This window comes from Nyctereutes procyonoides, unplaced genomic scaffold (genome assembly GCF_905146905.1).
Source record: "Nyctereutes procyonoides isolate TBG_1078 unplaced genomic scaffold, NYPRO_anot_genome, whole genome shotgun sequence".
NCBI lineage: Eukaryota > Metazoa > Chordata > Mammalia > Carnivora > Canidae > Nyctereutes > Nyctereutes procyonoides.
Window position 1 is genome coordinate 7,546,609 of NW_026575033.1, and position 288,358 is coordinate 7,834,966.

The 288,358-nt window shown below is 42.0% G+C and overlaps 3 protein-coding genes, 2 non-coding genes and 1 pseudogene across 10 annotated transcripts; 5 read left to right on the forward strand and 1 right to left on the reverse strand.

Annotated features, from left to right (window-relative positions):
* Positions 1–69,315: 69,315 nt before the first annotated feature.
* USP12 (ubiquitin specific peptidase 12) lies at positions 69,316–178,177 on the reverse strand. 4 transcript variants are annotated; one of them, XR_008663394.1, is made up of 10 exons: positions 177,801–178,073; positions 130,229–130,309; positions 120,049–120,262; positions 111,605–111,834; positions 107,975–108,051; positions 107,784–107,867; positions 97,988–98,185; positions 94,155–94,233; positions 72,773–72,904; positions 69,316–71,288 (listed from the first exon to the last, which is right to left on the reverse strand). XR_008663394.1 is itself a non-coding variant. In XM_055317485.1 (9 exons), the coding sequence occupies exons 1-9, from the start codon at positions 177,846–177,848 to the stop codon at positions 72,896–72,898; spliced, it is 1,020 nt and encodes a 339-aa protein (XP_055173460.1). In that variant the 5' UTR covers positions 177,849–178,073; the 3' UTR covers positions 72,727–72,895. The 4 variants fall into 4 exon arrangements, 3 of the variants coding, with proteins under 3 accessions (XP_055173460.1, XP_055173461.1, XP_055173462.1); XM_055317485.1 differs by lacking the exon at positions 69,316–71,288 and having other exon boundaries at positions 72,727–72,904; XM_055317486.1 differs by lacking the exons at positions 69,316–71,288; positions 72,773–72,904 and adding an exon at positions 89,660–92,846 and having other exon boundaries at positions 177,801–178,177.
* A 40,751-nt stretch (positions 178,178–218,928) lies between these two features.
* LOC129504527 (protein FAM162A-like) lies at positions 218,929–219,721 on the forward strand (annotated as a pseudogene).
* A 15,462-nt stretch (positions 219,722–235,183) lies between these two features.
* Positions 235,184–239,751, forward strand: RPL21 (ribosomal protein L21). The gene is made up of 6 exons (XM_055317248.1): positions 235,184–235,347; positions 237,221–237,299; positions 237,565–237,626; positions 238,206–238,318; positions 239,192–239,342; positions 239,542–239,751. Exons 2-6 carry the CDS (start codon positions 237,233–237,235, stop codon positions 239,629–239,631), a joined length of 483 nt encoding a protein of 160 aa, XP_055173223.1. The 5' UTR covers positions 235,184–235,347; positions 237,221–237,232; the 3' UTR covers positions 239,632–239,751.
* LOC129504676 (small nucleolar RNA SNORD102) lies at positions 238,023–238,093 on the forward strand. The gene has a single exon (XR_008663404.1). It is a non-coding gene; the product is annotated as a small nucleolar RNA SNORD102 (small nucleolar RNA).
* On the forward strand, positions 238,367–238,493 carry LOC129504680 (small nucleolar RNA SNORA27). The gene has a single exon (XR_008663408.1). It is a non-coding gene; the product is annotated as a small nucleolar RNA SNORA27 (small nucleolar RNA).
* Positions 239,752–240,586: 835 nt separating the features above from the next.
* RASL11A (RAS like family 11 member A) lies at positions 240,587–251,925 on the forward strand. Of its 3 annotated transcripts, XM_055317247.1 has the most exons (5): positions 240,587–243,230; positions 248,954–249,145; positions 249,832–249,888; positions 249,994–250,073; positions 251,217–251,925. In XM_055317247.1, exons 3-5 carry the CDS (start codon positions 249,834–249,836, stop codon positions 251,682–251,684), a joined length of 603 nt encoding a protein of 200 aa, XP_055173222.1. In that variant the 5' UTR covers positions 240,587–243,230; positions 248,954–249,145; positions 249,832–249,833; the 3' UTR covers positions 251,685–251,925. The 3 variants fall into 3 exon arrangements, with proteins under 3 accessions (XP_055173222.1, XP_055173221.1, XP_055173219.1); XM_055317246.1 differs by lacking the exon at positions 240,587–243,230 and having other exon boundaries at positions 247,503–249,145; XM_055317244.1 differs by lacking the exons at positions 240,587–243,230; positions 248,954–249,145 and adding an exon at positions 249,236–249,491.
* The last annotated feature ends 36,433 nt before the right edge of the window (positions 251,926–288,358 follow it).

Consider the following 288,358-nt stretch of genomic DNA (forward strand, 5'->3'; position numbering starts at 1 on the left):
ACTTGCTTTTGTAACATATGCATTGAACATCCTGGCTTGTCTCAGCTCCTATGTGGAGAGAGAGAGAGAGAGAGAGAGAGAGAGAGAGAGAGAGAGAGAAGAGGTTACCAGGAAGAAGAAAGGATTTCACAACACAATGCCTGATCAGGCCCCTGGCTGTTTAGACCCTGAGCAAAGAGACCCACCTCCCCCACCCCCCACCCCCCGCCCAAGAAGAAGCAGGGCCTGGCCTCTTGGCTCTTCCATCTCTGAGGTATCCCACTCTAGCATAGGCTTCTGGTGCCCTGGTTTCATTTCCGGGCTTTCTCCAAGAGGAGACATGCGTGCCCAGTGCCAGGGCCTCCCAGCAGCCCAGAAAGGGGGTGCTAACGACCCAGACACTCCAGTTTCCCAAGAGGGGCCTAATTCCTGCATCCAGCAAGGGCTGAACTGGAGCCAATCGGCTGCCTATCAGCATGCAGTCCAAATACCAGCCAAGGCCCCTTGGCCAGTAATAAATCCAGCCAGCCGCAAAAACAGGTCAGAGAGCCCAAGGAATACAACCCCACCCTGATAATGATTAACTAGCAGCGAGGGGCCCTGGAGGTCACAGTGATAATGAGAAAGTTTCCCTGAGCTCTCTCAAGTGCAGAGGACCTGGGGAGGGGCCCTGGCTGGCGCCCTGACTCCTGGACAGACGCTTCCTGCCCCCTCCAGGGTGTGCTCCTTTCAATGACCAAACACTGCACCTCCCCACAGGAACAGTGGAACTGACATCACAGCCCCAGGGACGAGGCCCCAGTAAAGCCCTTGGTGAAGACGCCAATGAGAGTGTCTTCCTGGGAGGTGGCTTTCCCCAAACCCAAGGCTTGATAAGCCCTTCCAAGAAGAGGAGGCTTAGCACTTATCTTTATTGCCTGGCATGTCCTAAGACACTGAGGGCCACTCCGCTTGAGTGAAACTCCGAAAGCATTTTCAGCAAGACTTTCTGCTCTCTGACTTTTTCAGTACTTTGACATCTTGCAATGAAGTTCTCCAGCAACTTTCTTCAAATGCAGGACTCATGCCTCATTTAAACTTATGGGCATTGCAAAGCCCCATACACTATGTATCTATTGTGATGCATAGCACAGGCTTCAGAAGAACTCTTTCACCGGGGAGGCAGGTCCAACATAGAGAAAAAATAATAATAATAAAGACTATAAGATGAAGGATGCAGGAAGCCTCAGTGTTCTGGAAAATTGCAATGTCAGCTGGGGACTAATCGGGTCTCCCAACTTTCTTATAGAAGTGAAGGCACAAAGAAGGTGTATAATTGCCCATGATCAAGATGGTGCCCAGACTCTGGTATCCCAACTCTGCCTCCTGCACCTTCTATTCAACTATGCAGTGTGTTCTCATCCACTGCCAGGAGCCCAGCGTTTTTACATTGCCTGTCACTCCTTTATCTTTGGTTCCTTCCCCCTACTTGAACTGAGGGTAATGATTAGAATCATCATTTCTACATAATATTGAAGCCAGGAGACTCTTCCCACACTTTCCAAATTATTCTTGTAGAAAAGGAACCGTGTATGGGGCATCTGGGTGGTGCAGTCGGTTAAGCATTTGACTCTTGCTTTTGGCTCAGATCATGATCTTGGGGTTCTGGGATAGAGCCTGGAGTTGGGGTTCAAGCTCAGAGGGGAGTCTGCTTGAAGATTCTCTCCCTCTACACCTGCCTCTCCCCCTGCTCTTGCATGCTCTTTCTCTCTCAGATAAATTTTTTAAAATCTAAAAAAAAAAAAAAAAAAGACAAGAAGAAAAAGAGCTATGTATATTTCCTTAAAAACCTAGTACTGATTCGTACTGACACACCCATCACATATTACTCAAAGCTGTCCCACGATCTTATCAAATATTGACATCCTGCCCTGGGCAACCAGGTAGCCATAGTGAAGTAAGACCAGTACTCAGTTCTGGAATCTTCTTTCTTCAGGAGGCCAATCACTGAGCAATGTTCTTACATTCTTTCCTTCGTTATCTAATTTACCAATAACTTCTGTTAAGATACCACCCAGAGTAAACAATTTCCATTTCTAGTCAGTGTCTATTGGGTAAGTCAGTTTCCACATTTTTCAGGTGTGTATGATAATACTGATCTACTTTTAAATATGTTATACTTTAAAATGGCCACAACATTATGTGCTCCTGGTGGAAACTATACCACCACCTGTAAACCTGTAAAGTAAGTATTCTAGACACATGGAAAGGAAAGAGGGAAGGAAGGAAGGAAGGAAGGAAGGAAGGAAGGAAGGAAGGAAGGAAGGAAAGAAAGAAAGAAAGAAAGAAAGAAAGAAAGAAAGAAAGAAAAGTACATCAACCCCAACCAAGCTTCTAGATCTAACTACTAGTGTACAGGAAATACAGGATTTCAGGAAAAATGTTAACTGACACCCAGGTTTTCAGTCAGCAGGATGTGGAAATAATCCTGGATGTGGAAAGCTGGACATCAGTAGATGTCTGTCATAGCTGGGTGGTGTATACAAGAGAGGTCATTGTATTATTTGCTCTGCCTTTGTGAAGGTGTGAAAATTTTATAATAAACAGTTAAAAATGCCTACAAGTGTTTTTGCACATATACACAAGCCCTCCTTTCCCTGTGGACCATGAACCAGCACAGTTTCCAGGCTTGGGCTGTGAGTTACATCAAAGGCTGTACCATCCTTGAACTAGCCCATGAAACTTTGAGCCAAAGAGATGCAACATGGTTCCAAGGAAACACTGAGTTTGGACAGATGTGGTGGCCAATGCCAACAGGTGTTCTCAGATCTGGGTTCTAGATCTGATTCTGCTACTCTCCAGCTTGAGTGACTTTGGGCAAATCATTTAACTTCTCTGAGCACCAGTGTTTTCCTCTACAAAAGAGAACCACTCGTTCAGCAAACACTTGTGGCAGATGTGAAAATGAGGTAGACAACAGTCCCAGAGCAAGAACTGTGCACCAGGAATCTATTACACAAAGTTGGGTGGGGATAGGACCATCTGAGAGCAAATGCCACCAAGGGACTCTGAGCCCAAGAGAATCCCTTCTCTCTGAATCTCAGGGAAGGCTCCCTGGAGCAGGGGGCATTTGAACTGAACCCTGACAGGTAGGATTTCAGCAGGGGCTAGGAAGAGGAGGGAGAGCCAGTAGAGGGAGTCTGAGCCCAAGGGATAAGAAGGAAGCGGTATAGGATGCACTGGGAAGACAGGTCAGGCCAGACTGTGGAGGCGGTGAATTCCCAGTGTGTTGGAACCTTGTGTGGAAAGCAATGGGGAGCCACCCTGACTCTTGGGGAGACAGGTGTTTTGATCAGAATGAGTTTTTAAAGATTATATAGGCGGATGGATTAAGGGGAAAGATTTGATCTTATTTACAGCCAGAAGAGATGAGGCCTAGCTCAGCTAGTCTATGAGCCACTTCTGGTGGTAAAACTACAGAACATATCTGCCAAGACAGCAGGGCTTCTTTCTCAGGGGAAGGAGTGCGTGCCTGTGCGTGCACACACACACCACACACACACACACCACACAAACCACACAGAGTATTGAGTCTGAGGTCTGGGGCTGGAGTTTACAAACCATGTGTAAGAGAAAGTACAGCTGAAAAAAGGAATATGTCAACCACCAAATGCAGACATGGTTCCGAACGAAACCCTGAGAAGTGGGGCAGGATGCGTCCTATTTCCTCCCACTTCAGAAAGATCTCTTTGCATCCCGTCCTGGTTCATTCTAGAAGCAAGTTCACCAGGACCCAGAAGGCAAGGGGCTGCTTCCAATTGCTGGGTGGCTCAGACTGATGGGGGTGGGGGTGTCACCTGGCCCCCTGCTGCCAAAGCCTCGGGCCCTGAGGGCGTGGTGAGAGCCCAGCGCCTGGCAGCCCAGAGAGCTACCTTACTACCTATCTATCCTCTCTACAGAAAATGACATAAAATCAAAATGCACACAAGTGAAAAAAAGGGACAAAGAATAGAGGTGAGTCAGGCAGTTGGGTTCATAAACATGCTTGTTTTCTGTGTGCAGTATTTGGCAACCCTTTAGAATTTTAAATTTATGAGATTTTTCTCTTCTTGCTCTAAAAAAATAATAATAAATTCAGTAAAACCCATATTCTTTTTATTAAATCTCAGACTTCTCCAAATCCTCCTCTAAATCTGAGGATTCTGTGAGTCCTCAGAGAAGCCTGCCCCAAAATTGCACTTCAATTGTTGCCTGGTCTCGTGAAGATGCTGAGGACCTCTCCTCCCCTGGGCCCCTGCTCCTTGTCCCCAGCTCCGCATGACTGCTGGCTGCACAGCGCTGCGAGCACCGCCTGCCAGTGGAGCTGTGAGGCCGGGACCTGTGAGCAGCTCTCACGCACCACGCTGCACTCCAGGGCGACCAAGACCGGTTTCCAGGAAAAGGTGGAACGAAGTGGCACTGCCTGCAGAGATAGGAGCTCAAGGAACACCCCGTGCCCCCCTGCACCTTGCCCCGGGGCTGCACTGCTCCTGTCTGGCAAGGGCAGCCCCGGCCTGACTCTCCTGGCTGGTGGTGACACCTCAGCTTCCCTGGGTGCCCCCCACACTCACCCGAGGCTCTTGGGCTCTGCTCTAGCCTGTGTCTTACCTCACTGTGTGATCTTCACCAGATGACCAAAGCCTTAGATTTGTTGTCAAGGGTAGTTTCTTCGTTTTTTTAATTTAAAAAAAACAAGAGTCTTTTTTCTTTAGAATAACTAATTCATCCAAATAGGAGACCTGATGGAAAATGTGAAAAATTTCAGGTGCAGGGACAGGCCAATCCCTTGCCCTTTGCCTACACAAAGTTCTAGAAGCAGAAGAGTGCTCATGACCCTGCTGGGTAGGTGGATTCACTGCAGGGAGGGGGACCCAGAGAAGGACTCGTTGCTGGGGAGCCTTGTCATCACCCTGGATAGTTTCAGTCCCTAACTGTCCTCTGGGAGTCCCCCCACTGCCACAAGGGTCACTCGGGCTCCGGCAGGCCATTGCCTGAGAACCAACTGCAGAGGGACACACAGAGGGACCTGTGGCAGCACAGCATTGGCAGAGGCAGGAACCAGCACCCTGAGGGGTCCCATGTCGTTCCTAGCATGGTGGCAGCCAGCGGAGACCCCCCAGCAGGCTCTGAGGTCCAGCTTCCTTACTGTTTCCAAGTCCCACCTCTGGCTCCTGTCATCATCACTTGACGTCCTGCAGGCAAGCCTCCTCCCCGGGGAACTGCTGCAAGACAGTGCTGCCCCAGACCCTCGCAGAGCCCGGCTCTCTGTCTGCAACAATGGTTACTCACTGAATTTGCTAAAATATTAGTGCTACAAACCAAAGCATCTGTCTACTTCAGAGCCCAGCCTCGCTTGTTGGTAAGGAGCCCAGGCTCCAAGCCCATGGGACACACATGTTAACGGTCCTCAGGAGTCTAGCCGGGGACCCGATGACAGAAATGAATGAGCTCTCTGCCTCCCAGCTCCCCCAGACCTGCCTTCTTTTCCACCGTGTCCTCAATCTGCCCGGACTCCAGATGGCACAAGGGCCCGTGCTCTGGTGTCTGCACCTACACATGGGCCTTGCCTTCAGTCTCTTGTTCTCAGAGCCAAGCCTGTCAGCAGGGAGGCCAGGGCCCTGGGCCTCCAGAGAGACCTCCAGGTTTCATCCCCAGGGTGAGAGCAGTTTTCACCTGGGTAATCATTCAGTGGGTGCAGCAGGAACTGGCCATTTGCTTTTGTTGAGGCTGCCAGGGAGCAGCTGTTCAAACCTCCCCCATCCCCGCCTCCTTCCGACACCCTGTTCCCCATCATTTCCCCACTGGCCCTTGTCTTATCATCCTTCAAGAAACCTTGTTTGAAGTTCAGGTGGCAAGCTGCCTCTCTTGCCCTTGTTTGCAATCCCAGATTTTCACTCCTGGGGTTTTCCTCGGGTTTGACTCCACAGCCCCATTGGTATGGCCTGGAGGGCCCGAATGGGACGTGCTTCTTCCTGGAGGCCTCCAGAGCCTGGTGTCGGGCAGGGATCAGCTATCATGGGGGCCAGGAGATGGGATGTCCCGAGACACAGAAGGCACAGAAGGGATGGTGCTGGGACGTCCACCAGAATCACCACCACTGCAGTGGGGAGAATCGGTGTCCCGGCCTACTGAGCCCAAGGCAGCAGCCAAAGAAGGTAAAGGGACAGGAAGGTGGATGTGGTAGCAAGGTGGTCACTAGATGTGTAACCCCAGGCTGGCCATGAACCTCCTTGGGCCTCGGTTTCCTCATCTGCAGAATGGGAGAACTGTCGTTCCTATCTCATAGGGTTGGCCTAAGAATTAAATGAGTTTATCTAAAGCACTAAGATGTACAGGGAGCGCAAGATTCTTAGACTTATTTAAAGGTAGTTCTCAAGCTCTTCCTCCTGCCAGAGGCATCCGGGAGAAGGGAGAGGTAATTACTGATAATGTGTGGTATGTACCACAAAGCTTCAAACTCGTTCTTCGGTCTGGAGACCCTGAGAGGGAGGGAAGTGTGAACGTAAGTCCAGGTGGCATCCCGCTGCCCTGGGTGAGGTGGTGCTCTCTGTTTGGGTGGCCTCGGTCAGCCTCCTAGACAGGCCTGCTGCTGGCCCGGCGAGGTCGTCCCTGCGTGGGCCACACTGCCCCACTCTCTCTCTCTCTCTTTTTTTTTCTCTCTCTTTTTCTAGTGAAATCTGACTACTACTAATATTCTTTTTCTTCCTGTCCATCAGTAAGATCCTAAAAACTATTTAATGTTCGTGTCATTTTTACTAAGTGTCTTGGTATAACATTCTCAATAGAAAGCATACAAGTTTATGAATCATTTGGAAATTTCCCTTTTGCTGGTGGGGGTGGTGAGGGGCAGGTGACATTGCTCCTAAATTGGGTAAGAATCTGCTTCTCAGCTCTTTGGGTTAAAGTGGGGATTTGGACCCTCTGACCAGTGAGGCAGGAGTAGTAGGGCCCTCTTGCAGATGGAGAGATAAAGTCGTTTGACCACAGTCATACCCTGACTACCCTCTGAGGCCCCAAATCCTGGGCTCTGGGCCACCACCACACCAGCGCCATCAGCAGCCTCGCTATCTCCAGTTTGTCAGGAACACACCTGTCTTGTGCAGCATCTCCCCTTCTTGGTATCCATAAATCAGCCCTTCAAGCCCTCATGTCATCACTCCTCATGGTCCCAATAAAAAGATATGACAACATTGTGGTAGCTGGAAAACCTTTTAACCAATCTCTTGAGCCAAGAATTGGCAAAATACGGGTGATGGGTAGTCCAAGGTAACTTGGACTAGTCTGTGCATGCTTGAATCTTGTGACAATAAAGGTTTTAAAATAAAAAGACTGCTGGTGGATCTCTGGGGTTAAGGAGCACAGTACAGAGCTGTGAAGTGGTTCAGTGATTCACACAACATGGCTAGGCTCGCACTTGCATCCTACGTGCCTTATTCCATGTGAGTGGTGTCTGAGATCCATGAGGTGGGTGCCCATCGTTCCGCACTCACAAGTGACAAGATCACACAAGAGTCAACCATGCCCTGAGCTGGGGGTTCTTGCGGTCAGTCCCGGAGGGCTCCCTTGGGGCCAACCCAAGACCCATGGCCACTGACTCCGTTATATCCTTATCCAGGCACACTCTGTGGGTAAGGTGCAGTGACAGTCTTCATGTCAGGGAGGAAGCAGGGCTTGGGGAAGTGACTGGCCCCAGGTCCCAGGGCCAGGAAGTGGCAGTGCAGGATCTGCACCCTCCTCCTCCCCTGCTGCTTCCCGAGAGCCCAGAACTTGGAGCTACCATGACTCTCACCTCGGCAAGTAGGGATAGAACACTCTATCCCTTCTGCTCAATGAAGGCCCAGAGGAGGTCTCACCAGCTCATGGCCTCTGCGGGAAGCTGAGGCCAAGGAGGCCCGGGGATTTGGAGGCATTTGGGCTGGACGAAGGAGGCTGCCTCTCTCAGCACCTGTGGAATGCGGAATTCCTGGGTCGGGTCTGGAAGTCTGTGTTTTACAAGCTCTCCAGATGATTCTTACGAGCACTAAAGTTTGTGAGCCATGCTGTAGCTGTTTAAATTGCCTTTCTGAACAGCCCACGACACCACTTTTTCCTGGTTGTTGGCTGCCTATCAAACATAAAAAGCACTGGTGCACTGAGGGAGATGGAGAACAAGCACCCAAAATATGAACGGGAGTTGTTTCTGGAGGGTCAGCCTACAGGTGACTTTTATTTGCATGTGCTTATCTGTTGCTTTCAGAATATTGTTGGGCACTTGAATAACTCAAGAAAACCTGGCATCTTTATAACCTCTAGCTTGCAGTGGATGAAGGAAACAGCGGGAGGATCACATGGGAGGGTGTTTACAGAACACCAAGTGACAGGATGTTCACAGCCAAGGCGACAGTCGCTCATTACAACTGGGCACTTTCTGGGTTCACAAGGCCCTGTGGCTGTGCCCGGGAAGGAACTCTGGCCTTGCCTGTGTGTCATGGTGAGAAAATGTTTTGCGGGGACAGAATCTGATCTGAACGCATTCGTGCACGTTCGACTTTTCTAACAATACAGATCAAAAAATAAGGAGACTGTTGGTGCCCCCCCCCCAGCTGCCACCAATGGGTGGGTTTGGGTCCTTCCTGAGGCCCGCAGGGATGATGAGGGAGTCAGCTTTGTGGGAGGGCCTTTATGTTTCTTCTTCAGCAAGTCTTAAGAAAGCCCAACTTCTGCGTGCCATTGTTTGAGGGCTCTCTTCGTGGAGAGGGGACTAGTTGAAATTAAGTTTGGAGGCCTGTTTCCAGCTTCAGGTCCACACTGGGCCCCCCCAGCCCCAGAACAGGAAGCCAGCAGCTCTTGTTCACGAACAGTGTGACGGACCCCATGAGGCCGTGATGCAGTGGCTCACCAGCCATCAGAAGCTTCTCCAAGGCTGCTCGATAAGGCCAGGTCAGTGTCCACGCTGACAGTCGGGGCTGTCATAAAGGTGACATGACCCAAGAACACACATGACCCTAGCTCCCACGGGGAGATTCTCACCACTACCCTAGTGCAGAGGGGACACGGGTACTCCCTGAACCACACCAGTCAGAGGATTCCCCTCAGGATCTAATGACAATCTTAGGCTAAGGGAACAGAGCTCTGCAAAACTTGGGGCAGAGCTTGTCCTGACTATGGGCAGTGGGGGAGCTGTTCATGCGGGGTGAGCAGGGTCAGCCCAGAGACCAGGCCCTGGAGAGAAGGGTGGGCTCCAGGCTTCAGGAGGGCCCTCCTTCAGGCTGTACCCTGTAGCCCTGCTCACTGGCAGGGAGAAACTTCCAGAGTGCACTCCTGCCATGACCCATTGCCCAAACTTACTGGGTTTGTCAGTTTTTCCTATTGGCAGCCACGTTTCAGTTAGGAAGTCTGCTTTTTAGAATTTTCCAACTCAGCTCCCGCTCTTTCCCACTTCTATTCCTATTCCTTTCTCCGTCCCCCCCCCCACACACACACACCTTCGCCCCACCCGCCCGTGCCTCTCACCACAGGGCACCTGGGGAAGAAGAGCAAAGACAAGAAGAGGCCTCTTACTTTCTCCCCAGAATTCATTATCAGCATTCTTCCTTGTGGAGACATGAGAAGGGGAGCAGCTGGCAAACACAGAAGGGGTGATCAGGTGGGCCGGGGGCGGGAAAGCATCAGGACTGGGCCAGACCCAGCCACCCCCTAAGTGCTCAGCACCCTCTCTACAGCCAGCTTCACTGGCGTGCCCCAGCTCTTGCTGCCGGCCATTTCCAGTGTCCCAGTGTCACGCTGACTTGGGACAGCAGAGCTCTTGCCAGGAAGGGGATCCGTGTAGGTTGCCTCATTTGGAGGACCCGCAGCCCTGCAGCAAGGTGGTCGGCAACCAAGTCAGTTGTTTTCCACCAAGACCTCTTCCCACCCAACTTATAATTTATATCATATTATACCCAGGGAAAAAGAGCTGCATGCTCTAAAGCCCAAAGATAGTAATAAAAACGAGCAAGATAAAAATCTGGAGGAAAAGTGGTTTACTCTGATGTGTTTTTCACTTTACAAACTGCTAAATAAACAGAGCACACATAGCCCAGAAGTGTTTTATTGCACCTCCTATGTGTACTTCCTGAAGATGTTTCTCTGCATATCTCAGCCTCCATAATTTAGCCAGTGCTGCGGAGGTGAAACGCGGCTGGGCCATCTGTCCCCACACCAACCTGGGAGTCGCATGGCTGTGTTACCTGTGCTTCTGGGAGCCTCAGCCCTTCGGGGCTGGCAAGGGGACTCTGGGGCCAGCAGGTGGCGGCCCCTTCCCTGGCTGGGGGGACTCTGCTCTAGGCCCTGTGCCAGCTGCTGGGAGTACACTGTGTCCATTTTCTATCTGCTGATTTCCACGAAATGTATTTCATCCTGGGGAGTTCAGCGGTTCTCAAACTTCTGCGTAAATTAGAATTATTCTGCGGACTTGTTTCCCCAAGACCAGTTCAGGGTGCTTTCTGAGAGACTTAAGGGAATTTCAAAGGTAATTTTGGTTAGACATGGTCTCTATCTTTCACTCATGTCAGAAATTAACCTACATGCAGATGCCCCTCCCACCCCGCGTACTTGGGAAATGGATGAGCAAGAAGGCCCTCCTTGATCTGCTCTCCTGGGACACAGCAGCTCCCCAAACCTGGACTGTCCATCTTGTGTTTTCTGGTACTTCTGCCGTCAAAGACAGAGAAGAAAAAAGAAACTAGCCATGCATCAGTAGGGTTCTCATGCCCTGAGATTTAAGGGATTTTTTTTTCTTTCTATAATTTTTCTTTCTTCCATAAATGCTTCCAGGTGAAAAAAAAATAATATATATTGTACAATTTAAAAAAAAAAAGAAGACGAAAAGAAAGGAAATCCATAACACATGAAACATGTCCTGGGCGCCACTCTGTCTGAGGCTGGCCCAAGTTTATCTCTGACCGTCCACTGGCGGTTTGAAGCATTACAGCTTGCTGATAACCAGAAATGAGTAAGCACGACAGCCGTTCAGAATGTCACCCTGAAGCACCAATAAAAAGCTCATAACTTCTGCGCTGGCATAGTTATGTGGCCAGCATGCTGATGAAGGGAAGTTTACATTACACGTCTTCGGGTTACAAATGACTGTGTAACCAGCATCCTGTCTTCCTAACTCAGGCTGCTTGGCCCTTGGGCCGGGCCGGTTCAGGAGCGCTCCATACCAGCTGCCAGGCCTTTCACGTCCTGGAAAATGGAACTCGGAGCTGACCGTGCCTGGAGCCCGTTGTCTCAAAGCCGAGCTCCGCAGATGCCGGCTCAGATGCTAAATTATTGGTGTCTCAGGGAATCTCAGGTTCTGAGTGGGGCCTCGCAACTCAACCGTTCCTGTGAAGAATGAAGGTGTGAGCCCTTCCTGGGAAGTGAGAGCCCCCCAGAGAGAAGACAGCAATGGGGGACCCAAAAGGCAGCCAGAGCTCGATTAGTCTCCCTGATGCAGATTTGATGCCTTTTTAAAAAGTGATGTTTGCTCCAAAAATATTATGAGGCTACTATAAATAAAGGCTCTTTTTGACGCGCCAAAAAAAATAAGGGATGTCTGGAAAATTAACTTTTTCTAATTAATTTTAAAATCAAAAGACCCAAGTGAGATGTCTTGAAAACTCCTGCCTTCTCCCCTCCTCTCCTCACCCCTCGTGGCTCACACACCCCAACTCAGGCCCCAGCCCTCGTGCTGGAGTCTGCCTAAATGACCTGTCCAGTAGAGCAAAGGCTTCTGGAGAGAGGAACTGACCTTGCGGCTGCACTTCCTCCCAAGATACCAGCAAATGGCCCCGAAAGATGCCTCTAATTGATAATCGTGACTGCGAGGATTCTTTTCTTCACTTCTTTTTTGGTATGATTTATAGATAACAAAGTGCATTGACCATAAGAGAACTTTCCCATCTGTACACTTCTGTGCAACCAGCAGCTAGATGAAGATGTAGTGTATTTCCAGTCCGCTAAAAGCTCCTTCCCATGCCCAGGCAATCCCACCCGTGGCCCCTGACCAGAAGGAGGCAATACCCTCATCCCTAGATTTGTGCTGTCTGGTTTTGAACTTCACGTCAATGGAATCTCACCCCAGGTCCTCTACGTGTCTGACTTTGAACCTTGTCTGTGATACTCATCCATACTGATGTGTGTAGCTGTGATTGATTCTTTTCATGGAAGACTAATTTTTTTTTTTAATGAATGAGGGTTGGCCCTTGTACCACCCTCCCTCCTCCTTTATTCAAATCTGTGTGTGAACTTATCCTCCCCAAATGATCTGGTAGGTGAGAATGTCAGATACATATGTCTGTTGTTATAGAGAAAATAAATGTGATCACACCCCCTCGTCCACAGACTTGTATCCCCCACACATACACTCAGCTCATCCTGTCCTCAAGGCTCTGGTGAGGATCATTTCATATGAGGGCTTCACCACAGCTCCAGGAATGTAAGCCATTGCAATGAGTTCCTGGAAGTATTTTGGAAATGCCTTCCCTGAAGGAATTTAATAATTGGAGAGGAACCAAGTTGGGCGTAGGGTCTGAAGGAAGTGTTATATTTAGGTCTTAGATCATCAGAATGCTAGGCTCTGTTCCGGAGTGTTATGGTCAGCAGAGACAGATGTTGCAGCGTGATGCTGGAACGTGAACAGAAGGTAAAAGAGTGCAAAGGAAAGAAGTGGGGTTTGGGAGGAAGGAGGAGAGATGCTCCCTGGGCAGACTGCAGAGAAAGATCAACAGTGAGTCGGGAGAAGGAAGGAAGGGAGGGCAAGGCTTTCTGGTTCTCAGGATCTAGAGGATGGAAGTGATCAGACATGAGAGTCGGTCGGTAACGGGGAGAAACTTGATTTTTTTTTTTTTAATTCAAGACCATCATGGGTACTGTGTATATGTATGTGTGTGCAAGTGAGGACACAAAAATGTGGCAAACCTGCAACTACAAGTTTGAGCAGTAGATGGCAGGCTAAGCCAATCTATTCCCAGAAGCAACCCCCACCAGGCTGGTGAATTCCCTCTTCTGAGCCCAAACCCACTCTGTCTCCGAGGTGGAGCTGCAGTCCCCTGGGCAATGAGGCAAACCTGTCATCACTCCAATGCCATGTGCAATGGCCCTGTAGGGATTAGGGATTACAGCTCCTTTTCTCAACTTTTTACTTTTCTTCTCTTAACCCCAACTACATTTAAATAGATGCTGGAAATCAGAAAAGATGCTAAGTTAGAAAAACAGAATAGTTTGAGATGTGGTGCTTTCGAGACTTAAAAAAAAAAAAAAGCTAAGAAAAGTAGATTGTGGGAAACTATCTTTACAATAAGAGGTCTCCAGACCTGATGAGACACCACCTTCACTGTATCATCAGAAAACATTTACTGAAGTCCTTCTGTGTCCTGGGGACTATGCTCAGTGCAGAAGAGCATAAAGCAAAAAGGCCTCCAAAAGCAGGTCTCTGCCTGCTAGCTATGAATTCCTCACTCGTCTGTAATTTCCTGCAGTGTCTGGACCAAGGAAATTCATGATCGGGCCTCCTGCACCCAGGATTGTGACCAACAAATACGTATTGCTTCTGTCATCTTGCATATGTGAGAACAGCTGGCAAGGACGGGATTCAGCCCCAAATCCAAGATGACATGATTCGCTGCAAAACTGTGCAGTTTGGACACCAAAGCACATTATGTTTTCTTGTTCTGTTTTCCCAGACTCTTCGTGCACTAGAACCGGGATCCCATGTTGTGTGTACCACTTCCAGGGCATGTCCTCACTCCTGGCCCTGTGATAAGTACAGTGTGCATTCCCTCTCTCAATGAGACCATTGTTAGGATTCTCCCCCATTTTACAGACTGAAAAACTGAGGCTTGAAGAGGTTCAATTTGCCCACAGTTACAAGACCATTGAGTTTGTCTTTTAAATAAGCCCATGGCAGCAGGGAATGCCTAATGCTGTGTAGGCACGGGGTCAATGGTGGCTGATGGCTTCAACTCCTCACCCGACACCACAACCGTTCTGTTTTAGATGAACATCCCTGCTTGATTTGGCAGGTGCAGCCAGCTGCAAGGAACAGGCTGCATCCTGTAGGGGCATGCTCCAGAAGAATAACTCTTGCCCAAGAGCCTGATGTGCAGACTCCTAGAGGAAAGGCCCTCCTGGGATGCTCACGGTTGCCATGGCAGTGAGAAGCAGAGCCCCCACACAGGAATTGATTCCGCCCTGGTACAACCTTAAGGATTCCCAGAGATGGTTAAGGAAAAGGACACTATTCAACCAAAGCTCTGATAAATTTAAATATCCAGACCTAAGATCTCAGTTCAGTGCTAAAGTATTTGTAAAGAAGATCCTTTGAAATATGGGCATTGTCTCACATTTTCCTTCCCAAATCTCACATACTTGTGCTCAGCTGTTTCTTACTCTCAACCTTTGTTTTCTCTTCCTTCACCTTTTCTGAGCAAATGTACTTAGCAAACCCCTGGATGTCGCTGGCAGCAACAGTGACACCTCGCTCATCTTCTGCTTTCCTAGAATCCATGATGCCTGATGCCCGGGGCATGAAATCAGATCCACAAGGGCACAGCTTTCCACAGCGCCTGTTCAATGCCTATGCTGCCGCGGGTCTGGAAACCCCGGAGGGCACGTGGGCACACTGTCTTAGGTGGCCTCTCCTGTGTGCCCCACCTGCCCCTTGAATCAGCTTGCAGTTACAAGCCTAGCTCTCTGGGGACCACTGAGATCCCCGAGGCAGCCAGCTCTTACATTTCATTAACAGTCACTGGGGCAAGGAAAATGCAGATTGAAGGGATAGGCTATCTTTCTGTGTGGTGAATCGAAAGAAGTTGCAAAGTATTGTAGTTGAGAGCAGCGACCCCGGAGCCAGAATGTCTGGATGCCTTCCTGAGTCTGCCACTTGAGGCTGTGTGGCCCGGTAGGAATCACCCAACCTGGCTGCGTGCCTCAGCTTTCTGACTGTAAAATGCAAATGATGATGACGGTGATAAGGGTGCCCCTCCCCTTTACACTTGTAGCAAGGACCAAAGAATGAGTCAATATTTGTAAAAAGCTTAGAAGAGTTCTCTCACTCATGAATTTTCTTTTTTTTTTTTCACTCATGAATTTTCAATCAACATCAAACCTTATTAAAGTAACACAATACAAACCTCTCGACTTTTGCTCCGAGCTCAGGAACCGTGGCTCGCTGGAGAGCAACTGTTAATGGAAATACACACGTCAGAGCACAGACCGAATATTGAATATTGAGCCGAACGCACTTCACTAACTCAGAGGAGGCTTTCCTTCCTTCACCCCCCAGGGAAAGGAGTCCTCTTTTGTCCTGGTGGAACCCTGTCACTTCTCAGGTCTCTACTGCTCATCACCCAGCAAGGTCACTTGTCTCTTTGACCCCATTTCTAATCATCTTCCATCTTCTGGCCGCTCGTCGTTTCTCCCGGGAAACATCTTGGCTCCTATCACAATTTCAGTTTGGTTCAAGTCAATAAACATTTATGAAGCACCTACTAGCCCAGAGCACGAAGAGGGATGCAGACACTCCCATCGTTGCTCTTCAGCGACACCTGCGCGCATGGCTCGTTGAGTGATCCCAGAAATGGAGCGAATCTGGCTGACCCTCAAAGCGCTCTGGGCAAACAGGCCCCGGGGCGGAATGGCAGGTGCCTCACAGAGAAGGCGACCTCTGAGCCAGGCCTTAAGTGGTGAGATTTCAATAAGGAGAGGCAGCCCGGGTGGCTCAGCGGTTTAGCACCACCTTCGGCCCAGGGCCTGATCCTGGAGACCTGGAATCGAGTCCCACGCCGGGCTCTGCCTCTCTCAATCTCTCTCTCTCTCTCTCTCTCATGAATAAATAAATAAAATCTTTTAAAAAAAAGTAAAAAATAATAAGGAGAGGCTGCTGGGGAAGGTCATCAAGAAGACGTGAATGCCAGGTGCCGGGTGAGCTGGACCCAGGCAATCGGAGACTCCTCACCTCATCCCCTGTCCTCGGAACATGCGCTCCCATTGCCTTTCCTGCTTCCAGGGCTATTCCAAGGACACGGCCTTCAGAGAGTGATGTGCTGCTGGGAACACCTGCGCAGGGTACTCGGCTAAGCACAGTGACGTACAGACAGACATCTCTCTGTGTAGACATTTAACATTTGGTGGTCGGGTTATGGCTGCTCAAGGCAAGCATCGCATGTAAATTCCGTGTTTATTAAACTGCTACCTACCAATCTGGAGTAGCCCCCTCTCTCTTCCACCCCTCCCTGACCTCCTCAAATACAGAGCCAGCTTCAGATTTGACTTGGAGAGCTCCCAAGAGGCTTGTGGACCAACAGAGGTGCAGGCTGCAAGCTTTAGACGTGCTAGGTGTTCATTCATTCATTCATCTGCTCAACAAACATTTTTCGAGTATCTACCACATCCCAGGGATTGGGCTTGAATCCCTGCCCAGTCACCTACTAAAATAGTGATCTGAGATGGTCCACTTAACCCCTCTGGGCCTCAGGCTCCTCCGGTATAAAACAGGGGAGCACAGTAGTATCTATCTCATAAACTGTAGACTCCTAGACTGGGGTGCTCTTGGAACAGCACCTGCTGCATAGTAAGTGTTGGGTAAAGACTTCCTTATATTGTTGTCATTGCTGTTACATGTCGAACAAACTGTAGCAGTTAAACTATTTAACGGAAAGTGTTAAATACACTTTCTACCATCAAGAAACTCACAAATATTATTGGAGCAGCAGACATGCAAACAAGTGATTAGACAGATTCCAGGTACTCTCCTGGGAGACACATCCAGTGATTTTTTTTTTATGATCCCTCCCCCCTCCCCTCCCCGCCCCACCAAATGCTTGCAAATAAGACTGTCTTTATGGGCCCTGGCTTTCTCAGAAATTACATTAATGATATCTACCGAGCCTTTCGGAGGCAGCCCGGTGGCCTGCCTGCTGACCTCCCCAGCATCTGCAGGTTCAAGTCATTCACTTCACTTGCTCATTCATTCTCCAGGCACTGTATGCCACCACATACATACATACATACATACATTTATTTATTTATTTATTTATTTATTTATTTATTTACTTACTTATTTATTTAGAAAAGACAGAGGAGAGAGAGGCAGATCTGAGGGGCGATTATAAAACAGAGTGGCAGAAATTGAAGTGAGAGCATTTTAGCAGAAGTTGCAAAGGCAGTTAGTATTGGTATGAAGCCCTGCATGGGGAGTGCATGGATGACATTAAGGGGTTCTCTTGGATTAAAGGCTGGGGCCTACCCTAGGCTGTCTTCTCTTGTCTTCTGCTCACCTTCCTCTGATCCCATACATTGCCATATCACTGCCATTATCATTAACTCTAAAATTTGCATAACTGTCCAGACCCATCTGTGAAGCTCCATGGGAATATTAGGGACACCTCAAATGCCGCATGTCCTGAATGAACTCATGGGTTTTGCCCCCCAAGCCTGGGGCTCCTGCTTCACTGTTCCCAGTTGCCCAAGCCAGAAACCCAAGTGTCCTACCTGCCTCATCTGCCTCTGCCTTCCCCAGAGGCCAGTCAGCATCAGTCCCTCCACCCTGCCTCCCCACTCTCCCTGAGCTCTCTCCTCTCCACCCTTCCCCACCCCCAAATGCCTCCACCTTCTGCACAGGATCTTGGGCAACCACACATTTTACCACATTTTCCTGCCCATATCTTCCCTTTACTCCAACTGTCTTCTTTGTTTATTGACTTTTTTGTTCCATTGTATATATTTGTCAGTCACTTTGGGGACCAGATAAAGAAAGACAACAGAGAGTAACTCGTACAATTGTGAAGGTCCTTGATCTTCACAGCCATCCTGTGAGATGGTAGCCCGGGTGGTGTTAGCACCATCTTGCAGATGAGTGGACTGAGGCTGGCAAGTGGAGTAAGGCACCTGCCAGTGGCTCAGAAAGTGCCCAGAGCCAGGGCAGCAGCGCAGACTGCCTGGCCAGTCACTGCCCCATGCCGCCTGGCACCCCATCCCACCACTGTGTGCCAGCCCTTTCTGGAGAAATGGTATCCCTACCCTCAACTTTGTAACCTATTCAGTTAAAAACAAGAGAAGGCCACCCCCTTTTCCTAATAGTGTAGCTGGAGCTAGAGTGGATGAAGCAAAAATAAGGAACTAGAATAAAAGAGCCTCCATCCCTCTTTCACACTGTGGGCTTTATGTGAGCAACCATTACCTTGAACCTTGTTGCTAGTCAAGTGTCTACATTCCTCTGGAGTCATTTCACTGGGTGACAGAGGGAAGGAACCTGGGGTCCGTGGATCCCAGAGGTCTGTGGACAGAATCGAGATGTCAAGGAACTTGAACGCAGGGAAAAACTGCATCTTTATTTTCACTTACCTCTAGCCACAACTTAGTATTTCCTTAAATTATAAGTGGAACAAGTGACAGACACAAACCACAGCAGTAATAGAGGTGGCTGCGGTGCCGTCACCGATAGAAATCAGTTATTTACACATCACATTATAATTGTTGCAGATAGCTCAAGATATCATTCACACTCAGCATTTCTTCGAAACTATGCTCATTTGTAGACCAATGGCCACACTGTACTATTTAATGCACGGATAAAGAAGCAGGTGCGTTGCTATTTTGTAAAATCATTTAAAAATATCTTTATAACTGCATCTTAATGCAATCAGCTGGCTTTGTCATTCCTTGCACTTTATTTTATGCACATAAATACGTTATTGCTGAAGGGGTCCATGGGCATCAGCAGGCTGTTGGATCTGTGGCTGGAGAGTTGAGACCCTGCTTGGAGCGCCTTAACCTGGCGCCCCACAGCCCTGCTGCTGGGAGCCCTTCTCTGGGCTGACTCTCCTCCATCCTGCCTCCATCTGTTTGCTCTGAAATTGTCATCGTCAGGGGAATAAGTTGAACTTTCAGAAGTTCAAAAAGGCTCCTCCTTCTGGCCACACAACATGGCCAGGGATCTCTGGGGGAGAGCTCTTTTTTAATTCAGCAAGAGGTGATTTTGGTGGTGACAGGGCTCCACGTGTTGAAGCTGAGTCCTGGGGAGACTGAGCCACCTCCCGGAAACTCAGGGGTCCTCAGGGGGATTTGGGGTCACAAAGGACTCCTGGAAAAGTCTCCAGAATCAATGAAACCTAGGTAACTTTAAAATGCCCATCCTCATGCCTTATACCATCCCCAAGTGTTGCTTTGAGCCAGGGGGACTCTGTGCTCCCTCCCCCCGAGGGAAGAAATTCCCACCCTAGCTCATTTGCAGGGTTCAGGAGTCAGGATAAACAGGTGCACGTTGCAACAGGCATGTGTTCCCCTCCCCTCCCTTCTCCTCCTTTCTCCATAAAAGCATACTCCCAGCCATCTGAGAGCCCTGGCCAGGAGGCCAAGCCTCTGGGTTCACAGCTTCATCCTGTGGGCAGGCCAGAAACAGAGAGCCACGACTGGCCTGGGACCCTCAGAAAGCAGTGCTCGGCATGTGCGGGTGTGTGTGGATGCTGCCCCTCTCTTGATGGCCCTGGGTGGTGGCTCACCTGGACTTCATCCCAAGATGCTAGTGCTCACAGGTCCTCAGGGATCAAAATCCCTACCAAGGTTTGCTTTCTCAGTATTCAAATTCTTTTCATAGAAATGATCTAGGAGAGCAAAAGGATTCTCCATGTGCTTGGGTATTATTTGTCAGTTCTAAAACATGGTCAAGGATGGGAGGATGGCACAGCTCTTCATCACTTCTTTGATAATCTCACAAGCACTGAGAGCTCTCCAACTAAGGGAAGTGATCTACGCCTCTTGAGCACATCTCATTAGTTAGCAAAGCAGATTGCATTTAGGGCTGTGTTGGGATTTAAGAACACTCGAATCTCAACACCAAATAAATGTACAGACAGAAAAGAACTACAGAACCCCCGCTGGTGGATCTTTCTAGTTTCGTTCAGGCAGAAATGACTGCATTTGTCAGCTGCCATGCTGCTTCATTAGGGGCTGTTTCAAGACCTCGTGCCAGCTCAGCTCAGGAAGCTTCACCTTCGCTGATTGTGAGGTTTGGATTTGAGGACAACTTCTGATTCGGTGATATTTCCGTTGAACCTCAGATGTATTGAATTAGACAGTGCAAGGCTAGAGCTAAGGTTCCTGGCAAACTGCCTCTGTCTCCAGTGTGTTCCCAGGGCAACGACAACAGGCCTGGGGGACAGGACCCTGGCAGGAGAGCAGGTCCCTCCTGCCTGTCAGGGCTGGGTCTCTAGGAGACTGACCAACCCTTCACACCTGAGTGAAGCTGCCTCCGCACAGCCCTCCAGGAGAGCTTTGGAAAGGAGACAAGATGCTTGTGGTGGTCTTCAAACAGCTTTGTGTCAACATTGGAAATATGTCTGTTCCAAAGGAGCTGCATTGGACCTTAGGAAATCCTGTTTAGTGATGCAGCATCTCACAAACATATGTTGAGTGCCTACTGTGTGCGAGACGCTGTACAAAGTATCATTAACTATCCAAGTGATCCTAGCTGGGTTCCCTCCTGGGGACAAAGAATGGAACCAGATCTTGCTCTTGGGGATCTTACATTCTCTAGGAAGAGAGAGACATCAATAAATTAGTAAACACAAAACAAGGTAATTTCAACCATAGAGAATGCTACAAAGAAAATAAGCCAAGAGACATGATCAGGATTGCCTGGATTCCACATGGTGTGACATGCAGTTGAGAAGCCTCTCTGAGTAGATGGCATAGAGGCCAGGTCTGAATGATGAGAAGGAGCCAGTCCTGGGAAGATCAGGGAGTCCCAGTCTGTGGAATCAGCAGGTGCAAAGGCCCTGTGGTGGGAGGACTGAGCAGTGGAGGCCAGTAGAGCTGCGAGGTGGAGAGCAAGCCAGTTAAGCTCCAAAATAAGCAGAGCCCAAGCCCAGGGAAACCCAGACAGTGGGTTTGCATTTTATTCTTGGTATGATGGGAAACCTCAAGAGGGTTTGAGCAGTGAACTGGCACCATCTGGTTAGTACTTTTGGAAAAATCCCTCTGGCTGCAATCAGAGGCACTGGGGCACAAAGCCTGGGATGCGGCCAGGCTGTTGAGACTTGGCTGGGTTCTGGCTACAGCTCTCCAGTCATTGGATAAGTTATCACTGAATGAGTCCCTTCCGCCTCTGGCCAGATCTTCACATGGGACCTGTGGGGGTGAACTGGTTGGATCATGAAGCACAATTGATCTTATGAAAAATTGGGAACCCACCTGGAACAACCCAATGATTAATGGGGGCCCCCCAGCTCTCCTGGAGCGGGATCGACAGTGCACAGGGCCCTGAATCCTTAGTGGGATGACCCCTGCCCACTCAAACGTCTGCTGTCTCACCAGTAAACGAGCTCATCTGCTTCTCAGGGAGACAGAAGCCTCCAGGCAGGAACATCCTCAGCCTCTGGGCTTCATATATCCCCCTCCCAGGAGCACCGTGAGGCCGCCTCCCTCTACCAGTCTCCCCTCCTGTCCCCTCCCGTCCTCTGTGGCCATCTCTCCTGCCCTGTAATGGCTTCTCTCCCTCCCTTCTCTCCACTCTCAGAGCCTCTCCTGGCACCACAGGCCAGCGTACAAGTCTCTCATGTTAACCCAAACCTCCTGGGATGCCTCCTCCTCTTCGGCACCGCCTCTCCCTGTCCCCAACCAGGCCCCCTGAAAGGTCTGTCCACAGTCACCCTCTCCAATCACACCCCCCATCCCTCCACCTCCCTGGGTTCCTGCCACACAGGTGGGCCACTTCCCGGCCCTGCCTCTGATGAGGTCCTGGTCTTCGTCCCCAGCTTCTCAGCATATTTGACAGCTTTTTTTTTTTTTAAGATTTTATTTATTTATTTATTCACGAGAGACATACACAGAGAGGCAGAGACACAGGCAAAGGGAGGAGCAGGCTCCCTGCAAGAAGCCCATTGCAGGACTCGATCCCAGGACCCCAGGATCACGACCTGAGCCAAAGGTAGACACTCAACCACTGAGCCACCCAGGTGTCCCTATTTGACAGCTTTGACTCACTTGACCCTCTTAAAATACTTTCTGGCCCCTCAAACTCTCAGGCTCCTGATTTTCTTTCCTCTTCTCTGGCCATTTCTTCCTAGCCTTCTTTCCAGGTTCCTCCTTTTCTCTTCATTCCTTGAAAATTGATGCTTCTCATTATTTTGTGCAGGGCCGGTGATTCTCAAGAGAAGGCAATTTTTGTCCCTACGAGGCATCTGATGACATCTGGAAGAAATCCTGTTTGTCTTAACTAGGGGGCACTACTGGTACAGACCAGAGATGCTGCTAAACTCCCTACAATGCACAGGACAACCTCCCAGCACCGGATTATGTAGCCCAAGGTGTCAGAGGTGCTGGTGTTGACAAATCCTGTGCTGGTCTTTGTCTCCCCCACGTCTCTGTCCTCACATTCTCCCAGGCCAGCGTCTTTGTCCCTATGTCTTCAGGTACCACGTTCATGGTGATGGCTCTCCACAATCCTCCTCTACCCCCCATCTCTCCTGTGGCCTCAGCAGGGCTACCTGCCTTCCGGACATCATCACTTGGAGCTTCCACCTTTCAGATGTGACTGCATATCTCCATGGCAACCCACCTAACCCCCCAGTCTCATTCTCTTCCTGTTCCACATTTTAGAGAACCACATCACTTCCACCCACCTGCTCACACAGAAGTCCTGGGGTCACCCTCTAGCACTCCTTCCTCCCACCATAGATCTAATTGATGGTTCTAGATGCTGAATATATTCCATCTGTCCGCTCTGCTCTCTCTCCCTCCGCCAGCTTCCTGGTTCAGACTCCCAGATCTTCACTTGCGTTCCTCCAATGGCTTCCTAACAAAGTTCCCACCCACACTCTTCCCCTCTCCAGCCCCATTTCCCATTCCAAAGCCAAAGCAGGCTTCCTAACATGCCGCTTTGATCATAAAACTTCCCTGCTGAGAGCTCTTCTGTGGCACCCCATTGGCCTTAGGATAAAAGTCCAAATTTCTGGGACACCTGGATGGCTCAGCGGTTGAGCATCTGCCTTTGGCTTAAGTCATGATCCCGGGGTCCCAGGATCGAGTCCCACATCGGGCTCCCTGCATGGGGTCTGCTTCTCCCTCTGCCCGTGTCTCTGCCTCTGTGTGTGTGTGTGTGTGTCTCATGCATAAATACATAAAATCTTTTTTAAAAAGCCCAAATTTCTGACTATGATCTTTTTGCCTTTTGTCATCTAGCCCATGCTTATCTCTCCAGAAGAACCCCTCCCCATTTTATCCCTCTTCCCACCCTCCACGTCCCCTCAGCCATGACAATGAAGTTCAGTCCCTGAAGTGGGCCTTTCTCTCTCACCTCTGGGGCGTTTGCAACTGGCATGCCTCTGCGGGCAACACCGTCCCCCTGCTGCTAGCTAACTCCCGGTCACCTTCCTCCAGCACCGCCCCCCCGGGAGTCCTGAGTCCTTCTAGGTACGCCTCGTACAGCCTGTGCTTCCCAGCAGAGCACAGCCCCTTCTGCAAGGGTCCACCTACCTGGCTCTCTGTCCTAATCAGTGCCCCTCTGTGAAGGTGGACTGTCCCTGCCAGTCCACAGGCGCAGCCACACGACCTAGCACAGCGCCTGACACTAAGTACCTGCTCAGCAAATGTTTGTTATTTGAATGAATAAATGGAAAAGTTTTTAAAAACCTTCAGAAGAGTGCCCGGGTGGTTCAGTCAATTAAGCGTCTGTCTGCCTTTGGTTCGGGTCATGACCCCAGGCTCCTGGGATCAAGCCTTCCCCATCGGGCTCCCTGCTCAGCCGGGAACATGCTTCTCCCTCTCCCTCTGCCTGCCGCTCTGCCTACTTGTTCTCTCTCTCTCCCTCTGTCAAATAAATAAATAACATCTTTTTTTAAAAAAAATAAAAACTTCAGAAGCTGGATTGCCTTACACTGTGACAAGAATCATAATTCAAAATCACTGAAATATCCATTTAAGCAACAAATCTACAAGGGTTTCTCTACTAAAGCCTCTTACTATACAGGTCCAATTCAAACTAAACAATTTGTGAGTCTTCAAATTGAGACTTATGTGCTTCAAAGTAGAATCTTGCTTGGGAAAAGCACCTCAAATAGATTGTCTGTCCTTCAGCAGGGACATTCTGATGGGGACTCTGCAACCTGCCACCCAGGTGGTGGGGAGGGTTGGGGGCAGGGCAGAAACAAGAAGGTGGGAATCAAAATCCACCTACAAGCTTCCAGCCAAAACTGCCTTCAAGCTAATGATTTTCAATATAAAATATTGTTTGCTAATCCTACTTCTTTCAAAAATCTGCATCCAAGAAAGACCTGCGCCAGGACTTGTAATATTAATAGCCTAGAAGGGGAGCATCCCCTAGATGCTCAAGGGATGAGGCTGGACTGAATGCTTTGAGTATGCCAGGAGCCTCTGGCCCAGAAGCTTCATCCTCCATGTGACCCTTTCCCTGGGTGCCCCTCACAGCCCCCACCCCCTAACCAACTCTCCCTACAGACCCATCTGGTTGTCAATCTCAGGCCCTTGTCCAGGCCATTCCTCTCCCCTCTGTGTAAACCAGTGACGCTATTTGCCTACTGGACCATGTCCTATGCCGCCAGCCACCTGGGGAGGAAGCATGCAGAAAGGGCTGACTTTAGTGCCAAACAGACCAGGTCAAAGGCTGGTACCACCATTTGCTAGCTTGGGGCATATCATTAAACTCCTCCCGTGTCAGGCTCATCATCCATAAAATGAGTATAACCACTTCAGTCACAGACCCTTGGCTGAAAGTAATAGAAATCCATTTAGACTGACTTAAGCAAAAAAAAAAAAAAAAAAAAAAAAAAGTAGTTTATGATTCTATGGTGTGTCATGGAATCCAAGGAAGAATGGAACCAACCAGTAATCTGCAACCACTATTCACGAAGGTGAAGAAAGACTGGGGAGAGTGCAAACAACAAGTTATGACAATACCTGGCACACAGTAAAAGTTCATTAAATGTCAGCAGCTATTGCTAATAAGCTACTTGCACCCCATCCCAGTGTCTGTCCCTGAAAACCAAGGGTGATAGACAAAGAGATTTTCCCACATTCGTGATTTGGTGTCTGTTCTGTTAGCATCCTTGATATTCTTACTTAGACAGGAGAATTTTCCAGGTGCAGTAAGGCATTTCTTTCTCATTTGAGTAATTTTTCCACCCCGATCCTAATTTCTTTCTTATCTGCTCTGCTGCAGGAACAGAAGTCACCACAGCTGAGCTGCGGAGGAGCCTGGGGTGGGGGGATGTCCCCCACCGGTCACAAAAATGAAGTCATGTGGTCTCGAAACTCCATATATGTGAGGGGAACACAGAACGAATGGTGACCCCCAGGACAGAGCCCATGCCCCACCCTTGTCTGCCATCCCCATGGCTTCCCGTCTGAGGTTCTGCAAACTTCTCAGAGGTCCCCCGCCCTCTCCCCTTGTGGGTGGTTATTTCCCAGGGTTCTCAGGGCAGCATACCACAAAGCCAGCCAACTCAACTGCAAAATATTCGATAAAGCAACATATGACCAGGCTCAGCCACACAGACAAACCCACTGCCTGGTGTTTAGTCAGAACTCTGGAATCTGAAAGATCCAACTTTAAATCCAAACTCCATCATTAACGAGTTGTGTGCCTGACAGCATATCGTGCACGATCCTTTTTCCCCCCTATTTTTTATCATGGGAAAATACATATCACATAAAATTTACTATTTTAATTATTTTAGGGGCACAGTTCAATGGCATCCTATACCATTCAGACATCACCACCATCCATCTCCAGAACTCTTTTCGTCTTGCAAAACTGAAACCTTATATCCATTTATATTAGTCAGAGCTCTCCAGAGAAACAGAACCACAGCCTCAAAGACACATTCAGAAATAATGTTTAAGCAGATATCTGGGTACCTCGAGGCCATAAAATTAAGCATCACACCATGAACATTAAATCCCCATTCTCCCTTCCTCCCAGCCCCTGGCAACCACTGTTCTCTGGTCTGTCTCTATGAATTTGACTATCTTCATGATGTCACATATGGGGAAGTATAGAGCATTTGCTCTTTTGTGACTGGTTTGGTTTATTTAGCATAATGTCTTCAAGGTTTATGCACATTGCAGTGTGTGTTGGAAAGCCCTTCTCTTTGAGGACTGAATAATATTCCGTCGTATGCACGTGCCACATTTTGCACATCCCATCACTGACACTTGGGGTGCTTCCACCTTTTAACTATTGTGAGGAATGCTGCTCTGAACATGGATGCACAAAAACCTTTTCAGATACATCCCGATCCTTCTGATATATTTCCAGAAGTGAAATTTCTAGATCTCATTATAATTTCATATTTAATTTTTTGAGGAACTACCGAGTAATTTTGTGCAGTCACTGTATCATGTGCCCACCAATGGTACACAGAGCTCCGATCTTTCCCACATTTGCCTCTATACTTGTTATTTTCTGTTTGCTTCTTTTTTGATAATTGCTATCCTATAACAGGTGTGAAGTGCTATCTCACTGTGGTTTTGATGTGTGTTTCCCTACTAATTAGTGACACTAAGCATCTTTTCATGTGCAGAACAGCTATTTGTGTATCTTCCTTGGAGAAACATCTACTCAAGTCCTTTGTCCATTTAATGACCTGAATTGTTTGGGTTTTGTTGTTGTGTTTTAATTATATATATAAAATATATATAAAAATATGTATAATATAAATATATATTCTGGATATTAATCCTTTATCACTATGATTTGCTAATGTTTTCTCCCATTTTCTGGGTTGCCTTATTACTCTGTTGACAGTGTCTTTGGATGCACCCAAATTTTTTAATTTTCATGAAGTCAAATGTACATGATTCTTTAGTCACCTGTGCCTTTGGAGCTACATCCAAGAAATAATTGCCAAACCTGACATCATGTAGCTTTTTTCCTGTTTTCTTCTTAAAGTTTTATTGTGTTGGCTCTTGCATGAAGGTCCTTGATCCATTTTGAGTTGGTTTTTGTATGTGGCGTCAGGTAAGGGTCCAGCTTCATTCTTTTACAGGCGGATGTCTGATTTCCCTAGCACTGTTTGTCTATAAGATGGTTTTTTTCTCCCGCTGTATGTCTCTGGGATCCCTTGTCGAAAATTCATGTGACCAAAAATGCAAGAGTTTGTTTCTGGGCTCTCTATTCTATTCCATTGTTCAATATTCTGTCTTTTGGCCAGTACATTGTTTTCATTACTACAGCTTTGTAGTAAGTTCTGAAATCAGGGAGTGGGAGTCCTTCAACTTTGTTCTTTTTCCAGATTGTTTTGGCCGTAAGACAGTATTTAATGTCTTAATTTTGCCACTTGTAAAATGAGGATGACACTTGCATCTGCCTAACCAGATCCTGTGTGTGTGTGTGTGTGTGTGTGTGTGTGTGTGTGTGGTAGATGAGGTAAGATGTGGAAAGCACTTAGCACCTAGCATGGACTAGAGTAAGTTATATATTAAAATTTTCCGTTAACATAAAATGATAGAAAAATGCCTATAATGAGTTATTGCCTGTTCCAAAGTAACAACTATGATATACTTGCATGCATAGCCTGCATCTTCAGGAAGACGAGGCCAATCCCTCAGCTTTTATTGGTCCTGTCTCAGGATAAACAAGTTTAGGCTGGAGTAATCAAGCCAGTGTTCAAAACACAGCTCTGCTGCATAACAGCTGTGTGGCCTAGGGGAGACACTCAACCTCGCTATGCTTCTGGCTTTTTATATTTGAAATTGACAGAATGACATCTAAGAATCTTTTGAAGGAGGGTATTAAATTTAAATACTACATATGAAACCCCTGCTCCATACATAGTGCATAGTAAGCACTAAATAAATTATTTTCCTACCTCCCCATTTCTTCTCTTCCATTTCCATCCTGCTCTAGACAGCTTGTTTCCCTGCTTTTCCTATGAAAATGGTACACACCCTGGCCTCTGACACAAGGGACTTAACTACCCCTTAAAGAAACATTTGTTTGCCCCAAATGGGGGGAACCAATGCAGATCCCACTCTCAGGAAAGCCTGGAGTCCACGGAGCCAGAGACGTTGACTTGTCATGTCTAAGGATCACCGTGCCCAGTGATTCCACCAGTCATGGAAGACAGCAGTGCTCTACAGCCATAACTCAGGAAGTCATTTCTATGCTTTGCATTTACTTCTTCACCAGGAAGTATCAATGAAAGGTCTACCACCCAGGCTTGTGCCCACCAGAGCTCCCTGCCTCATGGAAGAAGGATAAATACAAAAATACATACAGAACTGGGGCAGCTCAGTTGGTTAAGCACCCGACTCTTGATTTCGGCTCAGGTCCTAATCTCCAGGTTGTGAGGTCAAGCCCTGCATGGAGCTCTGTGCTCTACAAAGTGTCTGCTTGAGATTCTCTCTCTTCCTCTGCCTCTGCACCTCCTTGTCCTCCTCAAAATAAATAAATAAATAAAAAGTCTTTTTTTTTTAAAGTACATACAGAGCAATACGTACAGTGAAGATGGAGCCCAGTTTAAGATCAGCCTTGATTTGCTTCTGTTTCTTGAACTCCTTTCAGAAAGAGTGCTAAGAACAGAAAGAAATTCCAAGTGAATTAAGCCTAAGTGACAGAGCAATGTTTGCCAAGCATGCTTCAACTGTGTTCAGGACCTCACTCCAGGTGCAAATTGACTGGGAAAGTGCTCACCTCCCTGCCACAGGGCTGGGCACAAGGAGGACTGCAGAGTGATCCAGGACATGGACCAGCAGACAAGTTTCTCCCATCTGCTGCTCAGTCACTAGACAAGGAAAATACCATCATAATGTTTTTAGTAAGAACTCAAAATCAGGGTCAGGCTCAAAGTCCTTGTGTGTCCTTGTCACCTGCTCTACTTAAGTCTTTTTTTTTTTAAGATTTATTTATTTATTTATTCATGATAGACAGAGAGAGAGAGAGAGAGAGAGAGAGAGAGGCAGAGACACAGGAGGAGGGAGAAGCAGGCTCCATGCCGGGATCCTGACGCAGGACTCGATCCCGGGACCCCAGGATCACGCCCTGGACCAAAGGCAGGTGCCAAACCGCCAAGCCACCCAGGGATCCCCCTCTACTTAAGTCTTTATCTGTGTGAAATAATGTGCAGTTCCTCCTCTGGGAAATACATCTTCTGATTCTGACATAAAAGGACATGTCTGGTGCCTTGCTTAGTTTCAGAGGTGAAGCCAATAAACATGGATGATGCATGCATCATGTACAGAAATAATGCTCCCCAAAGCCTCTCTGTCCTAATTGCTGGCTGTTAAACTTTGTACTATAGTCTGAAAAAAGGTGAACAGAATTTCTCTGTTAAATTGATGAAAAACTAAGTATGAGGTAATTGATAGATTATATAATATTTTAATACAAGGTAATTAAATCATTAAAAAAAAACCTTCAAATTGCAGGTTTACTCTCCACAAAGATTCCAGCTGATGGAAGCTGATGTACTTGTTTACCTTGAATGTGGTAGGAGTCATCATTCCCTGGGAATGTAACACTGGGTCTTCTTCCCAGCAAAGCCCTTACTCAGAGAAAATGCTGGAAAACAGAGCAGGGTAGAGTTCATTCAGAAAATCAGTCTTGAAACTGGAGCTTCATGTTATTCCAAATTTGTGAGGAAAAAGCTATTTACAGACTACAGTAACCTCTATTTTTAAAGAAAATTTATTTTATTTTATTTTATTTTATAAGAAAATTTAGTTTAGAGAGAGAAAGTGGGAAGGGGCAGGGAAGAAGGAAAGAGAATCTTAAGCAGACTTCCCTTTCATGCTTAGTGAGGAGCCCATCTCACAACCCCAAGACCATGACCTGAGCCAAAATCAAGAGTCCAATGATTAACCAACTGAGCCACCCAGGTGCCCTCTATACTTTCCATTAGATATCTCCAAATATAATTCTAATGTTTCAGATATATTGATAAATCAATATGCTTAAAGTTATAATTTCTTATTTACCAAACAGAAAAAAAAACAATGTTTATAACTCATCCAGAAATTTTGAGGACATGTGAGGACTGTGGGTTTACCACAAAATGTGGAGGCTAAAATTTACTAAATTGTTAGGAAACCACACAGACACATAGATACATGTGCGCACGTGCGCACACACGCACACACACACACACACATACACAGCCCCTACGCCATACCACGACACCACTTAAAGGATATTTAATCTGTATTCTTAGCTATACTACAGTTTCACATACTGGTCACGGTTCTGAATAACTGAGGTGAAATAACTCCTCTAATCTTTGGAAGCTCTAGGGAATTCTGCAAAGTGGTAGGATTTTTAACTCCAACAGGCAGACAGCCCTGGTTCTGTTCCGCTGCTACTTATGTAGTAGCTTCCACCCAAAGAACTCCACATATGATTCACCATCACACCAGCGCATGTGGATAGTGAACATGGTCTCCATGGCCAGGAAAAGCAACAAGCAGCAGACTATGAACCAATCTGGGCACCTCTACCCTGACCATTCAGCCCTTGGAAAGATGACCAGTCACCTTTCTGTACAAGACAAGACTTCCTGTGCCTTGGTTCTTTTTCTCAGGCCCTAAGTGTCTAAGTCTGAGACCCTCCTGTATAAAAAGAACCAGAGAGGAGCATGGAAACTGATGTAAAATGGTGGCCAAGAAATGTTTTAAAAATGAAAAAGCAATTTGCAGACCATGATACAGTGGGGGTTCCTTTCTGCACGTTGCTTGTGTGCTGTTAATGTATGTATGCATATATGCATATTTAGAGTAAACTCTGGAAGAATATTACCATGATTGCAATACAAGGATTATTGCTTTGAAGCAAAATTTTAGAATACTTTAAATTCTGTTACTTTGATATTTAATTTTTTATAATAAGCACGTATTAGTTCTGAAATCAGAAAAAATTGTTTTTTTTAATTTTAAAGGACAAATGTGTAAAATAAGTTCAAGTCTATCATTTCTACATATAATCAGATACTGTTTTATTAATGGTAGAATGAGAGACTAAAAATAAGATTATCTTAGCCCAGAGAAGTACCATCAAGGCCCTTTTTATTCCTCATGTCCCCGTTTTTTATGCCCCAAAGAATACAGGATAGTTAATAGGATCCAAATCATTTTTTTTTTACTTTGACAGGAAGACACTGAGCAAATGAATCAGATTTGTTGAAAAAATTCAGTGTGGAAAATCACAAACTTGACCCGAGTTTTTATCAGGGTTTCCAGTTACTGTGAGGGTCAACGCTGGACTCTACCTCATTTTCCTCTTCTTTTTTCAAATAATATTGCATAAACAGTTATATACTATTATGTCATTCAATGACAAATAATAAGCATTTCCCTACATTATCAAAAATTCTTCAGCAACAACAGGTATTGGTGAGGATGTGGAGGAAAAAAAACCCTCATGTACTGTTTCCGGGAATGCAAACTGGTGCAGGCACTGTGGCAAACAGTGAGGAGGTTCCCCAGAAAGTTAAAAATAGAACTACCATATGATCCAGTGACTCTACTACTGGGTATTTATCCAAAGAATATGATGATACTGCTTTGAAAACATGCATCGCTATGTTTATTGCAGCATCATTTACAATAACCAAGATAGGGAAGCAATCCAAGTGCCCATCTATAGATGAGTGGATAAAGATGTGGTATGAATATACAATGGAATGTTATTCAGCCACAGAAAAGAATGAAATCTTGCCATCTGCAACAACATGGATGGACCTACAGAGTATTATGCTAGGCAAAATAAGCCAGTCAGAAAAAGACAAATACCACATGATTTCACTCCTACATGCAACTTAAGAAACAAAACAAACAAAGAAAAAAGAGACAAAAAAACCTTAAATATGGAGGACAAACTGATGGTTACTGGGGTGGGGGGGTAGAAAAAAGCCTTCAGAAACACACTTTAATAGGCATGCAATAAATAACTATAAAAGCTATGTAATAAACAGCTATGTCTTGGTTGATTTGGCCATTTACCTTTTATTGGCCTTTTAGGTCTTTCATTAGCTATTAGAGATAATCATTATTTATCAATTCATTAGTTTCCTAATATAATGAATTCTTTTTGGTCACTTGCTAGGCACCAGTCACTGTGCAAAGCACTGGAGGATGCAGCAGCCAACAAAGTAGACACGGTCTCCCCAGCCATAGAGTTTATGGTCTGGTCACAAGATCATTTGCAAGAATTTGGAAATAAGGTCATTGCAGATGTAGTTAAGATGAGGTCATTTGGGTTGGGCCCTAATACAGTATGACTAGTGTGCTTATTAAAAGGGGAAATTTGAACACCGAGACATACACAGGAAGAACACCATGTGAACATGAAGACAATCATTTATTAACCAAAGAGAGAACCAAAGCAGATTCTCCCTCATAGTCTTCAGATGGAACCAATTCTGCTGGTACCTTGACTGCAGACTTCTGGCCTCTAAAACTTAAGACAACACATTTCTTAAGTTTTACAGGCTGTTTAAGCCACCCTGTCTGTGGCATTTGGTTATGGCAGCCCTAGAGGGAGATTTCTCTGAAAAAGTGACGTGAAGCTGGGACCTGGCAGATGGAGATAGAGGAAAAGAGAATGTACTGAAATTAAGATGAGGAGCCCTAAAGGCATCAAATGTTGGGGTTTGTTTTCTGGTCAGTGAGCAGGGAAATGATATGATCAGGGTGGTCCTTTTATATTCTGAGGTCCACAGGAGATCACAGAAACAGTCTCACTGTTTTGAGAAGAAGGGAATCTAACACAGGGAGTTACTTGCTTGCAGATTATTGGAAGGGCTGGAGGGGCAGACTGTGGACTAGGTGTTGAGGAGGGGTTCTAGAACGTCACCACAGACCTTATCTGCCAGAGAAGCTATTACCTCTATTGCAGTCAGGAAGCAGAGAAATTAGGAAAGTGAGGCTGAACCTGCTGCCTCCACACCATGGAGGTAGCAATCCTGTGTCCACAAGCCACAACTTCAGCTGAGGCTTCAGAGCCACACTGCACCTGCTACTGCCACACCTGGGAGATCCACCTATGAAAGCCACACTTGGGAGACTCACACCTGCAAAAATGATGCCTTTGGCATGCGTCTCTCTCCCTGCCTGTCTCCGCACTAACTCCCATGGTCCACCACCATATCAGACTTAAGCTGAATCTAAGCTACTTCTGGAAGCCAAGATGCATGAAGTCTGGGAAATAGGGTCTTCAGTTGCTCAGCCTCTGCAGGACAGAAAGGTACAGTGGGAGGAGGTTGGGAGAGACATCAAATATGCCGAAGTACTGCATCCTCTTTAAAATAGCACTTTGGCTCTTAGGTGGAAAACAGATCGGTGGAGGCAAAGGTGGAGGAGGGAGACCAAGAAGAAGGCAAACTCAGCAGTCAGGTGAGAGGTGATGGTTGGTCAGGTTACAAGGGCAGAGGTGGAATGGAGGCAAGAGGTTTAAGCTTCCTGGTGATAACATCCACAGTCCTTACTCTGGTCTACTAGGTCCTACCTTCTCTGGCCTCATCTCTCTCTTGCCCTTGATCTCTCTGCTCTTTTAGTTCCCTGAGCAGCATAAGCTCATCCCTACTGTAAGGCCTTTGTTCAAGCTGTTTCCCCCAGTTGGGTTGCACCACCTTGAGACTTTCAAGGTGATGACTCTTTCTTATCAAATACAGATTAAATCCTATACCTTCAGAGGGGCCTCCTCTGACCACCCATTCCCCAGCCAGTCTACACATCACATTTCCTGGGTGTTTTGTTTTGTTTTTTAAGAGCACTGATAGCTAGGTAATATTTTCTTATGTGTTCATCCTCTGAGCAGAGGTCCCATATGTCCCCTCTTCTCTGTGTTTTGTGCCCACAACAGTGCCTTATTCACAGGTAACATTCACAGATGGCAACAGCATGTGAGAGATGAGAGAGGGAAGAGCCAGGGTTGACACTCAGGTTGCTGGGCTGGACAACTGTGAGATGATGATGGCACACAGATTTCAGGCAAAACAGAGTCAGTGTTTTGGGAGAAAAAGAGGAACACAGAATTGAAGTATCTGACATTTTAAGTTGAAATGCCTGTGTGGTAGACAGAACAATGCCTTCTCAGTGGTGTCCACACCATAGTCACCAATCTGTACCTGTGACCTTATATGGCAAAGAGACTTTGCAGGTGTGATTAAATTAACGGTCTAGAGATGGGGACATCACCCAGGTGGGCTGGGCTCACTGTAACCCAAGGGTTCTTATAAGAGAGAGGGAGGACACTCAGAGATAAAGAAGGGAATATGGCCATAGAGGCAGAAGTCAGAGTAGCAAGTGGAAGTGGGAGGAGCCAAGGAACACAGGCAGCCTCTAGAAGCTGGAAAGGCAAGGAAACAGATCCTCCCCGGGAGTCACCGGAAGAAATACAGCTCTGCCAACACCTTGATTTTAGACTTCTTACCTCCAGAACTAAGATAATAAATTTGTATTATTTTAAGCCACTAAGTTTGTGATAATTTGTTACAGCAGCAATAGAAAATTAAAATAGCCCATAAAACATTCTACATGGAGCTGTCAGGTAGACAGCTAACAACTCTTTGTTTCAATCTCTGATGATTTTCAACAGCAGACTAGTGAATCAAAGAGGAAGAACGTTTATATCCTCATATATATCATTAAACTCCTTTACAGACACATTGTGCCGATTAGCTCCCTCATCAGGTATGGACAAGGGAGCCATCCCACCAAACATACATCGTTATGTTCTCAAATTTGATAATCAAGTAATAATAACGTCATTCTGGTTTGCATTTCCTTTAACTGTTAGTGAGGCAAAACATTATTCATATCTTTATTAGCTGATTGTAATTTCCTCCTCTGAAAATGATCTATTTCATCTTTGATTATTTAGGATGACTTCATCCAAGTAACAGAACACTTAACCTAAAAGCGGCTGAACAACATATAGTTATTTAAAAATCTCACATTTGTCAGAGCCTTGGTTCAGAACACCAGTGATTTCAGGGCTGTGGTCAAATTTTCTGTGGTTTTCTTTGGGATACCCTCGTGGTCAAGACCTGCCATGACCCTCCAAACAGCAGACGAACCCCCGACACAGCCCTCTTCACAGGCAGGAAGGAGAGAGGTAGGTAGGGGTTTCCCCTTGTACCACTCTCTCCTGTACTTTCCCCAAAGCCTGAGTCCATGTCATGTCTTATTAGTCAGAGCTGGACACGCACCCGTATCACACCTGCAAGGCAAGCTGGACATGTGGCTTCTTGGCATTTCTCTGTCTCTGCCTCAGGAGTGGGCTTCCCTAACAGGATAAAGGCGTCCCCACGCATCCTGTGCACATAACCCTGTTGCAGTCTTGTTATTTTTCTTAGTATTTGCATGAGCTTTATAGAGCAAGGACGTTAACCCTTCATCTGTCATCGTGTGGCCAGTATTGTTCCATACTTTGTTTGCCTTTTCATTTTGTTTATGGTAACTTCTATCTTTCTGTTTTTCAGGTACTAAACGAACTCAGTGATTTCTTAGAGGAATGAACAGAGTTAGTGTGCCTCTCTTCTCCTCTCAGAAAGCAGCAAGCAAAATCCATTTCAACTAACCAAGGCGCAGGTGCCTGTGATGTACTGCCCGGTACTGCATGGTACTCTACTGTGCTCTGCAGGTGCATGCGCTTATAGTAACCGTAACGACTGCTCTGGCTCTCAGGGACCCAGGCCTATCCGAGGCAAGAGACCTAACCAGCAGGTTGAAAATGGCTCAGTTAGCCTCTGAAAAGGACATGAGAGTAATAAAGATGTTGTGCTCTGCTTTGAATTCCATCATTTTCCATAGCCTCCTCTGGACCATCTGTGGGAATCTGCCCTCACTTCGGATTGCTTTGGCCCTTACAGCTACAGAACAGATCCTTCACACTCGTATTTATTATACCTTGGAAATGTCTGAAGGTTCTTCACATAGGGCTGGTCATATCCATCCACTAGCCTCACCGAATGTTTCAGAGCCTTTTCCACTGTGACACCTTTTGTTATTGCGATAAAATTACATTAGCACTTCCTTCCCCCACAACGCATGCTAACACACACGTCTTTCAATCTGTCAAGTCTATGTGAAGCTCCCTCCAAGGTATCAGGGCCTAGAGGTAGGTCCCCAGATTCCCACATCACACCTGGTCCCAATGCCAGGGCTGGAAGATTCCTACATTCCTTTGGGAGCTGGTGTAGAACAGGAACCCAGCTGTGAGTGTCCGTCGCTGCTCCTTCATCCCCAGCCAGCAAACAGATGTTTCTCCTCTTCATCAGTCATTTTTGCCCTACCTGACCTTTGAGTGTTTGTGATTCCAGAACGTTGGATGCCTGCCCAATCAACCTCAGATTACAAATCAGAATTCTCTGCCTCATTGCAGTTGTTCCACTGCTACACATAAGCTTTCCCAGGTCCTTTGACATGGTGGTGGCAGTTTTTTAAGGGATGGCAGATAAAGAGCATCTTTGAGTTCTTTACGTAGAACCGTAGTAGTTCCCTAATAAAAACATATCAAGAATATTTGTTCTTTGTCACGTGGTTATTAGCAGTTCTGAGGATCACTATGTGATGATACATAAAGCCCCTTTGATTAGATTTTCAGTTAAATTTTTGTGAGAAATGTTTAACAATAACCAATTACAAAAGATAGAGGAGTTTAACACTGTTATTTGAAAAGGAAAGCCTCTGACATAATTTGAATCTTCTGGTTTAATCTGCTCCCCCGAGTTCTGAATCCAGAAGCCCAGTAGTCTATGGCTCCCACCAAATGGATGTTCAAGGCGGTGGACTCAGCAGTTCCAATCCCAGTAAGGAGCCACCACTGGTGAATTTCTCTGTCAACACTCACGTCCTCCCTTTCTTTCCACCTCCTCACCAAACCAGTCACCAAGCTTTGGCCATTGTGTTCTCTTCCATGGCTCTCACATCTGTCCTCTCCACTCCATTCTACCAACATGGCCCCAGTTAAAACACCCTTCTTGGGATTACTATACAGTGTCCTCATTTCTCTCTCTCTCTTTCTCCCCTGATCATTCTCATGACTGCTGAGGTAGGAATTGTGACATAGCATGGTCTGTCTCCCAACCTCAATGGCACCCTCCGCACCTCTGGGTTCAAGTCTGACTTCTCAGCATGGCTACCGGCCTCCGTTCACTGATCAGAGCAGGTGGATGGGGCCTGGAATGTGGGAGCCAATAAAAGAGGTAATGGCATGTGGGTTCTGGATTGCTGGTTTGCATATGAATGACAAGCTCCTGGCCAGTCTTCTGCTTTCTCTGGGAATCAGCTAACCCAGGGAGGGTGGGTCCCTCTCTGGTCAGCAAGGCTCTGGATGTCAAAACATCCAGTACAGAAACTAGAAAATGTGGTAAATACAGCCCGGAAGGCCCTTCCTTTCATCCCTGGCATCACTGATGCGTGTCACAGCGTAAGGCTCCGGAGGTTCCCTTGTGGCCTCAAGCAGGCCACGGAGCCTCCCGGAGTCATGGTTCCCCATCTGTGGAGAGTCATAAGACAAGATGTGGGTGACGTGGGTGATGTGGCCAGGACTGTGCCGGCTACGTAATCGGCTCCGAGTGGACATCAGTTTCCTCCTGTCCAGCCTTGTCTTTTCAAGAAACAGCTCCATGTTCCTTCCTCAGGACATTCTCTGACCCCTCGGCCTGGGTTACTGGCTCCCCTCAAGCCCTCTGGTCACCTGTATCTCGGCACTTATCCCACCAGATTGGATGTGTCTGTCTGTCGGTCGGTCGGTCGGTCAGTCTGTCTCCCCCGCTGGACGGATTACACTTTCAGGGCAGGAACATGTCTTCCAGATCTGAATCCCGGTGACCCACCAGAGACCCTGGCTCCTGGTCACAAGGGCTTGCTCAACAAACATTTAGAAAGTCAGTGAATTCATCACGGCTTTGCCACGTCCCCTGCCCCCTCAAGGAATGTCCCTCTGGGGTCAGACGCTCATGCTTCCTCCTCCCGAGGCCTCTCTGCGTTCCGCTGGGGAGGTCAGGCCAGGCAGGCAGCAGCTGGAGGGGCGCAGCTCAGCTCCGGAGCTGGTTTCCCACGCACACCCCGCGGGTGAGGAAGGGGCGCCAGTGCCGCGGCCCGAGGGGAGATGAGCCGCACACCTGCCCTCTGCCTTGCCAGGAGGGGCCAGCCAGACTTCGCCCCCCCCCCCCGAGCCTGCCCCCAGCCAAGGCCCCGTGCTCATCCCGGCTTTTACTCAAAGCCTCAGCACAGGGCAGCCCTGGTGGCGCAGTGGTTTAGGGCCGCCTGCAGCCTGGGGTGCGATCCTGGGGACCCTGGATCCAGTCCAGTGTCGGGCTCTCTGCATGGAGCCTGCTTCTCCCTCTGCCTGTGTCTCTGCCTCTCTCTCTCTGTGTCTCTATGAATAAATAAGTAAATAATCCTTAAAACATTAAAAAAAAAAGCCTCGGCACAGAAAAATGGAAGCACTACATCTAGCAACGGGAGAAATACCACATTTTTAATCATTTCTTAATAAGAAAGTGCCATTAAACGCACTTAGGCTCTGACTGCGTAACTAGCAGAATGCTGTCACGGCACGTCCTCGTTAAGTTTTATGACCACTCGGCTCCGCTTCTAGAAGGACAGCCAGAGCCTGAGCAGCTCGGTGGCATTCACAGGCTCTGGTCCAGGGAGCAGCCAGGAGAAGCACGTCCAGCTCCAGGAACTCATATTTGTGGGGGCTTCCTTTGGCTCAGCTGTCACTTGGTTGCCTTGTGACATTTGTTCCTGGGAAAGAGAGCAGCTGCCTCTGATGTGTGCGGTCCCTGGAGGGCGAGGGGGCAGGAGGGGAAGGAGGCGGAGGATAGCTGCTGGGCCAGCAGCCCCCATAATTCTCTAATCCTGCCTGGACTGCCTGCCCTGGCAGCGCCTCGGATGCCTGGAGCCCTTGTGGAGCAGGACATGGCAGCAAGCAGCAGGTCAGCAAATCACACTTCATTCAGGCTTCCAGAAACACTCATCCAGCTGTGAGGATGTGCCAGACAGTAGATAGGAAGATATTTACAAAGAGTAAAGAAAGATTTTCCTCAAGGTGCTCGGATCCTAACTGAAGAGTCAAATAAGTAGCGATGCAAAGAAAACATGACACTGTACCTGCGATCAGAAGTGCTCCTGATTCAACCTGCAAGGGGTCAGTGGGCTTACTGGTGGAGGTGATGCCTTAGCTGAGTCTTGAAGGACATATGTTAGCACATGAATAAGTGGAAGGGAGAGAAAGACGGGACCGATCAAAGGAACAAGCAAAAGAGAAGGGACATCACATGGCCAGAAAACCACATTAGCCAAACAGTCACAAAATTTCATCTGTAGATCCAAATGAGGTCACATCAATTTTCTTAGGGCTCAGATGTGAGAAAAATAACACCCAGCTAAAAGTCACTCCAGCCAGGGTTTTCCAGACTTTAGTGTGCACACAAATCACCAGGGATCTTGTTAAAATGGAGACACTGATTGAGAATATCTGGGGTGAGGCCAAGCTCATTAGAAACGCAGAAAGTCATTGATAACATTGTCAATATGAGTTGTGGATCACACTTGGTAACAAGAATTAAACCTCAAGGGGAAATCTTATCACATCCAGCAAGATACCGGGATCAGGTGGTTCCATGATGGGTTTGGTTGCTCAACAATGTCACCAAAGGCTCAGGGTTTTCTTTCTTTCCTGTTGTCCTCTCTCCTCATCTTATGTTCTTATAATCAAAAGATGACTGTTACAGCTCTAGACATCCCATCCTCCCACAACTGAATCAAAGACAACAACAAGGGTATTTCTCTTCACAGTGCTCTTTCTTTTCACTAGTGAGAAAAATCTCTCCCAGAATATTTATTATATTATTTATATTATCTTCTCTCAGAATATATGTATTTATATGTATGTATAGAAAGGTAGATATACATATTTACCTCTCTACCTATCTAGAAAGAGAGAGGTTATAAGGAATTGACTCCGATAGTCACAGAGGCTGAAAGTGTCAGCCTCTGTAGGATGAGTCAGAAGCTGGAGACCCAAGAGAGCCAATGGTGTCGTTTCAGTTCAAGTCCATAGGCCTGAGAACCAGAAAAGTCAATGGTGTAAGTTTTGGTTTGAAGGCAAGTAGGCTTTCAAATCCAGGAAGAGCCAATGTTCTGGTTCAAGACTGAAAGAAAGAAAAAGACAATGTTCCAGTCTGAAGGCTGTCAGTCAGCTTTTTGTTTCTATTCTGGCCCTCAGTTGATGGGATGAGGTTCACCCACATTAGGGAATACAATCTGCTTTACTTAGTCTACTGATTTAAATGTTAGTCTCATTTATTTTTTTTATTTTTTAAATTATTTATTTATGATAGTCACACAGAGAGAGAAAGAGAGGCAGAGACACAGGCAGAGGGAGAAGCAGGCTCCATGCACCAGGAACCCGATGTGGGATTCGATCCCGGGTCTCCAGGATCGTGCCCTAGGCCAAAGGCAGGCGCCAAACCGCTGCGCCACCCAGGGATCCCTAAATGTTAGTCTCATTTAAAAAAAAAAATCACCATTTTAGAAACAGCCAGAATAATGTTTGGCCCAATTTGCGGGCACTCATGGTCCAGGCAAGTTGGCTCTTGGTTTCATTGTCCAGAATAGAGTCATGTGGCCACTCATGAACCAGTTCATGAACCATGAACCAAAGGAAAATTGGGTGCCTTGATGCCTCAAGCAATCATGACTAATCTCCTGGGTTGAACCCAACTTCTATGTATATACTCCTCCTTCCATGCTCCCATTCATTTCTGGGAGTCCCAAAGTAGTGTCTGTTGCTTTCCTCCTATGCAGTCTAGTGTGCTGCTTACAATCTATACCCTCCTTGAGCCCAGCTTTGCTGGATAGCCTCCACCGTTCCACACCGTAGATCTCTGTTGATAGACCTTGGACTTCATGTGACTCAACATCTATGCAGACCCTGAGAATCGAGAATGAGAATGGCTTTCTATCAGGTTTGCTTGGCTGGAAAGTGCTGAGGTTCAGGAGTTCTTCTACAGGTTAGTATCCATGGTCTTTTCCTCTTCAGAGTTCATACCTCATCATTAGAGCTGGTTCTATGTGCCAGCATCCAGGCTGTTCCTAAACACACTACCTGCCCCCCTCCCCATCTGTCCTGTACAGATCTACTGATGAATTTTCTCAAATACCTCAGAGCCCTTCCTTGCACTGTGACTCCCTTCCACCAGCATGTGCTCCATGCCCTGGTCTCAGACTCATGACAGTATTCCTGAATTGTGTGGCGCTCTGTTTCAGATATATTTTGAGTGTTTTCCACAGGAATATTCTCTGTCCTCATTTAAATCAGTAGTCATAGTTATTTGGGGTGGGTGGGGAGAGATATCACTCATTCTGTGCACCAGACATACCAAATCTCAGCTGTCTCAAGATGATGTGTTCAGTTATATGTGACTAGGTAGTAATTTTTAGTGTAGTTAAAAGTGGAGTGAGGACTACATTAAGAAATGAAGTTGGAGTGATATGCAGGGGTTAGATATAGTGTATTTATATATATATAAGTATATCAATAATTCAACAAACATTTGCTGAGCATATGCCAGGTGTTTTTTTTGTTGTTGTTGTTTTGTTTTGTTTTGTTATGCCAGGTGCTTAATTGGATACTGAATACAATGAGACAACCATGTTGCCTATCCTTTTGCAGTTTACAATACAGATCATAGAGTTATCCTAGATACATACTGAAGAATTCAAAGCCATCCAAAAAGTCACAGGAAGCCACATGATATAGGATTTAATCACATAAAGGTATCATTAATTAATGGCATTATATGACTTGCATTTGTAATGGTTTCCTCTGGGACCTACGTGGAGGATGAACTAGAGGAAACTATAACTAAAAGCAAGATGATCATGATCCATGTAGTAACTTAGGTGAAAAATGATCAAGGTCTGACCCAAAGCAGTGGTCACAGGGTTCAGGAGAAGGAGATAAATATAAAATACATTAAGAAGGGTGAGTTTACAGGATTTCATGGCTCACAAAAGACATGAGATGGGAGTGGTGACAGAGTGGGAAGAGTACATGGAGACCCCTCCAAATAGAAATGGCAGGATGGATACCAGTTTCAGGGAACTATATGTTATTTTGGTTTTGATCACATTGAATTTGGATTATCAGTGGGGCATTAGCCACTCTCATTATTATTAGATTACAGTCTTAGATACAAGAAAGAAATTTAGTCTGCACAAATTCCAGAATCAGGAATCATCATCATTTAGTTTTTTATTTATGTGGATGAGATTATGAGAAAAAGAAAACAGATGTAGTTTGAGAACAGAAATAATTCAGGGCATGTAGAGAGGAAGAAGTCTGAGAAGGACCCTGAGAAGGAGTAAAAAAATCAAGACAACAGAGACTTTCCAGAAGGAAGTAGGCAACTCATTTGGGACATTTTTATTGAATATCTCCTATGTAACAGGCACTATTCTAGGGCCCAGAAGTGAGGAACAAGGCTAACCTTCATGAACCCAACAGTCTACAAGAGAAGACAGGCATGAACCAAGAAAGTAGGGGTCCTGACAAGATGGTGAACCAGTGTAGGCTGCTAATCCCTTCACCAAGTGCAACTCTGGAGATGCCAAAGATCTACAAGAAAAATGTATAAATTTGAAGAATAAAGTAAAGACAGTGATTAGTTCTTAGCGAAGAGAGAGGGGATGTTCTTCTGGTATGGAGTGGCCTGGGGAGAGGTGGGCATAGTACCACCACTGGCGAAGTGGCTAACTTGTGCTCCTTTCCCCTCCATAAGACCTGGACGCTTGATGCCTGCCATACAGCCCCTGTGATGAGGAAACACCATAGTAAATTTGTGGCAACAATAGCAGACAGTGGGATGAATGGTGAACAGAAAATAATCAAGGAAAACTGATTAGCCCCTGAGATTTCCCTCCCCCCTTGGCCCTGAACCCCCACACTTCAAAGACTGGGTAACTATAACAAGGAAGATAGTTGCTCAGAAGGCCAAGTACAGTGACGATCCCTCTGAGAAAGAGCATCTTGTGAGGGACACTAAATGAATACTCTCAGGTACTAAGCATGGTGCCATGTGGTCTCTGTCCTAAGGCACACATTACCATTGTAAGCCAGGAGGTTTATCACCAGAAGCATATGAACAGGGAACAGTTACTAAAACAACATCAACAACCAGCATATTATCTACAATGCTTAGCTTTCAATAAAAAAAATTTTTTTAATTACATGCAAAAACCAGGAAATCCCAGCCTGTACTCAAGGAAAAAAATATAGTCAACAGAAGCTGACTCTGAGCAGAATCAGATGTTGGATTTAATAAACAAAAATTTCAAAGTGGCAAATAGGAGTATGTTCAAAGAAATAAACTATCTCAAATAATTGACAGAAAATATAATGTCAATGACTATTATGGGCTGAATGTTTTTGTCTCCTCCAAAATGCTTATGTTGAAGCTCTAACCCCCAATATGACTGTATTTAGACATAGTGATAGTGAGGAGTCATGTCATCAAAATTAAATGAGATCATAAGGTTGGGCTGGTGCCCTTAGAAGAAGAGAAAAAGATACTTTTTCTTTCTCTACACCAATGTGAGGACACAGCAAGAAATAAGCATTTTACAAGCCAGGAAGCGAGTCCTCACCAGAAATCAATCTTTCAGGACCTTGATCTGGAACATCTAGACTTCAAACTGAGAAGAAAAATGTTTGTTGTTTAAGCCACCTACTCTGTGGTATTCTGTTCTGGCAGCCTGAACAGATAAATAAATACAATGACTTCACAGAATCTAATAGAGAAGTAGAAACTATTAAAAAGATTCAACTGGAAATTTTATAGTTAAAAATACAATAACTGAAATTTAAAATTCACTAGATAGGTTCAGTGGAAGATTAGAGATGGCAGAAGAATCAGTGACATTGAAGACTGATCAATAGAAATGATCTAATCTGAAGAACAGAAAGAAACAAAGGATTGAAGAAAAATGAACAGAGACTCAGAGACACATTGGGTATGCCAACATAAATGCAGTGGGACTCTAAGAAAAACAGGAGAGAAAGACTAGAGAAATTATTTGAAAAACTAATGGCCAAAGTTTTTGCAACTATGATGAAAAAGTCATCAGGGAGATGTTTACAGTGAAAAGTGTTTGCACCTGACAATAGAGTCCCAAAATACAAAAAGTAAAAATTGACAGGACTGAAAGGAAATATATGCAATTCAATAACTATAGCCAGATAATTCAATACTCCTTTCTCAGAAATTATTAGAATAGACAGAAAATTAATAAGGATATAAAGACTTGAACAACATTCCTCCTCAAAACAGCAGAATTACACATTCAAGTACACATTAGACGTTCTCCAGAATAAGCAGTATGCTAGACTTTTAAACACGTCTCAGTGAATATAAGAAAAATTAAATAATAGTACATATGTTTTCTAATCACCACAGAATTAATCAGATGTCAAAGATGGAAAGAAAATTGGGAAATGACCAACAATTTGGAAGTTAAACAATACACTTCTAAATAATCCCTGGGTCAAAGCAGAAATCACAAGAGAAATTTAAAAATATCTTGAGGTGAAGATGTCTGGATGGCTCAGTCACTTAAGCAGCTGACTCTTGATTTCCACTCAGGTCATGATCTCAGGGTCTTAGGATGAAGCTCCATGTGGGGCTCTCTGCTTAGCTGTGAGTTTGCCTGAAGATTCCCCCTCCCTCTCCCTCTACCCCTGCCCAACTCATGCACTTGTTCTCTCACTCTCTAAAATAAAAATTAAATCTTAAAAATATCTTGAACTGGGTGAAAGTGAAAACATAATGTAAAATTTATGAAATGCAGAGAAAGCAATACCTAGAGGAAAAAAATTATAGCTTTAAATACTTACATTAGAAAAATTACATATCTAAAACCAATAATTCAAGTTTCTGCCTAAAGAAACTAGTAAAAGAAAAGCAAATCATGCCCAAAGTAGGTATAAGGAAATAATAAATATCAGAGAACAAATCAGTGAAATAGAAAACAGAAACACAAGAGAGTAAATCAAGAGACCAAAGCTGGTTCTTTAAAAATGTCAACAAAATTGATAAACCTTTTGTCAGACTAACCAAGAAAAAAGGAAAGGAGACAGAATTACAAGTCATAAATGAAAAAGGAAGCATTACTACAGAGTCTACAGAAATTAAAAGGTAATAAGAGAAAATCATGAATAACTTTATGCCAACTCTAGTATACGTTTTCTACCCTCATGCCACCAAGCAATTCTCTACCACCAGCTGAAGAGCTCATAAATTCAACTCAATTCTGACACTACCCACCTGAATATAGCATCAGATCCCACAGGTTAAGGTTTCAGTCTTTTAGGACTTGCTTAGTTTCAGAACTTCATGCACCAATTCCAAGTCCAAGTGGTTATCTGCACTTCAGAATGACTGACTATAAATCAGAGGTTCCCAGGTCCCATTTCAGGTTTGATTAATTTGCAAGAGTGGCTTCCAGAATTCAGAGAAACATGTTACTTATTTGATCAATGATTTATTATAAAATGCTATAATTCAGGAACAGCCAGATATAAAAGATATAGAGGGTTAAGTGTCATGAGCACTCTATGAAGGCACACACACGAATTGTGTCTTTCTACAATGTCAGCTTTATTCAATCATAAAGCAAAGTTAAATCACAAATAAAAAGCAGGTTCAGGATGCTAAACTCAATGACATTTCACATGATTAAAGTTTGCTTCTTACACAGCACACAAAGCAGGACAGAAGACAAATCACACAACAAACAAAGATAATAGAAGGGTGTAGGAAGTTAGTGAACCAAACACAAGGTCAGTCTGTGGGCACACAGTTGAGATAAGGCCTCAGTCTGATCCAGGTCCGCTCTCGGCACTTCCTGCTTCTTATGTTCAAGCAGTGAAGGATCTCAGTTCTGTTCGGAGATCAACTGGGCAGTCTTCAACAGCAGTTGCCTTTTTTAAGTGGTCAGACATAGAGGGGTCATGTCTGAAGTCTGAGTGTTTGCTGCCAAAATTCCCCTTTTTAAAGGGATTTAATCAGTTTCAGGTTTCTGTAGACCTCCTCTGTTTCTGCTCATTATCAGTTCTGAGGTATCAGTTGACATTGGTCGGGTAATATCACCTAGCTGCAGTACCTTAACTGCTTGGCTCATTGCTTGACACAGGTCCTTGCTTGACAAAGGCAGCTGCTTGACATGAGAGACTCCATTTTGCTCTCTACAGTAAGGTATGTGTAAGATGCAGAGCTTCCTTGGCCTCTCTGAGCTCCACTCTCCCATGCCACTCTCCAATTGTTCATTCCTTTGGGTTTTACGGAGGCTTCATGCACATAAACACTGTTGATTGGCCTTTGGTTGAAATCAATCTCCAGCTCCTCTTCCCTTGACTGAGGTGGGTGAGGGGTGGGACTAAAATTTCTAATCCTTTAATCATATGGTTGGTTCCCTTGGCAACCAGTCCTCATTAGGTTGTCTAGGGGCTTTCCACAAATCACCCTATTAACATAACAAAAGACACCTTTATCACTCTCATCACTTAGAAAATCCCAAGTGTTTTAGGAGTTCTGTGCAAGGCCAAAGACCAGATAGAGATTTCTTATTATACACCAAAATATGACACCAACATATGATGCAACTGAGATAAAATGGAAAAATGCCTAGGAAGACACCAATTACCACGACTGACTCAAGAACAAATAGAAATTCCTGAAAGACCTGTAAAAAGTAAAGAAATTGAATTGATAACTTAAAATATCACCACAAAGAAAACCACAGTCCAAAGGTGGTCAATTCTGGTAGTAAATTTGATAATTTCTATAAAATATTTAAGGAAAAAGTAATACATGTTTATACAAACTCTCCCAGAAAATCGAAAAAAAGAAAACATTTCCTATCTCATTCTATGAGGTCAGCATTATCTAATACTAAAACAAAAAAAATTATAAGAGAAGAAAGATGCAAACCAGTATATGAAATTTTATTGTATTTATTTATTTATTTATTTTTTATGATAGGCACACAGTGAGAGAGAGAGAGAGGCAGAGACACAGGCAGAGGGAGAAGCAGGCTCCATGCACAGGGAGCCCGATGTGGGATTCGATCCCTGGTCTCCAGGATCATGCCTTAGGCCAAAGGCAGGCACCAAACCGCTGCGCCACCCAGGGATCCCAGTATATGGAATTTTAAACAAAATATTAACAAATAGAATCCAACAATATAGCAAATGGGTAATGCATCATAGCCTAGTGAGAGTGTGCCAGGTGTGCAAAGTTGGTTTACCATGAGAAAATCAAGCAGTGTAATTCACCATATTGGTGAAATAGAGGACAAAAACCACATGATCATCCCAACAGATGCAGCAAATTTTTCAACAAAGTTCAACACCCATTTCTCATTGAAAAAAAAAGGAAAAAAAGAAAAACCAATCAGGAACAGAAGGGAACTTCCTCAACCTGATAATAAGCATCTACAAAAATCTCTAAACTACTATCATAATTAAAAGTGAAAAGTGAGATACCTTTCTTTAAGATCAGGAGCAAGACAAAAGATGTCCTCTTTTACCACTTCTGTCCAACACTGAACTGAAAGGTCTAGCCAGAGTATTAAGGCAAGAGAAATAAATTAAAGGCATGCTGATTTGAAGGGACAAAATAACATTTTTATTTCTCACATTATTCTATACATAGATCCTATACAGGAAATTTTTTTCTATTATCCTATATGTAGAAAATCCTAAGAAATCTATAAAAAACTACTAGAACAAATAAATATAGCAGGGCTGCAGAATCCAAGATCAACATATAAAAATCCATTTATTTCCATATTCTAGCTAATGAAATTAAGAAAACAAGTTCATAGACATCTTTAGCTGTTACAAAATATGAAATAGGGATAAATCTGACAAAAGATGTTCAAGGCCTGTGGATTAGTTTTGCTAGTGCTGTGCTGCAAACTATCATAACCTTAGCAGCTTAGAAATACACTCAGTTTTTGTGGGTCAGAAATCTGGGCACAGCATATCTGAATCCTCTGCTCAGGTCAATCAAGCCATGAGCAAGGTGTCAGCTGGGGTTGTGGTCTACTCTGATGCTTTGGGGACCTCTTAGAACTCAATCAGCTTGCAGGCAGAATTCAGTTCACTGTGGCTACAGATCTCATGGAAGCTTTTTTTCTTGAGGCCAACAGGAGAGTCTCTCCAGGGCTTCATGTCCTTCATCCTCTTTTAAGAATTCCCCTAATAAAGTCAGACCCATGTAAGATTATAGCCTTTTTTATTAACTCAAAAACCAACCATTTGTAACCTCATTACAGGCGTGAAATCTCATTATGCACAATACTCCTGGGTTGGGCCCACACTCAAGGCGAAGAGATTACACAGGGTGCCTAACCCAGGAGACAGGAATCTTGGGGGCACCTTTGAACTCCACCAATCACAACCTGCACTCTGAAGACTACAAAACATGGCTGGGAGGACTTATAGAAGACCCAAGTGAACAAAGAGGTATACCATGTTCATGAGTTGGAAGACTCAATATTTGTGAGATATGAATTCTTTCCAAATTGATTTGTAGATTCAGTGCAATCAAAATTAAAATCCCAACAGGCTTTTTTGTAGATACTGACCAATTGTTTCTAAAAACTATACGGACATGTGAAGAATAGCCAAAGAAACTGGACTAGCCAAAACTACTTTTAAAAAGAAGATCAAGGCAGCCCAGGTGGCTCATCGGTTTAGCACTGTCTTCAGCCCAGGGCCTGATCCTGGGAAACAGGGATCGAGTCTCATGTAGGGCTCCCTGAATGGAGCCTGCTTCTCCCTCTGCCTGTGTCTCTGCCTCTGTCTCTCTCTCTGTGTCTCTCATGTATAAATAAATAAAATCTTAAATAAATAAATAAAAAGATGATCAAAGTCAGAGTATTAATACTACTCAATTTCAAGACTTACCATAAGGCTGTACAAGCGAATGAACAGATCAGTGAAACAGAATAGAGATTCAAGAAACAGTCACACACATATACATGGACAACTGATTTTTTTTTTTTTTGACAACTGATTTTTTACAAAGATCTTGACCCTGGGGCACCTGGGTGGCTTAGCGGTTGAGCATCTGCTTCGGCTCAGGTTGTGATCCCGAGGTCCTGGGATCAAGTCCTACATTGGGCTCCTGCAGGGAACCTGCTTCTCCATCTGCCCATGTCTCTGCCTCTCTCTGTGTGTCTCATGAATAAATAAATGAAATCTTTTTAAAAAATAAAATGAAAAATAAACATGTTTAACAAGAATACTTCTGAGGTGACACAAGGACTTCATATTGCTTCATGGCAGCAGGTACAGATGGTCAAGTTGTTCCTCTATTACCGATGCTAAGTGTTGATGACTTCGTAAGGTGGTGACTGCCAGATCTTTCCATTATAAAGTGTGTGTTTCCTTTTGCAATTAATGAATGATTTATAGAATGATACGTTAGCACCATGCAAACACCTTCTTCCTCAATTCCCTTCCTACAAATATTTGCGACATGAGTCAGCCAAGTGTTTCTGTCAAGTTCCAGATACTAAATAATTAAGGCTTTGTGGACCACATTGTCTCTCTCTCAATTACACGAATCTACCACTGTAGCACAAATGCAGGCGTAGGCAACATGTAGATGAATGAGCATGGCTGTGTCCAAAAAAACCTTTCTTATGAACACTGAAATTTCAACTGATATAAATTTCATATGTCTAGAAATGCTGTTCTCCTTTGGATTTTGTCAACTATCTAAATTATGAAAAAACATTCTCAACTCACAGGATATACATCAGTGAGATGGTAGACTGGATTTGGCTGGTGGATGGTAGTTCCCTGACCCTTGGTTTATAGAATGCATTTATTGCCCAAGCCAATTATTTCATTAGCATTCACAAAATGATAATTTTCTAATTCAATTATTCTTCTACCTATATCAACTCACTCTTCTGTAAAGAACTGCTTTTCATCAATGAGGAAAGCAACGCACTTTTTCCTCAAAAGGCAGGGTAAGTGTTTAATTCTTCCCTTTAATTACAAATATTCAGAGAAAGAAATTAGTGTAACTGTCATAACCCGTGGTGGTAAATGATTTCTCTCTCTCTTTGTCTATAAAACTATGGTGCCATGGATTTTTATTATTCAACCATTAATAAAATATTTAATTATTTATAATAGTCTTGGTCCTTTTTCCTTCTGATGCTCAGATTGTCAAATTGTTCCAAACTTGGGTATTAGGAGACCCCTAATGGACTATAGGGTCCATATATTTTTGGTACAATTCCATTAAACTTTGACACTTCCTTACTTTTTGGCACATGATACATCAAGGTCATCTTATCCTTCCTCTGCCTAGATCTGGAATCAGCCATTTCTCCAGAACCCCTCATTCCTTTAGTGAAGGTCAGTGTTACACTTAACTAATACTATCCTATTCTATACAGGCAATTTCCCAGCTTTCAGCCTAATACTAAGAAACTGGAGTCTGGCCCCAAATGTGCTCATTGCTGCTATGTGTCATAGTTTCAATGCCTTTCAGTGGACAAAGGTAGGAAATACTTTTTAGTTTTAATTGTGAATTCACACCAATATTATCAGTTCAAAATTGACACAAAAATGTTCTTTTGTAACTTTAATTTTGTATTTGTATGTCTTTCTTCTGGCCATGAAAATCTGGACTCATTTCATCAACCTATTTACCTGTTTTATCCTACAAAATACATGAGTTTCAAAATTACCATGCCAACATTTCTACAGACAATAAAACTGAATGCAATTTAAAATTTCTCTGCTATTCCTTTTGACCCAAGAATATATCTCACAGTCACAAATATGCCACATTTCTAGAGAATCAAACATGTCACAAGGTCTTAATAGTAAAAACATGGTAGTCATGACATGGGACACACAGTAACTTCACAGAAGGTCCACGTATGTAAGTTTGTAACCAAAGACATCTTTCATTGTCTTGGTGTTTCACTGGAGGCCCCATAGCTGAGAATAACAGATGACAAGTATTTATATATTCTAGAGATGTTGGACCATCTATGTTGGTGTTGCTCAGTTATGCCCCCAGACACACTGTCCATCTGAGAGAGCAGTTGGGGTAGGAAGGTGTTGAAAGGAGAATGGATGAAGGTGGTTAGTGGAAAGGAAGGATTTCCTGGCCGAGAGAGTTGTCGGGGTAGTGCTGTTGCCCCTCACCCTCATGGAAGAAGAGAGGTGGTGCATCCCCCTTATATTCCAGACAAGTGAAGGGACTCCAGCCTCAAGCCCAGAGCAGGAAGCAATGCCAGAGGTTGAAGTGGGCCCCTGAGGAAAGTGAGGAAGATTTGACAGAGTAGCTGAGAAGGAATTGCTCCGTCTGCTTCTACACAATCCCCAGCGGCTGAACAACGGAATGAGCAATGTGAGAGACCTGAGCAGAGCTTTCCTGGCTCGGATCCCTTCCTGGCCCCTCCAGTCACTACTGTGGGATAACCCTAGGTGGGGAGGTCGGTCATCAACATCCCACCCCATTCCCACCCACCTTCTGTCCTTCCTGCCTTGCACACGGTCTCTCCTATTCTTAAAATTGAGTATCTAGTGAAGCAAGGGGGACCATGAGGTGAGTGATGCTCCCTCTGCTCCCTTCAGGGATGGATTGGGTGGCCTTTCCTCGGGCTGTTCTCACAAATGCTGATGCATTCTCTCTGGCTGCATAGACCAAGGAGAGCAGCTGTATGGTTCCAAACTGCTTATTGACTGAGACCTTGAAGCCATGAGGGCATCATCCACTGAGCCAAACACTGGGTGACGGGAGCCCAGAGGAGTCACTGGTCTTGTATAGATGTGGTACCTGGTCACCTCCTTCTCGCACCCCGGACTTCAAATGTGTTGTTTCTCTAGCTTAGAATCCCCACCTCCCTCCGCTCCCCCCACACCCCTGCAGCCCCCACCCCCGTGTCTCCAGAACACCCTCCCCACCAGCCCAAACTTTGAGCTCACAGTTCTGACCCCGCTGTGCTTATGGAGAGTCTGCCCAGATCACAGACCACTCTCAGGTGTTTTCTCTATCTTCGGTAGGTGTCATAGGGGGTACATCCCACGTCCCTAGCTGTGCTGCTTTGGCAGTGCTTGCTCTGGTGTCTTTTTTCTAACTCTGCCAGTTCCAGGATCTTTTACAATAAAAGCTCCAGATTGATATTTTTCAACATTTAAAAAAGAGGTACCTTTGTGTATGTTTAGATAACCATATAATAAAAAATAAATAAACGTGAAGTCCTCAGAATCCTAACACTGGCTCCGACTCCCCTGCCCCTCATGAGTCACTCACGGCCATGTGGCAAGATCACTAAGTCTAATTAAGTAATGCAGCTGACAAGCCACTTCCAAATACAGTCCGTTGTGCTTTCGTGTGACGTATATGTTCCTAAAAATCACCAGACGACTCAAAATCACTCAGTAAACAGCACAGGACTAACAAGAGTAAATGTGTTGCAGAACAGCTTTAAATGTCATCAGTGACCTGTTCCAAGAAAGAAGATAGGACCCGAACAAAAACAGGAGCAGTTTGAACATGTGAAGTGGTTAATAAATACAAAAATATTAGAGCAAATATGGCACATTTCCTTGAAAATGACCTGAGGGGTGCTTGTGGAGGGGGCTGGGGAGGGGTGGGGCTCATGTGTGTGATCCTGAATGGTGGAAAGAGCATTATCTGAAATTGAACAGAAGGTGGTAGCACCCATGTTGGTGGGTGGGATTTATTGTCCTAGTTTTCCCTTGGCACCAAGTATCAGAGTGTAAGCAGTCTCTTAGGACCTTAAATCCTGAGGCAGGTTTTTCTGCCTTTGAGATATAGATCCTTTGTGGCATGTGTTTATTATAAATACCTGTTTCATCAAAATTGAAAATCTAATCCAACATTATAGACTTCTTTTGCAATTCTGTATCACTGCTGGAAATTTGTTTTCAACTTTCTAATTTTTCTCATCTGCACTCAGCACTTCGGAAATTGTAGCAATGCTTGAAACCACGAAACCAGGCATTACTGGCATTAGATGGAGTCACTTCTGCAGGACTTAGCAATTTCCATTAAGAGCTTCGTATATAAATAATGCTTTCCTCATCCCACATACTCTTTGGGGTTTGGAGCCAGTGAGCTTAGACATGTTTGGGATGTTGGATGAATGTTTGTTTGTTTCAATATAGAGAAGCTCACATGTGCAAGAACATAGCAAAGCACAACCTTTTGGGATAATGCATGCGGTGAACTGAAGTAGCTCATAGATGCGGTGTGTGTGAGGGTGTGCATGCATGTGTGCATGCGTTTTGTTTTTTCATACCAGCTCAGTTTAGTTGAGTGTAGTTCAGTGTTCATAGGCAAACGCAGAATGCATGTTATGTTCCAATTGTTCCCTAATCTATCAATTGCTTTGGAACGAAATCACAAGAGTTAATAGCAGAAGTAACCGTTAAGTGAAAACGACTGTTTCCACAGAGGTAAGCATTCTACTGAACACCACTGTGTCTCTCTGCACTAGGGTATTTATTGATTTTCATCAACTTTATTTCATAAGCACATATAATACTCCTGAATACCAAATTTCATTAACTAGAAAAAATAGACATCAAAATAACTTTAAAAAATAGGGTCACCTGGCTGGCTCAGTTGATAGAGCATGATATTCTTTTTTTGTTTCTTGTTTTTTGGCTTTGTTTGTTTGTTTGTTTGTTTGTTTTGAGAGAGAGAGAACACTGGCAGGTGAGGGGCAGAGGGGGAAGGAGAGAGAATCCTCAAGCTGACTACTCGTTGAGCTTGGAGCCCAATGTAAGGCTTGATCCCAGGACCCTGAGATCATGACCTGAAACAAAAATCTAGAGTTGGATGCTTAACCGACTAAGCCACTGACATGCTCCATAGAGCATGCGATTCTTGATCTTGGGGTCATGAGTTGAAGCCCCATGTCTAGCTAGACCTTACTGAAAAAAAAAACTTTAAAAAATAGAAAATAGGGGCACCTTGGTGGCTCAGTGGTTGAGCATCTGCCTTTGGCTCAGGTCATGATCCTGGGATCCTGGGATTGAGCTCTGCCTCGGGCTCCCCACAAGGAGTTTGCTTTCCCCTCTACCTGTGTCTCTGCCTCTCTCTGTGTGTCTCTCATGAATAAATAAATAAAATCATTTTTAAAAAAAATTGAAAAGAGCACAAGAAGAGGAAGAGGAGGAGGAAAAGGAGGAGAAACAGCAAGAGGAGGGGCTGCATCTCCTTCTGGAAGCTGGTACATGTTTGAGGATATGTGCATTTATACTTATGTACTTTTCTTAACATATGTAGGCATATTTCCAGGGAGTTGATAGGAGCTTGAAAAATATTCTTCATATCGATAGGACACACATAAAATGTATTAAAGGCTGCATTAGTGGTGTCTGGATCACATTCTTTTATATCACTCTAAGAATTCTTTTAAAGTCATATTTGATTTCAGCCTTCAATTTACCAACTCAATGATGTAGGGAGTCAAGACAGAATCTAAATGGCTCCAGATAAAAACCACGCACCCAGAACAGACTACAGCACTTCAGAAACACTGGCTTACTCATACGGAGGGCACACGTGGGAACCCATGGCCCAGAACCACATGACCCACCCACACGCCCGCCTTCTAGTTGCCAAGCACACAGATGTGGCCGCGCTCAGTGACTCTCTTCTTGGGGCACTTTCTATCTCAGAGAACAACACCAGCTGCTCTCAGAGTGGAAGAGGGTGCCAGCCTGTGCACGTCTAGATGCGCATTTCCATTAGATGCCTTCCCTCTGCTGTCTCAGTTTTCAGAACCAGCTCCTCTCATAAACTGCTTCCATGTTGTCATTCTAAGTAGGCCAGTTCAACACCCAGCCCGCTCATTGAGGATGGAGGGAAAGAAATGCAGCACAAAGGAGCACCTGGCAGGCTCAGTTGGTGGAGTGTGCGACTCTTGATCTCAAGGTGGTGAGTTCGGGCACCACATTGGGTGTAGAGATTATTTAAAAATAAAACCTTAAAAAGAAAAATGCAGCTCAGATGATTGGTTTTCAGAAACCCCACAGCAGTCCCAACAGCAAGGGACAGAGAGAGGGACTGGGTATGAAGGAGAAAGGGTAGCACTGCCATAATGAGAGAATCAGAGACAGTGTAGGAGGTAGACACGTGGTGGAGAGCCACAGAGAGGGAGAGCAGACAGCTACTGAGTGCCTACTGCATGTCCACGCATAATGTCAAGCAGTGGGGATCCAATAGAGAGCCCCCTAGACTCAATCCCCGTCAGGACACCCAGCACTGGCCAAGGCAGGCCCTGGGAAAACACAGGTGAGGAGGCACTGGGTGCGGTGAGGCTGATTCCCATAGGAATCAGGTCAAGGGGGCTAAGTGGGAATTGAGTGAGAATCCCCCTCTTGGTTGAGGCCACCTGCCCAGCAAGACTGCCCAGAAAAGGCCTGCCATGGAGAAATGAGGGTGGGCCTTCCTTCACCATCTGTGCAACTCTGCCTTTCAATTCCCAGAATTCACAGACTGTCTGCCTCTTGTCAGGTCACTGGGGAGCATCTTGTCAGTCACCACAGAACTTCTGGATGGTGAGACAGCCTGAGAGCCACCAGGATGGGCTGGGGAGAACCAGGGAGAGCCCCACAGGTGACGAGTCTTGGGGTGGGGGCAGATGGGAGCCTCTCAACAGTGGAGGATGGCTAACAGTCCCACGTGGCAAGCCCCATGTTTCCATATTGTGCAATGGTTTAAAAAAAGATGCTCTGAGAGTATTTATAGTGGGGAAAAACTTTATGATATGATATTAAGACTTAGGTCAAGAAATAAAAATTGTATTATAGTCACACAAGTTTACACATAAACAGTTATATTAAAGCTACTTATTACTGTGAATTATTTTCTTTTCTTTACATTTGAGCCATTCATTCATTCATTCATTCATTATTGTGTATTTATTAGGTACAAGGTTCTGGGGACAAAAGAACCCCCCCCTCCCAGGCCCTCAAGGAGCTCCCATCTTTCTGGGAAAGATAGGAAAGATGACAGGTGATTATAATAAAGTTGGTCCGCCACTGGCAGGTGTTAAGAGGAGGATGCGTTCTTTAATTTTAGATTTATAAAAAACCCAGGTGCTTCCTTTTGCCAAACTCCATTTCCTACTTTGCACTTGAGGGTGCTCCTCCCAGTTCTGACATCCGACTGCGGTCACCTTGGGCCGGATGGGCCGAAGGTTTGGGCATCCAGAGGCTAAGAGGAAGGCCCCATCATCGCTGCAAACAGCACACGTGGCGGCGAATCAAGAACGTTCTTCCCAGAGCGCTGCGTGGGCCGCTGGGCCGTGCACACGAGCGGGAGCGGCAGCCAGAGCCCCGCTGCTGAGGAGCCCACAGGTGCAGAGTGAGGAGCAGATGCTCCAAAGTCGGGCCCTGTTCCCACTCATTGTCCCCTTTACGTTGTGCCGAACTGAGCTCAGCTGCGCGGGGCAGGACAGTCCAGGGGCAGGGCCACCCACAGACGCGTGTCCTGTTCCTCCTCCCGCAGGGACAGCCTCTGTGTTTTGCCCAACCCCCTGCGTTGACAGGACTAACTATACAAATGTTGCTTTCAAAGGGCTTATTATTCCTGGTAATTATGCTAATAATAGTGACAGCCATGGAGTTTGGAGCACACCCTATGTGTTAGGGTCAGAGATACAGGTTTTCTGCTCAGGATCACGTTTTATTTAAACCACAATCCCAAGAGCCAAGGATACTATTATCCCAATTCAACAGATGAGCAAACTCAGATTAATTCACTTGCCCGAAGACACAGAGTTAATAGGTGGTAGAGCTGGGCTTTGAACTTGAGTCTGATGCCATAACTAGTGGGTTTAACTCACCTTCTATATCAATGCCAGACTAAGTCCTTTATGAGCTAAATAGTCACCAAGGACACCTCCACTCCTTGCTGTTCCCTCTGCCGGTATCCACAGAACTCCCTCCAGCTTTCTGTCTGGAATGGCATCTCTTCCTCCATCTTTCCTTATCCCTTCCTCTGCTTGCTTGCTTGCTTGATTTGGGAGCATTCTTTTATTGAGATATAACTGACATATAACACTGTATTAGTTTCAGGTGTACACATAATGATGTGATACCCGTATATACTGCAAAATGGTCAGAGCAGAAAGTCTGCTTAACATCCGTCACCAGACATAGTTACAAATTCTTTTTCTTGTGATGAGAAATTTTAAGATCTACTCTCTTAGCAACTTTCCAGTATCCAATGTTTTGATAACTATAGTCACCAGGCTGAACATTCCCCACGACTTCTCTATTTTATAACTAAAAGTTTGTGCCTTTTGACCACCTTCGCACATTTCTGCTTTACTTTTGTCCATAGAACTTACCTTTCCTGACATCATATCATATGTCTCTTATTTGTGTATTATCAATCTCCCCATTAGACTAAGAAGTCCTCAGGGGTGGGGACTTTGTTTTGTTTACTGCTGAATCTCTGACACCTAGAAGAGAGTCTGGTCCAAAGAAGATATTCCAAAAAGATTTGTTGAATGATTGAATAGATTTCATGCTAATTACGATTATGCAAAATTGAAAGGGTACCATGTAACATATTAATAAACACTCACTTTGTGCGGGGAGGGGGGCCTGGATGCTGGATGGCTCAGTTCGTTAAGCATCTCCTTCAGCTCAGGACATAATCTCAGCATCCTGGGATCCTGGGATTGAACCCCAAGTCTGGCACCCTGCTCAGTGGAGAGTCTGCTTCTCCCTCTGCTTTTCTCTCTCTCTTTCTCAAATAAATAAGTAAAATCTTAAAAAAGAACAAATAAAGACTCACTTTGTTGGCAAAATTTGAAGTGATTCAAATGTTTTTAAGAATTTTAAGAATTCATCAAGTCACTGGACTTCAAAGCTGGCAGGGCAGGGACGTGATAAGCCCTGTTTCTGCTGTTAACTTTGGTTAAAAGAAAAACCTCTGTTTCTGTACTCCTAACACTCTGACACTAAATGTATGTGTTTTTCCACACCAAGTAATTTTCCAATTCTTAGAGGACACTGACCGGGTGTCTTACAATCTAACTCAATTCTGGCTCTAACTGCCCAGTGAGCCCAGACCCCACAGGCTGAGGGCTTGATTCTACAAGATGCCTCCCAACTTCAGCCACCCATCACAAGTAAGGTGTCCCCAGATTCCACAACTTCTGTCCAACTTGGCTGCAAATCAAAGGCTCCCATAACAACCCCCTGCGGCCCCCTCAGGTTCACTCATTCGTCAGAACAGTTCACAGAACCCAGACAAACAGTTTAATTGCTATTACTAATTTATTATAAAGGATTCAACTTGGGAGTGGCCAGATGGAAGAGATGCATCAGGCAAGGTGTGTGGGAGTGGGCGCGGAGCTTCCACATGCTCTCCAGGTGTGCCACCCTCCTGGCACCACCCCCCTGTCACCTACCTGGAAGCTCTCCAACAGGTTCAGTTAGAGTCTTTGTGAAGGCTTCATTACACAGATCGCATTGCAGCCACTGGTGATTGAAGTCAATCTCCAGGGATCCCTGGGTGGCGCAGCGGTTTGGCGCCTGCCTTTGGCCCAGGGCGCGATCCTGGAGACCCGGGATCGAATCCCACGTCGGGCTCCCGATGCGTGGAGCCTGCTTCTCCCTCTATCTGTGTCTCTGCCTCTCTCTCTCCCTCTCTCTCTCTCTCTCTCTCTCTCTCTCTCTATGACTATCATAAATAAATAAAAATTTAAAAAAAAAGAAGTCAATCTCCAGCCTCTCTTCTCTCCCCAGAAATCGAAGGGTGAGGCTGAAAGTTCCAACCCTTTAATCATTCATAGTTGGTTCTTTGCAACCAGCCCCCCTCCTCCTGGAGTCTTGACAGGAACAGAAACCCAGGTGTGGTTGTGAGGGGCTTGGTTATAAATAACCAAAGAAGCTCCTCTTGCTCCTATCTTTTGGGAAATTCCAAGGGCCTAAAAAACTCTGTGGCAAGAACCTGAGAGGAAAACTTATATTCATTTATTGTATTCTGTTAGGAGCTCTGTGCCAGGGACAGGGACAAAGATCCAATATACATTTCTTATAATGTACAGTGTCACAACAGTGGCACCATTTTAGCTGCAAACTGGGTTTGGGTTTGATATCTCCTGAGCCAGGCTGATCTTAAACACTGCAAATCCTGTGAGTGATTTTGATGACTAGAGTGCTCTTATTTTATCATTTGCTAACATTATAATTTAAAGTATTTTTGGTGCCTATAAAAATCTCATCCAAGTATTCACTATGTGCAGGTGGTGAAAAATTTGCCTGAAATTCATTAACTTCAGAGCAGAAGTTAAATGTGACAAAACATGCTGTAGATAAGTCCAAACTGCACCGTCAATTCCCCATCCTGTTAATTTAGGAGAGAGAACATTGCAAAATATTAAAAAGCCAACAATTGAGAAGATTTAAAGCAACTCTCAGCCAAAAATAAATAAATAAATAAATAAACGATAATAGTTAAAAACCTGTGCTTTAAGAAGTCGCTGGTTTCCTGCTTTGTATGTATTTCTGTGGCCACACAAATCTTAAATTATTCAAGTCAAAAGTCACTTTCTGCTTGACCCGTGGCCACCCCTTACTACAAGGTCCTAAGTCTTGCCTTGTCTGTAGCTCTCCACCTAGAGTTACTCGGAGCCTCACCTCTCCACCCAGGGGAGGGGGTTTGCTGCAGGGGCGCAGAGCCCACAGAGCCAGGTCTGTCCAGCCAAGAGGGTGCTCCATCCCCTGTGGGCGGACCCCAAACGGCCATGGGCAGTCCTTTAGCTTGACTCCTCACCTTGATTGCAGGAGCTTGCATCAGGTCCCCAGACTGACAGGCTTCTCAAGCCGAGACCTTTGCCTTGGCAAATAAATGACTGCCCTATGCAAGGAAACCAGCCATGGGGCCCGACTAATGAGTGAGCAGACCAACAAAGGAAGAAATTCCTTTGTTCTGAAACTGCCTTTCACCAACTCATGGTAACTTTAGCTTCTTCTCTCGAACACAGAAGAGTCAACTAAGATGTAACAGAAGCTACGGGGTGCTAACTCCTCACACCACCTGGGGCCTCGGCACAGCTCTGCTTTGAAGAGACCAGAGTCCTGTTTGCAGCCTTGAGGTGGATCTGTCCCACCCGGCCCCCTAGATCTCACTTGACCCTCCCCATAGTGCCTGGGCTTATGTCCCCTGACCTAAGCTCCCCCCGCTCCTGCTCATCTCAGGCCTGTGTATTTATCTATTTATCGTGCCTCTGAACTGTCCTTTCTTTCTTGTTTTTTTAGGATTTTATTTATTTATTCATGAGAAACACAGAGGGAGAGGCAGAGACATAGGCAGAGGGAGAAGCAGGCTCCATGCAGGGAGCCCAATGTGGGACTCGATCCCAGGACCCCGGGATCACACCCTGAACCGAAGGCAGATGCTAAACCGCTGAGCCACCCAGGCATCGCTAGAACTCTCCTTTCATTGTAAAGTCCCCCACATCCTCAATCTCATCAAGGAAAGCTACATTTACTTCCTGGCCCCTGAGCCCATTGTTCCTCCCCTATAAGTCCCCCTGTGACCAGGCAAGTCTCATCCACCCCCTGGCTGGTGCATCCAGCAGGCTGGTCCCAGAGCTCCCTCCCTCCCCTGCTCCCCTGCATCTCAGCCACTGGCTTCTCTCCATATATCTAGGAGCTTGTACCTGCATCATCCCAAACTTTGAACTCTGCTTAGTTAGCAATTTTTGGAAGCTTTAAACACTTCTTTCAGCAAAAGGCACCACACTTGCTCTTTGACAGCATCAAGCTAGCCAGTCTTTCTGTCCATCTGTGCTCTTCCCAGTGACCCTTCCTTCCTGGGTGAGCCAGACTTGCACCAGTACTGCCAACGCCATGCTCCCCATCCTTGCAAACCTCCCCAGCCAAAGACATGGTGGGCTCTCTGTGCCATATTCTCCTAATCTCTCTCTCTCTCTCTCTCTCTCTCTCTCTCTCTCACACACACACACACACACACACACACACAGACACACACACACACACACAGAGGCTGCTTAAACTATCAGAGGATGTTCTCCAGGCAGGAGTTTGGTGCCACTACAAATCTATGGCCCACAGCCCCAAACAATCTCAAGCGCTGCTGGCAGTTCTTCTCTGGGTCACCAACCACTTTTTGAATTCTCTCAGAAGTTATTTCTCACCTTCTCTAATCTCCCTGTGAGCACCTTCCTACCACCTGCCCCCACTCTTCACCTCTGATTCCTTTTCTGCACTTGCCTGGATCCCAGCACCCCACCTCTTCCTCCTCCAACATGGTAGGATCCCTGCTGCCACCCACCTCAATACCCCCACTTGCACTTCTGATCCTTCCCCCCTCATTCTTAAAATGCTGGGGTGGCTGAATAATGGCCCCCGAAGATAGCAAGTGCTGATCCCTGGAAATTGTAAACATGACCTAGCTGGAAGAAGATATTTGCAGAAGTGATTACGGTTAAGGATTCTGAGAGGAGGAGATTACTCTGGAGTACCTGGTGGACAGTAAATGTCATCATGTGTCCTTAAGAGACAGGCCAACAAGAGTTCACAGAAGAGGAGGCCATGTGACCGGGGTGGTGGAGTTTGGAGATACCTGACCCCAAGCCAAGGGACACCTGGAGTTTCCAGGAACTAGAAGAGGCAAAAACCAGATTCTCCTCTAGAGCCTTCAGAGGGAGCATGGCCCCACCAACATCTTGATTCAGACTTCTAGCTTTCAGACCTGGGAGAGAATACACTTTTTTGTGGTTTTAAAGCCTCCCATTTGTGGTAATCTGCCCCAACAGCCAGAGTGCAGGGTACGCGGCTGGAGTGGGAAATCAGGACACTGGGACATGGGGGCAAGGGCCAGCAGGACACGTGGGACGCGAGGAAGGAGGGAGGCTCTGTCTGCACCGAGCATGTACCATGTTCCAGTTGGGGTCCAGCCCTGGAGTGCAAACATGAACAAGACCCAGGCATGCTGACCAGCACCCCCACAGCCTGGGGCTGTGGATCCCTGTGCATGGAAGCAAACAGGGAGGGATCAGAGGTGCCTAATAGGGATCTCTAAGGACAAAGGCATTTGACAGGCATTTGGGCTTTCCGGGACTGCCAGAAGTGTCCCTCTCGGCAATCAAGAGCCTCTTCTCCATAGCTTCTCTGGAAAGCAGGAAAAAGAACAGAATGAAAACAGAGGCATAGGCAGAGGGAGAAGCAGGCTCCCTGTGGGAAGCCCGATGCAGGACCCAATCCCAGGACCCCGGGATCACAACCTGAGCCAAACGCAGATGCTCAACCACTGAGCCACCCAGGCATCCCGGCATTTTTGCCTTTATCCTGGGAGTTCCTTTCAAAATTAAGGAAGAATTTCAGCTTTATACAAACTCCAGGGAGTTGAGTCAGTCTGATCAACATCAGTAGGCACCAGCCACTTTCAATATGAACATTTAACTGTAGGCAGTGCCCTTAATGATGTGTCATAAACATGTTGGGGGAGAGGAGCATATCTTCACACACTATATTTAGGAAGCTGATGGATGCTGGAGGTAGTGCTCCTAACATCTATTCAAAGAAGGAGTTGCCGCAGCCCCATCTAAGATTATACCACAGGCTGACCATCCTGGAAGCAAGTGCTGGAACCTCCTATCTATCATTTCATGCCCCACCTTGGGTCCCAGGAGTGACACATGACCTGTGGAGAAGAAACTAGTTCTGTGTGCTGGGAAAAACACAGAAGGAACATGATGGAATGTTCTACTTAATTGGCCTATGAACCCTCACAACCTGTTTTTCTGCCCTTTTCTGTTTTATAGGCTCCTTCAAAACTCTCTCCTGCTGTCACCACCCACAGCACTCAGGCCCAGACACGCCTTCTAACATTTACACCACCCTATTTGTACAGGTCCTGGCACACTGGTCTTGGCTCATCCAAAACAAAAGCCAAAACAGGTTCTTGTTCTATGTCAGCCTGAGGAGTTTAGGTACTTCATCTATGAATTCAAGACAGAGAATAAAGCCTAGGGCTAGCTGTTAACCTGCCAAATAATTTCTAACTATAGAAAAGAGGAATGTAGACTTTCTCTTCTCCAGCAACTCCACCCTGGAAATATGATTGACAGCAAGAGGAGAGGTGGAGAGAGAAAGTGACATAGTGAGAGGAAATCTAGGGCCTTGGGTAGAGGTGAGATCTTGAAATCGTGTCTGAGGAATCAGAAAGATAATATACATTTACTCTTTTGTTTCCCAAAGATCATTTACTGAACTGATATGAACTCCTGACCATGAAGACCAAAGTACATAAGACCTGACTGAAGTAGTGCATTTGGGAGGTTTTTGGCTCTAAATTAGATTTAAGGTGTATAACAATTACTTACCCTAGACTGTGATCCCCACTGTCAACATGAGGATCACGTGAACTTTAAATGAGCCTCACCCATGCTTATACGCATTGTGGTTAGTTCTTTGTGCATCCAAGTTTATAGCTTGTTCATTCATTCAACAAACATTTCTGAGCACTTAATATGGATTAGGTAGATGAATAAGATGCAGTCAGTGTCCTTAAGGAGCCTATAAGGCTATGATAATGTGAAACCAATTCTATTATTACAGATGTAATGTTATGCGGGCAAGGAGTGAAGTGTTCAGGGGCTCCAGCCCTTTGGTCACAGTGCTCCAGAGAGATGGAACCGATAAGAGATTCTATATATCATGGTAGCAATGGGTAGATAGAGATGTAGATAGAGATAGAGAGATAGGTTGGTTATAAGGCATCGGCTCACGTGTGATTATGGAGGCTGAGAGGTACCCGGATCTACAGTGAACAAGGTGGAGAGCAGACAGTATAGTTTCCAGTCTGAGTCTGAGTCCAAAGGCAGAAGAAGACCAATGACCCATCTCTAAGACAGGCAGAGAGACCAAATTCTCCCTCTCTCAGCCTCTTTGTCTATTTAGGCCTTTGATGGATTGGATGAGGACTATCACACTGAGAGGGCAATGCACTTTATTCAACGCTCTGATTCTCATGTTAATCTCATCCTCAAAGTCCCTCAGTAATGCTCAGAATGATGCTTAACCTAATATCTGGGCATCCCATGGCCCAGTCAAGTTGACAAATCAAATTAACCATCTTGCAGATGGGCAGAAAGCCTAGAGCCTATAAAGCCAAAGGAGGGGCAGCTAGAGGAACAGGAAGAAATGAATAGAAGGCGGTAGGGGGGAAGCTACAGGGAGCGAGCACTTCAACAAGGAAGGAATGGTCAACAGGGATGGAGTCTTCAAGAAGGCAAGACGTAGGGACAGAGATGGACACTGGGTTGGTGTAAGGTTATTGGCGGAGAGGTGATAGGGGATGGGGTGGAATGCAGGTTACAGCAGGTTGAGGAGGAAAAAGAAAGGAAGTGGACACAGAGAACCCAGATGAAGTCTTCTAAAAGCTTAGTGGTAAGAGAAGAAAAAAGAGGAGGTGGAGGGGAGTGGGCTCTAAGAAGAGGATTTAGTTTCTGGTTCTTTTTCATGAGAGACTTGTGCATATTTCCTTGTGATGGGAAGGACCTTTGGGGAGGGAGAGGCTGAAGACAGCGGCGGGAGGACAGTCGACAGTCTCTTGGACAGGTAAGCCCTACGCAGGCAGAGCTGCCTCTTCCTTTCTCACTAGTCAGAAAGGGGGAAGCCTAGGGAGAAGCAGAGGGGAAGTTGTGAGGTTTGATGGTGGGAGCCCAAGGACCCTCCCACGTGACCCATTGCCATTGCCCTCATGTTCTGTGTGCCATGGAGGCTGTGGTCTAACCGGTGCCACTTCCATCAGGCCAGCGACATAGCCTCTCTCTGCCTGATTCCCCATCTGAACCACGGGATAATGATACCAACCTCAGAGGGTTGCCGTGAGGTTTCATTAAAACCCTGCATTTAAGCACGTTCAGTAAATGTTTGCTGCTGTGCCTAGCAATTATTACCATTAGCACTATTATTAGCATAGCTATCTTTGGTTGTAAGAATCAATTATCAAGTCTATTCTCTTGTTCTCCCTGAGTTTTCTTTTTTAGTTTTTAGAAACAAAAAAGGCAGGTCAAATCTTTCCGTGGTGCCATCCCTGAGCCTAGAGGATCGGTCGGCAGCGCTACCCTCTCCCGCCGGGAGCAGCACGCTGAATCGCACGTGTGCAGTACTTACAGAAGACAGGACACTTGCTGGCTATGTGGACAGCTGAGCACATCTGGAAGGTTTTCACTCATGAAGCGCACACACCCGTGTGGTCTGCCGACACTCGCACACAGAAGGGAGCTGAGACACGCCAGATGGGCCCCATCCCAGCCCCGCGGGTAAATCCAGATTCTAGAGGCCATCCCCACCTTCTCTGCCTGGGAGCCTGAGAGGGCTCGGTTCCCGCCCACAGGCTGGGCCCCTCCGAGGCCCGCTCACGTCCCAAATGCCATCCCGTCCCAAGCCGTCCAGAACAGAGGCACAGCCAATGAGGCCTGAGTCTCTGCACTGTCATAAGGGCCTTCTCATCTTCAAATATCCTCTTCTAACAATACGGCCAATAACTGCATCACAGCGTGGAGACAAGACACGGGAGCCTAGGAAGGTGAATCCCAAAGCCTGGCACTTCCCCTAAATCATATCTCAGCCGAACATCTACAAAGCCCAAACAGTTTTGACCTTCTAGGAAAGTGTCAGTGTGGAGTGGAGGCCTATGTTCCCAACCCAGTGACAAGAACTTCCTCCCTCTGGCCAGCGTATCTTCAAAGATTCCCTAAGATTCCAGCTTTGATGCAGTTTCCGCACAGGAGCCCTGCAGGCATCTTTTCAGTATCCTTCATTGCCTTTGAGGTCCCTCAGGGTGACTTTCTTTCTTTTTTCTTTTAAAGATTTTATTTATTTATTCATGAGAGACACAGAGAGAGAGAGAGGCAGAGACACAGACAGACGGAGAAGCAGGCTCCCTGCAGGGAGCCCGATGTGGGACTCGATCCCAGGACCCCGGGATCATGCCCTGAGCTGAAGGCAGATGTTCAATCGCTGAGCCACCCAGATGCCCATCAGGGTGACTTTCTTTTTTTTTTTTTTAATTTTTTTTAATTTTTATTTATTTATGATAGTCACAGAGAGAGAGAGAGAGAGAGAGAGAGGCAGAGACACAGGCAGAGGGAGAAGCAGGCTCCATGCACCGGGAGCCCAATGTGGGATTCGATCCCGGGTCTCCAGGATCACGCCCTGGGCCAAAGACAGGCGCCAAACCGCTGCGCCACCCAGGGATCCCCTCAGGGTGGCTTTCTAAAATGGCCCAACCCAGCAGCATTTGGGGATGTTCTCCTGCCGTTGTGTTCTGGCAAAAGGGAAGCAGGCCCGTCTAGGAAGGATTTCTCTTGGTTAGCATGAGTTCTGAGTCACATTCTGAGGAGGCAGAGGGGGAACAAAATTTCTTCATTGCAGATCGTTTCTGAGACTCCATTCTAGAGAGAGTGACCATGCCTCTCAGTTGATCCAAGACAGTCCCGAGTTTACAGCTGTTGTTCCAGCGCGCGTATTAACAGAACTTATCATTCTCAAAAGTGTCCCGCTCTGGCAACAACTTTAGAGAGTTATCCTCAGGCCAGGTGATGGCTGTGACACCTTTGGGCTTCTCGAGCTCCCAGAGCAATTGGCAGTTGGTTTATTCTTGAGTTTTCCTCTCTGGTTGAAGCCTAATGAAGATCTTGTCAGTTTGAGGAGAAAGAATAAGGAACATTTGGCAGCACACTCCTCACCTCATGTCACCCTGAGAGCCCCCAGCTAGTTTCGAGCGGCATCTCCTGGTCATCAGCCTTCTTGGTTCTTAGGAGCAGAGAACTGCCCCAGAGCAAGAAATGTCTGTGTCAGGGGTTTCCAGCTTTTGAGGAGAGAGAGAAGGGTCAGAGGGAATGGAAGCCTTAGTCTCCTGCTCTCCCTGGCTAACTGGCCAAAGGCTTCGTGGCCACCACAGGACCCCAGAGAGCAGCTCAGGCCTTTCGAAGGATGAGAGTTTTTGTCTTGCGTCCATTGAGCAGTGACCAGGAAACTCAAAGAGAAGAGCCAGAGTGGGCCCAGTGCCTGCCTACAGTAGGTACTTAATAAGTATTTGTTGACTGGAGTGAGGAGGTGGCTCTTACCCATGGAGTGTGTGTGTGTGTGTGTGTGTGAGTGTGTAGGGTGACTGGGCTTGTTGTTGGACTTTCCACTCCCTCCCCACCCCAACCCCAACCCTAGCTGCTGCTGCAGTGGCCACTCCACTTCTCTGCTTCTCGGGAGGAAGCCGTAGGGAATGAACGATTAAGGGTGGCAGGACACCCAGGGGGACAGCAGTCGAGCTGAGCTTTCAACCCACAGCTGACAAACGGGCTCACCATAATGCACCAGAATGAAAGCCTAGGGACCACAAAGGCAGTCTTCACAGTGTGCCGGCCTCGGTCCCAGCACCTTGGCCAAGCAAAGGAAGCATCCCGGCCTGAATCCTAGACAAGGCCACCAAGTGCATCCAGTGTATGCAAAGGAAAAACCACACACACCAGCAAGACATTGATGACCTCAAGCAGCAGACAGCGCCTCTGGAGCAGCAAGTCCAGGCCCTGGAGAAGGTGAGGCAGAGGGACAGGCCAACTGCCCCTCCTCAGCAGCCCCCATGCCACGGGCAGCACCATCTCCTTTGTTGGCAGAGGCTGGGAGCCTGAAAAGTCCCAATGCAGGAAGAAGCTCGGGGTGGAGACCAGCTAAGCTCCGTGGGGCCGGTCAGCAGCACCAACTGTGCATCTCCTCCATCGTCTCATCTGCCTTTCAGTTCATCCCTAGAGCCCTCACAAACATTTAAGAGACTATTTTTCCTTTCCTCTTTTTTCTTTTTTTTCTTTTATTTATTTTCTTTTTTATTTTTTTTTTTATTTATGATAGTCACACAGAGAGAGAGAGAGAGAGAGAGAGAGGCAGAGACACAGGCAGAGGGCGAGGGAGAGGGAGAAGCAGGCCCCATGCACCGGGAGCCCGACGCGGGATTCGATCCTGGGTCTCCAGGATTGTGCCCTGGGCCAAAGGCAGGCGCCAAACCACTGCGCCACCCAGGGATCCCTTTTTCTTTTTTTTAAATTTTATTTTTATGGAGAATCTCTTGGACAACAGCTCACATTCTCCTTCCCCATTTCCACAATTTTTAAAGCCAGTTCCCTTCAGGGATTCCCTGTCCCCACCAGCAATGTTTAAAACAAAACACCTCAACTTGGCAGCTTTTTCTGCAGAGGGCAGACCGCCCACCGGCCCTCTGAGCACATGCTGTACTGACCAGCCACCAGCGTCTCCAGCCCTGCTGGACACAGGCCTGGAAGGCTCCCGCTTCCCAGGCCCTGCCCCTAGAGCCACCCTCACCTCCGTTACATTGACTTTATGAATCTATGGATTGCTCCACGTTAAGAAGATGACTGGTTTGGAGTCAGAATTAATCCCCCTTCTTTTTGAGTTTTTTTTTTTTTTTTTTTTTTTCTAAAAGGCTATTTGCCATTCCATTAGAAAAACCAGATCCTTTAAGAAGTCTGTGGTATAAAAACAAGAGGGGACAGATTTGCAGCACAGAGTCTTTGGCCTGTTTCATGCCTGTCTTTCTCAGCCAGCGTTAGGAAGGGCTGTGTGACACTCGTGCGGTACTTGTGGGAGACTGTGCAGCAGTGAAGTGGTAGCTGCCCAGGGGTGGTAGGGGTGGGACAAGGAGGGAGGATCGGGTCGGGGAGAGGTTTTGTACTGGGGGCCAGTGATGACGATGTTTTGATACTATTTCCTGCTACTGAAATTTGAACCTGAGTGAATTATCCTCATTTCTGATGATATCAGTATTGCAGAGCAACAGATTCAGAAAGTAATGATCAAATCTTCGTTTCTTTTCCATGTACATTTCTAAGAAATAGAGCCAACTAATTTCGTATATAAATACTAAGAGCAATTTACCCAGTACTAAACCTGCACCCCGGTGTAGACCCTTCCCCACCCTCGCCCCACTCCTGTTCCAACTGCCTTGGACCTCATTCCCATTGTGTGATCCAGCCCTGGTGCTGGCTACAGTCAGCAGATCACAGGGAAGGGCTTTTTGTGTTTAGGCTGTATTTCTTTGTCTTTTTCCTACTCCATTCCTGGCCTCTGCTGACTCTAGTGTGTACTCTCTAGTCTTAGTCTGTGTTTGATTCCATTCCATGGAAATAAAAAGTATGTGTCCACACTGCCCAGGATGTGTCTTGCAAGTTGAGGTTTTCCCCTTCACTCTAAGACTATAAATAAAAACTTCTTTTATCCTTAAAAAAGAGTATTTATTGACTGGATAAGTACATACATGATGAAGAGAATGACAAATTCACAAATATCTGGAGTTCTATCCTGAGCTGGCAGGAAGTACATCCTCACACATACCTGAGATATGATAATACCTGAGAGTATTATCTCAACCACTGGCCACAAATCCCCCTGGAGCTGTGGGGTGAGCATGTGGAGACGCCACATATGCACACAGCTGAGTTTCCCATGATCTGATCTGCAGTCTAGCAGGTGTTCTGATGGAAAGTGGCTGTCCTTAAAACTCTGCGTCTTCTTCTCTGCCTCATTCCAGTCCTCCCGAGGCAGTGAACTGAAGATCCCTCAATGTCCCTGAGCACAGAGGGGCTGGGTGGTTCACTGGGGAGCAGCCTTATTTTTCTCTCTCCAGCCCTCTTCAGTTTTCTTGTAGCAACTTCACTTTGTCTTGGGCTCTCTTCTTCCCAAGATCCTGGAGGCAACAAGGTTAGAAGCACAAAATAGACTTTAATGCAAAAAGCATTAGCAGAGGTAATTAGGGTCATTTCCTAGTGATAAAAGAACATTTGGACAATTTCCCATTTGGGGCTATTGTTCAGTGTAGTTGGCAATGCATAATGTTCTTATAAATGTTCTTGAACCTCCAAAGTGTTTTGAATATGATCAATTCCTGAGAAGATATAACAATTTTACATACCTAATAACATATAGCTTCAAATATAGAAAGCAAAAGAACCCCAACAGAACTCAAATGCTAAATAGACCAATCCACAAACATAGTGGGAGGTTTTGACATGCTTCTCTCAGGAATTAACAAACAGATAAAACTTAACAAAGCTATAGACTTGGAACAACCCAATTCATCTTTCTGGAAAACAGTTTGGTATTACCTTTAAGATTCTGGATATGTGAACCCAGAATTTCCAACTCTAGGTACACATGCAGAGAAAGCCAGGCACATGTGCACCATGACTCACAGCCAAAGATATTCATCACAGCGTGGTCCATTGCCAACAGCCCTGTACAACAGCCAATTTCCCATCTACAGTCAAATGGATAAATAATCATGGCATAGTCATATGAGAGAATCACATACCTCAGTGAAAATCAATGAACAAACATAACGGTATAGATGAGGCTCAAAGAACAATGTTGAGGGAAAAGGGGCAAGATAAAAGAACACATCAAGTATGACTTTATTCCCATGCCATTTAAAAACTACTGAAGCTAGAATTTATTCTTTAAGATACACACATCAGTGATCACACTATAGAGGAAAGTAAAGAGATGTTACCACAAGGTAGGATGATCGTTCCTCTGGGTAGAGTGGTAGGGGTTACCCATGGGGATCTCAGGTGCAGGCTCTGTCCTCCTTCTTGACTAAGCAGTGATTACCCAGGTGTTCTCTTTAGAATTCTTCATTAAACCATACCTATGCCTTTATGCAAGGATATGTATGTTGGTTGTATTCATTCACCAATAGGAGTAATGTTTCAAAAACTTGAGAAAGGCACCCCCTCGGATCTCTCCTGGCCAGAGAAAAATTCTGCTCTCTTTCTCTGCCCCCTTCACTCTTTGCTCTTCCTCCTACCTTCAGCCTCCTCCCACATGAGTCCTCCTCCGTTCCCCCAGGGGGCCTAGGTACAGCAGGCTACAGGTCTGGCTGGGAAGGCCTCTGGCTCTGGCTTCTTCCCAGCATGTTGGCCTTTGCTGGGATGCCTCCCGGGAAGATTCAGGTGTGGGCCTGGAGGGAGTGTCCATTCGGCCTGTTTTGATTCTGGGCCCTAGGCTGCCTCCAGCCCTCCACAGGGCCAACACTAGCTTATTAGGGGCCACATTAGGCTCGCTGTCACAAAGAGCCCATATTTGTCTTCACCTCCCTGTGCTGGGCCTGTCAAAAGGAGGAATTGGGGTGTTGGGGTGGAATTCCTAGATGCAAGATCTTCAGTCCCTTGCCTCATCTGTTTCCAAAGGCCAGTACCTAGGGGTGGAGGCAAAAATGGCAAAAAATTAAGGCCAGGCCTGTAGGGTAAAATCTCTGAACCAGGGTCTTTCCATTCCTCTGCCAGAGAGAGCTTATCCTCAACAGTGACCTGATGCCTGGACATTTCCAGTCCATACTGGGGTCCCAGCCAGGTCCCAAGGCTGCCAGGAACCTCTTTCTCTCCCATCAGATTGCTGACACCTATATATAAAATAGATTCCCATAAACAGACATTTTTCAAAAGCTTTAAAACCACAGACAGTCTACCTAAAGCCTGAGAAATGTAAGCCTTGCACTTATTTTTCCTCTGACATGGGAACCCTGCCGAGTAGCATTCCCCAACAGCGACTGCCAAAAATGGGCAAGATCAGCCCCCACGGGCACCGGGCCATCTCCCTGATACTCTGCAGGCCCTACCACAGGCCCCTAGAGCCACCCCCACACACACACCCGCCCATCAAGTCTGCTGCAAAGACAAACAAAAAGCAGACTCTGGGCTTCCTGACTGGGCCCTCCCCACTAGAGGGAGAAGAAAACCGGAAGAGCAGAAGACAACGAGGAAACAGCTCCTAAAGGCAGGCCACCTGCTTCAGATGGTGAAGGCATCAAGTTCTGCCCGGTCATCTCACAGCCAGAAACCAAGCTGTCTCTCTGCTAACTCACAGGAAGCTCCACATCCGGCGTGGAGGACTCTGGGAGGCCTGCGGGGCCACCTCCCCGCTCCTTCCCGCCAGCCTACTACCTGCACCTCTGCTCGCACACGTCTACCTTCCCCAGCTCTTGTCTCTCCCGCCCTTTCCCTTCAAGCCACTCCAAAGGGCTCAGGCTCCCAGCGCTACTTCCTGTGCATCTTCTGGTCTCCCTTCCTCCCAGGCTTCTCCCCACCGGCCCCCCCAGGCCTCCAGAGCACCTTCCAGCCCCTCTGAGGCTTGCAGGCTTCCGCAGCTTGGCTTTCTGGGAGCACCTCTCCACTGGGCCCCTCCCAGATGGCTGACGCTTCCTTGCCTCTCCCCTGTGTGGCTTTTAGCTTCCACTCTTGCCCCTCATTCTCACTCCATTCTCTTTATACAGCAGCGGGGTGACCTTTTAAACATAGAAATCAGACCTGGCCAGTCTCCTTCTCTTTCTCAGAAATAACCCAGTGGCTGCTTCTCGTTTGCAGGATCAGATCCAAAGTCTTTCCCGGGGCCTCCATGCCCTGGATGACCCCAGGGTTCACCTTAGCCTTTGTCTCCAGGCAGGTTGACCTTTCTCTTCCTTAAGTACCAGCTCAGGCCCAGCTCGGGGTGTCAGCCTCATCAGCCCCTCTGTCCCAAAGAGTCTCCCCTAGATCTCCCCATGGCTGCCCCCGGAGGTGCATCTCCACTCTGCTTCCTCACTGGCAAGGCCTGTCCTATGACTGCCTGTCCCCCGCCCCACCCCCCATCACGAGTCTGCTTACGCTGAGTTCATACATGTGCATGGTGGTATACATTACGTACAGCGTATTATATGCCGTTCTCCACCGTCACCTTCACCAGAATGTTCATCTGAGGGCAGGGATGTTGTTGGCCTTATTCATTTCTGCATTCCCAGAATCGAGAATTCTGACACACAGTAGGCGCTCAATAAATCTATGTTACATGATGAACCAAGGATAAAAATACATATTATATACTTTAAACATTTAACTTAAAAAACATATATCATTTATTTATCAATATTTTAAAATATATACATATATTTCTTTAAAGTAAACTCTACGCCCACATGGGACTCCAACTCAACCCCAAGATCAAGAGTCACAGGTTCTACTGACTGCCAGCTAGGCACCCCTATTTGCCAATATTTGGACATAGGGCCAAAACCCTTTCTTTGAGCCTGGTGCCCTCACTGGGGATCCTTGCTGTCTCTGTTTTGCATAACTCACACCTATACTGTGTTATCCACAATTTTAAATCTCAACTTCTTTAAAGTGGCATGAAATCTTAGTCTTGAAAATGACTTTTGCTATAGAATTCTTCTATATTCTTATTTATCCCAATCTCTACACACTTAAAGCAAATCTTTAAGTCAATTTGCTTTCACTGAGTCTTTCCAAATAATTTCACTTAGTTCTCAAGGAAATAACGCTTTCTTTTCATACTCATCATATTGGCTTACATAATATTAAGTTGGGATGACATAGTAGGTAATTAAATCACTTAATTACTATAACACGTATTGTGAGTATAACTGGTTTAGGAATAGACACCACTCAATTCAAAGGGGGTGTGGGTGAGCTGGAGGGCCGTGATGTTCACTGGGCCTGGAGAGGCCGCTATGAGGAGGGTGGAAAATAGAACCTATTCGGCAATATAAAAATCCTGGCAAAAGCACATGGCCACTGTGATGGAAACCAGCATGGACCCCACCCAAGAGAATGGGCAAAGCAAAATTAGGTCAGCCAGATGCAACAAGGATCCAAACAGAACCCAGGCAAGAAATTTCCTTCGGCCCCTCCGGCTAAGGAAATAGCCAACATGCAAAGTTAGTCCACAGCCACGATGAAAGCTGGGTTTTGATAAATGTAATTATCCCATATCATCAATTAATAAACTGAACATAGTTCTCACTCTCTGGTAAGAATGACTGAACAGTGATTCTCCATCCTGAGTAAATTATTCCCTTCAGGTATTTTGAGTTCTGAACCCAGAGTGACACTGACTTCTGACTCTTGCTTTCTTCACCTGGTAACATTTTATGCCAAACCCAGACGTCTCAACCACCTTGTTGCTGTGCCCATTTGTGACCAGGTGCTCTTGGGGATGTTGGCCTTGGCTATGGACCTCATCCCAACCACATTCACCATCCTGTCATTCACCGGGGCCCTCTGCCTAGTGGCGAGGGAACTGTGAGCTCAGTAATGGGCTCTGAAACCAGTGTCAGGGACGCCTGGGTGGCTCAGCAGTTAGCATCTGCCTTTGGCTCAGGTCATGGTCCCAGGATCCAGGGTCAAGTCCTGCATGAGGCTCCCTGCAGGTAGCCTACTTTTCCCTCTGCCTATGTCTCTGCCTCTCTCTGTCTCTCATGAATAAATTTAAAAAATTTAAAAAAAAATAAAAACAGTGTCAGATGTTTATGACCCTGCAGGCATTTTAGCCGCAGCTTTCAAACCCTCCTGTGGAATGAGAAGGATGAAGGTCAAAGCCAAAATATTTTCCTTTGGGGCGCTTCCACATATATTTATGACCCTTGCTTTCATCAGACCATAGCTGAACTTCACACCCTGCCCTTTCTGGTGCATTGGAAAGTCGGTTTGTTATATGCAGATGTGAGCTAGTTCTACTGCTCTGACTCACATTATGGGGCCCACTTCAGAATGACCTGATGGTGGTGGCATGCAGGGGAGACCCCAAAGCACACAGAAGGGGCTGTTTCAGCTGCAAACCCTGGACGTGCCCCTTAAGCCCATTCTCAGATGAGAAGGGGCCAGGTGGGAAGATAGCGCTTCCAGTGTGCCTGAAGGGCACATGCCTTCGATGGGCCGTCAAACCAGATGCCAGGCAACATTAAACGGTGTGACCACTTCCTCTGCTCTGAGTCATTTCTTCATCACTTGGCTGCCTTTGGAGTTTGCTTAAAGGGAGAATACGCTGTTCAGGCCAATGCACGTACTTGGTCTCTTTGGCGGGTATATTTTTAATTATAAATTAATAGCCTCTCCATTTCCTGTTCAGCCTGTGGTCTGAGACCAATTACCTTGAAGGTCTAACAAGATGGTTTCTGAACTTGTAAGGCTTAAGGCCAGACCCCACATAAACATCTCTGCAAAGCTTCCTGGCATGCGGTCAGCCAGTCCTAGTTGATGAGAATGAGGGTAGGGTCCTCAGCCCTGGCACAGCAGTGTATCCAGACACACAGCCTCAGCTCAAATCAATTAAAAGCAGAACCTTTGGAGGCAAGACCAGAACAGTGGCCTGTTTTAGAAGCTCCCCAGGAGATTCTGAGCTGCCAGAGTTGAGAACCACTGGTTAAGTGTATCTAAGATGAGCCCTCAGGTTCTGGAACCAATGTAATCCTTTGATCTGTATTCTACTAAGCACTTGTAGTATTATTAGCTACCATATACCGAAGTCCCAATATGTGCCAAGTACTATGTCAAGTACTTTCATATACAGTATCCGAAACCTAAAAACAATCCTGTAAAGTAGATATTGTTATTCCCATTTTTAAGTGTTTTTTTTTTTTTATTTTTTAGCTAAGAAGACAGACTCAGAATGGGTAAATTGAACAAAACTCGCACAGCTGGCTCGGTAAAAAGCCAGTATCTCCATCCAGATTTATCTGATTCTGAAGTCCAAACTTTCCCTATTAGGGACATGTTGTCTCTTAGCTTTAGTGACTATAAGAACTATGGTTTGAATGCTCAGATTCAAAGTGCTTTTTTTCCAAACCCCAAGTTCCATCCATAGAAAATCTGGGCCGGGAAGATTGTTCCTCCGGAGGCTATTGACATGAGAATAACTGTCTGTTCAAGAGGCTTAACACATTTGTTATCGTAATCTAATTTTGAACAACAAACTAGAGGATAATTTTGAGATAAATTACATTTGTGTTTTTTGACTCAAGGGGCCAATGTTATTGTTTATGTAACAACCCATCCTCTTTGCTTATTTTAATCCTTGAGGAAACAGTTACCTTCCCCATTAACTCACTCTGGCCCTGATTTTGGAGACTTATTGCAATGCCTGGATCTGACCACTTTATGCACGGGACAGTGGAATTAGGTGCATAAAATGTTGAAACGGAGGAGATCCCTTCTAATTAATTGCACAAGTAACTCCTGAGGGATAGAGCATCCCTGACATTACCCGAAGTGAACTTATGGGGACGAGGCCTCCCTTCACTCTCCACACCCCCAGATTGACAGCTGTGTTTGGCGTCATCACAGGCTTGGCTGCACCAGCTCTGGGTTCTATCACAACCGTGACAAAACCAAGGAGCTGAGCTGAGCTATCCAAACATGAGCACACATGGAACTTTGATAAAAGCACACGTTGCTTATGAAGGTAACATCCCCCTGTAAACTGGGCAAGGAGGCTTCCACAGTCAAGGCCAACGAGGAGTGCAGTGTTGAGGGTATAATCCACGGTGTGAGTGCAAGAGAAATTCTCATAGCAACACGGACATTTTACTCAGCTTTATAAGTTTGTAATGATCTCTCAGTTGGGGCGCTGCTGGGGTACTCCCAGCCTGAACTCTGAGATACTACTCCATGGAAACAACTGATAAATACAATGGTGAGCACAGTGCCTCAGGTTTCATGGGAGGTCCATAAATATTTGTGGAGTAAGTGAGCAAGCTGGGGACGGAGATGACATGTCCCTCAGGACTTTTTGTATTTATTGCATTATTGTGTTACATAAATCTCACAATGATTCCCAAGTGAGGAAATGGAGCTCCAGGGAGCACGTAGCTAATAGGCGGTGGAACCAATTTCCAAACCAGTTCTGTCTGCCTCTGGCCTCACGCTCCTCTCTGCACCACTTACTAAGAGTATCGCAAGAGAGGACTTGGCATCTGTCGGGGATGATGGGCTCCGACATGTGCCCAGCTGTCCTCCCCATATAAGGTCCTGGGAGTGGCCCCTTGAGAGAGTCAGCTCGAATCCGACCGTCTGCAGGGCACTGCGGCCCGTGCGGCCCGGGCACCTGGGGGCTGGACATCTGGCAGCCGGTCAGCCGAGATGGAAGAAAGCAACCACGTCCAGCTGAGCAATCGGAGGCTTCCTGGAGCGGCTGCTGTTCCAGAGGGGCCTCCGAGAGAAACGGAGGCAGAGGCAGAGGCCGTGGCCCGCCCAAAGCCCCCACAGCGGAGAGCTTAGGACTCGAGGGGGCCGCCGTGCCATCTATGGATTCCAAGCCTGATTCCCGCAGGTCCTCCGCTCAGCCTCACCCTCCTTAGCAGTGACTGCCCGCAAGCGTGCTCACCTCCCACGTCCCCATCTCCTGGCTGTGAGGTGAGAAGCAGTGCGCCTCACTCCGTGGCGGCCACGCTGTCTAGGAACAAGCTGCCGTGCCCCCAGGGGAGACCACCCGGATTCTCGCACACGGAAGGGCTCCACGAACACCGGCTCTGGGTCTTAGTGTCTGGGGTCCACCAAGCAGTCCGACTGGACAGCAGGTAGGGCACAGGCGGAGGTGTCTTCATCCAGAGACCTGGCGCACCCTTTGGTACCTGTGAGATGTCCGTGATAACACGGTCCCTCAGCCTCGCAGGCCCTCCCCAGCGACACAGAGGAGGTAAGGGCTACTCCAAAGGGTAGAGGTAAGGGTAAAGGTGATATGCCCAAAAGCATGCTGTACAACGCCTGACACGTGTAAACGTTACGGGAACCTGGCCGCTTCCGGAGCCCACTCCAGGCCTTCTAGTCCTTTCGGAAGCAAGATGGTACAAGTTGGGTAGTTCTCAAACCGAAGTCTAGAGAATATATGCGTTCCGTGGGATGCTGATAGTGTCTGATGACAACATATCAAAAAATCTTTCCTGAAATGTATTGTAACAGCCATACAAGAAAAACGTTAAGCACTACTATGGAGCTGTCTATGCTAGTTTTCAACAAGGTGCAGCGGAGACAGAGGAGCACGGCAATTCCATCAGTACAGTCCTGGGCTCAGGAACAGACAGGCAGCTCGAGGAAACCGAGGAAACCCAAAGAGCTACAAGCTCTTTCGGTACACGACACAGATGGCGTTTTATCAACTCAATGGGGAAAAGACATTTTACTTGGTGAATGGCACTGAAAAAACTAGCTAGCTGTTGGATTTCCTCCTTCATTCCATACTTTCAGATTCTATGGTATGGGGGCACCTGGATAGCTCAGTCCTTTGGCTCAGGTCATGATCCTGGGGTTCTGTGATTGAGCCCCTCATCAGGCCTCTGCTCAGTGGGGAGCCTGCTTCTCCCACTCCCTCTGCCTCCTGCTCATGCACTCTCTCTGCCAAATAAATGAATAAAAATCTTTTAAAAATACTATGATGTGCACAGAAAAGGGATGTTAATTTTTTTAAGATTTTATTTATTTATTCATGAGAGAGAGAGAGAGAGAGAGAGAGAGGCAGAAACACAGGCAGAGGGAGAAGCAGGCTCCATGCAGGGAGCTTGACACGGAACTCGATCCCGGGTCTCCAGGATCAGGCCCTGGGCTGAAGGCGGTGCTAAACCACTGAGCCACCTGGGCTGCCCCAGATGTTAATAATTTTTAAGTCATTTTTAAAACCCCTACCTAATGACTCTTCAAACTTTCACACTCCGCAAAAACTTGCTGTTTAAACACAGCAGTAAAGCCATGTGTGTTCAGGACTCCCCGTGAATCAGCCACTAGACCTCATTCTGCACTGCGAGCTTGTTCCTATTGCAGGACTTATGTGTTTGCTATTCATCCTAGGGGCCGGAATGCTCTCCACCCAGCACTTCCCACAGCTGGCTCTCCCCCTTCCAGTTCAGCTCAAATGTCACCTCTTCAGAGAGGCCCTCCTGTTTCCCCATATGGATGGCAGGCCTCTCCGGTTCAGTCACCACAGCACATGCCCTGCTCATTCCCTTCCTACACGCCACGGTATCTCATGCTGTGTTGTTTGCCCCCGTTAGGGGATACATTCCTTGGAGGCAGCCAATCTCATTTGCTTCTTCATTGCCTGGAATAGTGCTGAGCACAAATTACCTGCTTAACACATATTTCTTGAATGGAGCAATGAATGAATGACCCCTTCAGTTTACGTATCGGTCTAGAGTGTCTGATTAACACTCATTTTCAAGGAAGCTGACTTGTTTTTTTCTCTTAACCGTAATAGAACCTTGTTTTCAACCTTCTGTTTTATTATTTTAATTTTTAAAATATTTTATTTGTTAGAGAGAGAGCAGAGGCCAAGGGAGAAGCAGGCTCCCCACTGATCCAGGGCTGGATCCTAGGACCCTGGGATCATGACCTGAGCCGAAGGTAGAAGCTCAACCAACTGAGCCACCAAGACGTCCCATCTTGTTTTATTCTTTTTCTTTTTTTAAAGATTTTATTTTTTTAAAATTTATTCCCAAGGGACACACACACACACAGAGAGAGAGAGAGAGGCAGAGACACAGGCAGAGAGAGAAGCAGGCTCCATGCAGGGAGCCCGATGGGGAACTCGATCCTGGAGCTCCAGGATCACACCCTGGGCTGAAGGCAGATGCTTAACCACTGAACCACCCAGGCATCCCCCATCTTGTTTTATTCTTAAATGCCTACCCACCTGTGCTTGGTCTGTATCTTGTATATCTTGAGTTTGAGACCTTCTACTTATTTAATACTTTGACACCAAAAAATGACAAATATTGCCTCCAAACCACAGCTTCTTTGTTGACTTCCTGATGCACACTTAACCTACCGGTCCCACGCTCAGGAGTTTATGGTGGACTGTCAAAGGGCATAGGGGCTCCAGCAGTCAGTGTTCTGTCTACACAGACTGCAGAAGGGGAGCACCTGTGTGGGCTGCTCTCTCTGTACAAGACAACACACCCTCTCCCTGCTTCTAGCTCATGTGCTCATAGCAGACCCAGAGACTTAGCCGTGGGAAGACTAATCCCAGTGGCTGTGACCTCCCCTTGCACAATGTGACCTGCTCCCAACATCTTTCCCTATTGGCATCTCCAGGCCCTGAATTCCTTCCTGTTCTTTCCATCTTTCCTCTGCACCCTGCACTTCTAATGAGGGGCATCGCCAAAATGCTTTTACCCAATAAATACGCTCTCTAGACAGCAGATCTCTTCAACAAAGTCAAACAGAGAAGAAACAGGAGGTTAACTGTGGCAGGCCGTATTTCCCAAAGACAGGCCCAGGACCTCCCTCCCACCTGTTCTTCATCACTGGCACCAGGTGGTATTTGAAGCTGTGGGATTAGATGAGGAGGCTGCCCAGAAGTGTGAAGAGAAGGGAGTAAATGGCCTAGAAAAGAACCCTGGAGAACACAAACCCCTTAGGGCCAAGTGGAAGCCATCCCCCCCAACTTCCACAGCTAATCCTTCCATCACATCCTTTATTTTTATTAACTTATGATAGTCACAGAGAGAGAGAGAGAGAGAGGCAGAGACACAGGCAGAGGGAGAAGCAGGCTCCATGCACCGGGAGCCCGATGTGGGATTCGATCCCGGGTCTCCAGGATCGCGCCCTGGGCCAAAGGCAGGCGCCAAACCGCTGCACCACCCAGGGATCCCCCATCACATCCTTTAGATTCTACCTCAGTATTTTGTGTCCCCCCCCCCCACCCCCACCCCACCTTCCATTCCTGCTGCTGTCACCCTGTCCAGGTTCTCGTGCCTTCTCGATCGGATTACTACAGGATTCTCATTGGTCTTCCCCCTCCAGTTGGGAGGGATTGACGTCCACACTGCAACTAAACTGATCTTCATTCTGATAGTCATCTACTTGAAATCCTTCACAAGTGCCCTACGTCCATTTTCATAAAACCCAAACTTACTAGCTTAATAAATCAGGCCTCTTGGATTTAGAACTCTTTCTTCATATTGCCAAATGCACTCTACCCAAATAGCAATGCTCTTCTGTGCCAGGTGCCTTCCTGATTCCTCTTTTTTTTTTTTTTTTTTCGATTCCTGTTTCTTTATACGTGGGCTGCCTCCCCCTCTCTCCCTTCCTGGATCCACATAAGGATCCACTTCTTGAAAGCTCAGTTCAAGTAGCATTTCCTCTGGGAGGCCTTCTCTGCCCAGCAATCTGATTTAGATGCTCTTCCTCTGTGTTCCCACATTATCTTATTTATGTTCCCATTATGGCTCTCAACACTCTGTATCATTGCAATTAATTATTGATTTGGTTCTTTCGCTGAACTGAATATACAAAGTCTCGTTGAATTTTGTGTCCTCAGCAACTGGCATACAGTAGACAGTAAATATGTACTGAATAAACACACCATTGCTAACATTCATTGAGCATTTTCAAAGTAATCCTCACTCCCTGAATCCTCGTCCACACTATGCGTGAAGTAGACACCACCAAATTTCTCTATTTTACAGACGAGGGCTGACGCATAGGAGTTTACTCAAACGAACGCAAGGACTGGTGGGGTTGGGCTGTGAAGGTGGTCTGCCTCTAGAACATGTGCTCTTAACCACACTACACTATCTATAAATAACTCCTTCAGGACATTTTTTTAAAAAGACTATTTATTCCTGAGAGATACAGAGACACAGGCAGTGGGAGAAGCAGGCTCCCTGCGGGGAGCCTGATGTGGGACTCCAGGATCATGCCCTAGGCCGAAGGCGGTGCTAAACCGCTGAGCCACCCAGGGAATCCCCTTTTTTCTAAATGAACTTATGTTCTACACTGTAAGCTCCATGAGAACAGAAATTGCGTCTTAGTCATCTTTATGTCCTTTGCAGCAACACATATGATGCTTTTCCCATAAGGACTCCTTCCCATAATTCATTATCTAAGAAATTAGTGTGGGGTTTCAGCCCAAGTTTCTAGACAACACTATCTGAGCAAATACTGCCCTGAAGTGTACTAAGTATCGCAACTCCGTTTCACAACGTTCCTACATGACAGTAGTACTTCTGCCATTTTATGAATGAGGGATATGGGCTCAGGGGGTTATGTAACTTGCTCGAGGTCCAGAGTCTGGAAGGGTCAGCTCGCTGTCTATTCCAGTGCATGTGAGGATGTGACATGCAAGGAAGGCAGTAAATGTTATGGTCACCCACCAAGTGATCAACAGTTCAGGTCCAGCCTGGTGCTAGGAAAGACACCAGGAGACCTTTGCCAGAGCCACTTGGCAGAGATTCTCCTGGAGAGACACACCAGGTGAGATTGAAGAGGGTTTGGAGCCTCCCACCTCTGATGGGACTGCCCCACCTGCACCCCACAGAAGGCAGCAATTGCGGGCAGGTTCTTCTGATCTCTCTAGACTGGGCTTTCATCTATACAGTATTATATTCGTTTTTGCAAAACTCCTTTCCACAAGTTTCCAAGTTGCCTGTCAACTGCATGTTTTTTTTCCTTATCCTGAGGCATCTTAGGGTCCTTAAAATTTATCAGCTTTCCATAAAAGGGAGTTTTTGTTTTTTTAATGCCAGAGCAAATGATACAGACATAATTACTTCCAATAAAAGCTTTTAAAAGGCACCCAACAGGGGATCCCTGGGTGGCGCAGCGGTTTAGCGCCTGCCTTTGGCCCAGGGCACGATCCTGGAGACCCAGAATCGAATCCCACGTCAGGCTCCCGGTGCATGGAGCCTGCTTCTCCCTCTGCCTGTGTCTCTGCCTCTCTCTCTCTCTCTCTCTCTGTGACTATCATAAATAAATAAAAGGCACCCAACATTCTTCAACATGAGGCTGCAAATTTTATGTCTGTCCTGTTATTAAATGTCTCAAAATCACTGCAGACTTTGAGACATTCAATGAGTTCAGTAATTACCTGAGAAGTGCAATAGTCATTTCAGCTTTTTACAAATCTTAAATTCTAAAGTCAAAGCTTTGTACATGTGGCACACAGGGGTACATCCTGAGCATATGAATTCCTAGTGGTGTACATGCCACCATGGCCAGGCCTGCCCAAACTGCCAGGCAATTGTCGGTATTAAAATCAAGTGCTTAGAAACAAATTGTGGTACTTCTGTACCATGCAGCACCCCCATGATCTGACCCCCAAGCCTGGTCCTCTCTGTGGGATCCTAGCAAAAGGCTTCTCTCCTCCCAGTTGTGTGAGCTAGAAGTCCTCCCAGATATGCCTCTTCCCTCACCCCCCTCCAGCTAGCCTAGTGACCAGTCCTGTCCCACCTGAGGCCTCATCACATCCACTCTGGCTCCTTCCACACCCCTCTTCACACCACAGCCAGGAGTTATCTTCTCAGAGTACAAATCTCCCCACTCCTTCCTCCTTTGGTGTAAGATCATAAACCTTATCCCAGTTTGTAACTTTGCTTTCAGTAAATTAAGTAATTTTTTCTTAAAGAACTATTTTTTTATTTTTATTTATTTATGATAGTCACACACAGAGAGAGAGGCAGAGACACAGGCAGAGGGAGAAGCAGGCTCCATGCACCGGGAGCCCGACGTGGGATTCGATCCCGGATCTCCGGGATCGTGCCCTGGGCCAAAGGCAGGCGCTAAACCGCTGCGCCACCCAGGGATCCCTGTAAATTAAGTAATTTCAAAGCAGTTCCAATCCATAGCTGTATATGGAGCGTATATGATGTACAGAAATCAGACACTACAATGCCCCTGCTGTGTTCATGACAGGGATTTATTTATTTATTTATTTTTTCATGACAGGGATTTAAAAATATATCTGATCTTTTGAACAGAGTGCAACAACTGCTAAGAGTTTTAGAATGTTAAATATATGGAACACTGGGGCAAAAGGGGGGCTTACCTGTAGTTGTATTTTCTGAGGCTTCCCATCATTACATCTAATAATCTAATCCACTGACATGCAATTTTGCAATTTACTTTTCTCATCATTCTATCATCCTTGCTTTTTTCCTGAAAATCCATGCAAAACTGGCAGGTTAAACAAAACTAGCCAGTAGAAGTCCAGCCAAGAAAATGTCATTTCCGCAGCCTAAAATAAATACCATTTGGAAAATGGTTTCAACCGAAGGGAAAAGGTACCAGCAAACCAAAGTTTCAGTTAAAAACAACACAACTGGGTAGCCTGGGTGGCTCAGCAGTTTAGCGCCGCCGTTAGCCCAGGGTGTGATCCTGGAGACCCAGATAGAGTCCCGCATCGGGCTTCCTGCGTGGAGCCTGCTTCTCCCTCTGCCTGTGTGTCTCTGCCTCTCTCTCTCTCTGTGTCTCATGAATAAATAAATAAAATCTTTAAGAGCAAGACAACACATCCAATCATTGCATTTATCATCCCAAACTGTGAGCAGATAGCATGATTTCACTCTCTTGTTTCTGGGCCTTGCATGCAGTAGTCAGAGAAAGACTGTAATGACATGGTTGAGTATAGTAAAATCAAGATTCTACTTTATCCTTCTGCAATTTTACTTAGAAAGGACTCAACATGTGATTTCCCAGACTTGTTGAGCGAGGTGTCCTTCATTTAAGGTAAGCAGGTCGTTTTGAGTATGTCTTAAGTCAGCCACAATTCAAAAGTCCCTAAATCCAAAGGACCTAAAGGTTCTTCAAAAGAAAGCATTTGCAGAAACAGTGGTGGGAAGTCCCCAAGGCCATCCTGCCTCCTCAAACTGAAGGCAAAATGAATTCAACATTGCTGGGGATGGGCCGCAGGCATCTGAACATCTGTACAACTCTCCGGTGATTCTGCTCATCACTCAGATTTGGGAATGACTCATCAAACCCGTAAAGTGGGACTGTTTTCCTTCATCTTAAAACAGAATTTTGCTTATTTGAAAACAATTGGGAGGCAGGAAGTTTTAATTAGTAAGTTTACTGTCAGGATTTAATTATAGGTCAGATCATTGACAACAGGTGAGGAAATTCAAGAAAGGAACCAATTATTAAGGTGAACTATAGTAAGCAACATACGATGCAGAATAGCATAAAGCTGGTTTCCTCAGAAATCAGGTCCATAGTGAGCACCAGGGTGAATTCCTGAGAGTAAGTTAGAGCCTTGGCTTAAAGGAACAAGGGGGGAAAACAGTATTTGAAGCAGGCTTAGAAATTCTATTACTGAAGAGTATTATGAGTTAATATTCTTAAATTCTCATTATACTTAGTATCTCTAAGCCCTTTGACGGTTTTTGACTTCCAGATTTCTCTGTGGGTCTAGCAATCTGACTGCATCTCTGTGAAAGCAATGATACTTTTTTTTTTTAAGATTTTATTTATTTATATATGAGAGATGAGAGAGAGAGAAAGAGAGAGAGAGAGAGAGGCAGAGACACAGGCAGAGGGAGAAGCAGGCTCCATGCAGAGAGCCCGACATGGGACTTGATCCCGGGTATCTAGGATCACACCCTGGGCTGAAGGTGGCACTAAACCACTGAGCCACCGGGCTGCCCAGCAATGATACCTTTCTATTCCATTTTTCTCCACCTGTTTTGTACAGCTGTGTAGAAGTTCAAGCATTCAGTTGACTTTCCTAGCAAGCTGTTTCCTTGGACTCCTTCTTAGGTGGTAGATTCCTCAAGGGCAAAGACTATACCTTCAACTTTCTTAATAGTGACCTACAGTGAGCATGGAAGTATTGGTTATTTGTAAAAATCTTTTGATGCTCTCCTACTCTTCCAAAAAGCTGAAAAGCAGGGAATACTTCCAAACTTAATTCTGTGAGTCCAGCATTACCTTGATAGCCAAGTCAAAGACAATTTAAAAAATTATAGACCAGTACTCCTTATTAAATACTCATGCAAAAATCATGTACAAAGTACTGACAAATTAAATTCAGCAGCATATTAAAGAGACTGTACTAACAAAACCAGATGGGATTTACTCCCAAAACGCAAGAGTTGTTCGACATATGAAAATCACTATAACGCATTAACAAAACAAAACAAAAAAACCCGCAAAAGATCATCTCAATGACACAGAAAAAGCATTTCACAAAATTCAATACCCATTTCTTGACACAAACACTCAAACTAGAGATGAAACTTCCTCAATGTGGAGGCCATATATAAAAAACGCACAGCTAACATCACACTCAGTGGTGGAAGGTTGAACGCTGCTTCTCAAACATGAGAAACAAGGCAAGGATGCCTGTGTTCAGCACTTTAATTCAATGCAGTAGTGAAAGTTGTGGCTAGAGGAATAAGGCAACAAACAGAAGTAAAAGGCATGCAAATTTGAAAAAGATGAAGTATAATTATCTGTTTGCAGATGACATCTTATTTTTTTTATTTTTTAAATTTTCTTTTAATTTTTATTTAATTATGAGAGAGAGAGAGAGAGAGAGAGAGAGAGAGAGAGGCAGAGACACAGGCAGAGGGAGAAACAGGCTCCATGCACAGGGAGCCTGACGTGGGATTCGATCCCGGGTCTCCAGGATTGCGCCCTGGGCCAAAGGCAGGTGCTAAACCGCTGCGCCACCCAGGGATCCCATGACATGATCTTATAAGTAGAAAATCAAGATTTACCCCAAAACAGTTAGAATAAACAAATTCAGCAAACTTGCACGATATAAAATCAATATACAAAAATCAGTTGCATTTTTACACACTAACAATGAACAATCCAAAGAGGAAAGTTAAGAGAACAAATCCATTTACAGTACCATCAGAACAGTAAGATACTTAGGAATAAACTTAACCAAGAAGGTAAAGGATTGTTACATTGAAAACTATAAAAGAAAAAACAAAAAACTACGAATGTCGCTGAAAGAAATTAAAGACAACACAAACGGCATTGTGTGTTCGTGGAAGACAGATTCAATGCAATCCCTATCAAAATCTCAGCAGCAACTTTTACATAAATTTTTTTAAAAATCTGAAAATTCATATAAAATTTCTAGGACCCTGAACAGCCAAAACAGTCTTGAAAAAGAACAAAGTTGGAAGCCTCATGTCTCTTGATTTCAAAACTTGCTATGATAATAAAAACAGTAGCGAGTGGCGTAAGAACAGACATACTGACCAGTAGAATAAAACGGAGCCCAGAGACAAACCCTCACATATATGGCCAATGGATTTTTGACCAAAGTGCCAAGATCATTCAATGGCAGAAAGAACAGTCTTTTCAAGAAATGGTGCTGGGAAAACTGGATCTCCACATGCAAGACAATGCAGTTGGACCCTTACCTAACAACATATTTAAAAATTAACTCAAAATAGATCAAAGACCTAAACATAAGAACTAAAAGACCCTGAAACTTTTACTAGAAAACAGAGAAAAAATGTCCTGACATTGGATATAGTAGTAGTGATTTCTTAGGACGCCAAGGCATAGGCAACAAAAGAAAAAAATCGCTAAGTTGAACTACATCAAAATTAAAAACTTCTGTGCATCAAAGGATACTATCCATAAGAGTGAAAAGAAATGGGAGAAAATATTCAGAACTTATAAAGAACCCCTACAAATAACCCAATTTTTAAAATAACCCAATTAAAAAAATAGACAAAGAATTTGAATAGACATTTCTCCAAAGAAGTTATACAAATGGCTAATAAGCACATGAAATGATGCTTAACAGCCACTCATCATTGGGAAAATGCAAATCAAAACCACAGTGACATCAACTCCCACCAGTTAGGGTGGCCACTACCAAAAACACTCAGGAAAAATAAGTGTTAGCAGGGATACAACAGAAACTGGAGTGTTGGTGCATCACTGTTGGGGAAAGTCAAGGGGTGCAGAGAGCAGCAGGGAAAGTTCCTTAAAAAGTTAAAACAGAGGCGCCTGGGTGGCTAGGTTGGTTAATTATCTGCCTTCAGCTCAGGCCATTGTCCTGGGGTCCTGAGATAGAGCCCCGCATTGGGCTCCCTGCTCAGCCGGGAGCCTGCTTCTCCTTCTAACAACCTCTGCTGCTCCCCCTGCTCATGCTCTCTCAAATAAAATCTTAAAATAAAAAATTAAAAAAACAATTACCACGTGATCCAGCGATTTCCTGTATATACCTAAAAGAACTGAAGTCAGGGACTCAGATATTTGTGCATCCACATTAGTAGTGGCATTACTCACAAGAGCTCAAAAGTGGAAACCACCCAAATGCCCATCAAGAGATGGATAAAAATGTGGAATATTACCAAGTCGTAACAAAAGAGATGCTGACACTTGCCCCAACAAGAACAAAGCTTGAAGACATTATGTAAGCGTGGTAAGCCAGATGCAAGAGTACAAATACAGTAGGAGTCCACTTACATGAACTACCTAGGGCCATCAAATTCATAGAAAGCAGGAAAGAAGTTACTAGGGCTGAGGGGGAGAGGAAGTTATTATTTAATGGGTATGGATTTACTATTTGGGGAGATGAAAAATCCTAGAAATGGATGGTGTTCAGAGTTGTGCAACACTGACAGTGTGCTTAATGTCACTTAGTGGCCCACTTAAAAATGGTTAAAATGGCAAACTGTATGCTGTGTTTTCCACAACAGAAGAAAACACCTTGGTAACAGTCACAGTGAAGGGCTTGGCAATGAAGTTCTACCTACTTGAAACCTGCATCTGCTACGTTCCAGCTGAGTGACTCTGGGAAAATGACTCAATCTCTGGAGTTTTAGTTTCTTCTTTTGTAAAATGAGGTATCATGAATGCACTCAGAGGTCATCGTCAAGATGAGCATTAAGAAGGAAAAGGTAAAATGCCAAGTATAGGGCCTTATCATGCCATCAGCTAACAAATGATGGCTGATTTTAGCAGCTCTAGAAAGGAAGGTAGTATATTATCATAGAAAACATAAATGAACAAAGTTAAAAAAAAAGCTTCAAAAGAACACAAACAGGTCTTGGGGAATAAGGCAACTTGAAGAAAGGGAGGGGCAGTCTTGGCTTTGCAACAGTTTGTGAAAAGCACTCTTGAATACTGAGAATTCCACTTATTAAAATTTCAATATAAAGTGTGTGATACAGATGTTTGAGAGACTGCAGTCTCAGGTCCCCACTGGCGGTCTAGTTCACCTGTTACTGCGCTTTTTGTAAGACCACTCCAGAGAGAGGAGTAAACAAGTGTTTCCAGGACAGTCTCCTGAGAGTGAGGAAGGCAGATGATGTAATAAAGGCAATGTTAGTAACTGAGTCACTCACTCAACAGTGGAGCAGAGTTTCAAGTACAGGGTGAATACTCAAAAGTTAGATTTTACAAGAGCAATCACTACACTGGAAGGGATGAGGAGCACTAAAAAGACTGCCTTTTACTGTATTTGCCCCTCTGTGATCCTAAATTTACATTTTTAAACTTGGGATTTTTGGAAAGACAACACTATAAAACACATAAAAACAAATGCCAGGTACACGATGATTCCATGTGCTGTTTTACACACACGGAATGCTGTTCTGGGAAAATCTCTTTGGGTAACAGAAAATAGTTCACAGCAAGAGCAGTAGGGCAGGTCCCCAAGTGTATCCAGTTGAACTTTAACAACCCCGGGGTGAGGGGCACCATGTCTTTGCAGTGGAAGAAACCTCATCTTACTTCTGACTCCCCCAAAAAGGAAATATGAATAGCCCCCTGTTGTCCAGAAGCCCTACTGATAATGTAAACAGGTCATTAACACACATTTTGTGTATGTTTTATAGCTGATGTTCTTACAATAAAACTACAGAAAAGAAAATGTTAAGAAAATCCTAGGAGAAAATATGCTCACAGTACTTACTGTATTTATATATATATATAAAAAAATCCGCTTACAAGTGGACCCACACAGCTCAAACCCGTGTTGTTCATGGGTCAACTCTTCTTCTAATTCACAAAGACATTTGAGGCAAAAGGGAAAAAAACACACTTAAAAACCCACAAGCACAAATAAACCAACTTTAATAGATATTATTTTATATTTATATAGCGCCTTCTTCAAGAACCTTAGATGCTTTACAGACATTATATCTAATTAATCCCCACAACAACCCTGTGAGGTAGGTATTACTCCCATTTTACAAGATAGGGAGACTGAAGCACAGAGAGGTTAAGTGACTTGCCCAAGGTCACACAGTTAAATTCACTGAAGAGCCAGGACCGGAACACCTTAGCCTCCCAGCTCCCAGTTAAATACCTCATGAGAGAATCTTTAATGAAAAGTATCCTTAAAGAAAATATCAAGAGTAGTATGTTATGAAAGTGAGGCCTTTCTACTGCCATCACGGAAAAAGAAAAAACCCGATACTGATGGTTAAGAGGCAACAAGACCCATATATTACACATTTCCTTTCTCCCCTTCTCCTGAAGTCTCATGGCCCCTGTCTTAAGTAATCTTCTAAAGGTAAAGTTTCCAAGACAGAAACCATACGACTTAGCAGTGAGACTTAATTTAGAATATTTACTTTCAGTTACGATAATTTATAGAAATTTTTATTCCAATATACAAAATATGGGACAGCCATCCCAACAAACATGTACATAGTTAGAGAGCAATCAGCCACCATTTACAACTTAACCCCGCCCTTCATTTCCATCACAGTCAACCAACACACAACCTCACAATGCTTTCTAGAAGGGTCACTTTTCTTACTAAATACCTGCACTTTTTTCCCCCAACCCTAACCCTATGTTTTTAAAGTATACTGAGTTTCTGATAAGCTTCAAAACATTTTATGTAGATGCAGTTGAACGAACAGTAAAAAGGAAATTGAGAACTATCACCCCAGTCCCTCCCCTGACAAATCATACTATCAAACACGGTGTGGATGTGAACAGTGTGTGACTACCAAGGAACTCAATAAAAATGCCAGAGCTTGCTTTAATATGAAATGTAACCTTGCCTTTTACTGTGTTTTTTTAAATGCAAAATGTAGAAACATGGCACCGTATTCCAATGCGGGACCTCTATGCAAATGACTTCATCTATCTTTCTTATCCATGCTGTGGCCTGGCTCAAGCACAAACGGACTCAGCCTCACTTTACGTCTTTCTCTGTGCCAAAGGCTGTGGAAACACAGCCTTGAGTGCCAAGACAATTTGGTTTAAGCCCTCAAAATAAAAAATGTATCCACTTCCACGTCTGTGACCTTCCCCACATTCTCCGTCGTGATTCTCTGTGCAATGTTGCCATCAGGCAGGCTCCATAATTTGTATAAACCCCCTCCAGCCAGCGTAAGGCTTTAGCAACTCTAATCTTAAAAAGTAACTTGTCAAAATACATCATAATTTTCTCCCAGCACATCTTGTTTCAACAGCCCAATTAGCCAAGTGACCCTGTTAAAAGATCAGTTCATGGAACGAATAGGTGAAGTCATTTCCTGAGCTAAAAGATACAGATAATAAATGTTAATAAATAGCAGCAGACAAAAAAGTTTTTCGTTTTTTTTTTTTCATATTCAACAGTGTTAGTAAAATAAGTTTAGAAAATTACAGCAATTAAAAAAAAGTTACTGCCTAAAAGGACTTAAAGGACATCCAAGGCCTGATCACTCTTCTGAATATGTATATTCAAACTATTTCCTACACGGTACAATGGGCCACCGTCTGACAACTTACTGATGATGCGTGGGAAAGTGTCAACCGCAATGGTTCACGTACATTTTACATCACATATATTACTTCTTAAAACTCCCAACAGAAGGAAGTCTTAACAAATGCCAGGTTTAATTTCTGAACACTCTTCCAGTAAGATCTGTAAAGATGAAGGGGTGGGGGGAGAGAAAAGGACTTGCTCTGTGTGCTCCTGGTCTGCGTCACCAACACTTGATCCTGGGCGGGTTCGTGGCAGCCACACAGGCTGCTAGGGTTCTGACAGATCACTTCTTTCCAGGGTAGAGAATGACATTTGAAAAGAACGTAACTGCTATGACACGAGATTTCCAAACATGGCCTCAACCTGAAACGTTAGAGTACTTAAGAATTCTAAAGACTGGTGCACCACTGAGCCAGAACTTCTTTTATTGTTCCAACTGTGACAGGGAATTTTTGATAGCTTTTTATTGTACTGAAATTAAAGCTGAATATTGATTTATAAACTATAACAAAAAGGACAAATGTTTAGCCAGAGATATCAGTTCCTCCTGAAAAAGAATATTTACCTCCTCTTGTTGCAATTTTTCTTAAGGTATCCTATGACTTAAAATAGAGTTTAAAATTCACCTTAAAAATAGAAACAAACAGAAGGACTAGTTAAACTTGACAAAAACTAATAAAAATATGCTCAAATTTACGGACAGAATCGTGGGCACTTCACACAATACTTAGACTCTACCAGTTTTAAGTAAAATAAATAAGAAAAAAATTATAATTACAAAGCCAGTCTTTCCCCTTGGGGAAACAAAAAGCCACTTCTGACCAATTGTTCCCTACATATACATATACTGTATATTATTATAAGCTTCTTCAGAGAAGCAAAACATATTTGTCTTCCTGACACTGGATTCTAGTTATCTATTAATTTTTACATCAGGAAGGCAACTCCAAGTGTTGGGCCCAAATGTAGTTCTGGTTTACGCTTGAAAAGACCACCAAATACTCCTTCTGTGTATCTGCAACACGGGCAAAGTTACACAGCGTGTTCAATCCTCTCCTTAAGTAATTAATACAACCTAGCACAGATTCCTAGTCTTTCTACTGCACCCCCAAGGAGTTCAAATCGTTATTGGTGCAATTAACAAAGAGAAATGCATGTCAATTACTGGAAGGCTGTTTTACAAGAGGAGCTGCTATCTCTGATCTCACTTCCTTGTTGTGTGGAACTGCAGACAGCATGATACCTGAGCAAATAAATCAACTACCATGATAGGAAGAGCGTGTTAATCCACAGTCTTTGCTTTATTGTGTGCAAAGTGTGCTACTGCCCCCTGAGCTTCCTGCATTTCTCTTTTCTTGAAAAATCAGTGCTTGATCCTTTCCAAAATAACCAGAGAAGAAATGAGGCAGAAAGTATCTCTTCATCACGGTCCCTCTCAGTCCCGAGACTGATAGAAAAGGATGTAACCAGACTCAGAGTTCTTTGAGATATCTGATGTCAACCCGTAGAATTCTTCAATAGCTTGTGCATCTATTTTCTGTGAGGTAAAACGGAAACGTTAGTACAGAAATGAGCTCCTGGAACTGCTTTAGTTCAGTAAAATCTTCCACATTTCTTAGAATTGTGCTTTTTCCTTGTTTATTTTTTTTCTTGGTAATTATACACACACACACATATTTAATTTGCCAACATACAGTATAACACCTAGTGCTCATCTCATCATGTGCCCTCCTTAGTGCCCATCACCCAATTACCCAATCCCCTTATCCATCTCCCCTTCTGCGACCCTTCATTTGTTTATAAAACAGCTCTGCACAATAAGAAAGGCTTAAATTAAAAAGACTGATCATACCCGTACACATTCTCACCAATGTTGAAGCAAACAGGGCTCTCGTATACTGCTGGCAGAAACGGAGAATGGGACAGAGACTCTGGGGAAATGTTTAGCATTATCTTTTAAAGCTGAACATACAGCTACCCTTTGATCTAACAATTCTATTCCTCAGTAATAGAATTACCTGAACTATATGAAACCATCAATTCCCAACCATTTGTGACCTACAAAAATGGCTAAATGGCAATTTTGTATGGTCCTACCTAACGTACACCCAATAAAAATGAGTGTGTGTGTGTCCAACAAAAGACTTAGATCTGAGTGATCGAGGCAGTTTTATCGGTAATAGCAAAGGACAAAAAGGCACATTTCTACCTTGTTATATCCTTACAAGGCAACCAAAATGGACAGCTAGATACAAAAGAAGTCATACTGGAGAAGTCTGTTTATATTCAAACAGAGGTAAAATTAATCATAATGATCAAAAACAAAATACTGGGTTCAGGGAATGGTGGATAGAGGGGAGGAAAGCCATGAGAATTGACCAGGAAGAGGATGGGGGGGGGGGGCTCAATAAAGAGTGTTGAAAATGTACTCAGTCTTCATCTGGAGAGAGATTACTATGTGTGTGTGTGTTTGTGTGGGTGTGTTCGTGCAGGTACACAGGAGTAAGCATGCATTCACATACAAAAAATTCAAGTGTTGCTTAAGATTTGTGTACTTTCTGTATATTATGGCTCAATAATTTTTGTTTAAACAATGAAAGATTGTTTTAAACTAGCTCTCTTGTTGAGGGCTTTTGTTTTATTCTAAGCATTTTTAAGGTCACCTGACCATTCAAGCATGAGGATTGGTCATTGGGGAGTAAGAAGTAGGAATCTGACTGCAATCTGAAGACCTCGACATTTGTCCCATACTCGTCACCTATCATATGAATGAGAAGCTTGGAGAAAGAATAGTAAAATACACACATAACTTTGAAGAAAGATAAGAAATTCAGGAACTACTTACTTCTACAATGTCGTCATCAAACAACAACCAAAACTCATGACTTTTAACTATTGCAATATAATGACCTCGATTGGGACCACTAAAACAAAGAGAAAGAGAAGTTAATTTTATACAATGTTTATTAATACCATTCTTCTATGCCCTCAACTTCATGTTCTATAAAGTAGGATAATAACTGAAACTGACAAAAAATACTCCTTTATCTATTCTTCCCCAAAACATCAAGCTACATTGATGTGAACTGGCATTCAATTTTAAAATCAAGTAATTATTACTCTACTTTGAGATATAACTAGCATTCTATTTATATAAAGCTATGCTATTCGAATTATTTGTTGTATCTGTAAAAATTATTTTTAATTATTATTATTTTTTTATTTATTTATGATAGTCATACAGAGAGAGAGAGAGGCAGAGATACAGGCAGAGGGAGAAGCAGGCTCCATGCACCGGGAGTCCGACATGGGACTCGATCCCGGGTCTCCAGGATCGCGCCCTGGGCCAAAGGCAAGCGCCAAACCGCTGTGCCACCCAGGGATCCCTGTAATAATTATTTTTAAAATAGTTTTCAAATTTGTTTCTATGAAAAATTTAAATATATCTATTTTTTAGCATTTTGAGGGAATGACAGGGGGCCACAGCCCCCCGAGCTAAACTATAGAACAACGCATGTAGAATTTTTTTTTCTGTCTTATTCCCTTGGCCATAGTTTTTCTCTTGAGGAAAGAACATGCCATGCCTAAAAAAGCAGATATCAAATCTATAGTTCTAAAATCAAGCTTGACCTTCATAAACTTCTTTAAAAATAAATGACATTGTATAAGGATTATCAGTGCTATTTTTAAGTACCTCGATCTTAGCAACATTATTTGTCTCTGCATCTCATTTTAAACAATTCTGCAATAAAGAAATCTAGAAATGCATAAAAATGCAAGTGGGATTATTTCTAAAAAATACTTTGCTTTATAAAGGACATAGCAAAGATTTTAATCTCTCCCAGTTTAGGTATGACTTATTATAAAAGCTTCTATATAATTCTTTATTAAGTTATATTTCTGTTGTAATTATTATAGCATTTGAGGTAATTTTTGATACAAATTGTGGTTTATGGTGAATATTATCTTAAAAGTAGCAACATCAGATAATAGAATAAGCAGCATCCTGTGTCTGTCTAGGCTCCTCTGATCCTGCTAGGGGAGACGAGTACCTTAGGTGACAAAATGACAAAAACAAGAGTATAGAGGAAAATGCCTCAAAACTTTCTTTTAATGCTTTGAGGCTTTTAATGCTAAAACAAATCTTAAAAAAATAAGTTATAAATATGTATGTATATTTTCCCTATTTCTATAGGGTTCCTCTAAGAATTTTTTTTTTTTTTAATTTGTAAGGTGGTGAACATGAAGAAAAATCCCAGAAAGGCTGAGGAACGGCACCTGAGGGAGAGGGAGACAAGTGGGCTGAGGGCTGGTAGGTATGAGACTGCAAAGGGTAGGAAGCATTCTCCTTTGGAAAAGAGGTAGTTTGAGCAACAGACAAAAGTTAATTACAGAAACTATAATAAGATGAGTGAGGGCTGAAGCTAATAAATTTATACCTAAGAAAGCTGTGAATTAGGGATTTGCATCCTGAACAGAAAACACGCTCGGTTCAGTACATATGAATGCCTCCTGTATTGGTTGCTGTGGGGATTAGAAAGACACCAACAATGCCCGGCCCTGAAAACACTGTGACTACAGCAGAGAACCCTCCAAAAACACAATACAGGGCCAAATAGGATGTAAGAGTAGAGCTGCAAGGGTCGTGCAACCGACATATCTCATCCAGCAAGAGAGGAGGTGGGAGGGAGAGGGCTGAGGAGTCAAGGGGACCTGAGATGGGCTGCAAGGATCATACTTAATGATTCTGCAAGCACCTGCTAGAAATCTACTATACCCTAGACATTAAGGAGAGAGAACGTGTAAGCTGGACTGGCACAGACTTATTAATGATGAGCATCCTCCAGAGTTGAAGGATGTGGCCAAAGCACACCCTTTATCCTTGCAAATGAAATATAACTATGAATAAATCTTATAAATAAAAAATAAGAAAGATTCTGAAAATGTTATTTATCTTTTGTTAATGGACAAATTATTCCTGTCTTAAGAAGTGTCTGTTCTCATAACGGAAAAAAACCTACAGAATGATAAATATAATAGAGTCCCAAAGCAGTAAGTAATGGCTAGCAGTGCGCAGCCAGCAGTTCTGTGAACACAGAGGCTTGGCACAAAATGGAGCCGGGCTGGACAGAAGAGCACCCAGGACATCCTCCAGAGAGGTTTAAAGGGCTAGGGAAGGGGAAAAGGCAGGGGGAATAACAGTGAGAGAAGAAGGAGTGCGGCAGGGGGCTCTGGTTGTGATCAGGAATCTCAGAGTTCGTGGCCTCGTGAGTAGAGCAATTCCAAAACTCTATCATAATCTAAGCAGACTGAAACTACTCACTGTTCCCGAATTTGAACAGGCTAAAGAACAGTAAGGGAGGACCTGAAAGGGCAACATGATGATGTTGTTATTGTTATGCAAACGTAGCAGCAACTAAGTGATGTGCATTCCCCCTTTAAACCTACACCACAGCAAGGTGTTAATTAATATTGTTTCCTTTTTAAACAAGTGAAAGCCGGCACTCAGGGAATTCTGTATGAAGTCATACCAGCCATAAATGGCAGGATCAGAACTGAAAGCCAGGTTTCTTGGACTCTAAAACCTCTGGGTTCAATCACTGCACCAAGGCTGTTTCCTCCATTCAGATGTCTCTACCCTTCCTTTAGAAAGAGAATGTTCCAAACATAGAAAAGGAAGATTACTGCTGAGGATGGGAGACTGGGAGGTAGGCCTGACAGGGACAGTGGAATTACAGCAAGGTGACCACCCTCCTGTGTCCTTACAGGTTCTGAACAGAAAGCTGGGAGGGACAGCTCAAGGTGAGAAGGTCAGGGACTTTTTTTTTCATTGGCTGTAACATGCTGTTGGTACAAGCTTCCCCAAGCCATGGGGAAAAGAATGAGTGTCTCTTTGAAAATTATTACAGGAGGGCAGCCTGGGTGGATCAGCGGTTTAGCGCCACCTTCAGCCCAGGGTGTGATCCTGGAGACCTGGGATCGAGTCCCATGTTGGGCTCCCTGCATGGAGCCTGCTTCTCCCTCTGCCTGTCTCTGCCCCTCTCTCTCTCTCATGAATAAAATCTTTAAAAAAAAATTATTACAGGAAGTTCTAAACAACCAATGAAGACTGCATGTTCCAAATATAAATTTTAATTGTGTGATGCTCCTGTAGTTTTGAAAATTTTTTGAGCTATTTTATAAATCCACATACACAGAATGACATATCATACTAAATTATCAGGAAATAAATATACTGACTGATAGAATAAAAAAACTTGTCTTTAAAGATGATTTCCAAAGCCATCTTAAATGTTTTCATAACCATGAACAATTAATCTCAGAAATAATTTATTTCGCAAAATCTATTTAGGCAGCATCATTTTTACCAACAAGAGGGAAAGAAGAAAAAAAGAAAAGAAAAAGAATAACAAAAAGGTCTTTAAGTTCCTTTATAGTACTATTTATAGAACAATAAAAATAAAATTTGGGCAATAATGTTTCAATATATAAAAGCTTAAGGAGGAAATAAGTACACTGTATCTGAAACACCCCATTTTGCAATCAAGTTACCCTGATACTGAAGACCTGAAGGATAAGGAGGCCCTGAAGGTCCGCCCTGGAAGCACCTGGGACGATCCCGAACACCTGCCCCAACGGCCAGGGAGCCTCGCAGGCTCATCCCATGGATGCAGTTACCTTCCACAGTGAACCACCACGGCAACAAGGTCATACATTCTGTCAGGATTGGTTGCATCGCCAGAGGTGTTAAACAGACGAAGTTCTAAAGGAAAAACTACCCGGTAAGACAGTTTTGTGTATCGATGAAGTTGATCCATGTATTTAAACCTCTTCAGGTGCAGAGCTAGAATCATGGGCAGTTTTTTAACTTTCATCCTATTCAAATAAACATGGAAACAAAATTTCATGAAAGGCATTCATACCACGTCCTTAAAAGAACTATCGAACTTTATGACTCCAGTAACAAACAGTTTTAACGGTCGCTTTTAATAGCCCAGCACTGCCCACTTTTGCATAGTTCTACCAATTATTTTTCTATTGGCAAAGCAACATTCTAAACATCTTAAGACTACCCACTCTGCCCATCACCACCAAACGACATAATCTGACTTTGCACTCCATATGGCTTCAAAATAGACAGACTGGCATCAGTTTTTTGTTAAGAAATCCTTATTCTGAAATGCAGATCCCTAAGGATAAGGCTAACTGCATACGATAACCAATGATGGGTGGAGGAAAACCAATTCCTTGCAGCTGCTTAACTTCTTTGGATGTGAGACTGAAAGCCATTTGTTCTATCAGTCTATATAATTCATAATGGCTGGAGAATGGGGCACAACGAGAAAAGCATTAAAGACCATTCCACGAACGGTGTTTGGCAGAGATAAGAAAGAACTCCATATTCAGAATAATGACTACATGTATTCTAGAAAGAGTTAAATAATCTGCAAATTTAGGAGATAAGTCTTTAACTATAAAACAACTGGTTATCCTCCACATTCTAAATAATCTTTATTGTACCCTTAAATGCCATTTCTCCCTGACATAACTTCTCTGCTCCTACTTTCCTAAAGAGTTTATTCTTCTGAAGGTTAAGCTCAAATGTTGTAACCCCTGGCATAAATAACTCCCCCATCAGCACTTCACAGAATCACTGTGTGTGTGTGTGTGTGTATACACAGTTTATGACACTATAAAATATTTAGATTATGAGTCTTTCTCTTCTAGGATCTGAGATCTTGGCAGGTAGAAACTTTTTTTTTTTTTCACTTTATTTCTCTATCAAGCAACATGCCTGGCACATGACAGATACTTGACAAATGTTGTGGAACCGAATTCTCTATGTGTTCAATGAAGCAAAACACTTTTCATAATTAAAAGATGAAATTTACTAAGCCATTGCCTCTAATGAAGTGAAAACAAGAACCATTCTATAGCACTACACTAAGTCTGCATCCCATAAATCTTAAATGTGGTGGGCAGCTTATTTTCCCAGAAACATTTACTATTCTACCCTGGCCTTTGAAAAACATTAGCAAGAATAAGCATAAGCAGATAATCATTCCTATAAAGAAATCTAGCAGTAAGGATTCTTTATGGCCTTTGCCTCAGTAATTCCACTTTCAGAACTGAAATATATCATCTCAAATGCAAGATTTCTGGAAAAAAAATCACATCTAGAGTTATTTTATATTGTGAAAAACTGGGAAAATCCTAGATATAGGCATATCAAAGATATTGTGGGTTCAGTTCCAGACCACTACAGTAAATATCACAATAAGGCCAGTGAAATGAAATTTTTGGTTTTCCAGGACATACAAAAGTTAGATTTACGCTATACTGTAACTAATAAATGTGCAAAAGCATTATGTCTAGAAAAACAATGCAGATACCTTAATTTAAAACTATCTCATTGCTAAAGAAAAAGTAAACCACCATCTAATCCTTTAACAAGTCATAATCTTTTTGCTGAAGAAGAGGATCTTGGCTCACTGTTGATGACTGTTGACTCATCAGGGTGGTGGCTGCTAAAGGCTGGGGTGGCTGCAGCAATTTCTTAAAAGACAACAATCAAGCTTGCCATCTTGACCCTCTCTTCCTTTCATGAACAATTTCTTTGTAGCATGGGATGCTGTTCAAGAGCATTTCACCCACAGAACTTCTTTCAACCTGAGAGTCCATCTTTCAAACCCTGCTGCTGTTTTATCAGCTAGGTTGATGTAATATCCTAAATCCTTTGTTGTCACTGCAACAATCTTCACAGCATCCTCACCAAGAGTAGATTCCATTTCAAGAAACCACTCTTTGTTCATCCATAAGCCGCAGCTCCTCATCCGTTTGAGTTTGATCATGAGATGGCAGCAATGTGGTCCCATCTTCAGGCCCCACTTCTAATTCCAGTTTTCTTGCTGTATCTAGCACATGTAGTTACTGCCTCCACTGACGTCCTGAACACCTCCCCTCCAAGTCCTCTGTGAGGGTGGGAACCAACTTCTTCCAAACTCCAAACAGAATGTTATTTTGACCTCTTCCCATTTTTCTTAATGGCATTCCATTTCCAGAAAGTTTTCCATTGACTGCCCAGATCCATCAGAGGGATCACTTTCTATGGCAGCTAGACTTATGAAATATATTTCTTGAAAGACTTGAAAATCAAAATAACTCCTTGATTCCTAGGCTGTGGAATAGATGCTGTGTCACAGGCAGGAAAACATTCATCTTGTTGTTCATCTTCATCAGAGCTCTTGGGTGACCAGGTGCATTATCAATGAAGAAACAATATTTGAATCTTTTTTTTTTCCTGAGCAGCAGGTCTTTATTTGAATATTTGAAGCAGGGGTGGGCTTCAAATATTCAGCAAACCATGTTGTAAACAGATGTGCTGTCATCCAGGCTTGTGGTCCCACTCATAGAGTACAGATTTTGCATCATTCTTAAGGGCCCTAGGATTTTCAGAATGCTCAATGTACACTGGCTTCAACTGAAGTCATCAGCTGCATTAGCTCCTAACGAGAGTCAGCCTGTCCTTTGAAGACTTCTCTAGCTATGAAAGTCTTGATGGCATCATCTTCCAACAGAAGGCTGTTTTGTCTACATTGAAAATCTATTGTTTAGTGTAGCTGCCTTCATGAATCACCTTAGCTAGACCTTTTGGGTACCTCACTGCAGCTTCTATACCAGCATTTGCTGCTTCACCCTGTACTTTGTTCTGGAGCTGGTTTCTTTCCTTAAACCTCAGGAACCAACCTCTGCCAGCTTCAAACTTTTCTTCTACAGCATCCTCACTTCTCTCAGCCTTCATAGAATGACAGAGTTAAGGCCTTACTCTAGATTGGGCATTGGCTTAAAGGAACACTATGGCTGGTTTCCTCTTCTGTTCAGACCACTCGAACTTTCTCTGTATCAGCAAATAAAACTATTTCGCCTTCTTATCTATCATTCATGTGTTCACTGGAATAGCACTTATAATGCCCTTCAAGAACTTTTGCCTTTGCACTCACAACTTGGCTGACGTTTGGCACAAAAGACCCAGCTTTTACTCTGTCTCAGCTTTCAACAAGTCTTTCTAAGCTTAATCATTTCTAGCTTTTGATTCAAATGTAAGAGATGTGACTTTTCCTTTCACTTCAGCACTTGGAGGCCACTGTAGGGTTACCAACTGGTCTAATTTCCATATTGTTGTGTCTTGGAGAACAGAGGCCAGAGGAAAGGAAAAGATGTGAAGGATGGCCGGTGGATGGAGCAGTCAAATCACACATTTATCAAGGAAGCTCATCATCATATATGGGCACTGTTTGTGGTACCCCCAAACAGCAAGAGATATGTAGCTGGATTCAGTTTGCTAATGTGTTGATTTTCACATCTTTGAAATATCACAAGAGGGGTACTACTGGTCTGTAATTTTCTTGTAATACCTTTGTCAGGTTTTGGTATCAGGTTTATGCTGGTCTTAAAAATGCATTGGTGATCATTCCCTCTTGTATGAAGGAGTTTGTATAAGATTTATTGTGCTTTGCTTTATTGCACTTCACAGATTACTGCCTGTTTTTTACAAGTTGAAGGTTTATGGCATCCCTGAGTCAAGCAAGTCTATTGATGCCCATTTTCCAACATACAAACCTCACCTGGTGATGATATAACAGTTCTACTAAATAGAATGATGATTTTTTTCCTCATGTTTTTTTCTAAAGACAAATAACTGTAAAAATGGGAAGATTCCTTTGTATTTTAGCAAAGTAATAATAAATATGTAACAAGCATCTTAAAATATTGCATAGTATATTTCCCCACCTGAAGATTTTGGATTGCTAGCCTCCAGAATTAGCAAAGTAATAATAAATATGTAAGAAGCATCTTAAAATATTAGCATAGCATATTTCTCCTGAAGATTTTGGACTGCTAGCCTCCAGAATCCTAATACATTTCTGCTGTTTATAATCCACCCAGTCTACAGTGTTGTGTTCCAGCAGTCTCAAAGGACTGAGGCAGGGTATGTGTGCCAGGGGTGGCTGGGGATGTTGACTACAATGTGGCGACAAAATACTCACTGTTGACATGACACTAACCATGAGTAGGACCTGCACATGGAAGAGTACGATATGGATCTAGTTATGAAAATGGAGCAAATGGGAAGAACTTGCCCTCAGAAATAAGAATCTCAATTACTACATCAGGGCAGCAGAGACAGTGGCCACCATAACTTGATGCTGAGTGGCCTGGGCACTGCACAAGTCTTCCCCAATGCCTCATATAGACAGCACTGGGCCTGGAAGTGGGTTAAGCTAAAGATGGCATCAAGGGAGCAAGGAGTGAAGAGAGGAAGGATGTGTAGCAGAAAATCAGTCAGGTTGGCTCAACTCCCAGTCCAGCCACTCATGATCAGATCCCCATCTAAGGCAGAGAGGAGGGACAGAGGAGCACCACTCCAGCACCAATCCCAGATGCCCAGATGACAGGAAAACACCACCTGAAACAAAGCCATCAAATCCTCTCATTTCAGTTCCCCAGGGACATCACTTTGCTTTTATCCATATGCTTTATCCACCCATTGGCTAACAGCTTATGGTTGTTTCACCTACATTTACCAAGCTGGTATTTTTCCTGCACTGTGCTATATATAGTTCAACAGGTGTGCTATATAAAAAGGAGTCTAGTCTATGTGCAGGTAAATTCTGTATAAAGCTAGATAAAAAGATAAATTTATTTATCTATTATCTATTTATCTATTATTTATCTATTCTGAGGGTCTCCTCAGTCTATAATATGAAGCATGAATAAATAATGAAGAGGAAACTTTATTATACAGCAAATTCAATTGATCATGGAATATTTATTTTATGGTAACATTTCCAGAAATCGTTCTTTGGTATTCCAAGACTGAAACCTTTGGTTTTGAAGACAACATTGTCTTTACCTTAATACAAACAGATATATTCTGAATGAAGACCAAACCATATGCATTTTTCTGTGGTTAAAACACACATAACATAAACTTTACCATCTTAACCCTTTCTAGATGTATACTATAGTAGTGTTCCTGACAAAGCACACTGTTGCACAACAGATCTCTAGAAATTTTTCATCTTGCAAAATGAAACTCTACACCCACTGAACAACTCCCCTTTTCCCCTTCCCCTTAGATCCTGGCAACCATCATTTCACTTGGTTACTAAAAATGTCACTAAAGATTCCCCATGTAACTGGAATCACACAGAATTTGCCTTTTTGTGATTAGCTTATTTCACTTATCATAATATGCTCAAGACTCATCCATGTTGCAGTATGACAAGCTTTCCTTCTCCTTTAATGCTGAATAATACCCCACTAGATGTTCATCCTACATTTTATCCTTTCATCTGTTGATGGACATTTAAGTTGTTTCCACCTCTTGGTTATTGTAAACAATGTAGCAATAAACACAGGACTGCATATAATCTCTTTAATACTCTATTTCTAATTCTTTTGGATATATATGTAGAAGTAGGAATGCTGGGTCATGTGTTAAATTGTTTTTAATATTTTGAGGAACCTCCATACTGTTTTCCAAAGCAGCTACACCACTTTACATTCCCACCAACAGGGTACAAGGTTCCAATTTCTCCACATCTTTACCAACACATTATTTTCTCTTTTTCTGACGTGGTCATCCTAATAGTGTGACGTGATACCTCACTGTAATTCTAACTGGCAGTTCCCTGATGATTAGTGGCATTAAGTATCTTTTCATATGCTTGTCGGCCATTTATCTTCTTTGGAGAAATGTTTATTCGAGTTTTTTGCCCATTTTTAAATTGGGTGGTTGGTTTATGGTGTTGAGTTGTAAGAGTTCTTTATATATTTTGGATATTAATCTCATCACATATTGGTTCTCAAATATTTTCTCCCATTCATGCCTTTTCACTGTTAATTTTTTTTTGTCATGCATAAATTTTTAAGTTTGATATAGTCCCATCTGTCTATTTTTGCCTTTGTTGCTTGTGCTTTTGGTGTCATATTTTAAAAATGACTGTCGAATTCAATGGCAGGAAGATTTTCCCCCATGTTTTTTTTCTAGGAGTTTTATAGTTCAGGTCTTATGTTTAGATCTTTAATCCATTTTGAATTAAGTTTTGTGTATGGTGTAAGAGTCCAATTTCATTCTTTTGCATATGGATATCAGTGTTTCCAAAACATTTGTTGAAGAAACTATACTTTTCCCTGTCATGTAGCCTTGGCATACTTGTAGATCATCTGACCATGTAAGTGAAGGTTTATTTCTGGGTTCTCTATTCTGTTCCATTGGTCTACATGTTTGTCTTTATCCATAGTACCACACTGTTTTAACTACCGTAGCTCTGTAATATGTTTTCAAGTTAGAAAGTAGGAGGCCTCCAGCTTTGTTTTTCTTTCGGTATTGTTTTGGCTTTAAAAATCCTTTCTAAGATTTCCCATGTGAATTTGGATGTTTTTTCCCCTATTTCATCAAAAAATGCCATTGAGATTTTGGTACAGATTAAACTGAATCTATGGTCTGCTTTGGGAAGTATGACCATTTTAACAATATTAAGTCTTCCAATCCATAAACATAGGATCCCTTTTCCATTATTTGTATGTATCTTTTTAAATTTCTTTCAGCAATATTTTATAGTTTTCTGTGTACAAGTCTTTAGCCTCCTGGATTAAATCAACTTCTAAGTATTTTATTCTTTTTTGGTGCTATTGTAAGTGGGATTACTTTGTTTAACTTTCTTTTTTAGATTGTTCACTGTTAGTGTACAGAAATGCAACAGACCTTCACATGTCCACTGTATCTGCACCTCTGCTGAACTTATTATAATTTTTTGTTGCTGTTGTTTAATCTGTATATAAGGTTTTCTGTATATAAGACTGTATCATCTGTGAACAGAGATAATCTGACTTCTTCCTTTCTCATCTGGATGCCTTTTATTTCTTGTTCTTGCCTAACTGCTCTGCTCAGGACTTCCAATACTATGCTGAATAAAAGTGGCAACACTAGGTACATCCTTGTCTTGTTTCTGATCCTGAGGGAAAAAAAGCTCTTCAGTTTTTCACCACTGGGGATAATGTTAGCTATGGGCTTGTCACAGATGGCCCTCTTTATGTTAAGGTATGTTCCTTCTAGTCCTAGTTTGTTGAGTGTTTTTTATCATGGACAGGTGCTGAATTTTGTCAAATGTTTTTTTCTCTATCCACTGAGATGATCATGTGGCTTCTGTCCTTCAGACCAAAACCATCCATCCATCCCTCCATCCTAAATAGAGAGAGAGCATGCCAGAACAGGAGAGGGGGATAGGGGAGAAGGGAGAGGGAGAGAAGAATTCTAAGCGGGCTCCACAAGGCAGGGCTGGTCTCATGACCCTAAGATCATGACCTGAGTCCAAATCAAGAGTCGGACACTTAACTGAATGAGCCACTCAGGGGCCCCCCAAACTAAAAACTTTTAAAGTCAAACTGATTTTTGTTTAATAAGAACTACAATCTGCATATCCAACACAATCTTATTCTGTTATTCTGAGACTAGAAACTAGAGACTTTTACAGCTGGTAGGGATCTTAGATGTCAACTAATCCAAGTGAGACCCAGAAAGATTAAATGGCTTGCCCAATATCTCAACGGAAGTTACCAGAAAGGCTAACACTAGATCCTAGTAGAAAATAGATAATTTTCTCTATTGCTGTCTTTCCAAACAACTTCTCCTACAGAAATACTCTAAAACCTGTGTGAAAATGTAGAAGGAAATGTAGGAAATGTAGAAGGAAATTACCAACATTAAAAAGGAAAAAACTAGGAATCCCTGGGTGGCTCAGTGGTTTACTGCCTGCCTTCGGCCCTGGGCGTGATTCTGGAGTCCCTGGATCGAGTCCCACATGAGACTCCCTGCATGGAGCCTGCTTCTCCCTCTGCCTATGTCTCTGCCTCTCTCTCTCTCTTTCTCATGAATAAATAAATAAAATCTTAAAAAAAAAAAAAAAGAAAACTAGAAATGATACCTATGCTGTCGGCTGAAACTGTGGATTTAATTTTGACTTCATGGTTTTTCAATATAGATAGATCAGTAGGCAAGATAAACAGGTATGGATGTAAGCATATGTATAGTACATATATATGTACACACACCATCCAGCTCTGTCCACTAAGGGGGCTCAGGAACATAGATATCTCAGTATCATTGAGTACATCTATACCAAAGTCCTGCTTTCTAAACCTCATTCTCCTCCTAAAAGAAACCAGGCCTCCTTGGATAAATGGCTGGTACCAGAGTGGGGGCAAGGAAGTACCAAATGAGCCTGGACTTGTTCGTGCCAGAAAGTAAAGAAGCACTTGAGAATGATGGGGCATGTCAAAAAGACACAGGTGCCAGCTTGAAGGGGCTCCCACTGGCCAAAACTGGGATAATTCACACATGAAAATAAGAATGGAAATGGATCATAACCCACTGAAGAAAAAAATCCTTGACTCCATGCTGAGAGTTACAAAATAAAATATATATATATATATATATATATATATATATATATATATATATATATATATATATAAAAGTCTGATGAGGAATGGGTATATTTACAATCTCAAAACAGCTCCACACAAAATACTTATGAATTCTATAAATGGGCAAACTAGCTTAACAGTGAAGAACTCTGGGAGACATCACCTTAATCAAATGTTCAAAGGATAAAAACACCGGTAACAGGATGTACAGATTTTTAAAGTCAAGAAAAGACTGTTTCAAATGTAAAAACACTAAAGAGACATGAAAACTAAATGTAATGAGTGTTTCTGGACTGAATACATTTTTTCTATAAAAGACATTACTGGGGCATCTATGCTAATAAATAAGCACTACAAGAACAGTAACATATTGATGTTACTTTCCCCATGTGGGTGAATATGGCAAGAGGAAATAGCTTGTTGGTAGGAAATAGCCACTCAACTGTCCAGGATCACAGGACATCATATCAGGACCGTACTTTCAAATGCTTCTGGTAAAAAAGCATTCTTGGTACTATACATACAATTTTTCTTTGATCTTGAGATTGTTTCAAAACAAAAAGTAAAATAACAAGAACAATGATGATGATTCCATTCTGTGATACCAAAGAAGAGAAGATACAAGATCCTTTGTAGGAACAGCAGAAGCTAGGGTAGGGGGTGAGGAAAGTATTTTTCCCCTTATCTCACCTTACCAAGAAAAAAGTTTACATAAGCAGGCAAGCTTCAAAGTTAAGTATTTTAACTATATTGGTTTATGATTCTTAAGCAACTTTTATGAAGTGTAGAAAATCACCTGAGCATGCAGAGTTGAATATTGTTTGTCTAGCAGTAATAACTTAGTGGGTCTTAATTATTTAATGATAAAGTTAAGAATTTTTACTCAATGTAAATTTTCATATATCACTTTTAGCTAGAAAGGCCCATCTACAACACCTACTGTCAGAGAATCACTAAAAAAAATTTAAAAATACTAAATTACCGTTTGTGTGCTTCCTGTTTGCTGCGACATTCTTCACAGTAATATTTGTATTCACTGCACAGAGTTTCTGTGTTGCTAAAACCCCTGTGTAAAATTCAAAATAAATTGTATCAGAAAACCATGTATCCATTTAAAAATACTTTAAGCCAAAGATATTTATTAAATTTCAAAATAAGTAACTCTACCATTACCTTAAGCAGTGAGTGATCGATGTGTTTTGTTCCACGTCAACAGAAAGGTCTAAAAAATCTTCATCTTTGCTGCTTATCTGTAAAAATAGGGAATTACCTTTGATTTCTTTAAATATCAGTAAATCACTGCTCTGAAATGATAGAATTAAATGCATTCTATTATTAGTTGTAAGTACATTAGAATTCTTTTCCCCCAAGTTCCAAAGAAATCTACTTGGTTGGGATTATCCAAAAGGACACTGAATGAATGACTCTCGTCATATGTATAGGTTAAACAGCAAAGTACATCTGTGACTGATTTCCCTTACTGGCAAAGGCTATGATGTGAAATCTCACTACTTTCCAAAACCTTGGTATTATTGTAAAGCATGAAACAAACTGCCCATATATACTAATTCTTTAAAAAAAAATAGGCTAAGACTGAATGGGGATGCCTGGCAAAGGGCATGACACCTGTGTTATCATTCAAGGAAATAATTTAGCCTATAATGCCAACTTACATTCCTCATTGGTGGCCCTCTTTAATCTTTCTCAAAAAAAAAAAATCTAACATAAAGTTCTGTTTGTTTGTTTGTTTTTTATAAAGTTCTGTTTGAATTATGGGTTAATCATCTGATAAAAAAAATTTCATGCCATTACTTATTCATTGGAATTGGATTAGGACATAACTTCAGGCATCAAATTTCCTTCAATGCTTAAGGTGAGCATGCAACAGATCTCTGACTGTGCCTCTCACCCATAATGGCTATACACCTAGCATAGTAAATGTGTTCCTACTTCAATAGTGCATCAGTTTTATAAGCTCAGTATCATTAATTTGTGACAGATTACATGGCTGAATGTATTATGTACTTCCGTAAATAAGAGTAGCTAGGAGTACCATGTGCACAAGGTCTAGTGATACCACAAGGTAAGTGATCTGGGTCTCAAAAGATTCGGTGAAGTGAGACCAGAAGAAAGCATTATACAACAGAAGAACACAAGAAAAGGGTGCTATTACAACAACCCAGCCCTCCTACCAACTGGGATATTAACAACTACAATACTAAAATCTGCCATATAAACACTTTTCTCCAAGAAGCCCACTCTGAACCTTCACAAATCCTTCCCACTCCCACCTGGATAGGTCAGCTCTACTATCCTCTGACTCCCACGGACTCTTGTGCTTACCTGAACCATAACATATTATACTGGAACTGCCTATCTTGTTGACCAGCCTGCACTACCCTATGAGCATCCTGAGATCAGAATCTATGTCCTGTTCATCTTCTGCCAACCTCTATTCATCTTCTACCTGGCATAATTGGTACGTAAATACCTAAACAAAACTAAATGAAATATAATTAAGTGATAAAAAGAAATGAGCTACAAAGCTACAAAAAGACATGGAGGTACTTTAAATACACATGTGAAAGAAGACCATCTGCAAAGGCCTCATATTCTATGATTCTAACTATATGACATTCTGGAAAAGTCAAAGCTATCAAGGCATTAGTGGTTGCCAGGAATTTGGGGAGGAAGGAGGGATGACTTTGTGAAACAAAGAGGATTTTCAGGTATATCAAATTACTCTTTAAGATACTATAACCATAGATACATGTCATTATACATTTGTCAAAACAAATGGAACCACAGAACAGACAACCCCAAGAGTGACTTCAATATGAATTACAGGGATGCCTAGGTGGTTCAGTGGTTGAGCCCCTGCCTTCGGCCCAGGGCATGACCCTGGAAACCAGGGATCAAGTCCCACACTGGGCTCCCTGCATGGAGCCTGCTTCTCTCTCTCTCTCTCTCTCTCTCTCATAAAATCTTAAAAAAATATATGAATTACAGATTTTACTTAATAATGTATCATGATTAGCCCATCAACTGCAATTAATGTACCTCATTAATCAAGAAATTATAAGGGAAAGTGGAAGACAGGAGATATTTGGAAACTTTCTGTACTTCCCACTCAATTTTTCTTACATCTATTACTTAAAAAAAGAATACAGTTTATTAGTCTCCACTAGTGAATATTTATCTGATTCAAACAAGTAATTATGTCAAACAAGTAATTATGTTATTCTTCCAAACATCCACAAAATATGTCTTACTTTTCTTGCTTGTGGACTCTCTTTCCCAATGGGCAATGCTATTCACCTATGCTATTAAGAACTAGTCATAAAACCATCATCATAGTAATGACTGGATTAGGCAAAAATCCTCAGTGGATGCTAAATCCCAGGGGAGATTCTGGTGAACAAGATATTTGTGTCTCCCCACTGACTGGCTACTAGTTACCAGGACAAAAGAACCAGTCATTATCAACTAGAGACACCGAACAACACCTTGAATGGAGATCAAAATTAATTTCACCAATGAGAGGCAGATGGATAGTGTGCCAGGTGTGAAACCCTGAGAAAGATACAACAGTAACTGAATCACTGCAGCCAAGAATGCATACCTGGATCTAAGCGGAAGGAAACATTAGACAAACTCAGTATGCGAAATGTTAATTTTTTTAAAAAGGACATATTCTTAAAAATGTAGATATCACAGAAGACAAAAACAAAAAAACAAAAAACTATGTTCCAGATTAAAGGAGGCTAAAGAAAACATAACTAGATGCAATGCAAACTACTAAACTCTGAACTGGATTCTGTATGAAGGGGAAGAAACGCTTTATAAAGGGCACTGCTGGCTCCATTGGCAAAATTGAAAAACAGATGCCTGATCTTTCATTCCTCAAATGAGAAATGAGGTAACCAGGTAATGATAAAACAAAAGGATCGGGTTATCTGATCCCACATAAAATCCATTTTCAAGCTTCTTCCCTACGGCTCATCCTTACAAAGTACCCAACAAGTAGGTGCTTTCCCTTAGTTGAGTGTACACGGTATGCTTTAGTTTTTATTCCAGCAATAAACATAATTGTAGAGAAAGGGAAAATAAATTCATGTACCTCCCTGACCTGTAAATTTCTTAAGAGCTTAACAAAGACAAAGACATATAATTTCCAGAACATGGCTCCATGGGCTTTTATACTGAAACAAAATAAAATACAATTGACTCTTGAACAATGCAGGGGTTGGGGTGCCAAAACCTCCTACCCTCTTCCCTGAAGTCAGAAATCCGTATATTAAGACTGACTCTTCAAAAAGCTAACTACTAATAGCCTCTGTTGGCCAGAAGCCTTACCAATAACATAAATACTCAATTAACACACATTCTGTATATGTATCATAGAATGTATCACAATAAAGTCAGCTAGAGAAAATATTAAGAAAATCATAAAGAAAATACATTTATAGTAATATGTATTACTATATATATACTATATATAAATACTATATATATACTATATATAAATCTACAAATAAGTGGACCCACACAGTTCGAACCCCTGTTGTTCAAAGGCCAACTTGTGGTCCAAACTGCAGTATTTTCTGTCACCTCAGGTATTCACTGCTAATAAGTGGCATTAAAAAAGATATACAGAGAGTCCTTTCAACTGACAAGTTCATCTTTAATAATCCATTTATACTACACCTAAGAAATTACAACCTTCTCTCATACTCATCCTCAAAAAGCTTTTAATAAAAATGAGTTAAGTCTGCTCTACACAAAATTTTATGACATACTTACAGTTTCACAAGTAAGACATCGGGTTTCATTTGTCAATGTTCCCTGAAAAATCTCATGAACCCATGTTGGGTCTGGTGTGCTGTTGTTGTTCTCACTGTCAATATTACCGTTAGGTAAACGGCCATTTTGTTTTTCTTGCTTTCTCTCTTCTTGTAAAATATCGGCAATTGTATTTAGAAGGTAATTTAAGAATTCATGGGCATCTTGTTGCATGTAGTTGTCAAAAAGTTCTAAAAATAAAAATATATTAGAGATTTACCTTAGAATTAGTAACTTCATTAAAACTAAACTTAAATATCTAGTATTCTATCAGAACTAAGTTCAACCGATTGGTATTGTTAGTCATATATAAGAAATAGATTATCTTTCACATAAAAGTATGACTAAACTGGGAGAAAATACAGATAAGATGAATGTGAATCCTCATTTTAAAGCAACAATACTAAGTAATCCACAAGAAAAGGGCAAAACAAATCCTATCCTCATACATATAATGGAATGAGGATATTATGGAAGAGATCAGAAACAATTGCTTTTTATTAGCTCATCTTATTATTCCACAAAGATTATAATATGGCAAGTTTATTTTTTTATGTATATATTTATTTGACACAGCAAGTTTTAAAACAGAAGCTAGACAACCTTTTGCAAATGCAAAGCCAATTTTGTAAGAGCTACATAGAAAGTCTGTTGAAATGATAATGACTGGGTCATGCCTTCTAGGGATTCAGTCAAAGGTGAGGCCTATAATCTGGGACTTTTCAAAGTGTCTCCAGGTGACCTTGATCTGCAGTAGGAATCAAAAAGGTATCACAAATTATCTATTCACGCCAAATAATCTCTAAAATGTGAGATTTTACAACTCTATGAAATGTTCCCCTGTTAACTATACAAAATCAATGAGTATAATGGAAAAACAGTCACTAACATGAAGGGCTTTATAACCCTGCACCCGACATGACACAACCTAAAACTGAAAGGTAAAGACTTCATAGGCAGTATCCTCTTTGATCTTTTTAACACTCTGCGACACTGTTATTATCTTCCAAATGAGGGAACGGGATCAGAAGGGAAAGTCATATTGCCAGGAAGTGGCAGGCCCAGGACACAAACCCAGCAGTCTGACTCCACAAGCTGCATACAGAACAGCATCCCAGGGTGACCCACCCACACAAGGGCACCTGTGGCTTAGTCATCAAACCCATGGAGAAAATTACCTAGTCAGAAAATGTTTATCTTTAGATCCTCGATGCACATTTAATAAATTCCAGAAAGATTACAGTTAACATTTTTTAAGTAAAATAATACAACTAGGAATAAAACTTATAGAAAGACTAATATTAAAAAATATTACATTTTAAAAGAGTTACAGTTATTACTGCATAAAATTAAGTTCTGTGCATTAGAAATCAATGAAAAAGTTTTTTAAAAAACTATTAAGGGCAGCCCCGGTGGCCCAGCGGTTTACTGCCACCTTCAGCACAGGGCATGATCCTGGAGACCTGGGATCGAGTCCCACGTCGGGCTCTCTGCATGGAGCCTGCTCCTCCCTCTGCCTGTCTCTGCCTCTCTCTCTCTCTCTCTCTCTGTATCTCATGAGTAAATAAATAAAGTCTTTAAAAAAAACTATTAACATTGTTAATACATAAAGAGCTTATATAAAAAGAAAATACAAAGTATGGAAGGGATGTGAAATCAACAATTTATAGAAACAAAAAAGGTTAAGAAACATGGGAAAATGTTCAACCTCATGGTAATCAAAAAGGCCTTGATTTTCCAGCCTGTAAAATGGAATACCATCTTTCTTTGCAAACTTATTCTACAAACAGAATGGGAACAAGTGAAGATGTGGATTTAGGCGGTGTATTCATAGAAAATAAAGAAATGACTTTAATCTTGGTGACAAAAAGACCTTTAAAAAGCATCAGATTTAAGGTGCAACTACTAGAGTAAGGCTGTCTGGTTACCTATGATGGTTCTATTTTTAATTACCTATATGTCGCAGGCAATTTACTTAACCTCTTTCTTGGATTTGAAGTCAAATCCAGTAATATTAATGCAGTTAGAGCCACACTTCATTTCTCTGCTGTAAGCTTGTCCTGAGGGATGTGATTAGCCTTCAACAAACTCCTTATGTTACTTTTTAGAACAATAAAAGCCCTGAGTCCTAAGAGATACTGCATTAGCCTATGTGGACTTAACATATCTGATCTGTAATTTGGTCTTCTATGTGTCCAGTGCTTTTTGCCCATAAGGGATAGATCCAAGCATTGTAACACCATTCCCCATACCCCACACCCAGCAGAAGCACATGTGTCACTCCCAACACTGTGACACAGCCCACCCTTCCTGGCAGTCTACTCCATCTCCCTGAGACCAAGCCAAGTCATGCTCATAGCTCTTAGATGGTTCCACCCTACACAGGAGTGGTCTAGGCCAATGCTGGGATAATTTAAGTCAATTCCCTCTCACCTTGCCTCTCAATGCAATAATCCTTCATCCCTGAAAATACTGATCCACCTCCCAAACCCACTCTCCCATCCTCTACTATTCTCATCCATTTCTTGTTTCTCATTTCCTTTCTTATCCTTGGGTTTTTCTTCTTTCTCAACCCTTTCTGTTGTTTCCTCCAGAAACCACTTTCTTTTCTAAACTCCCCATCTCTTCAATCTTTGGCATTTTCTAGCTCACTTCTGCCACTTCTAAATCAATTATACTTTCATTTGCATATGAAAATCCACCCTCAGTCAAAAAAGCTACCCTGAACCTCCTTCTTTCTGCGGTCATCTGCCAACTTCCCCTCACCTGCTGATTCATGGTCTTTTTGTCCATTCTGACTCCCTCACTAACCACGCTTTAAAAGTGTCCGGGCAGCTTCTGTAAATGCACATGACATCCTTAGAAGTCCCTTTTTCATCTCTCATGTATTCATCCATCCCCAGGCCACAAATCTACAACCACCCAGGTCCACTAAGAACTAGAAGGAAATTATGCTAGAGTTGTTCAGGGGGCTCAAGGAAAGTACAAACAAATTGGAAAGTCAGGGAGAAATCTAAAAGGAAAGATAATGGGAGAGGACTGGTAAAAACAATTTATAAACACTCTAAGGGCCTAGCTTAAAGTGAGATGCAACAATTCACTGCGATGGATCTCTATATGCTGGTTCAATGCCACAAACTAAGTAGGCTCTTTTCCACTGAAGTGTTTTATAACCGAAGTTTTCAAAGAATATATTTTTGCGGGATCCCTGGGTGGCGCAGCGGTTTGGCGCCTGCCTTTGGCCCGGGGCGCGATCCTGGAGACCCGGGATCGAGTCCCACGTCAGGCTCCCGGTGCATGGAGCCTGCTTCTCCCTCTGCCTGTGTCTCTGCCTCTCTCTCTCTCTCTGTATGACTATCGTAAATAAATAAAAAAATTAAAAAAAAAAAGAATATATTTTTGCCATAAATATTGAAAATAAACTACAAAATTAAAATACCTAAATAAAAAATTTTCTGGTTAATAAAAAGTCCCATTTTTCCTGTTGAATTATTTTAGCATCTACACGTGTCTTTCAAAATAATTACCTTTTTTGTAAAGTAAACATGTGCAAAAAAAATTTTTTTTAAACTTGAAACACTTTTTTTTGGGATATTCTTCTAACACAGAACAATGACTTCACATTCACAGACATACCTCAAATGACTTGAATGCTCTGGAAATGAGATGTAAAATAAACCAGAAAATACTCTTTAAGCATTTTGTTCAAAAATTTAAAATAATTTATAGTCCATTTTGCATAAATACAGTATGCTGAATGTGCCAGAATCTTGCTGTGCCTATGAGTAGCCAATATAGATTTAAAAAATTCAACCAGGACCACATAAACATCAAAACAACATCAACTGAGTGGCTGCAGACAATCTCTGTAAACTATTACATTTAATTTCTAAAATCTTGGTTTCCTTCTGGTTTGCTTTCCTCTTTGCTAAGTAGCACAATGGGAAAGGTGTTCTTCAAAGTTGCTTTGGTAAATTAAACAAAATCACTCATTCATTCACTCATTCATCAAATATTTAGGAAGCACCTACTATGTGCCAGGAACTGGATTATGTGCTGGGAATACAATGGTGAGCAAAAACAAATGGGTTCCCTCCATCATGGAACTGACAGTCTAGTGGGAGAGACAGATAATTTCATTAATAAATGTATATATCAAAGGTATAAATTATTAAACTCCTAATATAGCTGTATCATTAATGCAAAAAAAAAAACATAAATCAATGCTTAAAAATGTTATGTGTTCTTCACAACTCAGAAATAGCCTAGGTTTCATTACACAAAAAAATCTTTCATGCTCTTTTGGAGAAAAAGGATTAATGAATATGGGGAATTATTTACTCAAATCTACCTAATAGGGGTTATTTGTGATTATTTCCTCACTTAAGGAAGACTAATACTTAAATATATACTTATATATTTATATTACTATCTCTTGACATCACCTGAAACATCACTGTGTACATACAGGTTTCTTGAGAATAAAGATCTTTTCTATCTCATTCACTGCTGTATCCCCAGCACTGAGAACAGTGCCTGCCACATATTTATATGTGCTTGACATTTTATGAATGAATGAAAAAGGTAATGAACGAATGAATGAACAACCTACCAAATGAATGACGGGCTGAAATAGCTACGATGATATGAGAAGAATAAATCTGTCCCAAAACAACAGCATGAACCAAGTATGCTGCTAAGATTCAGTGAGTCAGAGTGCACACCTCCAAGTGCCAGCTAATGCATCTTTGAAGCCCACCTTAAATGACCCCAAGTTGAGTCCATGCTAGCACAGAATTAGATCATTGATCTATGTTTTCATTCTTCTAAAATAACAGAGTGCCTAGAGGAAGTTAGTGTGAAAAGAGAGGGCTTCATTTCTTACCTAGATTAGTGCAATAGCTTCCTGGCTGGTCTACCTGCTTGTACTCATGCTCCCCATGCCCACTCATTCCCACTACCATGCCACTCAGCAGCCAGAGTGATCCCCTCCTAAAGCAGATCGAAACCTATCTCCCACCTGGCTCAGCACCCTCCCATGGCTTGCCATGGCTTTCAAAATAACACCCAAGCTCCAGGCCTTGCCTTTTCTATCTTCATCATACTCCATTCCAGCCACATTAATTTCCTTGTTGTCCTTCAAGCACTCAGGGCAGCTGCAATTTTAATTCTACCCTAGAATGATTTTGCCTCAGACATTCCAATGGCTTCTCACTTCAACTCTCTAACATATCAACTCCCTTTCCATGCCTTAACTTTTTTCATGGCGATAATACATTGTATTACATGACTGTTCATCTTACCCACTAGTTTCTGGCACTCAGCAGAAGCTAAATATATTATAGTTAATAAATTCAAACATTCAGCTGGTTTCCCATCATCAAAGATAACACACTTATGGAGCAAGTGTTATCACACTGTAAAAGTATACTATGCTACAGTTCTGATATGCTATGATTAGGTAACATGAATTAAAATTTTGAAAACAAAAATCCATTAATAAAATGAAAATAGATTCTTCCCAAGTAATATCAAAATGATTAGTTATATAAAGTAATAGTGGTTAACACAATTTGGAGCTAATATCTACTGAAAATATAAAACATGAATTTTACAGCATACCATGGATGAAAACTGATTTAAGAACAATAGTCCAACAGTGAAAGTTGGTGGAAATTCTGAAATGGGCAACATCCATTTGTTCCAGAAATTAAAAAAAAAAAAAAAAAAAAACAACAACCAGCAAACATAATCTCAGAAGGAGAGTTTAAAGCAATGGATAGCCCATTAAATTCTCTTTAATTTGTATGCTCTCGTCTACAAAATTATCAAGTAAAAAATCAAAAGGTAAAACTATATTTCAAAACATACAAAAGTCAGCAACATCAAATAATAATCATGCTTTTCCGTTAAATACTGTTTCCGAGATACAGAAAAATGAAATAAAACTATGAGAAGATAATTTGGAGTATTTATCCTGGAATCAGTTTCATTGAACAAAAGTTTTAAGAAGTCCACTGTGCATCAATTTACTGTCTAAACATAAAAATTTTCAGAAAATATTGATTAAAAAATAATAAACAGTGTAAAGACATCCCAGGTTTGACAAGCAAACATATAAAGCCACATATACATAGCTTTCAAAACACAGTAACTTGAGCTCAGTGTTCAGCATAACTTAATCTAAATTTAAAAAATCACTGCACACTTATAAGAAGAGATAGGAGAGAGCTTGCTCCTTTCTCTTTCCCATGTGGGGACACAGCAAGAAGGCAGCCATCTGCAAACCAGGAAAAGAGCCTGTATTAGACACTGAAGCTGCCAGCACTTTACTCTTGAATTTCTCAGCCTCCAGAACTGTAAGAAACACAAGTCTATTGTTTAGGCCTCCCAATCTATGGTAGTTTTGTTACAGCAGCCCAAACTAAGAGCATATACAATATATTGAAGAATAAGGTCAAGGGGTGCCTGGGTGGCTCAACTGGTTAAGCGTTCAACTCTTCTGGCTCAGGTCATGATGGCAGAGTCGTGAGACCAGGCACTGCATTTGGGCCCTGCACCCAGCTCCACACTCAGCAGGGAGCCTACTTGAAATTCTCTCCTTCTTTCCCTCCCTGTGCCCCTCCCCCCAGCATGCTTATGTGTGCTCTCTCTAAAATAAAGAAATCCTAAAAAAAAAAGAATAAGGGTCAAGAAAAATGTACTGTTAACTGAAAAAGAAAATAATGTGGTGGATGCCTTGGTGGCTCAGCGGTTGAGCATCTGCCTTTGGCTCAGGCCCTGATCCTGGAGTCCCGGGATAGAGTCCCACATCAGGCTCCCTGCATGGAGCCTGCTTCTCCCTCTGCCTGTGTCTCTGCCTCTCTGTGTCTCTTATGAATAAATAAATATTTTAAAAAAAGAATATGTATTTTGTGTTTCATGTTTTTGATGCTGAACATTGCTAAAATAAAAAAAAAATCACCAAGAAAGGATGGCATGTTCAATTACCACATATGTGAATTTTCTTCTAGGACAAAATTCTTGAAGTTTCATACCAATACACACAAAAAGACTGAGAGGACTTGGATCACTCAGCTACATTCTAGCAGAGCTGTATTTGGCATTCTTAAAAGTAGAAGATACTACACCGATCAATAATTTAAGAAAGTAAAGATGTTTAGCCTTTATAGGGAAAACACAAAAAGATGTATTTTTGTGAGCGATTAACTGCTTTTTATCTGAATATGGTGGAAACGAACAAAATCTCTAACACGTGAATCAGATTAAAGAACAAGAGCTTATCGCCATATTTTCTCAGTGTCTTTTTACATTTTGGGAAACTAGATATGATCCAGGTTTATCTCAATTCATGGGATAATGAACAATGCCAACTGAGTTAAGGAAAGGATTATTTAATGGTGTGTTTAATAACCAATCTCAAAGACCTCTCAAATCTTATTTCTGGGGGCATCTTTTGATAACAAATCAAACTAAAAACACCACTCAATTTTATTTCTACGATGATAAAAATGCCTAAATCAAACAAAACCCAGCATTCTACATGCTCCTTAAATCCCACTTAAATTTTTTGAGGTAACATACCACACTAGACAGAATATAGGATCTGGATGTCAGGAAGATGGGACAAGTCATTTTAACTACTCTGAGCATTCACTATCTCATGTAAAGTGAGGTAATAACATCTGACTCCAGGGTTTGCTATGCGCATTAGACGAAAAACATTTAGGGGAGAAAAAAGAAGTGAGGCTTAATCAGTAACTATTTTAAAAAGGAGGTGAGTGGAGTTAAAACCACCTACCCTAAGCCAAAAAGTTTTATTATTCTGGCTTTTCTCCTGAAGTACGACCCCTGGCAAGCTTTTTGGCTTCCACTCCTTGTATGGCTAAAATGGGGGAAATAACCTGCTCCCTAATTCAGGATAGTATATAAGGATCAAATGGGTTAATATATATAAAAGCATTACAAAAACAACAAATAACACGGGGGGGGGGGGAGGAGAACCCAACTTCACTCTCGATAGAAAAGCCAAGCAGGCACCAACAAAAAAAAAAGAAGAAGAAGAAGAAGAAAGAAAAGAAGAAGAAGAAAGAGAAAGAAAGAAAGAAAAGAAAAGAAAGAAAAGAAAAGAAAAGAAACAAGTTATCATTTCTCATTTCCTGGCATACAGAATTTGGTCTTTGCAGAACATACTTCCAACATTAATCACACTTCCTATTAAATTACTGTGTGACTATCTCCTCACTAAACTGGTAGTACTTCCTTAAAGACAAGAACATCAACTTTGGTTTTCCAATGGCTAACATCCTTCAGGCTTGGAAGACGCTTGGTCAGTGCTTGATGAACTCTAATATGCTGTATTTACCCTTCCTGTTATGTGAAAATACATTCAGAAGTAGAATTACCATTTTCCTTCCGTAATCTTGTTATGAACTTCTTAGGAGGAATCACCCCAACCTTCTTCTTCTGAGTCGCTATACTATGGAAGAGGTCTGCTAGGCAGGTAAGAAGGTTCTCCTTCTTCCTAGGTTGGCTCTTGTATGCTAGAACTTTTTCCCGAAATGGACGACAAAAATAAAGTGCTTGAAGAACTGAATTACAGTAGCAGGTATTCCCAAACTAGAATAGAAAAAAAAAAATCTTGTTAAATTTGGGGCAACACATTTTCAAGAGAAAGAATTTCCATGTGTATAGTTAAGAAAACAGAAGGAAGACAGTGAATTTATGATCCTCATAAATTAAAAGGCATCTGAGAGTAGAAATAATTACTCTGACTGCAAATTTGCCATCTCAACATTAAATGGATGCTCTAGGCATTGGCTTCAGGTTAAAACTGAAGGAAAAAATATGTAATAAATTTGGTTGTTATGAAAACTGACAAACTATACAGTTTAAACAGTGAGAATAGTTAAGGCTTAGAATTCTGTATAATTTCTTCTTCAATTTCCATTTGCTGCATTTTGGACCCTAAACATTTCATATATTATACATTTTAAAATATAACTCTCAAAAATTATTTAAAAACCCCCACAAAAGTGAGGTATTCTATCAGATTAAGTGCCATTCAAAAATAAAAACAAGGGACCCCTGGGTGACTCAGTCAGTTGAGGGTCTGCCTTCAGCTCAGGTCAAGATCCCAGGGTCCTGGGATCGAGCCCCGAATGGGACTTTCCTGCTCAGCAGAATTTGCTCTTCCCTCTCCCTCTGATCCTCTCCCCTGCTCATGCTCTCGAGCTCTCTGTCGAATAAAAAAACCTTTAATAACAGTAACAAACACCAAAAATTAAAAAGTGAAGTAAAATGAGATCCTCTGAACTGTTAAAAATTTTCAATGTGCCAGCATGACCACCATTGAAATGCTGTGATGCCCAGTCACATCACTTGTGATCTATTACAAACAGACTTCAGGTGCATTCAATCCTCAACTACTAACCAACTTCCTACTGGCCATGTGATCTGGAGTGTGTAACTACAGCTTCCTGAACTTCAACTTCCTCCTCTTTAATAATGGGGAAAAATAATCTCACCTTATGAGAAAATGACACACATTTTCGTAACATTTATTGTCTTCCTTTTCCCTTCCCATTAATAGATACTGGCTCCCAAAGCCGGCTGATAAAACATCCAAAAGTTGATCGATGAAGACTTGGGGAGACTTTGAAAGTGGTAAAAAAAAGGAAAGAGGACAATTTTCACAGCACTACCTGCAATGATGTCACATACTACCTAAAAAGTCTAGGCAGAAAAGACTGTTTTAAGAATGGGCAATATAGGGGCACCTGGGTGGCCGTGCTGGTTATGCGCCAGATTCTTAGTTTCCACTTGGGTGGTGATCTCATCGTCATCTTGGGCCATGGATCAAGCCCCAACTCAGGCTCTGCACTCAGCGCAGAGTCTGGTAGAGATTCTCTCTCCCTCTCCCTCTGTCTCTCCACTACCACCTTCCCACTCATACACACACTCTCTAAAAATGAATAAATAAATCTTTTTAAAAAGGGGAAATGTCAAACACATATCCACAGACATGTACGTGTTTGCTTATATTTAAAAACTAATAAAAATGGTTATTTATGGAGAAAGTGGAGAGGAATCAAGGTACATTTTTTAAAATTTTTATTTATTTATGATAGTCATACAGAGAGAGAGAGAGAGAGAGAGAGAGAGAGAGAGAGAGAGGCAGAGACATAGGCAGAGGGAGAAGCAGGCTCCATGCACCGGGAGCCCGATGTGGGATTCGATCCCGGGTCTCCAGGATCGCGCCCTGGGCCAAAGGCAGGCGCCAAACCACTGCGCCACCCAGGGATCCCTCAAGGTACATTTTTAAAAGCATTTGCTTTGCACTGGTTTTTTTAAAAAAGTAAGTTAAATCGAAAAGATCTCAGAGGAAAAAAAGAAATTCCTAAAGCTGAAAGGAAACAGAGATCAGCAAAACCTAAATGTTTATCTAGTCCATTAGAGAATTACACAAAAAATTAGTTTGAGCAACTTTAAAACACAGAATTTTTACTATACATGCCTACTGAAACAGTCTGAGAATAAAAAAAGAAATCTTAAATGCATTCAGTAATCACATTGTTAGAACTAATTAATTGACACTGTTATTTTGAAATTACTATATATTTCTGTAGGTCAAAGCAAGTAAAGAATTACGTTAATATCCTTAGGAACCCAAACTGTTAATGCAAAAGAAAAAAGACACAATAATAAAGGTAAGAGTAAAAGCCCTATAAACTTAAATTGGAATCTGAAGTATCAGTATAAGCTCATGTCTTTTTATAAGTGTGTGTGTGTTTTCAACCTCTATCCACCGAAAAGACCTAGCAAGCAGCCCCAAATTTCCTGGCACACTGACTGTAATCTCAAAAAAACATTTTTCCCACAAAAGGAACTAGGATGCCTTGCAGATATGGCTACTAGGTCTGGGACAGGAAACATACAAATGCAGATTAGCTGAAAATACCTCTTTATGTGGATTCAAGAGCCAACTTTCATCAAAAAGAAATACTGTGATTGATAAAAAGCACATCAACTACATAAAAATTTATGGATAATGACTTTTTAAAAACCCTTCATTAGTCTTCACGGAAATTATAAACTAATATATAAAGGGAAAGCATCAAAGTTTTGTCTTCTTTTTTTTTGGAGAGCGAGAGAGAGCATGAGCATGGGGTGGGATGGGTAGGGGCAGAGTGAGAGAATCCCAAGCAGGCCCATATCCAGCGTGGAGCCAGACTTGGGGCTCAATCCCATGATCTGAGCCAAAATCAAGAGTCGAATGCTTAACCAACTGAGCTACCCAGACGTCCCTTATCTTGTCTTTCTTATAAGAATAGTTATTTCAGGGGGAACTAAATAGTTGATGAAGAAATACTAGCTTATAGCATAATTCCAGCTAATAAATTCAGAAGAAATGATTGTAAACAATGGATTAGGCAATAATTAATTATCAATGGACAGCAAAGCATTAAAGGCTGATCGGGAACTTTTAAAATGACCTGAACACCAGGTGCATTCCAACATCATTAAAAATAAACCACCACACTGTATGTCTCTTGTAGAAATATGTAGCAATTCTTATGAAGTATTCTTGTTTTAAAAAACAAAACTACTAAATTTTAATCAAGTGTCTGGACATATCTACCAATTTACAAGGTTTCAAGGAACAGAGAAATGAGTTAAACAATACCACAAAAAGGAATAGAACATGAGGCTCAGTGAGGATACCTGATTTTTACATTCATATTGCTGGCCAGAGCCAAGAAGTGGTTCATAAAAACAGATGCTTTAAAGACTTTCCAGAGAAATGCTAAAAAAAGCAGATGATAAGCAGATGATCCATTGATACTATAGATAAATATAACTATGGATACTTTTAAAAAGCCTATCCAGGGGCTAAGGTACACCTGCAGTAGAACCTACAATATTACAAAAATTAATCTATCAATTACTCAATATTAGTCTAAAAAATACTAGTAGTGGTATCACAGTCTAATGACGCTAATGACCAACTATGCCTCTGTCAATTGAAGAGAAGACTCAATCTCCATAATTTGGACATTTTTTTTGAAGAATAAGCAATAGGGACTCTAATGACTTACAGAGTAGGTAAAAACAAAAGATAGCATCTCACAGGACATTAGAAAAATTTATAATAAAGCTTGACCAACTTATAAAAAAAGAAACAAGTGGGATAAGCTAAGGAAACAGGGAGTCTATTACATTGTACAGAATGCTGGAAGGTAGCCTCTCTTCTGAATATAAAACAACAGGTAACATTGTAATTAATTCTTTTGAGGTCTTCTCTGATCTTGCACTTATCTTCATCAATCCCATTAAAGAAAAATTAAAGCTTGAAACTACTACAACTTCTCCAGAATAAGCAATCACTTTCAATCTTATTCATAACTCTGAAACTTTTCCCTTCAGCTTCTCTGATAGTAATTTACTTTCAAGTTCCTAAAACCTAAAAATATATCTTTCTAGTGTCGCTTTCATGCAAAAGATTATCTGGAATGATTTCTCCCACATTCTTGTTTACAAATGTTCAATTTCTAAAAAAGACATTGCTTTAGGGTTGAAGTCTACTCTGTATCTTCTCAGCTTGTTCTGAAGATCAAAGGTATAACCAGGTTTAAAATCAGGAGAAATAAATTTTAAAAAGCTGCTACCCTCAAGGTCTGACCATTGATTTTTCAGTTGCTTACTGAACACAATTACCTGTGCTGCTTTCTGTAACACCTTTTTTTCCTAGTTTTAAAATAAATGCCTCCGCCACAAATATTTATTATATCCTCATCACTAAGATCATTTTTGAGCACACATCCCTAATGTGCTACATTACATTCATTAAAGTATACTTTTATAAAATGTAAAATTTATATACATAAAAATATACACTACATCCAGTTAGCCTTTAAACAATGTGGGAGTTGGGGGAGCTGACTCCTCACAAAGTCAAAAGTCAGCATGTAACTTTCCATTTCCCAAAAACTTTACTAAGACTACTGTTGACCAGAAGCCTTATTAATAACAATCAACACATATTTTGTATCTTATATGTATTATATACTGTATTCTTATAATAAAGTAGGCTAAAGAAAATGCTATTAAATCATGAGGAAAAATATATATAATACTATACTGTATTTATAACCCTACCCAAAATGCATATAGATAGACCTGGGCAGCTCAAACCCATGTTGTTCAACAGTCAACTGTAAAACAAATGTCATGAAGACAAAGTAAATACTTAAAATTTTTATCTTACTTAGATTGATTTTATTTTTACTAAAAATTATTCATATTTGAGAGCAATGAAGATGAGTAGGCCTTCTGGTAAACTGGGGTTATAGATTTTTAATACTCTGATTGATAGTCTGAGTTTTATGTTCAGCTATTTGTAGTTTTAATGGCTATCAAAGATACACAGATACATAGATAGGTCCAAGGGGGGGGAGTTTCCTTTATTGCCTTACTTTTCTTTCTAAATTAAATTTTCAATCCTATCTACCAAATTTGCTTGAATTCATTTGAGTAATTATCTGCCTTGAAAGCAACTAGAGTACCAGAGAAACTAAGTGCACAGGCTCTGAAACCGACTGTCTAGGTTCAAGTCTGGTTCTGCTATCCGGGCTTGAGAAATTACTAAACCACTCTGTTCGTTCATCTGCTTCCTCATCTGTAAATGGGGTTTATAATACAGTGCCCAACTTCTAAAATTTTGTAAAGAATTAAATAATCCATATGAAGCACTAACAACAGTTCCCAGGCCTTTATCACTGCATTATTATTTTTGAAACCATCTTTTTAAGTCATCTGTCCATTTAGAAAAATTAGATGAACTGAAATTAAATCATATAATTTCTAAATCTACATTGAAATGATAATAGTTTGCAACCGCAGAAATGAGTAAGAGCTGGTTATACTATCAACTCTCTGGTGCTACAGAACTTGAAGTACCATAAGACCACTTCACACAGAGTATGGATACCAGTATCACACATTTATTAAGAATTAGGAAGGCTGGGGCATCTGGATGGCTCAGTGGGTTGAGCGTCTGACTCTTGATTTTGACTCTGATCATAATCTCAGGATGGAGATCTCAGGGGATGGAGCCCCACATAGGGCCGTACACTCAGCAGGGAGTCTGCTTAAGATTCCCTCCCTCTCCCTCTGTCCCCCCAACCCACTGCTCGTGCTTTCTCTCTATAAAATGAGTAAATCTTTAAAAAAAAAAAAAAGGAATTTCTAAGGCTTATCTCTCATTTTTAGTTAAAAATAAACATTAACAACTCTGTATTTCTCCCCATACCCTAATTTGTTCATCCTACATACATCATTTGGAGACTACAAGTGTTTACCAACATTATGTTAACAGTATTGCCTTCAAAAGATGTTGTAAAATGTTTAAACGCTCCACTGTCTGCCATGCTGATAATGATGATGCCTGCCCTGTGGACATTCCCTTCTAAGGGAAGACCCTCTTCTTCCCCTACCACAGTATGTTTAGTGGCCCTGTTTTTAACACTATACCCCACATTCCCCTACCCACCATTCTCACTACAACCAAGTGGACCTAATCTAAAAGTGCCTTTCCATATACTTCATATATTCCACTATCCCATCATTCCTTATAGAAAGTGACTTCTCTACATAAATTCTATAGGCTTGTCAATCACAAAACCTTTTATAGACCCTGCCACAAGGTCGGAGCACTTGATCCAACCTCAGCAGAGTACTTGGGACAGACTTCTTTTGTAAGGTCTAATATGAACATTCTCTGGGATCGCTGATAATGCAACCCTCAAGCAGCCTATGGCCATCAGGTGGAGAGAAACTAAATGAGAATGAATCAACACAAATGAAAACATAACCAAGAGACACATAATCAACTTTATAACCCACAAATGGAGAGAAAGTTTTGTTTTTATTTTGTCTATCTCTCCTTCATAATAGCTCCTATTCCCTGAATCCAGAATTCTACCCAATGAGACTACTAGCAATTCAGGTTTAAAAGCCTTTTGAAAGATGGTCTAGAAACACAACTGTTAAATTTTATAACAGATTTTAGGAAAAAGCACATTCCACAGTGTAGCCTCAAAAATAGATTTATTGAGGCCACATATCTGTTGGCACCTACTATATTAGAAAACTATACAGAACCATATAATAAAACAAAGGGGAAAGGCCATTAAAAAAATGCAGGCTGCACAAAAGGTAGGAAAGAGATACTAACTGAAATCACTCCTTTTCTCTCAACTTTACTAAAATAAGTACTCACTAGCTACAAGATATAAGGGGAAAAGGGCAACCTGGTTCATCAGATTAAACCAATTCATTTTCAAAGAATTTAGCTGACCCTATAAAGAGCTGACATTTAAGTAGGATATTCTGCTGCAAGAGAAAGCTTCCAAAAGGCTCCCTTACCTACTTGAGACAGCTGTTGAACCCCAAACCACACTAGTATTTCTCCTCTTTGCTTTTCAATAACATTAGAAATATTAAAGCATTCACAAGAGTTAAACCAATAGAAAATTTGCATTCTGTATTACTCAAAGTACAGTGACAGACATGAGAACCATTGAGAGTGAACGGCCATAAAAACTATCATTTGTGAAAATATTCTAAGAAAAAGATAGCTACAACTAAAAATAATGGAAAATAGCTTGTATTAACAATGTTGAGAGTAACCTCTATGCTGAATTTTCTGCTTGTTAATCAAACTGTGGTCTTCTACTGTCCATTAAAAAAAAAAAAAAGGCTGATTTTCTAACTGCCCAAATACATGTATTATTTCCCAAAGGCAAGTGATAGTGAATGACTATGCCACATTCCAGTCACAAAAAGGGTCCAGACAGGCAGGTCTAATAGGAACTCTCCTAAGTGTAAGCTTTTTGTTAAAAGCAATTAAAATGAACTTTGGAAATGCACACTTAGCTAAGAACAGACTGATAAGAAGAAAATACATCTGTGCCTCACTTAACAAAATCCAATGCTGGAAAAGATAAACCATAGAGTTTCTTAAGCAGTTACATTCCAGTGTTGTTTCAATAATCATTACCTGACAGGTACAGAGAGGGGGAAAAATGTTAAAATGTTCATCTCTGAATTGAGGGTACTTAGTACCCTCAAAGCTCCACCCTTCACTTTTTAAGAGACTCCTATAAATAGTGTGATAACTCCATAAATTTTTTTAAAAAGGAAGAAAGGTGAAGGTAAACAAAGAGAGAGAGTGATGATATTTTAAGGGCTGAAAAATAAGACCTACAAAAAAAGGTTAACAGTACAGAAACCAGCTACAAGGTAGCCTGAAAGTTTAAATCACAGAAAAACTTAATCACTATACTATGCTCAACTGCATGTACACTCTGACCAATTAATTTCTCAATATAATTCAGTTGTTCATCAATCTATCATATCTGGAGCCCTGGCTACCTTAGAGATCTCAATTCTTCATCATAATAACTAGGCACAGAGATCAGAAACTATATTTCTACCTACCAAATGAGTCTCTGGAAGGGATAAAAACAAAGCTTCCTCTAATGGTCTCTTATTAACTTCACTCCCTCCCGCTTCTCTTGGGTTTTACTGAATCTCAGTCAGCTTCAGGGAGAAGCACAAATACTACCCTATTAATTTGGATTGATCCATGGGGAGTAATAAAAATAAAACCTTCTTAGAAATCTTTTTTTTTTCTCTTAACACAATTGGCACTGGTATCCTGAAAGTGATATATCAGAGAAAAAAAAATAACGTAACAGCAGGAAAAAATAGACTTTTAGAACTCATTTTATAATAAGATTTTCTCTAGCATGTTGTTTTAGTTGTTCTGAAGGTCAAACAACAACCTTCAATATATAAAATACTCCAGTGCTGAAGAAAATGGACTCTTCTGAGACACTATCAACGAGCACACCCTTCCTACAATTCAAGACACACATTAGCTTTAGAGCATGAACCAAAGTAAGGGTGGGAGTCACAGGGAAGTAGTTTATGAGAGTGAAGCAGCTGGGGTTTGGCCACTGCCAGAAGTTACTACAAGGCTTCTGATCACTAGACAACTGGGTACGTAAGTATAAACATTTTAAATATCTGAGGTAGAGGTCAGATGGTGTTAAGCAAGGGAAATTAAAGATATTCAATTAACTCCCCTCCTCCCCACAAAACACCAATGATAGTGAAAGAATAAATTAAGCAAAAATTAAAAGGCAAAAAAAATGGGGGGTAGGGGTAGAGGGGTACACCTAAAAACACAGGTCTGGCTGTTAAGCCTTTAAAAGGGTCATTTAGACACCTAGATATGTAACCTTTCTTTCAACCGCAGGTTTAGTTTCCCAGAAGCTGCACCTGCAAGGGAGAGTGTGGTTCAAGAGCCCTTGAGGACAGCATCAAGGCACGGAGCAGAGAACAGAGGGCTCAATAAAACTCTGAACCGAGCCACCCCAAGACTGAAACTGAAGAAGCCTACACTCTTCCCCACTTCTGGCACCAAGTAACAGCCCCAGAGGAGATGCTCCTGCCACTGCTTTTGGGGGGTGGTGGGGGAGGAGGTGCAACTATTGCTAAAGCCTGCTGCCAAGGACATGGAAAAATAAAGCAATGGTTAATTCCATACCGGGAGAATGGGCAGGGATGGTGGTAGGAGAGAGTTTCTTACCTACCATAACAGGAAGTTAGGAGACTGTTTTTAATAGCAGCATAGGCACTTTATTTAGAATGTAGGGGTAGATTCCAGGAAAAATAGCCGCAGAGGAATGCAGCCTCCTCTGAGGAGGGGCACTGTGGATTCTGTTACAAGCTTCATACTCCCAAGCTGACTTCCAGGGCAAGGGGAAACACCCATATCACTTAAACCACTTTCCTCAAATCGCACAAGAAATCCATCTCATACGTCACAATCTCATACGTCGCAAGTAACACACTGGTGTGTTCAATGGAACTTACTTTGTGACCTGTATTATCACCTCTCTATATATATGGTTTAAAACCCTCACCATGGACCTACCTAACAGCACAGTACAACGTAGATCTATGGTATGCACCGATGATTCAGAAAAGAGTTAAAAATTCTAAAGAAAGTTCTTTCAAAGTTTAAATGATGTATAATTACTAGAACTACCTCCACAAGGACTGGGGATGTATCTTTTTCCTAAATTTTGCACTCATATATCTATACTAGTCGAATAATGCCAGAAGTAAGTGGATAAATACAGACACATAAAGGCATTTATAAAAGTTTATTTATTATACTTGTACATTTGGATCACTTACAGTTAGACATTTACAGAATTCTCAAAGATTTAGGAGATCATTTGGTACAAGCCATACAAAATTTTGGTTATGAAAAATTCTAACACAAAATAGGAAAAATCAGGCTGTCAGGTCAGAAACTGTTCTAAAGCTCTTAAGACCTCAGGCAACTTTGTTTCCCTTCCTTTGAAAAGAGAATTTCAAAACAAGTTTCTTGACATTAAGTCTACTGATACAAATACACAATACTCCTTTAATAAATTATGAAATGCATTTATCATTTTAAAAACTCTTTCCAGTGATACTGGTGAAGGCTAAATACCAATTGATACTTACATTGACTAATCCAAAATAGTGCTCATTGACTGGAAACTGTTCTGGACCAATCTCTTTCTCTAATGCCGAGGCATTGGCGCCCTATAAAATAAAAAACAAAACAAAACAAATTTTAGTATTTGTAGTGTTTTCATAAAATTTTCAGTTACATAGGCATTATAGAGACATCCTTTAAAAAACTATGTTTCCTCTAACTCCCTAACATTACTGAAAGAAAAAAAAAAGGATGACAGTGAAGAACAAAGGATTTTTTTTTAAGATTTTATTTATTCATGAGAGAGAGAGAGAGACAGACAGACAGACACACAGGCAGAGGGAGAAGCAGGCTCCATGCAGGGAGCCTGACATGGGACTGGATCCCAGTCCAGGTCTCCAAGATCACACACCCCGGGGCTGAAGGCAGCGCTAAACCACTGGGCCATTGGGGGCTGCCCAAGAACAAAGGATTTTAATAATATGACTAAAAACTAGTTCACAAGAATTTCCTCAGGAAACCAAAGCGTGGATGGAGAAATTATATCTATAATGTTACTTTTTTCCTAGGTAATGGATTAAAACTGCTGCTGCAACATGTACTCTAACAGGAGAGCTGAAACCAAGAATGTAGATATTTAGTGACCTAACAATTCTCTGAAGGTATATGCCTGAAAAATCCCCATACGGAACCCAACGTGCCAAGAATGTTGTGTGAGGTAGCACTGACAATTGCATGGCTGACAACCATCTAGATAGCCTGTGCTTTATACACGACAACATACTATGCAGAGTCAGCATAATGGAATTAGATTTACATACAAAAGCATGACTACTTCTCAAAAACATGTTAAAAAAAAAGAAAAAAATGAGATTAACACACATTAAAAAAAAAAAAAAGCACATGGCAAATGGGCTGAAGAATGTACATTAAGCGTACTTGAGTGCATGCTGAAAGAGGCCTGGGACATGAAACTGCGAGTGAAGGACAAAAAAGGAAAAAACTAAAATGAAGCCGAACGAAAGAAGGGCCTTGCCCAGAAAACAAATCGTGTGTCCTGGTCTCTGGAATACAACTGACTCAACTCTCTGCACTGAGGTTTGAAAATAAAGTGAAGGCTGGGGGCAGGCGTGAGGGTGGGGTGCCCCCACGCACTGGCACATGACACTAAATGGTCTCTAAACACAGCTAGAAAGGAAAATGACACAACTCTGAAAACATGAAAATTCTAGATGTGTTTACTTGAAAATTCCCAAAAAAACATATCACCAGATACATAAAACTGATATGGTATTACTCACAACATACCTCAAAACCACTCTGCAGAGTTATACACAAGACAACACGCACACTATTCCTCTCCAAGTCACCGACATGAGGTTCACACCACCTCCGTGCTCAGCCCACTCCTGTTGTTTCCTGACTGAGCTCCACTCCTGGACTTGGGAAGCCCAACCTTTGTTAGACAACATATCCTCAATTTCCTGATTATAAGTACTGATTAAAGGGACCTGGTAGATTGGTGGCCCAATTCTACCAAAACAAGATATTTCCTCTTAATGTCCTCCAGCCATCCAGCATGTGTATATAAACATGATACTGCCTTTATTTTTAATTTCAGACTTATTTTAGGCTTTTTACAAAACCTTGATATAACTGCTATATATTTATACCTAATTTGGCCTTCCGCTGTTTTATACCAACATCAAATTCAATTATTATAGTGACTTCAAGATCTACTGGAGAAATCTGTCTTGGTGGGAACATGGCAAGCCCCACTTTCCATCCCTGCCACCTCAAGTTATCATGTCACAAAATTTTCTCCCATACATTGAAAGATATCAATGAACCCCAATGTTTACCACCTACTATAAGGATTCAAACGGATATTAGTTTATTCAAATAAGTATTACCCCTTCCCCACAACAGGGAAGAGGATGAGGAGGGAATGGGGGAGGAGGAAGAGAAAGAAAATACAACCTTATTACATCTATTTATGTAGAACAGTAAGATTCCAATACACATAACTCAGCAAAGTATTTCTGGCTTTTAGGATGAACAGAATAACATTCTCTCTCTACTATAATACCAAACATACCACAGACCGTGTATTCTGTCCATGCTAGAGGACCCATTAGCCCCCTATATATCATATACTTTCATGCACTGCTTAGATCCTCTAGCTGCCCTGCATCCTCACGGTAAATTTGACTATGGATCAAATTATTAGCTTCTCTGCGCCTCAGTTTCCTAACTGTAAAAGGAAAATATCACCAAATACTCTATAGGATAGGTACAAATGAATGGAATGAATGGAATTTAAACCTCTGTAAAAGCATCTGGCACTGCCTGTTACATAAGCTAAACAGGTGTCCCATGAATGTTGGTTCCCTTCTCAAAAGTCAGAAGGAGAAATGAGATAGCCATCACCAAAAAAACTGATCTCCTCACTCTGGGCAATTCCACCAAGCGGCCCAGTACAGTCAAGTCACTGTACTCCCCAAAAGGCTAATAATAAAGCAAAACCACAATCCAATCAGAGGTGTGGGAAGACTTCACTCTGAAGTGTGATAAAATGGAAACTGCCACAAACCCTGTTCATTTAACCCTTCTGATTTAAGAAGCTTCATTTGCAAAATAAAAGGGTCAATCTCCTCACTGATTTTCAAAAACCCAAGCTCCAAGTTTATGTGTTGGGTTTTCAAGTAATCCTTTGCCTAAATTAAGGTTTTCACAGTTACGTATGTTTAGAAAATTAAGACTCGGTAATTTTTGAAGTCTCTTCTAATTCAACATTTTAACATTACCAATCACTTTCACCAATATTTCTGAGGACATTTACTATATAACATAAAACTCCATGGAAGTCCAAATCAAACAATTAATGCCCAAAACAATTCAACAGGGAGAGATTATAGCAATAGATGGAGTAAGGATAGTAGCTCCAAACAGAAAGTACAAAGAGAGAATGGAATTTACTTTAGGACCGTTCTAAATTAAAGTACAGCATAGTAACATATACCTTACCATGATAATGATGCTGTATAGCAGACTCTGTGAATGTGCAGGAGGATATTTCCTATGGCATGAATTCAAGATTTTCAGCAGAAACAATCGAAGTGCGTCTCTACTTCTGGCTGAATGCTAACTACAAAGGCAAAGAGCAACTACAGAATTCAGTTTCTGATGACTGGTTTTCAACACTAGAGTTAGATATAGCTGGGGAAAAACAGCCATCAAGCCAAAAGTTGGCTGTATAATTTTTAGTATCTTTACAAGAGTTCTCAATGTCATCCCTTGAAGATTTGGTTGAAGGCTGACAAACTCTATCATGTCAAATAATGGACAACCAAGCACTCTCCAAATTTAAATTGACCCCAATATCCGATAGTAATGGCTCTGAACAATTCTCCATCTCTACACTTGAGAAATATGATCCTACTACAATTAACAGGGGTTATTAAATCAGTGATTTTTTTTACCAGGATAAAGGAAAGAAATGGTGGCATGCTCAGGTAAGAATTTCTGCTCCAAAGCTTTGATAAGTATCAAATTCAACTGTGTTGTATGAATTCAACTGTGTTGTATGAGTATGTGACACAGGGAGAAGGAAGAAGACACTCTTTTTTAATTGTTCTGTCTCTATTTTTATAACTTACACAAAAGATTATTTAGACTCAGTATCTATTACTAGAGAATTCATCTTAAAGAAGCATTTAGGTATTCATGACTCTCTTGATGAAAACAAGATGGATGAATTTTAATATTAAAAAAATAGTAATTGATGGAGCTAGTGAGAAAATGAGGAATCTGCAGAAAACAAAAACCAAAATGATGGGAGCACACTGGGAGATATGGCAATGCCAAAGAGATTTCATTTCACACTGAGGGTATTTGTCAACATGAGCGACCTTTACACTCTTTTCTGGCAGCTGAATGAAATGGAGTGCAGGGAACGAAAAGAAGACGAAAGGAAGGCCAACAGAAGACCTGAGCTTGAAAAAAGACCTGGATCTTCATGTCAGGGTGAGCAAGAAATAATCCTGTACCACAGAGGAGGCAGCAAGGAAACATGCCTGACATGTCCTTGGCACTGAGAATAGAGGATAGCTTCCAAAAATTCATAACCCCAAGTTGACCCTCATGAAAAACTATAACCCAAATCCACGCAAGCTGTATGATCCTAAACAAAACTGCCCAAGCAGATAATGTAATTCAAAGAGACCCTGAGTTGATGGTGCCCTCTTTACCCCACAACTAGCAGAATTACAAACTAGCTCTGGAAGGTGAAATTAATCCACCCCACCAAAAATTCCCACAAATAAAACTCCAACAGATTTGAGTTCACAATCAAAACTCATATATACACACACACAAAAAAACAATAGGAAAATAAAGCACTATGAATAAAAGCCAGCAGAAGACGACAGTAGAATTAGACTCTCAAGATATTAAATATCAGAACTATTTAAGACATAATATAAAACAAACGTGCCGGAATCCCTGGATGGCTCTGCGGTTTAGCACCTGCCTTCGGCCCAGGTTGTGATCCTGGATCCCGGGATGGAGTCCCACATCGGGCTCCCTACATGGAGCCTGCTTTTCCCTCTGCCTGTGTCTTTGCCTTTCTCTTTCTGCGTCTCTCATGAATAAATAAATAAAATCTTTTAACAACAACCAAAAACAAATGTGCCAAGAGAAACAACAATTGCTTGATCATAAGAACAAAGAGAAGACTCTAAAGCCTAAGCAGATTTTTAAAAAGAACCAAATCAAACTTCTAAATATAAACATTATAATAATTGAAACTAAAAACTCAATGATAACTATGGAAGGCAGTAACAAAAATTAGAAGCTGGGAAGAAGTAGGGATGAAAGGACAGAGCACAGAGGATTTTTAGGGCAGTGAAAATATTCTCTAAAATACTAAAATGATTATTCAGAATGTATACCGACAGTAAACAGTAACACAAACTATGGACTTTAGGTGATCATGATGTTTCAAGGTAGTTCATCGGTTACGACAAATATACCAGTCTGGTGGGGGATGCTGATAATAAGGGAGGCTATTTATGCACACATAGGGGCAGAGCTATACAGGGAACCGCTGCACTATCTCTCAAAAAAAAGAGTCTTAGTAAGATAAATTAATTGAGTCAGAAAAAAGAAAACTCAATGGCTGTGCCTAAGAAACAAGATTCATAGTGGGTAATACTTAATAAGTATATACAACCCTGAGATCAAGACCTGAGCTCAGATCAAGAGTTGGACGCTTAACTGACTGAGCCACCCAGGCACCCCTAGGTAGTATTTTTTAGTAAATATAATGCTAGTAATTCAAACTGACATTTTATTAAAAATAGGAAATGTTTACGGAAAATATTTCAGGAAAGAATGGGTCAGTTGTGGAGCTGCTGTAGTGAGACCACGGTACACTATTATGGCATTGACCTAGCAAAGCTACAGAGGTAAGTCTGGTCCTGGCCTTGCCACTAACTAGGTGTAACAACTTGAGGCAAAATGCATCTCTCTCTAGACCTCAGTTATGGTTATCTCAGATGTAAGACCTCAAAATCTATAGCACTTCCCATCCCCACATGTCTAGCAATGTGTGAATCTATTGGTTCTTGTGATCTCATTAAGACATTAAGGAAAAACGGGTGGTCAAACATTAAATTCTGAATAAAAGGACATATTATCACATCTTCAGAAACACTCACCCAATCCAAGAATTTGCAAGCCATGAAGTGCCTCCTTAAACCTACCTACTATGAATTCTTAGAAAGTACAGCAACTTTTTTTTTCATGACAAAAAAATAACCATCCAAGTGAAAGAAGAGTAAGCTGAAACTATAAAGATGCCTTTGATCTATCATTTTGAAGATACCATCTGCAAACAGGAAAAAAAGAAAATAACCCAGGGGAAGGCTGCTTCTAATTAAATCATTTTATATGGTCAATCATGGAAGCCATGCCTGACAGCCCTCCATTCTGCCTTTATGAGGAAGACAGACAACACAATAAATTTGAGCAAGAATAAAATATGGTAAATTGTAAAAGGATGAATATCTACTACCTAGAAAATATACTTATCAAGAATATGTCTTTTTATACTAGACAACTGTAGTGAACTATTAGTTCCCAGACAACTTGTTTAAAACAAATATGATAAAATACATTTTTCCCCACTCTCATATTTCAAATCATATCTACAATCCAGTGTTTACCATTCCAAGTGTAACACTGAAGGGTCACACCAGGTCAGTACCCAAAGGAGAACTGCCAAAACAGGCAGGAAAGGCTTCCCGAAAAGGAGACAATCAAGTGACCTTGGGAAACTAAGAAAGTTCTGGAGGAACAGGAAGAGCCCATGTGAGGATATGAATGCAAGAGAGACGAAGGGTATCTGAGCAGTGAAAGGATGAATTCAAAGTACAGAAAATACAAGAAGCAAGAATCTTAAACAAGAGAATGAAGAAGAACAGGAAGGCTGGAAGTCCACACCTGCTCTCCTGGAAGACAGCATGTCCCTGAAACTGCATCAGAGACAACAAAAATGTGTATAAAAAATCATTCCTACAGGCATCATAAAAATCATCTCAAAGCAGTAGTCCTTCAGAAAAGGTGAAATTCACCAACATTCTGAATACCTACCTTCTACCTAGCCCTGCACAAAAAGTTATAGAACATGATTGCCAAATTGTAATACCCACTTAGTGGATGGTGAGATTAATGTGGTGGATTTAACCATTTGCTTTTTAAGTAAAACAGAAAAGATCATGGTATGTCTCCTTACAAGTAAACAATAGTTTGCAAAACTTTCGTTCCAATAATTAAGTATGTGTGTATTAGATCTAACTGCAAAATCTATTTTCATTGCAAGTTTAAATCAAAAAAGTTTTGATATATACAGTGCTACCAAAGATTTAAAGGGGTAAGACAAAATTGCAAAGTCATAATCCAATTGGGAAGTAAATAGTGAATAAAAATTGGTTTTTCATGATGACATACACGTAGAAAACTATTATAAATAAATTGAAAGTTACGGAGGAGAAAGTAAATGTCAAACTATGCTAGTATACTGCACATACTATAGGATATTAGGACAGGAATATGCTAGTATACTGCACATACTATAGGATATTAGGACAGGAATGAGAGCTGAGGAATTTGGGAAAGCCTTCATAAACAGATGCAACTAAAAAAGCAGTCTTGAATTTTTCTTCAGAGGTATTTCATTATAGCTTTACATGCTGGTAAAATGAGAGCCCAGAAGAACATGAGTAGGCACTTAACCACTCCAACTGTGGGCTACACAGTGGACAGAGTAATGGACTGTAATTTGGAAGCCTGTGTTCCTGCTCTGGTTCTAATAGGAGTTAACCACAGTGTCATCTTCCAAAATCACTCCACCTTGCTTTTCTCATCAGCACTGTAAGAGACACCAGACTTATCTGGTCTATCCCAAATTTAAAACACTGTAATTCTAAGATAGCAACAACATAGAGTCACAATCAAAGTGTGAACTTAGAACAAAATATTTCACCCCTTCATGCTCCAATTTCCAAATCTGCAAAATAAGGCAGGCAATATCCTTATGGCCTGTTTCTAAAAACTGTATAGAAGATTTAGAACAATGTCTGGCAGAGTAGGCACTAAACAAATAGTTCTTTTACCCCTTCTTACTCCCACCTTCAGATCAACACCCCCAAAAGACTGAAATTGTCAAAGTAACTGAGAAAGTATTTGGAGGTTCCACACTGATATACAGTCATTCTAAGAATCTTGGTCTAGGACTGCTAAGTAACCTCTGGTTTTAATTCGGCCATCAAAGTTAAAATGTGCTCCACATAAAGTACAAAGGATTCTTATGGTTGAACCAGACTTAATAGTGGCACAGCACCATCAAAGCATATTACAAAGGGCTGCAAGTGCTGTCTGAGAATCCAAGATCAGCATAAAGCAAAGCCACCCTTTGGTAAGACAGCATATGGTACAAATAATATAAAGAAGGAGGTACAGTCTCCAACACAAATGGAGAACTCGAAACGCCTTCCTATCTCTGAACTACTACATAACCAATTATCAACCTCTGGAAATCAATCACATTCCTGAAAGGCCCTGACCTCTGTTACCATCACAGGGCTTCTGAAAGCCATTTGTGTAAGTTCCATGGAGATAGAGAAACCATATAAACTTATTTTCCAATGGTGTATGTGTACATGTTCATATGTACATCCCATCTCCCCTCCATCCTCCATACCACCACAAAAATCTTCAACCCAATAGGGAAGGCTTCTGGCAAGTTTTCAAAGTTTTTGAGAACATAATTCTTTTCAGAAGAAATTAAAGTAGCTTAAAAGTAGCTTACTTTCTTCTCCAGCTACTACCATAGAAGCACATATGTAAAATGTTACACACATAAAATTCCCCATGTAAGCAATTAGGGAAAATTCAATTCTACGATTAATCACTGGCCAAATAATTGCAAATTTAAATTTACTCAGAACTACACTTAATTAATCCTTTTCATCTAACAGTATTACATACACAAACATATCATGTAAGAAACAGAAACTAACCAAGTTACATCTCAATCATTATTACAATTCAATGATAAATGACCAAACCAAAAACATTAGACATATAATTTTAACCTCCAGTTTACATACCTGTTAGAACCTCAATGTTCCCATTAGACATGTTAAAAGGTATGATCTTTGTATGATTTGATCTAATACCTTCAGTGAAAAGTTTAGTTATATAATTCACAGCCAAATGTGTTATTTGTAGAGAATATTTACATGCAGAGAATAAAAGATTCAGATTCACTTTCAAATCTTTTAAACAGTCAAGGAATGAGAAAGTAAGAACACTAACTTGGTGCCAACAACAAAAAACCCCACGTTTTTAATCTGTAAACGTTCACGAGACAATGAGTTACTGAAAACTCTCATTAATTCAACTCTGTCAAAAAGTAATAGTGTTGATACTGGGCTTAGAAAGAATTACTCTGCCAAGCCTTCACATTTAGTTTAACAATAACATCAAAAAGAAAATTCTGAAATATAACCAAACGTAGCATGATGACATACTTAATTTGAGTGAGTCCACGGAACTGGACAAATCCTACCCATATCAATACCAAAAAACTTTACTAAGAAATTTATAAAACACTCTCATGGACAGTTACACATTTAAAATATAACTATTTTGGAACTCCCTTACTAGCACCTTATCTACAACAAAAAAATCTTCAGATTTGGTTTTTGCAGCATCTCTGCAGAGATTCACCTACTCTGGTGAACAAATAACAAGAAATGTGTCATTGTCTTAAGCTCCTTCTACTATATACTATAGAATCTCTCCCATTCCTGTGAAGAAAATCACTATATAGATACAAGGTATTATTAAGTTGAAGTGAAATCAAAAGTACTTTCTGAGTTACTCTATTACTACAACAACAGAGTTCATACTCTCCAGATTCCAGAGGCAAACTGTATTCCTGTTCACCCTAATAAAAAGTAAGAATATGAAACTGAAATAGTTTTGTCAAACACAAAAAGGAACTGACTGCAGCTGGCACCATGTGCAGTCATGTCCAAAACATAACCATGGGTGGGGTGATGTCGCAGAAAACTGAGCTAGGGGTCAGTGCCTCCAATGAAACCATTAAGCTGGAAAACCCATCAGAATCAACTATTTCAGAAAACTTAGACCAACCATGGGAGTGGCTGACGAAGACAGAGGCTGCCCAACCCAGGTAAGAGAGCAAAGTGCCCAATCCAGCTACCAGCTCCTGTCCCTTTACCCCGCAGCACAGGCAGGCACAGGGCCCATGTGCCTGGAGCACTGGCTGGTGTCAGGGTTGGCCATGGAGACCTTGCCCTCCTAACATTGGGGTTGTATATGTAGTCACACTGGGGGTAGCCTGGGGAAACAGCACAGACACCTGCATTTATTTCCACCCTCTAGGGGTGCATGAACTTCCCTTTCTGGGTTTTTTGGGTGGTAGCAGGGGAGATCTAGACTTTTAAGTAAATCTCTGTCAGCTCACAAGCTGACCACAGATAATGTAAAAGAAACAGCAGTAACCACACACAACAAAGAATACACAGTTTGCAAAGTTATTTTGGAAAAGTCACCACACAAACAGATGACTGCAATCCTCAACAGCAATCACTGAGAAAGGGAAAATCTGATTCCCAGAGTCACCACACTGTAATATTCAAATGGTCCAGTTCTCAACAGTAAGTTACAAAACATACAAAGAAACAGGAAACCACAGCATTTTGGGGGGAGAAAAAGAATTTGACAAAAACTATCCTTGAAGAATGCTAGACGTCAGAATTACTAAGGCGTTAAATCAATAGTCTTAAATATGTTCAAAGAACTAAAGGATACCAAGAGAATGCTGTATGAATAAATAGGCAATGCCAATAAAGAGATTATAATAAAAATGAAACTGAATAGAACATCTGGAATTAGTTAAGTATAACAGCTGATGAAAGAAATTCACTAGAGGGATCCAATGGCAGATTTGAGCAGGCAGGACAAGTAATCAGCAAACTTGAATATAAGGAAACTAAAATTATCCAGGCTGAAGAGCACAATGAAAAAACATAGAAAAATGAACTGAGGGACCAATGGAACACCATCAAACATACAAAATATGTATCAGGAGAATTCCCAAAGAAGGAGGATAAAAGGAGCAAGCAGGGGAACAAAATCTTAAGAAATAATGGCCTCAAACTTCCCAAATTTGATGAAAGACTTGAATCTACATATCCAAGGAATTCAACAAATTTCAAGCTGGAAAATCTCAAAAAGATCCACACAATATAATCAAACTGGCAAGGGACAAAGACAAAAAAATCTTGAAATCAGCAAGACAGAAATAACTCATCACAGGAATCCACAGTAAAGATTAAGAGCTTCTTTTCCATCAGAAATTATAGATGCCAGAAGAGAGAGGGACGATAGGTATAAAGTGCTGAAAAAGAAAAAGTGTCGAACAATTCTGTAACTGCAGACTGTCTTTCAGGAATGAAGAATTAGGACATTCCATGACAGGCCTTGGGGGATTCATTCATTACTAGTAGCCTGACCTCTAATACTAAAAGGAATCCTTCAGGCTAATATGAAAAAAATACTAGGCAATCACTCCAAGCCATGTAAAGAAATAAAGAACAGGTAAATACAATAGCCAGTATTACTGTACTTTTGCTTTTAACTCCCTTTTTCTTCTGAAAACACAAACACATTAAATAAATATAGATCTGTGTTAATAGGTACACAACGTATAGGTGGAGGGAGGGACGCCTGGGTGGCTCAGTGGTTGAAGGTCTTCTTTCAGCTTGGGTTGTGATCCAGGGGTCCTGATATCAAGTCCCGCATCGGGCTCCCCACAGGGAGCCAGCTTCTCCCTCTGCCTATGTCTCTGCCTTTCTCTCTGTGTCTCTCATGAATAAATAAATATAATCTTTTAAAAAAAATAAATAAAAATAAAGGTGGAGGGATAGGAAGGTACAGGCACAGAATGTTTCTGTGCTATGGAAACTGAGTTCGCATTCAAACTAGGTTGTTATAAATTTAAGATGCTAATTGTAATATTCAAGAAAACTTAAAGAAAATAAGGGAATCAAAATGGTACATTAGAAGCAAGTAAATACCAAAAAGGCACTAATGGAGGAATTAAACAACAAAACAAAACAAACACGCAGAAAACAAATACCTAAATGCAGAAGTCCTTCCTTATCAATAATTACTTTTCAATGTAAACGGCTTTAGCTCTCTTATCTAGTAGAAATGGCAGAACAGATAAAAATATGATTTAACTATAGGATGTCTACAACAGATTCATTTTAGATAAGCAGACACGAAGAGACTGAAAGTAAAAGAATGTAAAAATATATTCTAAGCAAATAGTAACTAAAAGAGGGCTAGAGGGAAGGAAGCTATCATTATCAAACAAGATAGATTTTTAAGTCAAAAAAAGTTATGTGGGGGGGGCGTCTGGAAGGTTCAGTTGTTTGGGTGTCTGTCTTTGGCTTAGGTCATGAACCTGGGGTCCTGGGGTCAAGTGCTGCTCCGGGTTCCCTGCTTGTCGGGAGTCTGCTTCTCCCTTTCCCTGTGCCCCCCCCCCCCTGCTTGTACCTGCGCTGTCTCTCAAATAAATAGGCAAAATCTGTTTTAAAAAATTTAAAAATAAGTTATATGTACATCTAAAACTAATGTAACATTGTGAAATATACCCCAAAAAAAACTTTAAAAAGTACTATATTATATACTTGAAAGATCTAATTAAGTAGAGCTTAAATGTTATCACCACAAACACACAAACACAGAAATTATGTGAGGAGATGGAGGTGTTAACCTTCAGGTGATAATCATTTTGCAATATACACATGTATCAAATCACCACCTTAAACTTGCGTATGTCATATATCAATCTCAGTAAAGCTGGAGGAGGGGAAGATATGAGACAAAGAACATTATATACTAATAGAAGATTTAATCCATCAGGACAATTTAACAATTACAAACATAACATGCACCAATCAACAATTGACAAAATTGAGGCAGTTGAAGATGACTGCACAGGAGAATCCCGAACTCACCTCCTTCCATGGACAAAACAACTCTACAGCTAAAATATCCAACAATTCCAAGGGGTGTGGGAGAGTGCTGAAAACTAGCTGAACATTTCCTCCGTAACAAAGGATAGAAAGGCCACATCAACAAGGAAAGAAAGGCAGAGACACTCTCTTACCAAAACCCCTACTCCTGGTGCAATGACCAACAATCAGAAGTTGAGAGGGATCTCACAAATATGGAGCGATCCTTCAAGCACTTGAACCCTTGGAACTTGCACCAGAGAGACAAACCTCAGGACATCTGGCTTGGAAAACCAATAGGGCTTACATCCAGGAGACACAAAGGGCTGTAGGAAACAAAGATTCTGCTCTTAGAGACAGGACTTGTGTGCAGACTCATTCACTCTAGGATGCAGGGCAAAAGAATCAGACTGAAAAACACCGAAACCATATAAGGGAGATTTATTTGTAGGCCAGAAGGGAGTGGCATTATATACTCAAAGTGCTAAAAGGAAAAAACTTCCAGCTAAGAACTCTATCCAGTAAGGTTATCATCATTCAGAACTCAAGAAAAGAGTTTTTCAAACAAGCAATAGCTAAGGGAATTTATCACCACTAAATTAACCTTACAAGAAATATTAAAGGGACTTCTTCAAGATGGGGGGGTGAGGAGGAAGGCACTAATGAGTAACAAGAAAACATAGGAAAGTAAAAATCTTACTGTTAAAAGTAAATACAGAGTAAAAGTAATAAAATAATCACTTACAAAGACAGTATAAGGTTAAAAGACAAAAGTAGTAAAATTAAATAAAATTTCAATAATTAAATGATACACAAAATAAAAAGATGTAAAATGTGACATTAAAAATATAAAACATAGGAGAGAAGGAGTAAAACTGCAGAGTTTTAGAATTAACTTCCCATTACCTTTAAAACAGACTATTTTATATATGGGCCATTACAAGTGAGCCTCATGTAAAAAAGTAAAATAAAAACCTACATTAGATACACAAAAGGTAATAGGAAAGTAATCTAAGCATAACACTATAGAAGGTCATCAAAACAAGGGAAGACAACAAGAAAAGTAGAAGGAAAGAGAGGAAGTACAAAGCACCCCAAAAAATTTACAAAATGGCAGTAAGTCCATACCTATCAGTAATTACTTTAAATGTAGGTGACCTAAATTCTCAATCAAGATAGTGACTGAAAGAACTAATAAAAAAACACAAAAAAACAAGACCTATGTATACACAGCCCAAAGAAAGTCACTTTAGATGTAAGACACATACAATGAAAGTGAAGGGATGAAAACAGATATACCATACAAATGAAAACCAAAAGATACGTGGAGTACAGACAAAAATAGACTTTAATACGAAGACTGTAATAAAAAACAAAGATGGACATTAGATAATAATAAAGAAATTAATTCAACAAGAATATACATTTGTAAATATTTATGCACCCCACACAGGAGTATCTAAATATATAAAGCAAATATTAACAGATCTAAAGGGAGAAAATGACAGTAATACAATAGTAAAGGACTTTAATATCCCACTTACATCAATAGAGAGATAACCTAGACCAAAAAAAAAGATCAATAAAGAAATAATAGCCTTAAACAACACTTTAGATTAGATGAACTCAGTAAACATATACAGAACATTCCAATCAAAAGCACAATAGACATTTGTCTCAAGTATTCATGGAACACTCTCCAAAACAGATGTTAGCCCACAAGTCTTAATAATTAATATAAGAAAACGGAAAACATATCATCTTTTTTTCCAACCAAAACAGTTATGTCTAGAAAGCAATTTTAAGAAAACAAAACTAAATATCACAAATACGTGGAGACCAAAAATACATTCCTGAACAACCAATGGGTTAATGAAGAAATCAAAGGAGAAATCAAAAAATATCTTGAAACAAATTAAAATGGAAATGCATCACACCAAAATATATGGGATGGAGCAAAAGTATTTCTAAGAGGGAAGATTACAACAATACAGGTCTAGTTCAAGAAATAAGAAAAACCTCAAATAAGCAATCTAACTTTTCCTAAAGCAACTATAAAAGGAAGAACTAAGGCCAAAGTTAGTAGAAAGAAGAAAATACAGATCACAGCAGAAATAAAATAGAGACAAAAAACAGAAAGATCAATGAAACGAAGAGTCTTTTCTCCTCGAAAAGATAAGAGAAATTGACAATGCTTTAGCTAGACTCATTAAGAACAACAGAGACAGGGCTCAAATGAATAAAATTCGAAATGAAAGAGAAGTTACAAATGATACCAAACAAATACAAAAGATCTAAGTGACTGTTATGAACAATTACATGCCAACAAATTGGATAATCTAGAAGAAATGGATAAATTCCCAGAAACATGCAATCTTCTAAGATAGAACCAGAAGAAATAGAAAGTCTGAAGAGATGATTACTGGTAAGGAGATTGAATAATCAAAATCCTCCCAACAAGCAAAAGTCCAGGATCAGATGGACTTCACTGGTGAATTCTACCAAACAAGAAAATATCAATCCTTTTCAAACTCTTCCCAAACTTCCAAACCCACTTCACAAAGCCAGCATTACCATGATATCAAAACCAAGTAAGAACAACACAAAAAGATAACATTACAGGTCAACATCTCTGATGAACATGGATGCAAAAATCCTCAGCAAAGAATTCGTGAATGGAATTCAAAACATACTGAACTGATTGTACACTATGATCAAGTGACATTCATTCCAGAGGCGCAAGAATGGCTCAATATCCAGAAATCATTCAACATAATACTCCACATTAACAAAATGAAGAATAAACATCATATCTCCACAGATGCAGAAAAGGCATCTGACAAAATTCAACATCCATGTATGATAGAAACTCTCATCAAAGTGGGTATAGATGGAATGTACCTCAACATCATCATGTATAGTACAGAGGATCTTAAAAAAAAATAAAAATAGAACTGCCATATGATTCAGTAATTCTACTTCTGGGTATATATCCAAAGAAAATGGAAACATCTTTTCATAATTTGAAAAGATGTGTGTACCCCAATGTTCATGGTGGCATTATTTATAATAGCACAGATATAGAAACAATCTAAATGTCCATTGATGGATAAATGGATAAAGATGTGGCACACACACACACAAACACTACTCAGCCATAAAAAAAGAATGAAATCTTGTCATTTGCAACACCATGGATGGACCTTGGGATTATTATGCCATGCAAAATAAGTCAAACAGAGAAAGGCAATACCATATGATTTCACTTTTGTGCAGAACCCCCCAAAAAACAAAACAAAGAAACAAAACTCATAGACACAGATAACAGACTGGTGACTGCCAGAGGGAAGAGAGGGAATGAGTAAAATGGGTGAAGAGGATCAAAAGGTACAAATTTCCAATTATAAAGGAAGTCATGAGGGTGTATAAATCATGATGACTATAATTTAAAATATTCCACTGCATATTTAAAAGCTGCTGAGAACAGAACTTGAAAGTTCTTACCACACTCAAAATTTTTTTGCAATTCTTTATTAAAGCAGATAGTAACTAGACTTATTGTGATGACAGCTTCACAATGAATATCATTATACTATACACCTATATGTTATAGGCCAATCATACTTCAATTAAAAAAAGAAATTTTAAAAACTGACAAAATTGAAGGGAAAGCAATCAATTGTACAATAGTTGGATAATTAAATACCATCTTTCAATAATAGGTAAAACAACCAGACAGAAGTTCAACAAGGAAACAGGACTTAATAATCAACAAAACCAAAAGCTGATTGTTTGTTATAAAAGAATATTATAAACACCTATATGCCAACAAATTGGAAAATCCATATGAAACAAATTACTAAAAACAAACTGCCAACTGACTTAAGAAAAAAGTTGAAAATCTGAAGATTGAAAACAAGGAGATTGAGTCAGGAAATGAAAACCTCTCAACAAAGGAAAGTCCAGTTCCAGATGTCTCTACTGATGAATTCTTACCAAACACTTAAAGAAGAACTGACACAAATCTTTCTTAAACTCTTCCAAAAAACTGAAGAGAAGAAAACACATCCTAACTCATTTTGAGGCCAGCATTACCTACCACTGAAGCCAGACTAAGTCACTATAAGAAAACTAAAGACCAATATTCCTTATGAATAAAGATACAAAAATACTCCCCACAAAATACTAGCAAACCAAATTCAGCAACATAGTAAAAGGTTTCTTGACCATGACCAAGTGGGATTAATGCCCAGAATATATAAAGAACTTCCACAGCTCAAGAAAAAAAAAGACAACCAGTGGTGCCTAGGTGGCTCAGTTGGTTAAGCATCCAACTCTTGATTTCAGCTCAAGTCATGATCTCGGGGTCATGATATGGAGCTCCGCATTGGGCTTGACCCGGTATGGAGTCTGCTTAAAATTCTCATTCTCTCCCCCCCCACCCCCGCCCCTTTCTCGTGTTCACACATGCACTCACTTTCTCTCTCTAAAATGTATAAATCTTTAAAAAAAAAAAAGATTTTCTCTCTCCTTTTGTCCCCCCCCCTTTTTTTAAAGATTTTATTTATTCATGAGAGACAGAGAGAGAGAGAGAGAGAGAGAGAGAGAGAGAGAGGCAGGCAGAGACACAGGCAGAGGGAGAAGCAGGCTCCATGCAGGGAGCATGATGTGGGACTTGATCCTGGGTCTCTAGGATCAGGCCCTAGACTGAAGGTGGCGCTTAAACCGCTGAGCCACTGGGGCTGCCCCCTCCCCCTCTCGTAAAAAAAAAAAAAAAGCAAAAAACAGAAAGACAACCCAGCTAGCAGGTAAGTACATGAAAAGATGTTTAATATCATTACTCTTTAGGCAAACCCAAATCAAAATCACGAGGTACCACTTCAACACCCATTAGGATGGCTAGAATCAAGACAGTAAAAATAAAAATAAAAAAATAACAAAATAACATCCTCATGATGAGAATGTAGAGATATAGTGGTTCCTCAAAAAGTCAAATATGGGATAACCATATGGCTCAATAGTTTCAGTCCTAGGTATATATCCAAAAGATCGGAAACCAAGAAGTCAAACAGACATATATGTCAATGTTCACAGCAGCACTATTCATAATAGCCAGAAGGTGGAAACAACTCCAAATGCCCATCAAGGGATAAATAAATAAATAATACATAGAATAATACAATGGAATATTATTCAGCCATTTAAAAACATGAAGTACTGATTCATGCAAAAAATAATGAATCATAAAAACATGCTAAGTGAAAGAAGCCAGACACAAAAGGATAAATATTGTTTGTTTCCACTTATATGAAATACCTACAGTAGGTAAATTCATAGAATACAGAAAGTGGAGTACAGGATAGCAAGATTTGGAGAGAGGGAGGAATGGGGTTTCTGTTTGGGGTAATGAAAAAGTATTGGAATTCGACAATGATAATAATTACACAATGTGGTAAATGTAACTAATGTCACTGAAATGTAGCCTTAAAATTAGGTAAAATGACAAATTTTACATTATATATATTTTACCACAATTTTTTAAAATACGTGATTGAGAACACCTGGGTGGCTCAGTGGTTGAGCGTCTGTCTTTGGCTCAGGTCGTGACCCCAGGGTCCTGGGATTGAGTCCTGTGCATCAGGATTCCCCCCAGGCTCCCTCCCTCAGGGAGTCTGATTTTCCCTCTGCCTATGTCTCCACTCTCTCTGTGTGTGTCTCTCATGAATTAAATAAAATTTTAAAAACAAACAAAACATATGACTGAGTCACAAGAGTATAACACTGGGCTCCCGTGACAAGAGCTAAATACATTTCCCCATTGTTTTTTTTCTGGAGAGTACATCATTCATTGAAATCAAAATTTCTTAGGTGAAAAACACATCTACAGGGTTCAGACAAGGCCAAGTGAATTTAATATTGCAAGCCCAAAAAGGTAAGTTAATTCTTGAAGTAACAATACTTAATTCCACTGCTTTGATTTGTCAAACCACAATGCCAAACAAGGATATGAGAAAAATCTGGAAGGGATCTATGTCTCTGAGAAAAGATCAGGTTGGCAGGGTATGAAATAAGAGTTGTCCAGCTGCTGAAATAATAAAAGGTTGAATGATACCCAATGTTTACATGTGGTACTTCTCAAAAACTGCAGTAAAATTCATCTTTTAAAATAAACACAGATTTATATATTTTAAACACAACTAGAATACAGATTCCAGAATGCAGTAAGAAATCAACATCATTAATGTCAGAACTTGGGTCATGTCATAAAGAAGAAAGATGAGAACTGGTAAGAGAGACACTTCAGGTGTCACAGGACATGAGCCGAGCAAGAGTAAAACTGTTACAGAAGTAGTGAAATGAAGAGTTGAATCAAGAGTCTGAGAGCAGGTTCTGTCATCATTTTACAAATCCTATGACCTTAGCAAGTCACTTTGTCCATCTTAGTTTCCTTGCTTCATGATACAGGAAAACATCTACTCTCCGTCCTGCGTGGGGCTGTGGTAGAAATCAACAAATGTGAAACTTCTCTGTAGCATTAAAGCAGTATGTAAAGGTATGATTAAAGCATTAGTCACTGGGGTTTCTCTAAGTGGTCGTTTTACCAAACTGAGCAACATGATGGAAAATTCCAGTACAGGACAGAACTTTCTGTAAGTGCACTGTTTCAGATAGTTACTGTGTAGGTGGAAGACGAATATGCCAATCTTCAATCTACTCAAAAATCTGGATTTAGCTCCCTATGGGCAGTTTTTAAAAATATTGGAATAAGTTTCAAATCCCTTCTGTATGCCTTATTTAAGGCTTTAATAAATATTGCATGTTCACAATCTGAAAGCAATGCAAATGATAAAGGGGGCGTAAAATAAAAACATATATAAGTATTATTTACCACTCCTTCCTTTACATTCCTTTCCCCAGGGACAACCACTGGTAACAGTTGGGTTTTAGTTTTTATGATGATTATTAGCACTTAATATATGCATCAGTCAAAAGCTTTTAAATCTAATACGCAAAGGGCACGTGGGTGGCTCAGGGGTTGAGCGTCTGCCTTCTCCGTCTGCCTTCTTCGGCTCAGGTTGTGATCCTGGGGTCCTGCTTCTCCCTCTGCCTGTGTCTCCGCCTCTCTCTGTGTGTCTCTCATGAATAAATTAACAAAATCTTTTTAAAAAATAAATCTAACATGCAAGATGAGAAACTTGTGCACACACGCACACACATCCTCCAAACTTCCATTCCCCAGGTCACCTCTTAATTTTTACTGTGTATTATTGGATATAATATTGCCCTAGGGCTTCTAGTAATTCTCCATTTAAATCTCTAGCTGGATTTACCAATTTCATTAGTACTTAAGAAATTCCTGCCATGAAGCAAAAGAAAATTAGCACATTTACCTTTCCTTCTACCTTTCATTTCTTCCACCTCCTAATTAATTCGTTATGTACTCAGGGATTGTAACACTTGCATTCATTTCTATAACTAGATCTGCCATGATTTATTCAAAAAACACTAACTAGAAAGAGATTACTCAAAGAGTAGCTAAGGCATGCTAAGCAGCTTGCTTTGGAAAGTATAGAGGGGAAGACAGAGACACTGAATAACTTAAGACATAAAGTTTTACTTACATATGCCAGACATTTTATAGGAAACTGGCAAAAAAAAAAAAAAAAAAGAGAGATGCCATAACTCCAACAAAAGCAGTACAAGAAAGCAAAAAAAAAAAAAAAGAAAAAGAAAAGAAAAGATAAAGGTGGGTAGTGGATAGGAAGAAAGGGAGGGAGGCAAGGAGGGAACGAAGGAAATGGGAGAAAAGAGGAGAAGAGAAGAGAAGCCCTACTCTTTACACTACTGTCACCCAGATGAGAATCTTTCAAGCTACTTGTTCTCTTTCAAGCTCCCAGGTTTCCTCAAGAATCTGGAAATCCCTGGGTAGTTGTTCAGATTTGTGAATGAAAGATGATTAGCAGAAGTACCTGGCACTGGGTTCCCCGGCACTTGTCCAGAGAGCACCCGCTGCAAGCTCTAGAGAGGCAGCTATGTGTGAGCAGCAGGCCGGCAAGCAAACAAAGCGGGGAGACACCCGGAGGGCGGAGGGACTGCACCTTCCCGGCTCCGGTGGTAAAACCAAACTACCATAGGCCCTCTCAGTGCTCTCTAGTCTCGAGGCCTAGGACCTATCAGCTCTCCTCAGATAAGAGGTCACTCACCTCCCACAAAGACCATGTCTCTGGCTTTATCTTAAAGGTGAAAACCCAGCATGCCAGCTACTCTGAACAGAAGACAGAAGGCTCGGCTGAGCCAGTTCCTGCAAACCAACTTCTTTTATGGATTACCATAGCGACCGCATCACAGCCACACTCCAACAGAAGCTACAGATTCTGATTGCCACCTTCCACAAGGCTCTCCAGAGAAGGCTACAGTCGTTGTTCTCTATTGGTTATTGTCTTTCCTGCTCTAACTCTTCCCACTTGCTGCTGTCTCCTGCACTCTTCCTACTATTTTTCCCTCCACTGAGAACTCAAAAACGTCTGGTCCACTGGTAGCACCATTTATGCTCTAGCTCTGTTACAGTTTAATAAACTGAACAACACACCACACTCACATCCTTCCATCATTTCCACAGAAATTTGACAAGTGAAAGCGTAGGAGGTCAGACTGGCCTCTGGTTCCTTCTAAGATATTACTTAGAAAGTAAGAGTTTTTAGTTTAACAAGTATAATAGTACTCCAAAGTAGTCAACTCTCCCCAGAATACAAATACTGTGTAAATCATATAAAAATAAACATTTTCTTTGCTAATAAACATTTTAATAGACGGGATATATGTGATGCTAAATCAACCTCATTAGAAACTCTCAGCCCATATTGAAGCCGTTTCATTAAGACCATTATTCCAAGCACAAATCTCCAATGTTTTCCTAAACATCACATAATAGAAATATCAAAGAAATTTATAGATCAATGATCAATTTCAGAAAAAAATTTATTTTTATTCTGATTTATTTAAAAATGATGTTATTAGTCATACCTTATGACATGTGTCCCCACACTATACATGAAAAGGACTCAAGCAGCTCTTTTTACAGGGTCACTGAAGATCCACAAGCTAAAACTTGGAGAGAGGTAACACACAGCTGAAACATTTCCATCAAAAGCCATTCAATTTCTACAATTTCTGTCACATTTGGTTTGCCATCTAGGCTTACCTCCTCCTATATTCTGAAAACTGGCACAGAAGAAGGAGGGAATAGGTGTCCCCTATTCAATCAGGTGAGCTGAGGAATAAGTGGTCAATGATTCAGAGGTGAGATTAAATGTATCCACATGCCCAAATATACAAGGTACTTTCTCCCAAACCTCTCAGAACAGACGGAGTTACTTTTATTATCCAGGTCCCCTAGGTGTCTATCATATCCAAAAAACAAAACAAAACAAAACCTCTCACAATTATGTCCTTTTGAATAACAAAGGATTGTGGACCTGACACAACCTTGCTAAATGACAGTTCTAAATGCCTTTACTTTAGAGAAGTAAAGAGCTTAAACACATTTATTAATTATGCCTAGATATGATCTCGTCATTGTACAAGATGGATACTGGAATAAATAAGACTCGAAAAATTACTTTTATAAAGGAGAGAATAAGTCAGCTATCAGTGATATATTATCATGGGAATATTAGCAAATACACAAACAAAAAAATCAATTGTCAATATTATGAAAATAGAAATGCTATCATCCTAAGCCACGGTATCCACTAATGCCATCAAAAATAAATTTAAAAGTGCTGTACGTAAGGATATACCTAAATGCAAGTAAAGACAACATGCTCTGACAAACTATGCTCAGATCACAAAAATAACTAGAGGTGAACTCAACATTAATGTTAAAGATACTTATGAGCAATTTGAATGTAAATAAAAATATAAAATGAAAACACCATCTCAAATCTCTGTGTAACAAAATTTATAAATTAAATATAAGTAATCGTTTCCTACACTATCTGAATTTCTAAACATTTATATTCTACTCACTTAAATGTTAAATGTTATGATATCTGCTGCTTTATATATAGGCAAGTAACTATATAGAAACATCTACTGCCAGAAGCAAGCTGGTGGAAGAGGGGAGTGCAAAGGAAAATTTGCTCTTCTTCACTAGCCAGACTGGGTAAAATAGCCCACCCTGAAACATATAAACTGTTTTCATAGGGCTCAGTCCGTCTAGACTTCAGGAAGCAGCAGTGCCCTTCACCGCCATCCTCTTCACTGGAGGCCTCAGCTGTTCCTGAGCTATGACTGTTTCCCCAGAATAGGCGAACAGTGAGAAAGCAGTCAAGAAGAGGGGTCCTGTTCCCAGTCCCCATGGCTTGCAAGACTCTCAGATGATTTCTGCTGAGATGAAAGGGTGACTTTAAGCAGAACCTGATTTTCTGTCACACTGCTGAGGGTGGCAGAGTTGGGGTCACATCGCCCCAGACAAGGGAACAAAATTAAAAATGAACTACTGGGACTTCATCAAGAGAAAAAGCTTCTACGCAGTGAAGAAAACAAGAAAACTAAAAGGCAGCCTACAGAATAGGACAAGATATTTGCAATGATATATATAATACAGGGTTACTATCCAAAATTTATAAAGAACTTATCCAACTCAACACCCAAAAAAACAATCATCCAGTTAAGAAATGGACAGAAGACATCAATAGACACTTTTCCAAAGACATCCAGATGGCTTAAAAGACACATGAAAAGATGCTCAACATCACTCATCATCAGAGAAATGCAAATCAAAACCACCTCACACCTGTCAGGATAGCTAAAATTAACAACGTAGGAACAACAGGTGTTTGCAAGGATGTGGAAAAAGGGCTACTGGTGGGAATGCAAACTGGTGCAGCCACTCTGGAAAACAATATGAAGATTCCTCAAAAAGTCAGAAATAGAACAACTCTATGATTTAGTAATCACACTACTATTTATACAAAGAATACAAAAACACTAATTTGAAAGGATATATGCACCTCTATTTTTACTGCAGCATTATTTATAATGGCCAAATTATGGAGAGCCCAAGTGTCCAAAATACACACACACACACACGCACACACACACTAGAATATTACTCAGTCATCTAAAAGAATGAAGTCGTGTCATTTGCAGCAATGTGAATGGAGCTAGAGTGTATTATGCTAAGTGAAATAAACCAGAGAAAGACAAATACTATATGATTCCACTCATAAGTGGAATTTAAGAAACAAAACAAACATATAGGGAGGGGAAATAAAGGAGAGAGGGAAACAAATCATAAGAGACTTAAACAATAGAGAACAAATTGAGGGTTCTCTACAGTTTTCTGTAGTTATTCCAATTAAAACTGCAGAAATTGGGACCCCTGGGTGGCTCCGTAGTGGAGCATCTGCCTTCAGCTCAGGTTGTGATCCTGGGGTCCTGGAATTGAATCCCACATCAGGCTCCCTGCAGGGGAGGGATCTCCCTCTGCTTACGTCTCCACCTCTCTGTGTCTCTAATGAACAAATAAATAAAATCTTAAAGAATAATAATAAAACTGTAGAATTAAAATTCAAAGAAAAAAAGCACTCTAATGTTAAATTTGACTTGAAAATACCAATGTGAACTAATTTGAGAAAACTTTCCTTACTATAAGGTCCACTAAAAGAACCTCAAGGGAAGCCTGTGTGGCACAGTGGTTGAGCATCTACCTTTGGCTCAGGGCGTGATCCCGGGGTTCTGGGATCGAGACCCGCATCGGGCTCCTTGCATGGAGCCTGCTTCTCCCTCTACCTGTATCTCTGCCTCTGTCTCTCATGAATAAATAAAAATTAAAAAAAAAAAAAAAAAACTCAAAACCATGACATCCCAGAGCAATGAGCACACCTAGAATCCATATCTTGGTTTCTAAATGCCATTCTCCACTAAAAGGAACCAAGATACTTTAGAGAAATGGTTGTTTGCAGGGCTAGGGAAAGTATGAGATGGCCTTAGAATATTTTATGCAAAAAAAAATAAAAAAGAATATTTTATGCCAGGAAATTAGTAAGTGTTCAAAGAATGATAAAGATATGACAAGGGGAAGGGGAGACAGCTTAACATCCAGGCCAGGTTAGGGATAATTTATGCACCCAAATTAATAAAAGATTATAATGTATTGAACAAAACAGAAGTCCAGACTGCTATAAATAAACACATGAATACATAAAAGGGAGGGAACCTCTTTGTGGCAGAATGCCAACTCATAGCTATAGAAAAAAATGACTATCCTAAAACCAGTTAAGTGAAATGTGATGAGGAGCGGCATATTTACTTAATAAAGTATCTCCCCCAAAATTAAATACAAAATAAATACAGTAATTTGAAGATGAAGAAACCTGCAGGAAAACCACAACCAAAAGATTAAAGCTACTATCACCAATATTCGCACAATCAGCATCATGTTTCCTGAATAGGACACATCTTCTGTGGTATTCCTGTTAAAAATGCATAACCTGGGTGGCTCAGGTCATGGTCCCCGTCCTGAGTCCCACATCCTGAGTCCCACATCAGGCTCCTTGCTCTGTAGGGAGCCTGTTTCTCCCTGTCCCTCTGCCTGCCACTCCTCCTGCTTGTGTGCTCTCTGTGTCAAATAAACAAAATCTTAAAAAAAAAAAAAAAAAAACAGCATAACCTGAATCTAATCATAAAGATTTACCAGCCAAACCCAAAGTGAGTAACAGTATACAAACTATCTGGCTGATACTCCCCCAAAATGTCAAGGTCAATAAAGACAAAAAAAGGAGGGGGAGCTGAGAAACAGTTATTAAAGGACATTTTTTTAAAAGCTAAGTAAATACCTATGATAGTCTTTAATTTGATTCGACCATTCCTGGGACAATTGGCTAAATTTAAAAATGCACTAAAGATTTGGTAACTATTGATTTTCTAAATTACACTTTATGAAAGATAACATCCTTGTTCTTGGGAAATGCATACTGAAGAACTTAAGAATAAAGTGACACAATTCTCCAATTTATCCTTAAAAACTCCAGGTAAAATCATGAGTGTATGTATGCCAAGCAAATTTAGCAAAATATAAATAACTGATGAATTTGAGTAAAGGCTATTTGAGAATTCCTTGTACTACTCTTGCAACTCTTCTATGTATCAACAAGTCATGGCAGCACCCATGACTGGCAAAAACCAGAATAATTTAAGCATCAAAAAGAATAACTAAATATTAAACCAACTATAACTGATTATAAAGCATTCAAAAACCCATTCAGATACTCAAAAGAGAGTAAAAGAATGAGAAAGAGGGGAAAACTCATTCGTAGCACTGGTGGGGAATGTCATACTGATTCGTTATTCTAAAAGCTGAAAAAGGGGATCCCTGGGTGGCGCGGCGGTTTGGCGCCTGCCTTTGGCCCAGGGCGCGATCCTGGAGACCCAGGATCGAATCCCACATCGGGTTCCCGGTGCATGGAGCCTGCTTCTCCCTCTGCCTGTGTCTCTGCCTCTCTCTCTCTCTCTCTCTCTCTGTGTGTGTGTGTAACTATCATAAATAAATAAAAATTTTAAAAAAATAAAAATAAAAATAAAAGCTGAAAAAGGGATCCCTGGGTGGCGCAGCAGTTTAGTGCCTGCCTTTGGCCCACGGCACGATCCTGGAGACCCAGGATCGAATCCCACGTCGGGCTCCCTGCATGGAGCCTGCTTCTCCCTCTGCCTGTGTCTCTGCCTCTCTCTCTCTCTCTGTGACTATCATGAATAAATAAATAAAATCTTTAAAAAAAATAAAAATAAAAATAAATAAAAAAATAAAAGCTAAAAAAATAAAATAAAATAAAAGCTGAAAAAAATTTAAAAAATAAATAAATAAATAAATAAATAAATAAATAAATAAATAAATACTAAAACACTTATTCTGCCTTTATAGAAGAGGTATACTTCTTCCTATAAAAAACGAAAACAAATTCTCTGCAGATGAATGCCTGCTAATAAGCATGGAAGGAATGACAGAAAAACATCATTTTGCAACCCAAAGAGATCTTTGAAACTGCCCTAATCATCAGTGGGTGCACAGGGGAATTAGGATATCAGCAAAGCACCAAATATCTCAGATTACTTGGCAACTGCAAAGTAAAATATTTCACTCAGATTTCAATGAAGAGATCTGATGGTTTCTACTTTAATCACAGAATCAAATTCAGCATCACTAATAGATACAACTACCATCATGTTCCACATTACATGCTGCAATATGAAATACATAACATTACTCGTGAAGTATCTTTATCAAAGAATGTTTAACCTCGGTCTAATCAAGCCTTGTGACCGAGTTTCTACTTTACAGGAGATATAAGAGATAGAGAAACAAGAGATAAAAGAAGTGTTCAGACAGATTTGGACAGGGTCATTCGATGAGACGATCTGTCCTGTCTGTTCAAAAAGTCAGCGTCATTGAGAAAAAAAGAAATTAAGGAACTGTTCTAGATTTAAAAGGACTACAGAGACAAAAGCAGAGCATCAACCTTGATTGGACTGTTGTTCAAAAAAAAACCCACAGAAGACATTTTTAAAACAACCGAGGTGATGAGAATATGGTCTAAGTATTAGACAATATTGGAAAATAGCCATTACTTTTCTTGGGTGAGAAAATGGGGACTGATTAGGTAGAAATATGCCATTATTTTTAGATGATCCATTAGGGTCTACCTACTTAACCATCCCTCAAGAGTTCAATCCCTTCATCAAAAAGGTCTATAATTTTTAATCTAAAGGTTAATTTTATTCATCAGAGCCTATACGAGGAAAAGAGAAGTTTAATTCAAAACTACTAAGAATTAGGCTCTCTCAATCCCCAGGGAAGAGAGGTGCTCTGCTGTTCAAGGACTCCAAGTCACTGATTAGCCCTGACATCAAGTCACACCACTACTGTGCTGACAGGACTTTCCCCAGTGTTTTCCCTTTCCCTTTCCCCTCACCCTGAAACTGCCCTCAACTGTGACTGGGGATTTTCACCTGCAGTAAGAGGATGATGTGTAGACAAGTCAAGAGAGGTACATTATTAAAACTTCCTTTTGCTAATATAGGGAATTCATAATTTGCAATTATAAGCAGAACTGCCATGAAAATGCAGGGTTCCTAGCACATATCTCAAGGGTTGAGGCGAACTAACACTTACTGGACACCTAACATACACGATCTTATTTACTCCTCCCAATAGCAGAGTTGTGGGACAAGCAGTTGAATATGATCATTACAAACAAAGACCCTGGATCCAGACTTCGGGGATAGGATTCCCAGCTCCACCGGCTCAATTACATCAGGGCAATTCCTTAAGCTATTTTGTGCCTCAATTTTCTTATCCATAAAAGCCATGCACCAACCTCAAACTTGCTGTGGGGACTGAATGAGCCAATATGCATAGAAGTCTTAGAATAATAATGTCAAGCTTCCAGTAAGGTAACTAATTGTCACACATATTATTTTTTACCCATTTCTAGACGAACTCAGGAGTTTAAGGTCAGGTGCCCATGGCTGTAACTAACCAATGGGAGAGGGGAAGCCTGAACACAAGTCTGTGTCAAATGCAGAGAGCTCATTCATTATATCTACTTCCCTTCCTTCCCAATTATCAGGTTCTCTTCAAATAACTATAAAAGTGAAAGGTGTTTTCCATGAGTATCCTTCTTGCAGAATCACAGGCAGCAAAAGACACGAAACTCTGAGCCATACTTTTCTGTGTGAAACAGTAGCTAGCTAGCCCCTATGAATGAACTCTAGGCCATAATGTTGTGAACTCCAGGAATAACTGGTACTCACACACACCTTGTCCATCTGGCTAAGGAGCTGAATTGAAACATTGTTTCTATGAGAAAATGAATAATCAGCTCCAATCAACTGACTTTGGAAACCAATCTATTAGTTCAAGACTTCCTGCTTTTTCCCCAGTGTTTGTTATTCCGGTTTGGTAGCTTTTCAGAAGGAAGGGCAAATTAATAGTAATGTAAACTAGCTCACACATAGCTTCAATCTAAATTACCATGTTGAAGGAGTTCATTTAGAATCTGGTCATCACTGTGAATATAATGATCCCAAATTTAGTTCTCCTGTAGTACCTCTCAACATAAACGCCCAGTTGTCCTAAGGTCCCTTTTAACTCTAAAACTTTATAAAACCAAATTGTTGTGGTCAGTAGAGAAAATGAGAAACAATGAAAATAAGTATATATCCTGGGCTCCAAGAGGTTACAGAGGAAAAGACAGAAGCAATAAATTTTAAAATGTCTAATTTGAGAACACTAGCATTAATAATTAATCCAATTATCCATAGCCCAATTAAAAGGCTATGCAATCATAAAAATTTTTTTTAAAAAAATCATATTTGCTATGTATGGAAAAGACCAGGAGAACATACAAAAACACATTATTAATTACCAGAATTGGGTAACTAATTGGGTTAGTACCTAAAAGGGTTATAGGTACTTTTAGTGTCTTCTTTATACATTCCTGTTCATCACAAACATATATTCTTTTTGTAATAAGTAAAACAACAGAATTTACTAAGTACCCATGTAATTAATGAAGCTATTGCATAGCTATGAAAGGCTCAGGGATGGAAAGTAGGGGACTGAACAGTTACAAAGGAGAGGGGGAAATCCCTCCCCCATTACAAAGGGGAGGGGGAAATCAAGCAACTGGTCAACCACTTCCAGAAGATGTCAGCCCTAATGGGATTAATGCAAAAACAGGTAAGTGTTCCACCACTGTAGAGTTCCAAAAATAAGTAAAGTTAGAGGCACTTAAACGATTCAGTTTAAAGGATACCTAAACTAAGCAATGCTATTCCCCTTCAAAAAGTACAGTTCTTTCAGTCCCTACCTGGTTTCTGAAAGGACTTCAAATGGCAATACCCCTTCAGCCCATCTGTTATGGGTGGAACTGTGTTCCCCAACAAGGCCGATAGCTCAGGCTGTGACCTAATTTAGAGAGTTTTTATAGAAGTAATCAAGTTAAAATGAGGTTATTAAGGTAAGCTCTAATCCAGTTTGACTGGTGTCCTTTCAAAAGGGGGAAATTTGGACATAGACACGCATAGAGGGAAAACAATTTGAAGAGACACAGTGAAGAGAACCATCTAAGGAACACCTGAAGCTGTCAGAAGCTAGGAGAGAGACCTGTAACAGATGCTTCTCTAGCACCTTCAGAGGGGGAATAACCCTGCTGACACCCTGATCCACTTCTGGCCCCCAAAACTATAAAACAATACATTTTCCTTGTTCTAAGCACTGTCTGTGGTACTTGTCACAAAGCCCTACAACACTAATACCCCATCTTATAAATTCCATGCAGCTAGACACCCTCGTACCCACTGCCTTTTTAAAGAGCTAGCATGAAACAAATTTATTTGCAGGATACAGTGAAACTAACCTACAAGCATGACTATATGTAACTACTCATAATAATAATTAATAATAATTCACATTATTTCATTTTAGTTTCCACTGAATTTTCTTATAAATGCCTTCTGTGAGAACGTTTGTAATATTTAACTATAATAATATACTCGCAGCTGAGACAAAACAATTCTGAATTAATCTAATCATTCTGAGTTACAAAGTTGATATACCATAACTGAGATGTCAAAAAAAAAAAAAAAAAGCAATACTGCCAATTAAAAGGTAGAGACAGGGTAGCCCTGGTGGCTCAGTGGTTTAGTGCCACCTTCAGCCCAGGGCCTAATCCTGGAGACCTGAGATTGAGTCCCATGTCAGGCTCCCTGCATGGAGCCTGCTTCTACCTCTGCCTGTGTCTCTGCCTCTGTGTGTGTGTGTGTCTCATGAATAGATAAATAACATCTTTAAAAAAATAAAATAAATAAAATAAAAGGCAGAGACATTTAACATAAACCACAATTTAAGATGTATAGGTCATAAACACAAAGAAACCCACAAACAGAAGCAGAGAGTCAAAGGAGAAAATCTTGAGAGCAGCAAGAGAAAAAGGAGTCCTCACTTACAATGGAATGCCAATAGGATTAACAGCTGACTTCTCAGCAGAAACAATGGCAAGGAGAAGGCAATGGGATAACATATTTAAAGTGCTCAAAGAAAAAAAAACTATCAACCAGGAATATTAAATCTCGCAAACTATGAAATAAAAACTTTCTCACCAGAGCAAGGGAGGGAGAAAACTTGACAATTTTTTGCTAGCAGCCACATCTTACAAGAAATACTAAAGGAGGTTATTCAGGCTGAAAGTAAGTGACCTAAAAGAGTATTTCAAGCCCACAGGAGGGAATGAAAAAGGACCTGTAATGGTAACTGTTTCACTACAAAGACCACTATAAACACATTGTTTTCTTCCTTTCCTCTTTTAACTGATTTAAAAAGCAATTATACAAAATAACATGTATATAAAGTATTGCTGGGACTATAATATATATACATAAATGTAATATACCAGTAATATATGTATCAATAACAACAGGAGAGCTGGGTAGAAGCAAAGCTATAATAGGCAATGGGCTTAGGAAAAAATGGTAAGATATGAATTATAACCACGTACTGATGAGTTTCTAACATTAACAGATGTAATATGTGCAAAAATAATGCCACAAAAAAGGGAGAAAGAAAATAGGACCACCACGATGTAATTCCTCTATTCCAGTGACATAGAGGATTCTGGATCAAGTCTCTAGATCTACCAGTTTACAGAAATGCACATGACAGAGGGATATTCTAAACACCACTAAAAGGATACAATCAGCAAAATGCAGAGTATGAGAAAAGCTATGGGACAATCGAATTTCTTCAACAGATAAACTTATTTATAAAAGAGATGAAAGATCCAAACTTAAGAGAGAGAACATCCAAATGCAATGTATGGATGCAGCTATGTAAAACCATTTGAGATAATCAGGCAGTTTCAACAACTGGATTGAGGGTATTAAGAAATTGGGAGATGGGGGGCTGGACAGTAAATCATACTGTGGTTGTATTGAGAAAGAGGGGAACTACACACTTAAATTACTAGCAGTACGGTCTGGTGGCAAAAGCACTAGATGGAATTTGGAGAGATCCCAGACAGAATCCTTCCCAAACCACAGTCTGAAGTAAGCTAGTCATCCATACCCTCATTTGTGAAACAGAATATTATTACCTATTGGGCCAGTTCACAGATTTATAGTTGCTGTTCAGAAAAAAAGAGGGTAATAATAAAGGGGTCTAAAAATGAAAATAATAATCTTGGTTTAAAAAATTATTTTAAAAAATGATCATGGTGAGGCCTCTTCACAGCAGGTATCTGCCATGAAAGTATATTCTGCATACTTTTACTAATGACTGACCCACAATAACCAGGTCTGTCACTTTAAGACAATATTTCTATGAAACCACTTCCTCTGGTCCCTTTTTTACTTTAGTTTTACATATAAGAAGCTAAAAAAGCAGGCAGAGTGCCTTTAGTTGAAAAGGACCAAAGGTTTTTAGACTTTTCTTTCTCTGTCACCACTTTCAGGGAGGAAAGGAGTGAGTGTTCTATTTATGATGTCTTCCACTCTAATCCTTTACCCACTGGATCAAAAGAACTTGTCCTTAACTCACTTTAGCAAAAATGAGTACCGTAGGCTACAAATGTGATTATTAACCACATACACACAGCTTTTGTTAAACTATCAATCTTCACAGAAGGCTTTTGCCTAAACCAATAAACAGAATCAATTTAACAAATCTGAGGACAAAAATTACTAAAGTATTAAACTACTTATGCATTTCTAATCCCCAAACTCTTGTTAGCTGTTTCATTCACTCATACATTCTTACCTTCTATCCAAAGCCCTTGTCCCACCCTCATCGCCATTCCTATTACCTTTCGAATCCCAGCAAGCTCCCCTCCACCACTCCCCAAAGCCCTGAGCCGGTCCAGGTTTCATTTGCTTCAAACACCAGCCTGTCTTCCATTCAAACAACAAATCTGAAGTCTGTATCACCACTTATATTGCCACGTGTGAGTCCAGTCTTCCCAACCAACTGCAAGTCCTTTGAGGACAAAGACTGGTAAAGAGTTCAAGAGCTCTGCATCCTGGGTGTCTATGACACACCCCAACTTCATGACCATTCACAGAGGCCAACTGCAGAAATGGGCCTGACTGCTCCACTGCTCTTATAGGGTGAATGCGACCCCCCATTAAGGCACCTGAAGTACTAACCCCCAGGACCTGAGAATGCGACCTTATCTGAATAGAGGGGTCTTTACAGAGGTCACCAAATTAGAGGTCATTAGAATGGGACCTAATCCAATGGCTGGTGTCTTTATGTAAAGGGGAAGCCTGGGGCAGCCCGGGTGGCTCAGCAGTTTAGCACTGCCTTCAGCCCAGGGCCTGATTTTGTGGAGTCCTGGGATGGAGTCCCACGTCAGGCTCCCTGCATGGAGCCTGCTTCTCCCTCTGCCTGTGTCTTTGCGCCTCTCTCTCACTCTGTCTCCTGAACAAATAAATTTTTTTTTAAAGGGGAAGCCTGGACAAAGAAACAGACACGTGCAGAGGACAGTGACAGAAGAGACAGAGACACCAGGTACAGTGCCAAGTGAAGATGAAGGCAGAGATTGGAGGGATGCGTCTACATACCAAAGACTACCAGCAAACACCAGAAGCTTCATGAAAGGCAGAGAGGACTTTCTTGACAGCCCTCCAAAAGAACCAACCCTGCTGACTCTTGATTTTAGACTTTGGCCTCCAGAACTGTGGGACAATACACTTTTGTTATTTTAAGCCACACAGGTTTTGGCGCTTTGTATGGGCAGCTCTAAGAAACTAATATAATTGAGGTTCAAGAAAATGAACATGTGCAACAGCACTGCATAACCAAACCTTTCTAATATGATGGACACTGAAAATAATGGAGAATAAAATGAGCACAGTTTTGACCTAGAAGGAAGCAACCAAATGACAAAGAAAAATAGCCATGATACATTAAGTAAAGAGAGCAAGCTACAAATCAACCCACAGATTTTGTGGGGGGGGGGGTGGCACACATACACACGTTTGTACATGCATAGGTAACATCTAACTACACAAACACACAGACTCTTAACAAGCAATTAACTTTTGGGAAGGACTGCTTCTCTCCTCTTTGCAGGAGATGAATTTTTTTTTCTTTTATTTCACACAGTTTCTTTTTAAAATAGTGAATGATACATTTTTTTAACGTTTTAGAAACATAAAATTAAACTATTGTTTCCAAGGTAATCAGATGTATATTATTTAACAATACACACAGTTAAACCTGATTTATTTAACTTTTAAATTCCTTATTTTGATAGTTCAAAAGAATGCATTAGTTACTAAGCTACAAGGCATATTTACCACTCCATTTCTAACAGTGACCTCATCGTCATATTTCAGAGTCAGTATTAAATATAGTTTGTTTGCAAAAATAACAGAAGGGAAATAAGGCAACATTTACCAACCGCTCCATGTCTACCAGCATATAATCCTGGAGGTTTTACAAATGTTCTATCATTAAATTTCACTTCTCAACTGGGACCTACCCAGTCCAGCCTTTGCCCTGTTACAGTACCAAGCAACATTTAAAGAGAGCCTTGGGATCCCTGGGTGGCGCAGCAGTTTGGCGCCTGCCTTTGGCCCAGGGCGCGATCCTGGAGACCCGGGATCGAATCCCACGTCAGGCTCCCGGTGCATGGAGCCTGCTTCTCCCTCTGCCTGTGTCTCTGCCTCTCTCTCTCTCTCTCTGTGACTATCATAAGTAAATAAAAATAAATAAATAAATAAAGAGAGCCTTGTTGGGCAGCCCCAGTGGCACAGCGGTTTAGCACCGCCTGCAGCCTGGGGTGTGATCCTGGAGACTCGGGATCAAGTCCCATGTCGGGCTCCCTGCATGGAGCCCGCTTCTCCCTCTGCCTGTGTCTCTGCCTCTGTGTGTGTGTGTGTGTGTGTGTGTGTCTATGAATAAATAAAATCTTAAATAAATAAATAGAGAGGGAGCCTGTTAACTTTGTTGTCAAACAAAAAACGTACCTAAATATCCTTTCTTGAATAATCCAATCTAGGTTTCTCATCTATAAGTTTGCCTAAATCCAAACCCTTTTTTCACCTTTATGTATAAGATCTCAATTGGTGAGGTACCTAGCAACATTACCACAAAGTGGCCACTCAATAAGTGTTAGAAATCTATATCAAAGTTCCTTGGGAAGGCTGAAAATTACAAATCACATTCAACTTCCCAAAGTCTAAGGTGATCTAAGTCATCACTAACAGAAAACGGCAAGAACATCACAACAAAGCCACGTTGTCAGGGCTGAAATGGGCTAGTTGCAGAAGTGAGAGAGACAGGGGAGAATTAAAGGAAGCAGGCTGGCACAGCAGGGCCACAGGGTGCCCGGAGAGCCACTGACCTCAGCAAAGTTGGCCATGTGGTCTTCAAGGGACAAAAATAATAAAATTATAGAGAACAGGTGAGATTTTACTTGTTAATTTATTTTTTTTAATATTTTATTTATTTATTCATGAGAGACACACAGAGAGAGGCAGAGACATAGGCAGAGGGAGAAGCAGGCTCCATGCAGGGAGCCCGATGTGGGACCTGATCCTGGGACTCTGGGATCACGCCCTGAGCGAAAGGCAGACATTCAACTGCTGAGCCACCCAGGCGTCCCTACTTGTTAGTTTAAAAGGGCAATCCAGTGGTCTTCAAACAAGACCACAATGTTGCCAATACCCAAGTGTGGTTACTAGGATAAGACTTGATATTCACTGGGGGGGTTGGGTGGGGGGGTGGGATGGGGATTTTTTTCATTCAACTTTTGCCTTTGAAAAGTTGACAAAGTCAAGGCATCTGCTTTACCCGGCATGGGAACACGTCAGATCTTTGCTGAAATGGATTCTCTGTAAAGGAAATGTAAACCTCCTCAAATATTAAAAATGTGGTAGAAACAAATGAAACTAATTAGTAAGCTAAAGAAACTAGTTAAAAAAAAAAGTGAACAGTCTTTTAAAGATACATATGCAGATAATGAAAACAAAAATAATAAATTTGCCTAGCAGAATCAAAGCACAGCATTTCTGGTTTTGTTTTTGATCAATTATATCTAGTTTTGAGCCTCTGACCTTTCAAAATTGTTCCATTTGTTTACCTTTAAAGAAATAACCCTACCAACCATCAGTCTGAGAATATCATTAATGTTCTCCCCTAAGTCCATCAAATGATGAATGAGGAAATACTTCATTTCTATTCCTCACCTGGTCCCAGATGAGCCAAACCATCATTCAAGGCTGGAAGTTAGAAACCTTCTAAATATTTTTTTTTTATTTTGAAGAAATAAGAACACCCTTCTTCTCCACTATTCCAAAACATTTTCCTCATGCAAACTTCAAAGTACCAATTGCTACCCCCAAGGTACCACTGTAATCAGCTTGCATGTGAATATCTTCATAAAGTAAATTAAACACCAGGGAATCTTTCCAACATCAGCGAAAACAAAACAAAAACAAAACAACTGCAGAACATTCTAGAAAAAAAGATAGTAACTTCTTCGGTTATAATGTTTCTGTCTATAGAATCTCCTGTTACATACATATTTACCATTCCAAAGAACAGAAGGCTTTTATTTTATTCTCTCCTTGCCCCTAGTACTTCCTTTACTGCTTACTTTATTTGTGCCAAGATGGGCTCTTTATAAGATCCTAATTTAAAAGAATTACAGGGATGCCTGGGTGGCTCAGCGGTTGAGCATCTGCCTTTGGCTCAGGGTGTGATCCCGGGTTCCCGGGATTGAGTCCCACTCCTACATCGGGCTTTCCACAGGGAGCCTGCTTCTCCCTCTGCCTACGTCTGCCTCTCTCTCTGTGTCTCTCATGAATAAATAAAATCTTCAAAAAAAATAAAAATAAGGGATCCCTGGGTGGCGCAGCGGTTTGGCGCCTGCCTTTGGCCCAGGGCACGATCCTGGAGACCCGGGATCGAATCCCACATCGGGCTCCCGGTGCATGGAGCCTGCTTCTCCCTCTGCCTTTGTCTCTGCCTCTCTCTCTTTCTCTCTCTGTGACTATCATAAATAAATAAAAATTAAAAAAAAATAAAATAAAAAATAAAAATAAAAGAATTACATAAGTTCACTTGTCAATTATCCCTGAAAAACCCAGGTAGACCAAAACTGGAGAAATTACCAAAATTTACTCTCCATAATTTTAGACCTTTAAAAAAATGTTACTTGGGGACACCTGGGTGGCTCAGCAGTTTAGCACCTGCCTTTGGCTCAGGGTGTGATCCTGGGGTCCTGGGATCGAATTCCACATTGGGCTCCCAGCGAGGAACCTGCTTCTCCCTCTGCCTATGTCTCTGACTCTCTCTCTGGGTCTCTCATGAATAAATAAATCTTTAAAATAAATAATTAATTTTAAAATGTTACTTGAAGGTAATTATAGAACGTTCGCTGACATAAGGTAACTGCTCCATCCCAACACAATTTGGCAAACAACTGTATTATTTAATAGGAGAGCCAAACCCACTTGATAGCCACTCTATGAACCATTAAAAATATCTTTAAAGAAAAAAAAAAGAACCTAAAACTTTGCTTCATTAATCATCTGAGCCTCCTAACACTAGGATCCTCAAAAATATTCAAACTTTAACATAACTACACTTTGGCAAAGCCAATTTGTAAGCCCCGTTGTAACTCCGTGTATATGGCACCTTAATGTGCCTTCCATCCTTTCCTTAGGAGAACAAGGAGTCCTATCAATAATGGTCATATGATTTTAGGTTCTATTTATAGCACAAAGGACTTCCACATGAATCATCTCATCTCACATGCATCCTCTCACGTGACCTAATGGGAATTATATTCCACTTTACAGTTGAAATCCAAGTACAAATAATTAATGAAGTGGGACTCAAAGCTACACACACACACACACACACACACACACACACACACACACACAAAGCCTGGAAGTTAGGGACTTCCCAAACTCTTGTTTAAAATGGAAGGAAAAATAATTTTGTCCCAACCATGAAAGCTCTAACATACTGGCTTGTAGATACTGTTACAGATTTGGGAGTCAAGAAACCTAGACCTCATCCCCAGTGGATGTGGGGATGACCTGAAGCCTATTTCTCTATCTGTGAAAAAGTGGTAATACTTGAGCTTTCCTAGCCCTTAATGGATCTTCAAGACACCAGTTATGGGAAAGTATGAAGCTAACAGAAAAAGGACTAGGTAACTTTGAAATGATTTTGAAGTATCTCAAAAATCAAACTACACAATTGGTTTTCTTATGTATAACAACAGTATTGTATTGGTATATATGCTTTTTGTTTTAGGCAGGTTTCTTGTTTAACAGTACTTTGGTTTTTATCCTATTTGGTAGTCCCTTCATTAGAATATAGATTAATAAATCTAAATGGATTAAGTGTATGTAATAAAGCTTATTCCACTTTATTTTGGTTTTCTGTTGATCATTTTTTTTCCTCCAAATTTTGCATCTTGCTTTTCCACTTTCCTACCCTGAGAGTCTGAGTGATAGCTTAATTTTCAGCTGGTTTGTGGGTGCGTATATATCCTTCATTTTTAACATGTATATATAACTTTAACATTTCTAATATGGAGGCTTTTGGGGGACCAAACCTTTATCAAGTTTTCACTACCCAATGAACAGCCTTCTCTCTACCCCATCTTGTTACTGTCATCTTAACACACACACACACAAGCAACTTTAATCAATCAATGTAATTAGATTTACTGGCATTCTTCTTTTTAAGATTTTATTTATTTATTCATGAGAGACCCAGAAAGAGAGAGGCAGAGACACAGGCAGAGGGAGAAGCAGGCTCCATGCAGGGAGCCCGACGTGGGACTCGATCCCGGGTCTCCAGGATCACACCCTGGGCCAAAGGCAGGCGCTAAACCGCTGAGCAACCCGGGCGTCCTTTACTGGCATTTTTTACTAATTCCACTATTTGATTATCCCCACAACTTTCCACTGAATTTGCATTCGCCCAGGCTAAATACATATATTAATGATATCTTAATGAGAGTCAATAGTTGGCACACTCTCTTGGTACTTCTGTCCCTTCCTCCCCTCCAGCCTTACTTCTCCCAGGACTCCTTCCATGCCAAACTAGCTACAGATTGTAAAAGTAGCACTTTATCCCATGACTCTAGACCTTTGCTCGCATCTAGAATCCCACCCTTTCTTGTCTACATGATAAATGACTTCATTTCACAAAGTTCAAACCTCTTCTGTGAAGCTTTTTCCCTGAAGTCCTCTTCTCTCTCAGAGAAAGAGAACCACTTCCTCTTTAACATGTATCAATACTTATAGAAAAACCATCTCCTTGAGCTCAGTTGTTCTGTACGCCTACTGTCCTTCCAAACCTTTTCTTCATCAGGGCACACCTAGACAGTAACTGTAGAGTCCACAAAACTATACAGGGAAGACTGCTCTCACCTGGATGTGACTTGGTCAAATCCAAATACCTCCTGGCTGCCTAGAGGCCACAAGGATTACTTTCTCAGCACAACTAGAACCCATTCAGAACAAAATAAATGGGAAGCTCTGTAAGACCAGGGCTTATAATTGTCATCTTTGTATTCTCAGTATCCTCATACACACTGATATAATGCAGTTCTCCGTTAATACTTCCTAAAAGTACTTACTGGAAAAAAAGCACTCTGTACAAAAAAAAAAAAAAAAAGCAATCAAAAAAAGCATGTCACTAATAGTTTATAAAAAATCCTCCCCATCCTGCCATGAAAAACACTATCAGACAGAAGACTTATTAGGTCACTAAAACACCAAAATAAAATCAAAGGCAACAAGTACCAGAACTCAGCTAAAAGATGCTGTAATTTAAAGCAGTATTCACAAGTAGGAAATGCATGGATGATTCCTGCACCTATGAAGCATTTCAATAAGAACATCTGTCAGCTATCACTGAAATAAACATCCACTTCTTGTTTTAAGTTGGAAATAAAATTTTTACTGGCATTCAGCCTTAGACATGTGGATTCCTCCAGATGGGGAGTCTAGGCAAGCTTATACACTCTGTAGGCACTACACAATTTTTAGAAAAAGCGAATTGTCTTACAAAGAAGCAACAGGAAAGCATAAGCCAGTGAACATACAGGACTATGAAAAGCTGCAGTACCTCACATGCTATGTACCATATTAAATATCTTGTGTTTGACACTGTCACAAAATTCTTCTTAACTGAGTACTTTTGTGAAAGCAAAGATAATACTTTTTCTTCCAAAACAAATTGGGTCTATAAACTGTCTCCCTCACCTCATTCTAATACAAATTCCAAGAATAAGATTTTAAATGATCAAACTTTAGTTTTAGGTATTTTCAACAACACTGTGTCTCTGGTTGGGAGTTTTCAACCCAGCAACCCACAGGTTACTGTTCAAAATATCTAGCACTGGGGATCCCTGGGTGGCTCTGCGGTTTAGTGCCTGCCTTCAGCTCGGGGTATGACCCAGTCCCAGGATCGACTCCTGCATGGAGCCAGCTTCTCCAGCTCTGCCTGTGTCTCTGCCCCTCTCTCGCTCTCTCGCTGTCACTCATGAATAAGTAAATCTTTTTTTAAAAAATCTAGCATTTACGCTTTTCTTACAACACCATAGATATCTAAATAACACTCTTCCAGCCTATGAGACAAGGAGAGAATAGGTTTTAGACAAGATCTAAAAGAAGACTGAGTAACTGCATGGTAGGCCAACAAGAGATGTTATTCTAGGGAAGGACTGAGGCAAGAACAATAGGAAAATACAAAAGGAAATAAGGCCTGAAGCTGACTTTAATATAGTTTGTCCAATGATGACAAAAGTTGAGGTATTTTTTTTCTAGTACAAAAAATAAGGCAAGATTTTTCTTTTAAAAGTAATATTCCCAACTTATCTAAACTTCTAAAACATGTTTGAGGGGTCACAAATTAGACTTTTATTTCCAAACAAAAGGAGTAAAATCTTTCTACAACCTAAAAGAGAAAGACAAATGCTCCATTCTTGGTTTATATCATAATCTAATCCACTTCAAAATAAATCTGTGCTTCCAGAGGCATATACTACTAATGGGCTGTTTCTTGTAATGAAAATGAACTGCAATATTTGCATTTCATAAAATAAATTTCAGTTTTACTTACTAATATTTGTTGAGCTAACATTAATCAGTAGTGCCAAAGAGTTCTTTCCACACTGAGGGGAGCAAATCAGTGTAGAGGAGTAATAAAGAACCACCACCACTGTTATAGAGTGATTACTATGAACCAGGTATCATTTTACACCCATTTTACAGATGAGGAAACCATGGCACAGAAATTAAATTGTCCAAGGTCACACTCACACCTAAGGAAACAAATAGAATCTTAAAAAAGGGCACCAATTCAAAATTATTTTAAATGGTATTAGAAAAGAAAAAATTTTCAAATATAAGTAGTTAGATTAGCCTATTAATAAAATGGCAGTATCACTAACCTCCACTAAATGCTTTTAAAGAAATATATTACTTCTGACTGTAATTGTCCATGAACTAAACTGCAAAATAGGCATAATTCATATTTATATCTAATTCCATGTTCTTTATATTATCTAAAACATGAATGGATGCAACCTACTAAATGGGGAAAATATCTGCAAATCATTATCTGGTAAAGGACTAATATCCAAGATATAAAGAACTCATTCATACAGCTCACTACCAAAAAAAAAAAAAAAAAAAAAAAAAAAATCTGATTTTGTAAATGGGCGAAAGATCTGAACAAGCATTTTTCCAAAGACACGCAGCCAATAGGTATATGAAAAGATGCTCGTCATTAATCTTCAAAGAAATACAAATCAAAACCACAATAAGGTACAACCTCATACCTGTTAGAATGTATTAGCAAAAATATAAGAAATAAGTATTGGTGAGGATATGGAAAGGGAACCTTTGTGCAATATTGGTGGAAATGTAAATTGGTACCACTATGGTAAACAATATGAAGTTTTATCAAAAAAATTAAACACAGAACTACTATATGATCCTACAATTCCACTTCTGGGTATTTACCTGAAGACAATGAAAACACTAACTCAAAAAGATATACGCACCTCTGTGTTCACTGCAGCAGTGTTTACAATAGCCAAGACACAGAAGCGACCTAAGTATCAACCAATGGATAAATGGATAAAAGAAATTATGGTATGTACATAAAACAGAATATTACTCAGCCAGAAAAAAAGAATGCAATCTTGCCATACACAACACCATGGATGGACCTAGAGGGTATTATGCTATGTGAAGTAAATCAGACAGAGAAAGACAAATACTGTATGATCTCTCATACATGGACTCTTAAAAAAACAAAAACAAAAAACATCAAATTCATAGATACAGAGAACAGATTGGCAGCTGTAGGGCTACAGGGTGGGGGCAGAGGGGTGGTCAAAAAGGAAGAAGAAAAAAAATTAATAGATAAAACATGATTAGAGCTTCCAAAATAATGATGACATCAATAATAACTGATACACTCTTAGGAATCAAAGTATTCAGTTTTAGATCTTGAAGGAAACAAACACACAAGAAATATTTATTAAACTGTCTAATCTAATCCCTTTATTTTACAGATGAGAAAAATCAACTAAGAAAATTTTAAGACATTTTCCCATATATATACAGAGCTAAATGTCAAAATGTGAACTAGAATTTATCTTCTGGTCCAACTGTTCTTTTTAATGTATCATGCTGTAAGATACATAATAAAATATTAAATATTGGGATGCCTGGGTGGCTCAGTGGTTTAGCGCTTGCCTTCGGCCCAGGGCATGAACCCGGGATTGAGTCCCTTATCGGGCTCCCTGCATGGAGCCTGCTTCTCCCTCTGCTTGTGTCCCTGGCGCACTCTCTCTCTGCTTCTCATGAATACATAAAAATAAGATCTTAAAAAAAAAATTTAAAAATTAAGTTTCTGGAATTAAGTTACTAACAAAAATCTAAATTAGATTTTTGGTTAGACTAAATCTGGAAAAATGAAGGTTTCTGGAAAAGAATTAATGCTACTAAGTACACAAGTGCTTAAATCAGCTTTTCTGAGACAGTAAAAGTTTCAGGAGAACTAGAATAAAAATGATTTATTTCAAAGGCAGGAAGAAAGAAACTCGCAAGTAACAAAATGGAGGTTTTCCATCTTTGGGGGCCTAGTCAAAAGCCTGGAATCAAATAAGACAACAAGACATGTTATGAATAAGTCTGACTGAACTAGCCACATGGATCATGGTAGGGTAAATAATTAACCTGCTCTGAGATCTATTATAAAAAGATTAGTCAGAAATAGAAGGTAAGCAAAACCACATGATACAAAATAAAACCAGTCTTTATAGACATTCCACACATTTGCATATGGTACTTCAAACTATACTTTTCAAGCATATTAAAAGTTTCAAATCCCAATGGTCTTACCTTTGTGAAAACTAATAAGTGCCTAAGATTAGAATAAACCCATTATCTTCTACAAAATTCCATTTCTACTAACTATATGACTTTATCCTCTAATGATCAATAAAATAACCTGTCAACAACCTAGTAGCCTATCACTATACCTCTCTCTGAGTTAACAATCTTGCCTTATTATCATTTTAAACATTAAACTATCCATGCTTATCCTACAATTGTACAAATTTAAAAACTAGCAAGATAATCATTCATAGGGAAAACTGAAACATAAAATTTTATCTAGGGTATAAGCTCAATTAAGAGTTTTTAAAAAGACAAAATGTGCTCCAGGAGGTATTTTCTTTTTTGCTTAAGAGTTTTCAAATGCTTTTTACAGAATATTTTCCAAATTGCCTATGAAAATGTATCATTTTTAATAACCAAAATGTATTTCAGCCAAAATCAGATTAGCGGGCTTAAATAAAACTTTTATAACACTTACTTTAAATGTTCTCTCCACTAAGCCTCCTCAAACACATGCTCAAACATTCCTTATCAGTATTTAACCATTTACATAAAAAAAAAAATACTCCTTTTTGAAGTTTTCCTGCCTAAAATTAACACTTATGGTAAAAACAGCAAAAATTAGTAAAACAGTAACAACTCACTTTGAATGTTCCTATCAAAGAAGCACAATTTTACTAATAAAATAGTAATAAAAACTTAACTATTTTACTAATAAAAGAATTACATCCATCCTATTTCCTGAGAAGGAACAAAGCATTTTATTATTAAATACAATATTCAGGCTGCATGAAAGGAGACCAGAGTGCACACACACCCATATCCACACCCACCACCCACCCCTGGGAGCAATCAACAGGGCACAGGCTTTGAGGGTTCTTCCTCTCTTTCCTTTTTTTCTGGAGTGATGATAAATTACACTGACATTACACACATCTTAACTCTCACTGAGTGACCCCAATGAGACTCAAAACTAAAGATAAACAGCCAGCTTCACCTGTGACTTTCCTCCAGTAAGCAGTTTAAAAGCTACTATGTATAGGGTGCTGTGTGTTAGATATAGGCTTTTAAGAAGTAAATCTGCCAGACCCACGGAGAGCTGACTTGTGGCCTTGACCTCGCCATGTTCTAATGGCTCTACTTCCCCTGCTGTGACTGGGAGTGGGCAAGCAGCCAGACCAGGGCCACCCCAGGATCTACCACTCCTAGTAGAACAATTTCTCCTTTATCCAATCCCCTTCCTCAACAATCTCTTCCCAGCCATGACTTCTACAACCCAAACAGGAAGGGATGTAATGGTGCCAGTTGGCGTCAACAATCATTAGGCAGCCCCTACCACTGTGCTAAGAGCACCTGCTCACAAGTAACAGCCATGACCCATATTACAACTTTCTAGTTAGGCCACCCAAACTGCTCTCCAATTCCCACGGCAATTTCCAAACCTAGGCCCCTCTATATGTATCCAGCCACTTTTCCCATCGTTTCACAGTTATTAAGTACACTATTTAATATTAGGCAACTACTATGTGATATCTGAAGCTACCTCAAAGGCAAAACAGATACTGTGTGATACTGAAAATATATTATTTCATGGACAAATAAGGAGACATTTCTAGAGGTTTCTTTGCAAACTTAATCACTATAAATCTAAACAGAATCATTCAGGTCAGGCTAGAACACTAAGTTAAGAAAAACAGATTTTCACATGTTAGCAGAACAATAGTGACCTAGAATAAGATGTTCCTGAAAAGATTTGTTTTTAACAGTTACTTAATCCAATGAAGGTATTGCCAATTTGCCAGATACCTTATGTTGACAAATGAAAAAGTAAACTTCACTATTTCCTAGAATAAAACTCCAATTCATCATTAAATATTTTCACAGATGCTGATTCTCTGAGAAGCAGAATCATTCTCTTTAGGACCAGCCCCTCCTCCCTGCCACTCCCAGCCTCATCCATGCTGAACAGGCTTCCGCAGACATGGGTAGGCGAAATAAAGGGCTCTGGGAAATTGTTCTAGCATTTGCAGAAGTTAGTGATCCACCAAACTGCAGAAATAAGCACTAGTCCTTCCCCTTAAGGCCTTCACAGTCTAATAAGGAGACAAGAGGAGAAAAATTTACAACACAGCAAGTATGATAAATGCTACTGAGATTACAAAAACTGTGTGAAATCATATGCGGGGGATGGAGGGTAGAGATGGACAGGGGTAGGATTATTCAGGTAAGGCTACCAGCTTAAGAGACAGGTAGGCACTCACCAGACAAGAAGTGAAGGAGGAGTGTTCAAAGCCTACCAAAATAGCATCTACAAAGGCATAAAGGTAAATACCTTTACTTTTCTTGACTGTCAATTTTGTGACTCTTAGGATGGGATGCAGTCTTCTTTAAAGAATAAGATTACAGATTACTTTGAAATACACAGCATTATTTTGGGAGTGCATCAGAATTTATTCAAATATGAATATAGATACATCCAATTCTAACACTGGTTTTGGAACAATCTTATTGGACCAGGCACTGATGTTTCCTTACTCACCAACAATATACACACACCACATGCAATTAATGCACTCCAGTGGAAGCCCTAGAAGGAGCTTTGAAGTCTGACATTCTTCAGGTTAGAATCCCTTACTCAGCGTTTGACTTGGCAAATCTCTTCCTCGTTTTCCTAATCTAATTAGAGCATTTATATTTATTAATATGTTTACCCGAATACTGTTTGTGTCCCTCCACGAGATCATCAACACCATGAAAGCAGGGACTGCCTTGATCACTATTATTTCCCCAGCATCAGCCAGTCTCTTGCCCTTATTAGCAAGGGCTAAGTATGCACCTTATATACTTGAATGAACGGTCAGTAAAGTGTAAAACACATCACTCCTGAAGCAATAGACTTTGACAATGAACTATGACCAGACAATCTGTATAGCTCAGCAATCTGGAAGCATTATCACTTTCGAAGAATTAATTATCACATTCCTTCCGAAACAGAATAAGAGAGTAATTGGCATATCTAAAAATAATTAATCCAAATGATCCCAGGGAATCGTTTATTAATATAGTCCTTTAATATCAATGCTTTCCTAAAACGTACATTGCAAGAAAGAACAAACATCCTTTTGGGGAAATGGATTCTTCAGTGACTCACTCTTGAACGTGATTTCTTTAAGACTGTAGATTTTAATCCCACCTGACTTCAGCCATTTTTTGTACTGTTCCTCAGAGTGCACTATAGAATCTGCTTCTAAAGCATCCTTCCTTCCACTCTGATTCACCACCACTCCTTAAAGAAAGGCACATAAAATGTACTACCCTCAAATCGAACAGGGCTTGGGGAATCTCCTTAGGCAATGGAGCGCACAAAAAGGGGCAGAAGAGCAGAAGGAAAGGTTTCAGAAATTTTAATAACCATCTGTAGGCCCATACTGCAAAGAATAACTTTTCTCTGTGAGGGCTCAGAATTATGACCCCTAGATGCAAGCACCTAAGGAGCTAATGAAACCAATGTCCCCCATCGTGCGGAGAAACGGTGGCCCTTCTGGGCGCCCACCCCACCCCACCCCACCCCACCCCACCCCCAATCACGAAAACACCAAGACTAAACGCACTCACGTTCGGCTTTAATCAATCCGGGACTCTGCAACAGGCATTAGCACTTCTCCCTGGAAGTGTATTTAAAAGCCCCAACGACACCCAAACAACCACGCTCGCAGTCAGTCCCCGTGGACAAACACTTCCAGCTACACGCAGATGTGCCTGGTGGATTAAAGTAAACAATCGACGGGGAAGCTTAAGCTGTTTCCAAGATCAACGCGGATTTGCAAAGACAAGACTGCCACCTGGACACGCGGAGGAAAGCGGAGAGCTCGCCGCTCAGGGAGCGTAAGAAAATGGGGAAAAAATTCAACAGCACTTATTTAAAGTTTCCACCTTCACACACACCCCCTTCCCCCAGGCAGCGGGCGGGAGCCTCGGCCTCGCCAGCCGCGCGCGGAGGAAATCTGCACTGGACTTCCGTCCTCTCCCGGCGGGAATGAGACCCTGCCTCCCCGCCCGGACCCCCGCCCCCGCCCCCGCCGCCGCCGCCGCCCCCGCCGCCCCCGCCGCCGCCCCGCTCCGCGCACCGGGAGGCGCTGCTCCGCGTCCCCCCCTCCGACCCCAGCCGGGGCCCGCGCCGCGCGCCGCCCGCCGCCCGCCGCCCGCCGCCCGCCGGCCCACAGCTCGGGGTGCGCCTCGCCGCTCCGGCCCGGCGCGGGGGAGGGGGAGACTCGGGCGGCGGAGGCCGGGGGCGCCGACCGCCGCCGACCGCCGCCGACCGCCGCCGCCGCCTCGCCGGCCGCCTCCCCGCTCCCCGGGAACAGCCGAGCCCCCGCGCCCGCCGCCGTCCAACCGCCCCCGCCCGGGCCCGAGCCGCCGCCGGCCCCGCGCTAGGCCCCGCGGGCCGCCCGGGCGAGGGGCGGGGACGAGGGCCGCGTCCCCGCCGCCAGCCCGCAGGGGTCCCGGGCCGCCCGCGCCGCCCTCCCGCCGCACCTACCATGGTACAGATGGAGGCGAATTTGGAGACTGTCATTAGGATTTCCATCCGCCCAACGCCATCTTCCACCCAATCACAGCGGCGGCGGCGGCGGCGGCGGCGGGCGGGGGAGGAGGGGAGCCGGGCCGCCCGCTCGCACCGCAGCCCGCGGGCGGACCCCGAGCCGCCGCGGACCCACGCACCGAGCCTGCTCTGCGGCCGCTGCCGTCGTCGCCGCCGGCGCTCCGGCACTCCCCGCCTCGGGCCCCAGTCCCCGCCTGCCGCCCGCTCGCCCGCCCGCCCCCGGCTCCTCCCCGGCGCAGGGCGCAGCCGCTGCCTCGGGGCCCGCGCCTGCCCGCGAAGCCGCCCGCCAGTACACCCCGCCCTGCGCGCCGGCGAGCGGGCTCCGCCGAGGCCCTAAAGCCCGGCCTGCCCGGCAGCTGCGCGGCCCAGCGGCGCGCCCCGCCCACCCGCCGCGCGCCCGGACCGCCCCGCGAGGCCCCGCCCACCCGCCGCGCGCCCGGACCGCCCCGCGCGGCCCCGCCCACCCGCCGCGAGGCCCCGCCCACTCCGCCGCGCACGACTCTCCGACCCCGGGGCGCGCGAGCTGGGGAACTCCGGCGCGGCCCCACCCCGCGCTCGGCCAGACCCCGCCTCCCGCCTCCCGCCTCCCGCCTCCCGCCTCCCGCCTCCCGCCTCCCGCCTCCCGCCCGCGTCCCTCGCGGTCCTAGAGCCCGGGCCCCAGCGGAGCCCAGGCTGGTGGAGCGGCGCGGGGGCCGCGAGGGCAGCGGGGGCGGGTCGTCCAGTCGGCGCGCGGGCGGCGGCGGCGACCTGGCTAAGTCCGGGGAAGGACTGAGCCCCAGCCTCTGCTAAGGGCGAGGGGACAGCTGGTCCCCACTGCTCGAACGTAAAACGGAGGTGATCTGGATAATTCTGGGTGGCGTGGGAGGAAACCTGCCTCTGTTACGGTTAGAATAACCGGGTAACCCGACATCCCCAGCGCTTAACAAGATACCAGGTGGTCTGTGGGGTCTTTGACCTGTAGTGGCTGAATCACCTGGGTCAAAGCACCATGACTTAGCGAAAGACAAAAAAGAAACTATATACTTAGCTCTCTGAATTAGGAAGAAAGATAAGTGATGGGGAACGGGGGCCAAGCTGCCTTCCCGCCTCCCTGTTGGCCGTAAATTTAGAATATGTTTATAAATATAGTACCTAAATATATTTGTTCTGAAAGTTGAGTTGCAAAACAGAGAAGATCTCAACCCAACAGTGATGATGATGTTGTCATAGACAAGAAGTCTCCCGAGTGAGAAAAATGTCCTGTGAGAAACCCTTAAGCAGGGTCAGCTAGGGGGACAGTTCCTCTTTTCTACTTTTATAAAATACATCATTGCATCCTGTTCATGTCAGGAAGCTTAGCTTTATTTCTTCCTATTTGAGAAAGTAGTTCAAGTTAGCAGAATAACTTTATTATATTAGAAAGCTTCTACTATTTCGCAATTGTGATGCGAGCTGCAGCGATGGGGTATTTTTTTCGGGTTCCCCGTTTCAGTGTGGCTGAGGGCCTGAATTCAGATAAAGCTCCAAAATCAGATATGCCTTACCTAATAGGTTCAAAGCATTCAAAACACAAAGCAAACAAAATTTAGGTGCAAAACAATTTCTGGTACATGAATGCCGTTTCCATAGTGATTTCCATTATAAGCTTGCTTGGGGAAAAAAATTGCAAATAGAATATAGCCAAGTCCCATAGTAGCTGGCTTGGTTCTCCAAACACCTACCTCCATGTAAGCTGGGGCCCTCCCTATTTGCCCTGATACCCAAGCCAGTGCTTTGGACCCGGCTTTTCACCACCACGCACTCAGGTACTTGGAGTGCTTGTCTCCCGGTCTCCCTTCCTACACTTGGAAGTATCATGCACCTGAATTCTTTCTATGTTCTATTCTGCTTAGACCCCCAGGGCCTACCAGTGTCACCACACTGGCAGACCCTGTCTTGCCTATTTAGATAAATGCCTGTTGTAATCCTGCTCTCCCCATTTACTCTTCTGTTCCAGGAAACAGGTCTAATGTACAAGAATTTGAGCCCTGCCCTCCATCTACACTGCCCATGCCACTTTGCCCGTGAATCCTAAAATGTCACAGGAACAGAGGCCACCAGCTTTACGTAAGAACAGGCCTTTTTAAAATGGATTCCTGATAGAATTACCAAGAGTTGTGTCTAGGTGATGTCATAACCTTAAAATCCATAAGGGATGTCATAGATCCTAATTGCAGAATTTCACAATGCCTTGTCTCCCCAGCTCAAAGTTTACTGGGGAGGCACAGTACAAAAAGAGATTCTTCTATATGCTAGGTACCGTAATTGGGTACTTTTTAACAATATGTAATATAGTTAGGATTTGACTAAAGGGGCACCTGGGTGACTCTGTGGTTGAGCATCTGCCTTTGGCTCAGGTCCTGACCCCAGAGTCCTGGGATCAAGTCCTGCATCCAGCTCCCTACTCAGCAGGGAATCTGTTTCCCTCTCCCTCTGCCTGCTACTCCACCTGCTCATGCTCACTTACTCTCTCTCAAATAAAAAATAAAATCTTTAAAAAAAAAAAAGGAAATATCTTAAAAAAAAAATTTGACTGAAACACAGCCCTTTGGTACCCAGAGCTTAGGAGGGGTCATCTAGGCTTAGAACCTAGTTTTTACCTGCAGCTATATCAGCTTTACAGAGACCTTCACTGCACCTCAAGAGAGATGGGTGTGTACAACTGACTTCTTTTGGGACTTCCTGAGTGTGTAAACTATAAAATATACCCAAATAACTTCAAAGACCAAGCAAGTAAACAAACTAGGGCCAAGGGATCCCTGGGTGGCGCAGCGGTTTGGCGCCTGCCTTTGGCCCAGGGCGCGATCCTAGAGATCCGGGATCGAATCCCACGTCGGGCTCCCGGTGTATGGAGCCTGCTTCTCCCTCTGCCTGTGTCTCTGCCTCTCTCTCTCTCTCTCTCTCTCTCTCTGTGACTATCATTAAAAAAAAAAAAAAAAAAAAAAAAAAAAAAACTAGGGCCAAGCTTAGCCTAGTTGGTCCCACAGTATTTTAAATTTTTTTTCATCTGAATAGTTTTACACAATCCTGTAATGTCCTTGCAAGCCACTTTATATTTTCTACTCCCATCTTGTCTCCAGTTGACCACATGTCACCTCATACAGGCAAACCATGGAGATATTGTGAGTTCAGTTCCAGACCATCATAATAAAGCAAATATTGCAATAAAGCAAGTCAAATTAATGTTGGGGTTTCCCAGTACATAAAAAAGTTATGTTTACACTATAATGTAGTCTTCTAAGTGTGCAGTAGCATTACGTCTAAAAGCAATGTGTGTACCTCAACTTAAAAAATACTTTATTACTACAAAATGTGAACTGTCATCCAAACCTTCAGTGAGTCATAATCCATTTGCTGGTGGAGGGTCTTGCCTCAGTGTTGATCTGCTGACTCATCAGGTTGGTGGCTGCTGAAGGCTGGGGTGGCTGCAGCAATTTCTTAAAAGAAGATAATAAAGTTTGCCACATTGACCCACTCTTCCTTTCATGAATGATTTCTGGGTAGCACGTGATGCTATTTGATAGCATTTTACCCACAGTGGAACTTTTTTCAAAACGAGTCAGACCTCTCAAACTCTGCTGCTGCTTTATTGGCTAAATTGATCCATTATTCTAAAGCCTTTGTGGTCAACCCAACAATCTTTATGGCATCTTCACCAGGAATAGACTTGATCTCAAGAAAACATTTTCTTTGCTTATCCATGAAAAGTAGCTCCTCATTCGTTCAAGTTTGATCATGAGATGGCAGCAATGTGGTCCCATCTTCAGACCCCACTTCTAATTCCAGTTCTCCTGCTGTTTCTAGCACATCTGTAGTTACTGCCTCCACTGACGTCCTGAACCCCTCCCCTCCAAGTCCTCTGTGAGGATGGGAACCAACTTCTTCCAAACTCCTGTGGATGTGGATAGTTTGCCCTCTTACCATGAATGTTTTCAAAGCATGTAGAATGGCGAATCCTTTCCAGAAAGGTTTTATTTGCTTCACCCAGATCTATCACAGGGATCACTCTCTGTGCCTATAACCTTACCACATGTATTTACTAAAATATAAGACCTTCAGGGTTTCATACATAGCAGAGAAGCTCTCTCACTGCAATCTATTAAAAGTCAGTCCTCAACCCAAGAAAAAAATACTAAAAATAATAACAATAATAAAATAAAAAATAAGACCTGAAGGTCTAAATGAGTCATTGATCTGTGGGCTGTAGAATGGATATTGTGTCGGCAGGCATGAAGACCACATTCATCTCATTGCACATCTCCATCAGAGCTCCTGGGTGACCAGGTGCATTGTCAATGAGAAGTAATATTTTTAAAAAAATCATTTTTCTCAGCAGTGGAGCTCAACAGTGGGCTTCACATATTCAGTAAACTGTGTTATGAACACATGTGTTATCATTCAGACTTTGTTGTATCATGTAATAAAGCACAGGGAGAGTACATTTAGCATCATTCGAAGGGCCCTAGGATTTTCAGGATGGTCAGCAAACACTGACTTCACATCACCAGCTGCATTAGCTGCTGACAAGAAGCTTTGAAGCCAAGCACTGACTTCTCCTCTAGCTCTGAAAATCCTCGATGGCATCTTCTTCCAATAGAAGGCTATTTTGTCTATATTGAAAACCTGTTGTTGAGTGTAGCCACCTTCATTACTACCTTAGCTAGATAATTATGGATGATTTGCTGCAGCTTCTACACCAGCCCTTGCTGCTTCACCTCATACTTTATATTCTGGAGTTGGCTTCTTTCCTGAAACCCCATGAAGCAACCTCAGCCAGCTTCAGACTTCCTGCAGCTTCCTCACCGCTCTCAGCCCTCATAGAATGACAGAGAGTTAGGGCCTTGCTCTGGATTAGGTTTTGGCTTAAGGGAAGGTTGTGGCTGGTTTGATCTTCTACCCAGACCCCTCAAACTTTCTCCATATCAGCAGTGAAACTGTTTCACTTACATATCATTTGTAACATAGCACTTTTAATTTCCTTCAAGATTGTTTCCTCTGCATTCCCAACTTGGCTAAACGTTTGGTGCAAGAGGCCTAGCTTTGGGCCTATCTCGGCTTTCAACATGCCTTCCTCACTAAGCTTAATCATTTCTAGCTTTGATTTAAAGTGAGAGACATGGGATCCCTGGGTGGCGCAGCGGTTTGGCGCTTGCCTTTGGCCCAGGGCGCGATCCTGGAGACCCGGGATCGAATCCCACATCGGGCTCCCGGTGCATGGAGCCTGCTTCTCCCTCTGCCTGTGTCTCTGCCTCTCTCTCTCTCTCTGTGACTATCATAAATAAATAATAAAAAAAAAAATTTAAAAAAAATAAAGTGAGAGACATGTGACTTATTCTTTCACTTGAACACTTAGAGGCCACGGTAGGGTTACCAACTGGCCTAATTTCAATATTGTTTCTCAGAGAACAGAGAGGTCTGAGGAAAGGGAAAGAGAATGGAGAACAACCTAAGCAGCTGGAACACATACATTTATGGGTGCAGTCTTTGGCATCCCAAAACAATTACAAAGTGATTGCAAAATCACTGGTCACACAGGGTACCTGGGTGGCTCAGTCGGTTAAGCGTCTGCCTTTGGTTCAGGTCATGGTCCCAGGGTCCTGGGATGGAGCCCTGCATCAGGCTCCCTGCTCAGCAGGGAACCTGCTCCTCCCTCTCCCTCTGCCCCCCTTATGCTATTTTTCTGTCTCTCAAGATGAATACAGTCTTTAAAAAAATTAGTATAAAAATATAATAAGTAAGTAAGATCAGAGAACACCATAAGAGATATAATAATGAAAACCTCTGAGATATTGCAAGAACTAGCAAAATGTGACACACAGACATGTAGTAAGCACAGGATGTTGGAAGAATGGCTGGACACACGATTGCCACAAGCCTTCAAAATAAAAACCCACAATGTCTGTGAACCACAACAAAGGTGAAGAGCAATGGAATGAGGCATGCTTGTGTACTGCTTGCTATTTCTCTTCTCCCTGAAGGCATTTGGGTTTGTACCAGCTAGCATAAATAAACAAAATTTTGCCTGTGGTGGCATGGGGAAGGAAGTAAGGAGAAGGAGGTAGAGATGGGGGGTAAGACAACATGATGGTAATGTTTCCTGAGGACTTTTCTATGCATGAAACAACTTATCAAATCCTCACAACAATCCAGTGAGGTAAGTGCTATTATTATCTCCATTTTCTAGGTTGGGAAACTGAGGCACAGAGCTAGCTTTCCTAGATTTGCACAGCTAGTAAGCAACGGAATCAGGATTTGAACCTGGCTGCCAAGGCCACATCTGCATCCACTCTGCTATACCAGCTCAGGTAAAAGTGCCTCATTTTGATTCTGGTATGATAAGGTAGGATGAGAGGCACTGATTCCTTTGGGACCCATATGTAGGCTTTAGTTATGAAATATATTCAAATAGAGATTTCTTTTCCTCAGTTTCCCCATCTGGAAAATAAAGGTAATAGTTATGTCTACCTCAGAGGGGTGCAGCAAGGATAAAATGTGGAGACATGTTGAGAACAGTGCCTGGCACCTGATGCAAACTGGAGAGCTTTGAATGACCACTCGAAGTCAGTATTTTAAAAATCAGAGTGGACGCATACAGGCTCAGCCTAGCCTGCCTGTTTACTCTCTCCAAATTAGCGAGCCTCTGCTATGCCAAGTACCCAATTAGCACTTTAGATACATTTTCTAATGTAACCCTCCCAGTGCCCTTGGAGCTCAATCATTTTGTGCTCATTTAACCACACTGGCCATTGCCTTGCCCAGCCAGTGCAGAGCCAGGAGCCACCCCACACAACTGTGGCTTGCAAACCCCATGATCTCTCCCCTTCTTTACCCTGCCCGTTGCCAGTCAAATGACTCAATTTCTTAGTGGCATTAACATTGTCCTGTCATTCAGAGGTAGATGTTAATGAAAACAGTAATGTTCTCTGTCGGTTTGAATCAACAAATCAGTGACTTACTTTTCAAGGCTGACTTCTAATTTTGATGAGTAAAGCTGAGTCATCCACACAAAGGATGCACAACTGATTTGTTGGGCAGGATGGCATATAGCTAATAGATCTAAGACTCTGTCATTTAAATCTAGGTTTTAAAAAGGTAAGTCCTGTGATACTCTATTGAAATCTGAAATGTGAGTTCATTTGTTCATTAAAACAAATATCTATTGGTCACCTACTGATGAATAAGAGAATTCTGCACCCTTGGGAAGCACCCAGGCCATTGGAGTAGACAGATGACTGCATTTCTGGAAAAGCACTGAGTAAATGAAGAAGTGCTGGCAGCTCCCAGAGGGGGTGAGAAGAGCTCTGCTCACAGTGGGCACAAGCTGAGGACAGCATTGCAATCCAGAAGAACAGGATGAATAGCGGTAGAGAGGGGAGGGCAGTGGCCTACAGGCAGAGGGAGAGTCTCATGCACCGGCCCTGCAAGAACAGCACGTGTCTAAGGCTTCAGCACGAGGCGCGTTGCAGGGAGTCTGTGAAGATGAGTGAGGAATGCCAAGGGGGACAATCGGACCCACAGAGACGTCAGCAAAGGTTGTAGCCTCTGAGATCTCTACCGTCAAATCCATCAATACTGAGAGGTAGAATCAGTGAACCTTAAAAGGCTCTTTGTTCCTCATTCATCATAATATCAATTTGGATTCCCAGTCCAGCAATTTGTTGAGACCAAACATGGCAGAAAATTTCAAGGAGACATCAAGCTTACAGGTTCACAACTGGGGAGAAAACCTTGAGGTCCAGAATATTTTCTTCGTGTATTTAGCTCTTCATTAAGCAGGGCCTGACTACCCAGATGCTGAGAAGGACGACACAGTTACCTCAGCTGTTTGGAAAAACTCAAAAGTTGTTGAACTTACCTTGAGACGAGGATACGCTTCCAAATGTTCTCTTGAGCCCCATCCGTTTCTTCTATGCAAATTGCAGAACAGAGAGAAATAGAGCCATAAAGTGTAGAGCACACTGACAACCTCGGATATGAACACTGTCTGTCCTGGCCACCCAATTATTCAACAATGTGTATCTGAATTGCACTTTTGTATGTCGGTACCTATCCTTGAATACCTGCTATTTGTGAAGGCTTGTGGCAGAGCTCAGGGAATGACAGTCCTGCCTTCAAAGAGTCTGTTACTTCACTGAGAGACAAGACATGTATACAAACAACATTAAAGGTGACAAGTGCCAATTGTGTGATTTACAGTATTACAAGGGTTCAGAGAAGAGAAAGATTGTTTCTTTCTCAAGGTTCTCAAAAAAAATGCTCCTAGAGAGTCAGGTCATCTGATCCAAAAGGAAAAGTTGGAAAATCTCAAAGAGTAACATAATTTCATCTTGTAACTAATTGTCAAAGAAAAACCTCTTCCTCTGTAAAATGGGTATAACAATATACCCATCTGACATCTTTTGAGAATTAACACTTGTATAGTACTTAAAACAGCACCTGGCACTTAAGAAGCAGATACTTCAGTTATGCACCCCTCCTCCTCTTCCTCCTCCTCCTCCTCCTCTTCCTCCTTCTTCTCCTTTCTATCTTCCAGTTTCATCACATACCCCTCTCCCTCATTCACTGTGTTCTTATCACATCTGCCTTCATTTTGTTCCTCAAACACCAACAAGCTCCATGCCACCTATAAGAGTTCACCCTGGGTGTTCCTCGTCTCCGGAACTCTCTCCCTCCCTCACACAGTCACCCCCCTGCTGTCACTGGATCCCCTCCTCTCAGGGAGCTCCATTAGAACTGGAACCTCATCTATCTGTTTGGAGAGCTCTTCCCCCAAGGCCTGCCAAAGAATAGTAAGTGCTGAGTAAAGACTTGTTACTCTGTGAACCCAAATGGATACACACCTACTCTTGGCAGTAGGTCCAAATCCGGAGCAATTAAGAATAAAATAATTCTGATCCATTGAGGTGTTTTATCTTCTCTAATCAACACAATCCATCTGAAGGCTCCCAAAGCACTCAATGATGCTCTGCTGCTTCTCTGACTCTTGTCGGCTGGGAAATTCCCATGGTCACCTCAGCTTTTGCTCTGTTCTCATGAGAAAGTTCATCAAAAGAAAAGAAAAAAAAGAAAATATAACACCCTCTGGGCTCTAAAAACTCTCAAGTTTTACTTCAACATCGTACTTCCCCAATCAGAACTCTGATTTTCTTTTTTATGTCTTTAGGGCTTTTTTCCTATGGAGAGAGCTGCTTCTATCATCATGCTCTCTCCTTCACAAACTCCTCAGGGTGTCTTTCCTATACATTTTACCGGACTTTGACTGTGTGTTTGGACTTTGTATAGTAAAAATGTAGCCCTAACTTGTGATTTTTACTGCCAAATTTGTATCTTAGCACCCACTAAACCTCCTTGCCACTTGACCTTGATCAGCCTAGCCAGGGCACCTGGTGAGAGGTAGTGACCACCTGGGGCTTTCCTGAAATGTTCAAGCTTTGTCATCAGTTGAGAGAAAAAGGCGTGGCTTCCACTTCTTCTTTCTAAAAAATACTCTATTAAAATAGCCCAGCATGGCAATGCTGAACAGAAGCAAAAAATTCCAAAATATATTTAGTATAAAGAAACTCCTGTCAGCTACACAAGAAACAGGTCATAATGCCAGGATTGAGGAAGTGGGAATGTGTGAGTTGGGGGGGGGGCAAGATGGAAGTGGGAATGTTTACTGTATTCTTTTTTACACTTTTTGGGTTTTGAATCACACACGTGTGTAACTATTTCAAAAAGTAAATAGATTGAATGTTTTTAAAGCTTAAGCGACATATTTCTATGACATATTTTCTTAAAAGATTTTATACATTTATTTATTTGAGAGAAAGAGAGAGAGAGAGAGCACAAGTGAGGGAGGTGAGGGGGTAGCAGAGAGAGAGGGACAAGCAGACTCTGTGCTGAGCACAGAGCCTGACATGGGGCTCGATCTCATCACCTTGAGATCATGAACAGAGCCGAAATCAAGAGCTGGAAACTCAACCGGCTGAGCCACCCAAGTGCCCCAAGTTAAGAATTAGGGCACCCAGAGCACCTGGCTGACACAGTAGAGTATGAAACCCTTAATCTCAGGGTTTTGAGTTCGAGCCCCACATAGATTACTTTAAAAAGAAAAAAAAAAAAAGAATGAGAGAGCATCAGAACACTCAGTTGAATCCCCTCCTCCCCACCCCCCACCAAGGATGTCCAGTTCATTTGTGATGCTGAAAAAGCTCTTAACCCTCTAAGCTCCAGTGTCCTCGTTATACAAAGGAAAAGTTCCCTATGTTGTCATGTTGTTGGGGAGTTAAATGAGAAGCTGTGCCTAAGTCCCCAGAAACACAGCGGGCCCATAGGATGAATGAGACCAAAGGAACATGCCATTATTCACCTGGAATATTTCCTCTCCTCTTCCCAATAAGAGCATTTGGCCAGAATAGTGTGTGATTGCTTAATTTGAAAAGTAATGTAGAAATAACCCACGTGGCCATCAAGGGATGAATGGATAAGCAAAACTGGTCTACCCCTACAGTGGAGTATTATTCAGCCTGAAAGAGGACGGAAATCCTGTTACATGCTACAAACATAGATGAATACTGAAGACTTGTAAGTGAAATCAGCCAGTCACGAAAAGACAAATACTGTTCGATTCCATTTATATGAGGTACCTAGGGAAGTCAAATTCATAGGGGCAGAAAGTAGAATGGTGGTCACCAGGAGCTGAGAGGAGCTAGGAATAGTTAACTATTTAAGTAGGACAGAGTTTCTGTTGAGGATGATGAAAAAGTTTTGGGTATAGATACTGGTGATGGTTGTACAACGATGTGGATGTACTTAGTGTCACTGAACTGGACGCCTAAAAATGCTTTAAGTGGTAAAAAAAATATATGTAATAAATTTATGTAATTAATTTATGTGTATTTTACCATAATAAAAAACAATAATTTAAAAAAATCACCTTGTAGACAAAACAGAATGCCAATTTGTTCATTTATGCTGAGTTCCTTCCTCTTCTGGGCACCAAAATCACTGATCACTTTTTTTTATTTAAATTCAATTAATTAACATATAATGTATTATTAGTTTCAGAGGTAGGAGTCAGTGATTCATCAGTCTCATATAATACCCAGGGCTCACTACATCACATGCCCCCCTTAACGTCTATCACCCAGTTCTATTATGTTGACTTGCCTACAGATTCACCTTTCCTGCCACCCATTCTACTTCTCCAACCAAAGGGGATGTGTCTTATCTGTTCTTTGATGGATCTGCCCTTGGGTACCTGCCTCCCTGCCCATCTGCTCAATACTTCTCCTTCGTGGGCTTACCTGGCCCCAAGAGGCACCTTGACTCCTTCTTTCCCTTCTGGGCTGACCCCTTAGGACACAGTGACTCAGCTTTTGGATTGGCCTCTTGGCTTGGCACTTGGCCCCTACAAGATTCAGCTTCCTGTATCTGCTCCCTGTCATCTCAGTCTGCCAAGCAGCTGAGCTCATTTTCTGCTTGTCACCACCCCTGAGAAAGGACAACAGAAGCCGCTAGCCACCCAGTCTGGAAACTTTAGCATCATCCATTTCTTCTGTTCCTCACCTCCTGACCCTCCATGCAATGTCCACTCTCCCTCAGCTTTATCTCAAGGAACCATTTCCTTCTGAGCCTACCCTCCCATGCTGCCTGAGACCAGGGACCGTTCATCCCCTGATGAGCCTCAGCACCAGCCTCCCATCTGGTGGCTCTCTAGTCTGTGCCCCTCCAGGTCGTTTTCTACATGCCTGCCAGAGCTATTGTCAGATGCAAATCTGGTCGGGTGGTCTCCTGCTGAAAAAGCTCCACAGGCCCCAGATGCTGGCAGACCAAGTCAAAGTTCTTTGGTTGGCAGGATAGGTCCATCACGCTGCCACCCTCACCCCCCACTCCACCTGCAGCCCCTCCTCTCACTGTGCCTCACTCTACTCCAACACACTGGAGTGCCTTTCCCTGGGCACCTCCACCATCCACCACCTTCTCCCACGTTGCTCCTTCTTCCAAGACTGATCTTCTTCGTTTTCCCAGAACAGTCTCCGTTTACACCTGTAATTCGGTGTAATTATTAATAGCCTCCCTTTCACTCTCCAAATGTCTCAGTTTGGTCGACAGACTATGTGGTCACACTACACTTGCCCTAATTCTTCACCTGGAAAATCTCTGCTCATCTTCTAAGATCCGCTCCAAGTGCTGGAAGAAGTGCTGGGAAGCCTCGCCTGAGTCCTCTGGAGGAAGTTGTTTCCTCCTTCCATGCTCCTTCAGCCTTTTATGCATATAATTCATGTCAGTGTTTACCATGGTGTATTGTTAGAGAATTATTTATACACATCTGTCTTCCTTACTGGACTTCTTGAGTCTCGTGTATTTTTGCATCCCCAACACTCAGAAGAGTCCCCGACATGTAACAGGCATTCATTTAAAACTTGCTGAAGAGGAATGAAGAAATGAATTCATGAGATGTTTATTAAGAGCTATGTGCCAGGCACTGTTCCAGATTCAGCAAGACAGGTGAACATCGACATTCTCATAGAGTTTACATTTAAGTGGAGGAAACAGACATAAGTTAATTTCTGAACAAATCACTGGTGATGGTGTAAGTTCGGGGTTCACTTTGACTAAGCAGGTTCATGCCTGGAACTGGGGCTGGGAGTCAGCTTCCCTTGAGGCACAGGGTGTCTGAGGGATGGGAGCCACCCTGGACAATACAGGCATTCCAGCAGAAGAGAAGATGCAAAGAATAGATGCCAGCTACACCATGTCCATTTGGGATAGGATTGGAGAAATAATTGATGTCCAGGCCACAGCTGCCTCTGGTTAATATCTTCTTTCAATCCTGTCAGGGTATCTCTGGGATAGTATGTTTAACCTCAATGAATATAATTCAGAATGTTAGGGTGCCTGGGTGACTCAGTGGTTGAGCGTCTGCCATGGACTCAGGTCATGATCCTGGGGTCCTGGGATCAATCCCACATCAGGCTCCTTGCAGGGAGCCTGCTTCTCCCTCTGCCTGTGTCTCTGCCTCTCTCTCTCTTTCTCTCTCTCTCTCTCTCTCTCTCATGAATAAATAAATAAAATCTTTTTTTAAAAACAGTTCAGAATGTTACTGAAAGGCTTGGATGAATGGCTCCCCGGGTATGCATGACGCAAGAGTCTGTCATTCATATTTGTTCATGGTCAAGATCGGTCAACCTTGTCATTAAAACTTTTTCTGTCTGGCGCTACTCTCTAACTTTTGCATCAATAGTATTTTTAGTCATCATAACATCAAAGCTGTAAAAAAAGCATACCCCCAGAAATTGCCACCATTCCAATATTAAAATAAAAATAGACCTACAAACAAGAGAATGATAATATGGTCTGTTCCACAGACATAGTTCTGCTAGAAGCAAGGCACCCAGGGACACTAATCTCTAAGAGAGATCTCTTAGATTAGGTCTCCACCTGGAAAGCCCTAAATACTTTTCCTCCTGGGTCCATAATTATGGTCTAAGAAAGTCTCAATCCTACCAAAAGCACATCAAAGAAAATTTCTTCAAATCTTTTTTTTCCTTATGCGATGATGGAATAACAAGTTTATGGATGAAAATATCATTTTGATGTTGATAATGAAGTTGGTTGGAAAAAATGGGAATTGAATCATTAAATACTGGACGAATCCTTCGGTGCTTTTCCCTTTTAATGCCTGCGTCAAAGCCGGACATCCCGTTTTCTGCAATACTGCACTAGTGTCCAATGAAGTGGAACCCTCCTCAATCCAAGTGATCCGTTGTCTGTTTTAACCTGAAAGACATCACGATCGATCCCCTTTCATTCCATGCCACCACTTCAATGTAAGTAAGTTTCCTGCTCCCAATATGGCAGTAAATGTCTTTCTCTCTCTTTTTTGTTTTTCCCTTTTCTTTCCTTTTACTTTTTATTATGAAATGTTCAAATTTATTTTATTTTATTTTTAAATATTTTATTTATTCATGAGAGACACAGAAAGAGAGAGGCAGAGACACAGGCAGAGGGAGAAGCAGGCTCGCTGCAGGAAGCCTGATGTGGGACTCGATCCTGGAACTCTGGGATGACACCCTGAGCCAAAGGCAGATGCTCAACCACTGAGCCACCCAGATGTCCTACCCAGTTTTTCTACATAAGACATACATACAGTAAAATGCATAAACTTTAAGTGTACAATGTGTTTTGACAAATGCCTATACCTGTTTAACTGCCATCCCCAATCAACATATAGAACATTTCCATCACCCTAGAGAGTTCCTTTACCATCCCTCAGTTTTAGTAGTTATCAATACATGATGATGCTTGTTTTCATCTGTACCCCTACCCCACAACTCCCAGGATGACTTTGAAGCAAATTCAGACATCAGATTATTTTATCTGTAAATACTTCCTTATGTTTCTCTAAAAGATAATCAAAATATTACTATCACACTTAAATGAACAATAATTTCTTTATCAAATTACCCTTTATTAAACATTATCAAATACCCAGCTGGGCCCACATCTCCCCAATTCTCTTTTTATAATTGGTTTCTTTACCTTTGATCTATCCTGTTGATTTTAAAAAGACACCCCGGATGAATATTTCCAACCCATTGTCACAATTATCTGCTGAGTACTCTTAGCCTAGCAGAACCGGATTCAATATATAACTTCCAATTTCCGTTTCCAATTTTCCTCTTCATGCAGCTTATCCTTCAGCAAAAGTAAACTGGTTTTTGTATGAAAAACCTCGTTTCGTTTCCATGTCGCTGAAAATTTGATTCTGTGTCTCTTCTCTTCACCCTGCATGCAAATGGTCATTAAATAAATCTTTGTTGAATACCTACTAGGTATCAGGGCCTCGTTGGTAGCTTAGAGAATCCAGTAGTAAACAAAATAACCACAAATCCCACCCTCACAGAGAGATTATGGCATCCTCCTATCTCTACTTGCCAGAATCCATGTACTTAAAGGTAATGTCCAAATACCACCTCTTCTGTGAAGCCTGCCCTGATCTCTTTGGTCAGAAATATTGTCTCACTCTTCTAAAACTCCTGCTTTGCTCCATTTAAACTGCTCCTAGAGTGGTTTAAATGAACAGAAGACTTGTAGAAATAATTACTTCATCTCTGTAAGATCTTCAACATCTCATGGGAACCTAAAGAGTAAATGAATATGTTGAGAACAGTTACAAAACATACACACAAACACAAACTCTCAGCCTGCCCTCTTAGCACAGCTGACAGGGTGTCCGTCTCATCAGGGAACAGTCCTGAGTTCAATCCTCAGGGAGGACAGCTCTCTCCCAACCTTTTTTAGCAGTTGATCTGGCCTAATATTATGTTGGCAACAAGAATGGGTGTATCAGGAGCACTTACGAAAAAAAAAAAAAAACAAAGGAATACAAAAAAAAAAATCATCCACTGACTGCTAAATCTGGACCATTTTAAGAAAAGGTATATTTGAGACATTCTCAACTCAGTATAAGTGACTGCAGTGCTTTGAGGACCCTTGGGGGGAAAGCCCATGTATAAAGCAATCGAGAATTGATTGGCCTGGAGATTAAGAGGATATACCTCAAAGTCTTTTCCATCTTTTATTTATCTTGTTCCATTAGGGTATGTTTCTGAACTTGGCACACAGAATTAAAAAGCTGATCTCCTGCAATCAGGAATCCTTAAAAATACTTCTCTACCCTAAGCATTTGAAAACATAGAAAGGGGGTACCTAGGTGACTCAGTCAGTTAAGCATCTGCTTTCAGCTCAGGTCGTGATCCCAGGGCCCTGGGATAGAGAAGGTGTCAGGCTCCCTGCTCTGCGGGGAGTTTGCTTCTCCCTCTCCCCACTCTCCTACCCTGCTCGTGTTCTCTCTCTTGCTATCTCTCTCTCTCTCTCTCTCTCCCTGAAATAACTAAATAAAATCTTAAAAAAAGAAAAGAAAACATAAAAAGGCATAAAGAAGAACATTAGAATCACTTAGAATCTACCAGTCAGACGAAAATCAGTCTTAACATCTTGGTTTGTTCCTTTCCAGTCTTTTTTCTCTGAGAGTGGAAAAACATTGCTCTGGAGTTCTAGGTTTCACATTGGTGCTGAGGATAGGAGGACTTATATGAGAACATTTTGTTTTCCATGTTAAAGCAATGGGGTCTTTGTTCTGACTTGCCTCACTGATGACTCTTTTTTTCCCACCTTTTGTTCACACCCTTTCTCCACTGAACCCGGAGTTCTGATCCTGTGATGCTAATTGGAATCTTTACTCCAATCTCTGGTCCCAAACTCACGTTCCTGATCATGATCTCACAGCCCTATCACTTTGTATATGTTAGCCTTACTACCTTGACTCAAAACCAAGTTCTTAGGCCACATCTGATCTTTACTATAATTTATATATATATCTATAATTATCAGCATTTTCCCATGACATTAAAAAAACCTTTGTAAATTAAAATGGAATAGTTGCAAATTATTTTTATTATCTCAACCATTCTCCGGATATTGACCTTATGTTAATTTCAATTTGTCAGTATTCTGAATAACTTTGTAATGAATAAACAATCTTTGTAAACAATCTTTAACCATGTCAGATCACTTTCTTAAATCAGATATGTGGAAGTAAATGTATTGACATAAAATATGGCCTAAAAACATTTGATACATATTGCTAACTTGATTTCTAGAAAGTGTGGGACCTGTTTAACACTCCTGTAGCAGAGTAGAGTGTGTCTGTCTTTTCGACTGTTGCCAACATGGCACATTATTGTTAAAATAGAGAACAAAAAAGGAATTAAGGAATAGAAAAAAGCTCTCAATGTAATCAGAGTGTCTGTGAAAAATGTACAGCTAGCTTCATACTTAACAATGACAGACCAAATGCTTTCCCCACAAGATCAGGAACAAGGCAAAGATGTGCACTCCCACCACTTTTATTCAACAGTGTATTATTTTTAATATTTACTAACAGGAGATATTTAAAACCACTGTACTTTTAAGTTTGCATTTCTTTGCAAGAGTAACTTGTTTCTTAGCAATTTGCATTTTCTTTTTTGTGAATTATGTATCTGTAGTCTTTGCCTGTTGGTATCCTAGGGCTTTTAAAGTTATTTCTGTAAGCTGCCTGAATTTTTGTCTTAAATAGTTATTTCTACAAATTTCATTGTTTGCTTTATTTTGAATGCCGTATTTTTGCTGTAGAGAAGTTCAGTTCATTTTATTTTATTTTTTGTGAGTGAAACTATTGAGTCTTTTTTTTTTAAGATTTTCATTTTTTTAATTTATTCATGAGCGAGAGAGAGAGAGAGAGAGAGAGAGAGAGAGAGAGAGGCAAAGGGAGAAGCAGGCTCCACGCAGTGAGCCTGACGCGGGACTCAATCCCCATCACGTCTTGGGCTGAAGGCAGGCACTAAACCGCTGAGCCACCCGGGCTGCCCACTATTGAGTCTCTTTTTAAATCATGTTTATGCTTAACCATTTCTTCTTTTTGTTGTTGTTGTTACATAAACGGACACATTTATTACAGGCTAGCCAGGTTTCAAACAGTGGAGCTTCTACTGGTCTTTCAATTCCTTCAATATTTTATTTTTTTTAAGTAGGCTCCACACCCAACATGGGGCTTAAACTCATGACCCTGGGATTAAGAATCACATGCTACCACCTGAGCCAGTCAGGCGCCCCTCAATTCCTTTAGTCTTCTGCTGGCTGATTTCACAGTGGCAGGAGAAGTGGTGTTGAGGGTCCAGGCACTACCAACTACCATTCTCATGTGGGAACCATGGTGCCACAACCCCACAGTTCTTCCAACTTCACAGAATGAGTAAGTATACTTGGCATGCTGGCTTCCTTCCATTTTTTTCACCATTTTTCTGAGGGAGGCATCATAATGGGGTGAGCGGGATCCCATATTTATCAATGATGCCTACCTTCTTGGTGTGTTTTACCAAGTCGTTGCAAACTAGATCCCAGCCCAGAGAATACCTTTAAAAAAAAAAAAAAGTATTGCATGGTACTATAGAAACTATATCGCTTCTATATTCAAGGATTAGTTGGCTAGTACACAGCCCTTTGATTTCAATAACCACTTTTCCTATGGATAGTAGGAAAATTGCAGCTGGCACTATTTGTGTCATTATGGTGCATCAACAAGAAAAAAATGGCTCAGAGAATCCAATTTGCAATATTGGTTCAAAATTATAATGTGTAGGATTCATGCTCAGTTTTGGGCCATGTTTTCATCTATAAAACTCAATTAAAAGGCTGATAAGGCTGATATTCAAGAATCAGATAGTAGCTAAAGAGTGTCATCTCTTCTTGTCTGAATCAGTAAAGCAGAGCCAAAATCTTTTTAAAAAATTATATAAGGACATAACATTTTATGATAGAACTTCACAGGGAAAAATAGTTTAATTTAAATCAAAATTTCACCAAACTGTTCAAATGGAAATAGAGGAGTGTTTCCTCTTGTTCAAGAATAGCTACAGAGTAAGGAGAACAAATGAGAAGTTATTTTCTTTTTTAAGATTTTATTTATTTACTCATGAGATACACACAGAGAGAGGCAGAGACACAGGCAGAGGGAGAAGCAGGCTCCATGCAGGGAGCCTGATGCAGGACTCGAACGGGATCCTGGAATCATGCCCTGGGCCAAAGGAAGATGCTCAACCACTGAGCCACCCAGGTGCCCCAAGAAGTTATTTTCATGTGTCCTCAATCAATAGAATTTCCTAAGCATACTGAGTATTGCATTTTTTAAAGATTGTTACTCTAAAAGGGGGTAATTTTTAAAATTTTAGTCTGTTTGTAAAAGTGATGTTAAAGCATCTTTTATTTTACTTTATTTGGAGCTTAATTCATATAGAATATCTCCAAGTTAATAGCTGTTATATTACTGTGTTTTTACTCTACCTCATATTCTCTTCTCTTGATAATGAGCTGGATATTAATCAATAAGACAAAAAAGTTTGGATATTAGTCAATAAGACAAAGTTACCTCAGAGTAACTTTTTTCCTGGATTATTATAAGCATATGGTGAATAAGATTTTCATGATACCAAGATTTTCAACATAAAACAAAGGGGAAGTCCAGGTGAAGCAATTTAAAAAAGTGATTTAGACAAAAGTACAAAAAAAAAAGAGTCCTGGATTACTGAACTTCAAAAAGAACTCATCAATCACAATCTCAAAGCACATCATCAGAAGGAGAAGAAAATTGCACTAAACAGCACAGCCGAAAGGTGATCTGAACATGTAAAGGACCCTGGCTGCTTGGTTGACTCTGCCTCCTCCATGTTCAGTTCAGTTCAGGCTTTCTAGAATTTGCTTCCTGTACCAGCACAGTGCCTGCTTATAGTGGAAACTCAGTGAACGGTAGCTATTATGAATACCTGTTGGTAGGTCCTTGGGGAACAGAACCCATATTAAAAAGGTGTACCAAGTGGATGGACTCTGGGGCCAGGCTGCCCAGATGCAAATCCCAGATCTGCTATTTAGCAACTATGTGACTTTGAACATGCTTATCTAACTTCTAAGTGTCCATTTCCTCTCATTGAAAATGAAAATAATCATAGTATCATAGCTTTGTGTCAGGATTAAATGAGACAAAGCATAAAAAATAACTGGTATGTAGTAAGCGTTTGGTATACTTGAACTATTCATACACAGAGGAAAGAAAATCATAACCTGCTAGATATTTCCTATCTGTATCAGCCTATGCAAGTAAAACAAAGCAAAACAAAGTATATATATAAACACATTCTCAAGGCTATTGAATCCATCAGGATTAGGTTTAGCTGCATGAAGTAAATAAATACCCATTCCCCACACACATACATTCAAACCAGCAGTTTAGAAAAAGAGAAATTAATTTCTCTCATGCATAAAATAAACTAGGAGTTAGGCAGTCCAGAGCTGCTCTAATGGATTCACCATTATATCGATCTAAGTTCCTTTTCTGGAACTGCTTCTCCTTCCTTAGTGAGCTGCCTCATGGTTCTGGAAAGTTGCTTGACCACCTGATCTCCTTGTCCAAGCAGGGGAAAGGAGAAGGCGGGTAGGAGGATGGGCCTGCCCCAGCCCTTTGAAAATATTTGCCAGTAGCAGCATCCAACATTTCCATGAACATTCCATTGGCCAGAGCTTGATCTCAGAGTCCCATCCAGCTCCAAGGCTAGGAAGTAGTCTTTACTCTGACAGGTCCTGGGCCCAGCAGTAATTGGGGGCTCTAGTAGCAAAGAATGGCTATTAGGGAGTAAAATGCGGTTTCTTACCACAGCCTAGTAGATAACAAACTGGCTCTGAGAGAGAAACATATTGATAATATTCAAGAGAAATGAAGACAAACATAAGATTTATGTATTTGCTTACTTATCTGTTAGGGCACGATTGTCAATGGTTTGCTTTATTGCCTCTTATGCTTGGATCCTAAAAATCATAAAAAGGATTATGTTCTCAGTCCTCCCAGAAATGCTCACCAGAGTATCCTTCCCACTCTGCTCTCCTTGGCTTAAAAGAAAAAGGAAAGCTCTTGGGAGGATTTCAAAGAAAAGCCACCAAAATGACTAACAGCTCAAAACAATAAGACCTAGGATGGACTTTCAGGAATGGGAATGAGTCAGCCAGAGAAAGGAATGGCTAGAAGGTGACTACATAGTGATGTTCTGCTACACAAAGGATGCTGATGCAGAGGGAGAGGGGGAGAGGGAGGAGGACAGGGGGGTGGCCAGCTGTTCATCTCCACTGAAGACTAAGGAGGGAAAAGGGAGCAGAAGTGACTTCAGGTGACATGTAAGGAGAATCGTGCTGACAGGGACTGGCTATTAAAATACTGCATGTGGAGATTATATAGTGAACTCTCTGAACGCTGAGATTTTTGCGTATGCTCCTCCGGGGGGCAGGGATTGGGGACTGGAGGGGCAGGCACATGCAGAGGGCAGGTGGGCGACTTGAACATCTGCGGTTTGCTTTCCTGTGCCTCAGTTTCCCTCACGGAATACTACATTTTGGAGTTCAGAAGACAAACGGCTACGTTGACTTGAAATTTAAGTTCTGGGGGCACCTGGGTGGCTCTGTCGGTTAAGTGTCTGCCTTGGGCTCAGGTCATGATCTCAGGGTCCTGGGATCGAGCCCCATATGGGGCTCCCTGCTCAGGGCGGAACCTGCTTCTCCCTCTCCCTCTGCCCCTACCCCACTGCTCACACTTGCTCTCTCTGCCTCCCTCTCTCCAATAAATAAATAACATCTTAAAAAAGAAAAGAAAGCTAAGTTCTGGTTTGCATGTGTACAGAAGGATAATAACTGCACAGGATCAGTATATTGCAAAATGGATCCTACAAAGAGAGAGGAATGAATTCTCTGGTTTCATATACCACTTTTTTTTTTAATTATAAGAGTAACACAATGGCTTTCCAGTCAAGATGGTACAAGAAGATGCATTTCATCCACTAACGAACACTAAGGATGCCAAATGAAATACACCAAGAGTCAAGAAAGAAAATAGAGGCACTGCTGAGAAACAAGCTAATGACTTAGGAGGGCCAGAAACAGAAGAGAAACAGTGAGCCCAGGGAGGTGGAAACTGGGCCCTGGTCTCAACACAGGCAGTGGTAGCGGAGAACCTGGCTCCTCTCCCGTGCTCTACCTGGGCCTGCAGACGGAGGCCACACTCAGCTGAAGCCTGGAGGCTGAGGCACAAAACCCCCTTCCTCTTCTTTTCCCTTTCTCCTCTCCAAACCCCGCTCCCCAGGGGGTGACTACTTTCCCTTTTGAGCTCTCCTGGTGGCCGGCCACCCACCCAGGACATGAGACCACCCAGGCACCTGTGGGCCCTACTGCCTCTCCTCCCCTCCCCATCTCTCTCTTCAAGTCTGCCAGTGTTCTCACATTTTCATTCTCTCCTCCACCTCGATGAAGTCCTTTGTGCTCTGGATCAGGTGCATTGCAAAACCCAGTAATGTGACTGACCCCACGGAAAAGGGAATATACCCTCTGTCATTGAACCTGTGTCATGATTAAATAGAAAACTTTTCAGAACTCTATACATGGCTCAGAATCATGTTGTGTTTTAGTTTCTTATTTGGATCATGACTTTCTTACAGAGTGTTTGTTTTCCCCACAGGATGTTTCTCATCTCCTTCTCTGTGTGTATGTGTATGTGCGTGTTTATATGCGGTTACTGAAAAGTTTTTGCTTTATCGTTAGGAACTTTCAGGTTCCTCAATATTCAGTGCGTGTAATGAAATCTATTTTGTTCTTAAAGTTGCTCTTCCTGGAGCCTTTTCACTTCCTGCTTTAATTTGAACTGACAGCTTTCCAGGCCTGTTGCACAAATGACCCCCTGCGGTTTCTTTTCAATGATTTCCTGAGCTAGTTCCCTTGGTTCTCAGATTCTCGACTCCCTCTTCTTGGATTCCTCCTCGGCTTGAGAGGAATACATCCTCAATGAATTTTTTTTTTCCAGGAAGGCTATATATAGAGATAACCTTTGTGGGTGCTTACCATTTTTATTTTATCCTCACCTTATTTGTTTGACAGGATATAGAATTCTTGGTTGAAATCCTTTTATCTTATAAACTCTGAGTCATTGCTTCACTGTCTTTCAGTAGGCAACGTTCCTTCAGATATATCTGGAGCCAGTGTATTCCTCATTTCCACCTGAGAAACTTATTTTCTTTCCTTTCTATAAAATGTTAGTATTTTCCCCCGGCCCGGAACATGTCTCAACGTTGATACAGACCGCCCTCCAACCTTACCCACAGAATGGGAGTGAACAAGAACTTTCTTTGAATCTGAACACTTGAGGTTTTTCTTCAGTTCAGGGGAATTACGTGCTATTTCTTTAAATACTGGCTCTTCATCCACTAGTCTCTCTGCCTGGAGCTCCTCACAGATAGATGTTGGAACCACATTTCTGAACCTTCCCTCCTGGTTGCTTCCATATTTTGGAACCCCTCTCTGTCCATCTCTTCTGATCACTATTTGACAGTTGACTTCATTCAGTTCTTTTATTCAGAGTTTTCATTTTAGTAATCGTGCTTTTAATTTTTGAGAGTTTTTCACTTTCTGAGTGTTCTTTTCTCATGGCCATCTGTTTCTATTCTTTTCTTCAATAGATAGTATGTCTTTTGGAGCTTAGATTAGAAAGTGTTTTCAAGTTCTATTTCTTGCCATTATCTGTCTCCCACTCTCTGAAACGATGTGTTCTGTTTGTGCAAATTGGTCTTTCACAGCTTGAATTTCTTCTAAATGCCTCATGATTTTGATTGACATGGATGATAGATGATGGGATATATTGACTTTTCCCGTTGACTCACCTGAGCTTCCTTTGCAGATGGGCAGGCCTATTTACCCAAAAGGCTTCTCCTTCACCCCACCCCCATCCTCCACCCCCATCAGCAGAAGAGTTAAGCAGGAGGACTCTGGGTAAATGGGCATGTCTTCCCCACAGCCAGGATTCTCAGAATTGCCAGAATAAGGAAGAATCTTCTCTGAAAGTGGGGTCTCCTCCTTGTGGCTTTTTGTGAGGGCCCTGGGTCTCTCAGCGCCTGTTCTGCCTCAATCCACAGCTTCCCCCGCCCAAGGCCCTCCCCACACCCACCCCATTCCTTCACCTTCATAGCTTTTACTTTGTTGGAGGAGGGGTGCACAGGGCTGTACCTGGGCAAATGGTGCTGCATGGAGGGGAGGGACTGACTGAGCCATTCATTCTATAGATGGTTCATCACCTCTTCTCTCCCAACCTGACTCCAGGTCTTGGAATTTCTTCCGAGTTCTGCCAGGAAAAACAGCCACCATTTCCATGGTGGCCTGGGGTAAATATTTTATTCTGTTATGATCCCATCTACTTTCTATCCTCTATGAACTTTTCAAAATGTCTTGTCCAGGGATGGTGCTTTCTTGTTTTCAAGGCCCCATGTCATTCTACTGTTTTTCTATATCCTTTCTCATTTCAGTGGGGATCTGCTCAGCTCTGGAGTTACACCCAGGAAGAAGACACAGTCCCTTCTCACATGGAGTTTATGTTCTTGAGTAATTACAGTTAAACAGATGGCTCTGGCATTAGCACAGTAAGTGTTGCAGGAAGGATTCCCTACCAGATTTACGGGTAACAAAGGCCTCCAGAGGAAAGGTTGAGATCTGAAGCATGAACAGGTATATATTATGGCAAGGGAATCAACATTGATAACTTCTGCTGGAGATGCTTAGGTACATTATCTCCCTGACTCTCTCAGTAATCTGGTGAGATAAGCATTCTCAATACCAATTTATAAGTAAGGAAATTGAGGATCTGAGAGGTTAAGTAACTTGCCCAAATCACACAGCTAGTAAGTGGTAATGCTGGGAGTTTAATCAATTGGGGCATCTCGGGGGCATCCCGGGGGGCTCAGCGGTTTAGCGCCTGCCTTCAGCCCAGAGCATGATCCTGGAGACCTGGGATCGAGTCCCACATCGGGTTCCCTGCATGGAGCCTGCTTCTCCCTCTGCCTGTGTCTCTGTCCCTCTCTTTCTCTGTGTCTCTCATGAATAAATAAATAAAATCTTTAAAATAAAATGAAATAAAATAAAAACAAATCAGGGCAGCTCTAAAGCCTACATGCTTTTCTACATTAGGTGCCACTTCCTTTTTTCTTCCAACTTTTAAAAATTGTGATAAAGTATACATGACACAAAATTCATTTTAACCATTCTTAAGTGTACAGTTCAGTGGTGTTAAGAACATTCACACTCTGGTGAATTCACACTATCACCATCCATCTGCAGAACTCTTCCCATCTTGCAAAACTGAAACTCTCTATCCATTAAACAACTCCCCCCACTGCCCTCCTTCAGTCCTGGCAACCACCATTCTAACTTCTGTCTTGACTACTCTAGGCACCTCATCATCGGAATTGTGCAGTATTTGCCTTTTTGTGACTAGTTTATTTCACTCAGCATAATTCCCTCAAGGTTCATCCACAGATGCCAATATCTTTTCAATACCCTGTACCTCCTAATAATCTCTAAAAGGAAGAATGTGTCCCAGCCTGAGCTGCAAAAGGGAGGATTCGGTTGTGATAAAACTTGATATTATTAAGAAAACTGCTGAAACTATGATGAATCAGCAGAGGACCCTAGACTTTGCAGAACCTAAAATCCTTCACTAACTAGGTGTGTACAATCTCTGTTTCTATTGTTTGTAGATAGGGAGTACATCATGTCCTGGCAGCCTAACTTTAATCAATATGATCCAGAGAACTTCCGGCTCAATGACATAACTCCTAAATTCTATGTCTGAGAAAGGAACCCTCCCTTAACATTGGATCAGGGTCCATTTATTCATTTGCATACAAATGTTCCAGTATGGTGGTCATGTTCCAGTGAACTGTACTATTTCATGTACCGTATGGTGGATGGCTGCATCTGCAACTCCAGACCCCATCTTTACCTTCTCCTCTCTGCCTTGTGTCCTACAGGCTGAGTCATAGGGTCGGCTTTCAGTTGGATTTGGCTAATTGGAGGCACTAGCAGGAGATTGGAGAGTGGTTGGCATATTTATTATCTTGGCTTTTTCTCAGCAGGGTTGCTGTGGTTTGGCTGCTCCAAAGGCAACACTTTCTGGCACCTGGTATGCAGCTAATGACCTAGAAACTGCTTTCACTACTCCCCTTCTCTATCAGCAAAAATAATTAAAAGTGGTGTGCCTTCCTGTGTCAGGGACAGCACTATATCCTAACGGTCTTGCCTCAGGGCTAAATCAAATCCTGCTGTCATAATATAATCTGGAGACTTGTTTGTCTTGATATTCTACAAAACATCACACTGTTCCGTTACACTGATGGCATTATACCAATTGGATCCAGGGAGCAAGAGGTGGCAAGTACTTAAACACCCTGGTAAAACACATGCATGCCAAGGAGCCAGGTGATAACCCCCTGGAAGTCCAGGGGCTACTATATCGATGAGGTTTATAGGGGTCTAGTGGTCTGGAGCATGTTTGAGATACCTCCTTCTAGAAGTGAAGTACAGCTGTTGCACCTTGCCCCAAATACTACAGAGGACATGCAACACTTCATGGATTTCTTTGGATTTTAGAGGCAACTTAAACCATAGTTGGGTGTGCTGCTCTGACCTAATTATTATGTAGTTTACAAGGCTACCAGTTTTGAGTGGGCTCAGGTCCTGTGCCCTGTGAAGAGGCCCTGAAAAAGAAGTCCAGCTGCATTACAAGTAGTCTGACCTGCAGACCCAATAAAGTGGAAGGATCTGTGGCAAACAGAGATGCTATAAGGAGCCCCTGTCCAGAACCACTAAGACCCAAGTAAAGTCAACTGCTGACAACTATTTTCACTTGAAAAGCAGCTCCTGAACTGCCTGAGATTCCTAATAGAGACTGGGGTCACGAATGACCACGTGAGTTGAACTGCCTGTCGTGACCTGGGTGTGCTCAGCGGGATTCACTGCAAAGTGTAAATGATAAATAAGTATGAGACCAGTCTCTGACAGATCTGGAAACCGCCAGCTTCAGGATCAGGTGGCTTAGGCTCCCGTGATGCCTCTTTCTACTGCTCCACTGCCCCTCTCTCAACACACACCGATGGCTTGATGGGGGATTTCCCTATATCCACTTACAGAGGAAAGAGTGGAGGCCAAATTTATCAGTGGACATACGTGATATGGTGGAACCAGACAAAAGTGATATGCCACCCAACTATAGCTTGGGTGCCACTCGGGAACGGCTTATAGAAGAGAGTGAAGGTAATCCTCCCCAGTGGGCAGAGTTTCAGGTACTATGTCTGGTTTACTTTGTATGTAAGGGAAGGTGGTCTGAGGAATGACCGTCTAGTTCATGGGCAGTGGCTAACAGGTGCACCAGGTTGTTAGGGACTTGGAAAAAATAAATTGCGTGTCTGGTGATATGGCTGGGGGGAAGTTATGTGGAGGGACTTCCGGAATGGGCATGGAGCATAAAGATACATATATCCCATGTAAATGCCCATCAGACTATCTACTGTGAAAGAGGCTCTCAATAATTGTATTAGTCATCTCAGGCTGCCATAATAAAATTCCACGACTGGGTGGCTTAAACAACAGACATTTACTTTTTTACAGTTGTGAAAGTTGTAGGTCCAAGACCAAGTTGCCATCAGGGTTGGTTGCTGGTGAGACTTATCTTCCTGTAGAAGGCTGCCTTCTCTCTGTGTCCTCACATGGCTTTTTCTTCTATGCACGTTAATAGAAAGAGCTCTCTGATGTTTCTTGTTTTTTCCCATCCTTCCCTTTCTTTCTTCCTTTCATTCTTTTTCTTTCTTTCTTTCTCTCTCTTTCTTTCTAACTCCACCCCCCCCAGCTTTAAGATATAATTGACATAGAATCTTCCTCTTCTTAAAAGGAGGGCAGTCCTACTGATTCAGGGCCCCACTCTTATGGCCTCATTTAATCTTATTTCCTCCTTATGATCATATCTCCAAGTACAGAAACACTGAGGGTTAGAGTTTCAACGTATGAAAAAATTACAAGACAATGGGGAAATGTGATCAGTAACTGAGTGTTGATGGTGTTAAGGGGTATTGTTAATTTTTTAAAGTGTTATAACGGTAATTTAGGTTATGTCCTTTAGAGATGCACATTGAAATGTTTATAGATGAATGAGCTAATGATTGGATTTGCTTCAGAATAATTTAGAAGAGGAGGACGTGAGTGCTGGCGTGGATGAAATAAGATTAGCCATGAATTGATGATTATTGATGCTGGGTCGGTAGTACATGATGATTTATTATACTAGATTATTTTATGTATGTTTGAAGTTTTCTATAATAAATTTTTTTTCTGAATCTTCAAAAATCAGTATAAAAATATAAAGCATTGAGGCTTAAAGTGAAATTCAAAGAAAAGTCATCCTGGGATGAGGGTGAGGATGTTAGGGCAGTTGGACAGGATGATTGTTACTTCGCACTTTTGCTCAAGGTTAGATTGGAGATAGAATATAGATTATTTCTTTATTATTTAAAAGTGAGATATAGGGGTGCCTGGGTGGCTCAGTCACTTACGTGTCCAACTCTTGATTTTGGCTTGCGTCATGATATCAAGATCATAAGATTGAGCCCTGCGTTGAGCTCTGTGCTAAGTGTGGGGTCTGCTTGAGATTTTCTCTTTCCCTCTGCCCCTCCCCCTGCTTCAGCTTGTTCTCTCTCTCAAATAAATATTAAAAAAAAATAAAAAGTGGGATATAATTGACGTATAACATTATATTAGTCTCAGGCTTACAACATAAGGATTTGATATAGGTATATATTGCAAAATGATTGCCACAAGAAATCTAGTTAATGCTATCACCACATGTAGTTACAAATGTTTTTCTTGTGATGAAAAATTTTGAGATTTGCTCTCTTAGGAACTTCAAATACAGAATATAGTACTGTTAACTACAGTTACCGTACTGTATGTTAAATCTCGAGGACTTATGTACTTTATAACTGGAACTTTGTACCTTTTGACCCCCTACACCCATTTATCCCACCCCTTACCCACTTCCTCTGGCAACCACCAATCTGTTCTTAGTGAGTTTAGTTTTGTTTTTTAGATTCTACATATAAGTGAGGTCATATACTATTTATCTTTCTCTGTCTGGCTTATTTCACTTAGCATAATGCCCTAAGATCCATCTATGTTGTCACAAAGGGTAGGATTTTCTTGTGTTTTGGCTGAACTTTATATATTTTTTCCTTTATCCATTCATCCATCAATGGACACTTAGGTTGTTTCCCTGTCTTGGCTATTGTAAATAATGTTGCAGTGATCATAGGGTGCACATATTTTTCAAGTTAGTGTTTCATTTCCTTCAAGTAAATACCCAGAAGTGAAATGATTGCATCATGTGGTAGTTCTTTTTGTGTGTGTGTTTGTTTTTTTGAGGAACTTCCATACTGTTTTCCCCAGTAGCTACACCAATTTACATCTCCACCAACAGTGCATGAGGGCTCCCTTTTCTCCACATCCTTGCTAATATTTGCTATTTCTTGTCTTTTTGATATTGGCCATTCTAACTGGTGTAACGTGATATTTCATTGCAATTTTGATTGCATTTCTCTAAGTGATGTTGAACATTTTTCATGTACCTGTTTATTCTATTATTTATGATCAGATTTATCAAAATGGTGATTTGAGCCACTTCCAGATTAAAGTAGGAATAAGAATCTTAAAAAGAAACATCTTTCCCCAATCTCCTGATCGAAGAAATGGCAAAATGGCATGCAGGAAGAAAAGCGATTTGGACTACCCAGAGCTTCTCAAACTTTGTTACACACCACCTGGGGACTTGGTTAAACTGTAGACTCTGATTCAATAGGTCTGGGTCAGGGCCAATATTCTAAATTCTAACAATATCCCAGGTGATGCTGACTTTGGACCTCACTTGGAGCACAGGCCATGACTCTCTGGTTCACAAAGCTGTTATAGTTTAGAATTACCCGAGGGCTTTTAAGAAATAAATAATGGCGAAGTCCTTTGACAGATTCTAATTCAATTTATCTAGAGCTCCAGTATTTTTAAGATTTTATTATTTATTCATGAGAGAGACAGAGAGAGAGGCAGAGACATAGACAGAGGGAGAAGCAGTCTCCCTGTGAGAAGCCTGATGTAGGACTTGATCTCAGGATCCTGGAATCATGACCTGAGCCAAAGGCAGACACTCAACCACTGAGCCACCCAGGTGTCCCTCTCAGGTATTATTTTTTAAAAGTCTCCCATATTCTTAGTGATTCCTTAGGGGAATATTTTTAGGACCAAGTGACACAGTCTATTATTTCCAATTCACTAATGATGCATTTTGAATCAACCGTTCATTCAATCATCCATTCATTTATTCAATTTCCAACTCTAATGATTGAATGTTCTATTTTACAGAAATTATGTCTATGAATTATTCAATTTTTTGAAAAGATTTTTATTTATTTATTCATGACACACACACACACACACACACACACACACACACACACAGAGGCAGAGACACAGGCAGAGGGAGAAGCAGGCTTCCTGCAAGAAGCCCGATGCGGGACTCAATCCTGGATCCCGGGATCACACCCTGAAGCCGAAGGCAGACGCTCAACCACTGAGCTACCCAGGCGTCCCTCTTCACCTTTTGAATAGTTTTCAGCATCTTTTGGAAATATCTACATTTTTTTTCTGTTGGATTTTCACTGGATTCCTACATAATAAAGTTTAACTCTGAATAGCATCCTTCCTACAAATTTCACACTAACTGCTGCTTTTGGAACTAGACAATAGCACAGGAGAACAAAATTAAATAGTCTAGACAAGGAAGAAGAAACATCTATTTTCAGTTTCTATTTTATTGGAGGTGACTTGCCAGTCAGATGATATTTAAAATTATCCAGAACAAAAAAAGAATGAGGAGCTGTACGAACATCATCTTAGTTTGTTCTTAAGCATTGCCCCAAGGTATTAAGCAGAACAAACCTTCTAGGTGACTTCAGTATTGAGGCAGAGATGCAGACCTCTGCGTCTATCCAATGCTTTCAGAAAGGAAGGTAGAAATTTGAAGTTTGGGTGCCTGAGTGGCTCAGTAGTTGAGCATCTGCCTCTGCTCAGGGTGTGATCCCGGGGTCCTGGGATCGAGTTCCACATCGGGCTCCCTGCAGGGAACCTGCTTCTCCCTCTGCCTGTGTCTCTGCTTCTCTCTCTGTGTGTGTCTCTCATGAATAAATAAATAAAATATTTAAAAAAAGAAATTAGAAGTTTTACTCTTCCCATGAATGTCCTTATGGATGTCTCCCTATGCACACGTGCAAAAGTCATGGTATATATACTGATGGAATTGCTGGGTCATAGGATATTAGAATGTTCAACTACCAAGATATTACCAAGTTGTGTCCAAAGTGGGTGTGTATATTTATCATCCCACCAGCAGTATGTAAAAGTTTCTATTCATCTTTGAGACATGTGATTATACGACTTCTTAACTTTAGCTATTTTAGTGGGTTTTATATGCTAATATCATTATAGTCTGGGTTTGCATTTCCTTCATTACTAAAGAAGTTGAGCAATTTTTCATGTTTATTTACCTTTTGTATTTCTTCTTCCTGTGAAATCTCTTTTGGGATGGTTTTTCCATTGGTTGGTTGTCTTTTTCTGTTTGTTTTATAGGATTGATCTGAATCCTACCTTCTCCATTCGCTCCAGGCATTGCAAATATCTTCTCCTCATTCATAGATTGTTTTTGCCCTTCCTTGTTGGTGTCTTTCATTGAACAGAAGTTCTTTATTTTAAAAAGGTCAGATGTGTCCATCTTTCTGATTAGAGCTTTTTGTGTCTTGAGTACTTTTTCCTTACACAAATATTTTTTAAAAAGATAGTCTTCTATTTCTAAATGTTTAAAGGTCTCACCTTTATACATTTAAATGTTTAATCCTTCTCGAATTAAGTATGAAAAGCCCACTCTTAAGGGCTGGTTCAGAGGTGGAAAAGATATCTACAAATTCCTCCCAGGAAAACTTGCCTGCTGTCTGCTCTGTGGCTTACCAGATCCTCCCCTTATATATATTTTGAACCTCACTCTCTTGCAGGCCAGAACACTAACCAACGTGGGGACCCTTCCAGTCCTAGTTACTTCAGCTTGATCTGGTAGATTGAATTAGTTTCTCAGTTCCCAATCCCAATAGATCTGATGAGGGCAATAAAATACTTCTGAACATAAAAGGAAATTATGACCCTAAGAGCTGAACAAAATCCCCCCCAAAGTGTACTTTTAGGCCTTCATATTATGCAACTAGTTTTGATAACTGTTAAAAGGACTTTCATAGAAAGTCCTTTTCTATGAAACTCTAGTTACTCTTATATAATTATGTCAGGTAACACTAAAACAACCAATTAATGATCACGAATTCAAAAACAACAATTACAAGCCAACTCTGCTGTCAAATCCACATCTTAGTGGCATGAACTCAACCAAAGGAGGGATGCAGGAAGCCAACACTGACACATTACACTATTTCCAACAAAACTCAGCACTTCATATATGGCAATTGGGAAAAAAAATAAAGTGCTTTGCATTCTGAGATAAAAATAATAGAGCCGCTCTAACTGGCTCAGGTCTCCAAGCTATTAAGATGTTGGATAAACCTGGTTTCCAAACAAAAGCAATTCTACTCCTGACTTTGCTACATAAATCTGGGAATATATCTTGGGTTTTATGATTATAGTCATGTAAGGAAGTTGTCTACTGTCAGCATTAACACACTAATATAAACTTGTAACCTTGACAACTTTGTGGTTTATTTAATCAAATACTTACTTGGTCCTCTATTTGGGAGTGAATCCTTCTGAAGTCTGAGTTCCTTGTTTTCTTTACAAGTACATTCCCTCTTAAAATCTTCTCTTTCTGAGCCCTCCTTTGTCTTGTTCAGTTGTTGGATGCTTCATTTGCTTATTGGTCATCTTTCTTGCTTGGCACTTCAAGCTTTCGATGTGATGACGTTTTCTTTGTTCACAGCTCACCCACACATCTCATGTTTTGACTGGGAGTATTTTCATTGGCATTTTACACAGATTCATCCTGGATACTGTCCACAAAGGAGCCCATAGTTTCTTCCTAAAGCAGCAATTCATGGATATGTCCTCTCAGAAAAATGTAAAAATAAAACCACAAAACCACAATTATAATGCCCTTTGGTTTGTACTGTCTCAACCTAAGCAAAACCTAGCAGTTAGAATTAAGCCAGTCATTGAAGACTTATTTTAGCAGTTTTTTTTTTTTTTTATCCTAGAGTTTCCTTATCAGGAGGGGGAAAACAAAAAAACCCACGAGCATTCTCAACCTTATCAACACCTGTAATAATGAAAGATCTGGGGCCTATAGGAGTCAGCAGTTCCCTCCCACTTGGTTTTTATTTTGGACAGAGTTTATATGTTTTCTTAGGGTGAGTGTGGCCAAACTGCAGTATTTGTGGCTCCCTTAGGACAGATCTTCACATTCTCACCCTTGCCTGGGGTCCTAGGACACAAGGTTGAAAAAAGGCCCTGAAGCAGACACATTTTTGAATCTGTAGAGATGGAAACCATCAGAGGCATCACAAAATGAGTTGGGTTTTAGGTCAAACCAGGAAGATGTTCATATTCTATAAGTTTAGGTTCATGTGGAGAATGGTCCTGGGTTCAGATAACACAACTTCATATCCTCCTCTGAGGCTCACAACTTGGAATCTAAGCTCTGAAGACATAGGGGAATGTTCCTTGACAATGTGCAGACTCTAAGCAAACACCTGTATCCCATTTCTACCTTTCCCCCGTTTCTATCTTCCAATAGTTGTATCCAGAAGCAAAGTGGAGAAGCCAAGGACAAAAGCCCAGGGAGGAATGTCTCAGGATTCTGTCAGACTCCATCCGACACGCCCACATCTGACACCCCACATGTCTCAGGGAATGTGAGACAGTTAGTGATGGTTAGTGGATCCGAATCCATATTCACAAAGAATTTGAGCATATAGCATTAAATGCTCTCCACAGGCATGAGTACCCTAGTCCCAGAAGTCACCAGCCTCCCAAGGGCCATGTTGATCTGGATCTTCTGTATCTGAGAAATGTCGAGACACTGGGAGAACAAATAGCCTATCCTGGTTCTTTCTCACCAAATGCTATAGGCAGGTGAAGCATAAGATGTTTGCAAGACATCAAGCAGAGGTCTTCAAAATAGTTCAGGTAAAAGGTAGAGAGAGATTATTCTCTGAGTTTTCTGTTATGGTCAGATTAGAAGTTTGCCATCCTAAGGCCCATGTTCAGTGCTGTACTCTGGAGTCCAACTTTCTGAAAAGGTTCACCAAGTATCCTGCTGCCAGGTTTTCCTGGATTTACTTGTTCCAGGATAACTGAAAGCACTTTGTGTGTGAAAAGCCTTTGTCAGTCTATATCACCAAGGAGTCAAGGCAGCTTAGACAGAAGCTGTGTGCATACATTATAGGATAAGTTTCCTGAAAGTAGACCCCACAAAAGGGGCATGCTTGCTCTCCAGAGTTCAGCCAAGATTTTCCATCTTCTCAGGCATCCAACTCTGAAGACTCCAAGAGAAGTCTGAAGGGATCTGCACTGGATGTTACCCTTTTTTTGGAATCAGTAACACCATACCCATATCACCCACTCTCTCCATTGGACAGATATCTGTGAAAATAGCAGAGTAGAGAACCCTGAACCTTCATCCCTTCATAAAAGTAATAAACAAGCTGGCAAAAACTGTTACAGTAAACTTCCTCAGAATCCTAGAATCTAATTTAAAAAATCAAAAAAACAAAATTCTCAGCAACCAGGGGAAAACTTAATGAACTATAAAAAGCTGAATTTTAGTAAGAGAGCTCTGTGGCATTTTAGCTTACTTCATTACCATCCCCCACTTCCCAACTCAGCTATAGACTGAACTGTTTTCCTGGTGCAGGTGATTAGTCACAGAGGAATCAACACCAATATTATTCTTAAAGAACCATGGATCTACATTATGACCTAAAGTAGTTCCCTGAAGCTCCCCCAAAGTTCTCTGAAGGTTCTGCTCAAGGACCTGCCTTTGTTTCACATGCCTCAGCTCTAATGTGGCTTCCTGGGTGACATTTGCCAAAAACATTTAAAAGCAGATGTATAAGCGGCAGGGCAAGTAACAGGAAAGCCAAAATATTGGGAAGAAAGAGGCTGGAGAAGGGCACATTTCAGGGATTATGGGCTTTTAAATGCTCCCATTTAATCGAGAGAATCTAGAAGGCCACATGTGTGCCTGGGCTGCATACATGCTCAGAAAGGACTTGAGAAGATTCAAAGACCTCATCATTGGCTGACCTTCAAGCTCCATGCAAGCAGGAAGTAAATGGGCTGGCCAAATATTAAAGGAGCACCACAACATGGAGCCCATCTAAAAAGACTTAAAAGAGTTTTTTTTAGTGTTTGTTGTTGTTGTTGTTGTTTGGCTCCAGGCTTTAAAGGAAATCTTAGCTACTAGCCGACTGGTAAGCTAATGGAACAGAAACTTAAGTGGCCACACATGAGAAAAATACATATTTTAAAAACTGGTTCAGAAAAGTCATTTTAAAAATAGGCAACAACAGCCGAAACAAACAGTAACAACACATCATAGAGTCGGGGAAAGTGATTTCCAAAGTTGCCACATTATAAACTTCAAAATATCAAATTTTTAATGAAAGTTTATAAAATTACATACAAAAGAAAGAACAATTCACAGGAAGAAAGAAATTAATAGTTTTTGAAGAAGTCCAGATACTGGACTTAACACGCAAAATTTTAAATCAACTGTCTTAAATATACTCAAATGGCTAAAGAAACCATTGGGGGGAGGAGGAACAAGGGGCATGATGTCTCACCAAATGGAGAATATTAATAAAGACATACAAATTACAAAAAAAATCAAATAAAAATTCTAGAGTTGAAAAGTGTAATCACTGAAATGAAAAACTGACTAGAGAGTTTCCAAAGCAGATCTGAGTAAGCAGAAGAAAGAACCAGTGAATATGAGATTGTCCAATCTGAGGAGCAGAAGGAAAAAAAGTATGAAAAAGATGAACAGGGGAATCCCTGGGTGGCTCAGTGGTTTAGCGCCGCCTTCAGCCCAGGGCGTGATCCTGGAGTCCCGAGATAGAGTCCTGCGTCGGGCTCCCTGCATGGAGCCTGCTTCTCCCTCTGCCTGTGTCTCTGCCTCTCTGTGTCTTTCATGAATAAATAAATAACATCTTAAAAAAAAAAAAAAAGGAAAGAAAAAGATGAACAAAGTTTAAGATACCTGTGGAATGTTCCACAAACATACCAATATACACAGAATAGGAGCCCCAGAAGGGAAGAAGGAAGAGAAAGGAACAGAAAGAACATCTGGAGAAATAATGGCCAAGACTTCCCAATTTGATGAGAGACATGAGACTTTTACCCAAGAAGCTCAATGAACTCCAAGTAATATAAAATCTAAGAGATACACACTAAGACATATTATAATCATGTTGTCAAAAGCCCAGGACAGAGAGAATCCTGAAAGCAGCAAGAGAGAGATAACTTCTTATGTAAAAGAGACTAGCAATAAAGTTAACAGCCAAGTTCTCATAAGCAACTATGGAAGCCAGACGCAGTGGATGACAAATTCAAAGTACTGAAAGAAAAACTTTCAACCAGGAATTCTATATTTGACAAAACCATTCTTCAAAAATGAAATAGAAATTAAGACATTCTCAGATCAACAAAAACAGGAAATTTGTCAATAGTAGACCAGCCCTACAAGAAGTGAGTCCTTTAGGCTGAAGTAAAAGGACAATACACAGTAACCTGTGGTCTTATAAAGATGTAAAGAACACAGTAAGGTAACTACATACGTAATACAAAACCCAGCATTATTATATTTTTGGTTTGTAACTTCTTGGGTTTTTTTTCATATACAATTAAAGACACGTGTATAATCAATAGTTGTAAATCTATGTTAACATGTAGAAAGATATCATTTTGACAACAGCAACATAAAACGGGGCTATAACATATACAGAGTTACATAGAAGCAAATTTTTTTTTAATATTTATTTACTTATTTTACAGAGAGAGAGAGAGAGAGAGAGAGAGAGGTTGAGAGAGAGCATGAGTGGGAAGGAGAGAGTGAGGGAAAGAGAGTCTCAAGCAGACTCCATGTGAAGCCTGACACAGGGCTCGATCTCATGACCCTGAGACCACAACCTGAGCTGAAACCAGGAGTCTGATGCTTAACCAACTGTGCCACCTAGCCACCCCAGGAGCAAAGTTATTGCAACTAATTTAGCAAATATTCAAACCAGATTCTTATAGATAACAGTGTTGTTAACAATTAACCCCCAGAGCAATCACTAAAAAAATAACTAAAACATATATAAGTGAAGAAATGAGAAAAGAAACAAAACAGTGCAACAGGAAAAAGTTAAACATGAAAGAAGGCATGAATGAGGCACTGAGGAGCAAAATGGTATAAAACATATAGAAAGCAAATAGCAAAATGGCCAGAGTAAGTACTTTCTTATCAATAATCACATTAAATGAAATGTATTAAACTCTCTGAGAAGATAAACATTAACATAATTAAACTGATTACATTAATTACATTTAAAAATTATCCAACTCTATTGTCTCTACAAGACTCTCATTTGTGTTTTTCTTTTCTTATTTAAATTCAATTAATTAACACAGGCTGTATTATTGATTTCAGAGGTAAAGGTCAGTGATGCATCAGTCTTTTATAATACCCAGTGCTCATTATATCCTGTGACAATAGGTTGAAAACAAAAAGATGGAAAAAGATTCCATGTAAATAGTAATCAAAAGAAGGTTAGGTAGCTTTACTACTCTCAGATAAAGTAGGCCATAAGAAAAAAAAATTGTTACAAGAGAAAAATAAAGACATATATTGATAAAAGCATCAATCCGTCAAGAAGATATGTCAACTAAATCAAATAAAAAAGCTCCAAAATATACAGGGACCTCCAGGTATAAAACCTAATAATATAGCTCCAAAATATATGACCTAATAAAAATGCATAATAAGAGAGCCCCAAAATACACAAAGCAAAAACAGACTAAATTAAATGGAGAAGTAGGCAATGCTATGATAATAGTTGGAGATCTCAATATACCACTTCAATAATGGATAGAACAACTAGATGAAAGATCATCAAGGAAATAGAAGACTTGAATAATGCTATAAGCCAGCCAGAACTAACTGACGTATACAGAACACTCCATCCAAAAACAGAAGAATACAGATTCTTCTCAAGTGTGTATGAAACATTCTCCAGAGTAGACTGGAGAATATATTAAGCCACAAAAGAAGTCTTAATAAATTTTAAAAGATCAAAATCAAACAAAGTATCTTATCTGATCATAATGGAATAAAACAAAATCAGTAACAGAAGAGAACCTAGAAATTTTAAAAATACATGAAAACTAAATATATTCTTAAACAACAACTGGATCAGCAAACAAATCACAAGACAACTTAGAAATTCCTTTGAAACAAATGAAAATGTCAACACAACAACATATCCCAAATTTACAGAATGCAGTTAACCAGTGCCAGGAGGGAAATTTATAGCTGGGAATCCCTATGTTAAAAAAGAAAAAAAAAAGGCAAATCAATAACCTATCTGTACATCAAGAAACTAGATAAATAAAAGCAAACTAAATCCAAAGATAGAAGGAGAAAGGAAATAATAATTACTAGAGTGGAGATAAACCAAATAGAGAATAGAAAAACAACAGTAACAATCAAGAAAACCAAGAGCTGGGCAGCCTGGGTGGCTCAGGCTCAGCAGTTTGGCACCTGCCTTTGGCCCGGGGCGTGATCCCGGAGATCCGGGATCGAGTCCCGCGTCGGGCTCCCTGCATGGAGCCTGCTTCTCCCTCTGCCTATGTCTCTGTCTCTCTCTCTCTGTCTCTCTCTCTCTGTCAAATAAGTAAATACAATCTTTAAAAAAAGAAAAGAAAAGAAAAAGACAACCAAGAGCTAATTCTCTGAAAACAGCTCAACAAAATTGACAAATTTTTAAATTAAAAGATCAAGAGAAAAAGAGTAGGCTGATTACTAAAATCAGAAATGAAAGTTGGGACATAACTACTGACACTACAGAAATAATAAGGATTATAAAATACTATGAATGGCCACTTTGGAAAACAATATGGTGGTTCCTCAAAAAGTAAAAAGTAGAGCTACCCTATAACTCATCATTACACTGCGTGGTATTTATCCAAAGCATATGAAAATAGTGATTCAAAGGAGCACATTCACCCCAATGTTTAAAGCAGCAATGTCCATAATAAATAGCCAAAATATGGAAAGAACCTAGATATCCATCAACAAATGGATGGATGAAGAAGATGTAGTGTGTGTGTGTGTGTGTGTGTGTGTGTGTGAATATTACTCAACCATCAAAAAGAATGAAATCTTGCCGTTTGCAACAATGTGGATAGAACGAGAGGATATTATGTTAAGCAAAATAAGTCAGAGAAAGACAAATACCATATGATTTCACTTATACGTGGAATTTAAGAAACAAAACAAATGAACATAGGGGAAGGAGAGGAAAAAGAAGATGAAAATTGAGAGGGAGGCAAACCATAAGAGACACTGAACTCTAGGAAGCAAACTGAGGGTTGCTGGGGGGGGGGAGGTGGGTAGGGAGAAGGGATCATTGGGTGGTGGGCATTAAGAAGAGCACTTGATGTAATGAGCACTGGATATTATATGAAACTGATGAATCACTAAATTCTACCTCTGAAACTAATTAAAAAAAAAAATACTGTGAACAATCAGACTCCAGCAAAGGAGAGAACCTAGGTGAAACTACCATAACTGACTTAAGAAGAAACAGAAAATCTTAACAAATCTATAACAAGTGAAGAGATTTCATCAGTATTTAAGCGGCTTCTCAAAAAGGAACAGATGGCTTGCTTCACTGGTAAATTCTACCAAATATTTAAAGAAGAATTAACATCAATACTTCTCAAAGTATTCTAAAAAATAATATGCAAGGGAACACTTGCTAATCCTTTTTATCAGTATTACTGATTACCAGTAATACCAATACTTTACCAGTATTACTCTAATACCAAAGCCATATAAGGATATCACAAGAAAAAGAAACTGTAGACCAGTACTTCTTATGAATATAGATACAAAAATCCTCAACAAACTACTAGCAAACAGAATCTAAACAGAGTTCTGGATTTCATCCATCCCAGGATTACAAGAGTGGTTCAACATTTGAAAATCAATCAATAAAATACAGCATGTAAATAGAACAAAGGGGGGGAATCTAATGATTATTTCAATTGACAAAGAAAAAGTATTCAACACAATTCAACGTACTTCCATGATATAAAAGCAATCATGAAAGTAGGAATAGAAGACAACTTCCTCAATATGATAAAGGGCATTTTTGAAAACACTCAGCTAACATTATACACAATTGTGAAAGTTTGAAAAGTTTCCCCCAATGACCAGGAGCAAGACAAAATTGCTCATCTTCACCATCTTCTATTCAACATTGCACTGGAAGTCTTAGCCAGAGAAATGTGGCAAGAAAATATAGGAAAGAGGAACAGAGCAAGTAAAACCACTTATGGATAACATGCTCTTTTATATAGTATCTCATAAAGAATCCACACAAAAAAGTTTAGAGCTAATAAATGACTTTAGCAAAGTTACAGAATTCCATATCAACATACAAAAAAAACGGATGTATTTCTATGTACAGCAATGAACAATCCTAAAAACAAAGTAAGGGAACAATTTCATTTATAAAAACATCAAAAAGAATCAAATACTTAGAAATAAACATAATCAAGGAGGTTCAAGACTTGCACACTACAAAACTACAAAACTACAAAACATTCTTGAAAGAAATAAAAGCAAACCTAAATAAATGGAAAGACATTTTGTGCTCATGGATTGGAGATTTGATATTGTTAATATGGCAGTAATTCCCCAAGTGATCTACAAGTTCAGTGTAATTCTTATCAAAACTCCCTGCCTTTTTCTCCAGAAAAAGCCAAGTTGATCCTAAAATCCTTAGGAAATTTCAAGGGACTCTACGTAGCCAAAGCAACAAGGACTCAGGTTTTCCTACTTCAAAACTTACTGCAAAGCCACAGTGATCAAAACAGTGCGGTATTGGTGTAAAGATAAACATATACATCAGTGGAATAGAATAGGGCGGCCAAAAATAAACCCATAAATGCCAAGATCATGTGGTAGGAAAAATTCTCGCTTCAACAAATGGTGCTTGGACAATTAGACATGTAAAAAAAAATTATCTCAAAATGTATCGAAATCCTTAATGTAAGAGCTAAAACTATACAACTCTCAGAAAACATAAAGGCAAATCTTTGTGACCTTGGATTTGGCAATGGTTTCCTAGATACAAAACAAAAAGCACAAGAAACAAAAGAAAAAAATAAATTGGACTGCATCAAAATGAAAACTTTTGTGCATCTAAAAATACTATTAAGAAAGTGAAAAGACAAGTGGTGTTTGGTGACATTGAACATGCCCATGCTGTCACCACCCACGAGGTACTGGCAGGTCGGCAGAGTAGGTGGCATGGGGAGCTTGTGCCGCCCGCACAGGGTGGCGGGAAGTTATTTTAGATGATAAGAAAGAGATGTTTCCTCATCTCTAAGATTTACCAGAAACTCTGATGTCAAGGCCATAAATGGATTTTGCCCCAAACCACAAGAAAGTCCCAAAGCTTACACTTACAGCCACAGAGTGCCATTACACAAACCTATGCATTGGAAGAGGAAGATTCTGACATGGTCAGGTGGGTTCAAAAAGGAAGATGAGGGACGCCTGGGTGGCTCAGTGGTTGAGCATCTGCCTTTGGTTCAGGTCATGATCCCAGGGGCCTGGGATCGAGTCCCGCATTGGGCTCCCCAGAGGGAGCCTGCTTTTCCCTCTGCCTATGTCTCTGCCTCTCTGTCTCTCATGAGTAAATAAATAAAATCTTAAAAAAAAAAAAAAAAAAAGGAAGATGAAATCCCAGAGACTGTCTTGTACGAGGTGCTTGATGGTGCAAAGAACAAGATCTGGGGGAAGATAAGCTAAGTAATGATTGCCCTGACAGTGGCAGATGCATCTTGATGGTTACTGAAGGCAAGAGGGCTATCAAAAGAAACGAGTCTTTAACAAGCCTGAACTTAGAAAAGAAAGCTGCCTGAGACAGGAAGCAGCTCTGAAGGCCAAAACAGAGGAGCAGAGGTATCCATGTTGGCTGGATATTAAAAATGCAGGAATAATGTTGCAGCAGTTAGGCAGTATTAAAAAGAATGTGGTATAAGGATCCATTTCAGGAAAGTATGGTTTGCACAAACTTATAATTTCCCCATTTCTGCTGTAGTAGCACATACAAGTTTCCTTAAAGGAAAAAAAAAAGAATGAATGAAAGTGAAAGAACCCATAGATATAATGGGAGAAAATATTTGCAAATCATATATATGATGAGGATCTAGCACCAGAGTATATGAACACTTACCACACAACAACAAAATGACTAACAACCCAAATTAAAAATATGCAAAGGACTTGGATAGGTATTTCTCCAACTAAGATATATCAATGGCCAATAAGCACATGGCAAGATACTCCACATCATCAGTCATTAGGGAAATGCAAACCAAAAACCCATGAGATACCATTTTATACCTTTAGTATGGATATAATAAGAAAAAAAGGAAAATAATTGATGGCAAGGCTATAAAGATACATTGCTGGTGAGAGTGTAAAATGATGCAGCTGCTTTGGAAAACAGTTTGGTGGTTTTCCAAAAAGTTGAACAAAGAATTAACAAATGTCCCAGCAATCCCAATCCTATGTGGAATTCCAAGAGAACTAAAAATAGGAATTTGAACAGATCTTTGTATGTCAATGTGCATTGCTGCAATATTCACAATAGCCAAAAGGTGGGAGCAACCCATGTGTCCATCTACTGATGAATGGATAAACAAAAATGGGGACGCCTGGGTGGCTCAGCAGTTGAGCATCTGCCTTTGGCCCAGGGCATGATCCTGGAGTCCCTGGATCGAGTCCCATGTCAGGCTCCCTGCATGGAGCCTACTTCTCCCTCTGCCTATGTCTCTGCCTCTCTATCTCTGTTTCTCTTACAAACAAATAAATAAAATCTTTAAAAAACAATAAAAAACCCCCCGCCCACACACAAAAAAAACAAAAATGTTATAACCATACAATGGAATATTACTCAGCCATAAAAAGAATCGAAATTCTTACATATGTTGCCACATGCATAGACCTTGAAAACATCAAGCTAAGTGAAATAAGCCAGACACAAAAGAACAAGTGTTGTATGATCCTATTTGTACCCGATACCTGGAGTAGTCAATTTCATAGAGCCTGGGAGTAGAATGGTGGCTGCCAGGGGATGCACCATTGGGCAGGGGAGGGAGGAAACGGAGAGTTATTGCTCAATGGGTGCAGAGTTTCAGTTATGCAGGACAACAAAGTTCTGGAGAGTGACAGTGGTGATGGTTGCACAACCACATAAATGTAAACGTGCATGTCCAGAGTAGCTCAATCCATACAGACAAAAAGCATAGAAATAGTTTCCAGGGGCCACTTAATGAGTACAGGGTTTCCTTTTGGGATGATGCAGTGCTCTGGAAGTAGACAGTGGTGATGGTTGTGCAACACTGTGAATGCACTAAAAGTCGCCAAATTGTACAATTAAAATGATTCCTATAGTGGATTTTACATTAATTGAATTTTATCTCAATTAAAAAGGGAAAAATGAGATCAGCTAAGCCAGCTTTTTCATTTTACAAACAGAACTAAGTCTCACAGAATTTTGGTGATTTACCCCAACACATATTTTAGGGACAGAACCAGAAGCAAAGTCTAAAAAACTGGATTGTTGGATATCATAAAGACCCCTTCAGTTCTATTGTCTGTAAGTCTAGGATAGCTCCACATATTGACTAATCTTTCCCTCATGAGCCGCTTGCTTCTTTTTTGAGATCCACTTTGGAATTTGTCTTTTTTCTTTTTCTTAAGAAAAAATTTCAAGCATACAGAAGGACTAGAATAATGAATACCTATATACTCATTGCCTAGTTTTAATATTAACATCTTGCCATTTGTTTCATCTGTTTTTTATTGAAGTATTTGAAAGTAAATGAGGCATAACATTTGTCAGCATTTTGTGATGTTCCAGTGTATCTTAGCTAAAGTTTTTCATGATTCCTTACTTTCTCAGGGAACTGACCTTCTTTCCTTCTTTTTTCCCCTTGACCTCACATAAAGTATCCCAAAATGAGTTTCTCATTCATCATTTACTCCTATTCCCTCACACTTTTTTTTTTTCCAGTACTACTAGAGTAGATGCATATTGTTTACTCAGGATTATCTCCTTCTTCTAAGAACACTTCCCCTTCGTTCCATCCAGATTGTTCTCTCAGGAGCTACAGTTATAACTTTACACACACATCTCTCCACCTCCCATCAGAGTTGGGAGTCTTGTGGCCTAAGGAGCACTTTCCTTGGACTTTTCTTGGACTTATGGCCCAGAGAGTTGACTTAGTTTCTCTGCAGGTGGCCAATGTGGCTGCCTGAAGAACTCAGGAGCTCTCAATCAAGTTTCTGTGTTAAAAGATAGTTTGCAGTGAGAGAGAACAAGGAGGCTGATGCTCAGAACAAGTGGAGCAAACATCCCCCATTGTTATGAAATTGACTTTTTTGTCTAAGCTAATTTAAATTGGGATTTTGGTGCTTGCAGCCAAAAGGGCATATATGTAGGTGTGATTTGGCCTAGGGGACACCTATAGGGAGAATCAGGCAAAACTCTCAGGCTACTCCCCGGTAAAAGTTATAGAGACCACTCTAAACAATCCACCCAACTCCAAACTCAAAAGACTTGAAGAGAAGCTGTATTTCTGTGGATGTTCTCAAGGTCCCTCTACAATATAAATACATCAATCTATAAGACTTTTTTAAAAAAAGAAAAGAAGGCAGGGAGTTTACTGACCAATGTGGGACTTACAATTTCAGACTGTTACTTTTGTAGATTACACATTCATTCAAAAATCAAACAAAATTTTATATCTACTTTTTGTAGAAAGTGCCTAAGGACTGGGGAGCCTAGGTGGCTCAATCAGCTAAGTGTCCAACTCTTGATTTCGGCTCAGGCCATGATCTCAGGGTCCTAAAATGGAGTCCTAAGTCAGGTTCTACACTGGCGGGGAATCTGGCTTGAGATTCTTTCTCTTCCTCTATCCCTCCCCCCATGCTCTCTCACTTTCTCTCTTAAGTAAAATAAATAAATCTTAAAAAAAAAAAAAAGTGCCTAAGGAAGTATAATGTGCTTGATGTTGAACAGGAAAATATATTTCCTTTAATTTGTGGTTCTGTACTTCACATACACACAAGAAATAGAAATATGTACACGTTTTGCAAATTGTTAAATATACCAACACACAATACAAAACAACTAATATGCTGGAAAAATATTATTAAGCTGAAAAATCTAACATTTATTATTTATACAGCAAATTCTTCTTAAATAGCCACCATAGAAATTTGTAGGTCCTTTTCCTGGTCCATATATTACTGAATCAAAATACTTTATTTAGTTCTGTAGTGTCCAATAAAGTGTATACTTCTCAAGGGTATGGACATAATCATATAAATCAGGTAATAATTCAAACTGTGTTGGGTAGAGATTGATGCCACATACTCTATCAAGTCTTTTCTGATCCCCCAAGTAAGGATCATACTATTGATGTTTTCATAGTCTCAGCTGGTTCTTAATGCCACATAGTATTAAATGATCTCCTAATCACTAGTTTAATATGTTTCCCTGGAGAATATGTAATTTCCCTAAGACACAGACTTCGCTCCCCCTCTCAAGAATGGGTCCCAGTATAATGAAATTCTTGGTTAAAGATTAATGAATAAATGTCAAACCACAGAAAACTTTATAAAGAAAGGACTCCATAATTTTTGTAAGTTGTCTTATTATGGAGAAGAGGATGCATACTTCTCTTCTGGATGAGGAAAGGATGAGTGAATTTCATGCAATCATAGTAATTTCTCATTTTGGTGTCCTGTGTTTCAACATCTTTTTTAGCTATGTATAGTGACAGATGTTAACCAGAATTTTTGTGATTTCACAATATATACAAATATCGAATCATTATGTTGTACATCTGAAGTTAACATAATGTTACAAGCCAATTATAACTCAGTATTTTTTAAAAAGAATTTAAGCTACAAGTCTCTCATTGCTTTCACTTTATCTTCTATTTTGTTAATTTCATTTTCATTCATTTCGAAGTATTTTCTAATTTCTATTATGATTTCTTCTTTGGCCATTGGTAACTAATAGCGTGTCATTTAATTTCCACATGATTATAATTTCCAGAATTTTCCTTGTGTTACCCTGTGGACTGAGAACATACTTTGTATGATTTCAATTATTTTAAATTTTTTGAGACTTGTTTTATGGCCTAGTATATGGTCTATTCTGAATAACATTCTATGTGCACTTGAGATGTCTATTTTGCTATTATTGTGTGAATGTTCTATAGATGTCAGTTAGGTCTAGTTGATTGACAGTATTAAGTGTCATATCTAGTTGTTTTACCCATTATTGAGACGAGGTAATGAAGTCTGCAACTATTATTTTTTGAATTCCAATTACCTTCTGTTCAATCAAACACCCCTACCCAAGGTTCCTTAAACACATCTGACACTCTTTGTCCACAGATCTTTGCACGTGCTCTTTGCTTGACATGCTCTCCTTTCAGATACCTGCATGATTCCCTTGTTTTCTTCAGATCTTTGCTCAAATATCCTTCTCAGGCAGGTCTTCTCTAATCACTCTATTAGAAATTGTGACATCTCATTTCCTCTTTCCTGCCTGATTTTTTTTCTCTATAGCACCTGTCTCCATTTGTCATCATGTATATATTGTAAGATAATACTGTAAACAGTGTACTACCCATTATCTTTCCCCCATTAGAATGTACACTTCAAGAGCATAGGGATTTTTGTATATTTTATTCCCCTGTATTTCCAGCCCTAGATCAATGCCTGCCACATAGTAGGCGCTCAATGAATGTATGTTCCATGAATGAATGAACAAATGCCCTGAGAGCGGCTTGAGGAAAGCAGTCAATTGGGCAGCAGACTAAGTTGGGAGTCATTGTCAATCTCAAGTGGATCCTAAATATCAAATCATTCTGTTACAAGACTCTGCAACTATAAACAGTCATTTTCTTAAAATTTCATTCATGTTATTAAAATTAAAATTACCCATATTAGCACTGACTCAGTTGGGTCAGCTTATTGCTCCCTTCTATTATTATTATTAGCATACAGTAGTATGCTAAGCACTGGGTATGAAGTGGTAAGCCTAGAGTGACAAAAATCCTTACCTTTATGAAGCTTACATTACAGTTTTCTGAAATTCACTGTGCAGAAGTCAGCACACCACTCTCGCTAGTTTCAAGTATCTTCTAGATCAACTGAAATTAGGTAGAATTCTAGCAAAGGATTTAAATTGAACCCCATCCATTTCATGCACATAAATCAGCTTTCAAATACCACAGAAACCTATCTTTAAGCACTAGAGATACCTGAAAACTAGTTTGAATAGGTGGCAGTGGAATTGCATCAATAACATTTGAAAGCTGAGTGCAAATTAGCAGCATCAAACTGCTGTCTGACAAAGGCTCTTCACATAATGTTATGTTTCAGCTACAAATTCCCAGTGCAAAAACCTTTAAAAGCATTTGTATCAATTATTTTGCAGAAATATTCTGATGTCATTGTGGTTCATTATAATGGTTTAAGTTATTGCTAGTTTTCCCCCAAAAAATGCCTATTTCAATAATTCCTGGCACATATGAAACCATAGCTAGAGTAATTTCTCTAATGGCTAAAAACGTTTTTAGTCTTTTGTCAGCAAGTACAGTAGTTAAAATATTCAACTGCAGATTCTTTTTATTCCATCAGAGTACAGCCAAGTACCTGAGTAATAGCTCAGAGGTTGAGACAGGACACTATGCCAGTCAGCAGAAAATCCTGAACCTATCATACGACAAGAGTCTAATTGCTCACCTTTTTCATTTGACAACCAGAAAGACTATTTTGAGAAAACTTTTGTGGGTTTCTTTTTAAAGTGTATCCAAGATTAATTTTAACAAGCACAACCAAGTGCTAGTTTCCTATTTGATTTTCCCACAAAATTTGACGTGCTTGACTAATAAGCAGTTGCACTGGAAATCTAAGGAATGACAGAATAACAGTGAAGCAAAATCAGTTTAATTATAGGATAAATTAAAAATTGAAGACTGTCAGCTCAAGGCAAGTCAGCAAAATTGTACCATGGCTTGTTCAGAATTCACAAAGCAAAATGGAAATGATGCCATGTGTCCCATGTTCCTGAAGAACTTTGCAGAAGTACGATTACTATGGGAACATACATGTTTTAACCTGGGGCTCACCCTGGTAGTATAAGAGTCAAAGTAGGCTACAAATGGAGATTACTTCCAGAATTTACAGTGACATTCCTGGCTCCCCTCAGGGGGTCAAGGCACACACAGCAATTGCAGAAGGAGAGGATTAGGACCGTGCTCTTAAATTTTTTGTCTCAGAATCACCATACCTCAAAAAAATTAATGGGGGCCACTTGGAACTTTTTGTTTATGTGAATTTTTATCTGTTGATAGTTACTATATTAGAAATTAAAATGAGTAAGTTCTAGGAATACTCATTAATTTAAAAAAATAATAGAAACCTCATACATGGTAACACAACGTCTTTTTATGACAAATAACCATATTTTCCAAAGTAAATTTTTCTCATTGCATTTCTTTTTCACTGCACCATTTGGGGACAAGTGTGACATTGTTTTACCTTTTTTTTGATATCCTTCAGATCTAGTTCAGTCGACTTTAGGATCATGACCTGAGCTGAAAGGAAACACTTAACCACTTAGGTGCCCCTGGTCTAGTTCAACCGAAAACAGCTAGACACTCCTGTCTGCTTCTGCATTGCATCTATTGTCATATGCTATTTTGCTGAAGTATAGGAAGAACACACAGGTGTGCTATAAAAGGGAGGGGTATGTTAATAACATTTTCAGGTAATTGTGACTAGTTTAGTACTAACCAACACTCAGCAAATGGCAGATTTTTTTAAAGAGTGGTTGCAATGTAAAATCTGAAATGCTAATCAGAGACATTTTCATACTGATACATTAAAACCCATTAGTTTACCTTACATTTCCAATGATCTTTTCACATTCCTTGCTTTGTAATATTATGTATTTGGTCATCTGATAATAGGGCTCCCTCAGGCAAATAATCCAAATGTTGACACATTTAATTGTATAAAACAATACAATCTGATCTGGTGATCTGTTCACAGCATCAATGATCGAATCAGAAAAGTAAGTTGTAGGAAGCTGTCAGGCTCACAGCAATGGATACAAGTTTTCTAAAATTATAATTTTTACTTAAAACCTCAAATTTTCATTGGCAACATTGTCAGTTGTTTCCCTTGAAGTAGGAGTAATCTGGTGAAGTTATCAGAAAATGTCAGCCAGGGGTGCCTCAATGGCTCAGTTGGTTAAGTGTCTGCCTTGAGCTCAGGCCATGATCCCAGGGTCCTGGGATCAAGCCCCACATTGGGCTTACTGCTGATCAGGAAACCTGCCTCTCCCTCCCTCTCTCTGCCTGCCGCTCCCCGTTTGTGCTCTTTGTGTCAAAAAGATAAATAAAAATCTTTTTTTAAAACGTCAACCAAATACTCAACTCTGAATAGCCATAGTTTGTCTGTTGTTCTTTCCAGGAAGAATAGTGTTCAATGGGAAAAAGTGGTGGTTAGTTCAGCTTTCAACTCAAACAACAGAATACGTGCTTTTCCTCCAATTATTATACTGTATATACACAAGTATTTTATGCATAGTTCCCATTTTATGACACGCAATTTATTAAAAAGATGTGTATTCAGGGATGGAGATGAAATAAAGCTTATGATTCTAACTGCCCTTATTAAGCATATTATTAAATGAACAAGCTTTTCTCTTTTTTTTGTCCTAAGAGTACATGGTGGTGAAAAGTACAATAATGACCAGTGCCACAGTCCTGATTCATGGTAAAGCTCTAGGCTGTTTTTTCCATTATTGCTTTTGCATCATCAGAGAAATGTCAATGCAATATAAATGACAAACAACGTCTCGACACTACCCTGAAAAAAATTTTCAGGACCTCACACATCCCTTGCAAAGGTCTCAGGGACGCCTGGGTGGCTCAGTGGTTGAGCACCTGCCTAAGGCTCAGGTCGTGATCTCATGTCCTGGGACTGAGTCCCACATCGGGCTCCCTGCATGGAGCCTGCTTCTCCCTCTGCCTCTGTGTCTCTCATGAACAAATAAATAAAAATCTTAAAAAAAAAAAGAGTCCATAGATTAGACTCTAAGAGCATGTGGAATATGAGAAGACAAGCTATAAAGCAGAGCAAGGGAGATGAGATGCTTTGTACCTACTAGGTGCCAATCCTGTACAAAATGGAAAAAATGTTCTACATTCATTTTCTCATGTGGAATTATAAATACAAGCTCCTCTTAAGGAAGTATCCGTGCTTCCACTTTAAGGACAAAGAAACAGACTTTAGGAAATGATAGAACATAGAACCTAGTCTGTCTGAATCCAAACCTCATGTTTTTTCCCCATGGGAGAAAAATGTATCTTCTTTCTAACTTTGATTTAGGGACCCTCTTGCAAAGTACCTGCCCCCCCCCACTCCTGCTATGATAAGCCATGCCCCTACAGTATCTTTTAGCTTGTTTCTATGTCTGGGCAGGCCTTTGACTCTACCAGGGAAACTACTTCTCTTACTACCAGTTATCTAAGCCAGAGGTGACAAGAATGGGAGGTCTTCCCCCCGCACCCCATAAGTCCCTACTGAACATTAATAATCTTTACTTTAAAAAAATAATCTTTACTTTTCCATAAGCCTAGAATTAGCCTCAGAAACGTCTCAACTCAGGTCCAGGTAGTCATAAACAAATTGATCAGAGCTAACAAACAAAATTTGTCAGCTCTCATCTCTAAATCATTACAAAGCACATGTATGGGAACAGAACGTGAACCTCTTCCTTCCTTATAAATACAAAATGTAAGTTTGCCAGGATGAGATGTGGACAGCTCTAAGTGATGGTTACCTAGAAAAAAATAACAATCATTAAGAGTAAGGATTGTCGACCCCAACTGATCAATCTGTCTCCCTGAATTTATTACAAGTTCAAGAGTCCACAAGATGTTTCCTACCTACTGCAAAATGCTACATCGTATCTGTTTCCACTTTTCCAAATTGTGCTTTACTGTCTAAACATAACTGGGCTTCCATAAATCACTGCAACATGTTCCCATCTGAACGCTTTGGGTATTTGACTAGGTTCTTCCTCGTGTTGCACTGGCCTTAACATCTAAGATAGTTGAAGATATTTTAGAAGCTGGAGCAAAAAACAGGATTTGGAAACAAAAATCTGGATGCGATGAGGACATGGTTTAGAGGGCTGAGATTCAATTTGAATGTCTAATCGCATGGTCACAAGCCTGCTTATGCTTCACTATTTTTAGGTAGAAAATCAAATTCTGAAAGGGTATAATCTTTGCTTCCTTGATTAAAAAGTGGATCTTATCTTGTTCATCCCCCTCGCCAACCTGGCTTCTCAAGATCTCAAATGAAAATTTTTATTGAAAAAAAGATTATTTTACATAATTATTCTTCACTATGTTTTTCAATTATTCATAATATTTCAGTCCCCATTACTTTAGTCACCATTACAATGACATTTCCCTGGAGACAAGAATCCTCATTATATACTTTGTATACTAGGAATCCCTAATCAGTTCTCATTTGAAATTGTTCTCCTGTCAGTCTACCAAGACAAAGGGCAAATCAAAAGGAGTTGACTGATACTACATATGGAGTTTCCAACTAGAGCCTCACACATAGAGGGTGGATCCATGTGTCCTCCTAGCTCGGAAAATTTCTCTCATTTTAGTAAGTCACATTTCTATTCATTTGTTGACCTTATTTTCTAAAGCTATTGGATGACTTTAATTTGAGTTTTTAAAGTTGTTATTCACCTCTGTGCCTTTACAGAAGTTAAAATACCTTCTGCCTAAAATACTCCTACTACTTATTTTATGGTCAAAGTGTTACTCTCTCATCAAGTCCAACCTCCTCTGTGAAGCTTCCTTTTTGTACAGAGGTTCGTCATTCATCCACTCCCTTCCTCTAATGTAGATGCATGGCATCATCCATGGAATGCCCATACTCTTCATGTTCAGTGTCCTCTATTATATCACTCAGAATATTGGAATGCACTAATTTTTTTCTCCCACCAAACTCTTTGTGGAGTCCTTGAGGGCGAGGGTCATGTTTTATTCATGTTTATAGTCTCATCACTCAGTACAATACCTGATTTAATCTAGATGCTAATAAATATTGAATGAATTTTGAGTTTTCTTTCTACATTTACTTCGCATTTTTTTTAAGTTTCAATGCTTTTCTTATTCTTCTTGCATTAATGATTTCAAGGTAGAGACAAATTGACCATTAGAGCATCAGGAAACCACTCTGGTTTTCAGATGTGTATGATAGAGCTAGGGACACAAACCTATCTTAAAAGCCTGTAGTAAAAATAAACGCCTTACTCTCTTTAGAGGAAAACACTAAATAAATGGAGGCTCACTTTGAAAATCCATTTGGCAATCTTTTATGAAGTTAGACCCACACCTACCTATAGTCAAGCAATGTTGAATCTGGGTATTTTCCCAAGAGAAATTAAAACACACAAAATGCTTGATAGTTTTATGCATAGCATCAAAAATTTGCAAACAACCCAATTTCCATCAAGAGAAGAATGTATAAATAATTTGTAGTATATTCACACAGTGGAATACTACTTAGTATTAGAAAAGGAATTGAACTAGGATGCCTGGGTGGCTCAGTGGTTGAGCATCTGCCTTTGGCTCAGGTCGTGATCCAGAGTCCTGAGATCGAGTCCCATATTGGGCTCCCTGCAGGGAACCTACTTCTCCCCTTGCCTATGTCTCTGCCTCTCTCTATCTCTCACAAATAAATGAATAAAATCTTTAAAAAAAAAAAAAGGAATTGAACTATTGGTACATATGACATGATGGAAATCTCGAAAACAGGCCAAACAAAAAGAGCAGACAAACAAGAGTACACACTGTATAACACCATTTATGTGAAATTTAAGAATAGGCAAAACTAATCCATAATTACAGAAATCAGAATATTGAATGGCTCTGGTAGGGGAGGACTGGCTGGAAAGGAACATCAGGGAATTTTCCACAGGGACGGCAATACCCTACATCTTTGTTGGAAATATTGGTTATAAGGTTATAAAAGTTAGTCAAGGGGATCCCTGAGTGGCTCAGTGGTTTAGCGCCTGCCTTTGGCCCAGGGCATGATCCTGGAGTTCCAGGATCGAGTCCCGCATCAGGTTCCTGGCATGAAGCCTGCTTCTTCCTCCTGTCTCTCTCTCTCTCTCTATGTCTATCATAAATAAATAAATCTTTTAAAAAAATAAAAGTTAGTAAAAAATCATCTACTTGTATACCTAGGATCTGCCCATTTTAGTGTTTACATTTAAAAAATCTAATTCAGTCTCTCACTCTCTCATGTATACACACATATACATATATCATGATACTGTTCAATGATTTATTATTCAATTAAGTCATGAACGATGTACAAAGTCTAAAATGGTGGGCCACAGCAAGAACACATTTAATTTTGGATTGTTGTACTAATGTTTTTATGTTTTTATTATTTTCTTAGGCTAACAGTAATACAATTTTGGTTACACTTAGCCTGGACCAACTCATGAGTGGCATAAATAACAGAATATACTAAAAAACAGTACTGACTTAGAATTAAATTTTTCCTATAACAAAGATTTTTTTTTAAGTCACCTAAAATAGAATTGCAAATACTTTGGTCAGAGACATTTGGATTTGCTTTATAACTTAAACATCTTTCTAAATTCCTAACTACATAGATAATAAAGCTACATAGGTTAATGTTTAGGAAACAAAAAGATGAGAAAGAATGAGCCATCTGAAAGCCAAAGGGAAAAGGGTGCACAAAGGCCCTGAGGCTAGAAAGACCTGGCTTGGGTTAGGGAACTACAGAGGGCAGTGAGAACTCCAATGAACTGGGGCAGGAACCAAGTGAACCTGGAAAGTTAACCAAGAACTGCTTTACGCAACCTTGTAAACCAAGGTAATGAGTTTAAATTTTATTCTAAGAGTAATAGAAAGCCGTTGGAGGACTTTGAGCAAAGTCATGATATAATCAGGCTCACATTTCTAAAAGACCATTTTTGACTACTACATAGAAAATGTCAGCCAGGGGCACCTGGGTGGCTCAGTTGGTTAAGTGTCTGCCTTGGCTCAGGTCATGATCTTGGGGTCCTGGGATTGAGCAGAGTCCGGACTCTCTGCTCAGTGGGGAACCTGCTCTTTCTCTTCCTCTGCCCCTCCCTATACTTGTGCTTACGGTCTCTCAAAATAAATAAATCTTAAAAAAAAAAAGGATGGAGCAGAAGCTAGAAAGAAGTGACCTTGACAGGTCCATTGCTAGTTCAGGCAAGAGATTCCAGTGGTGGTAGTAGAGATGGAAAGAAGTAGGCCATCTGTAGATATATTTTATAGGTGGAACCGGACAAAATTTGCTGATGGATATGGTGGGGCAAAGAAAAACTTAAAAATGAAACCAAGGTTTCTGGTTTATGTTATTTACTCACATGGAAAATACTGGACTGAAAACAGGTTTGGAGGTGGAAAACCTAAGTTTTATTTTGGACCCATTAACTTTGAGATACTGAAAAGTATCCAAGAATAGATTTACCCTGAATAGTTTTGAGAAGAGTCTTGAATGTAAACAAATTAATCCGGTAGTAAGCAGGATAGAGATGAAATTTAAAATTATAGGTATTCATGGAATTCCCTAAGAAGAGATAGAAAGAGAAGAGCAGGGGAACTAGTCCAAGTTCTGAGGAAGTCTTTTATTTATAGGACAGGAAGAATAAAGAAACCCAGTAAAACAGGATGTGGAGTGGTCAGAAAGGGTAGTGTTTCATGGAGGGAATGGCCAAAGTTTCTGAGAGATGAAGGAAGACATGAACAGAGAATATGTTTTCGTTTTGGGAACATAGATGCAATTTTAACGGCATAACTGGGGTAGAAGTCAGATGAAACTGAAAACAGAATGGGAGATCAGAGATAATAATGTTCAGCAATGACATTGCTGAAATCTGACAGTTTTTAATGTACAAAAACAGTAATTTCAATGATTCCTTTTTTAAAAAGTTTTATGGAAGAAAACATGGAGCAGTATAGAAGGGAAAATGAGTCAAGTTGGGCCAGGAAGGTGGAAGGAAAGGGTTGTGGGTTTTAGATGGAAAGACCAAAGCATGCTTGTATATCGATAAAAATGAAGCAATTATCAGCTGAAAAAAGGTGAAGAAAAGGGATGGAAGACTTGGTTATCGAAGAAAAAATGTGAAATAACCTTTACAAAGTGTAGATACGTAAACTAACTCTAGAACCGCAGTGGGAATATTAGGCACCACTTAAGAATTGTTGATCACGAGTGTACGATCAAATGCCTACAGAGATAAGACAAGTAAACAACTGAAGCAGGCTCAGTGGACATGAAACTCAAGAATATATATCCAGGGGATCCCTGGGTGGCGCAGCGGTTTGGCGCCTGCCTTTGGCCCAGGGCGCGATCCTGGAGATCCGGGATCGAATCCCACGTCGGGCTCCCAGTGCATGGAGCCTGCTTCTCCCTCTGCCTGTGTCTCTGCCTCTCTCTCTCTCTCTCTGTGACTATCATAAATAAATAAAAATTTAAAAAAAAAGAATATATATCCAATCTAAATGGGGTGGCCACTGGATTGCTGCCACCAAAACTGTCAATCCTATGTCGCCACATCCTCTGATTTTTCAAGAGGAGCCAGAAATCTTGTGATGTATCTTAATTTTAAAAACTCTTTATATTGACGAAAACAGGCTGCATTTACCCAAGGCTGTCCACTTGTTAGAGGAGAGTGATCTGGAAAACTGACTTGAGTTAGTTGAGATGGAGTGACTGTGATGATGAACTATTAAATTAAGCTAGGTGAAGAATATAGAAGCTAAAGGGAGTTAATGGTTAACAGTGAAGGTGGAGGAGTCAATGTATTAGAGGAATTGATGAAGACTGGCTCCTGATACCTCAAGTTCTTGAGCAAGTGAGCTCAGGGCTAGAGACTAAAGCCACAGAATGTATACAATCAAGATGTTGGGGCCTATGCTGTTTTTAGAAATTACACATTCCAGATACATCAGGGGAGTACAACAAATAAATGCAGAAAGATCAATGGGATAGCATTATTTAAATTCAAACATGTTAAGATCTTTGTTGCTTCGCTGACTTTTAGAAAATGCATCACAAAACTATAATGAGAAAACCATCAAATTCCAGTATTGGGACATTCTACGAATACCTGACCAGTACTCCTCAAATGTCAAGCTCATCAAAAACAAGGAAGTCTGAGAAAGTGCCACGGCATAAGGAGACATCGTAATTACATGTAACGCGGTGCCCTGGATGGAATCCTGATATCAAAAGCATATTAGGTAAAATCGGGGAAATCTGAATAAACAGGGGATTTTAGTTAATAATGCACAAAATTGGTCCACTAACTGTAACAAATGTACCATACTGATGTAAAATGTTAATAGGGGAAACTGGGTACCAGGTACACAGAAATTCTTTGTACGATTTTCTCAAGAAAATGTTTTTAAATATATCTAACACTGCTCTAAAAAACACACTTTATTAAAAAATGTGTCAGAAAACCGTAATGAATAAAACAACCGCTACCTACAAATTCCATACTCAGCTTGCTTAATAATGGTCAAAACAGTAAAAGCCTCTTTTACTACTTCATGATTCCTTCCCTACCGGACACGAAATTTCTAAATTCGATTTTTACTCCCTTTTATTTCTTGACTACTTCCACCAATCTGCATAGAATACCTAAGCAACACATGGTACTGTTTTACATGTTTTAAGATTCTATGTATATAAGTTGTCACACTATGTACGTCCTACATCTTGCTCTTTTTTTGCTTCGTATTTCTGGGTCCAGTATTGATGGACTGGCACAGTTCATCACATGAGCATTCCATTAAAGTATCTGTTCTCTCCCGTGGATCTTGCTGATTTCTTGCTTCTACTGACAGTGCTGGCTTACATGCCGAAGTTTCTACAAGCTATACACTCAGGAGCAGAACACTAGGGTAGACTATTTGAAATTTTGCCAAATCGTTTTCAAAATGGACGTAACATTTACGCACACACCAGCAAGAGCGTGGTGTATCTTGACTCATAAAGGAAAAAGAAAATCGAAAGACATACAAACTGGATAATACGTTTGCCTCATTTACAATCTGTCTCTCGTGTCCACGTAATCATTTCCGCAAACACAGAGCAGCTCCTAGCCCCGCAAAGGCGCAAAGGCGCCATCACACCAACCTCTCCCGGGCCCCCGGAGACGCCGACGCCGACGCCGACGCCGACGCCGACGCACGCGCGCTTCCGGCGTAAGCTCAGCGCAAAGGCGAACGTCGGCACGCGCGGGACGTCGGCGTCGTGTTGGACGCCCTGGAAGGCCCCTTTGCGGGCTGTCTGGAAAGCTCCAAATGTCAGCTTGTGTTGGTCTATTGCCTCTTTTCCACAGGAAAGAAAAATATTCCGACAGGCTCTCCTTGTTCTCTGAGCAGAACCCCGTTCCCCAGAGAAGCGGCGTTCGCCTCTCATTTCATTCGGGCAGTGCTGCGGGCAGCCCGTAGGCCCTTGTAAGGAGCGCGCTGCTGCCCCGCCTCCTTCCTTTCGGCCGGAACCGCCATCTTCCAGGTAGGGCCTACGCGTGGCTCCCGGCGCCGCGTGCCCGGTAGACTGGGGTTCTGAGCCTGTAAGCGGTGCTCCCGGCACTGAGGGCCTAGGGAGACGGTGTAGCCTGTCCGGGGCCCACGGGCCGGTGGAGGCGTGGGTGGGGGGGGGCCTGTGCTCATCCAGACTGGGTCTCCTGGGCCGGGGGCTGGGCAGCAGGCCGCGCCCTGCGCGGGGAGAGACTCGACGAGAGCGGAGCCCGGGCGCTGGGCCGAGGCAGCTCGGGTCGTTCTGGGAAGGGGCTTGTTTTCCCCGTGTCCCCACGGCTTCAGCTTCGGCGTCCTGGGCCTCGGAACAGGTTGTGTGGGGCCGCGTGGCCCAGTGCTTAGCGGCCTCTCTTCGGTGTGGGGTTTTGGCCCCTGCTGGGAGGCCTGAACTTGTGATGTTCGTGGCTGGGGGCTTCGGGAGCGGGGGCCGGCTGGGGGGCTGTGCCCTCCGCGAGGCCTGGTCGTGTGAGAAAACCTGGGCTCGCGGCCCGAAAACAGAATGCTTGCCTTGCAAGACGAGAGCTCCAGACCAGCTCGGCGTCGGCGCGAGACGGCATCCGGCGGTTTTAGATTTGGGCCTCGAGTCGCCTTTGGACCCACGGAAAGTGCTTTCAGGTTGCCGCGAGTGTTCTGTTAACGTTGGGGCAGCCTGTGAATAGCTGTGTGTCCCGTTTGGAACTTCGGGGGAAAGTCCATTGCTATTTATCCTTAGTTGTGTTTTGCTTTGTTTTCCTTTTCTTTCTTTCATCTGGTTTATAAACGTTCCCTACCAGAGGTGAGCAAACTGCAGGTTGGTTGCATTTTGTAGTGGATCCTGTTGGGTACTGTTGCAGAATCTGAAAGCATCACTGTTTCCTACGTTTATTATTACTTTTTAAGGCGTGTGTTGTTGGTTCGTGGTGGGGTAGATTTTTTTCTTTACTGGGGAAAGTGGGTCTGGTGGAAGGAGAATGAACTCTGCAGTCAGGAATTCCCTCGCATTTCTGAATCTGCCACCTAGTGACTCCATGAAGCGATTTTGACCTGCAGAGTCTCTCTCCCGGCTTTTGAACTTGGTACTTTGGTATGAGTTGATGCAAATGTACAGAATCTGAGAATTAAAGCAGGATATCGGGCTCTTAATAGATGCTTAGTTGCTTTTTTAAAGAGTAATGGATGCGTATGTTGTAACAGTGATTCGGCCTTGGTGGGTTAGGGGAAACATTGTGTCTCCTTACCTTCCGTGCTAAATGAGTGAGGTACTTTGGAGTCTTTTGAAATGATGTTAGTAAGAGACTGATTTATATGACAGTGCCTTCAGGTTAAGCCTGACTTACCGTAGATTTGCCGTGTAGTAGGAATAATTCTCAGTAGTGGTAGTTCTGCCCTCAAATGACCTAAAGCAATAAAAAAAAATGCCTCTAAGAGAAGGGGTTTAATCCACCATGTAAAAATGCAGGGCTGAGTTGTCTTAACTCCAACAATAAATTACCAACTAGTTAGCGATTCCAGTGCCTTTAGCATTCTGGGCTGGGTTCTACCACAAATAGCGTGGTTTCAGAAGTTTGGTTGTGTTTTTTATATTCTAATAGGGAAAGTACTGGTGTGGGTTCTAAATTCCAGTTCTGCTACCTAGTAGCTTTACTGTTAATATAAATTAGGCAGTTTTGCCAAAAATCTTATGTGCCAAAATGATGGGGTTTTACCATTTATAAGAAATACTGATTGGTGAGTCAGCTTGCTACATTTCTTAATTCTGTTGCTCCTATAGTGCAAGCATTAGACGTTTATAGGATTGTTTGTTTTTTTTGTTTGAAAAGACAAATGTCAATTTTGCATTTGCATTTCACTTTTATGCTTTCTGTTTTCAGTAATTCGCCAAAATGACCAACACAAAGGGAAAGAGGAGAGGTACCCGCTACATGTTCTCTAGGCCTTTTAGAAAACATGGTAAGTAGATTTACCCTCTTAGCAAACATAGCATACAGTCATACGATGCGTTCTTACTAAATGACATTAATTAATGGCACCTTCCTAACTTATTTTTGTAATAAATGAAAAGCATGAATTTCATATAGTAATTTCTTACCAGCAAGATTTAAAAATACAACTGTCAAAGATAAGTATGTTGAAAGCTAGTAAGCTTACGTGTTTCTTTTATACTCTACACTTTTTAATCTTGATATTAACTATACTGATTTTTTTTTGGGTGCAGGAGTTGTTCCTTTGGCCACATACATGCGAATCTATAAGAAAGGTGATATTGTGGACATCAAGGTAAATTCTAAAGTTGGGTAAATAGCCTACAGAATAGTATTAAGAAGGTAGAAAAGTTTAGTCTGGTATTGGAATTCAAATACTGATGTATGTTGAATCTGTTGGCTTTTTCTCCTAAATAGGGAAAATCTTCAGTCCGAATAAGAGCTCATAAATGTAGAATGGCTAATTTAACTTTCAGAAACCAGGGTTATTTAAAGTGCTGTTCTTGAATCTAAGAACTTTTGTCGTTACTTAACAGGTTGTGGAAAAACCAAGAGTTTGTTGACGTGGAAAGGGGTAATAGCTTAGTGCAAAATTCAATTGTTAATGGAGATGGAGGGTTTTTGTTTGTTTGTTTTTTAAACAAGTTATGTTCTTTTGTGACCAGTGTTCAAATGTGTCCTGATACTCTGGAGCTTAATGATGATTGTCTTTTTGATTGCTTAAAGCAATGTGAAAAACACATTTCACCGGCTCTGAAAGCTCTTGAGTTGCCTTTAAAAGAAAATTTTAGAATATCTTAGTTACTTTAATAAGAGTCCAGATGTAAAGGGAAGGGGAAATTGCTGGCATAACTTTCATCTCCTTTCTTAACAGGGAATGGGCACTGTTCAAAAAGGAATGCCCCACAAATGTTACCATGGCAAAACTGGAAGGGTCTACAATGTTACTCAGCATGCTGTTGGCATTGTTGTAAACAAACAAGTTAAGTAAGTAATATCAGGATTCTTTCTCGCTGATCAGTATCCCCTCATACCTACCCCCTTTTCACTTTGCCAATTGGACTTATGTCTTTATTGGTCATTCAAGTGGGGCAAATGAAATATCCTTTTAAAACTCAAGCAAACTGGGTGTTTGCCTTGTATCCTGTCAGAGGAAACAAATTGAACTAGACTTAAGGGAAAGTTTGATTAGGGTTTGGTGATAAGCAGTTCTAGTTTTCGGAATATAAAAGTATAATTAGTAAATTTAGATTTGGTTTTGGTTAAATAATATATCAAGGTCTGTCACCTCATCTAAGGAAAGCTTAAAAGTTGGAGATTTTGAGGGCATATATGTGACACAATGGGTTAAGTGTCTGACAGTTGGTTTTGACTCAGGTTGTGGGATCCAGCCCCGAGTCAGGCTCCATGCTTAGCGTGGAGACTCTTCCTTTGGTCCCTACCCCCAGTAAATAAATAAATCTTTTGTTTATTTATTTTTAGAGAGAACGTGAGCAGCGGGGAGGGGCAGAGGGAGAGGAGAGAGAAAATCTCCAGCAGACACCTCACTCAGTGCAAAGCCCAACCTGGGGCTCAATCTCATGACCCTGGGATCATGACCTGAGCCAAAACCAAGAGTCAGACACTCAACCAACTGAGTCACCCAGGCACTCCAGTAAATAAATCGTTTTTAAAAAGTGGAGATGTTTGCTTCAAGGCCTTTTCCAGTACGATTAATGGTTATAAATTATCCATCACCTTGCTGAGTAATCCTATCTCTTGGTAAAAGGTTCGTGGTTTATTTAATAAATGAAACTACCAAATAAAATTGGACTGTTATATTTTTGCCAAAGCAGTTACAGGAATGTTTATTCTCCCCAGGGGCAAGATTCTTGCCAAGAGAATTAATGTCCGCATTGAGCATATTAAACACTCAAAGAGCCGAGATAGCTTCCTGAAGCGTGTGAAGGAAAATGATCAGAAAAAGAAGGAAGCCAAAGAGAAAGGTACTTGGGTCCAACTGAAGCGCCAGGTGAGTGCTTGACACAGATGGTTTCTTGGTATTGACCTTGGGAATTTTAAAACTTGCTCCAGTGATAGTTTTCTTTTATATGAAAGTTAATGAAAAAAAAAAGTTAATGAATTGAGTATGTTACTTCTTTGTTTCTGAGAGCACTTTGAAATTGATTACTGTGCTTGATATAATTGTTCCTTGCATTTTTTTTTAATAGCCTGCCCCACCCAGAGAAGCACACTTTGTGAGAACCAATGGAAAGGAGCCTGAACTGCTGGAACCCATTCCCTATGAATTCATGGCATGATAACTGTAAAGAAAATAAAAGACCTCAGGATTGTAAAAGTGTTTCTCTTAATTGAGTAGGAGTGTGGTTGGTGTCCTTTGACTTAAAAAAATATTTAAAGCAAACTCTTGTTCTAATTCATTGGGTGATATTTTTTCTTTCTTGCTGAAAGGTGTGAGGTGGTTTATTGTACAACAGAGTATACTTAATTGGTTAGAAAACTGCCAGGTATTACTTTGAAAATATTTATAGTAGTTGGGAAATAGTCCCTTTAAATCCCTAAGGAAAAAAAAATTAAATACATGAAAGGTTACCTATCACATTCATTACGTTTCAGTTCAGGGATAGCTACGAGTACTTGTAATTATATCCTGTCATACATAGCTGTGTTTTGATGATAAAGAACTTGCCTTTGAAGTCAACTACTTATAAATAGATTGTTTAAAGCACTGGTCTGGTTCCTACCAAATTGTTTTCCCTGTCATTTCCTGTCACAATTTTCCTGTATGGTGCTTTAGCTCTTCGGAAAACTTGGTTTTCTTGGAGGTGTTCTTTCTTACCCCAATTCCTTTGCACTTTCCTTTGCCTGAAATACTTACACTTTAAGTTGCTGAATTTTCTCATTTCATCTTGAGTGTCATAGGTGAAACTTCCCTGATAAGAGTATCTTAAGGAGAGGAACAAAAGTGCTTGGAATCAGGAGAAAAATTATTTCTGATTTGGGATAGTAGAATAAAGTCCTTACACCTGTTCCCACTACAGGTGTGTGCGCTTTTTTTATGATGTTTATAATTTTTAGCATGTTCTCCATTAAATCTGATGTTAGAGACAGTAAATTTTGCCCTCCTAGGTACTGGCACATAATAGGCATTGCATAAATGTTCTTTTTTTTTTTTTTTTAAAGGTGTGTGCTTTTTTTTTTTATTCTTTTTTTTTTTTTTTTAATTTTTATTCATTTATGATAGGCACACTGAGAGAGAGAGAGAGGCAGAGACACAGGCAGAGAGAAGCAGGCTCCATGCACCGGGAGCCTGACGTGGGATTCGATCCCGGGTCTCCAGGATCGCGCCCTGGGCCAAAGGCAGGCGCTAAACCGCTGTGCCACCCAGGGATCCCCATAAATGTTCTTTGAATTGAGGTTTTTTGTTTTTTAATGAGCAGATGTTTTCTGTTTCTGTGTTTGACCTTGTTTTCCTGTGGATTTTATCAAACTAGAATGTTTTGGATTTGGAGGGCTCCTAACCATTTTGTAATTGGGATTATTAAGTCTCCTACATGATGTGGAAAGATCAGGAAACCTCAAACTTTATTTTCCAGCAGTTTGTGATAACCTCACTTTCTGTTGGCCCATGTAAAATGAGGGTGTTACCTATGTGTGTATAGGGATTGAACCAAATGATTCCCAGATGTCCTTTGTGCACTTAGCATCTATAACTCTGTTCCCCTGACCACCAGATGACACAATTGTGACAGAAGATATGGCAGAGGATAAAATCCTCAGTTCAGGAGGGCTGGTGAAGGTGAAAATATTGAGCAAAAGAAAGTCTGTAAATAGAACTGGCTTAGGGAAGTTATTAGGGCAGATCATCAGAAAATGAACTCTTCCATCTGCTGTACAGTGTGGCAGTTTTCTAATGCGCTGTTAATGGCAATAATGGAACTGATCTACATAAAACATTTTTGGTAATGGGGTTTCCTGGGTGGCTCAGTCCAGCTTTATGAGAGACAGATAAGGTGGAGGGAGAAGCAGGCTCCCTGCAGAGAACCTGATGCAGGACTAGATCCCTGGACCTAACTTGAGCCACACACCCTTTCTAAAATAAAAGCTTTTAAAAACCTTTGGTATTGGGTTAGTCTTTAAAAATAGTTATTCTCACAATAGAGTTAAAGACATTTTCCTGAGTCTCAATTAGTTTTAAGTTGCTTTCCTGTTTTTTTATATATATATATTTTAAGATTTTATTTATTCACAAGAGACACACAGAGAGAAGAGACATTGGCAGAAGCAGGCTTCATGCAGGGAGCCTGATGGTGGGATTCGATCCTGGATCCCAGGATCATGCCCTGAGCAAAAGGCAGACGCTCAACCTCTGAGCCACTCAGGCATCCCTTAAGTTGCTTTCCTAAAGGGTTATAGCAGTTGGTACTCTGAATTAGTGAAAGAAAGTGCTTGTCTGCACTCTTATCAGCTCTGGTTATTATAATTCAGTCTTTGGTAATTCTGTGGAAGGAAATACTGGCAGTTTTTAAAGTTGGCTTCAGCTTCTGGTTTCGTTTCTTTTTTTTTTTTTATTCATGAGAGCAGGCAGAAGGAGAAGGAGAAGCAGGCTTCATGCAGGGAGCTTGACCTGGGACTCGATCCCAGGTCTCCAGGATCTCGCCCCGGGCTGAAGGTGGCGCTAAACCGCTGAGCCACCTGGGCTTCCCCTGGTTTCCTTTTCTGCGATCTGCTGGGGATCTTATTTCTCTGACCTCCAGATTCTGAAGTGCATTCTATTCAAGCCCTGCATCATATGGTCAGTGCCCACCTTTCTGACCTATTTCCAGCTCTAAAGTCTTGTTCACTTATGCTAGCTTTGCAATTCCTCAAATAGGCCAACTATACACTTCAGCTTTTGTAGGCTTAAGCTTAAATAGGATTCCCATTGTCCTCTATTTTCAGTCTCAAGTTTTTCCAAGACTGTCTCAACACTAAACTGCTTCCTCTTGCTCTATCCTTTTTTTCTTTAAAGTACTTAACCAGTGCCAGTAAGTTTCATTTTGTTGGGGAGTCTTAACTTATTTTGTTGGGAATACTTAACTATTACCTACTCTATTAGGAAAGGGGGGCCAGCCCAGTTGGCTTAGCAGTCTAGCACCGCCTTCAGCCCGGGGTGTGATCCTGGGGATCCGGGATCAAGTCCCATATCAGGCTCCCTGCGTGGAGCCTGCTTCTCCCTCTGCCTGTTTCTCTGCCTGTCTCTGTCTCTCATGAATAAATAAAATCTTAAAAAAAAAAAAAAAAAACTGAAGGAGGTTACTACTTAGGAACAGTAAGACACTAAGCTATATAAAACAAGGTGTAAGGGCATCATAGGATGTAAAAGGACAGCAGAAGGGAGAGAATTCATGTTGACATGGTTCATGCTTCTGCTCTCTTATGTCACTGGTTATTCTTAGTCTCCTGTATCCTTGACCCTTTGACTTGGTGCTTCCTTGACTTCAGTCTACAGACTTGTGAAAAACAGCAAATTAAGTTAAGCTGCTCTTGTGCCTGCCTTGTCCCTTTCATAACTTAATTTCCTGATCTCCAAATCTGGCTTCTGTCCCCACCACTCCTATGAAACTATTCTCCTAGGTTACTAACTAGTAATGTGACTTTGATTTTTTATCTCCTTGATATTTGACAGTGCCAACAAATTATTTTCTGTTCCAGAGGCTTCTGCTGTCATACTTAAACCAAGTTCTATTTATCTCATCCATTCACTTTTTTCTGGTCCCTCTCCTTGATGCCCCACATCTGTCTCTGTTCTCTACTTTCAGAGTGATCTAAGCCAATGGTTCTCAAGTAGGATTCCCCACCTGGCATCAACATTTTGGGGGAACTTCTTAAAAATGTGTGCCACTACATCAAATTCTAGGTGAGCCCAGCACTCTTCACAGTCTTTGTGGGTGACTGAGTTCCTTGTTGTTGAAGTTAGAATCACTGACCTGTCCTTATATTAATTCACTTGAGACTCATTTTGGAGCTCACTTTCTCTGAAAGTATTTCCAACTCCCTTTTGGACAGCTCCATCTTGATATCCTGCAAATACACAGATTCGTTTGAAGGGGTTGTATTATTGAAGAAATAAATTGCATCGAATTCCCTTAGCTTTGAGTAATGTATGTACACTGATGAATTATGTGCCTGCATTGAAATGCAGGTCCTTTTAAATAACAAGTAATTGTTAGAAATTGTGAAATTATAAATGAATTTCTTACTATACAATTCCTTTTTCTACACTTGATGATAATGAAGAAAAATGTTTTAACTATAAAACTTCCTTCCCTAGATCATAAGTTAGAGCCATAACCATAAATGAAGGTGCATGGCTTCTTGAATCTTGATTCTCTTCCGATTGAACCGAGTATCTTTTAAGGACTTCTGTTTTTGTTCAGTTGACCGCAGTCCCAAGGGTTGAGTTAAAATATGTCACACTCAGTGTTGTGGCAGAAAAAATTACAGTTTCGTATCTCTTAGTGTTCTCACTAGTGTCAATGTTTTCCCCTGTGCTGTGGTGGGGGGAAAAAAGCAATTTTGCTAAAATGTAGCAATAAAAGTTGCTAAAATATAAACAAAGGTCTGTCTTGTTTTTTGAGCACAAGAGAAAACAATTGGATTTGGAATACAAGTGTCTATCCCACCTGCACTTAACATTAAGGAAAACAGGGATCCCTGGGTGGCTCAGCAGTTTAGCGCCTGCCTTTGGCCCAGGGCATGGTCCTGGAGTCCCGGGATCGAGTCCCACATCGGGCTCCCGGCATGGAGCCTGCTTCTCCCTCCTCCTGTGTCTCTGCCTCTCTCTCTCTATGTCTATCATTAATAAATAAATATTTAAAAAAAACAAGGAAAACAATTGGTGGTGCTCATACAAAAGATTTCCGAAAATCTGTTAGACAAGTTACTTAGTTGTGAATAGCTGTGAGGCAGCATCTGCAGATAGTATTGCTGAGGCAAAAAGTGTGTACAGAGGAGTGAATAAGCAGCCCAGGATTTCTGTATTTTGATTTCTTTTTCAAGCTGCAAATGTGTGTGGTGAGGAGTAACTGACAGGCTAGCTCATAAAGCCCCAAATGGAAAAGGCATAGAAAAATATTCACACACTTAACTTTCCTAGCAAGATTGGAATTTATGAAAATCATTTGATGTGGAAAAGAAACGCAGTGAGGTACTCTATTGTCTCTGAAATGAGGTTTTGGCTTAGCTCAAGTGAGGATGTGATTGAACTTTTTGCTCCTGAGCAAGAAGGAGGTTCAGAATAATTGCTTATGGAAGATGAGGAAGTAAGCAGTTCTAAGATCCGAGAGCATGGATGATACTCTGTTTTTCATATGCTCCTAGCACTGACCCCGTTATATATAGTCAGGGTTACCCTCCTCAGGAAAAGTTCAGTGGCTTTCCATAGCCTCCAGATAAAGTCCTGAGCATGGCATTCATTGCCATCCACATTCTGATCTGCAACTTTTTGGGTCATCCACTGCATCCTTCTAATGTTTGTGACTACTCCTAGCTCCCCAGACTTGCATTACACTTCCTACTTTCATGATTTTACGCATGCTGTTCCTTCAACTTGACATAGCATCTCCTACCCTCTGTTTCCACCTACCAAATATTACTCATGCTCAGAGACTGGGCCATTTCTTCCTGTAACTTTCCATGATTACCGCCACCCCCCTTCCCCATTCAGATTTAATTCTCCCCATTGCAGCTCTATTGGAGTTGGCACCCTGACCTGCTTTGTCATTCCTTTTACAAGACCGGAGTGTTTTCATTCTGCTTTCTACATTGATGGAAAATGCCAAGACTTGAAATCAGAGGGATTGAGGTGTCTTCTGAGTGGCTCTATGACTTTGGCTAAGTCATTAAACTTGTCTGAAGCTCAATTTAGGACATATTTAACCCATTTTACAGGCTTAATTAAGATAAAAGAAGAAATCTAAAGGATTTTTTTTTGGTAAACTCACAAATTTATGAGGGATAATTTCACTATGGGGATGTCTATGAAAGCAAGCAGGAATGTCTTATACTCTGTCATCCCCTCAGTAAATGATTGGTAATTGAAAATTTGCTTTTCTTCATAGTCTGTACCAGCACTTAATAGAGCCTTGCAGCAAGTAGATTTTCAATAATTTTGACTGTTTATGAAATAAAGTAGGGATCTGGTAGAGAAGCACAGTTTTTATTCTAGTGGAATTATCTAAAGATAGTCTGTGAGTATCCAATAAGCTCAGTGTTCAAGGATTTATCATACACAGGAAAGAGTTGATATTAGGAGGTGATGGATGGTGGAGGGAGAGATGTTCTTGAACTAGAGAAGGACCCTTGGCCGTTTTGCCTCAGGGCTAGAAACCAAGCTTACTTGGCTGGTAAATGGTTAATAACTTCCCAAGACTGATATTTGCGAATTGCCAAATTCTGCCCTTCACACTCATTCTAAACACCCACAAGATTTGTGTATCCATATCTGTGCCTACGCATTTCCATTATCATTTTAAAACCACTTCAGTATGCCTGTGTTGTATTGGTTGCAGTACAATTTTACATAACTCTGGACACAAATCCAAAATGAAACAGAGCACAAGCAGCAACATTTAGGCAAGGCTATTTATAATGTTCAGTAACAGTTCGGTAACATATTGTTTGTATTAAAATGTCATGGATTATCTTGTCTATTTGCAAATGCAAAGAGCTTTCCAAGGAGAATTGAATAACATTTTGAGCTCTGAGCAAAGGTGCAATGTGAATGCAAAATGGAACATAATGATCAGTGGGCAGAGTCTTAGGAATCTTACTTATTGGGTGACCTTAAACTAAAATGATCTTATTCCTGACAAGGAATGTAAGATGGGGAATGAGGTGTAAAGATAAGTCCAAGAAAGTGCTCTTTTCCCTTGAGAGTTTTGCAATTTAATCCCAGGAAAATGGAAGGTGTTTGTGGCAGATTCCATTGATTCCTACTCAGCAGTGATCACATCTTCTATCTCTTGATTTTTAATGGGGGAGCAAGGTATCTACTAGCTCCTGGAGAGGAATGAGGGTTGTTCTAAGGTAGTGCCAATCCCAGTCTTCTTTGCTGGATACTTGGATAAACTTTTTCTTAGCTTCTCAGTTCTAGAGATTGAGAGGTAATAAGTCTGCTGGGTATTGAGAATTATTTTATTTCATAATAAAAAGAAACAAAAGAATAGAGTCCCACACTTCCTTCTTGCTTTGGTAAGGACTTGCTGTTTGGTGAAGCAGGGGGGCCATTTTGTGTTCAAGGAGAACCACGAGAATCTGGGACACAAGCACTTGGACCCCTATCACTGAACAGCTGAAGGATCCCTGGGACCTAATAGTTTCAAGGTTGTTCTGTAAATAGTAACTGTCTTTATGGTGCCTTCTCTCCTGTCAAGGAAAGAGATGCCCTGCTTCAAATCTTTCCAGTTAAACAGAAGTTTAACAGAAGGGGATTGCCTGCTAAGCTGCCAAAAGTCAGTTGCTATTGAAATACAGCAGCTCAACTCAGGACATTTCCTGGAATGCTTTCTCTTGAGAGTAGGTTTCTCTCAAAACAAAGGTATTAAGATAATGGCTACACATACGACTTCTGTCTTTTCCGGTTCAAACAGTGAAGACATTCATTTATTCATTCAGGAAGTTGGTCTGTGAACAAAGGACCTAGTAAGTTCCAGGTACCACTATGTGCTGGTGCTAAAGACACAAGCTAGAGTCTCTGCCCTCCTGGGGACAGTCATGAAACAAATTCTACAGAAAGTGACAGTTGAGATCAGTGTTGCCACATCCTAAGAATGAGGAACCAGGAGAGAGGGGTTCGAGTGGCAGCACTGATCAAAGAAAGCTTCCAAGAGAGGGGTAAATAAGTCACTGTTTATTCCTAGTCTACTACAGTGTCCTGAAGAATTCCACTGAGAAGTGAAGAGAGCAGCAGGGATGGAGTAGGGGAGACACCAAGGAGTATAGGCACTAGAAATAGTGGAACTTGGACATGAGAGTGGAGTCAAGGATGACTCGCAGGTTGCTGGTTTGGACTTCTGAGTAGATGGAACATGAATTAGTGTGGTTGGTTGCAAAAATTGGATTCCATTCTCTATCCCTTTCTGCATTCCACTTAGCCCTTTTTTTTTTTTAAATCTTTTTATTTTTTCAGAGAGAAAGTGCATGAGCAGAGAAGGGTGGCAGGCAAGGACAGAGGGAGTGGAAGCAGACAACCCACTAAGCCAGAGTGGAAGCGGAACTCCATCTCCCCACCTAGAGATCAGGACCTGAGCTGAAACCCAGAGTGAGACATTTAACCAACTGAGCCACTCAGGCCTTTTAAATGTGAATTCAGCTCCCTGCACTAAGGAGTGCAGTGTATACCTCCCCTTCTCCTTGATTCTGGGCTGGAATTGTGACTTGTTTGACCAATAGAATACAGCAGGTGTTATGGGTTCCACCGAGGAGTCGGGCTCAAGAGGCCTCTTCCACTCACTCTCTCTGAAACCAGCTCAGCCAATGGGAGAGCAAGCCCTAGCCAGCCTGCTGGGGTGGGGGATGCCACCCCTCCACATGTGACTCCATCACTGCCCCCCACCCTATCACAGGTGACTGCCTGCCAGCCACCACCCACCCTCTGCCAGCTCTTTGCAGATACATGAAAGGGCCCAGGCTAGGTCAGGGAAGTCTGGCCTGGATTAGGATAACCGCTCCACTGACCTGTAGACTTGTGAGCTACTATGGGGATTGTTGTTTTAAGCCATTAAGTTTCATCCAGTTTGTCCTGCAGCAAAAGCTAGCTAATACAACCAAGATAGAAATGCAAGCTTCCTCTGAAGGGGTAAGAGTGGGGCCCTGGAACAGGCAATTGGACGTTCAAGGCTGGGACACAGGAGGCCAGAAGCATGAAGTTCTAACCTGCAAGGATCCCATCTCAAGGCTTCTGCCTTACTATGCTGGGCTCCCCAAACCCAAAACCAAGCCATTTTTCTCTTTTGTGTCCCCTTCTCCAACTCCCCCATCCTCAACCGGAACTTCATTTTACAATTAGAAGTACTTTGATAAAAGCAAAGGCATGACTCAAGTGCAGAGGACAGTATTAGCGATGGAGAATTGGTCAGAGCTCCTAGGGGATGGAATGTGTATGGAGCATTCACTAATGAGCGGACTCAACCAAGGCCAGCGGCAGGGTCCCGGCTTGGAGGCGGAGCTGCACACCGTCACTGCCACCAAGGAGCCAGATCACCATGACTGCAGATCCCTTATACTGCTGCTAATCAGGGCTTTACCCTCCTGCTTTTTCCTTATGAATGTCATCTCTCAGAACCTTTTGAAAATAAAAAGTGCAGGGATGCCTGGGTGGCTCAGCGGTTGAGCGTCTGCCTTTGGCTCAGGGTGTGATCCCCGGGGCCTGGGATCAATCCCCGCATCGGGCTTCCCTGCAGGGAGCCTGCTTCTCCCTCTGCCTATGTCTCTGCCCCTCCCTCTCTGTGTCTCTCATGAATAAATACATAAACTCTTTAAAAAGGGGGGTGGGGTGGACAAGATTCTCAACAGGAGTTTATCCCTCCCGTTGTTGCAGAAACATCCTACTGATTGCACTTTCTCCTCTCTTTCCTCCAGCTCCTAACTGATCTCAGGTTCACCCACCTGGCTAGTAACCCGGGCGGCCCCTGCGGGGTGGCGGGGGCCCCAGGGCTGCGCAGGCCCAGCTTGAGGAGAGGCATGGCACGCGCTCGGGGACGGCGGCGGCCCTTCGGGGGCCGGCGGGGAGCGAGTCGAGCGGCGAAGGGGAGCGCACGCCTCCGCGGCCGGGTGGGTCCCCGCGGGGAAGGGTGGGGAGGGGCGGGGAGGGGCGGGGAGGGGCGGAGCCCGAGGCGGTGGCCGCGCCCCCACCGCGCGCGCCCAGCCCTTTAAAGGCGCTCGCCCGGGCAGCTCGCTCGCCGCCGCGGTCCCCGCGCACCCGAGCGTCGGCGCCCGCTGCTCGCGAGCCGGTCCGGGGCGGCCGGCGCGGGGCCCTGCAGGCTTGCGCTCTCCATGCGGCCGCCCACCATGTCTGGGCACTGTCTGCTCGCGCCCATCCCCGAGTCTTCCTCCGACTACCTCCTGCCCAAGGACATCAAGCTGGCGGTGCTGGGCGCCGGCCGCGTGGGCAAGAGCGGTGAGCGCCGGGGACCGCGCGGGGACGACGGGGCCTCGTGGGCGGAGGGGGCAGGAGCAGCGCCCGGGCGAGCCTGCGCGCGTCTGCGCCGGCCCCGGCTCTCTGTCCCCCGCCAGCCGCTTTCCCCGCTGCTCCCCCGGGCCGCCTACTCCTGCTCCCGCCTGGCTCGGCCCCCGCGGCAGGTGGACACCTGCAGCCGCAGGAGAGCGTGGCGCCCGCACCTTTGGCTTCGCCGAGCCTCCGGACGTGGGTCAGACCCGCTGTTCCGAGGCCCAGAGCCCGCTTTGACGGTTCAGTCCCGGTCCTTTAACTGATTTTCCTGGTTTTTTCTCCTTTTCAGCAATGATCGTGCGCTTCCTGACCAAGAGATTCATTGGCGATTATGAACCCAATACAGGTTAGAATAATTTCGTGCTCTCTGCTCTTGTGGCTGCACGCTCCGACTTTCTTTTTTCTAATATAAGTGTGGGAATTGAAAAGCAAACTCTCCTTGGTTCTTCAGGCAAGTTGTACTCACGGCTTGTCTACGTGGAGGGAGACCAGCTGTCCTTGCAGATCCAGGACACGCCGGGTGGCATCCAGGTAAGGACAGCAGGAAGCCAACAACTGCTCAGCACCCTACACACACCCTGGGGGCTCCGCAGCAGGAGCGAGATGCAAGATGTGGCCCCACACTCCTGTTTTGCGCTTGATGAAGGCGTGGATTGTCCCTCGGTGGGCTGTTAGAAACCCTCCTGGTGGGGACGGGGCGAGTGAACGGTTAGAGAGGCAGCTTCTTCCTGCCTGCCGCCTGGAAAGGGGAGAGAGATGGTTAACCCGGCAGAGGCACCGCTACTTGTAGGGAGGGTCTCACCGCCTCTTTCAGAGCTGGGCCATGGAACCATTAACAAAACGGTTGTGGTTGTGGTTTGTGGTTGTGGTTGTGGCAGCCCGGGTGGCTCAGCCGTTTAGCGCCGCCGCCCAGGGCCTGATTGGAGACCTGGGATCGAGTCCCACGTCGGGCTCCGTGCATGGAGCCTGCTTCTCTCTCCCCCTGTGTCTCTGCCTCTCTCTCTCTCTCTCTCTCTCTCATGAATAAATAAATAAAATCTTAAAAAAAAAAACTGTTGCGGTGGGATTCTAGGGAGGGTCTTCTCCCCTAGCAGGGGCTGCAGGAGTGCTTTTGTTTCTAACCCATCCCCCAAGTCAGTTAATTGCAACCAGATAACCCCTCGGCAAGCGGTCAGGAATTTAACTTGATTAACAAGTTATTAATTGCTCTCCCTCCCAGGGAGGAAAGGTCTTGTGGAAGAGCAGAAAGAAGGAATTTGTTTCTGTAACATTCTCCAAAAGGACATGCTAAAAATATTTTTATGGGCTTGGGAAAAGATATTTATCTTGGCTTATTTTCAAAGTTTTGTTTATCCTCAGCTCCCTAAAGATTGCGCCATTCCTCCTTGAAAGTTCTCACTGAAGTCTTTCTTCAGTCAGCTGGGGCTCACCAAAGAATACCTGCCAAGCAGAGGGTTTAAAGATAATGCATTGGTGACAGCCAATAAAATAACCCATGCAGGGACCTTGCTTGTCCTGCATCTAAAGCCTCCTTCTGCAGAAGCTAAGTAGAATCTGAGCACTGTCTTTATGATTTCTTTTTTGAACGTTTTCTCCGAGGGTTACTTTGATGTTATTTTGAGTCCTCTCCCACTGAGGGCTTCCTTGATCCAGACTTGTTTTGATCTTTCTCAGGTCCAAGACAACCTCACCCAGGTAGTTGATTCCCTGTCCAAATGCGTGCAATGGGCCGAGGGCTTTCTGCTGGTCTACTCCATCACAGACTATGACAGCTACCAGTCCATCCGCCCCCTTTACCAGCATATCCGCAAGGTCCACCCCGACTCCAGGGCCCCTGTGATCATCGTGGGCAATAAGGGGGACCTTCTGCATGCCCGGCAGGTGCAAACGCACGATGGCATTCAACTAGCCAACGAGCTGGGCAGCCTGTTCCTTGAAATTTCCACCAGCGAAAACTATGAGGACGTCTGTGATGTGTTTCAACATCTCTGTAAAGAAGTGAGCAAGCTACACAGCATCAGCGGGGAGAGGAGGAGAGCCTCCATCATTCCCCGGCCACGCTCTCCCAACATGCAAGACCTCAAGAGGCGCTTCAAGCAGGCTCTATCTTCCAAAGTCAAGGCCCCCTCTGCAGTGGGGTAAACCCTTCTCACATAGACTCGGCTCCTTTTCATTGTGCATTTGTGCAGCTGAAAAGACTGGGGATCTCCCTTTTTAATTGCACATTCAAAATTTATTTTTATACAAACTATTGGTTTTCAAGTGTATGTGTATTTCTGAAAATTCAGTGATTGCCTAGATGTTGGATAGAGATTTTTTTTTAATAAAATAATTTTTTTTTTACTGTAACTGCTAGCCACTTTTCCATTAAAGGCAAAATGGCAACATTGCTCCTTGTTTCTTAAATATCTCTTTATAGAAATCATACTTGCACCAGAGCCCAGAACGGCTCCATGTTTGCCCTTAGTCTGAACTCCTATTGGTGTCTTGCATTGAAGTAAGGGGGCTTGATATAGAGGGAATCTGTTGTGGGAGAAAGGAAAGAATGTGGAGGAGGAAAGATTTGAGCAACTGCAGGATGTCTTTGATTGGGGCACTTTGCCACAGGCATGAAATTGATACCATGTAATTTTCAAGGAAAGGGGGTCATTGTATGCTGGTGCTAACAATTTGCAAACATGAATAACAGTTTTATTTATTGGTCCAAATAGAAGTCTACACTCTCTACCCTTACTAAAAAAACAAAAATTCCTCATGTCAATAAGTACACCTTACCTGGAGTTCCTTAAAAATTCTCCTTCCTGGGGCACCTGGTTGGCTCAGTCGGTTAAGCATCCTACTCTAGATTTCGGCTCAGGCCATGATCTCAGGGTCATGGGATTGAGCCCCAAATTGGGCTCCATGCTGGGCAAGGAGCCTGCTTAAGATTCTCCCTCTCCCTCTGCTCCTCTCCCCCACCCCCCACCACTTAAAAAAAAATCTCCTTCCTGTTCTGTCTCCCAGACTCCCATCCAACAGGCCACCTCATCTGTCTGTTCTCTCTCCCATTTTTCTCTGAAGCATCACTTTGCCATAATCCAGCCTCATAGAGGCAAGTGTAGGTGAGACCAGTTCCTTGGCTTCTGGACTGACAGCCATCTAATTCTTTCTTTACAGCAGAACAACCTGACTTAAACCAACCCTAGTCACTTTATCTTAATGGTTGAAAAACCTCAGCTGTGTTCCCCTTACCTACTGGATAAAATATAAATGAGGCTTGGGGTCAAGATTATTTACCACCTCTCCAATTTTGCCATCCCTTCCTGCAAACACACACACACACACACACACACACACACACACAATGGGATTAAAGCCCATTCAACTGAATGGTCTGCCATTCTCCATATATACCAGTCTTTTTCATGCCTCCTTGCCTTAGCAGGAGCTATTCCCCGTGCCTTGAATATTTTTCCTCTTCTCCCCTAAAAGATCACTAACTCATTATTCAAGACCCAAGTCACGTTCTATATTCAGTTCCTGGGCTGCCCACTCTGAGTCTTCCTCTACACCTGCAGCATCTGTGCTACACCCAGCCATGTCATGTAGCTATTTGTCACCCCCAATGGCCTGAAAGATTACAAAAATTAAACAATTCATGTCAAAGGAAAAATAGAATTTTGGATTCCATTATCTTTGAAAAAGTGCCTAATTCTTCTTACTTGTTTGCATACCCTCAGAACAAAAGCAGTTCTATCGGCCATTCCTGCTTCTGCTGTACATCTTAACTTTGTAGGAGAGGACATGAAAATAACAGGATGACCCAATCATTGCCATGCCCTCAGTCTTCCCAGATTGCCGCCCAGTGCCAGGGGTCCTCTGCCTCCAAGGAGCTGAGATCAAACATCTCTTGGGAAGAAGGCATCAAATATCCCATGGGAAAAGTCACGAGAAGCTAAAGAACCATACGAGTGGTGTTCCAAGGCAGCCTGTGATGAAGTTCCAAGTGAGCGAATGGTTAAGGACAGAAAGTACCCTTGAACTCTCCAGGGGGGAGCTCAGTGTGGACCAGAGGGGTCAAAAGATGAGTCAGAGGGCCGTTCCGAAGGGAGGAACAGCCTCTAGGGGCTCAGGCAGGCAAGCACTCCACATGGTATTTTTCCTGTCCTCAGTGTCACAAATAACTGACCACCAGGGCCTCAAAGCTTTTATTTCTGGTCCTCAGAGCCAACCTAGCATATGACTTAGATCTCTGGTCTCAGAGGGACCTCAATGCCTGTTCTCCAGGCCTCCTGCTGTTGGGGGTGATGTGCATAGGGCACATCTGCAAGGCCCCAGGGATAGTAGCCCTGGAGACGGAAAAGGGGAACATAAAGTTATCAGGGAGCAGTTAGGGTGAGAAATTGTTGGATTTGTGTGTAGGAAAGAGGATCTGAGGACTTGGGCTTGACTAGGTGCTGAGGAGGCCCTGAACGTGGAAGCTAAACTCTGAGCCAGCTTCCCTTTCCCTCAGGAATGGGGAGGACAGAGCAATCAGAGTGCTGGGTGTCCCTATACTGCCAATGGGGCACACCTCTTGGGGCATCGAGCAGAATGTTCGAAGCTGGGCAGGTGGGTAGGAGTATCTTTATATCTTTATCACAGTTTTGCCTTATCCATGAGGTGTCATCCTCAGTGTCATCACCTCCGTCCTCCCGGCCCCTCCTCACTCCATTCCTCCTCCTCCGCCCCCACCTCTGTTTCTGAGATCCCAGGTCTCCACTGCCACCACTCCTCTTTCTTCTGGTTAAGGCTTGCTCTGAAACCATGGCATGATTTAATTAATGCACCTATCAGTGTGGTCCCGGGAGAAATGGATGAAATCCAAATGGCTCAATTGTACATCCTCCAAACATTCTGTGCTCACATGCCGCTCTTGAAAAGCAAACTCGAATAATGGGAAAATAAACCTATTATAACATAAGAAAATAAATTTGTTTTGCTTGTGTTGAGGTGAAGGGTACACGGAAGTTCTAAAGTTTATTAATATCTCTTTGGAGGAATGGATTAAAATAAATAGCTGTGGAAGGCGGCAGCGAACAATAGAGCAAATGGAAAAGACAAGCTGACTGTTTAGTCATGAAGTTGGGGCTCGAATAGCTTTTTTGTTCTATGTGTGTATTGTAATTTCAACTTCCCACTGTGCAAAGCTACGAATCCAAATTTACAATGGGATGATATTTTGTATGGTTAATAATTTATTCTTACCATTAGATCTGTCTCCAAAAGGTGGAGTATTTCTAAGGGCTTTGTTAAAATTGATCTTAAGCTACTTTGACACTCAATAAGAATGGCATGAGATAGATAGATAGATAGATAGATAGATAGATACCAAAAACAAAATCGCAAACACCATGAAGTTAGCTAGGAAAAATGACCCAACATAAGCATTGATTAGTCTGCAACAGCAAAACAGTTTTCAGTGCACCGATCAGAACTTTGCCTATCCTAGTTAGCACAGCCAGCCCGCATGTGTGGATGTCCCCATGTACTTCTGCCCCAGCAGAGAATGAGCCCCATGAGGGCTGGACAGATCCTCATATACCTGCAGCTCCACAGCACTTGCCAGAGTGTCTGCTCTAACACAGGATTCCCAAAAACATTTGGAACCATTAGAAAAATTAAGGAGTCCCTCTGGTTGCTTTTGGATGGCTGGGAGCACGGTAGTGTGTGTCTACATTCTGGGTTCCCTCTGTGGAACTGTCAGAGTTGGCCCTTTTCATTCTCCACAGCAGGGCTGCTTGAACAAATAGGTATTATTGTTTTTGGGTTTGCTCTCATCTTTATAAAGACTACCACAACAGTAATTCTCATGATTTCAAATCACATTTATTGAGAACCTACTCCATATAAAGCTTTGTGCTAAATGTGGTTATGGTCAAGATAGTACTCTGTTTCCAGAAACTCAGTCCCATGGGAGCCCTAGGGACTCGGGCTTGAGGGTAGGACTCTGTGGGATGAAAGGCAAAATATGATTCTGACCCAAATCTGAGGGTGTTGACAAAATCAGTGGAGGAGACAGATCACAGAGCTGAGTGGGAAGTAGAGGCAAATTTTCCATATAGGGCGAAAGCCTTCTTCCAAAGAAAATGACACTTCTCACTGTACAAACTGGGAAACCCTGTGTTTTTTGAGTATCGTTTACTCAGATGAAGATGAATGAGTTAACATCGTAAAATACCACCATGTTTTTTTATTGCCATTCTTTATTTGAAGTAGAACAACATTGTTCACAGCAAGGCTTACTCACATAAACAGATTTTGCCTGGAAATACTGACATGTATTTATGACTGCAGAAAACCTGGGAAATTTCAGGAGCTGCTGCTCCGAGACAGTTACTAATCAGCTTTATGAAGGCCGCAGAGGGTGGGTCCCAGACTGAGATTGAGCTCAAACCCCACTTTACTGGGCAAAGTGCAGGATGCTTTCCGTCTCTGAAAATGGACATGATGATGCGTATGAGACAGAACTGCTAGCAGAGCCTACACACGGAGGGTGTTCAGTAAGTCGTGATTGTTTCCAGGGTCCTTTGGTGGGGGATCCCCAGGTGGCTCAGTGGTTGAGCACTGCCTTCAGCCCAGGGCCTGATCCTGGAGACTTGAGGTCGAGTCCCACGCCGGGCTCCCTGCATGGAGCCTGCTTCTCCCTCTGCCTGTATCTCTGCCTCTTGCTCCCTGTGTCTTTCACGAATAAATAAATAATCTTTTTTTTTTTTAAAGTGCATTGGTGCATCATGAAGCTGTTTTTGGAATAAGAGTGCTTTTCGAGCTTGCTTGTATACTCTAAAAACTACTGTAGTGGCTTTGCAAGATGTGGCTTTCTCCGTTTCACACGTGGGAAAAAGAAAGTTTGCCAGGGAACAGTTATCCCCTCACAATTATTGATCCTTTCCTTTGTGCCAGGCACTTTTGTTTTCTCGATAATACCTTTGAGGTAGAGCTAGTATCACTCTCCTCTTTCAGACATGGAAACTGAGGCTCAGAGAGGTCATGCAGTGGCCCCAAATCACAGAAGCCAGGAAGGCAGGATATCTGGCTACAGGAAGGGGAAGAAGCTCCTTGCAGCTCAGGGTCGTCTCCCCTGGCCAGACAGGTGCATGCCAAATTCTTTCTTGGAGAACTTGCTAAAATGGAAGGTTCTGGGGCACAGTCCCATGGGGCCCTGTTGCTCTGCATTCGAGCTGTGAAGGAGGAATTTGTACATTTAAAAAAGCTCCCTGAGTGGTACTGAGGCCGGATGTCTCCTGTTTGGAGCTTTCAGCAAGATCACTGTCTGGGCTCCCCCTTGCTTCCTGTTTGTCCAGAGGAATGTGAGATCTGGAGGGGGGAAGGTGGGAAGGCCACACCAGAGGGGTGGAAGCCCATGGGTCTGGCCCAGGGGCCAGGTTGGGGTGGGCTCCTCTTGCTGTGCTGCATCAAGGTGTCTTTTTTTTTAAGGTTTTATTTATTTATTCATAGAGATGCAGAGAGAGAGAGAGAGAGGCAGAGACCTAGGCAGAGGGAGAAGCAGGCTCCATGCAGAGAGCCTGACGTGGGACTCGATCCAGGGTCTCCAGATCACGCCCTGGGCTGCAGGCGGCGCTAAACCACTGCGCCACTGGGGCTGCCCTCAAGGTGTCTTTAGTACCACCCGGTGGAGTGCCATCTTTTTTGGGAGGGTTGTCTCTCCCTGAGTCATCACTTTGAAAGCCATCTGGGGTGGCATTGGGCACTAAGTCAGCAGGTCAGGGGCCCTCCCCACCTGGCCATGGTCTCTGCTCAGACTCTCCTCTGATCACCCCGGAGAAGCAGCCTTCACAGGGGCCCCCAGAGATTCAGGCATTTTCTTTTCTCCTGGAGCACCTGGTGGAGGAGGAGGGGAATGGCTGAGTGTCAGTGTCCCCAGGGGCTGTGGGAGCCAGTGGTGTCCTACAGGAAGGGAAGGTACCAGAAGCAGCGGTTGCCAACGCACATCTGGAAGCTAAAGGTGTCTCCCCACTCCAGCTCAGTGTGGTCCAAGGCACCTCCAGGAATTACACGCTGTGTGTGTGTGTGTGTGTGTGTGTGTGTGTGTCTTGTGTGTGTGAGGGAGGTGTGGTGGTAAGACAGAGGGGACAGGTTCAGGGTTTAAAATGAAAGAGCAATGAATTTCTCCAGATGGGAAAAGTATGAGGATGCTGCCACAGTGTTTGAGGGGCTTCTCCCAGGGTCTGTGTGCTGGCTTCATCATTCATAGCGTAATAATAAAACTAACACACACCTAGCTACCATGATTACTGAATATGCACTAGTCCCATGTATTAGGGTTCTCCCGGGAGACAGAATCAACAGAAAAAAATATATATAAAGAGATTTATTATAAGGAACTGGCTCACAAGATTATGGAGGCTGAGAAGTCCCAAGATCTGTAGTGAGCAAGCTGGAGTGGACCTAGGAAGTGCAGACAGTGTAGACAGCGTACTTCCAGTCTGAAAGCTGGCAGGCTCAAGGTTCAAGAAGAGCCAGTGCTACAGTTTGACTCCAAAGGCAGAAGAAGATGACCATCCGAGCTCAAGGCAGTGAGGCTGGGGGAGCTCCATCGAACTTGATGGAGGGTCAGCCTTTCTGTCCTATGCAGGAGTCCCACAGATTGGATGGGGCCCCTCCACATCAGAGAGGGCAGTCTGCTCTACTCAGTTTACCAGTTCTAATGTTGATCTCACATAGGAACCCCCTCACAGACACATCCAGAATAACATTTTACCAAATATCTGGGTATCCCATGGTCCATCCAAGTTGACGCATCAAGATAACTGTCACCCACAGTGAGAGTCTCAAGTGTATTATCTTATTTTATCTTCTCAAACAGTTCCCAGGGCCTTATTGTTACCATCACTGTTTGACAGATCAGGAAAACAAGGCTCTGAGAGGTCCATTAACTGCCTCATAATCTCTCTACTAGTAAGGGGCACAATGGAGATTTCAGTCCACATCTCTCTGATTGGAAAGCCACCATAGTGTATTGCTTCCCATGCCAATGGTCAGAGGTCATCTGGAAGCTCTTACCATTCTCCTTATCAACCATGTTGGCCTTGGAAATTACATGGTGTGTTGGTCAAGGCTATCATTTGCAAGCAATAGGAAAGACTCTGACTGGATAATAAAAAGGGATTTTATTCAAAGGCTATTGAGCTGCTTACACATCACCAGGCGAACAGGAGAACCATACCTGGGCTGTGCAGCTACAAGGGAGGCTGTGAAACTGTCTGGCATTTGCAGTCTCTGCTGTACTGGATAGTCCCTGGCTCCCACCTAGACCCATGGAATGCAGGCTCTCCCCAGACGCTAGAAAGGGGTTTGGAGACTGAGCAGACAGAGAAGGTGGCAAAGGCTGCTACATACATCTAATGATGATTGGATGGCTCCAAAGGGTGCCTGTCCTCCACTGTAGACGTGACACTGGCAAAGGCCAGACCCAAGGCCTGTCCTGGGAACTTCTTAAATACTAGACCCTGCGAAGGCATATAAATCTGACATTCGTTCTCAGACACTAAGTGAACACCCAAATTCTCTTAGCAAAGAGAGTTGGTCCTATGGGTTGAATTATGGTCCTCCAAAACCACATTATGGTGGACTCCTAGTACCTCAGAATGTGACCTTATTTGGAAATAGAGTCTTTACAGAGATAATCACATTAAAATGAGGTCTTTAGGATGAACCCTAAATCAATATGACTGGTGTCCTTATAAAAAAGGGGAAATTTGGGGACGTCTGGGTGGTTCAGTGGTTGAACATCTGCCTTTGGCTCAGGTCGTGATCTCGGGGTCCTGGGATCGAGTTCTGAATCAGGCTTCTCACAGGGAGTCTGCTTCTCCCTCTGCCTATATCTCTGCCTCTCTCTGTCTCTCCTGAATAAATAAAACTTAAAAAAAAAAAAAAAGAGGGAGTGGAAATTTGGTGCTTGGCCGGCTCCATCAGTAGAGCGTGTGACTCTTGATCTCAGGGTCATGAATTCAACCCCCACATTGGGCAGAGAGTTTACTTAAAAAACAAAAACAAAAACAAATTAATAGTTAAAAGGGAAGGGGAATATTTGGGACACAGAGACAGATGTGTACAGAGGAAGTGATGAGAAGAGACTCAGAGAGAAGGCCATGTGAAGATGAAGTCAGATATTGGGGCGATGCACCCATACGCCAAGGGACTACCAGAAGCTGGAGAGAGACCTGGAAGAGATCCTTCCTTAGAATCAGACGGGCGTGGTCCTGCTGACAACCCCACCTGCTACTTCTCCCCTTCAGAAGAGGGAGACCGTCCATTTCTGCAGTTGAAGCCACTTGCCTGCGGCCCTCGCTTACGGCAGACCGGAGCTGACTACTCCAGTTAACAAATAGCTGGGCCCTTATTTGAGTCTGAGCCTAAAGCCAGTGCTCCACCCAGCCAGGCACGGCAGCCCAGCCCAGAAGGAAATGTGACTCTGTCTGTACTCCATTCTCGAACTCTGTATTGGGATGCAGGCTTAGCGGATGTGAAATCTAAATGGCCTAACGAGAGATCATTTGTTCTGCCCACATGTGCAGTTCCTGCTGGGTGTGTGGCTCTGCTCAGAGGTTCCGGCCGGGGCCAGGCTCCACCTCTCTCTCACTCTGCCTTTTCTGGTGTCACCTTCGTTCCAAAATCTAGGATGGCTCTCAGCCAGTCCCCAGCCAGAGAGCATAAAGGGGCTAGGAGGTGCAAGACAAAAGGAGGCTCCTTTCCCTTAAGATAGAGACCTAAGGGACACCTGGGAGGCTCAGTTGGTTAAGTGTTAGCCTTCGGCTCAGGTCATGATCTCAGGGTCCTGGGATTAAGTTCCACATTGGACTCCCTGCTCTATGGGGAGTCTGCTCCTCCTTCTCCCTCTGTTCCTGCCCCTGTTCGTGCTCTCTCTCAAATAAATAAAATATTTTTTAAAAATCTGAAAAAAAAAAAAAAAGATGGAGACCCAAAAGCTGACTCTTCACCTCTGCTCACCTTCCATCCTGTGATTGAGCGATGCCATCTTCTGCTCGGCCGTCTGCTCCCTGCTAACAATTCTACTGCCATTTACTATTAAGGGACAAGAGAATGGGTCTTGGTGACAACTCATGGTCACTACCACAAAATCCATCTCAAGACAGATTCATTGTCTGGGTTTTCATAGGTTAGTAGAGGACAAGGAAAAAAACAGGTTCCTTCATATCTGTCTGGAGGAGGACAGGGAAGTTTGTCCCTGAATGGCTCTGTCCAGTGTCCTCTCAATGGCTTGTCTGCTCCTAGTACCCGGGCAGCCTGGACACTCTGGGGGTCCACCTCAGCTTCTCCCAGGCCACCCACACAAATCACAGGAAGGTCCTGTGCCTCGGAGGGAAGGTGACAGAGGTGTTATGGGTACCCCAGCCTTTTTAACATGGAGCAACTGGAGAAAAACTCTTCTTCTATCTGATGGTCAAAGACATTTTTATTTATGGACTTGAGGAGCTTGGCATAGAGGAAATGAAGTAAATGGTGATTCATGGGCTTTGGTTCTGCAGCTGCAGATGGAAAAGGAGTTGTGTGTAGCAGCCAAAGCTGGACTTCCCAGCTGGTTCTGCAGCCTCTGGTGCTTTTGGGACTGCCCATGAGGTAAAAGCCGCCCCTGGGTGGGGAATGCATATGAAAACCAACAAAGCTTGGTCTGCTTGGACTTGTTAAAGCCACGGAATGATGAAAGATAGACTAGACAGTGGCTTGTGCAGTTCCTTGCGGAACCTGGGTTAGTCATTGCCCCTCCTGGGCCTTCAAACTCCTCGATTCTAAATCAAAAGGTCTGGGTTTCCTTTTTTTTTTTTTTTTGAAAAAAATTTTACTTATTTACTCATGAGAGACACATAGAGGCAGAGACACAGGCAGTGGGAGAAGCAGGCTCCTCGCAGGGAGCCTGATGTGGACTATATCCGAGGACCCCAGGATCACGCCCTGAGCCAAAAGGCAGACACACTCAACCACTGAGCCACCTAGAAGCCCCAAGATCTGGATTTCCTTAGTGGTCCTCAAGTTCTAGCCGGCGATGAACTCACCCAGGGGTGTGTGCTGAAACTGCAGTCTCCTGGGCCCACTCCCAAGCACCCAGTTACAAGAGGGTGTACACACGGTATATATGTTACAGTGATTCCAGGTGGAAATTGCATAAGAAAAATACCTAAAACCTATTGAGTGGTTGGTGTGTGGCGGACACTGTTCTAAAGAGCTTTTCATGCATTGACTAATTTTATCCCTCAACAGTCCTGTGACATGTACTATTTTACTAGTACATCAGTACTAGTTAGTATCATTAGTACATTATTAGTAGCAGGTATTAGTACTATCCCCTGTCACAGATGTGCAAACAGAGGCACACGGTAGCTGAGAGGATTTTCCCGGTCACACAGCTGGGAGAGGCAGAGCTGTGATCCAGACCCAGCTGACCTTGGCTGTGGGTCCAGGGCTCTCGGCTATGGCTTTCCCAAGAGGCTGTCATCAGCCATGACCCACCCATTCTGCTGGCTGCTTAAATAAACAGTCTCCCTGAAGGGATTCGCACTTTAGATAAGATAGACACGCAGCGCCAAGCATGCAGGGCAAACGCAGGCCGAAGTGACTGGAAGGGGATGAGCCATGTGCTCTAGGAGCAGGGCAGATGGTCAGTGAAGGGGGTCCTGTCTTTCTGATGGGAGGGATTCAAAAAAGCATCAGAGAGAAGGAGGCATTTGGAGTAGAAGCTTATCCATATGTAGAATCTAAAACATAAAGAAAAAAACCCCAACGGAACAAACAAAGAGCAGAATCAGACCCATAAATACTGAGAACAAACTGGTGGTTGCCAGAGGGGAGGAGGGATGGGCAAAACGGGTGAAGAGGAGTGGGAGGAACAGGCTTCCAGTTATATGCAGTAAGTCATGGGGATGAATGGCACAGCACAGGGAGTAGAGTCTGTGTATGGTGTATAGTGACAGTTGGGAGCTCCACTTGTGGGGAGCACGGCACAATGCAGAGTTGTAGCATCACTATGCTGTACGCCTGAAACTAGCGTCACATTGTATGTCAACTATGCTCAAATAAATAAATAAATGAATTAATGAATAAATAAATAAATGGGAAAGTAGGAGCTTGTCAAGGATGAAGGGAGGCGAGCACCCCCAGCCTGAGGGAGGGGCCTCAGCACGGAGTTCCAGGTGCCAATATGACCTGCCTTCTCCAGGAAGCGGGCCCTTTGGTTTGGCTGGTGTGTGGGGCCTGAGCAAGAGGGGACCAGGGGAGGTGAGGCGAGCCTGTGGGTGGGACCATGAAGAGCTTTATGGCCTGGGAGGTCAGGAAGGTGGAGGCTTCATACTACAGGCTGGATGGAGCTGAGCGGACCCAGGAAACCAGGAGGCTGCACCATCTCTATGGTCCCTAATCAAGGGGCAGTGGTAGGGGGAATGGGCAGAAGGTGGTGGGCACAGGGTAGGGGGCGGCTCCAAAGCATCCCCCAAAGATCCCCCAAAGCAGAGTCCACAGAAAAGAGGTGGCCTGGGGGTTTAGAGTGGAGGAGACATAGGTATCATGGGTGACCCAACCTTTTTAGCATGGGGCAACTGGAGGAAAATAAACATTCTTTACCAACAAGGGCATCCCAAGAGGGCTGGGTAGAGTAGGAAGTTAAATTGAAGAATATGAAGATGCCCTCAATTCAGAAGATAACTCAGGACCAGGGAGAGGCGTCACCTTGGGAGGCACGCATCCATGCGGAGCAGGCAACACTGAGTGGGGGCTCTTGCCATGAAGAGTGTCATGTTCTTTAGCTTAGAATTCAATGTTAATTTGTTTTCTGTAAAGTCTCTTAACTTTGTGATAATCTATTAAAACTTCCAGGAAGGGGAAACTAGGTTGCTAAGACTCTATGTTTCTCAATGTAAGGAATAGGTGCCCAAAAAAGTGTTTTTGAAAAAATCTATAAGCAATATCTGCGTTTACTGAGTGCCACTCCTGGGCGGCTGGCACAGTGCCCTTGTTTTCCATAACACACATTTACAGAGCATGTGGTAGATGCTTAGCACATTCTCTACTTTGTTACTCTTCAATCCCTATGACTTTGGATAGTTGCTTAATTTCTGTCTTGCATGGGACTCACAGGTCACTGCTTCTGGTGACTCGACTCTTCTTTAAACTGTTGTTTAAAATCAGTTGTTTGGTTTCCTTCTGGGCAATGCCTTCGGGAAATGGTTGGTACTCTTCCTCTTTGGTTTTTCTGTCATGGCTCCTTGTGAGGAGATGAGGTGGGATTGGGAGCAAGAAGACAGGATGGCCTGCCACATCGGGACTGTGTACAAGTGGCCTCGCCTGCTGGTTTTTAGCACATCTTAGCCTCTAAGAAAAAAACTTAAAAAAATTTTTTTAGATTTACAGAAGTATTCCAAAGATAGTATAGAGGCTTCCTGCATGTCTTTCAGCTGGCTTCTCCTCTTGCTATTATGTTACATGACCGCCATGGTACATTTAGCGAACAATGCTGGTGTATGAGCTTCCTGTGGCTGCTGTAACAAGTCACCCAAACTTGGTGCTTTTAAACAATGAGATGCATTCTGGTATAGTTCTGGAGGTCAGAACTGTGGCCTGATAGCTTCTTAAACCTCACACTGGACTCAGATCTAGGTGTTGGCAAGCCTGTGTTCTTGTTGGAGGCTTTGGGGAGAATCCATTTTTCTTTTCCAGCTTCTAGAGATTGCCTGGGTTCCTTGGCTTGGGGTCTCCCTACTTTTTTTTTTTTCAAGATTTTATTTATTTATTTGAGAGACAGAGAGAGACATCAAGTGAGCACAAGTTGGGGGAAGGACAGAGAGAGAGGGAAGCAGACTCCTCACTGAGCAGGGACCCCAATGCACAGGCCAGATCCTGGGATCATGACCTGAGCCAAAAGCAGATGCTTAACCAACTGAGCCACCCAGGTGTCCCATTCTACCATTAAAAAAAATAGATTTAGTTTCTAGAGAAGTTTTCAGTTCATCATAAAATGGATTAGAAAGTACAGATATCTCCCATAAGTCTCTTATCCCCACATATGTCCAGCCTCTCCCTCTATCAACATCAGCACCACAGTGGCACAATTATTATAACTGAAAAGCCTGCATGGGTATATCACTCAAAGTCTATAGTTTAGGGATCCCTGGGTGGCTCAGCAGTTTGGTGCCTGCCTTCGGCCGAGGGCCTGATCCTGGAGACCTGGGATCGAGTCCCACATTGGGCTTCCTGCATGGAGCCTGATTCTCCCTCTGCCTGTCTCTCTGTCTCTCTCTCTGTGTCTCTCATGAATAAATAAAATCTTTATAAAAATAAAAAATAATTGGATATTAAAAAAAGTCTATAGTTTATGCTGGGGGTCACTCTTGGTGTTGTACAGTCTATAGGGTTTGACAAATGTTTAGCGATGTGTATCCATTAATGAAAAATCATAACAGAATAGTTTCACTGCCCTAAAAAATTTTTTGTACTTCTGCTACTCACCCTTCCTTCCCTGTTAATCCCTGGCAATCTCTAATCTTTTTACTGTCTCTGGAAATTTTCCTATTCCAAAATGTCATGGGGTTGGAATCCTATAGTACGTAGCTTTTTTAGATTGGTTTCCTTCACTCTGTAATATGCATTTAAGGTTCCTCTGTGTCTTTTCATGGCCTGTTAGCTCATTTCTTTTTACTGATGCCTGGATGTGCCACATTTTATTTATGTGTCTGTCATTTAATGGACGTTTGGGTTGTTTCTACTTGGGGGCTGTTATGAATATGCTGCCACAAACATGCATGTACATGTTTTTGACTGGAAATATGTTTTCATTCCTCCAGTATATTCATAGGAGTGCACATTTCTGAGTCACGTGGTACCTCTGTTTAACCTTCTGAGGACCTGCCAGACTATTCTCTTGAGCAGGTTCACCATTTTACATTCCCACCAGCAATGTGTGAGGGTTCCATTTTCTCCCCATCCTTGGCAACACATGTGATTGTCTTTGGTTAGAGCTCTCCTAGTGGTTGTGAAGTGGTTTCTCACTGTGATTTTGATAAGGGTTTGGTATCCAGTAATGTTTTCATGGCATTTTGTTTCTCTCTAGCAGAAGACCCAGTCACATAATGTATTCAGTTATCATGTCTTAGCCTCCCTTACTCTAGCTCTAATATTCTTAGATTCTTTTCTCCCCAAACCCAATATTTACCAACAAAGGCATTTTTTTTTCAGAAAAAAATGTACTTCAAGAAGCATTTAAAATTTTTAACACAACCTATCTGAGCAGCATCACTGGATCTTTCCAACATGGCAGTGTCTCACTTTAGCACAAAGCAGGCCACTCCTTTTTGTTTTATTTATCATGCTCCAGAAGGGAAACAAAAACATAGTACAAGTTTCCCTTTACTGTTTCTTGGGTGCCCTGAAAACTCTGAATCCCACCAACAAGCAAGAAGGAGCTGCCTGATTGATAGTTTTGGACAGGAAGCCCTTGCTTACCTGAACAACCCACCTGCACTGAACAGTTAGGGTGGGCTGTCCTGGAGCCCCAGTGGTCCTCTCACGCTCCCCATGGGAGAGACCATTCTGCAGGTTACAGGTTCCTCTCTTCATTGTCCCACACCCCAGCATACTTCAGGAAGCCAACATGTTCACCTGTGATTCTGTCTTAGGGGTACTTGGGGCAAGGCTGTCTTGCGAGAGGAACTAAGTCCCATCTAAGAAGCCAATCTGAGTGTAAGCTTCTCTTGGCTTCCACCCACCTGTGCTTTGTATCTGCATGAACATATATACCATCCTGTGAATGGTACACAGACAAAATCATTCAACTGGTGAGAGATTTAGATACTCAAAAATAGGCAGTCAAGTCACCTTTCCCATACTGCCATGCAGATTTGAAGGCCCACTAGAATGGTCGGAATCCAGGTGCCGTACATTCCAACTGGCAGAAAACTGGGCTGTTTATAGTCAGAGCAGCTTGTATTGACACCGTTTCCTTCCTCTCTCCACCCTTTCCCGGAAACAAGAAGGGCCTGCCTGCCTCCCATTCTCCCCACCTTCCCCTTGATCTCTGCAGGTTGACTTCCAGCCTGTGGGAAGTAAAGAGCAGATGGTGAGGTGGAGTACCCTATCTCAAGCACAATCAGATCTTATCTACCCATCTAGGCTGGCAGCCCATGCTTCCCTGACACAATCCTCCCTCCGTTCCTACAAGGCCTTATCTACTCATTGACCCTAAATATGGCTTGTCTTTCCCACTTGTCGGCATGTGTGCATATGGTCCTTCCACCTGGAATCCCTTCTGCTCATCCAGATCTTAGCCTGTCTACAAGGGCAAACTCAAATCTCGCTTCCTCCATGGACTCTCCTCAGACCTCTTTACCCCTCCACCCTGAGCACCAAGCACATAGTAGATGCTTGATCAATAAGTGTTGAGTGAGTAAGTGAAGGAAAGAACAAAATGTTCATTGCCTGTGTTGCTTGGAGACACTGATTAGAGTGACAGAAAATTAGAGCACAAGTGGTCTTGGGGGACAGCCTGTCCATAGGATGCTGATGGTTGTCAGAGGTTGGGCTTAATTAATTTTACATATTCTTATTCTATTTATGCCAGGAAGCTGAAGACAGATATGCTGTACAAGGCTGCTTGGCCCTGGGTCTTCTGTTTTATGCAAGCAAGGATGTGGTCTTGCTGACCCTGAGTTTGTTCAGGAATCAGAAGCCTGATGTTTATAAATATTCCTTTGAATGGAAGCATCAAATGTAGAGACTGTTTGTATAAATTCTTCCTGAAGAGTGTTGAGAGCCTAAAGATCATGTGAATGTGGCAGAGAACAAAACCAAACTTCTCAGACCCAGGGATCCCTGGGTGGCTCAGCGGTTCGGCGCCTGCCTTTGTCCCAGGGCGCAATCCTGGAGTCCCGGGATCAAGTCCCATGTTGGGCTCCCGGCGTGGAGCCTGCTTCTCCCTCCTCCTGTGTCTCTGCCTCTTTCTCTCTCTCTCTCTCTCTCTCTCTCTCTCTCTCTCTCTGTCTATCATAAATAAATAAATCTTTAAAAAAAAAAAACTTCTCAGACCCACTAAGACCCTACCTTGCAGGTCAATGTCACTAGCCCACTACCAGTTCCCAAGGGCATATGTCTAGGTGGCTCAGTCGGTTATGTAGTTGCCTTTGGCTCAGGTCATGATTCCAGAGTCCTGGGATCAAGCCCTGTGTAGGGCTCTCTGCTCAGCAGGGAGTCTGCTTCTCCCTTTCTCTCTCCTCCTCCCCCTGCTCATGCTCTCTTTCTTTCTCTCTCAAGTGAATAAATAAAATCTTTAAAAAAGAAAAGAAAGGAAAGGAAAAGAAAAAAGAAAAGGAAAGGAAAGGAAAGGAAAGGAAAGGAAAGGAAAGGAAAGGAAAGGAAAGGAAAGGAAAGGAAAGGAAATATGCCTTCTGTTATGGACTGAATTGTGTCCCCTCCAGATTCTTATGTTGAAGTTCTAACCCTCAGCACCTCAGAATATGACTATTTAAAGGTAGGGTCTTTAAAAAGATAATTAAGTTAAAAGAGGTCATGTGAGTGGTCCTAATCCAATCTGGCTTGTTTCCTTGTAAGAAGAGGAAATTTGGACAGAAACATACACAGAGGAAAAGCCATGTGAGGACGTACATGGTCCTTCCTCTGACCATCTACAAGCCAAAGGGAGAGGTCTCAGAAGACACTAACCCAGCCAACACCTTGATCTCAGACTTGCAGCCTCCCAAACTATGAGAAAATTTCTGTTATCTTTTTATCTTTTATTTTTTAAAGATTTTATTTATTCATTTGACAGAGAGAGAGGAGAGAGAGAGGAGAGAGAGATTGAGCATAAGCCAGGGAGGAGCAGAGGGAGAGGGAGAAGTCAACTCCCCACTGAGCAGGGAGTCTGACAGAGAGCTGGATCCCAGGACCCTGAGATTATGACCTGAGCCGAAGGCAGATGCTCAACCAATTAAGCCACCCAGGCGCCCCTAAATTTCTGTTATTTAAGCACCCCCTCCAGTTCATGGTGCCTTGTTATGATAGTCCAAGCAAACTGATCCCCCATCTTACAGGCATATGATGGAGAGTCACATACATGCTGATCCTTTCAATAAGACAACATGCAGCCATTCCATCATCCTCTGCCTGAATATCATAATGGGGCAGACCTCACGTGTGTGAAAACATCCTGGCTATGAAGGGGTTGTACAAACTCGGTTTCTACACCCATGGAGATCAGGAAATAATACCCTTCTTTGTAACATCCTTGCTTGTCCTAGAGGGTGAGGCTCACTGTGGGTGCATAGGTGCTGGGTAAATTCTAGTTGGCCAACTGAAGAGTGCTAACAGTGGGGAGAATGTTCATCATGAATGTTCTGCATGGCCTTGGGTACTTTGGGGGGTGGCCAACTGACACAGTTCTTAGCTAGAGTCCTAGACTGGAGACTGTCTCCAGAGTAGATGTGGAAAATTCCACCTTTGTTCCCATCATAGCTCCAGCAGAGAGTGAGGAGGATGAGCACTGCCACTCCATCCCTACATTTCTGTGGACAAATCACTCAGCCTGCCTAAACTGTTTCCTCAACCACAAAATGAGGATGTTGGATTAGATGGCTTCTAAAATTTCTTCCAGCTCTAGCATTTATGATTCTCTCCTTGTATTAATTAATTAGCATGCATTTGGCTAGAAACTCGATTCCAGCTGCCTTTGGCAATAGAAACACTCATAATCTCATGTAATAGCAAGCTCAGAGGGTCCTGCCACTTCTTCATTCTCTCCTCAGTATCAATTTCATTCCAGAGCTGGTTCTCTTCTTGGTGGCAAGATTATGGCAGCCCAAGGCCATTGGGGCTTCATGTCAATCAAGAAAGAGTGAACACCTTTCCTACACCATGGAATATATTTTTTATTGGTCTGACTAGGCCAGTTGAGGACTCATACCAATTCCTGAGCCATGTGAAATGTCAAGGGTGCCTGTCCTGATAGACTTGACCATGTGGGTCCCTGTGAGGAGTTTCAGGTCAGTAATTATCCTTTGCAATGGGGTAGCTTTCTAGGATTTCCAAATATTTTTCATGGATACCACCTCATTTAGTCATCAAAGGAGCTCTGTGAATTAGGCAGAGTAAAGCTACTATTCTCAGTTTTAGGAAGAAACTCAGCAAGATTATGTGCTTTTTTTTTTTTTTGAAGATTTTATTTATTTATTCATGAGAGACACAGAGAGAGAGGCAGAGACACAGGCCGAGACAGAAGCAGGCTCCATGCAGGGAGCCCGATGTGGTACTCGATCCCGGGACTCCGGATCACACCCTGGGCTGAAGGCAGGCGCTCAACCACTGAGCCACCCAGGCGTCCCAAGATTATGTGCTTTTCCCAGGCTTGCATAAGGAGGATGTGGTAGCACAGGAACCAGAGTATCCTTTTAATTACCACTCCTCTGTTCTGTCTACACCACCATGCTGCCTTGTGCAAACACCAAGAACTTTGTGCCATTAGCTATTTTGTCAACAGTGTTAAATTGGCTTACTGGTGATGTAATATGATAATTATATATGGTTTACATGTATGTTGTATAGAACTAGGCACTCTTTGAAGAAACGTTTTACATGGATTCACACCCCACACCTTATGAGCTAAGTTCTGCTATTATCACCCCATTTTACATATGAGAAAACTGAGGTAAAGAGAAGTTAAATAACTTGCCCGAGGTTGTATGGTAAGAGGCAGACTCAGAATTCAAACCTAGGTTGTCCAACTCCAGACTATTCCTTTAGCTGCCAAACAATACCACCTCTTATCATTAGCCTTTGTCTGTGGTCAGGGACTTGGGCAGACCAGGATGGTCACTACTTACCATCCCTCTCTACTTGTCGGAGGGGGAGAGAACATCGCAGGGCATTGGGGAAGGAACAAGAGCTTCCTGCCTAGAATCAGACTCCTGCGCTGCTGTCCCTTCTGCTAGGATTGTGGTTTAGTGTCCCAACAGTAGCCAGATGGTCAGCAGAAGTGAGAGAGAGTGCCCTGAGTTTTCTGCTGCCTCTTGCTCTGTGAGCAATCTGGTTCAGTGCTGAGAACAGAATCTTCCAGATGCTTCTGAGAGGCTCAGTTGACAAGGATGGTGATTCAGGCTGATTTCCTTGAGGTTTAGAACAGGCTGAGTGCATCCTAATAGTTCAGCCTGCTCCTTTTTGCGTGTCAGAGACAGCTGATCTGTTGAAGAGGTTTTATCAAGCTTGCAGAAACTGTTGCGGTAGTTCTCTGGTTGTTCTCAGCAGATTTGCATTCACCAGAGGGGACAGGACTCTTAAGAGGAGAGTAGGAGCAGGAGTTATGCCAGGAAGGCTTTTGTTAAGCAACTGGTTGTAGGTGGAAGGGATAGCAGAGAGAAGGGGCTCAGATGTTGAGGTAACAGGCATGTTTCAAGCCCTTGGTCCTTACCAGCTTTATTGACCCTCATCAAGAGTAATAACAATAGCATTTATGGGCCACTTATTACATGTCAAGCCCTATGCCAAGCATTTTACAGGCATTATTTCATTCAATCCTCACAGCAATCCCAAGTGGCTGCTTTGTTTTACAGATAAGAAGAGAGAGACTTAGAGTCCGGGAAGCTGACTCATTTGCCCAAGGTCATAAGTTTAGTAAATAGCTGGGTTTTGAATCAACATAGTTTCTCTGTTCTCTCTTTCCTGGGCTTCATACCACCCCCATTTCCTTCTTTTTCTTTCTCCCAACAAATGCGGATAGCATCTGGTAGGTGTTGAGCGCCTTAGAAGCTTCTGGAGATGCATTGTTCAACACAGACTCCTGCCTTATTCTTCCAAGTCATTTAGGCCTGTCTCAGCAGGACCCCACATGGAGAGCTTCTTCTGTGAGCCTCCCAAAAGTCTTCTCTTAGTTTTTAGATGCATTTGGAGGTAGGCATGTTGAGACTATGAAGCCTGCAGGGTACGTGGACTGAGATATTGGGGCCCTTGGTTACACCTTTTGAAGCTTCAGAAGAGATTTGGGAGTGAATGTCTTTGTCTAAAGTGAAGTGTACAAGGGAAGGACAACCAAGGATGGAATCAGGGTTGGTGGCAGAGCTGTGGAAATTAATGGACAGGTGAAGAGAAGTCCATGACAAGGTCAAGGGGGAACATCTAAGAGGGAGTGGGAGAGCCAGAGGAATGCACTGTCCTGGAAGTTAAGGAAGGCTGGAGTGCCAAGTCATAAGTTGTGGTCAATGGTGTCAGCTATCTATGGTGGTTCAGCGATTCTTCAGCAGCATTTCTTTTTGGTTGTTTCTTGTTGCTTGCTAATTGTTCCTCCTATTTCTTTCAAAATCATTTTGTTTTTGATACAAAAAGAAAGGTAAATCTCCCTCTGAACTCTGACTCTCTAGCCATCAGGACCCACTTACCTAACATCAACCCCTTTTTACTAGTTCCTTGTATATCCTTCCAGAGATGTTCTCTCTAGTTAATTTCTTTTTTTTCCAGTTAATTACTTTGATTAGCAAAATTATTAACTTATGTACCAATTCACCTGCCTGATGTGATTGTGTTCGAGTCCCATTAATGTCGAAGTACTTTCAATTCTAATTTTTGTGAGTTTTGCACCTTTCTTCATGTACTGTTTTAAATATTGTAAGTTTTGTACTATTTTCAACCTAGAATAGGGTTAGTGGTTTGAAACAGTGTGTTGCTTAATTGCTTGTACTAGTCTCCAGTTATTTCACATGCATTACACTCAGATCCTGCTTGATTCAAGTCTTTTTTTTTTCTCCTGAAATATGGATTCTTTTGGCAACGTCACATAGTTTAGTGACAAGAAAGCACCTGTTGGGCTAAATTTGACTTCAAATTCAAACCAAAGATCTTCTTTGTAAACCCCGTGAGTAGTATTTTTTGTATCATTACAGAACTAGGTTCTTTTTTTTTTTTTTTTTACCTTGTTGGGAAAGCAGTTCCCAAATGCTCAAGTGTTTACAATGTTCAAACCACTTTTTGAACAAATTAAATTCACCCAGGGAATAGTCATACCTCTTGAATCAGTACCTTGAGGACTTTGACCCAATAAATAATCTTCCCATTGGATTACAAGTTGTTTTTTGCCAAAGGGCATTTCACAGTGCAAGTAAGGATTCAATAAAGGGCAGAATGAAATATTGTGTGTGAGTTCTCTGGTGCTTTGAGTCAAGGTGTCACTGACTCAAAACCCAAGTCACAGGGCACACAGTGATATTAAGGCTTGTGGGCAAAATACCTTCCCCAGCCCCAGATCAATGCCTGTGGCAGGAACCCCTCAAGTAATTTAATTTTGGTAATATAGTTTGATATAGGAGGTTTGACTCTCGAGTTATTGACTTTCTTTTTTTAAGCAAACACTTCAGGACTCCTACTTTTGAATGCATTTTGGTCTTTAAAAGTAGTTCTCAAAAAGTAATACATTTTTCCCCAAAGATGCTTGAATTCTCTTAAGTGTTTTAAAAAGTTGTAAAGTTTTATAGTTACTCTCTGAGCCAGTTTACAAAGTGTATGATAAAAATCAATCTTATATTTATGCCAGATTTACAAATCAAAATGGCATTTCCCTATCTGGGAATAAAATAAAATTCTATCCTTAGTCATATCTTACACCAAAATAAAAAGTAAATGGGTAAAAAACATTGAACGTTAAAAAAAAAAAGAAACCATGAAAAGGGTGAAAAGAAGTGATGGAACATTTTTTAAAAGTTTTATTTTATTTAAATTCAATTAACATATAGTGTATTATTAGTTTTAGAGGTTGAGTTCAGCGGACAGAAAATTGTTTTAATAATCTCAGAATGGGGGAGATCTTCCTAAGTATGACATAAAACATGTTCTCTAGAGAAACACAACCAGTAGAAGATACATACACATGTACATATTATATATACACATACATACATTATAGCTATTGTATATATGGACTTAATAAAGTATATATATATATAATGTGTGTCTGTGTGTGTATGTGAGAGAGAGAGAGGGAGAGAGAGAGAGAGGAGAGAGAGAGGATGAGATTTATTTAAAGGAATTGCCTTGTGTGATTGTGGGAACCTGTAAGCCCCAGTCCAAAATCCATTGGGCAAGGCAGCAGTCTAGAGATTCAGGTAAGAGTTGGTATTGTAGCCTTGAGTCAGAAGGCTGGAAATTCAGGGAGAGTTTCCATATTGCAGTCTTGAGAACAATTTTTTCTTCTTTGGGGGTCTGCCCTTTTGCTCTTAAGATCTTCAAATGATTGGGTGAGGCCCACTCACCTGATGGAGGATAATCTGCTCTACTCAAAGTCTACTGATTTAAATACTAGCCAAACCTAAAAATACACTTTCATTTTTATTCACACAGATTATTCAAAACAAAAACAAAATAAAAACACTTGTAAAAAAACAAAACCAAAAACAACACTTGCACAATATCTAGACTAGTGTTTGAGCAAACAACGAGGTACCATGGCCCAGCCAAGCTGAGACATAACATTTGCCATCACAACAGAGAAGATGTAAAAGAAAGGACTAACAAATGTGACCAAAGACACAGAAGTGACAGCAGTCCTGGGTCATGACTTGCAATTCTTTTTTTTTTTCTTTTTTAGATTTTATTTATTTATTCATGAGAGACACACAGAGAAAGGCAGAGATACAGACAGAGGGAGAAGCAGGCTCCCTACAGAGAGCCCAATCCTGGACTCATCCTAGGACCCCAGGATCACGACCTAAGCCGAAGGCAGATGCTTAACTACTGAGCCACCCAGGTGTCCCCGGATATTTTTTTTTTTATTAAAAGAGGATTTTTTTCTTCTTTTTTAGTGATTCCATTTGATTGAACTTGAAAGCTTTTAATGAGAAAAATCCTGGTTTCTGTGGCTTTCCTTCATAATGCTCAAGTACATGGGAATTTCTACTGGATATTTATTGCTATTTATGGTAAAAGGACTTAGAATAGCAAAACAATAGTGAATAGAACAAAAATCATCATTCTTGTTTCAAATCACAAAACTTCTGAAGGGTGGTTTGTAAAATTTTTCTTTCTGAGGCTGATTTGCATAAATCTTCTCTGAGAAGTTTGAAGACTTATTATGGACCCAAGGATATGCACATCTCTTAAAATCCCCAACTTCTTCTGAAAGTAATCGAAGGGAGCAGGTGCTAGTTGACATGCAACAGATGGAGAAGTGGGAACACCCAGCTGTCTCACTAAGGTCATGCAGAATGAATTGTCCTGGGCTTAACATTGAGGCACTGACACTCCATGCTGGCAATGTATTTTTTTTCTAGTTCTGAGTCACTACCTTATTGACAGTGGAGTCTTCAAAAGAGCCTCCACTATAAAGCTGTTAAAGTATGAGTCTCTGGTGTGGGGCTGAGTGTGTGTGGGGAAAGTAACAGCAGTTTTATTTTTTTAATTAGGTGGGAACTGATTATAGTCTTTCTTCTAGAAAGGAACACCGAATGACTTAGTCCTATTTGTGAAGTGTGATGTCCCTGTTGGGCTACTGATGTTCACAATAGAAGGATCACAATGGCTCTAATCATGACTAAGAAAATAGCAGCAGAAACAGGTAAGATAAAATATGACACAAAGTTTGCTCCAGACATAGCAGAAAAGAAAAGTGAATTGTAATCAGTGCCAATGACCCTTCCTTGGTAAGTATTGCCTGCAAGGTTGAAATTCTGCCACAACACGAACAGCTGGCAGATGCTGAGGCCAGCAGTACATTACAGAAACAGGAATTGGGAGGGGGGCATGCGCGGGCATGTACATGCTCTCCCTCCTGCCTCATCTCCCACCACCTCCCACTGCAGAGACTATAATGCTGCCCACAGACCCTCACCCCCACCCCCATTCCTCACCCTGTAGGAGAAATGAACCGACCTGAAAGGAGCAAGGCTAAAGTCTGTAGGGCAGAGCCAGCAGTCTGGAGATGCAGGTACAACCCTGATGTCCTTCAGCAGGTGAATGCATAAAATTAAGGAGAGCCTAAAATTAAACTGTGGCATATCCAGACAGTAGAATATTATTTAGCAATAAAAAGAAACGAGCTCTCAAGCCATAAAAAGACATGGAGGAAATGTGTATGTGTGTTGCTAAGAGAGAGGGGCCAATCTGGAAAGTCTGCTTGCTATGTGGTTCTAAGCATATGGCATTCTGGAAAAGGCAAAACTATGGAGGTAGTAAAAAGATTTGTGGTTGCCAGGGATTTCGGGGGAGGGAGAAAAGGAGGGATGAACAGGTGGAGTACGGGCACTTTTAGGGCTGTGAAACTATTCTTTTTAATACTATGATGGTGGATACCTGTCATCATTGTCAAGACCTATGGCATGTACTACATAGTGACCCTTATGTAAATGATGGACCTTAGTTAATAATAATGCTCAGTATTGATTCACTGTACTACATGAATGCAAAATGTTAAAAATAGGGTAAACTGTGTGTGTATGTTTTGGGGTTGGGGGCACAAGAAGGTACATGGGAACTCTCTGGACTTCCCACTCACCTTTTCTAGTGCATGTTGCCCTCGTCCTCAAGGTGCCCTCATGGTCCAGGATGGCTGCCAGAGCACCAGCCATGTAAGTTCCAGGCAGTGGGAAGCAGCATCTCAGGTGGCCTAGCTTTCATTAATTAATCTTTCTGGATGTCCACCCTAACACATACATTTCTATCTCATTAGTCACAGGGTCACACATAGCTGCAGAGAAAGCTGGGAAACGTAGTCTCTTCTCTGGGTGTGTATTGACACCCCTCCTGATACTGCAGTTCTGTCACTAAGGAAGAACGTGAGAACGGGCACCCGACAGCAGCTAGCTGTCTCTATCTAAGGAAGGCACCACCATTCCAGAGAGCTTTAGGGTATGGCCTTTAATATTTTTTTAAAAATATCTTATTTATTTATTCGTGAGAGAGAGAGACAGAGACAGAGACAGAGAGAGAGGCAGAGACACAGGCAGAGGGAGAAGCAGCCTCCATGCAGGGAGCCCGACGCGGGACTCAATCCCGGGTCTCTAGGATCACGCCCTGGGCCGAAGGCAGGCGTTAAACCACTGAGCCACACAGGGATTCCCCCCTGGGTATGGCCTTTTAAAGAAGCCCTGCAGCTTTTCAAGGACTCTGCTTGGGGGACAACTGAGTTGCCCCCAGCCCAGAGGGATTCCAGAAAGAATTCCTGACTGGTAAGGAGGACTGCTTTACTACAAGGAGGACCGAGGAGTCTTGCCTGCTCTTTATCCCTTCAAATGAAGACTCCCTGACATCCCTACTCCTACACTCACATTAAGGGGATAAGTGGGGCCCACCAAACAATGACTCCTGTGGTAACATTAATGTGGTGGTGAAGCACAGGCCGCCTACTCTCACGAAGGGAAACCCTTGCCTACATGCCAGGTGGGGCTCAGGAGCCGGGGCAGCAGGACACAACCACTTGTTCTCTGCTCAGTGGGGAGCACAAGCCTCTAAGGAACGATCACATGAACTCCTGGGTTGGTTGCCTTCCCTGCAAGAGGGTAAACCACAGGTCCCCCAGCAAAGGGTGGGGATGCACTGACACAGCCGATGGGGTTTCCATCTGACTACACTCACTGTGGCCTTCTGGGTACATCAGATGCTCTGCTAATTGCTTTAAATGGTCACACAGCACCGGAGAGGCAGAGAAGCAGGCAAAGCCATGACATGGAAAGAGTGTGTGGAAGGCATGGAGACACCAGGTCAGAGTAAACCCGTGACAGGGGCATTACATCTTTCCTTCAGCCTGTTAATGGTACTATATAACCTTCTATAGCTACCCACTACCAGCTTTTGATTTGGGAACCAGCAGGACCTCTGAAATACCAGCCACATGGCCCAGGGGGCATATTTGTTGACTTTCACACAGTTCAAGCAGAACTGTCCTGTAAATGGGATGCCTGCTTCTCTGTCTCAGCCCCCTTTGCTGACCTGGCCGTAGGAGCCAGAGCCCAGATAAATAAGGTCAGATATCTCTTTCTCTGTGTGTATGGGGAAAGCATTTTGCTTTAAAATGTTATACATTGGCTTAAATTTTAAGTTAATTAACAGGGAGTCTGATGTGGGGCTCGATCCCAAGACCTCGTGATCATAACCTGAGCCAAACCAACTGAGCCACCCAGGTTCCCCACAAGTTTGTATTTATTAGGAGATATTTTATGCTTATATATCAGAGGAGAGAATGAAGTTTAAGGTAATTTGAAAGAAAAGTATCCATTGTGAAAAGTCACTTTTGCAAGGTTTCCTTTTCTTCACTCATTTAAAACACACTTAATGAATATCTCTCTGTAGCAGGCAGGCATCGTGTTGTTTTGCAAGAGGGAAGGTACAAGGTAGTTGTGAGCAGGATTGTCTGATCACCAATGACAGATCCTGGCTGGTTATTGCTGAGCTGTCTTCATGGTGGACAGTGGGCCTGCCAGGTCCCTGCAGTCTCTGTGCCAGGCTGGGAATGCCATCTTCCTGAAGATTGTGCCTGTCTGGCATTGCCTTTCTGGGTCCAGCTACCTCCCCTGAGGCATGCAACACTACTTTCACTGTTCCCCTGCCCCATCTCCTCCTGAGTCAGAGGGACTCTTGTTCTAGGAATAAAGTCTAATTCCTACCATACCCCAACTTCCCCAAAAGATATTTTCTAGTCCCCAACACCTCTCCTCATTATAAATATACAACCCTTATGCTTCTGAATATGGCATTATATCTATATATAGAATATTCTAGTAGTCTTTAAGGGCTTGGACTTCTGCAATACAAAGCCAAGAAATCTGTGGGGGCTATATCTGATTCTGTCCTGCTGCATCTCTCTTGGGGCAGATAATCTCAACTGGCTCACCACCAACCTCCTTCTTAAAGAGTTCATAAGGTTAGAAGGGCTCTGCTATAAAAGCCCAAATAGGAAGCCCCTAAACTGTATTTAGGTACCTGTGGTATGATCGTATGTGCATTTCCAAACAGTCATTTTGGTTGCAGTGGGATCACCAGGTCAAGAAATTAGCAAGAGCTGGGGATAGGTTTTGGGCACATCCACTCTAGTCATTCATCAGGGGAAAACCAGGTCTAGGCAAAGAAGACCTAGATAATAGTTGGAATTTACTGTCAAATTATTTGTGAGAGTTTGGTTATAAGTATAGCTCTAAATCATAAATAACTTTTAAAGACATATCAAAAATATCTCCACTTGGCAGGTTGACTACAGGATTATATAGTTTGTTTTAAAAAAGGAAATCCAAATAGGAAGGGTGCTTCTCTTGTCTCTCAGCTAACCAATTTACTGAGTCTTTAGAGGTCACTGAGAATGTGCAACAAGGTAGATACCATATACTGGGTGGTAGTTACCATTTACTCAGAGGGCAAGCCTCAGGAAATGCCAGAAGAGTGAGTAGTAGACTCAAAACTCAAAAAATTTAAAAACGAACAAAACATAAAAAAATCCCCCAAACCTCAAATCTATGCTTCGGTGGCCAAAGTTAGGCCTTTTCTCTGCACTTCTTCCTCTGATAACTTCAGGCATGTGGGTGTTCCTCTTAGGAACTTACTGAGATGGGCTTTATCCTTGGATGATGTTTGTCTTTCTAGAGGCGGGGAAGACAGGTACAAATGACAATGGGGATGAAGTCTCAAGGTGGCACAAGTGCATTCCACTGGATTATTTAAGGAATTCTTTGTTGCTATTAGAACACTTGTAAACATCTTGCAGAGAGAGAGAAAAAAAAGACAAAAGGGTAAGAAAGTTTGAAATGAATGAGAACTGAGTAGCAAGATCACATCGAAACAATTCTTGCCGTCAAATCAGCCATTCTGCCTCAGGTTTTCCTTAACAAAATTATTTCCCTTTTTGGCATTCCATAGTGTCATTTTTTATCATTCATCATTCATCTTAAGTACAGTCTGGGCCGGAGGTTCTGTCTTTTCCCATTTATCACTCACATCAAGTTGCATTTTATAGTGTGTCTTGGGAGGTTTGCATGAGGATAACACTAATTTAGGACGATTCTCCAAGCCAATATTTGGGTAAGGATACTGCCCATCTGTGATGATTTAAACAAATGAAATTTTACAGGTTCATCCACTTAAAAGAGTTTTTTGATTGACTTTATTTCTTAGAGCAGTTATAGATTCCCAGCAAAGGTGAGTAGAGAGTATAGAGAATTCCCATATATATCTCGGCCCGCAACACACATACCCCTCCTCCCCCACTATCAATGTCTTGTACAGAGGGATACATTTGTTACAACTGATGAACCTACATTACACATCATTATCAACCAAAGTCCAGTTTTACATAAGGGTTCATTCTTGGTGTTGTACACTCTATGGGTTTTAACAAATGTATATTGACATGTATCCACCATTATAGGATCATAGAGCATAGTTTCACTGTCTTAAAAAAATCCCTGTGCTGGGCAGCCCTGGTGGCTCAGCGGTTTAAGTGTGCCTTTGGCCCAGGGTGTGATCCTGGAGTCCTGGGATCGAGTCCCATGTCAGGCTCCCTGCATGGAGCCTGCTTCTCCCTCTGCCTGTGTCTCTGCCTCTCTCTCTCTGTCTATCATGTATAAATAAATAAAATCTTAAAAAAAAAATCCCTGTGCTCTGCCTGTTGATCTCTCCCTCCCTTCTAACTCCTGGCAAACAATTTTTTACTGTGTCTATGGATTTGCCTCTCCCAAAATATCATATAACTGGAATCATACAGCCCGTAGCCTCTAGATTGGCTTCTTTCACTTAGTAATATGCATTTAAGTTTCCCTCATGTCTTGTGATGGCTTGATAGCTCTTTTCTTTCCACTGCTGAATAATATTCCATTGTGGGGATATACCAGTTTGAAGGATATCTTGATTGCTTCCAAGTTTCAGCAATTGTGAATAAAACTGCTCTGAACATATGTGTGCAGGTTTTTGTGTAGATAAGTTTTCAACTCCCTTGGGTAAATACCAAGTAGCACAATTGGATCATATAGTACAGAATGTTTGGTTTTATAAGAAATCTCCAAACTGTCTTCCAAAGTGGCTGTACCATTTTGCATTCCCATCATTTTGCAATGAGTGAGAGTTCTGTTTGCTCCACGTGCTTGTCAGTATTTGGTATTGTCAGTAGTTTGGATTTTAGCCATTCTAATAATGTATGGTGATATCTCTCTTTTTTATTTGCAAGCTCCTTACTGACTTATGATGTTGATTACCTTTTAATGTTTATTTGTTGTTATTATATCTGCTCAGATCTTTTGCCCACTTTTAAATTAAGATTTTTGTTTTCTTATTGTTGAGTTTTAAGAGTTCTTTGTATATTTTGGAAATCAGTCATGATCAGATATGTATTTTGCAATTATTTTCTCCAAGTTTATGACTTACTTTCTCATTCTCATGACATTCTTAATTTTAACAAAGGATTCAATTTATCAATTTTTTTCACAGATTACGCCTTTGTGTTCTATCTAAAATGAACAAAAAGTCATTGCCAAACCCACTAGATTCTCTCTTATGTTATCTTTTAGGAGTTTTATAGTTTTGCATTTTACATTTAGGTGTGTGATACATTTTGAATTAACTTTTGTGAAGGGTATAAGGTCTGTGTTTAAATTCTTTTTTTCTTCCCTCCAGCAGCATTTATTGGAAAGACTATCCTTTCTATGTTGAATTGTCTTTTCTCCTTTTTTTTTTTAAAGATTCTTATTTATTTATTCATGAGAGACACACACATACAGAGAGAGAGAGGCAGAGACACAGGCAGAGGGAGAAGCAGGCTCCATGCAGGGAGCCCGACGTGGGACTCGATCCCAAGACTCCAGGATCAGGCCCTGGGCTGAAGGCGGCACTAAACCGCTGAGCCACCCGGGCTGCCCCTCTTTGCTCCTTTTTCGAAGAACAATTGACTATATTTGTGTGAGTCTGTTTCTGGGCTCTCCATTCTTTACCATTTTTCTATTTGTCTATTCTTTCACCAAGACCACATGATTTTGATTATGAACTACAGTTAGTAGTTACTTATGGTGACTCCTGAAACTGGTAGTGTCAGTCCTTCAAAATTGTTGTTCTCTTTAAATATTGTGTTGCCTATTCTAGGTCTTTTTCCTCTCCATATAAACTTTAGAATTAGTTTGTAATATCCACAAATAATCTTTTGGGATTTTGCCTGAGATTGCATTGAATGTAATCAGTATGCATTTATTTAAATATTTTATTTATTTATTCATGAGAGACACACACACAGAGGCAAACACATAGGCTCCCTGTGGGGAGTCCCATGTGGGAACCGATCCCAGGACCCCGGGATCAAGACCTGAGCCAAAGGCAGATGCTCAACCACTAAGCCACCCAGGTGCCCCAGTATGCATTTTTGTTGAATCTCTACCTAGCAGCATTGCTGGATTGTAGAGTAATTGTATGTTCAACCTTGATTGGATTTATGTTCAGTTTTCAAAAATTGTCTTGCAAATTTATACCACTGCCAAAAGCATGTGGGAGTTGTAGCTCCTCTGAATCCTAGCAATAGAATTGTTTCCTTTTGAGCTCCTTTGGCAGATGTAAAATGACATCACATTATCATTTTAGTTTGTGTTTTCCTGGTGACTATTGAGGTTGAGTACTTTTTATACGTTTATTTGCCATTTAAGTATCTTTTGTCAAATTTCTGTTCAAGGCTTTTGTACATTTTTTCTATTGAATATTCTTTTTCTTATCACTTTGAAGGGATTGTTTTTCTATTGAAATGTGAGTCTTTTGTTGAGCCTGTGCTGCATGCAAATATCTTCTTCCAATATATAGACTCACTTTTTACTGTTAATAGTGTCTTTTGATGAATAGAATTCTTTTTTTTTGATGAATAGAATTCTTTATTGTCATGTAGTACATCTCATTTTTTCTTTTATAATTATTATTTTTGTGCCTTAAGAAATCTTTGCTTCAGGGGCTCCTGGGTGGCTCAGTGGTTGAGTGTGTCTGCCTTTGACTCAGGTCGTGACCCCAGGGCCCTAGGACCAAGGATAGATAGATAGATAGATAGATAGATAGATGATAGATAGATGATAGATAGATACCTGGCACAAGATGTCTAAGGTGTGATGATAGAAGAATTATTTGGTCTTCTGCTGTTTCTTGTGTATGCTTACATCTAAAATCTTTTACCAAATGTAACAAAGCACTGATAAAGATTATAAATGCTGCAAGTTGTGAGACATCCCTTGGGGCAGGCGACTTATTTCCTAAGATCATGTCATATATCATATTGATAGATAGGAGGGAGCTCAGAGGAGAGTGATCAGCCTACTAAGAGAACCCAGAAATCATAGTAAGTAAGAAATGACAAAAGAAAAAAAAACTGTGAATGCAGAGAAAGGAAGGGCTTGGGTTGAGGGCAATAGTATGAAAGGAGTTAGGACAAAGAGACCTGCTTATACCTTGCAGACATTTGAGAAGATGATGTGAAAAGGGTATAGATTCCTGAGTGTCTCTCCAGAAGGCAGGGTAACCATCCAAGGGTGGAAGGTACCGGGAATCAGTTTCAGCTCAAAAGAAGGAAGAATGGGATCCCTGGGTGGCACAGCGGTTTAGCACCCTGCCTTTGGCCCAGGGCATGATCCTGGAGTCCCGGGATCGAGTCCCACATCAGGCTCCCTGCATGGAGCCTGCTTCTCCCCCTGCCTGTGTCTCTGCTTCTCTCTCTCTCTCTCTCTCTGTGTGTGTGTGTGTGTCTCATGAATAAATAAATAAATAAAAATCTTAAAAAAAAAAAAAAGGAAGAAATTCCAAGGTGAAAGCTACCGGTGGAATGGGTACACTTATGAATACTTGATGTGTTCTAGCAGATGAGTGTCCATCTGCCAGGGGTATCTCACTAGACTGGTGTCTGGTTACATGCTCCTTACAGTCTTCTTTTAAAGGTGATTGCCTAATGACTGATTAATCACAAAAGATTGCCCAAAGAAGTGTGACTTAGATTTAAATGAACTAAACCTTGGGGGTTTATTCTAGTGGAGAGAAGCCAGGTCAGATGCCAATTGAAGAACTGGGCTAGGCATGATGGAGAAGTTGTGTTGGAGCTCAATGGTTGGGAAAAGATCATATTGAGAGAGCAAAAATTGATGTTCAGAACAAAATTTGGTTGTCAAAAATGGGGGCAATGTATGAGGGTAAGTTTCTTCACTTATCCATTCACTTTCTAAATATTTATTTTCTGGAATATTTATAAAATGGAATTACATACACTTGTTTAAAATAAATACACTAGGGCACCTGGGTGGCTCAGTGGTTAAGTGTCTGCCTTTGACTCAGGTCATGATCCCAGAGTCCCGGGATCGAGTCCCACATCAGGCTTCCCATTGGGAGCCTGCTTCTCCCTCTGCCTATGTCTCTGCCTCTCTCCCTGCATCTCTCATGATAAATAAAAATAAAATCTTTAAAATAAAATATAAATAAATGCACTAGAGCTGCATGCATTAATATGGATGTATTTCAAAAGCTTAATGTTCAATGAAAAAAGCATGTCAGAAGAATAAAGGATATATGACTCCAGTAATACAAAGTAGAATAATATACAAAATTTTTTTTAAAGACCCACATTGTGTAGAAACATACAATAGTAGTAGTCCCTTCAACCCTTTGAGCAAAACAAGGGAATTATTGATTTAAAATTCAGGTGATATGTAGCTCTTGTAGGGAAGAAAAGAGTGTGATCAGAGAAAAGCACACATGGACTTCTAAGAAGGGCACCTGGGTGGGTCAGATGGTTAAGCATCTGCCTTTGGCTCAGGTCATGATCTCAGGGTCCTGGACTGAGTGCTGGATGGGGCTCCCTGCTCAGCAGGGTGTCTACTTCTCCTTGTTCCTTTGCTGCTTCCTGCCACTTGTGTACCTGATCTCTCTCTCTCTCTCTCTCTCTCTCTCTCTAATAAATAAATAAAATCTTAAAAACAACAACAATAGCAACAACAACAAGATACCTGTGAGGATCTAATTCTTAATTTGGTGGTGGATACACAGGTGCTTATTTCATTACTCATACAGTCTATGCATTCTTTTGAATGTAATTCATAGTCACAGCAATAAAAAGAAAAGCAAAGAAAAAGCAAAGGTGAGCATTTAGATCTAAGGGACACACATGTCTAAAGCAGAATACATACAGAAAGTCCACACGTGGACATAGCAGAGAATGATGACAGAACCTCAAAAGCACAGAGAGAATCTTCAAAATCACTAGAAAGACTGAAAAGCACTGATACTTTGACGGACAGCACACTTATCAGCAATGATAGATGCCAGCCACTACTCAAACAGCGTCTTCAAACCACTGAGGAAAAGAACTGCACACCAGAATTTCTTACCCAAGATTATGGGTGGATTATGCCCAAGATTCAAGGTGCACTAGAAGCATTTTTAGACATACAGTCTGAGAGAGCTTTCGTCTCACACAAGAAAATTGGACCCAAAGGAATGAGTGGGAAACAAAGAGCTGGATGGGCAAAGTAGCTAGGCAATGTGTTGGGAAATCTAAATTACCATTAGCTGTAAAACACACAAAAAAGTGAATTTGGGAGATATTAATGACAAATTCAAATGATATTTAAGGCACATGGTTAGCACGACTGATGTTGTTTGGCATTAAAGGATTCTGAGATTGTTATCTCACACTCTAGGAGGAGTATGACTCACTCCACACTTCAGTTACATGTGCTTAAAAGTTAAAGGTAACCTAAAGTCACAGAACTCAAGTATGTATTTTTCAAACTAAAAGATGAAAATAAGAGAATAAAGGAAGTGTATCAACCTGATAATGGGGAAGAAATGAGAAGAAAGAAATATGAAAAATGCATGATAAATAGAAAACTAAAAATCATATGGTAGAAATAAGTCCACCTACATGAGCCATTACAACAAATGCAAATAAACCACATATTAATCATATATGAATGAGCAGAACCCTTAAATTGAACTAGGAAATTAACAAAATCTGGTTCTCTGCTGTTTTAAAAAAGATCAAAAGTGAGAGGACAGGAACAGGTGAGTGTACAGGCACAAACTAATCAAACTGAAGCAAGTGCAGAGGGTTTTGCCTAGAGGTGGAAATACCTGGGGTGATGGCCTTAGGAGCCAATGGGGCGGGTGTGGGGTAAGGGAGGCCTAACTGAAGAAGTGATGCAAGATTTGAGGCAGAAATGATAAGAATGAGCCATCTGGGTGCAGTTCCTCAGGCAGAACATCCCAAGGGTCCTAAGGGAGGAAGAAGCTTAGCATGTTTGAGGAACGGAAAGATTGGTGACCTCTTGACAGCGTGGTACAGGAAATAGATCATGAAGGGTCTCGAAAGATATTTGGTTGGGAAAAGATCATACTGAGAGCTCTTTTATTTTTAGTGCAGTGAGGAACCATTGGAGCATTTCTAGCAGATGAGTTACATGATCTTTCTTTAAAAAGATCTGGAGCAGCCTGGGTGGCTCAGCGGTTTAGTGCCACCTTCGGCCCAGGGTGTGATCCTGGAGACCTGGGATCGAGTCCCACATCAGGCTCCCTGCGTGAAGCCTGCTTCTCCCTCTGCCTGTGTATCTGCCTCTCTCTGTCTCTCATGAATAAATAAATAAAATCTTAAAAAAAAAAGATCCTTCCAGCTACTGTGTGCAGAATGCATTATACAGAGTTATAGAGAAGCAAGAGGGAAAGCAGGAAAGATACTTGGCAGCCAGTACAGTTGCTCAAGTGAGAAGAGAGTGTGGCTTGATCCAGAGGGGGTGTAGTGGACACACAGAAGCAGAGGTGGGTTGGAAATATGTTTTGGCAGTTGAGCCAATAGGACTTGTTGATTGATTGGAGACAGAGTCCAGGATGGAGAAGAATCAAAGCTGACTCTTGACTTAGGAGCTTGAGCAGCTGGATGGATGTTGGTGCCATTCAATGAGATGGCAGGTTGAGAGGTTGAGGAGCAGCAGCTTGGGTGTGTGGGTAAGGGGTGCAAATCAACAATTCTGTTTAGGTTTGACATGACTATCAGCTATAAAAATGGAATTATCAAGTAGGTAGTCCAATGTTTTAGAATAGAGATTAGTACAGATTTCCGAATTGGAGATGTAAATTTCAGAGTTATCGGGATAAAGATTGGACTGGAAAGACTCCCCCAAGTAGTGACTGTAGATGAGAAAAGGTACAGGGTGCAGACCTTTTTTTAAAAAAAGATTTTATTTATTCATGAGAGACACCGAGAGAGAGAGAGAGAGAGGCAGAGACACAGGCAGAGGGAGAGACAGGCTCCCACAGGGAGGCAGGAAGGGATCACGACCTGAACCAAAGGCAGGCGCTCAACCACTGAGCTACCCAGGTGTCCCCAGGGTGGAGACTTGACGTAAGAGTTACTAGACTTAGCAAATAAAAATAGAGGAGTCCTGATTGAATTCGAACTTCAGATAAACAATAAATATTTTTTAAGGATGTGTTCCATGAAATATTGGCGATATACTTATGCTAAAAGAAGCTTTTATTGTTTATCTGAAATTTAATTGGACACCCTGCAACTTATTTAACAACCCTTCCGAAGGTACATCCATATTTAGATGATATGTAGAAAAGGATGAGAAGCAAAAAAATGTTCCATTTAGTGTGACTATGTAACGTATTTCCCCAAAATGTGAAGTCATAAAACAATGACGTATCATGCTCATGAACTTTATGGATCAGGGATTTGGATGGGATAGTAGGCATGGCTTATCTCTACTCCTTACTCTAATCCTGGCATTCTTGCCAACACAGTGTCTCCATTCCAAGGGTGAGAAAGAAAATGCATATTCATGCAAGCAAGAGAGAAAGAGGGAGATTCACAGAGAGAGAGTGAGAGAGAGAGAGAGAGAGAGAGAGACTTTATCACTCATGTTTCCTGATCCTAGGTAACTTTGATTCATTCTACAAGGAAACTTAAAAGGAGAGGCTCCTCCATGCCTTGCCCTATGCTCTGGACCACAATAGGGAGAGGAAGAAAGCCATTGCTCATTTTTCAAATTTTTATGGATCAGGCTCTGTGCAGGGCACTGGGAATACAAAGGGGCTTAGCCATGGTCCCTGCGTCCAAGCCCTTATAGAATGGATGGCTATGTGCAGACGGAGACAGACATGTTGGGAGACTCGGGGCTGGGCATCCCCATCAAACCGGATTCTGGCTTTTAAGAGAGAGGATGCAAAAATATAAGCTATTTAAATAACCTAGCAGCTGAAACAGACAACGAAAGCAGGTGGAACCTGGGAGAGGGAGTGATTGCCATAAGAGGTTGGATTAGTTTGGAAAGATTTTGTACAAGAGAAGCAATTTGAGCTAGACCGTCCAGGAAGAGGAGAATTTGAATAGAGATCACTTCCCTTAGCAAAAGTAACGTCGTAGACATCACCACATTAAACAACTCTGACCTTCCACATCCGGAACCCTGGTAACCACATTTGGTTGATATTGAAAAAGAACTCTCCTCTTACCTTCAACGTACTTATTACATATGTTTCCATTCAAGCGCTAAAAGCTTCTTGACCTATGTTTTTCTATCCTCTCTTTTCTCATGGAGAAATTCCAGGAGTGAATGTATCTTTTCTTTTTAGTCTTGTTGAAATATTTATTCAAGCAATTAACAGAGCCAATTGTGTGTATTTTCCCCGATAGCATTGTGGCAGGGAGAAGTGAAGGATGATGGGAGGAGCCCAAAGTCCTTTAGGTCACAGAGTAGGACACAAAAGTCTCACTGGGGATCTACTAGCATCCTTTCTCCTAAAGGAGAAGCAATGGAAAGGGCGACTCCTTGCCATAAAAGTTAATCTCATGAAAAGGCTAGAAGATTTTCTGAAGGCTGCCTCCA

Excerpts from the sequence above, each read along its gene's own strand:
- RASL11A (XM_055317244.1), top strand. The coding sequence starts at position 249,368 with ATGCGGCCGCCCACCATGTCTGGGCACTGTCTGCTCGCGCCCATCCCC. Across the intron at positions 249,492-249,831 it reads CGGCCGCGTGGGCAAGAGCG|CAATGATCGTGCGCTTCCTG; the intron begins GTGAGCGCCGGG and ends TCTCCTTTTCAG. Across the intron at positions 250,074-251,216 it reads ACACGCCGGGTGGCATCCAG|GTCCAAGACAACCTCACCCA; the intron begins GTAAGGACAGCA and ends GATCTTTCTCAG.
- RPL21 (XM_055317248.1), top strand. The coding sequence starts at position 237,233 with ATGACCAACACAAAGGGAAAGAGGAGAGGTACCCGCTACATGTTCTCT. Across the intron at positions 237,627-238,205 it reads GTGATATTGTGGACATCAAG|GGAATGGGCACTGTTCAAAA; the intron begins GTAAATTCTAAA and ends CTTTCTTAACAG. Across the intron at positions 238,319-239,191 it reads GTTGTAAACAAACAAGTTAA|GGGCAAGATTCTTGCCAAGA; the intron begins GTAAGTAATATC and ends TATTCTCCCCAG.
- USP12 (XM_055317486.1), bottom strand. The coding sequence starts at position 177,848 with ATGGAAATCCTAATGACAGTCTCCAAATTCGCCTCCATCTGTACCATG. Across the intron at positions 120,263-130,228 it reads ACTATTTTGGATTAGTCAAT|TTTGGGAATACCTGCTACTG; the intron begins GTAAGTATCAAT and ends TTTCTATTCTAG. Across the intron at positions 111,835-120,048 it reads AAGATTACGGAAGGAAAATG|AACTTTTTGACAACTACATG; the intron begins GTAATTCTACTT and ends TTTTATTTTTAG.